This window comes from Salmo salar, chromosome 22 (assembly GCF_965601325.2).
Source record: "Salmo salar chromosome 22, fSalSal1, whole genome shotgun sequence".
Classification (NCBI taxonomy): Eukaryota; Metazoa; Chordata; class Actinopteri; order Salmoniformes; family Salmonidae; genus Salmo; species Salmo salar.
In genome coordinates, this window is record NC_138312.1 from 8264126 (window position 1) to 8552483 (window position 288358).

At 42.8% G+C, this 288358-nt stretch overlaps 2 protein-coding genes across 6 annotated transcripts in view; both read right to left on the reverse strand.

Moving 5' to 3' along the window:
- Positions 1-18545: 18545 nt before the first annotated feature.
- LOC106582685 (copine-5) lies at positions 18546-216093 on the reverse strand. 2 transcript variants are annotated; one of them, XM_014165981.3, is made up of 21 exons: positions 215353-216093; positions 166070-166110; positions 165517-165563; positions 153161-153264; positions 151403-151442; positions 149440-149454; positions 149049-149125; positions 91303-91366; positions 75530-75633; positions 73478-73582; positions 60964-61005; positions 60047-60122; positions 53314-53367; positions 52097-52158; positions 45403-45449; positions 36202-36383; positions 35819-35946; positions 33152-33254; positions 25202-25259; positions 23038-23111; positions 18546-22351 (listed from the first exon to the last, which is right to left on the reverse strand). In XM_014165981.3, the coding sequence occupies exons 1-21, from the start codon at positions 215460-215462 to the stop codon at positions 22163-22165; spliced, it is 1722 nt and encodes a 573-aa protein (XP_014021456.1). In that variant the 5' UTR covers positions 215463-216093; the 3' UTR covers positions 18546-22162. The 2 variants fall into 2 exon arrangements, with proteins under 2 accessions (XP_014021456.1, XP_014021457.1); XM_014165982.3 differs by lacking the exon at positions 149440-149454 and having other exon boundaries at positions 215353-216092.
- A 21742-nt stretch (positions 216094-237835) lies between these two features.
- LOC106582687 (kinesin-like protein KIF21B) overlaps positions 237836-288358 on the reverse strand; it is a 127960-nt gene continuing 77437 nt past the window's right edge. The window contains exons 4-35 of one of the 4 annotated variants that reach the window (XM_045705846.2): positions 285958-286107; positions 284533-284664; positions 282058-282279; positions 277418-277533; positions 277143-277338; positions 276326-276515; positions 275925-275988; positions 275476-275709; positions 274842-275077; positions 274316-274504; positions 273942-274141; positions 273599-273706; positions 273087-273277; positions 270045-270152; positions 269210-269375; positions 268805-269008; positions 268608-268709; positions 267719-267884; positions 267570-267630; positions 266736-266790; positions 266009-266220; positions 265686-265760; positions 265283-265393; positions 260525-260563; positions 254237-254373; positions 253839-254019; positions 253489-253653; positions 253175-253292; positions 252787-252957; positions 251533-251732; positions 250502-250642; positions 237836-243791 (exon numbers count right to left, since the gene is read on the reverse strand). In XM_045705846.2, the coding sequence (XP_045561802.2) occupies positions 250543-250642; positions 251533-251732; positions 252787-252957; positions 253175-253292; positions 253489-253653; positions 253839-254019; positions 254237-254373; positions 260525-260563; positions 265283-265393; positions 265686-265760; positions 266009-266220; positions 266736-266790; positions 267570-267630; positions 267719-267884; positions 268608-268709; positions 268805-269008; positions 269210-269375; positions 270045-270152; positions 273087-273277; positions 273599-273706; positions 273942-274141; positions 274316-274504; positions 274842-275077; positions 275476-275709; positions 275925-275988; positions 276326-276515; positions 277143-277338; positions 277418-277533; positions 282058-282279; positions 284533-284664; positions 285958-286107 (4599 nt within the window). In that variant the 3' untranslated portion in view covers positions 237836-243791; positions 250502-250542. The remainder of the gene's footprint in view (positions 243792-250501; positions 250643-251532; positions 251733-252786; positions 252958-253174; positions 253293-253488; positions 253654-253838; positions 254020-254236; positions 254374-260524; positions 260564-265282; positions 265394-265685; positions 265761-266008; positions 266221-266735; positions 266791-267569; positions 267631-267718; positions 267885-268607; positions 268710-268804; positions 269009-269209; positions 269376-270044; positions 270153-273086; positions 273278-273598; positions 273707-273941; positions 274142-274315; positions 274505-274841; positions 275078-275475; positions 275710-275924; positions 275989-276325; positions 276516-277142; positions 277339-277417; positions 277534-282057; positions 282280-284532; positions 284665-285957; positions 286108-288358) is intronic. The other 3 variants (XM_014165984.3, XM_014165985.3, XM_014165987.3) reach the window with 3 other exon arrangements.

Here is a 288358-nt window from a genome sequence, read left to right on the forward strand (position 1 = left end):
ACCTCCAACTTAAAAAGGTTTGTCAAAGTTGGGGGCGGCAAGCACTGGGGCACTACAAAATAGCACTTTGGCGGACTCAAAAGCAAAGTTACATTCCTGGGACCACTTAAATGGTACCAAGCAGCGATGTTAGGGGAGTTACTACCGTCGAAAAATTCTTACAGAACGTACGATAGTACCATACCATCCCCAGGAATCTGCGCAACTGGCAGCGAGTAGGAAAAGCAACAATTGCTTCCACTTTGCCAGTTACTGGGCGCACTTGACCTCGTCCCACTTGCTTCCCTAAGTAAGTCACAGTAGCCTTCCCAAACTCACACTTGGCCAAAATTGAGGGTTAAAGAAGTATTCTCCAACCGCTGAAACACACTTTAAGGTGGAGATGATCAGACCAAGTAGACGAATGAATCATCACATCGTCAAGGTAAGCAGTACAATTTGGCACATCCGAACACAATGTTTACTAGGCAATGGAAAGTAGCAGGTGCATTACACATTCCAAAGGGCATCAGTGTATTGTACAAAGTTCAGGCATAACGAAAGCCGAGATGTCAGAAGCTCAAGGGGTCAGAGGTACCTGCCAATAACCTTTTAGCAAATCTAACTTACTAACGTTAGCTGCAGAGCCAATTCTATCAATGCAGTCATCTAAGCGAGGTAGAGAAAAATAATCAGACTTTGTAACTGCATTTACATGACCATAGTCTGTACATAAGCGGGACGTACCGTCAGGCTTAACAACAAGAATACACGGGGAACTCCAGGAGCTGTTACTGGGTTTTGCCATGTCATTCTGTAATAAATAAGCTACCTCACTTTTCTTAGTGTTAACCCGGTACGGATGCTGACGTACCGGGTCACGTCATGTTCCAAGATGGACATGCGACTTGGAACGTCCTGAAACACATTGAGAAAACTATCAATAGGATAAGATAATTAGTTTGATCGTTGTCCAAATGTTCCATTTGAGAGGGCTACTATTCCAGCATCTCCGAATTACATAAGCATTCACACCGTTGTAACGTATAGCGTAACTCCAACCTGTCCTCCTTATCCTCTTCTAGGTCACAGCCAGGCTTTAACACCACCGCAGCCACACTGGAGACAGTGGGCTGGACCGGCTTACCTGAGGAGCTGTCTGGAGAGTCACGCATATAATATGCTTTCAGCATGTTAACATGACACACGGGAAGAACACCTACGATCTGGCGTCTTTATTACATAATTGGTGTCAGAGTTTCTTTTCCACAAGATATGGCCCAGAAAAACGTGCCGACAGAGATGAGCCAGGGATTGGCAACAAAACTAAAACTTGATCCCCTTGTGCAAAAGAACGGCCAACAGCATCTTTGCCATAATGTAACTTCATTGGTTTTTGAGACGAGGAGAGACTTTTGGGCTAATGCACATGCGGCATGCAGTCTTTCCCGCATCTTACTGACATAATCCACCACATTTTTAGGGGCGCTACTGGGTGTAGGAGATAGGATATGCTCCTTCAAAACTTTAAGCAGACCCCGTGGGGTGTGTCCAAACACAAGGTCAGCAGGGCTGAACCCTAAGGACTCTTGTATTGTTTCTCTGAAAACAAATAGGACAAAGGGTACCCCCTCATCCCAATCGGTACTGGTATCAATGCAATACTTGTGTAGCATCACCTTTAGCATGTGATGCCAGCGTTCGAGGGCCCCTTGACTCTCCGGATGATACGGACTGGAGACCTGATGCGAAATACACAGCATCTTTAACACAATTGAGAACAGTTGACAAAATTAGTTCCCTGATCAGTTTGGTTTACTTTAGGGAATCCAAATGTAGAGAAGATCTTCACTAGTGCCTTCACCACAGTCTTAGCCATTATAGTACGGAGAGGGATAGCCTCTGGGTATCGAGTAGCACTGCAAATTGTTAGTAAGAACTGGTTACCTGACCTGGTTTTCGGCAACAGACCTACACAATCGATTATCACTCGTTCAAACGGTTCCCCCACCACAGGAATTGGGCACAGCGGTGCACAAGGAACTGTTTGATTCGTTTTCCCAGTGAGTTGACATACATGACATGTTTTACAAAATTGGACCACGTCAGACTTCAAACCTGGCCAGAAAAAATGTCGAAGGACTCCGTTATACAGTGAGGGAAAAAAGTATTTGAACCCCTGCTGATTTTGTACGTTTGCCCACTGACAACGAAATGATCAGTCTATAATTTTAATGGTAGGTTTATTTGAACAGTGAGAGACAGAAAAACAACAAAAATATCCAGAAAAATGTGTGTCAAAAATGTTATCAATTGATTTGCATTTTAATGAGGGAAATTACCACCGGCGATATCGTTCCCTAGTAACAATGTGACTCCTTTTAAAAAAAAAACACTAAGTCCTATGGCATACACATACCTCTGCAGGACCAAATACAAAATACTGGCAACAAATTATACAGACCAACAATGAAACACAGGACATACCAAAAAGCTCTCTCCCCTAACAAAGGAACACTGGCTTTTAAAGCTGCAGCAGGAGTCGGTAATTGCAGACAGCTGTATCCCCTGACGAGAAGGCGGGATCAGAGCTCCAATCTGCAATGGGGCCGACCAATGAGCTGCTTGGGGGAATCCAGGAAGCCATTTCCTGAAATACACATATACATATACACAAACACACAACATAGAAACTAGGGAACGTAACAGGCTGACCTCAATCCTATAGAAAATTTGTGGGCAGAACTGAAAAAGCTTGTGCGAGCAAGGAGGCCTAAAAACCTGGCTCAGTTACACCAGCTCTGTCAGGAGGAATGGGACAAAATTCACCCAACTTACTGTGGGAAGCTTGTGGAAGGCTACCTGAAACGTTTGACCCAAGTTAAACAATTTAAAGGCAATCCTACCAAGTACTAATTGGGTGTATGTAAACTTCTGACCCACTTGGAATGTGATGAAAGAAATAAAAGCTGAAATAAATCACTCTCTCTGCTATTATTCTGACATTTCACATTCTTAAAATAAAGTGGTGATCCTAACTGACCTAAGACAGGGCATTTTTACTAGGACTAAATGTCAGGAATTGTGAAAAACTGAGTTTAAATGTATTTGGCTAAGGTGTATGTAAACCTCCGACTTCAACTGTACATATAAGATGAGTAATGCCAGATATGTAAACCTTGTTAAAGTGACTAGTGTTCCATTCCTTAAAGTGGCCAGTGATATCTAGTCTATGCCTATAGGCAGCAGCCTTTAATGTGCTAGTGATGGCTGTTTAATAGTCTGATGGCCTTGAGATAGAAGCTGTTTTTCATTCTCTCGGTCCCAGCTTTGATGCACCTGTACTGACCTCGCCTTCTGGATGATAGCGGGGTGAAAAGGCAGTGGCTCGGGTGGTTGATGTCCTTGATGATCTTCTTGGCTTTCCTGTGACATCGGGCACTGTATGTGTCCTGGAGGCAGAGGTGGAAAAAGTACTTAATTGTCATACTTGAGTAAAAGTAAAGATACCTTAATATAAAATGACTCAAGTAAAAGTGAAAGTAACCCAGTAAAATACTAACTGAGTAAAAGTCTAAAAGTTTCAGATTTGAAATGTACTTGAGTAGTGGAAAAAGTGCTCAATTGTCATACTTGAGTAAAAGTACAAAGTAAAAGTAAATGTTATATGTCAAATTACTTATATTTAGCAAACCAGACAGCGCAAATTATTTTTTATTCCTTTTTTTGACAGCTAGGGATAACTCCAACACTCAGACATAATTTACAAAATAAGCATTTATGTTTAGTGAGTCCACCAGATCAGAGGCAGTAGGGATGACCAGGGACGTTCTCTTGATAAGTGTGTGAATTTTTTTTTTCCTGTAGTGCTTTCAAATTGTAACTTGTACTTTTGGGTGTCAGGGAAAATGTATGGAGTAAAAAGTACATACTTTTCTTTAGGAATGTAGTGAAGTAAAAGTAAAAGTAGTCAAAAATATAAATAGTAAAGTACAGATACCCCAAAAACCTACTTAAGTAGTACACTTTTTTACTTAAGTACTTTACACCACTGTGTACCTGGAGGGCAGGTAGTTTGCCCCCAGTAACGCGTTGGGAAGACCGCACCACCCTCTAGAGAGTCTTACGGTTGCGGGCGGTGCAGTTGCCGTATGCACACACCCTTGTTGGGGCCCAGTGTTGAGGATCAGCAGAGTGGAGGGGATGATTCCTACCTTCACCACCTGGGAGCTGCCCATCAGGAAGTCCAGGACCAAGTTGCACAGGGCGGAGTTCAGACCCAGGGCCTCGAGCTTAATGTTGAGCCCAAGCTCATGGTGTTGAATGCTGAGCTATAGTCAATAAACAGCATTCTTACATAGGTATTCCTCTTGTCCAGATGGAATAGGGCAGTGTGCAGAGTGATGGTGATTGCATTGTCTGTGGATCTATTGGGGCGGTAAGCAAATTGAAGTGGGTCTAGTGTATCAGGTAGGGTGGAGGTGATATAATCCTTGACTAGTCTATCAAAGCACTTCATGATGACAGAAGTGAGTGCTACGGGGCGATCGTCATTAAGTTCAGTTACCTTTGCCTTCTTGGGTACAGGAACAATGGTGGCCATCTTGAGGCATGTGGGGACAGCAGACTAGGATAGGGATAGATTGAATATGCCCGTAAACACACCAGCCAGCTGATCTGCACATGCTCTGAGGACACGGCTAGGGATGCCGCAAGAGCTTAAAAGCCTTGCGAGGGTTTACAACATTTAAATGTTTTACTCACGTCGGCCACGGAGAAGGAGAGCCCACAAACCTTGGTAGCAGGACGTGCCGGTGGCACTGTATTGTCCTCAAAGCGTGTGAAGAATGTGTTTAGCCTGTCCGGAAGCAAAACGTCGGTCTTGGTGACGTGGTTCGTTTTCCTTTTGTAGTCCGTGATTGTCTGTAGTCCCTGCCACATACGTCTCGTGTCTGAGCCATTGAATTGCGTCTCCACTTTATCTCTATACTGACGTTTAGCTTGTTTGATTTATGGTTGCTGTCTCTCTGTCTTGTCTGGTGTGTCTCTCCCTATCATATCCTACTCTTCTGATGTTGTCTCTGTGTCTTGTCTGGTGTCTCTCTCCATCACCTACTCTTCTGTTTATATCTCTGTCTGGGCCACCTAAGCCATCCTATTCCCTACCAGTTGCCCCTAGCTACAGCTGTTCTAAGTCAAATCAAGTCAAAGTTTATTTGTCATGTGCGCCGAATACAACAGGTGTAGACCTTACAGTGAAATGCTTACTTACAAGCCCTAACCAACAGTGCAATTTTTAAGTAAAAAATAGGCATTAGGTAAACAATAGATAGGTAAAGAAATAACAAAAAAACAGTAAAATGACAGTGAAAATAACAGTAGCGAGGCTATATACAGGTGGTACCAGTACAGAGTCAATGTGCTGGGGCACCGGTTAGTTGGGCTAATTGAGGTAATATGTTCATTAGGTATACTTAAAGTGACTATGCATAGATGATAAACAGAGGGTTGCAGCAGTGTAAAAGAGGGGTTGGCGGGTGATGGGTGGCGGGACACAATGCAAACAGTCCGGGTAGCCAATGTGCAGGGGCACCGGTTAGTCAGGCTAATTGAAGTAATATGTTACATGAATGTATAGTTAAAGTGACTATGCATAGATGATAAACAGAGAGTAGCAGCGTGTAAAACAAGTGTTTACGGGGGAGGGGTTAAGTCATTTGATTACCTGTTCAGGAGTCTTATGGCTTGGGGGTAAAAGCTGTTGAGAAGCCTCCTGGACTTAGACTTGGCACTCCGGTACTGCTTGCCGTGTGGTAGCAGAGAGAACAGTCTATGACTGGGGTGGTTGGGGTCTTTGACAATTTCTAGGGCCTTCATCTTACGTCGCCTGGTGTAGAGGTCCTGGATGACAGGCAGCTTAGCCCCAGTGATGTACTGGCCGTTCGCACTACCCTCTGTAGTGCCTTGCGGTCGAAGGCCGAGCAGTTGCCGTACCAGGCAGTGATGCAACCAGTCAGGATGCTCTCGATGTTGCAGCTGTAGAACCTTTTGAGGATCCGAGGACCCATGCCAAATCTTTTCAGTCTCCTGAAGGGGAAGAGGTTTGTTGTGCCCTCTTCACGACTGTCTTGGTGTGTTTGGACCATTCTAGTTTGTTGGGGATGTGGACACCAAGCTACTTGAAGCTCTCAACCTGCTCCACTACATCCCTGTCGATGAGAATGGGGGCGTGCTCGCTCCTCCTTTTCCTGTAGTCCACAATCATATCCTTTGTCTTGATTACGTTGAGGGAGAGGTTCTAAGTGCTCCACTGGCCAGCTATTCTCACGTATCCCCCTCCTTGGCTTATCTGCAAGGCAGCAAGATAGAGGTGCAACATATCATTAGTTAGTTTTAAACTCAACTGTAAAGAAAAATCAAGTGTCCACATAACAGAGCAACACAACTCCAAACATGGCAGATAAGAAGCCACATAGCCCCTAGCCTATATGACTATAAAGAGACATGAGCCCCCTAAAAAACTCTAGAATGAAATCAGTTATAAGACCTCTATTATTAATTTTGTCAGATCTATCAGCTAATGTGTGATTTTTAGATTTGAGGACACATAACTTAAGGGCCTGTGTATTTTCAGTGTTTTGTTCACCTACAATCTAACCACAAAGCTGACCATCTTTTCCCCTCTCTTTCTGGCTTCCCTCCCCCTTCCCTTTTAAGTTCAAGTTTGTTTATTTGTCATATACACTGAGTATACCAAACATTAGGAACACCTTCCTAACGTTGGACTCTACAAGGTGTTGAAAGCATTCCACAGGGATGCTGGCCCATGTTCACTACAATGCCTCCCACAGTTGTGTCAAGTTGTCTGGATGTCCATTGGGTGTCTGACCATTCTTGATGCACATGAGAAACTGTTGAGTGTGAAAAACCCAGCTGCGTTGCAGTTCTTGACACAATCCGGTGCACCTGGCACCTACTATCATACCCCGTTCAAAGGCACTTACATGTTTTGTCTTGCCCATTCAACCTCTGAATGGTACAGATATACAATCCATGTGTCAATTGTCTCAAGGTTTAAACATCCTTCTTTCACCTGTCTCCCCTTCATCTACACGTATTGAAGTGGATTTAACAAGTGACATCAATAAGGGATCATAGCTTTCACCTGGATTCACCTGGTCTGTCGATGTCATGGAAAGAGCAGGTGTTCATAATGTTTTGTATACTCAGTGTACACATGATATGCATGGAGTACACTGTGCAATGAAATGCTTACTTGCAGGTTAACCTCTCGGCAATGCAACAACAATAGAAAAAGTAAGTAACTAAGTGAATGAAAAGAGTAATAAAAATAAAAGCTCAATGAAATAATTTCACCAATTTAATAATGGGAAGATTTCTACAAATAGTTACATAGCCTATATGGAAATACAACAGACATGAGCCAAGCATGCTCACTGACAGGGACGTGTGCGCGCAACATTTTAAATACGTTTTTTGGTGCGTTACGGACAATTTCTGGGATCTTTTATTTCAGCTCATGAAACATGGGACCAACACTTCACATGTTGCGTTTATTTTGTTGTTGTACAGTGTAGCTCCCTCCAAAATAACTTCAGTCGCACTCATAAATGTGAATAATAGTTTCCTCTTTATCACAAAATACGCATTTATTTTGTAATTATTTTGTATCTATATTTGTATATTTTGTAAGATTTCTAAGTATTTCTTCAATTTCAGTAATATATGCATTCCAGAAGAATTTCCTCCTGGGAGAAATCTTGTTCTTGAAATGAAAAAGTTCCCTTATTAATGTAGTATTATATTTGTTGTGTAGCAGTGGACAACCTTCTAACAAGTTGTGCATCTCTTGACATGTTCTCCGATACACATATGAGATTTCATTCATTGAGTAACTGTTGCTTTGCATATATAATTACATTCTTTAATGTTTTGGGAAGTTATGTTTCTAAGAACTTTCTATAAGAGAGTGTATTCCCTTTATAAATCAGTAAATCAAGCACAAATGTATTTTTTCAAACCATTTAGAAAATTTCTTTGTTCTGCAGAAGTGTTTTGTTGGGGGGGAAGTTGTGGACAGGCTAAAAGGACTTAGTTATATTTTACTGGAGAATAGTTGCAATTTCTTTAAAATATGTCAAGAAGTGAAGTACCAGGTAGATTCAGAGCTAAGCATTCATCTTTTTATCCAGTTGATTTTAAAGGTGTTGATATAAATTAAATCTAATACGTCAAGCCCACAATCATCTCTTTTTGTTTGATATTACAGATTTATTTTGTTTATTTTTCCATAAAATCTAGAAAAGTTTTGACATCCCTGCTGGTTGTATCTGCTACAAATAGGGATAGAGAAGGGTAGACAACACGACAGACCTTCTGCTTTGGAAGATAAAACCCTTTCAATAATAGAGGTCACGCTGTCGCAAGATGGATGTTGTTTTCTTTCATCTCGGAGAGACATTGAGATGTTCAGAAGCTGAAGAGGATGATTTTATCTTAAGAGCAATAGTGATCCTTGTGATTTAGTTGTATCATCTACTAATTTATATATTTTTGTTAAACTTCTTTTCCAAATATAGAAATCAATGTTGTTTAAAATGCTGAGAAACAGTACTTCTGAAAGGCAGTAAACAGAAGACAAAGGCAGTATGTGATGATGCAGGCACTGGGGAGACACATTTGGTGCCACCCAGTGGATAGAATTAGAATGAGGGTATAATTACAACTACTCTAAAGCTACAGCAATGATTCTAAATTCTATGGAATGAACTGTGTGGGAATGGAATGTGGAACCATAGAAATAGAATGAATAGAACGGTCTTGGAAGCTCTAACCCTGGACCTCACCCTCTCACCTTCCCCCCCTACTCACAAGGCAGGCAATACGCTTGACCTCATCTTTACTAGATGCTGTTCTTCCACTAATCTCATTGCAACTCCCCTCCAAATCTCCGACCACTACCTTGTATCCTTTTCCCTCTTGCTCTCATCCAACACTTCTCACTCTGCCCCTACTCGGATGGTATTGCGCCGTCCCAACCTTCGCTCTCTCTCTCCCGCTACTCTCTCCTCTTCCATCCTATCATCTCTTCCCTCTGCTCAAACCTTCTCCAACCTATCTCCTGATTCTGCCTCCTCAACCCTCCTCTCCTCCCTTTCTGCATCCTTTGATTTTCTCTGTCCCCTATCCTCCAGGCCGGCTCGGTCCTCCCCTCCTGCTCCGTGGCTCGACGACTCACTACGAGCTCACAGAACAGGGCTCCGGGCAGCCGAGCGGAAATGGAGGAAAACTCGCCTCCCTGCGGACCTGGCATCCTTTCACTCACTCCTCTCTACATTCTCCTCTTCTGTCTCTGCTGCTAAAGCCACTTTCTACCACTCTAAATTCCAAGCATCTGCCTCTAACCCTAGGAAGCTCTTTGCTACCTTCTCCTCCCTCCTGAATCCTCCTCCCCCTCCCCCCCCCCCTCCTCCCTCTCTGCGGATGACTTCGTCAACCATTTTGAAAAGAAGGTCGACAACATCCGATCCTCGTTTGCTAAGTCAAACGACACCGCTGGTCCTGCTCACACTGCCCTACCGTGTGCTTTGACCTCTTTCTCCCCTCTCTCTCCAGATGAAATCTCGCGTCTTGTGACGGCCGGCCGCCCAACAACCTGCCCACTTGACCCTATCCCCTCCTCTCTTCTCCAGACCATTTCCGGAGACCTTCTCCCCTTCCTCACCTCGCTCATCAACTCATCCTTGACCGCTGGCTACGTCCCTTCCGTCTTCAAGAGAGCGAGAGTTGCACCCCTTCTGAAAAAACCTACACTCGATCCCTCCGATGTCAACAACTAGAGACCAGTATCCCTTCTTTCTTTTCTCTCCAAAACTCTTGAACGTGCCGTCCTTGGCCAGCTCTCCTGCTATCTCTCTCAGAATGACCTTCTTGATCCTAATCAGTCAGGTTTCAAGACTGGGCATTCAACTGAGACTGCTCTTCTCTGTGTCACGGAGGCTCTCCGCACTGCTAAAGCTAACTCTCTCTCCTCTGCTCTCATCCTTCTAGACCTATCTGCTGCCTTTGATACTGTGAACCATCAGATCCTCCTCTCCACCCTCTCCGAGTTGGGCATCTCCGGCGCGGCCCACGCTTGGATTGCGTCCTACCTGACAGGTCGCTCCTACCAGGTGGCGTGGCGAGAATCTGTCTCCGCACCATGCGCTCTCACCACTGGTGTCCCCCAGGGCTCTGTTCTAGGCCCTCTCCTATTCTCGCTATACACTAAGTCACTTGGCTCTGTCATATCCTCACATGGTCTCTCCTATCATTGCTATGCAGACGACACACAATTAATCTTCTCCTTTCCCCCTTCTGATAACCAGGCGGCGAATCGCATCTCTGCATGTCTGTCAGACATATCAGTGTGGATGACGGATCACCAGCTCAAGCTGAACCTCGGCAAGACGGAGCTGCTCTTCCTCCCGGGGAAGGACTGCCCGTTCCATGATCTCGCCATCACGGTTGACAACTCCCTTGTGTCCTCCTCCCAGAGTGCTAAGAACCTTGGCGTGATCCTGGACAACACCCTGTCGTTCTCCACTAACATCAAGGCGGTGACCCGATCCTGTAGGTTCATGCTCTACAACATTCGCAGAGTACGACCCTGCCTCACACAGGAAGCGGCGCAGGTCCTAATCCAGGCACTTGTCATCTCCCGTCTGGATTACTGCAACTCGCTGTTGGCTGGGCTCCCTGCCTGTGCCATTAAACCCCTACAACTCATCCAGAACGCCGCAGCCCGTCTGGTGTTCAACCTTCCCAAGTTCTCTCACGTCACCCCGCTCCTCCGCTCTCTCCACTGGCTTCCAGTTGAAGCTCGCATCCGCTACAAGACCATGGTGATTGCCTACGGAGCTGTGAAGGGAACGGCACCTCCATACCTTCAGGCTCTGATCAGGCCCTACACCCAAACAAGGGCACTGCGTTCATCCACCACTGGCCTGCTGGCCCCCCTACCTCTGAGGAAGCACAGTTCCCGCTCAGCCCAGTCAAAACTGTTCGCTGCTCTGGCACCCCAATGGTGGAACAAGCTCCCTCACGACGCCAGGACAGCGGAGTCAATCACCACCTTCCGGAGACACCTGAAACCCCACCTCTTTAAGGAATACCTAGGATAGGATAAAGTAATCCTTCTAACCCCCCCCCCCCCTTAAAATATTTAGATGCACTATTGTAAAGTGGTTGTTCCACTGGATATCATAAGGTGAATGCACCATTTTGTAAGTCGCTCTGGATAAGAGCGTCTGCTAAATGACTTAAATGTAAAATGTAAATGTAAATTAAATATGACTGGTACACTCGCAATGGCTGCCTGTTATTGTGAAGCAATCATTTCCATCGGTATTTTGGAATGTTCTATCAACTGACGCTGGATCGCCACGGTAACGTAGAATGTTCGTTCAAATGTTGCTATCTGATGTGGCTCATGCAATGGAATGTATTTTCTTTGTATGTCAGTTGAGCTGATTCAACAAATCACAGCACAGATTGAAGGGTACACTTCCTGCTTTTACTTCCTGGGATGGGCACTCTCAATGGCTGCCAGTCCATCCATTGTGCCACCATTGACTTGAATGTAGACAGCCTTTTTATTCATTCTATTTCTATAGAACTCCCCCAACTCTGTTCTGGTTCTTTGCTAGTTTTGTGGGTGAGAAACCACAGAGTATTTCTACTCCCGCTCTATCTCTATGGAAAAGGAATAGCCGCTTTTAGTTGGTTGCTAGGACACCATTGCTAAGTATTTCCTGACCAGGTATGACCAAAACCACCCATTAGATATCGCATGTAGTGATATGACAGGAGTAGTCCACAGTAGGTGTCTTGTTACTATCAGTAGCTGACACAGCCAGACTGACTGTCAGACATGGACGATAAGAAGGCAGCAGAAGATCTGACAGATGACTTCAAAACATACTTTGGGAACAAACTTCAAATAAAACTGCTGTAAGGTCACAAATAACCTCATGACTTTCATGATGGTGATTTTACTTTGGGATAGGCTCCTTACCCATAAAAACTGAACAAGGTTGTACATTTCCAAAATAAATCACACTGACTTGTTATTGTTGTCCACCAGGAAGGCGGCCCCGTCCACTTATGTCTTGGCTCCCTCGACCCGCCTTATTAGGAAGACAGGAGCTGAACAAACACAAGGTCGCGGAGGCCCTTCATGAGGTGACACACACATGCACGCACACACGCACGCAGCCTTCACAGGGTTCAAGTCTCTCTCGCATATACACATTTTTAATCAGTGGTTTACTTTATTTTCTTTTTTTTGGGATGAACATTATGATATTTATTATGCTTCTATCATTGTAATTATTCAATAACAGTTTCCATATATGCTGAGCACTTGTTGGCTGCTTCTCCTTCACTCTGCGGTCCAACTCATCCCAAACCATCTCGGGTTGAGGTCAGGTGATTGTGGAGGCCAGGTCATCTGATGCAGCACTCTCCTTCTTGGTCAAATAGACCTTACACAGCCTGGTGTGTTTTGGGTCAATGTCCTGGTGGAAAACAAATGATAGTCCCACTAAGCGGCAAACCAGATGGGATGGCGTGTTGCTGCAGAATGCTGTGGTAGCAATAATGGTTAAGTGTGCCTTGAATTCTAAATAAATCACAAACAGTGTCACCAGCAAAGCACCCAAACATCATCACACCTCCTCCTCCATGCTTCACGGTGGGAACCACACATGCGGAGATCATCCGTTCACCTACTCTGCGTCTCACAAGACACGGGGGTTCGAACCAAAAATCTCAAATTTGGACTCATCAGACCAAAGGACAGATTTCCACCGGTCTAATGTCCATTGTTTGTGGTTTTTGGCCCAAGCAAGTCTCTTCTTATTATTGGTGTCCTTTAGTAGTGGTTTCTTTGCATCAATTTGACCATGAAGGCCTGATTCACTCAGTCTCCTCTGAACAGTTGATGTTGAGATGTGTCTGTTACTTGAACTCTGTGAAGCATTTATTTGTGCTGCAATCTGAGGTGCAGTTAACTCTAATGAACTTGTCCTCTGCAGCAGAGGTAACTCTGGGTCTTCCTTTCCTGTGGCGGTCTTCATGAGAGCCAGTTTCATCATAGCGCCTGATGGTTTTTTCAACTGTACTTCTAGAAACTTTCAAAGTTCTTGAAATTTTCCGAATTGATTGACCTTCATGTGTTAAAGTAATGATGGACTGCCGTTTCTCTTTGCTTATTTGAGCTGTTCTTGCCATAATATGGACTTGGTCTTTTACCAAATAGGGCTATCTTCTGTATACCACCCCTACCTTGTCACAACACGACTGATTGGCTTAGCACACCTGTTAATTGAAATGCATTCCAGGTGACTACCTCATGAAGCTGGTTGAGAGAATGCCAAGAGTGTGCAAAGCTGCCATTAAGGCAAAGGGTGGCTACTTAGAAGAATCTCAAATATAAAATATTTTCTGCTTACTACATGATTCCAGATGTGTTATTTCATAGTGTTGATGTCTTCACTATTATTCTATAGTAAAAATAAAGAAAAACCCTTGAATGAGTAGATGTCCAAACCTTTGACTGGTACTCTATATATATATATATATATATATATATATATATATATATATATATATATATATATATATATATAAATCATTTTCAGGTGCTGTCTAAATGGTGTCTCAATACATGGTATTACATTTCAATAGTGTTTTGAGACATGTCCCATTGCATTGCATGTCTTGCATGGGGTGTCTTGAGGCACGTCTCCAAAACAGCAATGTCTGAAGATGTCTTGAGATGTCTTGAGAAACAGGGGATGGCTGGGTATGTATTCCCTAATGGGGATTTTAGAAAACAATAGTTAATAAAAACTAACACAGTCACATCAAACTCTGAAATGACAGCAGGGGAAGATCAAATTCCTTTTGTTCAACATTGTTGCCAGGGTCTGAGTGGCAAACAGCAAGGTTCGTACGAACCTGTGCTGTTGCAAACTAAATGGGAGCTAGAAGCAAGAGGAAATAGTGTTTAATAAAAGCATACACTCTTTGATAAAAAAAAAATATATATAACTGCCATTTCTATTCAAACACCAATTGCCATTCCAGCATGATTACACAAAGTGTATTATTTTATTCAAATATAAATCAAATCCAACCAACAATGCAGTTCAATATTTTTTTTTTAAAGAAAATAGAGTCTTTGACCATTTTTGGGGCCTTCCTCTGACACCGCCTGGTATATAGGTCCTGGATGGCAGGAAGCTTGGCCCCAGTGATGTACTGGGCCTTACGCACTACCCTCTGTAGTGCCTTATGGTCGGATGCCGAGCAGTTGCCATACCAGGTGGTGAAGCCAAAGTCATAAGATAAACATTTAGGCTAGATAAATAAAGTTTAAATGTTATTAGAATTTTAGCATTTTTGGAACCTAGCTTGCTAACTTAGGCTAGTTCTGTTGCGATAACGTTAGTTATGTTGTGTCAGAGTTAAGGCCCGGGCCATCCACCATGCCAATAACTATGATGGTAACTATGATGATACAGCTAAGGCTGTAGCATTATAAAACGTTGGGGAGCATCCACACTAGAGGAACGTTTATCGTTTGTTGTTCTACAGTCCTACACCTGTCAGTCAACTGTTCAACGCATAGTACTGCGTGCGGCATATTAAATAAGGTGGCAACACAAGACCATTCGTGAGGTCTCTTAACTGGTTCAGACCATTCAGGGCTTTCAGGGTGTGTTCATTGTCATAGTGACAACTGTAAATAGTACTTCAGTGTGCATGTAGGCCTAATGACAAACAATCGAGTGACTTGTATTTAAATGTAGCAATTCAACAACGAACACCCTTCAGCCTGCGCATCTTTTACAGCCTAGTTGCTCAAGTGGTTTGCAAGTGATTTCCGTTTTTCTAATGGTTGACCATTCCTGAGGGTCTTCCTTTACACTGTGCTCATCTCTGTATGTCCTGTGCAGCTATTTGCAATGCATCAGTGCAACAATGTTATCATAAATGGCAAAAAGTGATCACAACAATGCACTTTCTCTCCTCGACTTTCCCCGACATGCATTTTCTATGCTGTAAGCCTGCTTCTTTCACCGAATAGGCTATTAGGCCTAGTATAAAAAAAATTGGAGAGAGGCCAGGTGCGCAATTGCGCAACAGAACAAGGAAGACAGACAGTCTCGAGATGTAGCCTATAGCCTAAATTAGAAGCGTAAGCTATGCATACTAGTCCATAATGCATAAACTCAATGTTAGGCTTAATAATGCAGTGAAGATGTCCAGTCAATTTACACAGAAAAAGAAGAAAAAAAAGGTTGATCAGATAACGAAATCATAGGTAGCCTAGCACCGGGCACAGTGCTCGAAAAGCTACCTTATCGTTTCCGTTTTTTAGGTTGAAGAAATAGATTCTACCTAAGCTACAACAACACAATGTAATGAAGAATGTTACTATTGTTTTCCAGTGAGTACAAAACTCTAGTCTAGGCTGTAAAACAGCAGTGAATAGCCCGTGTCATTTAAATAACCGCTCAAAACCACAGCGTTTTAAATTTCGAAATAACATGTTATGTTTTTTTTCTCCTCTGCAGTTTAGCCAGGCACATTAGCAGTGTATGTGACAAGACCTAGATGTGATGTTATGAGTCTGGGTATGAGTCCTTTCCTTCTTTTTGGCTGTGGCATTGGCAGTAATGTGTTTCATCAGCTGTAGATGGCGATGTTTCATTTCAGATGATGTTCCTCTGCCCACTCAGCACTCAGAACAGCCACACCTGAACTTGCCAAAAACATACACGGCAACGGATGAGTGTAGAAAACATTTTCCTTAGTTCCCACTTCACTTTAGTGCTTTAAAAGGTCCACTGTCTCTATCTCTCTCGCCCTCCCCCTTTCTCACATCTCCTCTATTTCTCTCTCTGCCAACACTCCTGTGTCCATTAGCTCTGGCCCTCTGAGTGGGGAAATGGTTTGACAAGTGTGCGTACCTCTCTCACATGAGTGGTGGTGCGGGGGTTCAAGGGTTTTTCTATGGACAAAACGTGATGCAATCCCAAAGCATCAGCTGAAATCTCTCCCAAATGATCTGGTACAAAGGCAGCCAAATGATCTGGAGTTTGGATTGTGTTTTGTGCAGAGACCAGAGGGGGAGGAGAGAAAAAAGGAGAGCAAATTTCACAGCTTCGTACCTTAGGCCAGGTGTTGTTCATAAATTATACATGGTGGACATCAAAGTCTGTGTGTGTGTGTGTGTGCGTGAATCTCTCATTTGCATCCTCAACATTGGCATCCTAAACATTTGCATCCTCCGCTGTCACCTTGATTCAGACGTCATTCTGGAAGAGACTCTGTTACCTGACATGAACCACAGACTCAATGACAATGAGTTTCCTATGGACATGATCTCAAAAGAATATGTCAAGATAGTGACATTTAACTATTGTAGTTCTGTCACATAAGTGGACATATTAGTTCTATGTAATTTATGGTGACATATTACTTATAGGTTTAGCACTCTATTCAATCCGTATCTTGGAAGTTCAGCGTTACAGCGTGATTGAAATTGAAAGGCAATGTTCCCGCGTTTTTTTAGAGACTGCATTCACGGTAAATGCACGGCTCAATCGGAAATTACCTTTACATTTCTATTGCACGATCTGTAACGCTTCAACAATACAGATTGCACAATACAGGTTGAATAAATCCCTTAGTTACAGTTTAGTAACTACTAGTTTTAATAAAAACAACCTGGAAACTTATCACTGAATTTATGATTATGCAATATTTTCTCCACTTAACAAAATCTTGTACACCGTATCAACGTAATAGAACGCTCTTGGTTCTATCCAAGTTCAGAAGTCTGGTAGCAGCACCTCAGGCCAATACAAAGCATGCTCTGTTTATTTCCATGGTGTTTCTGTGTTAGCGCTATCTGCTCGGTGGTGTCGGGGAGCTTCTAAACACGACACAGGGACCTGAATAGTACCGCAGCACCCAGGACGTTGTCACATAGAGGTCAAGGATCAGGCAACACGATGAGTGCCAATACCACATCAAGGTTGAAAGTTACCCAGTTACCCAGTTGCCCAGGCATTGGCAAGTACTGTTGTCTTGCCTGACCCTTGAATTTGATGTGCCATCAGTAGATGTGTTGGTACTATCCAGATTACTCTTTGATGTATACCATTGCCAACACGACTGGATGGCTGGACTGGCATACATCAGCTCACACTTTGAGCAGGTCAGAGATCTAGTCTGGCAGTACAGATAAAGAGGAGATCATGTGTTGTGTGATAGAAATGTGAAGGTGTTAGATTTCTAGGAAATACAATAACTATTTTTTAATTGAAAGAGTTAGAATTCTGGGAAACATTAGATTAGATTGAGTTTATTAGAGACATGTACAGGGACGCAGATGCAATTGTAGGGTACAGTGAACAAAGGTTAAATCTAAAATCTAAAAGTATGGAGTATATAAAATAAAAAGAGAAGTGAATGAGACAAAATATGGATAATAATAATTATATATATACACAATGATAAATGACCGTTGGGTGGTGGGGGCATGGGAAGAGTCCGTTGGGGTATGTCCTTAGGGGGAGCAGAAGGGAGGGAAGTGAAAAGTGAATAGAACAGAAAGAAAAAAATATAATATATACATATTTACAGTTGAAGTCAGAACTTTACATACACCTTAGCCAAATACATTTGAACTCAGTTTTTCACAATTCCTGACATTTAATCCTTGTAAAAATTCCCTGTCTTAGGTCAGTTAGGATCACCACTTTATTTTAAGAATGTGAAATGTCAGAATAATAGTAGAGAGAATGATTTATTTCAGCTTTAATTACTTTCATCACATTCCCAGTGGGTCAGAAGTTTACATACACTCAATTAGTATTTGGTAGCATTGCCTTTAAATTGTTTAACTTGGGTCAAACGTTTCAGGTAGCCTTCCACAAGCTTCCCACAGTAAGTTGGGTGAATTTTGTCCCATTCCTCCTGACAGAGCTGGTGTAACTGAGTCAGGTCTGTAGGCCTCCTTGCTCGCACAAGCTTTTTCAGTTCTGCACACAAATTTTCTATAGGATGAGGTTCAGATGAACGTTGTACCTTCAGGCGTTTGGAAATTGCTCCCAAGGATGAACCAGACTTGTGGAGGTCTACAATGTTTTTTCTGAGGTCTTTAGATTTATTTAGATGTTCCCATGATGTCAAGCAAAAAGGCACAGAGTTTGAAGGTAGGCCTTGAAATACATCCACAGGTACACCTCCAATTGACTCATATTATGTAAATTAGCCTATCAGAAGCTTCTAAAGCCATGACATCATTTTCTGGAATTTTCCAAGCTGTTTAAAGGCACAGTGAACTTAGTGTATGTAAACTTCTGACCCACTGGAATTGTGCTACAGTGAGTTATAAGTGAAGTAATATGTCCGTAAACAATTGTTGGAAAAATTACTTGTGTCATGCACAAAATAGATGTCCTAACCGACTTGCCAAAACTATAGTTTGTTAACAAAAAAATGGTGGAGTGGTTGAAAAATGAGTTTTAATGGCTCCAACGTAAGTGTATGTAAACTTCCGACTTCAACTGTACACTGTAGCAATTCTAAATGTCCATGGGGAAGGGGGTGGCAGGGTAAATGTACGTTGGGGGGGTCAGCTGGTTCAGGCCGGGGAAGTCGATCACTGGACTCTGGCGTTAGTGTCAATGAGGCCTTTTTTTTAGAGGACACTGAGGAATGACCCCTTTAGTCCTTAGTGTCCTGTTTGTCGATGGGAGATTTGACAACGAGACAAATTAACTTCTCAGCTGACCATAGGCTAATAGTAGCTTGATAAAAAAAATCACAAACCATTTATTTCACAATTTGTTGTAGGAAGGACTACAGTATATTGTTAGTGTGTGGCAAAATGTTTGTTCTACAGTCTATACACAGTGCAGTCCAGGTTGAACTTTATTGAACTAACTAATTGGGACATCAAAGTACAACTCTGCAACAATTTTTATAAAAGTAGTCATTTGTTTTTTTAATTCATTTTCATTTAAGGCAATCCAATACAAAGCATTTCACAACCCACCGTATGACAACGATCATGTACAACAACAAAAAACGTTTCAAATAAAAAGGGGGAACCATGCACATTAGAAACCCAGAGGGATAAACAACAAAAGTGAAAAGAGGATAAAAAAAGTTTTAATAAAAAATAATGAACAAATAATTGTTGCAACATGCTGGTCGGTTACAGTTTTCCCATGTGTGATCTCTCCTCCAGTCAAGAGATCTCACGGTAACAACAGACATGGCCAGGCATGAGAGAGAGAGAGAGAAGAGAAAGCAAACAGTCCACTGAACTTGTGGCCATTAATCCAGATGAAAGGGTGTCTATAATCCCATTTATACCTGGTACTAATATGGGTCCTATGTCCTGATCTTGTCTACATTCTGATTGTGCCCATATTTCCAGAAATGTGTCTACACAGAAATGTGCTTAAAACGTGTCTGATATCATCTGCATTGTGACCAGATTTCCTGGCACTTCCTTTATGCAAATAGCTTCACAGCTATTCATTCAAAATAATATTCATTTATTGTAAGACACATATTGATGTAATCGGTTATTGGTGCAACTTTTCAATGATTTTAGATGGCTGAATAATTATGATTTAAATGGTTTCTCTGTCCAAATCTGTCTACACCTGTAAGATATCCAGCCACGATGTGTTTCTGACTACCTCCAGAGGTGGGCAGAAGGATCTGATCACAATCAGATCACAATGTGTCTTTTGATTGTCTACACTGGTCAAAAAATACACAATCAGAATGTGGACAAGATTAGGCAAGCTAGAACCAGTTATAAATGGGGCTAGTGTTACAGATAGTTGGCACAGAATATAAAACACTGTCAATGCATCCCAGGTGTGTGGATGGATCTTGTACACAATCTGGCAATCCTACAGATCAGGGGTCGATTGAGGAGAGATACTGTCTTTTTATAGCGTAGCCATAGAAATAGAATTACTAGAACGAATAACATCCCCATTGAAGTCAGTGTGCAAGTCTACTTCTATTATTGTGGCGTTGTCGGCAGAATAAATGGCTTTTTATCATACAAATTCCAGAAAAAATGAAGTTAATCATATAATATATCAATAAGATCATCACCATCTCTAAAAATGTATAAATAAACATACTGTCGAAGTACCAGTACACCTCTTAAGGAATAGAATAAAGTGCTTTCCTTAACGTTTATCAGGAGGAATATGTACTGTTGTAAACCACTCTTATTATTGAACACACACACTCACTCCTGATACTCTAGGTCCACACCACTTAGTAAGAAAAAACAAGCCATATAATTAACTGTATAGATATCAGATATACCATTTGTCTTTATCCCCATATATTATACACAACACTGTACAAAACCAGGTTTAGCCATTTCCAAAACATACAGTACTCTTAGCGATTATAACTCCAAGAGAAGAGAGATGTGTATAGGGTTGCAGAATTCCGGTAACTTTGCCAAAAATTCCTAGGTTTTCAAGGAATGTTCCTTGTGATTCCAGGAATTTTCAAAGCAGGATTTCTGGAAAACCTGAACATTTTGGAAATGTTAACAGAACTGTTCAACCTTAGATGTTTCTCAGGCTTGGTTGGAATGCTGTCTACAGAACGTTAAGGCCTACAGAGTATTTAGCTAGCTGAGGAGATCCGTCTGTCTATGTGTGCTGCTGTGCAGCAGGTGTCCAGTCTGTCTATACTCCCCAGCTTGATTTCATTTCAGCCTGGCTTCATCTGATTATAACACAATAATGGCTTATTTTCAGGGAGCAGAGAAGCTGTTGGGTGACCAGAGAGAGAGGGGTGGACGGTAAAGGACTGGTGGGCGAGTTATTGTTGATTATGAAAAGGTTTCAATGGAATTAAATGTGATTCAAGTGAATACGTTTGCTGTCTTTATCCAGTAGTTTAATGTCAATAAACAAACATCCATTCACTATGGGAATTAGGGAGATGGAAAGAAAGAGAGAGAGAGAAGAAAATAGTAGTTGAAAGAGTACTATATATTTTCACTCTTTGACTGATCCCAAATAGGACATGGTAAACTATCAGAACCCTTGAAAAAATAAAGCAATACTTCTGATGTATGTATGTATGTATGTAATGTATGTAATGTATGTAATGTATGTATGTATGTATGTCACAGACAGGTTACAGTGTGTCCAAACGCTGATGTGCATAGTTACATTCCTGTGGTGGTTAAGTGGTTTAGAGAGCTATGATGAGCTCTCCCTTGTGCTTTTCCATATTGTTAAACTGTCCTTGATTGTAATTGAGAAATCCAAACTGGATGGTCACATATTAATTATATATCCTTATATATCCATGCCACTTTTGATACATTATAAACACAGACATATGAGGAATTCCATCCTATACGAACATGCTTTAAAATAGAAAGCAAGAGAAGAGTCTACAACTTATGGGAGTACGAAAAGCAAAGACACGCAATGACTAAAAAAGAAAACTCACAAGGTGAACACTTCTTTTTTTCAACCTTAAATAATAAAGCCACAAATCAATATGGGAATGTGTCTTAGGCCCAAAACAAAACTGAATGGAAAAGTATCCAAAAACATCACCTTATCACACACTCTAATACACCAATGGCGAGCTAGGTCAAAAGTCAAAGATCAGAGTTCAGATGAGGGTTCCACTTGTCCCATTACAGTTAGACAACCAGATCACAGACAGGCACAAGTTTCAACCACAATATGACCCCACATGACCTCTTCACCCACCTGCTCTCAAACAAGACAAGAATAAACAGTCACTGGCCCATGTATGTTGATAAAAAGACAAGTCCTTGTATGGTCTGTCCATTGTTTCTCTGAGAAAGAGAGACGGCAGAGAGAATAGATAGAATCACAATGAACAAAACACTGTTGTCTTCTCCAGAGAGTCACCTGTCTGGGAGAGTCCTGACACAAACACCTATTGCTTCAACAACTTCCTATTACATCACTTCCCGTCCCAACATTCCAATCAGGAAGTGGAGAGTTCCCAGGGTCTGCAAATCTTTGACTCGTCAGTACTCAGTGTAAAGGTTTGTGTGGTGGGCTCAGATCTGTGTGTGGTGTGTGTGTCCAGGGGGTGTGTAGGGAGGCGGTGTGGGGTTGGGTTTGACGCCCCTACTCTTCATATAGGAGATTAACTGATCAGGGATCTCAGCCAGGACATCCTTGGCTAGCCGGGCCATACTCAACACGTGATTTCCTGTTCGGTCCATGTAGTCTCTAAATGGGACAAACTGACAGGGAGAAAGCAAAGACACTATAAGAACTGAGAAGCAGCCTGGGATAACACTACAGTATATGAACATTTTTCATTAATAATACATTATACATATTTATACATCCTTTTGATCACCGGGGCGGCAGGTAGCCTAATGGTTAGAGCGTTGGGACAGTAACCGAAAGGTTGCTGGATTGAATCCCCGAGCTGACAAGGTAAAAATCTGTCGTTTTGCCCCTGAACAAGGCAGCTAACCCAATGTTCCCCGGTAGGCCATCATTGTAAATAAGAATTTGTTCTTAACTGACTTGCCTAGTCAAATACAGGTTAAATAAAAATGTCAAAATCATTAATACTGATAAGGCTCATCTTTCGTACTGCCTTCACCTTATTGTTCTTTTACACAACAGTTAACCAGCATTCCCAGGATTTTTACTCTGTATACCTTCCTGTTGTCCTTGAAATTCCTCTTGAAAGCAATTTAACAAAGCAACGTAACCTTCCATTCATCCATCCATTTACTTCACCCCTCTTGTACAATGCCTGTCCAAAGCCTTACTCTGGATAAAGACCTCCTGGAAAGCCCGGACATTTCTACTGCTCAAGGTACGATGTGTTTGTTCATAGCTGTGTTCATGGTCAGTTTGCGTCACTGAACTGTGTGTGTGTGTGTGTGTGTGTGTGTGTGTCTGTGTGAGTCACCTGGACAATGTCTCTCTCTGCAAGCTTCCCTCTGGATGAAACTCTGATGTCATCACCATCCAGCTCCACCATGGCTGCAAGGTAAAGAGATCACACAAACCCGAACGCGTACAAGCACACATTTGTTTTGAACCAATATATATCAAGGTTAGTCTCGTTGAGATGAACATCTCGTTCACAAGAGCAACGATGAACATGATGAAATACAATTTCTGTGTTTTGTGCATTTTCAAGGGTGTGTGTGCCTAGTACAGATGTAGGATCTTCATTAGAGATGTATTGCTACAGCAGGATAACGATCCAGCAGCAACAGAACATCTATTGTTATTACGTAGATTAGAATTCATGTACATTTTTGTAGGGGTTGACACATTTTTCCTATGGGAAAAATCAAGTCTGACGTTTCAAAGTGGAAATTAGAAACTTCAGAAGCCTTTTTAAACCTCAAATACAGGGAAGAACCAAAACCAAGCCATGATTAATTGACCGTAGAGCTCCGAGACAGGAACCAAACCCTGAGGTGCCTTATTGCTATTATAAACTGGTTACCAACGTAATTAGAACAGTAAAAAGTACTTTTTGGTCATACTCGTGGTATATGGTCTGATATGACACGTCTTTCAGCCAATCAGCACTCGAACCACCCAGTTTATAATTTCTAACAATCATCAGCTTGTTATTTAGAACGCTACGTGGAACTCGTCAGAACCAGGATGAACCCAGCCATTAGCCCTGATTACTTTAAACTACATTACACTAAAACCCCCTCAACACCATACCACTCTACTCTCCTCCATACACAAACACGCATGCACTGCACGTACAGTAGGCACACGTGTTGTCTCTCTCTCTCCCTCCCTCTCCTCTACTGAATCAAATGAGTTGCTAATTGTCTTGCAAGCCATTTGTCTAACTAATTGCTAGAAGTGAGAGTGATTAGGGGCTACAGCTACTGTACCTGGCTGCCGTGTGTGAATTGTATACATTGAATTGCTCTCAATAACTTATATTGAACAAAAATATAAAATGCAACAATTTCAATGGTTTTACTGAGTTTACAGTCCATATAAGGAAATCAGTCAATGTAGATAAATAAATTAGGCCCTAATCTATGGATTTCAACTGACTGGGAAAGGGGCACAGCCATGGGTGGGCCTGGGAGGAGCCAGGCCCACCCACTGGGGAGCCAGGCCCAGCCAATCAGAATGAGTTTTTCCCTACTAAAGGGCTTTATTACAGATGGAAATAATCCGCAGTTTCATCAGCTGTCCGGTTGGCTGGTCTCAAGACTATCCTGCAGGTAAAGAAGCTGGATGTGGAGGTCCTGGGCTGGTGTGGTTACACGTGGTCTGCGTTTGTGAGGCCAGATGGACGTACTGCCAAATGATCTAAAACAACGTTGAAGGCGGCTTATGGTAGAGAAATTAACATTCAATTCTCTTGCAATAGCTCTGGTGAACATTACTGCAGTCAGCATGCCAATTGCACACTCCCTCAAAACTTTAGACATCTGTGACATTGTGTTGTGTGACAAAACTGCACATTTTTAAAGTGGCCTTTTATTGTCCCCAGCACACAGTGCACCTGTGTAATGATCATGCTGTTTAATCAGCTTCTTGATACGCCACACCCATCAGGTGGATAGATTTTATTGGCTAAGGAGAAATGCTCATTAACAGGGATGTAAACAAATTTGTGCACAACATTTTAGAGAAATAAGCTTTTTGTGTGTATGGAACATTTCTGGGATCTTTTATTTCAGCTCATGATACATGGGACCAACACTTTACATGTTGCGTTTATATTTTTGTTCAGTATAGCTTTCAGGCCAGGTTAATGGTGATAATGAGAATATGGATGGAGCGTAGATTGCTTTTTGATTAGTTGTCTGACTGTGTCAATTGGCCACTAACAATCAGCCTCATACGTTAATTAATATATCATTGGATCTTGGTAGAGTTTAAACATGAAATACTAAGTTATATTTGGAACATTAAATACTAGGTTAAAGTTTAAACATTCATTTTAAACGAGTTTTAGTAGTTTCAGACATTGTGAGTATTGAGCAATAATACCAGGTAGTAACTTTTTCTTTGATATTTACTGTTATAAAAAAACTACAACAGCAACTATTGTAAACTCTAAGTGAGATGTAGGTACTTACCGTCAAACTCAGCCTGTCCCACTCCCACGATAATGATGGACATGGGCAGTTTAGCCCCCTGAGGAGAAGAACAGGAACACCCCATAACGTTATAGAGACTCTGATGATCATTCAACACAACCAACAAATCCTAACGCTTAACTCTTGACATGACCACTTCACCATTCCAAAACACTCTTGATATGACATACATGTAAAGTACATCCATTCTCTTTATTCCATATACAGACAGACAGAGGAAAATGGAAATATATTCGAGGCTATTCCATACAACCTTATCTATTACACATATAACCATGTATAAGTCAAAGACATGTAGAAGACATGGGTCATTTACTTTCCTGAGAGACCAATGAGACACTTACATGCTATACTACACACGAATGCACACCCACACAACTCCAAGAGGGCAGTCGTACTCATTCAACCTCACAGTGAGACTGTCTCCATTGTTGTTGACCCAGATGTGATCTCCATGCTACATATTCTGTGACAGCTACATGGTTAAACACCCAGTTATAGGTTAGTACACCACACCACTAATATTCTGGAGAGGAGAGCACTTTAGCTTGCTGAAGGGCCATTAACTATGAATGGGTCTTTATTGCTGCAGACACATGGAGTACAGAGAGAGAGAGAGCAGGGCATTGTTACTGCGTGATCTAAACCCTTTCTGAACTGTTTGCATCTCTATCTGGGTGCATCTCTCTCTGTGTGCAAACCCACCGCTGGTGTGCGTGGCCAAAGACGCCTATTTTCAAGTTATATGACCATAGCACCGGTTCCAATCTAAGTGCCAATGCCATTTAGCAAACTCCAGGCGGTGCTATGGTCAGATGACAATAAAATAGAGGTCTTTGGTCAAGCACACCAATGCTGGGTTTGGCATTCGAAAGAACAATGCCAAAGGCTCAGTGTCGTTATCCTAGCAAGGGGAGGGTGCTGGAGTATTGAAAACAGGGGATCCAATCATTTGAACCCTTATCTTTTTATTTCGTTTTTATTACTTGTTAAACAAAATCTCTTTCTCTGAGCAATTCTATTAGTATATCATAACCGCCATCAATAAAAGACGGTACTGTGCAGCCGTCTTCATCGACCTGGCCAAGGCTTTCGACTCTGTCAATCACCGTATTCTTATCGGCAGACTCAATAGCCTTGGTTTCTCTAATGACTGCCTCGCCTGGTTCACCAACTACTTTGCAGACAGAGTTCAAGTGTGTCAAATCAGAGGGCCTGTTGTCCGGACCTCTGGCAGTCTCTATGGGGGTGCTACAGGGCTTAATTCTCGGGCCGACTCTTTTCTCTGTATATATCAATGATGTCGCTCTTGCTGCGGGCGATTCTCTGATCCACCTCTACGCAGACGACACCATTCTGTATACTTCTGGCCCCTCTTTGGACACTGTGCTAACTAACCTCCAAACGAGCTTCAATGCCATAAACACTCCTTCCGTGGCCTTTAACTGCTCTTAAACCCTAGTAAAACCAAATGCATGCTTTTCAACCGCTCGCTGCTCGTACCCGCCCGCCCGACTAGCATCACCACCCTGGAAGGTTCTGAACTAGAATATGTGGACAACTATAAATACCTAGGTGTCTGGTTAGACTGTAAACTCTCCTTCCAGACTCATATTAAACATCTCCAATCCAAAATCAAATCTAGAATCGGCTTTCTATTTTGCAACAAAGCCTCCTTCACTCACGCCGCCAAACTTACCCTAGTAAAACTGACTATCCTACCGATCCTCGACTTCGGCGATGTCATCTACAAAATAGCTTCCAACACTCTCCTCAGCAAACTGGATGCAGTCTATCACAGTGCCATCCGTTTTGTTACCAAATCACCTTATACCACCCACCACTGCGACCTGTATGCTCTAGTCGGCTGGTCCTCGCTACATATTCGTCGCCAGACCCACTGGCTCCAGGTCATCTATAAGTCTATGCTAGGTAAAGCTCCGCATTATCTCAGTTCACTGGTCACGATAACAACACCCACCCGTAGCACACGTTCCAGCAGGTATATCTCACTGATCATCACCAAAGCCAACACCTCATTTGGCCGCCTTTCCTTCCAGTTCTCTGCTGCCAGTGACTGGAAAAAATTGCAAAAATTGCTGGAGTTGGAGACTTTTATTTCCCTCACCATCTTTAAACATCAGCTATCTGAGCAGCTAACCGATCGCTGCAGCTGTACATAGTCCATCTGTAAATAGCCCACCCAATCTACCTACCTCATCCCCATACTGTTTTTATTTACCTTTCTGCTCTTTTGCACACCAGTATCTCTACATGCACATCATCATCTGCTCATTTATCACTCCAATGTTAATCTGCTAAATTGTAATTATTTGCCACTATGGCCTTACCTCCTCATGCCTTTTGCACACACTGTACATAGACTTTCTTTTTTCTACTGTGTCATTGACTTGTTTATTGTGTTATCGGCTTGTTTATTGTTTATTCCATGTGTAAATCTGTGTTGTTGTCTGTGTCACACTGCTTTGCTTTATCTTGGCCAGGTCGCAGTTGTAAATGAGAACTTGTTCTCAACTAGCCTACCTGGTTAAATAAAGGTGAAATAAAAAAGTAAAAAAATAAAATAAAAAGTATAAAATAATAGAATTGGCGCATGCAATACACTGTGGGTCAATATTTGTATTATTTATTCCATACAGCACAGTCTCTTTTTGCTCATCTTTATCAAGGAATCCAATAAACAGCGGTAACGTGTTGATTAGGTAGGAGTTGGGAGATTAAAGATGATTGTGAGGTGAGAGTGGGGAGGCAACCCTTCCCGCCAATTACCCTCCCAACCAATCCCAAGACAAGTCCTGCGGAAGCAGGAACAGGAGCTGGAGGAAGTTGCTCCTAGACTATGATCCAAGGTCAATTTAGCGTTTTCTAACCCTAATGTTTAGGATTGAGGGAACTGATCTGAAATACCTTGTAGTTATTTGTGCTTAAATCTTAAAAAAATATATATATTTCAGATGGATGTATATTCTCACAGAAACGGCATTTGTCTCCAGCCCAAGACTAACGTATCGTGTCAGCTGACCTGGTTTGTTACGGGGGCGAGATCTACTTCTCTGTCTTGTCATCTCTGTTATTACCCCGAAACAGATTGATGATCCCAAAGTATCAGTGTTCAACACTGTCACAGTCCCTGTCCTCCCACGCTACATGCATACGCTACGCTACGCTACGCTACACACACACACACACACACACACACACACACACACACACACACACACACACACACACACACACACACACACACACACACACACACACACACACACAATCAAGTATTTATGCTGCTAAAATATGCTGACATGTGTGTGTGTGTGGGGGGGGGGGGGGGGGTCTTGGAGTGTGAGTGGGTGGACTTGAATTCATTAAACTACAAAAATATACCAATAAAATAACTGTGCAAGGTAGAAAAAAACTCTACGTTTTTCTTAGACAAACTTTAATTAGATGGAGAATGGATTGAGAAGCCTGTTTTTCATTTCTTTCTCTCTCCTACTCCCCACCTCTCACTTTCTCCCCCTCTGTCGTTCCTATCAATTCAAACACACTGAAACTGACAGTATCTTTAATTAAAGATGCACCGTGGTGTTGGGACTGTAGTCAGTTAACAATAGAAGTGCTGGGCTTCTCAGCCTCTATGTACCATTATCAGGCATCCCCTTTAGCCTGCTTATCAGAATTATACACTATGTTGTTATTAGGGGTGCAACAACCGGGCTATACTCGTATTCTTAATATTATCCGTAAATTGACAGTTGATACTCCTGATCAGTAAAAAAGGCTAATGTTTTATAATGCCTAAATTGGCAAACGACCAATCTCCTTAAAGGTTTATAGACCAAAAAAAGATGCAGATTAGGAGCAGTGTGTGGAGGTGACTGGGTCTGTGTGTCTGTACAGTAGTTTAATCATGACGGGCCCAGATGCCTCAAAACATTATGGGCCCCTATCACCACCCATATTTCCATTCAAATTTAAATCATTTTGTTGGTAAGGCAGTGTGTTAATATTACTAAGCATTGTAACAGCAGAGCAGAACCTAATCTAAGGGCACATTTGAAGCTGTTACCAGAGAAGCCGCAATATAGACAATACATTCAACACGGAAAGAATAAAGCGGTCAAAAAAACACCCTATTTTATCTGCAAATAATAGGCAATAGCCTATATTACAAAACATAAATATATACATCAATCTCTTGACTGAAACACCGAAACACAGCTAATGACCGAGTACATGCTCGCTGAAGTTATGCACAACGGCAAAACTGACATACCGGTATTTCAAATGATCTGCCTCCCGCAGAGGGCTATAGCAAAAACACCAGCAAATCAATCAAGTGGAGCATTCAAACAGATTGCTTAAATGGCAGCATGCCTTTTAACAGTATATGATGCGTATGTGCTTACTATTATTACTATAGCCTAGTTAAACGTATAGGCTATGATGACAATGAAATGGCTCAGCGGCCGTGCACCAGGACATGGTTTCCAAAGACAGATCGAGCGTAGTCGTAGATTGACAAGCAATGTAAATTAATATCGGCTGTCTGGGTAGCCTGCCCTGTAAAAATCTAAGCTTACTCGCTAATTTGATTAGCATTCGAAAGGGCCTTGCGCTCTGCGAAGTCGTTGACTATGGCATTCAAATCCATGGCTCTGGCCCTGGTGTTTTCAATGGACAGAATGGCCAACCCACTCACTCTCCTGTAACATGCTGCTCCTTAGGTATGATTTCATTATTTTCAGTTTGGAAAAGGAGCGCTCGACACTGGCTACCGTTAAATGCAGAGTCATTGAAAGGAGCATCGCTGTAACTACTTCTCCAAATGTAGCAGTGACTGAATTGTAATCCACAATGAGCATATTGGCCAGGTCTCTCACTGTAGTGTGCTTTGCTATTTACATTCTGAAAAACAGGCTGTGAAAGAGAGTAATTGGCCAGGGAAACTCGCTGATATGTCTTTGCTGTAATGTTCAGCAAGCCGGCTGGCGGTCTCGTAGAGCGCATCATCATTTGCGTTGGCCAGGGTAGTGGGATGGATGGAGTCAAACAGATGTTGCCCGCATACTTTTAAATCTGTTTGACAGCTGGTGGATAACGATGTCAAGGTTTGCATTAAAGACGTTGACTCTAAAACTACTCTCCCCATCAGACAGTCGCTCGTCCTCGCATAGCTCATCGAAATGACGCCTAACCTTCCTTCTCCGGATGTCTTCAAATGCGTTCTGAGCTTCCCATTTGTCGGCAAGGGTCTTTGCAGTGAATTTGGCCTTCTCAAAATCCTGTCGGAATCCGGACAGGACCTCTATCGTATCCTTGAGTAGGCTGACTGCCCTGTGAAGGTCTGCGTCTTTGGCCTGGAGCATTTGAGACGACATTGACATTTTCTAAAACAGTCTGCACAACGACAACAAAAGTACTCATACATAGCAGGACAGGAAAATGGTCCAATTCACACACTTCTCAAGAGAACGTCCCAGGTCATCCCTAATGCCACTGATCTGACAGACTCATTAAACACAAGTGCTTCATTTGTAAATGATGTCTGAGTGTTGGAGTGTGCCCCTGGCTATCCTTAAAAAAAAAGAAAAAAGAAAATGGTGCCGTCTGGTTTGCTTAATGTAAGGAATATGAAATGATTTATGTTTTTACTTTTATGTATATTATAGCAATTAGATTTACTTTTGAAACTTAAGTACATTTTTACTCAACCAATATTTTACTGGGTGACTTTCACTGTTACTTTAGTCATTTTCTATTAAGGTATCTTTACTTTTACTCAAGTACTGGACCAGCAGTACACAACAGGAAGTGATGTCACAGTAGTTTAACATGTCCATCATCCACTCTGAGACCCCCGTCCATAAAAGAAAATGTGTAGAAAGCCTAGGGCTGTCTAACTGATTAGTCCTGTCTTTCTATAACACTCATTCAGAGGCGCGCATGCATGTGTGTTTGCTGCTGATGAAACAGTATGAGAACAGTGAGCGTCTGCGGGGGAACGTCTTCTGTGTGACACACCAAAGGACTTCTGACCAGAGCCTGAGAAGCCAATCACGCCTACGTCTGAGTCTGTGACTCATAAATAACGGAATTCACAAGTCGTCAATTATGTCCTGAGATGTCCCACTGAGAGAGACAAGAAACCACCCCAGACTTTGACTGAAGAAGACATTAAGCCTAGTACGTCATTTGGAAGACTCCCCTCTAGAAGTGACCTTTTGAGAACCACAGTGTGATACCACAGTGGCAAATGAATGTGTGAATCCAACTAAGAGCTTTGCAGCGCAACGCTAACCTTCTCCCCTGTTTTGGTCCCGAAGCTACCACGTTGTAGCAGCGTGAAGCGCACCCGTGCACATGAGCAGATACTCTGTGTGGCCGTGTGATCTCAATATCTGCGGTGCTGTTCGTTGCAACATCATCTCGCTGAGTCTTCCTTTATGTCTCGGTTGTAATCAGCTGAAACGGCAATGTCCAAACTCTCTTCGTATATGGGTCCTGGACTAGAGTAGCCTACAGAACAGGTCTACAGAGGGAGTGCTGGATGAATGACGTCTAAAACAGATTTGAACCACATAGGAAACACCGGGGAACCAATAATGAGAAAACCACACCTCAATACACTATCAGGCTATGGCAGACTAATAGAGAAGCAGTGTGCTAGCCACCTAACCCATCTCTAAGGGATATACTGTACCTCTAGTAAAGCCATGTTTTGAAACCTCCTGAGAAAGTGTGAGAGACATGAACAACATGATCTGTGACATTTGCGAGTCAGATTGACGCTAACATCAGGATGTAGTGTTAGGCTCCTGTAGGGTCTGAGGGTGTTGACGGGGCCGTAGTAGAACCACGCATGACACAATTAATCGTTGGGTGGAGAAAGAAATGTGTCAAAGTGTCTGATCACTAGGGGCCCTGATATGACATGAACTGTTTTAACATGACATGAGCCCGAGAGGAGAAGAGAGAGGGAGAGAGAGCCTGAGAGGAGAAGAGAGAGAGGGAGGTACATAGAGAACGAGGGAAGGAGGTAGGGAGAGACAGAGAGAAAGAGAGAGGTGATGCAAGACAGAAATAGAGAGAAATAAAAAGAGAAAAAGAGGTAGAGAGAAATAATGCATTGAGAGATCATTGCTTTGCATTGGAGTACTGTTGTGTTCTCTATCTGAGTGACAGGTTCCATAGTGTCCTGTCCCCCTGCTCCAGCTGTGTTATGACTGATACACAGCATGGACCTCGCCTTCCTCCCTCCCTTCCTCCCTCTGTTACCTCCCTCCGCCAGCTGTAGAGAAGTAGGTCAGTGTTCCTGAAAACACTCTCCGGAGGACACACACACACACACACACACCATCCTGTCCAGCTCTTTGAACTGAAGAGGACGCTCAAAGCATTTCTACTTCACACTCCTATTTCAGTGAAAACACTCAAATAATCAATGTTAGCCAAAATTAGATTCCATCACCATCAAAAGAGCAGAACTGAAAGCAGTAGAGGCAGCAGGGTTGTATGCAGGTAGAGGTGCAGTAGTCAGTCAGAGAGGCCAAGCAAGATAGAGCAGCAGGCAAGATCTTAAAAGGAAGGTGTGGCTGTTCTAACGGTTTGATTAACAGTCGCAAATTCCCTTTAAATCCAGTGTGCTGGAGGTCTGGCCGATTCCACGCAGACGACTTTTTCTTCATTCTTTCTCTTCGTTTGCTTCTCTCTCCAAACATTCTATGCTTTTCTCACCTCTCTCTCTCTCTCTCTCTCTCTCTCTCCACATCTCCCCTCATTTCTCTTTCATGTACCACCATTTTGTCCCTCTCTCTCTCTCCCTCTCTTTCCTCCTTACTCTTCAACCACTCTCGCTCTTTCTCTCCATCTCTCTTTCTCTCCATCTCTCTTTCTCTCCAGACTTACATTGACGATGGCCTCCTTGGTCTGAGCCATGTCTGATATGACTCCGTCTGTGATGATGAGGAGGACGAAGTACTGGGACCCGTCCTGAACCGCTGCAGCATAACTGAAGAGGAACACACACGCACACAACCGCACACACACACACACACGCACACACGCACGCAAGTCAGGCAGGCAAGTACGCGCGCACACAAACAGGCGCACGCGCCCACGCGCACACACAAGCGGATTGTGAATAAAAAAGCGAACACACCCTGAACCAAACTCAAACTCACTGTGACCAATGACAGGCTTGAATGTCATTCTTTATCTAAAGTCATTGTACTCCCTCACCATCTTCTCCACTCCAGTCCCTTCTACATTTCAGCGTCTATTAAATTGAAATACTATACTCTGGTATCATTCTGCGGGTTGATAACATTCATTCTATTCATTATCATACCTCCAAAACACTTTGACCTCAAACACCGCAGGATATGAAGCCGAACTACACCGTGTGTTTCAGTGATCAACCGAGTGTCTGTGTTCATTTGTTCCCTCTGTCTGGAGTCATTTTCTCCCTTTCAGCCCAACTCCATTCACATGGTAATGGCTAGAGGACCGACTGTTACTGTGCCTGGAGGGACATATTCAGAACTCTTTTATCTCTATGGTCTTATCTCTCTTTGTTTGAAAAGTTATCAGACTGCGAACTAGGGTGTGTGTGTGCCTGTGTGTTTGTGTGTGTGTTAGTGATGCGAAAGGTCAGCTGTTTGAGCACCCACACCAGCCCGCAAATGCTAATAACCCATCCACAACCACCAGACTATATGTGATAAAGTGAAAATCCCGCACCCAAACCAATCCGCAAATGACAGGCCTTTTAGATCGGCCTATGTTACTGCTCATAATTTCCAACATTTTGTTAGGCTATTTGTTAGTCAACTTGTCTATAGACGCATGCATCTTCTGTTCTGTTATTAGGCCTACTCGTTGCCCTAGAAGACTAAATAGACCCTTGCTCACCAGAATAATGTCATAGATCGATAGAATGAATGCTTCAATCTAGTTGACATAAGTAAAGCTTGTTTTCTTTTCCTCTTTTATCTCTGCTTCTCTCGAGCAGCAAAGATGTTTAGGGACTGTGGAGAACATGCAATAACAAATTACGGGAACATTTCCAAATGACATCAGTTTGACCGCTTTTAAGGGAATTAAAAGCTGTTAGAACGATCCAACATGTTTCTGATAAGATTTCAGTTTGGCTTGGATGCATATTTTATGTTTTTGAAATGCTATCAGCTTTTATGATGCTGATAAAGAACACACCTTTACAGACGGTCCCTAACAGCACATTCATTCTCTCAAGATGCTGAAAGAAGAAAAAAATATTTCTCCACTCCTGTTCCCAAGACAAATTTGCATTTGGTCTATCATTTTACTGCAAGAAATACATAATTCTGCAGCAGTTCATATTATATTAGGCTATATGAGATGTTACAGACCTGCAGTCAGTGTCCAAATTTCAGTTAGACTACTATTCCATTTAACCCATCTGAACAGCACAGTTCCCTTGATGTGCCATACTGAAGTCCCTGTCTTCTGACTGTCGAATTCGTATAGCACCTCACAATCATCGCACATGACAAAGCTGGAACTGCTATCATATTCTTTCACCGTTTCACCAAATCTTTCCCAAACATTAGACTACTATTCTGGTCCTCCCTTTTTAGTTATTTTCAACTCACCATTTCGCAGCTTTTCTCTTGTTGAATTCAACTCTGACATTGTCCTTTTTGCCTGAGTGGATCGATGTTAACTTTTACTTCTCAAGTTCCCAAAAGGCAATTGCCGTGTATTTGGCACGCTACAGTTAGGCCCTAAAGCTTCGGCTACACACTAACGGCAGATAAAAATTCTGAATGAAAAACCTCAACGTAGCCTATTGATATGAATTGCACAGGAATTATACATTTATGGATTTTTTTTGTGTGCATTGTTATATCTTTATTCAACCCGACCAGCACCCACACGTTCCTCATCCACACAATACTGTATTTCATGGACCTAAACCCCGGGTAATGTGGGTTACGAGTCAACCCGCGCATCACTAGTGTGTGTACCCCATCATCCCTCCTTCCTTATTAACCACCATCCCTAGCCTGTGTGTGTGTGTGTACAGCAGTGTCTGCATGTATCTCTCCTTTTTCCACTTCCCACTCCTCCTCTAATGTGATCAGAGTGCTTGCCCTCTCTGAGTTATGTTTATGTGTTTATATGTTTACGTTGAGTGCTCCGCCGCCAGCCTGGCGAGTCAGTAATTGATTCATTCTCTCGCAGTGCCAGGGCTTTAATGCGTGTCACATCCTGTGTTTGGGGTTTTTCTGTCCATTAAAAGGCCAATCGTCACAGCCTTTGGGGTCAGAACAGGAGAGAAGCCCAGGGATGGAAGACTGAGTATGAATTACTGGGATTACTGTAGTCGAACAACTACACGGCAAGGCTGATATCTGACAGCAGCAGAGAACAAGAAATTTCACGCTGGTTGATAATCTGTGATAGCAGATTTGTGAGTGTGTGTGCCTTTATGTGCGTGCATGTGTGTATGAGTCTGCCTGTATGTACGTGTGTATATGTATGCGTTTGCAAATGCGTGCCTGCATTTGTGCACGTGAAAGCGTCCATTACCTGGCCACGTGGTTGACTATGGGGGCGAAGTTGGTTGGTCCGTAGAGCTGAACAGACTTCAGACTCTCGTGATAGGCCTCCAGGATGCCATCTATACCGTTACAGTAGGGGTTCTCTATGTCACCGTTCTGGAGAGGAGAACAACAGAACAATCAACAGGTTTAAAACAGTTTGCTATAGTTTATCTATACTGTTAAAGTCAGGCGTCTCTCACGTCCTGGAGAGGAGAAACAATCAACAGGGTAAAATCTCTTGTATTTAATAAATCAATATCTTCTTTCTGGAGTCAAGTAAATTCAAGCCCAGTCAAGTCCAGTCCAGTTTAGTCCAATCTTGTCCAGTTCAGTAACAAGTGACCAGAAAGGGCTCTGTGTTTGACTCACCAGTGGGAACTCGTGTGAGACCCGTCCATCCGGGGGCAGCTTGGCTCCGAAGCCCAAAGCAGGGAACATCTTATCACTGTCGTAGTCCTGGATGATCTCCCCTACAGCCTTCAGGGCCATGGCGTATGCATTCATCTGGTACGGGTTCATATAGTGTAGAGAAGTGGACTGGGATGGGTTACCTAGGGAAGGGGCAGAAGGCATACGTCAATATACAGTATGACCAGTTTGTTCATTGTTGAGAAAGGGGGCTGGAATGCTGTTGCAACTAAATCAAGCGCAGCAGGTTCATACAGAAAACCTGAGTATTGTCATCAGCCTGAATATGTTGCTCTACATTAACATGGCAGTCTATTTAGTCAATCAGGTTATGTACACACATTATCTAATGGCTGCCATGCACAAGCTATGCGCTGGTGTTCTTAGTGACATGCTATTACGGAGGACAAACTTGCCATAATTGGAAATAAATAAATAAACTCACACCTAAATAGATGAATAAATGAATACATCCGCACATAATTAAATAAATGACCAAGGAAATACTCAAATACTGACCAAAATTCATTCCTTTTCTCGACACATCTGTATGCATTTAGTTATTTATCTATGTTTTATCTAATTATTCAAACTTTAAATAATTTCCTTCATTTATATATTTATTTATTTAGATATTTCTTCCTCCAATATGATAATAACGGGGTGTCAATCAAACGTCGGTGGGTGGTATCTAACACACCATTGGTTGATCAATAAGAGCTACGACGCTAATGTTCCATAGGAAGGGCTATACATTGCAATATGAATGTCCAATACTAGGCTGAATAATAGGCTGAATAGTGAGTTGATTTCCCACCGTGAAATTCCTGCAATAAGAGTTACGATGCTAACGTGTGTAAACTCTTCACAGTTGTGTTCTGTGGGTGTCACTGAATAGGCTGATACCCCATTTCATGGACCCAAGATCCATAGGTAAGGCAGTACAGTGCATACAGTATGCCCCCATTGCAATTATAAAGTCTAATATATCCGAAGTGTGTTTTCAACTGATTTGTCCTTTTTTGCTAAATTAACAAATTGTTGTCTTTTGTTGAATTTATATAATAACATTCCAAATTTAAGCATTATCTAGTCTAAATATGGCATGATTCCACTATTTGTATCCGTTTGCATCCGTTTCAATAAGGGACTTTTATTTTTAAGGCAAATAGCAAATTCTACTATTGTGGCTAATCGTTATTGTGGCAAGCTTCACATAGGTGGCTCTGGCAGTGCTTGTCTCTGCTGAATACGACTCATCTCCAGATTACCTGCTCTTCTGTTTGGAGGCATGCAATGAACACTTTGGTCAGCTAGCTGCTACAAGGGACACATAGGTGAACAAATATTTTTGCTAGCTATTTCCGCAATTTCCTGCTGCTAAAATTCGAATAGTTCGCCTAATTTCAGTTTATGTCACAAAACACGAAATGTATAGTGTAGACTAGAGAATCCTTGTACCATCTAAACCACTGTGAAATATATTTTCAATAACCCAAAATATTGCATTTTTAGCTGTTTGAAGCTTGTGTACAAAACCAAAAGTAAAAGAACAGAAAGTATAGAAATAGCACACATACAACCAGTTTTAGACTTGCTTTTAATGAGAATGACAGATCTTTAACTCACATTTCTATATGAATGTGGTTGGGTCACCCAAAAAGTGACATATTGCATCTTTAACTAGCCAGCTATACCGCTGTGGGAAAGCTAGCCCAATATTGGACTAAAGGAGCCTAACGTTACTCCGTAGCCCAAGGAGCTTACACGTTCTGTTTCTCAATTGTGGTACAGTTCTAGAAACATAAATCCCCCTGCTTTCATATCACATCAAAAATAAATTCACAAATGCAAAATGCATACTTACTGTACACAGTTTAAAAAACCCCCGATAACACAGTTGTAGCCGACAATATTTTTTTATTGACAACACGTTTGTGCCGTCTGTCTTCTGTTTACACACAGGTGTTAGGAGGTGCAGATAGCTAATTAGCACAGGTAGTACACTGTTTCCATCTGTTGTCAATAAATAAGTGGTATAACATGAAAAAATGAGTTGAGAGCATCCTGACCGGCTGCATTACCGCCTGGTATGGCAACTACTCAGCATCTGACCATAAGGCACTACAGAGGGTAGTGTGTACGGCCCAGTACATCATTGGTGCCAAGCTTCCTGCAATCCAGGCCCTAACTAGGTGGTGTCAGAGGAAGGCCCAAAAAATGGTCAAGTCATAGACTGTTCTCTCAGCTACCACACGGCAAGTGGTACCGGAGCGCCAAGTCTAGAACCAAAAGGCTCCTTAACAGCTTTTACTCCCAAGCCATAAGACTGCTGAACAATTAATCAAATGGCCACCCGTACTATTTACATTGACGCCCCCCCCTCCATTTGTTTTTACACTGCTGCTACGCGCTGTCTATGATCTACGCATAGTCACTTTACCCATACCTACTTGTACAAATTACCTTGGCTAACCTGTACCCCTGCACATTGACTCGGTATCGGTACCCCCTGTATATAGCCTTGTTATTGTTATTTTATTGTATACTTTTATTCTTTTTTGCTTTAGTGTATTCAGTAAATATTTTCTTCACTCTTTCTTGAACTGCGTTGTTGGTTAAGGGCTTGTAAGTAAGCATTTCGCTGTAACCTGTTGTATTCGCTGCATGTGACAAATAACATTGATTTGATTTGATTTTGATTTGAATACAGCTATAAAAAAAGAACCACGATTTAGAACTCTCCTTCTCTTCAACCCTTCAGAGACAAACTACCATCTGCTCTCACCAACCCCGTCACACAATGAATGGGAATAGGAAGGAATACTCTGATAGGCTAGGAGCTTAACGGAAGGGTGGGAAATAGAAAATGAACTGCTGAGCTAGAGGCTCCAAATAAGTAGAGTGATTACACTTAAGTGTGGCCTTTTAGACTGTGGTAAGGAGGGTGTATTCGGCCATTTTGGGTGGCATTTGGTCTCTGAAGCAGTGCTATTATGGGGCACAGTGGTCATCCATTTCAGGCACAGCGTGGTGGTATTGACCATAGACACCCAGGAAGAAAGGCAGGGGGGGCGATCCAAACCCAGAGCAATACGTATACTATGGAGGAATAGTGAGGTTTGGCGTGTGTTTCAAGTTTTATTTGTCACATGTACAAGTACAGTGAAATGCTTAACTTGCAAGCCCTACCCAACAGTACAGTATTCAATATCAAAATAGTATAACAAATAAGAAAATAATAATACAAAATAAACAAGAGAAATAGAAAATAAGAGAAAGAAAAAAATATGAATGTAAGCTATATACAGGGTCAGTGGCAGTACCACATATGCAATGTGCAGGATACTGGAGTATTTGAGGTAGATACCTTATATACATAGGCAGAAATTAGGAGAAAGTGACTGGTAGCAGGATAAATAATAATAGTAAACAGTGTGGCAGCAGTATAAATGGTGTGTGTGTGTGTGTGTGTGTGTGCGCAAGAGTGTCAGTGTAGGGCGGCAGGTAGCTTAGCGTTAACAGAGTTGGGCCAGTAACTGAAAAGTGGCTGGTTTGAATCCCCGAGATGACTAGGTGAAAAATCTGTTGATTTGCTCTTAACCAAGGCACTTAACACTAATTGCTCCTGAAATTTTGCTCTGGATTAGAGTTTAAACAATTTTAAACGTAGGCCTGATGGGTGGATATACATGTAAACAGGACTGAAAAGTGACTGATAGCAGGAATATATTAATGGTAATGTAAACAGGAGTTATAGTGACCAGTATCATGATAAATAGATATATACCAATGGCAATCAATGAACAGTAATGTAGTGGTAGTAATACATCAAATCAATAATCATTTTAGCAGCAGTGTGGCATTAGTAATGAGTTTGTGAGTAAGAGTTACAGTGATGGTGTGTGTGTATGAGTGGCAGAGACCTGTGGATGGACATAGAGTCAGTGTGGCTTGTCTGTGGGAGAGGGAGAGCAGTAGTTGTTTGCCATTTAATAGCCTTATGGCCAGGGGATAGAAGACGTTTAGGAATCTGTTGGTCTGAGCCTTGATGCACCGGTACCGCCTGCCGGACGGGAGCATGGAGAACAGTCATGTCTCGGGTGGCTGGAGTCTGGCAATTTTCCGGGCCTTCTCAGCAACACCTGACCTTCTCCCTGTAGGCTCTCATCACCGCTGGTGATCAGGCCTACCACCAGCATGTCGTCAGCAAACTTGATGATGGAGTTGGAGTCATGTGCGGTCACACAGTCGTGGCTGAAGAGGGAGTACAGGAGGGGGATAAGCTCACAACCCTGGGGGGCCCTCGCGTTGAGGGTCAGCGTGGCGGAGGTGTTGTTGCCTACTCTTACCACCTGGGGTTGACCCATCAGGATGTCCAGGATCTAGTTGCAGAGGTGGTCAGTCCAAGGGGCCCAAGCTTGAAGGGATCTATGGTGTTGAACGCTGAGCTGTAGTCGATGAACAGCATCCTCACATAGGTAATAATCTTTTCTAAAATGGGAGAGGGCAGTGTGGAGTGCCAACTATGTGTCGGTCTATCCCTGTTCTCTCCTCTCTGCACAGGCCATACAAACGCTTCACATCGCGTGGCCGCTGCCACTCTAACCTGGTGGTCCCAGCGCGCACGACCCACGTGGAGTTCCAGGTCTCCGGCAGCCTCTGGAACTGCCGGTCTGCGGCCAACAAGGCAGAGTTCATCTCAGCTTATGCTACCCTCCAGTCCCTCGACTTCTTGGCGCTGATGGAAACATGGATTACCACAGAAAACACTGCTACTCCTACTGCTCTCTCCTCGTCTGACCACGTATTCTCGCACACCCCGAGAGCATCTGGTCAGCGGGGTGGTGGCACATGCTCTCTTTCTCCCCTGACCCATCTGTCCATCTCCTCCTTTGAATTCCATGCTGTCACAATCACTAGCCCATTCAAGCTTAACATCCTTACCATTTATCACCCTCCAGGTTCCCTTGGAGAGTTCATCAATGAGCTTGACGCCTTGATAAGTTCCTTTCCTGAGGATGGCTCACCCCTCACAGTTCTGGGTGACTTTAACCTCCCTACGTCTACCTTTGACTCATTTCTCTCTGCCTCCTTCTTTCCACTCCTCTCCTCTTTTGACCTCACCCTCTCACCGTCCCCCCCTACTCACACGGCAGGCAATACGCTTGACCTCATCTTCACTAGATGCTGTTCTTCTACTAATCTCACTGCAACTCCCCTCCAAGTCTCCGATCACTACCTTGTATCCTTTTCCCTCTCGCTCTCCTCCAACACTACTCACTCTGCCCCTACTCAGATGTTATTGCGCCATTGCAACCTTCGCTCTCTCTCTCCTGCTACTCTCTCCTCTTCCACCCTATCATCTCTTCCCTCTGCTCAATCCTTCTCCAACCAATCTCCTGATTCTGCCTCCTCAACCCTCCTCTCCTCCCTTTCTGCATCCTTTGACTCTCTATGTCCCCTATCCTCCCGACCGGCTCGGTCCTCCCCTCCTGCTCCGTGGCTTGACGACTCATTGCGAGCTCACAGAACAGGGCTCCGGGCAGCCGAGCGGAAATGGAGGAAAACTAGCCTCCCTGCGGACCTGGCATCTTTTCACTCCCTCCTCTCTACATTTTCCTCTGTTTCTGCTGCTAAAGCCACTTTCTACCACTCTAACTTCCAAGCATCTGCCTCTAACCCTAGGAAGCTCTTTGCCACCTTCTCCTCCCACCTGAATCCTCCTCCCCCCCAACGTCTCTGCGGATGACTTCGTCAACCATTTTGAAAAGAAGGTCGACAACATCCGATCCTCGTTTGTTAAGTCAAACGACACCGCTCACATTGCCCTACCCTATGCTTTGACCTCTTTCTCCCCTCTCTCTCCAGATGAAATCTTGCGTCTTGTGACGGACGGCCGCCCAACAACCTGCCCGCTTGACCCTATGCCCTCCTCTCTTGTCCAGACCATTTCCGGAGACCTTCTCCCTTACCTCACCTCGCTCATCAACTCATCCTTGACCGCTGGCTACGTTCCTTCCGTCTTCAAGAGAGCGAGAGTTGCACCCCTCCTCAAAAAACCTACACTCGATCCCTCCGATGTCAACAACTACAGACCAGTATCCCTTCTTTCTTTTCTCTCCAAAACTCTTGAACGTGCCGTCCTTGGCCAGCTCTCCTGCTATCTCTCTCAGAATGACCTTCTCGATCCAAATCAGTCAGGTTTCAAGGCTGGTCATTCAACTGAGACTGCTCTTCTCTGTGTCACGGAGGCTCTCCGCACTGCTAAAGCTAACTCTCTCTCCTCTGCTCTCATCCTTCTAGACCTATCTGCTGCCTTTGATATTGTGAACCATCAGATCCTCCTCTCCACCCTCTCCGAGTTGGGTATCTCCGGCGCGGCTCACTCTTGGATTGCGTCCTACCTGACAGGTCGCTCCTACCAGGTGGCGTGGCAAGAATCTGTCTCCGCACCACGTGCTCTCACCACTGGTGTCCCCCAGGGCTCAGTTCTAGGCCCTCTCCTATTATCGCTATACACCAAGTCACTTGGCTCTGTCATATCCTCACATGGTCTCTCCTATCATTGCTACGCAGACGACACACAATTAATCTTCTCCTTTCCCCCTTCTGATAACCAGGTGGCGAATCGCATCTCTGCATGTCTGGCAGACATGTCAGTGTGGATGACGGATCACCACCTCAAGCTGAACCTCGGCAAGACGGAGCTGCTCTTCCTCCCGGGGAAGGACTGCCCTTTCCATGATCTCGCCATCACGGTGGACAACTCCATTGTGTCCTCCTCCCAGAGTGCTAAGAGCCTCGGCGTGACCCTAGACAACACCCTGTCGTTCTCCGCTAACATCAAGGCGGTGACCCGATCCTGTAGGTTCATGCTATACAACATTCGTAGAGTATGACCCTGCCTTACACAGGAAGCGGCGCAGGTCCTAATCCAGGCACTTGTCATCTCCCGTCTGGATTACTGCAACTCCCTGTTGGTGGGGCTCCCTGCCTGTGCCATTAAACCCCTACAACTCATCCAGAACGCCACAGCCCGTCTGGTGTTCAACCTTCCCAAGTTCTCTCACGTCACCCCGCTCCTCCGCACACTCCACTGGCTTCCAGTTGAAGCTCGCATCTGCTACAAGATCATGGTGCTTACCTACGGAGCTGTGAGGGGAACGGCACCTCCGTACCTTCAGGCTCTAATCAGGCCCTACACCCAAACAAGGGCACTGCGTTCATCCACCTCTGGCCTGCTGGCCCCCCTACCTCTGCGGAAGCACAGTTCCCGCTCAGCCCAGTCAAAACTGTTCGCTGCTCTGGCACCCCAATGGTGGAACAAGCTCCCTCACGACGCCAGGACAATCACCACCTTCCGTAGACCCCTGAAACCCCACCTCTTTAAGGAATACCTGGGATAGGATATAGTAATCCTTCTAACCCCCCCCACCCCCCCCCCCCCCCCCCCCATATAGATGTACTATTGTAAAGTGGTTGTTCCACTGGATATCATAAGGTGAAGGCACCAATTTGTAAGTCGCTCTGGATAAGAGCGTCTACTAAATGACGTAAATGTAAATGAGTGCGACTGAGATTGCGTTGTCTGTGGATCTGTTGGTGCGCTATGCAAATTGGAGTGGGTCCAGGTTGTCTGGCATAATGGAGTTGATGTGTGCCATCACCAGCCTTACAAAACACTTCATTATGACAGATGTGGCAGTTTGGCAGTTTTTGGGAAGAGGAATGAAGGTAATCAGTCTGTGAAGACGCCTGCCAGCTGGTCTGCACATTATTTTCTTCAACCTTTATTTAACTAGGCAAGTCAGTTAAGAACAAATTCTTATTTACAATGACGGCCTACCCCGGCCAAACCCGGACGACGCTGTGCCAATTGTGCGCCACCCTATGGGACTCCCAATCACGGCCGGTTGTGTTACAGCCTGGAATCGAACCAGGTTCTATAGTGACTCCTCTAGCACTGAGATGCAGTGCCTTAGACTGCTGTGCCACTTGGGAGCCCATATGCCCTGAGGACACGCCCCGAAATACCGTCTGGCCCTGCGGCCTTAAGAGTGTTTATTTATTTTTAATATATATTTTTTTTACTTTTACCCCTTTGTCTCCCCAATTGGTAGTTACAGTCTTTCTCATCCTGCAACTCCCATACGGACTTGTGAGAGGTGAAGGTCGAGAGCAATGCGTCTTCCGAAACACGACCCAACCAAGCTGCATTGCTTCCTGGCACAATGCCCGCTTAACCCGAAAGTCAGCCACACCAATATGTCGGAGGAAACATCGTACACCTGGCGACTGTGTCAGCGTGCATGCGCCCGGCCCGCTACAGGAGTCTCTAGAGCGCGATGGGACAATGACATCCCTGCCGGCAAAACCCTCCACTAACCCAGACAACGCTAGGCCAATTGTGCGCCGCCCCATGAGTCTCCCGGTCGCGGCTGGCTGCGACAGAGCCTGGACTCGAACCAGGATCTCTAGTGGCACAGCTAGCAACTGCGATGCAGTGCCTTAGACCACTGCGGCACTCGGGTGGCGGCCTTAAGGGTGTTTACCGTTTAAAAACCTTACATCAGCCTCGGAGAGAGAGATAACCCATTCCTCCGGATCAGTTGGGGCCCTCATGCAGGGATCTGTGATAGCCCTGTGAGCGGTAGCTCGTTCCTTTAACTTAACGCGCACCTCAGTGTTCATCCAGGGCTTTTGAACGGTGAAGCAGTAAATCTTCACTGTGGGGATGACGTCGGCGATTAATTTCTTGATGACGGAGGTGGTTAGCTCGTCGATACTATCGGTGGAGTCCCAGTCAGCACTAGCAAAGCAGTCCTGCAGCATAGCTTCTGGTTCGGTAGGCCCTTTTTCTACAGAGCATGTCACAGGTACTCCCTGTTTGAGCTTTTGTTTGTAAACAGGAACCAGGAGTCCTGATCTGATTTGCCGAAGAGGGGACGAGGGAAGGTCTTGCATGCTTGCTTGTGGGTTGAGTAACGGTGGTCTTTATCGCCCCTAGTGGCGCAACATTCACACACACACACACACACACACACACACACACACACACACACACACACACACACACACACACACACACACACACACACACACACACACACACACACACACACACACACACACACACACACAGCCTTTAGAATCACTTACCATTAGACGCAGTGAAATCGATGGCCACAGTGAAATTGATCTGGGTCCTGAAATGAGGATATAGAAGAGAGAGTGAAAAATCAACAAGAGAAGTACAGGTAACCACACCTACAAGTCAAACTCCATTACACACCTCCAGATAAATATATGCAAAGCACAAACTAAAGATATTTTCTCTGGACACACACACAGACACACACACGTGCACAAGCACGCGCATGCACACACACAGACACACACAATGTAAATTTAATACATGGGAATTGTTGCTAATTGCACTGTAGTCACCATCATCTTTAAGTGACCCTGGTAATTAATTCACTCTATATCAGTGTGTGTGTGTGTGTGTGTGTGTGTGTGTATGGACTGAAAATTCTTATTCTTATTCCCTTTAGAAAGAGGAGCAGGGACGAGAGGTGCATGACATCCTCACATTGAGCTGAATAACAAGCAATTAGACTGCTTGAGCACTTAAGAGAAACATAACCTTAATCCAATTTTCAGACTGATGAAATGCTCTTTAGCCGCAACGCTAATGTATGAGTGAGAGAATAAACTCCAGACAACCTCGTTAGAGCTCAATCCAGAAAGAATATAACAATAAGAAAGAGTCAAATATTCACATTCATATTTTGGGATAGAGGGAGGGATGGAAAGATTTGGGATTTTTTTTGGATCCCTATTAGCTGCTGCAAAAGCAGCAGCTACTCTTCCTGAGGTCCACACAAAACATAAAACAATAACAGACAAGAACAGCTCAAGGACAGAGCTACATACATTTAAAATAAATATAGAAATTAAAAAGCTTCTTTGCTGACAAAACACTTAGGAAAAACATATTACTTTACATAGACATCCAAGTTATTTAGGTCAGATAGGGGAGAGGCATAGTGCTGTGAGGTGTTGTTCTATTCATTTTTTAAGTTGATTTTGTTGTTTGATTGAGCAATTTGAGATAGAAGGCCATTCCACGTAACCATGGGTCTATTTAATATTGTGTGTTGCCTTACATTTGTTTCCGAATTGGGGACTGTGAAGAGACCCCTGGTAGCATGTCTGGTGGGGTATGTATGTCTCTCAGAACTGTATGTTATATTATTCAAGATGTGATAAAACCAGAGCCTGCAGGACTTGTTTGGTCGAATGTGGTGTTAAAAAAGCAGAGCATCTCTCTATCACAGACAGACCTCTCCCCATCTTTACAACAATTGAACCAATATGTCTTGACTATGACCATTTACAATCTAATGCAACACCAAGAAGTTTAGTTTCCTCAACTTGATCAACAGCCACATCATTCATTACCAGATTCAGCTGAGGTCTAGCACTTAGGGAATGATTTGTACTAAATACAATGCTTTTGGGTTTAGATACTGTATGTTCAGGTCTAGTTAATTACTAGCAACCCATCCCAAAACTGACTGCAACTCTTTGTTTAGGGTTGCAGTGATTTTACTAGATGTGGTTGCTGACGTATATAATCTTGAAACATCAGCATACATAGACACGCATGCTTTGTTTAAGGCTAGTTAGTGGTAGATCGTTAGTAAAAATAGAGACCAAGACAGCTGCCTTGCGGAATACCACACTTTACATATTTGACATTAGAGAACTTTCTAGTAGCTTTTTCCTGCAGGTGATGACCAAGAGCACCCCTTTGGCCTCATGAGTGGAATGTTATTAATCAAGATTTTTCTTTTTTCTTACGACTAAAATCCTGTGTTTCAATGTCGAACATTTTTGTTATATTTCAGTCTTCTGTGATGTATATAAAGTACAATTTTGGGATGCAAACTCAAAATGTAATACATTACAACTCCATAACTGACATGGTACAGATGTCTTCATTTTTTAAGCCTATAACCATGTGTGTGAGGTGTATACATTTGTTTCAAAGTAGATTTGTTTAAGACTACCAAGAATCACTCTGTGTGACCCTGATTTAGTCCACTGCAGTAAAAGGTTAAAGAAGACCCTAGATAGCTCTTAACCCATGATATTGTAGAGAATGCAAAGCCATAACACATACGTTTTTCCAAAAACAGATTAAGGTCAATAATATCAAAGGCTGCAATAAAATCTAACAACACAACTCCCACCATCTTCTTATTAAACATTTCTTTCAACCATTCATCAGTCATTTGTGTCAGTGCAGTACATGTTGAGTGCCCGTCTCTATAACCATGCTGAAAGTATGTTATTAATAGCATTGTATCTGGTCAAAACCATTTTTTTCCAAAGGTTTGCTAAGAGCCGGTAGGAAGCTGATAGGTAGGCTGTTAGATCTAGTAAAAGGGTACTTTACCATTCTTGGGTATCGGAATGACTTTAGCTTACCTCCAGGTCTGATGACAAACACTTTTCTTCAGGCTCAGATTAATGATATGAGAAACAGGAGTGGCAATATGTCCAATACCATCCTCAGTAGCTTTCCATCTGTTGTCAATATCAGGTGGTTTCTCATTATTGTTGGACAACAATTTTCCACCTTTCCCACATTAACTTTACAGAATTCTAAATTACAATGGTTTCTTTCATTATTTGGTATTTTATGCATAAATATGATGGCTCGCGGGTTGTTGTTGACATTTCATGTCTGAGTTTGCCCACTTTACCAATGAAATAGTCTTTAAAATAATTGACAATATCAAAAGGTTTTGTGATGAATGAGCCTTCTGATTCAATGAAGTTGAATTGGTCATTCTGCCCATAATTTAATTTAAAGTGCTCAAAAGTTTTTTCCATCATACTTTATATAATTGAACTTACTTGTTTCATAATACAATTTATTGTTCTTTTTGTTCAGTTTAGTCACATATATTTTACATTTATAGTAAGTCTGCCAAGCAGCTGTGCAGCCAGACTTATTAGCCACTCCTTTGCTTCATCTCTCTCAACCATAACATTTTTCAATTCCTCATCAATCCACCGAGGCTTAACAGTTCTAACAGTCAGTTTCTTAATGGGTGCATGCTTCTCAATAACTGGAAGAAACAATTTCATAAATGCAACAAGTTCAGCCTCTGGATGCTCCTCGTTACACACATCAGACCAACAAATACTTTTTACATCTTCAACATAGGAATCATTACAAAATGTTTTGTATGATCTCATATACACTATTTTAGGCCCAGCCTTTGGAACTTTGGCTTTTCTGGATATAGCCACTATATTATGGTCACTACATGGTCACTACAGAGTAAGAAATGGAGGGAGGAGAGATGTGACGGTCAAACCTCTAGGACCCAGGTATTTATTAATAGTTATGGGGAGCCGTGCTCCCCTGACTGCACCTACCCTGGGTAAACCAGACTGAATAATGAATAATGAGCTCAGCGTTGCTTCATTTCTCTCATCAGTCTGGTTAACCAGGCTAGATCTCTCAGATCTCCCTCCCTCCCCAGCTGTGTGTGTGTGTGTGTGTGTGTGTGTGTGTGTGTGTGTGTGTGTGTGTGTGTGTGTGTGTGTGTGTGTGTGTGTGTGTGTGTGTGTGTGTGTGTGGCCGTGTGTGTGAGAATAGGTAAAGGTCAGTGTGTGTAATCAGAGTGAGAGAAACTGGGAAGCAGGGGAGCTCCTCTCAGTCTCTTTTCATAAAAGTAACATAGAGATCTGCACCCTTTCTTCCTGCCTGCCTGACTAACTGTGCATACGACCTTGCCGTCCATTCTTCAGTCTGTATTCTCTGTAATATACAATACATTTGCATTCAGTGCGACCATTCCTTGGAGTGTTCTCTTTACAACGTAGAGAGGTAGCCAGGGTGCTGTGTGTGTGTGGATGTGTTCCTAAGTATTGTTTGAGGGGTTTTCAAACTATTCCCAGTAGTTGCACTAGACTGGCTGCTTCTGCTGCAACTTCTTCTTTTGATTGGAGCTGGCACTTAATCAATTTACTGTCAGCATCTCCTTCGCACACAACACCCACTACCAATATCCTCGACCACTCCGCAGTTTACAGGCTCACTTGCTTACACACAAACTTTTTGTTGTTGTTGTATTTTCTCTTTATTGAAATAGAATGTCACGAATGAAAGGGTTGCGGCAAGGGGGAAGATAAATACACACATGAAGGCGCAGGTGGGGTTTGAACCCATGCCGCAAGGGGCAATGTGTGGTCCCGAGTCAGCCGCGCTACCACTAGACTCTGGATGATATTTCAAAATGAATTATAAAACCCATTTCTGACACATTGCCCTGCCCAGTCAGTATAGATCCAGGTCAATATTCAATGCACTTTGCTCTATCTATAGTCCTTCCTTTCAGTCGCCCTGAATTTACCCCAACCTTTTTCCCTCTTTTCCCATTCCTTCCCAGTCATCTCATATATCAACATTTTTCTCCTCTCTGTCAAGATGTGGCTGATGTAGTTTTAACCATTTCCCTCCTAAGAGGAGGCATAAACCATAACCAGAAAGTGAGAGATATACAGTAGGGCCATTTATCCTCTCACCTCATTACCCCCCTGTCCTTTATTGTGATCCTGAATGGAACGGGCAATTGCAGTCGATGTGAATGAATGAATGAATAAATGAATGAATGAATGAATGAATGAATGAATGAGAGAACATATGTTTCCCATGCCAATAAAGCCCTTTGAATTGAATTGTTTGAGAGAGAGGGAGAGAGAGATAACCTTTTTATGAAGTTATTAAGGGCTTTTTATTCCAAGTTTCTGCGTTGGCTTGATGGTCCTAAACGGTCACTGATTGTCCTAAGTGGTTTTTAGAGGATTGGTCATAGCCAGGGGGAACATTCTGATCTCTCCGATGAAGGCCTCAATAGACATTAGCTTTCAATAAGTCTCATTTTCATCAGCTAAATATCTTTTCATAGATAGTTGGTTTTTCCTAAGACCCATCCTGTTTTTCGTCCTTGCATTTGTCTCAACTTCCATTCCCCAGAGAATAGAGGTCAGATAATGTTTTATCTTGTAGAGTAGACGTGTCATTACTCTTGTTAGAGCCCTCCAGCTGGGGGGGGGGGGGCTACCGACTGTCAACACACCAAAGCTGAAGGGTGTCAGTGAGCGCTGTCACAGTTGTCAAATCGGCTACATCTGAAAAGCCCTGAAACCTCTGAAATGTCACCTCTCTCCTTGTGACGGATGTTGTGATCAAAGCATTGTCCTCGATGACTTAAAGGGACACTTCACCACCATAATAAAGTCGATACCACCAACGTGTATAGCCATCTGTTATTTAGAAACTAGGCTCTTTAGATATGGGATTTATGCCAGGCTGTGTATCGCTATAAGGATATTATTTGTGGGATATTAATATCCATTTACTGTACATATGTATGTATGTATGTACAGTATATATGGCCTAGAATGTATGTCTTAAAGACAGGAAATCATTCATGCATGGAATAATTCCTGTCAGGGATAAGCGCTGAGAGATGTAAGATGCTATGGATGTGCATAAAAGTACACTACATAACCAAAAGTATGTGGACGCCTGCTCGTCGAACATAGGATTTCAAAATCACGGGCATTCATATAGAGTTGGTCCCCCCCTTTGCTGTTTTAACAGCCTCCACTCTTCTGGGAAGGCTTTCCACTGGATGTTGGAACATTGCTGAGGGACTTGCTACCATTCAGCCACAAGTGCATTAGTGAGGTTGGGCATTGATGCTGGGCGATTAGGTCTAGCTCGCAGTCGGCGTTCTCAACAAACCATTTCTGTATGGACCTCGCTTTGTGCATGGGAGCACTGTCATGCTGAAACAGGAAAGGGCCTTCCCAAAACTGTTGCCACAAAGTTGTAAGCACAAAATCGTCTAGAGTCATTATACGCTGTAGTGTTAAGATTTCCCTTCACTGGAACTAAGGGGCCTAGCCCAAACCATGAAAAACAGCCCCAGACCATTATACCTCCTCCACCAAACTTTACAGTTGACACTATGCATTCGGGCAGGTAGCGTTCTCCTGGCATCCGCCAAACCCAGATTTGTCTGTCGGACTGTGTAATTCAACACTCCAGAGAACGCGTTTCCACTGCTCCAGAGTCCAATGGTGGAGAGTTTTACACCACCAGCCGATGCTTGGCATTGCACATGGTGACCTTAGGCTTGTGTGCGGCTGCTCATCCATGGAAACCCATTTCATGAAGCTCCCAACTAATAGTTATTGTGCTGACGTTGCGTCCAGGGGCAGTTTGGAACTCGGTAGTGAGTGTTGCAGCCGAGGACAGACGATTTATATGCACTACGCGCTTCAGCATTCGGTGGTCCTGTTCTGTGAGTTTGTGAGGCCTACCACTTCGCGGCTGAGCCATTGTTGTTCCTGGACGTTTCCACTTCACAATAACAACACTTACATTTGACCAGGGCAGCTCTAGCAGGGCAGTATTTGACAAACTAACTGGAAAGGTGGCATCCTATGACGGTGCCACATTGAAAGTCACTGAACTCTTCAGTAAGGCCATTCTACTGCCAATGTTTGTCTATGGAGATTGCATGGCTGTGTGCTCGATTGCATAAATAATTCAAATGTTATTGGTCACATACATATGGTTAGCAGATGTTAAGACGAGTGTAGCGAAATGCTTGTATACACCTGTCAGCAACGGGTGTGGCTGAAATAGCCGAATCCACAAATTTGAAGGGGTGTCCACATACTTTTGTATATATTGTGTATATCACAGAGTGTGTGTGTGTTGTATGTCGTGTGTGTGTTCCCTTCTCCTCCCACTCACCCTCCCTTGATGTAATCCAGGAAGGTGCACTCTGATTCCACTGAAAAGGAGAGGAGGGTCACCTGGGAGACAAAGCACAAACAGAAACATGAGACCTCAGTACCCATTCACCTCCAGACCTCTCAACACACACACACACACACACACACACACACACACACCCTAGTCCCCACATAGACCAGCAGCATATGTTGACTCAGACGGAGCCACGCTCTCCAATAGCACATCACCCTCCACATCCTGAAACAAGACGTGGGATGTGGCGGGATGCAACCTACTCTCATCACAGACACATACTGTAGATGATTGATGAGTTCATTACTACACTCTATGAAACCACGGGGGAGAGGGGAGAAAGAGAGGAAGCGAGAGACAGATAGAACAACATTAAGCGAGAGAGAGAGGATGGGATGCGTATGTACAGCTCCATCTGGGTTTATGATAGGGAGAGAGAGAGAGAGAGAGCAGCTGGGAACGTGGGATCTGGGCCCTGTAATCAGTCTTCGTAGCGAGCCAATATCACATTAGCCCGCCGCGTGCTACGAGATGCTAACTCCACTACTCCCACTCTCTGATCTCTCCTGGGGGGGTGAGGGGAGACTTTCATATTCTTCCTTCCTTCCTTTCTTTCTTTATTCCTTCATTCCTTTCTTCCTCTCTTCCACTCCTTCCTCCCACGTTTCACTGCTGTTGTCATTGTTCAAGAACCTCTCTCACCCTCTCTTGTTCGATCGCTTCGCTAACTTTGCATTACCTACTCACCCCTCCTCCCTCAACGTCCTCCCTCCATCTGTCAATGTTGCGAAACAACGTACAGTACACTAGCTAGTTAGCTGGCTCTAAGAGCTCACAGCTCTGCTCTGTGTGTTTCTCTGACAGAGACAGGCACTATTGTCTAATGTCTTTAGACAGCTGAAGCGGACAGAAATGTGTGTTCTTCATCTTTCACAAGTTTTAATTAGCAGGAAGGCGAGAGAAGAGGAGATACCAGTTAATGAGCAAAACCTGCATTGACAATCACAGTCTATGGTTGGTAGCACTGCTCCTTTCAACAGAGCCCAGATAATCATCAGAGAAAACCATCATAATTACCAGGAGAAGAAGTGCAGAGGAGGTGAGTGAGGAGTGAGGGAGAGAGAAAAGGGGGAGGGATGGATGGATAGTAGCGAAGGATGACAGCAACGTTCTAACGCTCATAATGTGTAGGCTATAATCACCGTTCCAGAATTCCCATATTTCTTTTTCTTCATTTTCTTTTTGATATTCACCACCTAAGACAAGAAACGAAATGACCAAATTAGAGAGAAAGAATAAGCAATTATGTTACATTTAGGAGAGATTTAGAGGATGGTGGACATGGTGGGAATTCTCCTCACAGCAGGGGGCTTTTAGGAAGGAAAAAAACAAGTAATTATGTAAGAAAGGAGGCAGCGATGAGAAGTGTAGTACCATACATCTCCTGTAGGGGAAAGGCTGTTTCTCTGAAAGAGAGAGAGAGGGTGTGATACAGGTTTCATGTTTCATTAGTCAACTGTAAAATGTATACGTACTGTATTTTTCTAAGAAGCCTCTTTGTCTAATTCTCTCAATCCATTTTCTCTATCTCTCTGCTCCCCCTTTCTCTCTCTCTCATCTCTTTTCCCCATCTTTCTCTCTCTCTCTCTCTCTCTCTCTCTCTCTCTCCCCATCTCTCTCTCTCTCTCTCTCTCTCTCTCCCAATCTCCCTCTCACCATCTCTCTCCTCTCCCTCTCCACTCTCTCTTTACCCCATCTCTCTCTCTCCCCCCTCTCTCTCCCCACATATACACACCCGTTCCCTCTCCATCTCTGCTTCCCTTTCTTTCTCTCTCTCTCTCTCTCTCTCTCTCTCTCCCTCTCTCTCCACCCCCCCCCTCCCTGCATCCCCCGCCCCACCCTCTCGCTCCGTCTGTTCTCTGTCCATCCCTAATTAAGTTCTGTAACCAACATAATGAGAGGGTGTGTAGGAGGGAGGGACACCATAGAGAGGCATTCTAATGCATTACCTAGGTTCAAATACTATTTGAAATAATTTCAAATACTTTAGCTGGGTTTGATTGAGCATGCCTGGTACAACGGAACCAATAGAATAATTGCAAAAGTCAAAACCCCGCCCATCTGGCACTCCAGGCAGACTAGAGGAAACGTTTGAAGTATTTCAAATGATTTCAAAAGTATCTGAACCCAGGTCTGACTGATGGAAGGCAGGACTGGAAAATGGGGCTGGAGAGAGGGCCAGATCCACACTATTGACAGGCTGGATGTGGGAGGAAGACTGATGGTAGGGAACTGACTGTCGGTGCATGAACAAACAGAGGAGAGGCACACATACTGCATGTCTAACGGAGGGGTAATGGAGATGGTTCGGTGAACCATACTTGAGTGATGTGTAACTGTGACTGAGAACTGAGGACTCGCATTAGCTCCCCATTGCCAGAAGCAAGATGTTTTATCCAGAAGTAAGTTTACTGTAATCTGAGTCAGGGAAACTAGCCCTAAATTATATCAAACCACTGGTCCAAGACAACATTAGTCATTTTACAATTAGGGAGAGAGAATGATGAGCAGGAGATTCACTGGAGGTTTCGGTGCCAAAGTAAGAATCAAAGTCTAAAGAAAAAACCCTCTCTCGTTTGTGCTTCCAAAGACAAAACCTGCCTGGTCTCATTAAGGTCCCCTGTAGCGCCAAGGGGCCTGGAAGTGACAGACAGTGACAGGCCCTAATCTAATCTAGGGAAGACAATCTGGTTGACACGCAGACAGAAAAGAGACCTGCTGATGCTGAAACTAAAGGACCTTTCTGTCACTGTTCCTGTCCCTTTGCCAGGTAATACTAATGGTGAACACCATGTGTAGAAGCAAGGTGACATCTAAAAGATGGGCCGGCGAGTGTGTGTGTGCGTGTGTGTGTGTGTGTGTGTGCCCTGTGTCAGCAAATCTCTATGTTTACATTGCCAAAGCAAGTGAAATAGATCATAAACAAAGGTGAAATACACAATCAGAAATTAACAGTAAACCTTAATATGGGCTAGGTGGGACGCTTGCGGCGCGATTGGCAGCCTGTGGCAGCCTGTGGCGCGATTTTCAAAACCGTAAAAATCCTATTACTTCAATTTCTCAAACATATGACTATTTTACAGCTATTTAAAGACAAGACTCTCGTTAATCTAACCACACTGTCCGATTTCAAAAAGGCTTTACAACGAAAGCAAAACATTAGATTATGTCAGCAGAGTACCAAGCCAGAAATAATCAGACACCCATTTTTCAAGCCAGCATATAATGTCACCAAAACCCAGAAGACAGCTAAATGCAGCACTCACCTTTGATGATCTTCATCAGATGACAACCCTAGGACATTATGTTATACAATACATGCATGTTTTGTTCAATCAAGTTCATATTTATATCAAAAACCAGCTTTTTACATTAGCATGTGACGTTCAGAACTAGCATACCCCCCGCAAACATCCGGGGAATTCGCTAACATTTTACTAAATTACTCACGATAAACGTTCACAAAAAGCATAACAATTATTTTAAGAATTATAGATACAGACCTCCTCTATGCACTCGATATGTCCGATTTTAAAATAGCTTTTTGGTGAAAGCACATTTTGCAATATTCTAAGTACATAGCCCAGGCATCACGGGCTCGCTATTTAGACACCCGGCAAGTTTAGCACTCACCATAATCATATTTACTATTATAAAAGTTTCATTACCTTTTGTTGTCTTCGTCAGAATGCACACCCAGGACTGCTACTTCAATAACAAATGTTGGTTTGGTCCAAAATAATCCATCGTTATATCCGAATAGCGGCGTTTTGTTCGTGCGTTCCAGACACTATCCGAAATAGTAAAGAAGTGTCGCGCGCATGGCGCAATAAGTGACAATAAAATTCTAAATATTCCATTACCGTACTTCGAAGCATGTCAACCGCTGTTTAAAATCAATTTTTACGCCATTTTTCTCGTAGAAAAGCGATAATATTCCGACAGGGAATCTCCTTTTCGGCAAACAGAGGAAAAATCCCAAAGGCGGGGGCGGTCGGGTCACGCGCATAAGCCCAGTGTCCCTTGATCGGCCACTTGAGAAAGGCGATAATGTGTTTCAGCCTGGGGCTGGAATGACGACATTCTGTTTTTTCCCGGGCTCTGAGAGCCTATGGACGACGTGGGAAGTGTCACGTTAGAGCAGAGATCCTTAGTAAATGATAGAGATGGAAAAGAAGTTCAAGAAATGGTCAGACAGGCCACTTCCTGTAAAGGAATCTCTCAGGTTTTGACCTGCCATTTGAGTTCTGTTATACTCACAGACACCATTCAAACAGTTTTAGAAAATTTAGGGTGTTTTCTATCCATATGTAATAAGTATATGCATATTCTAGTTACTGGGTAGGAGTGGTAACCAGATTAAATCGGGTATGTTTTTTATCCAGCCGTGTCAATACTGCCCCCTAGCCCTAACAGGTTTTAAACTCACAAAAGTTTCAGAAGAATAGAGATATTTCAAATGTTTTATTATGGTTATGTACAGTATTCTAACAATGCGCAAATAGTTGAAGTACAGAGGGGAAAATATATGAACATAAATATGGGTTGTATTTACAATGGTGTTTGTGCTTCACTGGATATGTTTTAGATTTCTTTGTGGGTCTGCGTAATCTGAGGGAAATAAACTCAGCAACAAAAAAATGGTCCTTTCTCAGAACCCTGTCTTTCAAACATAATTCGTAAAAGCCAAAAAACTTCACAGATCTTCACTGTAAAGTGTTTAAACACTGTTTCCCATGCTTGTTCAATGAACAGTAAACAATTAATGAACATGCACCTGTGGAACGGTCGTTAAGACATTAACAGCTTACAGACGGTAGGCAATTAAGGTCACAGTTATGAAAACTTAGGACACTAAAGAGGCCTTTCTACTGACTCTGAAAAACACACAAAAAAAGATGCCCACGGTCCCCGCTCATCTGCGTGAATGTGCCTTAGACATGCTGCAAGGAGGCAGGAGGACTGCAGATGTGGCCAGGGCAATAAATTGCAATGTCCGTAAGACAGCGCTACAGGGAGACAGGATGGACAGCTGATTTTCCTTGCAGTGGCAGACCACGTGTAACAACACCTGCACAGGATCGGTACATCCGAACATCACACCTGCAGGACAGGTACAGGATGGCAACAACAACTGCCCGAGTTACACCAGGAACGCACAATCCCTCCATCATTGCTCAGACTGTCCTCAATAGGCTGAGAGAGGCTGGACTGAGGGCTTGTAGGCTTGCTGTAAGGCAGGTCCTCACCAGACATCACCAGCAACAATGTCGCCTATGGGCACAAACCCACCGTCGCTGGACCAGACAGGACTGGCAAAAAGTGCTCTTCACTGACGGGTCGCGGTTTTGTCTCAGCAGGGGTGATGGACGGATTCGCGTTTATCGTCAAAGGAATGAGCGTTACACCGAGGCCTTTACTCTGGAGCGGGATCGATTTGGAGGTGGAGGGTCCGTCATGGTTTGGGGCGGTGTGTCACAGCATCATCAGACTGAGCTTTTTGTCATTGCAGGCAATCTCAACACTGTGCATTACAGGGAAGACATCCTCCTCCCTCATGTGGTACCCTTCCTGCAGGCTCATCCTGACTTGACCCTCCAGCATGACAATGCCACCAGCCATACTGCTCGTTCTGTGCGTGATTTTCCTGCAAGACAGGGATGTCAGTGTTTTGCCATGGCCAGCGAAGAGCCCGGATCTCAATCCCATTGAGCACGTCTGGGACCTTTTGGATCGGAGGGTGAGGGCTAGGGCCATTCCCCCAGAAATGTCCGGGAACTTGCTGGTGCCTTGGTGGAAGAGTGGGGTAACATCTCACAGCAAGAACTGGCCAATCTGGTGCAGTCCATGAGGAGGAGATACTGCAGTACTTAATGCAGCTGGTGGCCACACCAGATACTGACTGTTACTTTTGATTTTGCCCCCCCCCCTTGTTCAGGGACACATTATTCCATTTCTGTTAGTCACGTCTGTGGAACTTGTTCAGCTTATGTCTCAGTTGTTAAATCTTGTTATGCTCATATAAATATTTACACGTGTTAAGTTTGCTGAAAATAAACGCAGTTGACAGTGAGAGGACGTTTCTTTTTTTGCTGAGTTTATGTCTCTCTAATCTGGTCATACTTTTGGCAGGAGGTTAGGAAGCGCAGCTCGGTTTCCACCTAATTTTTTGGGCAGCGTGCACATAGCCTGACTTCACTTGAGAGCCAGGTCTGCCTACGGCGGCCACTCTCAATAGCAAGGTTATGCCCACTGAGTCTGTACATAACTTTCCTTAATTTTGGGTCAGTCACAGTGGTCATGTTGTCTGCCACTGTATACTCTCTGTTTAGGGACAAATAACATTCCAGTTTTGCTCTGTCTTTCCAATGTGTCAAGTAATTATCTTTTAGTTTTCTCATGATTTGGTTGGGTCTAAATGTGCTCCAGGACTCTTATCTAGGTTCATCTCTCTGTAGGTGATGGCTTTGTTATGGAAGGTTTGAGAATTGCTTCCTTTTAGGTGGTTGTAGAATTTAATGGCTCATTTCTGGATTTTGATAATTAGCGGGTATCGTCCTAATTCTGCTCTGCATGCATTATTTGGTGTTTTACGTTGTGCACATTGTACTGTATGTTCCTTTTGATGGCGTAGAAGGCCCTTCTTGCCTTGTCTCACAGATCGTTCACAGTTACCTGTGGTGCTGATGTTGAGGCCCGAGGCAGGTATTGTTCTTTGTGTTGTCTAGGGCAACGTCTAGATGGAATTTGTATTTGTGGTCCTGGTAACTGGACCTTTTTAGAACCCCATTATTGTTGTCTCACTGAGATTCACTGTTAAGGCCCAAGTCTGACAGAATCTGTGCAGAAGATCTAGGTGCTACTGTAGGCCCTCCTTGGTTGGGGACAGAAGCACGCACGCACGCACACGCACACCACACACACACACACACACACACACACACACACACACACACACACACACACACACACACACACACACACACACACACACACACACACACACACACACACAGTCTTAAACAAAGGGAATTATGAATGCATGGAATAAATCTCTGCTGACGTTATACGATGCGGAGATGGTTTCTCTATAATTCTGACAGAACAAAACTGTGTGTGTGTGTGTGTGTGTTTGCATGTGTGCATTCGTGTGTGTGTCGGTAGGGACCAGAGGGATCAGAGAGGAGCATTCATTAGTTCTACTGCAAAATAAACACATAAACAAGAATAGAGCAGGGTGAACGAGGGTGAGGACAGGGAGGAGGTGTGTGGGGGGGGGGGGGGGGGTGATGGAGGAGAGTTGTGATGCAGTAAGGTTATTGAAATATTTGTAACGCTGTCTTTGAACCTCCTGCATGTCATGCATAGAGTCTCTTCAAATACACGTGTTAGGTATTAGAGGACTTTCCAGAGGCATTCCTAAAGCAACAGTCATAGGATAAGGTAAGACTTTCTATACACATTCCTAATTGCTCAAGAACTCTAATGCTTGAGGACAACAGTAACATTGGTTTCCCAGTCAATTAGCCATTGATTTAGACCAGAGGCGTAAAGAAAAGGCAGCATGGATGAAAACAACAGACACTTCATCTGTGATCCTGGAGGACTGAAGTTGAGGAGTTTTAGTTTGCATCCCAAATGGCACCCTGTTCCCTATTTAGTGCATCATTTTAATCCTATGGGACCTGGTTAAAAGTAGTGCACTATAGGGAATGGGGTGTCATTAGTTATCACCCGACCTTGCCTAGGTCCCCCTTGCAAAAGAGGACATCAAGGGTATGATTCTTGTTAAATAAATACATTTGGGACGCAGCCCTAAACTTTAGGACCCCCTAACAGAAGCTCTCTGATGAAATAAATGAAAGAAAAGCTCACCTCATAGACATTGAACTGGCTCTGGCCTCGAGCCAGCTCCCGGTAACTAGTGGTGAAATCCCCTATGAAGTCATGGCTGACAGAGAGAGGAGAGAGGAGAAAAGACAGGAGAGAGAAGGTGGAGGGAGGACGGGGAGAAGCCGGAAGACATCCGTAATTCCAATAACATAATCGGTACGACTTTGTTTCACCATTCATTTAGGTTTGAGCTAGTGAAAGTTATAGGATAAACATGGCTATATTACATTCAGGTTCCTCTGGACCAATAATAAACTACTAGTGAAACATACACCGAGTGCACATAACATTAGGAACACCTGCTCTTTCCATGACATAGACTGAGCAGGTGAATCCAGGTGAAAGCTATGATCCCTCATTGATGTCACTTGCTAAATACAATTCAATCAGTGTAGATGAAGGGGAGGAGATGGGTTAAAGAAGGATTTCTAAGCCGTGAGACATGGATTGTGAATTTGTGCCATTCAGAGGGTGACAAAAAAATTATGTGCCTTCGAATGGGGTACGGTAGTACGTGCCAGGCGCACCGGTTTGTGTCAAGAACTGCAACGCTGCTGGGTTTTTCACGCTCAACAGTTTCCGTGTGTATCAAGAATGGTCCACCACCCAAAGGACATCCAGCCAACTTGACACAACTATGGGAAGCATTGGAGTCAACATGGGCCAGCGTCCCTGTGGAACGCTTCCGACACCTTGTAGAGGCCATGACCCAATGAATTTAAGCTTTTCTGAGGGCGAAAGAGGGGGTGCAACTCAATATTAGGAAGCTGTTCAGTGTATTACAATGACTACTAAAGACAAAATCAATGTTGTGAATCCATGAGAACACATATTGATTACAAACCGTTGACTTGAACCTCCCTCTCCTCCTAATCCATCCGACCATCATCTGCACTCACCTGCCATCTCGGTCCCAGTCATACACCTCGATCTTGATCGTTCTGGAACGACAGAAAACACACCAACAGACGGATGTTACCGAAGCATCCTTTGCTCAAGGTTGTCATAGACCAGAGAGTCAAACATGTGATACGAAAGAGGAGGTGAAATAAATGACATTTGGGGTCAAAGGTTAAAAATTCAGGCTATTCAGGTCAGGCTGTTGAGCTTCACTTTACAGACTGATAAATCAATATCTGCATTGTGAAAACACACACGTTACAGATGTTAGGCAATCTACAGCACCTATCTATGGCTTGTGGGTGTAACACACAAGAGACATGGTAGAAATATAACAATGAATCACCATCTGTCCATTGTTATAAGTAATACATAGAGCTATTGTAGGCTATTTAACTTTGGCTGTTGGTCATTATTTATGAAGTAATTAGTATAGTGGAATGTCTTGCTTGAGTGGTCAGATATGCTTTAGAAGATGGGTGTCCTAAGAACCTTGTAGAAAACACAAATGCACGCACACAAACACACATTCTGAGTAATTGGGTTCAAGCTGCTTAAGATTGCCGCTGTGGATTGACTCATCAGTCAAAGCTGAAAAGAGGAACATGTCCTGAGGCAGGTGTCGTGATTGTGTGTGTGTGTGTTTGTTCTGCACTGCTTTAAACAAACATCAAACAAGACAGAGAGGAATGATCATTACAGCCTTTTCTTAAAGGTCCAATGCAACTGTTTTTGATCTCAATATCAAATAATGTCTGGGTAAGAATGAACCTTACTGTGATTGTTTTCAATTAAAATGGTCAAAAAGAAACAAAAATAGCTTCTTAGCAAAGAGAAATGTCTCAAGCAAGACTTTTGATAGGACTGTCTGGGAGTGGTCTGTGTAGGGAGGGGAAAACTGAAAACTAGCTGTTATTGGCAGAGATGTTTGGTACGCTCTTTCTTATTGGTCTATTAACTAATTTATCGTTTGGTGATGTCACCAGGCAGGCCAAAACACCATCCCACCAAAACAGGCTGAAATGTCAGCGGATATTTTCAAACAGCTCTAACGCTAAAAGGGCATTATCATAATCATACTTTTTACAGTATTATTCCAACCTCATAGTGAGTGTGGGTAGTGAGAGTATATACTGTATAAAACACAGGAAATCACATTTTTGACTGCAATAACATTTACATTTTAGTCATTTAGCAGACTGAGCACCTGCTCTTATCCAGAGCAACTTACAGTAGTGAGAGAATACACATTTGTGCTTTTTTTTCAATCTAGTCCCCATGGGAATGGAACCCACAACTCTGGCGATGCAAGCGCCATGCTCTACCAACTAAGCCGCACACACGCACATCAGGTTACCTAAGCACCTGCCCTTTTGCCCTCCTATGAGAAAAGTGCCCTTTCAGATTGCTGTTTTTTGTTGTTGAATGATTCAACTTTTATTTCACTTGTAGTCTATTTTCTCTCTTATTATTTAAATGAATTGCAAACTAGGTCATTTCTCATTTTTTAATCTTGTAAGATTCTGCCCTCACACGAGCGCGCACTGCACTCGACCTGCTGGCAGAAGCTACCTTTGCTGAATGGTAGTGTAGTAGTGGCTCCCTTTTGAGTTGCATGTGTCATCTCACAGTCAGGAACATATGAAAGGCTTCAACTGGACTGTTTCTTAGTAGGCCTAAAAGCAAGATGCCAGCAGCAGAACAAACGCAAATCACCGGTAAATACTAGTTCGATTGCTTCAACAGCATAGCTAACTAGCTGATTTACATAATATACATTCACCATGATAAATTGATAGCCCACCCCTCTTTGCTGGCTCTTGGAGCAGTAGGCTAAACATCTTGCTTACAGTGGGGTGAGTGTGATTTTGCAGAAAATAAAGGCCTCCAAATGTCTGTGTACGGCCCTGCCTCACCTCACCAACAAGGTCATTAGTTAGTTTTCACTTAGGCTTTTCAAGCCCCTAATAAACAAACAAGCCTCCTTGACAATAACACTCAGGAAGCCAGGTCTCTGCAGCTCCATGCTGTGTAATTTCAAGGCTTGGTGATTTTCCCGTTTCACTCCTAAACAGACAACAGCAGCATTCATTACTCACAATTCCTTGGAAAAAACAACAACATAATGATCATATTAAAGAGAGGGAAACAAGAGATTGTACTTTTCATTATAAACTGACAGACTATGAAAGGGGCAAGTCGTGAGGATTTTATTTTATTGATACTTTATTTAACCAGATGAGTCCCATTGCGATGATAATCTATTTTTCAAGGGAGCAGCAGAAAGATGATTTCTCTGGTCCACTGAAATATCTATCTGTCAACATACAGTATCAAATCAAATTGATTTATAAAGCCCTTCTTACATCAGCTGATATCTCAAAGTGCTGTACATAAACCCAGCCTAAAACCCCAAACAGCAAGCAATGCAGGTGTAGATGCACGGTGGCTAGGAAAAACTCCCTAGAAAGGCCAAAACCTAGGAAGAAACCTAGAGAGGAGCCAGGCTATGAGGGGTGGCCAGTCCTCTTCTGGCTGTGCCGGGTGGAGATTATAACAGAACACGGCCAAGATGTTCAAATGTTCATAGATGACCAGCAAGGTCAAATAATAATAATCACAGTAGTTGTCGAGGGTGCAACAGGTCAGCACCTCAGGAGTAAATGTCAGTTGGCTTTTCATAGCCGATCATTGAGAGTATCTCTACCACTCCTGCTGTCTCTAGAGAGTTGAAAACAGCAGGTCTGGGACAGGTAACACGTCCGGTGAACAGGTCAGAACTGGAGCAGCAGCACGGCCAGTTAAACTTTTGGACACAACTACAGTACTCATTCAAAGGTTTTTCTTTATTTGTACTACATTGTAGAATAATAGTGAAGACATAACTATGAAATAACACATATGGAATCATGCAGTAACCAAAAAGGGGTTAAACAAATCAAAATACATTTTAGATTTGAGATTTTTCAAAGTAGCCACCATTTACTTTGATGACAGCTTTGCACACGCTTGGCATTCCAGCTTCACCTGGAATGCTTTTCCAAGTCTTGAAGGAGTTTCCACATATACTGAGCACTCGCTGACTGCTTTTCCTTCACTCTGTGGTCTAACTCATCCCAAACCATCTCAATTGGGTTGAGGTCGGGTGATTGTGGAGGCCAGGTCATCTGATGCAGGACTCCATCACTCTCCTTCTTGGTCAAATAGCCCTTACACAGCCTAGAGGTGTGTTGGGTCATTGTCCTGTTGGAAAAACAAATAATCCCACTAAGCGCAAACCAGATGGGATGACGTATCGCTGCAGAATACTGTGGTAACCATGCTGGTTAAGTGTGCCTTCAATTCTAAATAAATGACCGACAGTGTCACCAGCAAAGCACCCCCACGCCATCACACCTCCTCCTCCATGCTTCACGTTGGGAACCACACATGCGGAGATCATCCGTTCACCTACTCTGTGTCTCACAGACATGGTGGTTGGAACCAAAAATCTCAAATTTGGACTCATCAGACCAAAGGACAGATTTCCACAGGTCTAATGTCCATTGCTCGTGTTTCTTGGCCCAAGTCAGTCTCTTCTTCTTATTGGTGTCCTTTAGTAGTGGTTTCTTTAAAGCTATTCGACCACGAAGGCCTGATTCACGCAGTCTCCTCTAAACAGTTGATGTTGAGATGTGTCTGTTACTTGAACTCTGTGAAGCATTTATTTGAACTGCAATATCTGAGGTGTAGTTAACTAATGAACTTATCCTCTGCAGCAGAGGTAACTCTGGGTCTTCTTTTCCTGTGGCAGTCTTTATGAGAGCTAGTTTCATCATAACGCTTGATGGGTTTTGCGACTGCATTTGAAGAAACTTTAAAAGTTCTTGAAATTTTCCGAATTGACTGACCTTCATGTCTTAAAGTAATGACTGACTGTCGTATCTCTTTGCTTATTTGAGCTGTTCTTGCCATAATATGGACTTGGTCTTTTACAAAATAGGGCTATCTTCTGTATACCACCCCTACCTTGTCACAGCACAACTGATTGGCTCAAATGCATTAAGAAGGAAATAAATTCCACAAATTAACTTTTAACAAGGCACATCTGTTAATTTAAATGCATTCATGGTGCTGGTTGAGAGGATGCCAAGAGTGTGCAAAGCTGTCATCAAGGCAAATGGTGGCTACTTTGAAGAATCTCAAATATAAAATATATTTTGATTTGCTTAACACTTTTTTGCTTACTACGTGATTCCATATGTGTTATTTTTTGTCTTCACTATTATTCTACAATGTAGAAAATAGTAAAAATAAAGAAAAACCCTGGAATGAGTAGGTGTGTCTAAACTTCTGACTGGTACTGTACATCTAATCCAACACTCTCCACAAGCATGTGTAATGGATTTGAAAAATGTAAATATATTTTCACCTTATTTTAATACATTTTCATCTATGACTGTTAGGAACTCTAAGATAAAGTTTCACACTGGCATGGTTGCAAGAAATGTTGTATCGGTAGAATCAGAGCCTATGGCTTGTTGCTGATATTTTCAAAAGAGGAAGGATCAACTTACATCTATGAGAAGGAAACATTCGGAGCTACACCGCAGCGAATGATAATTTGCTCAGGTTAAAAATACCTGCCGTCACATTTCCCCAAAAGCAGATGACAAATCGATGATGGGGGTGACAAACGCGATGCCGTTGAGATTTTTTTTTTGCAGACTTATAAAATTTTAGAAGCATCGCTTCATCCTTCTCTCGGTTTAATCTTTCTCTCTCCTTTCCTCGTCTCGCCCCGCTCCCCTTTCTCCCCCAGCCCCCACTAAACACAGATGAGATTCTAACTAAGGGACATCAGAGCCAAAGAGTGGCACAGCTAAAATACTTCCCTCTCCGTCTTTCTTTCGCTCCCTCCCCCTTCCCTCCCCTCCTCTGCCTACTCTCCCCATTTCCACATCAACCCACTATAAAATGTTAGACATCAGAGATGTTTTCTGCCGCTAAGAAAAAGAGCCACATCTAACATATTACCTCCCTCCCTCGCTCCCTGCATCTCTCTCCCCCCTCCTCTCTTCTACCTGTAGTGGCAGTATCTTCAAGGTTGTGAGCCTTTTCCCCAGAGGATCTATCAACTAAGAAGTGTGTGTGTGTGTGTTTATACAACGGGTTAGTCTAATCCTGAATGCTGATTGGTTAAAACGGCATTCCAACAGGTGTCTATTCCACAAGTTACCACCGACTAAATATATGACGTTAAAATGCCTATTTCAAACTCAACAGTTTTAAGAAAAATAAGTGTTAAGTAAAAAATAGATAAGTAAAAAAATGTAAATAACAAATAATTAAAGAGCAGCAGTAAAATAACAGTAGCGAGGTAATTGAGGTAATATGTACATGTAGGTAGAGTTAAAGTGACTATGAATAGATAATAAACAGAGTAGCAGCAGCGTAAAAGAGGGTGGGGGGGGGGGGACAATGCAAATAGTCTGGATAGTCATTTGATTAGCTGTTCAGGAGTCTTATGGCTTGGGGGTAGGGGCTGTTTAGCCTTTTGGACCTAGACTTGGCGCTCTGGTATCGCTTTCCGTGCGGTAGCAAAGAGAACAGTCTATGACTAGGGTGGATTTGACCATTTTTAGGGCCTTCCTCTGACACCGCCTGGTATAGAGGTCCTGGATGGCAGTTCAATCTGACTGCGCAATCCACTGTCTCATCATCCCAGCCAGGCACTTTAAAAAATGGATCTCCAATATAAAAAGCATCTAGACATTATCTCACATTTCTTTTAGACTAACAATTCGTTTTCAACAGAGGAGAGTTGTATAAACCTTGCTGTCTGTCTCTCTGACATTTGCAACATTGTTTGAATATTCAAATTCAATCTCCAGCTGTCCCATAGTAATGAACGTGTCGGAAGTCGGAACGAGACAGACAGGCAGGCAGCGTTTCACAGCCAATCGAAATCATGAATCAGCTTGCATAATTTTTATGGCTATATATACAAAGAAATGTCAATTGAAAAAAGGTAAAACGAAACAAAGTGCAGCTTGTTTGCAGTCTTTCCAGCTTCAGTTTGAAGTGATTGTGTTTGTTGTGTTGTTGGCTAGCTCCTCTGAACAGTGTCCTGACGAGTGAGCATATTTTCTATACCAGGCGAAATCACGCCTCATTAGCTCATTGTTATGGATGTATCCCCAAAAAATGTGACTTGAAAACAGCTTAAACAAATGCCAAAGCAGCTACTTTGCTGTTATTCTGGCTGCACTTTTTGACGTGTCTGTAAGTTAGCCGTAGTTGGCTAGGTAGCAAGCAAGGGATAAGAACGTTGCCAGCCAGTATGACAATGGAACATTTAGAACGAATGACTGGTTGATGATGATTCAGATCCTACATACATTTGTTAATAGTAACTTCTCCTAAATCAGCTGACCCAGTGTTTTATTTAAATGTAAAAAAAAAAAAATGGATTGAAAAAGAACAACTATATAAAACAAAAACAAAACAGATTTAATGTTTTTTTTTCTCCAAAAGGCACAGAGGTGAAAGTGTTTTGTCACCAGCCCTGAAACAAAACACTATCCTATAATATAACCGAATGAAGTCCTTTATGAATGTCCTTTACGAATGTGGTTTGTAATGGTTGTTTTGACAAGTCGTGACAAGTTTTTAATTGATGCTGTAAGCAATTAGCATTGGAATAAATAATTTATGCATTGTTGACATGGTTTGCCAGCCCTCGACTTCATCTCGGGCCTAACAACCCCCGTGCCAATATATCCTTCAAACACCGGATTCTCGTGCATTATCACTTATGCGTGTGTGTGTGTGTGCATGCGTGTGTGTTATGTCGGAGAGGAACATGAAAGACACCATGCCCTGCAGGCCCTATCAGTCATCCTCTCTTTGACTGTCCGCCAAGCAGTAACAGGTCTGTACACTCAGAAAAAAAAGTTCTAAAAGGGTTCTGCGGCTGTCCCCATTAGGAGAACCCTTATTGGTTTCAGGTAGAACCCTTTTGGGATCCAAGTGGAACCAAAAAGGGGTTATCCAAAGGATTCTCCTATGGAGACAGCAAAAGAATCCTTTTAGATTCTAGACAGCACCTTTTTTTTCCAATGAGTGTACTCCAGACCAAACATACACTGTAACAGTAACGCAAGGCAGGATGTCTTCATCTGTTGCTGTCTTGTGAGTCATGTCTTCCCAGTGAAATCATGCTTTAAAAACCCTCATGTTGTCTCTCTAATAAACCAATCTTCCAAGTGGAGTTCCTAACCTCATTTAAGATGCTGATTCAAACGGGCAAATGTCTCCTTCACTAATACCCTAACACACCCCACAAGAGATTACGAATGAGTACATGAGCTACTAAGCTTGTGAAAAACAACACCACTTCAGTCCTAATTTCATGGCTCTGTTTGCGATCTCCGGCCTCGGAAGAAATAGTTGCTTTGACTCGGACAGACTCATATAGACTACCATGCTAATGAGGAAGACGGTCCTGGGATGGAATGTCCTCTGAAGCATATAGGCAGCGTAGGCAGGACGGGCTAAATTCACCACATTCCCATTTCCTCTCCTTTCCTCTCATCCCCGTCTTCTCAGGACACTCAAGGAGAGGACAGGGTACATCTACATGCTATATTAATAAATTAGTCTGTTGGTTGTGTGGTGTCTTGACTCTCTGTCTACAAATCACAGCCTGTTGGTACTTGTCATTTACGATATGGATTGATGCTAAACCAGATGAACATAGCCACGAGATATAAACCACACAACATACACATTATACTGAACACACCACCTACACATGCATGCATGCACACACACACACACACACCCACACAAACCAAGTGTGTAACCGGTTGGCTGTTCTCTGCTCTGGGCTTTGTGATATCTCATGACACATGTAGTGTTTCCAGGTCTGCCCCTGTCAGATCCTATTTCACTCACACTGAGGCGGAGTGTGTGTGTGTGTGTACGCGCATGTGTGTTCGTGTGTGTGTATGCATGTGGTGTGGGTGCATACACGTGTGTCCGTGCTAAAGTGTGCACGTGCGCACATGCCTGTGTTTGTGCGTGTGTGTATTTTTGTTTTTGTGTCTGTGTGTGTTTGTGTGTTAGAGGCATTCTAGGCATTCTAGGAAAGGCTCTCCTGTAACACATCTCAATCCCCCATGTCTGATTGGTTCTGACAGGGTGATGACCTCACTATGTCTGATATTTGATTTGTCGGCTGACACCCCGACCTGTTTACCCACAGTCCTTTGGGGCACCCCCAATACATTTATATCTAGACAGAGACAAAGCCTGGGAATGATATTTGGATTTATTTCTGCAGAATTTGGGTGTAGTAATTTGTCACAGAAGGCTAAGCAACTCAGCCTTTTCTGAGAAGGGAGAGAGAAAGGGGGGAAGGAGAGAACAAGAGAGAGAGAGCGAGGGGGAGTGAGAGAAGGCAGGAAGGCAGGCTATAGGGAATCCTGCTTTGACCTGTACAGAGCAAGTAGCATCCAACATGTATGGTCTTTAAAAAAATAAATCCAGTTTCTCATTTCTCTCTCGCTTTCTTATTCTTCCTCTCTTTCTGTATAGTCGACTCATGTTTAAGTCCTCCTCCTCCCTTTCTTTCTGTCTTCCTCCCTATCTAAACTCCCCTCTCTCTGTTGTTCTTATGTCTTACATAAGCCATATATCTGAAGTGCATTTTGCTATATCACCATCTCATCTCTTAAAGCTAGAATCCAGCCTAGTGGTTAGAGCATTAGACCCGTCTTTCCTTATTTTGGGTTGTGATTGTCAGGTACCTGGTGATCCACCTGATGGGGGCGGACCTCAACAATATTGTCAAGTGTCAGAAACTGACGGACGACCACGTTCAGTTCCTCATATACCAGATCCTCCGGGGTCTCAAGGTAGGCGTGTGTCTGTGTTTGCGCCTGTGTGTGTGTGTTTTGATAGGTGCAGGTATAGGTTGTCATAGGTACTATATGCAGTTGTAAATATTTGTCTGTTTTGCAGTATATCCATTCAGCAGACATCATCCACAGAGTAAGTTACATCAAACTTGCAGTATCTGTCAAAAGTTTGGAAACACCTACTCATTCAAGGGTTTTTCTTGATTTTACTATTTTCTACATTGTAAAATAATAGTGAAGACATCAAAACTGTGAAATAACACATGAAATCATGTAGTAACCAAAAAAGTGTTAAATCAAAACATATTTTATATTTTGAGATTCTTCAAAGTAGCCACCATTTGCCTTCATGACAGCTTTGCACACTTGGCATTCTCTCAACCAGCTTCACCTGGAATGCTTTTTACAACACTTGTTGGCTGCTTTTTGGTTGGAGCGTTGGGCCAGTAACCGAAAGGTTGCTGGATTGAATCCCCGAGCTGACAAGGTAAAAATCTGTCATTCTGCCCCTGAGCAAGACAGTTAACCCAGTGTCCCCCAGGCGCCGAAGACGTGGGTGTCGATTAAGGCAGCCACCCGCACCTCTCTGATTCAGAGGGGTTGGGTTAAATGCGGAAGACACATTTCAGTTGTACAACTGAGTAGGTATCCCCCTTTCCCTTAGTTGCTACATTCATTTAACTTCTAAATGAATGATATATACCCATTGATTCTTGAAGAATATAACTTATAGATGACTCATGAGCTCAGTTCAACTGTCGTACCCCATCAGAACCCAAAATATAAGCTTGCTTTACTCAAATGTTTGCAAACAATGTAAATGTAAACAAACACTGTATAGCCTCAAAACTAGAAGTGTGATATCATGGATGAACAGCCCATGTAACCATAGCTCTGTCTATGAATTTTAGAGTGGTTACATTTCTCCAGGACCTCCAGCTTTTTACCTAAAAAGAAGTGGGGTATCCGCTTTGTTACTGTTTTAATGAAGGATTCTAGCTTTAAGTGGTCATAGGGCCTATCTTACGGCCTAATGGTCTTAGGGCCTATCATCTCCAGCTTACCGTTTCAGGGGGCTTTATAGTGGTAAGTGGAACCCTGACAGAACGACATGTGGAGATTACCATGTGCTTATGTTGACTGTTAACACTATGGCTAAAAGCTTATCCCCGAGACCAGGCCATTCAGTGCAAAAATCACAACCAGATCTCCTCTTTAAACACTGATATCAGCCCGTTGTTAAATAAATACTTTAGTAAAGCTTCCTTTTGGTTTAAAATCGTTGACTGCCATTTTGCTTCTTGAAATGCATTTCTTGTCATTTCTGGCTGCACCTCAACTTTTAATCACTGTCAATCCGCAAACGCAACCCGCTATGGACATAAGAGTGTACATGGCTAAGAGAAATGTACTGGTGATGTTAATTACCTGTCAAAGTTAAAGTGACCAGGAAGTAAGAAGCAGAAAGTTTGGAGTAGCGACACACCACTGTGCTTTATACTTCAAAAAAAACACTTCTACATTTTATATTCCTAAGATACATACATTTTGTACCTTTAAAACATTTGTTTTAAACGTTTTATTTCGGGACCACGGTGTTAGTGCTGTTCTTAACACACTGTGTTCGGCTGGGTTATATCAGCTCCTGGAGCTAACATTAGCAGGCTAACTCGATTACCTGGCTGTCACTGTCAAAGCTTGTCTCACATCGTGGTTAGTTCTTGTAGATCACTGTTTCTGATCACCGAGTATAAGCACGTCAGACTTTAGTCGTCTCCTCGGTCTACGCTACTGGCTTAAATCCTGCTGTTCCTCGATGGATTTGGAGATCATTGACAATTTTGACAAATTCTGGGTGAGGCCCAAGTTTTGGATGGCTTGCGTCCAAATAGGAGAGGGGCAAGTGTTCTCTCGGCCAACATCGAGGAGGCTCTTACAAAACATTGACAAAACAAACCAAAAAAAACGTCTATTTCACATGTTGTCGACATTTGGTGTATAATTTTACTGCAAGGAAATGCTTCATTCTGCAGGAGTTAATATTAAGGCTGTGAGAGGTTATAGACCTACAGTCAGTGTCCAGATTTCAGTTTCCATTTAACCCATCTGAACAATTGGCTACGTTAAAAGAGGATGATAGCAGTATTAGGCACTATACACATCCGACAGTCACAAGACATGAACTTCAAGTAGGCTCATGGCACGTCAAGGGAACAACGTGCCATGAGCCTACTTGAAGTTCATGTCTTGTGGCTGTCGGATGTGTATAGTGCCTAATACTGCTATCATCCTCTTTTAACGCTTCACCAAATCTTTCCCAAAAAGGACTTTTACTCTTTACTTTCAACTCTCCATTTCGCAGCTTTTCCCTTATCGAATTACACTCCGACATTGTTCTTTTTGCCTCCATGGATCGACGTTAACTTTTTCTGCCCGTTCCCAAAAGCATTTGGTGACCCTCTAAAAAGAAATCACACTGGACAGTTGAGGTAATTATGGACAAAGATACCTCTACAATTGCTCCAGAATTAAGATCATGGTCTTCATTAGAAACCAAGTGCCTGGTGGCATTGTGGTTGGATGCCTAAGTCCAATCGACATTAGATGACGCATATAGAAATAAATATATTTATGAAGAGATAGAATATCATCCCGAATGAGAGAAAAAAAAATGCTCTGCCGTTCCCATGTTCAATGCCAGTGCAAAATCAAATATACATAAACATTGTGCAGAAAGGCCAAGGACTGAAATAGCAGGAGTGGCAACGGGAAAACCCAATGCCCATTTTAGTCTGAGCTGGAAGCAGTATCGGATGACCATCCCCACCACGCACCGTTCATTCTGGACAGTGCTGTGGAGGATAGAGTTATTGAGCTGCTGAGTGCTTTAGAAACTTTTTTTGTAATGTGAAGAATAGTCTAATTCAGTTGCTAGATCAGATTTGAAAAAAGTAGGCGACAGTAATATTATAGCCTACAGTGGCTTGTCTATGGAAATGTTATCGAAGTCCACGCTGGCTAGATCTAAAGGTACAGGTGGAAAACTAAGCCTACACATTATACCTCGCCGTACACACGTGCCGTGACTCCATCATAGTCCGTCCCATGATCCCCAATACATTTGTAGTTCAGTATATCTAGATTAATAAAAGTGACAATGTTACTAAATTATCAATGATTTGGAGGAAATCAAACAGTCCTTTTTTCAGCATGTCATATTTTTGTTGCTTTGGTAAAAACCATTTAGGCCTATAAACCTACTAAATAAGAATCTGACCCCTGAAACACCATGCACTCCTTTTTGATTTTATTATATTCTGTGATTCTTTTAGCATTTTCCAGCCAAATCGCTAGCAATAGAGTGCAGAAGAGACGTAAAGGTGCATAGCTTTCTGTAAGCATGAGTGAGGCCACTTCCACGATTACAAATCATTCGGAATAAAACAATGATCGTGAGCTGATGTATTCCCACCATGTTCAGTACATACTGTATGAAGGCCTAGATGGCCTGGCAGTGAAGAAGAGTGAGGGCGAGAAGGATCAGTGGGATGAGAGAGTGTGAGGGTGTAAGAGGGGATGAGAGAGGGAGTGAAAGAGGTGAGTTCTATACCTGTCAAAGTCCCCATTGCAGAGTGCTCTGACTGCAATGGTGAATGACTGCCAAACTGGATTCAACGTATTTTTCACCACCTCTGTCTTATGGCAGATAGTAAACCTGCAGGAGAGAGTGAGGGGGTAGAGAGAGGAGAGAGAAGAGAGAAAATAGAGAGAGTTGGGCAGGAGTAAAGAAAGGAGACAGGAAAGAAGAGAAGACCAGAGGGGAAGAGAAAGGTAAGTGAAGAGAGACACAGACAAGGACAGAATATATCCGGTTAAAAGACAGACAATTCATAGTGTTGAAAACAGCAACTTCATGATAGCATCAGTGTATAATCTTTGTTTACTGACATCGCTGTCCAAACAAAGGTGTGTTTTGGCCTTCACTTTTACAATGACTCTCTCCTCCCTCACACAGGTGTGATACAATTTGCATATTGTTTTGATACTTGAGTGCCTTACCTAATGGGGACCGCACACCAACCCAGTATGTCCACCCACCACAATTCTGCTTGAGCAGATCTAGATTTGCACAATATTGTGTGTTCCCTCTTTTATCCTGAGCTGTGGGATTTACTTAATCTTGCCTCGTTGCCTTCGGTCCTTCGGCCATTAGAACAGCATGGTCCATTTAGCAGCATCCGCCAAGTGCTCATTTATATGTGTGTTTGTGTGTGTGCCGTGCCGCACACTAATTTGTCCCTCTCCTCTCTCCTACACAGACACTTTTAGCACATCTGTGCTGGCCACTATCCCCTCTTGTCACTTTAAGAAATGCCTGAATGAAGATAAGGGCTAAGAAGTGCAGGCTCTCTAAACCAGCAGCCCTTAAATGGTCTGACATTGCTCGCTGCAAGGGCCTCTGGGACAACAGAGTGCACTCTGGTAGCCTGTTAGGGGATTGGGAGGTGTTGCATAGCGCATTCTCTCTGGGTATGGCTCATGCACACACACACACACACACACGTACACACACGCTGGAAGCCTGTTAAGGAATGGGGAGGTGCTGTATAGTCCCTGGTGGGTTTGGCTCAGTCCTGCTGGTGTGTGTTTAATTTATTTATACAAAGACCTGTTCGCCTTCTGTGTGTTCTCTCTAATTGCATTCTCCACCGCAGCAATTCTCCACTGCATAATTTGTCACACTGTAGCGATACAGGAAACCAGTGTAATTGGTAATGGGGTCATTTTAGCAAGACATGGCACCCACCATTGTTCTGAAATAGTTTAGAAACGGATAAGATTAGCATTCCTGCAACATTATTTTGTTGGAATATAATTAGATTTCTGAGAAATTAAGCTAATGGACTTTTAATTTATAGGATTCATAGAATATTCAAGAAATATAGTACCTAACAAATGCTTTTCTAATAATGAGTAAGACATGAGGAATCCAAAGAAATTGTCAAAAGCCTCCCACAGACCTCCCAGACCCCACCCCACTCCCAACCCAACAAAGAGTATACAGTATCAGATCTCTATGTCTGACAAGTAGTATGGCGCTGCGGCTCGGAGTATTGTTTCTTCATCCTATGTAATGTATTCTCAGTGAATTTGGTAAAAAAAAAAGAAAGAAAACAGTGTTCAGAGAATTGTGTCATTAAAGTCATGTTTATGTCCCATCCTTTATGTCCATATTACCAGGTTATGACCACTAGGTGGTGTGGTTCCTGCTATTAGGTGATTTTTATTAATACCCCCCTCAATGTTAAAGGGATAGTTCACTGAAATTACACAATTACATATTGGTTTCCTTACCCTTTAAGCAGTCTATGGACAAGGTACTGGTAAAGTCAATGGTAACCTATTAGCATTTTTGCGTTTCATATCCACATTTTCTATAAGTAACATCATTGAGTTACACATTTGTTTTTTGATATTTTGGATGATTTGGACATGAAGCGTGAAAATGCTAACATAGGTACCATAACCAAAGCTTGGGTTGCTGTCATACCTTGTTTATAGACTGGGGATAAGTAAGGAAACTAATATGTAATTTTGTAATTCGGGTGAACTATCCCTTTAACAGGATCAGGATACAGAATCACAGAACACAGAGCCTTACGTTCCGTCTTCGTTGCTCCTGTAGAACACCATGAAAGGATCTGACTTGCCAAAGAAGTCCTTCTTGTCCAGTTTGTTGGCACAGAACTGCATCGTTGCACTGTCCTTTGGGGGTGCGGAGAGAGAGAGAGAGAGAGAGAGAGGGGGGGCAGAAAGAGAGAGAGAGAGAGAGAGGGCAGAAAGAGAGAGAGAGAGAGCGAGAGGGCAGAAAGAGAGAGAGAGAGAAGGCAGAAAGTGAGAGAGAGAGAGAGAGAGGGCAGAAAGAGAGAGAGAGAGGGCAGAAAGAGAGAGAGGGCAGAAAGAGAGGGCAGAAAGAGAAAGAGAGAGAGAGAGGGCAGAAAGAGAAAGAGAGGGCAGAAAGAGAAAGAGAGAGAGAGAGAGAGAGAGGGCAGAAAGAGAGAGGGCAGAAAGAGAGGGCAGAAAGAGAAAGAGAGAGAGAGAGAGGGCAGAAAGAGAAAGAGAGGGCAGAAAGAGAAAGAGAGAGAGAGAGAGAGAGGGCAGAAAGAGAGAGCGAGAGAGAGGGCAGAAAGAGAGAGCGAGAGAGAGAGAGGGCAGAAAGAGAGAGAGAGAGAGGGCAGAAAGAGAGAGAGAGGGCAGAAAGAGAGAGAGAGGGCAGAAAGAGAGAGAGAGAGAGAGAGAGAGAGAGAGAGAGCGAGAGAGCGAGAGAGCGAGAGAGAGAGAGAGAGAGAGAGAGAGAGAGAGAGAGAGAGAGAGAGAGAGAGAGAGAGAGAGAGAGGGCAGAAAGAGAGAGAGAGAGAGGGCAGAAAGAGAGAGAGAGGGCAGAAAGAGAGAGAGAGGGCAGAAAGAGAGAGAGAGAGAGAGAGAGAGAGAGAGAGAGAGAGCGAGAGAGAGAGAGAGAGCGAGAGAGAGAGAGAGAGAGGGGGCAGAAAGAGAGAGAGAGAATGAATAGAGAGCAAGAAAGAAAATATCTCAACTTAATGATTAAGTTGATTAATATTGTTGTTTGTGCTTCTTTTCCCTGTTTGTTGTAGTCACTCATCTGTTTGTGTCAAATAAAAGGCAAAATGCATTTTGCATTCTAATCAATTCACCACTACTGCCACAATTACAACCAAGCCACCTCCATCTCAGTGTGTGTGTTTGTGTGCGTCTATGTGTGTGCGTGTGTCCGTGTGCGAGAGCACACGTGTGCTTGTGTTTCATCTCTTGCAGTAGGATGAATATGAGAGCTCATTAGGGGTACACCGGGAGCTCTTGGGAGAAACAGAGCCACATAAATTCTACAGTAATGATGCACTACACACCAACCCTACTCATCACCATGTTCCAGAGAAGGACTGTGTCCCAGAAGGCACCCTATTCCCTACATAGTGCACAGGAATAGGGTGCCATTTGGGATGCAGACGAGATGATGTTACAACCTCTAACTCCCTGGTGCCTAGGTCAATCTCTGATGGTTGTGTGGGGGGGGGGGGGGGGCGGGGCATGCTCTCCAACCAGTCAGTAATCCCCAGTCGAACCAGAGGAGTAAAACTCCTCAGATCAGACAGTCCCACTAACGTCCTCTCAGACACTGTGCCTGATCGTTGACCATCACTAATGATGGTCAGACAAATAGCCTCCGCTGCCATAGCACTCTCTCTCCTGCTCTTCCATCGTCGCTGATGTAGACCTATCTGTTAATTACAAATTCAATTACTATATCACCGAAAAGTTATTAGCTAAAACATTCCAAGACAATGACAATCCATTTAAGGAGAAGTTTACTTTTATACAACCAAATCTTTATTTTAGAGAAACTTTCCCCACTCGTGATACACTTCCTCATTGCTCATTCTGCAGTACAGGGGGTGCGGATAAAAACACCAAATAGAAATTGCAAAGCTCTCACAGTATAGTGATGTAGGGTCTTTAGATGTTCATTCTGAACTTTATCTGCAACGTTACAGTGCATTCGGAAGGTATTTAGACTCCGTGACTTGTTCCACATTGTTACATTAGCCTTATTCTAAAATTGTTAGTTCCATTCAATCTACAAACAATACCCCATAATGACGAAGCAAAAACAGCTTTTTAGAAATTGAATAACAAAACCCCCCCCAAAAATATCACATTTACATAAGCATTCAGACCCTTTACTCAGTACTTTGTTGAAGCACCTTTGGCAGCGATTACAGCCTTGAGTCTTCTTGGGTATGATGCTACAAGCTTGGCACGCCTGTATTTGGGGAGTTTCTCCCATTCTTCTCTGCAGATCCTCTCAAGGTCTGTCAGGTTTGATGTGGAGTGTCGCTGCACAGCTATTTTCAGGTCTCTCCAGAGATGTTCGATCGGGTTCAAGTTCGGGCTCTGGCTGGGCCACTCAAGGACATTGAGACTTGTCCCGAAGCCACTCCTGCATTGTCTTGGCTGTGTTGGTCATTGTCCTGTTGGAAGGTGAACCGTCGCCCCAGTCCGAGGTCCTGAGCGCTCTGGAGCAGGTTGTCATCAAGGATCTCTTTGTACTTTGCTCCATTCATCTTCGCCTTGATCCTGGCTAGTCTCCCAGTCCCTGCAGCTGAAAAACATCCCCACAGCATGATGCTGCCACCACCGTAGGGATGGCGCCAGGTTTTCTCCAGACGTGACGCTTGGTATTCAGGCCAAAGAGTTCAATCTTGGTTTCATCAGACCAGAGAATCTTGTTTCTCAAGGTCTGAGTGTATTTAGGTGCTTTTAGCAAACTCCAAGCAGGCTGTCATGTGCCTTTTACTGAGGAGTGGCTTCCGTCTGGCCACTCTACCATAAAGGCCTGATTGGTGGAGTGCTGCAGAGATGGTTGTCCTTCTGGAAGGTGCTCCCATCTCCACAGAGGAACTCTATAGCTCTGTCAGAGTGACCATCGGGTTCTTGGTCACCTCACAGACCAAGGCCCTTCTCCCAGATTGCTCAGTTTGGCCAGGCAGCCAGCACTAGGAAAAGACTTGTGGTTCCAAACTTCTTCCATTTAAGAATGACAGGCCACTGTGTTCTTGGGGACCTTCAATGCTGCAGACATTTTTTGGTACCCTTCCCCAGATCTGTGACTCGACACAATCCTGTCTTGGAGATCTACGGACAATTCCTTTGACCTCATGGCTTGGTTTTTGCTCTGACATGCACTGTCAACTGTGGGACCTAATATAGACAAGTGTGTGCCATTCCAAATCATTTCCAAACAATTGAATTTACCACAGGTGGACGCCAATCAAGTTGTAGAAACGTCTCAAGGATGATCAATAGAAACAGGATGCACCTGAGCTCAATTTCGAGTCTCATAGCAAAGGGACTGCATTTAAAAACTTGTTTTCGGTTCGTCATTATGGGGTATTGTGTGTAGATTGATGAGGGAAAAAACTAATGTAATCCATTTTAGAATAAGGGTTTAACATAACAAAATGTGGAAAAAGTCAACGGGTCTGAATCCTTTCTGAAGGCACTGTATATTCCATTTTGTTGCAACTCGAGCTAAACATCTGTCCATTCTAGCAGCAGGCTACACGGAGAATGGAACAGCTGGATAGGGAAGTTGCACTCGAGTTGCACAAAATGGGATATAACATTGTGGATAAAGTTTGGAATCACACCATTTCATGTGTACAACATCTAAAGACCTGCATCACTACAATGAGAGCGTTTCCAGTTCTAAAATTGTGTATTTGGGTACAGAACGAGGATGAGGAAGTGTATCGCTGGTTGGGGTAAGTTTCTCAAGAACAAGTGAAATTACAAGAAAAATTATGTCTGGACACTTCTATAAATCATGCCATTTACATCCAAAATACAGAATTGGTTGTAAAAAAGCTAACTTCTCCTTTAACTTCATCGGGGTAGGGGGCAGCATTTTGACGTCCGGATGAAGAAGGTGCCCAGAGTAAACTGCCTGCTACTCAGTCCCAGAAGCTAGGATACGCATAGTATTAGTAGATTTGGATAGAAAACACTCTGAAGTTTCTAAAACTGTTTGAATCATGTCTGTGAGTATAACAGAACTCATATGGCAGGCAAAAACCCGAGAAAAAATCCAACCAGGAAGTGCGGAAATCTGAGGTTTGTAGTTTTTCAAGTGATTCCCTATCCAGCATACAGTGTCAATGGGGTCATTTTACACTTCCTACGGCTTCCACTAGATGTCAACAGTCTTTAGAACGTTGTTTCATGCTTCTACTGTGAATGGGGAGAGAATAAGAGTCATTGGAATCAGATGACTGAGAAAATGACATGAGCTCAGTGGTGAGCGCTACCGTAAGAGTTAGCTGTGTTCCTTTTCTTTTTTGAAGACAAAGGAATCGTCCGGTTGGAATATTATGGAAGATTTATGATAAAAACATCCTAAAGATTGATTCTATACATCATTTGACATGTTTCTACAAACTGTAATATAACTTTTTGGACTATTCGTCTGAACTAACTGCGCGAGCACAGTGGATTTGGATTACTCGACTGAATGCGCAAACAAAAAGGAGGTATTTGGACATAAAGGATGGACTTTATCGAAACAAATGAACATTTATTGTGGAACTGGGATTCCTGGGAGTGCATTCCGATGAAGCTCATCAAAGGTAAGTCAATATTTATAATGCTATTTCTGAGTTTTGTTGACTCCACAAAATGGCGGGTTTGGTTTTGTGACTGAGCGCCGTACTCAGATTATTTCAAAGTTTGCTTTCGCTGTAAAGCTTTTTTGAAATCTGACACAGCGGTTGCATTAAGGAGAAGTGTATCTATAATTCTTTGAATAAGAGTTGAATATTTTATCAACGTTTATGATGAGTATTTCTGTAAATTGATGTGCTCATTCACCGGAAGTTTTGGGAGGCAAAACATTTCTGAACATTACACGCCAATGTAAAATGGGGTTTTTGGATATAAATATGAACTTTATCGAGCAAAACATACATGTATTGTGTAACATGAAGTCCTATGAGTGCCATCTGATGAAGATCATCAAAGGTTAGTGATTCATTTTAGCTGTATTTCTGGTTTTTGTGACGCCTCTCCTTGCTTGGAAAATGGATGTGTGGTTTTTCTTGTCTCGGCGCTGTCCTAACATAATCTAATGTTATGCTTTCGCCGTAAAGCCTTTTTGAAATCGGACGCTAGCGTCCCACATACCCCAGAGAGGTTTTAAGAATGTAAATTAGCAGTAAGACTTGAATAATTCAAGCGTTATTCTAAATTACTGTTGTTGTCTGTCTAACTTTGTCTCTCTCTCTGGGGACCATTATGTTTGTTTGCTTCAGACACTCTGAAGAAGCTATGGCCTGAGTCCCAAATGGCACCCTATTCCCTAAACAGTGCACAGTGCACCCAATGGGCACCGGTCAAAAGTGGTGCACTATGTAGGGAATAGTGTGCCATTTGGGACACAGTGCAAAAAAAAAAAGAGCCATTATTCTGTACGAGCTCCTTATAAATCAGCCCGGGCAGAGTTTGTAGCTGGCTAATCTTACCATGGGAGTACAGATTTAATAGCTTTGTTATCTAAAGAGCTGAAGTGCCAGCAGACAGCCAAGGCAGTGGGCATCAGGAAGATAAACACCTCTCCTGTTGTTGTTGGAGGGCCTGAGGCTGCTAATGGCTTTTTAATGTTGAAGCAGATCTGCTTTGTGTGAGTGTGATGGTTTGTGTTTGGGTGAGAGGGAGAGGGAGAACGTGTGTGTGTCGCTGTGCATGGTTTGTGTGTGTGTCTGTCCTAGGTCCTGTCTCATTATCACTCCCAGTCAAACTTAGACTGCAGGCTGTGTTCAGTGAGTACAAACACACTCCTCTCCACGGTGGCCCGACGTTTGAAATCACTAAAATACTATTTAACGGAATGTTTCTACCATTCATCTATTCTCCTAGGTATGGGTCTCAAACTTGTAAAACACGTCAACAAAACATTTATACAAATAAATTAGTGACATTCATGATGTTCTGGGTCAAGAAACAAGATGCTTGTGTAACAGTATAGCTTCCGTCCCTCTCCTCACCCCAACCTGGGCTTGAACCAGGGACCCTCTGTACACATCAACAACTGACACCCCACGAAGCATCGTTACCCATCGCGCCACAAAATCCGTGGCCCTTGCACAGTAAGGGGAACAACTACTTCAGGTCTCAGAGCGAGTGACGTCACCCGATTGAAACGCTATTAGCGCGCACCACCGCTAACTAACTAGCCATTTCACATCGGTTACCCTTGCTGCACAGGAATGGGGCAACCATGCTGATCAGAGGCTGAGCAACACTGATCTGAAGTTGAGCTAAAACTGATTTTGACAAATTATGATTTACGACTTCGGACACCGACGATCTGGAGGATTTGTGACTATTTACATGCATCAAACATTTGGCTCTATCTTTTATCAACCCTGGGAAAAGAGCATCTGAAAGAGGACATTCTCTGCAACATTTAGATAAGGAAAACTGTACTTACTGTACTGTATATGTTTACTGTACATACTGTAAAAGAACCTAGTGACAAATTCCGCTACTTCTCAGGCTGCCTTTGGGGAGTTTTGACACCAAGGGTTTGTATGTTTCTGATAGCATTTAGCGACTTTTCCCACTGAATTCTGCCGCGAACGAGCGTGGGAAAAGCTGTCTGCAACAGAAGTCACAGCGAAGTCACAGCAATGTCACAGCATGAGTGGAGGGGGTGGGAGATGGGACAAAAACGCTATGACGGGTACTGCAGCTGTGCCGCAGCAAGACAAATTGGTGGTGTGACATTGTCATGGCAATGGCAAAACGTCATCTAGCGACTTCTAGCAACAAATCAAGGCGCCAATAGCGATGCTGACTGAGGAATAGTTGGCAACATTGAACGCCTCGTCAAAGAGATCGCATTTATTCTGGGAGACCGCAAAATAGAACTTCTATATTCAAGACAGGAGAAGTGAATTGTTTCAGATGATAATAAAACACTTTTCTTTTAGTTACTTTTTTCTCAACTTGTTTCTAATCCTTTCTAGCTCGACAAACTAGATTACACAGAGTAGCTAGCTAGCAAGCCAAATAGCTTTGAAGCCATTATTGTGCATCTTCCATTATTTAACTATGTAAGTGGTACATGTTTTACTTCTGTAAACAGGGCAGAGGAAAGCAACATTCACCACCACAGAAATGCTGTTTAGATTGATATTCATACTGAATTAAGCACTCAAGGGACCTCATGGGCACCATTACCTTTTCACTTAATTTAAGGATACATTTTACCTTATTATGCTTTGTGCAACTGCTTTAAATGTAAGGACATGTTAATGGAAAAAGGGGAAAATGTACATAAGATGTTTTATGCATTATCTACAGAATAGGGTGCCATTTGGGACGGAGTCTGTATCTTCCCTATGGAGCGATTAAAATCGACTCAGTCCATTCTAAAATAAATATAAGAGAACGGATTTTCACATTGTCTATACATTCTACTTCTATGGTTTGACTTAACATGGTCACCACTCCCTCTAGCTCCTCTGTCATCTCCATACCCACTATACTGCTTATTTTTGTTCATAGTGCTTTGTTTTTTCAGATCAGCAGTAATACAGTTGAAAAGGGAATTTGGAAGGTCACTCAGGGCAACAGAGACACCATCTTAGATTGTTGAATACAGGTACCATTCTTTGGTGGAGGGAGCACTGAGAACTAGCAATGTCCGGCTACTAACTCAGACTAGCATTAGCGCCTTTGCATTCTCATTGGGAACAATGTTTAAACTAGTGCTAGTGTTGGTCAGTGTTAGCGCAACAGCACTCCCATTTGGATCAATGTCAGGATAGCATTAGCGCCTTAGTTTAACATTGTTCCAAATGGGAATGATATCACTAAGGTTGGTCAAAAGTTTGGACACACCTACTCATTCAAGGGTTTTTCTTTATTTTTACTATTTTCTGCATATTATAATAATAGTGAAGATATCAAAACTATGAAACAACACATATGGAATCATGTAGTAAACCCCAAAAAACATCTGGTTTGCCCTTAGTGGGACTATCATTTGTTTTCAACAGGACAATGACCCAAAACACACCTCCAGGCTGTGTAAGGGCTATTTGACCAATGAGATGGATTGCTGCATCAGATGACCTGGCCTCCACAATCACCTCACCTCAACCCAATTGAGATGGTTTGGGTTGCGTTGGACCACATAGGGAAGGAAAAGCAGCCAACAAGTGCTCAACTCAGCATATGTGGGAACTCCTTCAAGACTATTGGAAAAGCATTCCTCATGAAGCTGGTTGAGAGAATGCCAAGAGTGTGCAAAGCTGTCATCAAGGCTACTTTTAAGAATCTCAAATATAAAATATAGTTTAATTTGTTTAACACTTTTTTGGTTACTACATGATTCCATATGTGTTATTTCATAGTTTTGATGTCTTCACTATTATTCTACAATGTAGAAAATAGTAAAAAATTAAGAAAAACCCGTGAATGAGTAGGTGTGTCCAAACTTTTGACTGGTACTGTAAGGCATGACGTATTTGACGAATATCCACAGATCAGATTTGTTGAATGTGCGCCAATCCCGCATCCTTCTGCAATCCCCCAGAGTCTGCTTTCCATTGACATCTTTGCCATATCTACTGTATGATGGTATAAAAGGTCAGCCATTTTGGTAAAGGAGTTGGTCAACCATGGTTTGCCAGTGCTGTGATTAAGATATTGTGTAAAACAATGAATTTGAAGATTATCTGCACTGTACGTTTGTTAGCTAGCTAGCTAGACGTTTTAGAGGAATGATTACCAACATCACATTCAAACAATGCAGTCAATCCCCAGACATACATACACTGGCTGAAATCAGTTTATGATAGGATTTAGACAAATTGCAGGGGACTTTCTGGGAATAACCTTTTCCGTTTTTTCGTTGCTGCAGTCATGGCAGCTGCTTCACATTACAGGCAACAAATAGAACAAGGAGCCAGTTATACAAATATTTGCTACTGGTACATAAAAAGTAATTCTCCAGTAAAACATAAACAAAAGGTCTTTCTTCGAAACTAAGCTAAAGCTGTTTTTATAGCCACATTGGCTAGCTAGCAAAATGAAATAATTTCTATATTCTGGAGACAGTGGAAACACAATGTGAGCTAGCCAACCAAGGCCAGCCCATCCCGGGTTGACTTCAAAGTGCGAGCCGAATTTGAACAAAGAGGTACGCTACAACAGGACTTGCTCTTGGTTTGCGCCATTTCTATTGAAAAAAAATTCCCTTACTTTCCCAAAAAACAGATGTTCCAACCTGTAAATGAGAGAGAGGCCTATTAGACTGGTTTTCAGGGCTGCCAACTTTTGAAGAATGTTTGGAGTGAGATTTTCTATGTGAATTTCATTCCATGACACAACTGCTGGACTTGACGTCCCCCCCCCCCAGGACTATTTTACTTTTTTAAAGCTAATTTCTTGCAATTCTACGTGTTTTGACATGGCTTAGGCCAGGGTAAAACATTTTTTTTTATGATAATAAATAAATAAAACACAGGACAGGTGTATTCACGATGCCTTACATTAAATGAACACTCAAAATTTGATGACTTTGTTACTTTGAGATTTTTGGGGGGGCATTACATTTAAAGTATGCTAATATTTTAAATATTTTTTTAGGTGGTTTGACACTTTATTCAGATAGTAATGAGATCGGGAGACAGGGAAATGCTAGAAACAGTGGAAGGTTGGAAGCAGGGATTGAGCCTTGTTGTGTTATCACTAAAGCAAGGCTCTGCACAGGATCTTTTAATATTAATGGTTGAGGGCAGTCGGTAACTAATTCATAGATCGCAGTCTCCTTGTCCATAGACTGCTTTCAAGGTAAGGACACAAACATTTTGTAATTTGGGCAATGTCGCAAATTTAAAACAGGGCTAATTTCACATAAATCACCCAACCTTGAAGAAAAATGGAATGAATATCAGTATTCAGGTGGTTTATTCCTACTAGTTGAAGATCCTGGCCATGATCTTACTCTACATAGGAAAAAATATGATGCGTTTATGAGTTGAGTCCCCCTACCATCTCTGCCTAGCATGTGCACAATAGTAAAATCACAATGTATTTTTGATTCCTGGAGCATTTCATGTCCATTGCTTATTTCTATGACTTATTTAAAACATTCCATGAATCACTGCAAAAATACGTCGCCTCGTATAACTCATTTTCAAAAGACACAAGGAGGCATGTCAGATTTCAAATATGTGATTACATGGGCAAAATTGGGAAGAAGTGTAATAATAAAATAAGTGTGGTGAATAACAGTAGTTTTCTTGCTGCCAAGCACAGTAACTACCCTATATTTTAGCCCATTGTTAAGAATGAGAGTTGTTCCTCTGATCAGGCTAAATAAAGTAAATAGATAATAAAAATCTCTTGAAGACAAGATGCCATAAATCTGCCCTCACACCCTAACTCAATTATTTTCTAGAATAAAACGTACAATTTTGGGTTTACAATGTTTGACAAAATTATTTTAATAGTTACAAATCAAGTCACCCTACCAAACTTCCCTGCTAAAACATACTGTAGGTCTGTCTGCTGGCTTTTCATTGTCACAGCCTAAATGCCAATCAACAAACAAGGGGACTAATGCAAGTGTGGATTAAATCGACTTTAGTACATGCTGTCAAAAGGCTGCATTCTGCAATAGGGACGGGAGTAACATCAACCTAATTTTGTTGCCAACATTGTACAAAAAACAGTGCTGTGGCAAGACACGACAATGATAGAGGCTCTGCATGTGATGTACAATTGTAGGCGCAGACGCTCGAACTTCAAAACGATTTGGAGCACAGTTGAAAAGAATGCGCAGACAATACAATGGACTAATTAGAAAAATAAAAGCAGTACTTTTCAATGTGTGAGATATGAGGTATGCATTGAGAGTGTGACAAGATGGTCAAATGTGTGTGTCTCACGGCCAATGTGTGAGAGTTGGCAGCACCGGGTTGGATTTATCCCTGACCACAAAACAGTTTCTGTCATTTTCTGCCCATTCTGGAACTTTTAGGGTTTATGCCATAGCCCTCTAGTAATTTAGTAGGATCTCTATGGCTGTTGCAGCCTCATTAAGGAGCTGTGACACTTCCATGACACGTACAGTGCCTTGAAAAAATATTCATCCCCTTTTGCGTTTTTCCTATTTTGTTGCATTACAACCTGTAATTTAAATTGATATTTATTTGGATTTCATGTAATGGCCATGCACACAATAATCCAAATTGGTGAAGTGAAATTCAAAAAATAACTTTATAACTTTAAAATTATAAAAAATAAAAAATGGAAAAGTGGTGTGTGCATATGTATTCACCCCCTTTGCTATGAAGCCCCTAAATAAGATCTGGAGCCACCAATTACCTTCAGAAGTCACATAATTAGTTAGATTGAGCACAAGTGGACTTTATTTAAGTGTCACATGATCTGTCACATGATCTCAGTGTATATATACACCTGTTCTGAAAGACCCGAGTCTGCAACACCACTAAGCAAGGGGCACCACCAAGCAAGTGGCACCATGAAGACCAATGAGCTCTCCAAACAGGTCAGGGTCAAAGTTGTGGAGAAGTACAGATCAGAGTTGGGTTATAAAAAAATATCCAAAACTATGAACATCCCACAGAGCACCATTAAATCCGTGATACATTTTTTTAAAGAATATGGCACCACAACAAACCTGCCAAGAGAGGGCCGCCCACCAAAACTCACAGACCAGGCAAGGAGGGCATTAATCAGAGAGGCAACAAAGAGACCAAAGATAACCCTGAAGGAGCTGCAAAGCTCCACATTGGAGATTGGAGTATCTGGCCATAGGACCACTTTAAGCCATACACTCCACAGAGCTGGGCTTTACAGAAAAGTGGCCAGAAAAAAGCAATTGCTTAAAGAAAAAAATAAAGGCATGTGGGAGACTCCCCAAATATATGGAAGAAGGTACTCTGGTCAGGTGAGACAAAAATTGAGCTTTTTGGCCATCAAGGAAAACGCTATGTCTGGCGCAAACCCAACACCTTTCATCACCCCAAGAATACTATCCCCACAGTGAAGCATGGTGGTGGCAGCATCATGCTGTGGGAATGTTTTTCATCGGCAGGGACTGGGAAACTGGTCAGAATTTAAGGATTGATGGATGGCGCTAAATACAGGGAAATTCTTGAGGGAAACCTGTTTCAGTCTTCCAGAGATTTGAGACTGGGACAGAGGTTCACCTTCCAGCAGGACAATGACCCTAAGCATACTGCTAAAGCAACGCTCGAGTGGTTTAAGGGGAAACATTTAAATGTCTTGGAATGGCATAGTCAAAGCCGAGACCTCAATCCAATTGAGGATCTGTGGTATGACTTAAAGATTGCTGAACACCAGCGGAACCCATCCAACTTGAAGGAGCTGGAGCAGTTTTGCCTTGAAGAATGGGCAGAAATCCCAGTGGCCTGATGTGCCAAGCTTTTAGAGACATACCCCAAGAGACTTGCAGCTGTAATTGCTGCAAAAGGTGGCTCTACAAAGTATTGACTTGGGGGGGGAGTCATTTCAGTTTTTTGTCTTATTTGTTTGTTTCACAATAAAAAATATTTTGCATCTTCAAAGTGGTAGGCATGTTGTGTAAATTAAATTATAACCCCCCCCCCCAAAACAAAATTTGAATTCTAGGTTGTAAGGCAACAAAATAGGACAAATGCCAAGGGGGGTGAACACACAGGAGGTAGAGGAGAATGACGGAGAGAGTGAGATCTGAAAAGCTTGGTATTGTGAATGCTGGGTATCTTAATGTCATGTCTGTGGTGGTGAAGAGGAGAGGGAATGGGATGAAGAAAGGTTTGGTAATGTAGAAGGCAGCAGGGTGGTGGTGATGAATGAAGAAAGGGTTGGTAGAAAAAGAAGGGGACAGGGTGGGTGGTGGTGGTGGTGTAGAGGAGAGAGAAGGGAATGAATATAGGCTTTTTAGAGAAATAAGGGAACAGGGTGGGTGGTGGTGGTAAGTTGGAATGCAAGGAGAGATAGGCAGGAAGGACAGAAGGGATGCAAGTCCTCTGCTAGTTCTATATCTGCTGCTTTAATGGAGGGAGGCATGAAAGACACATGGACCAGAGTGAGAGAGAAATAGAGAGAGAGAATATAGAAAGACATTGTGGTTCATTTAGAGCCCCTGTTGAAGGAAGAGGCTGGGGAAGGAGGAGAGAAGGATGAGAGAAACATGATAAGAAATCCCTGTGTTAGTTTGTTTGGTGCCACATGGGGTTACTATAGGGGGTATGTATATTGTGCATATGTTTGTAAATGTGTGTGTTTGGAGAGTGTGTGTGCATGCATTGCTGTGTTTGTGTACGTGAGTGTGTGTGTGGTCTCTCTCACTGTACCGGCTTTGTTACTGTACATATTGCTAGTCAGTGACTAGTCTACTGGTCCTTTTAACAGCTGTACTGTAACGTTATTGTCCCCCAGTCAGTTTGATACAAGGTCAGTCAGACGGCTGGGTTTTAATTAAAGCCCATTTAGTCACACATTACGATTAGCTGTAGCAGCTTTTATTACAGCCAGAGCTGCACAAAGCATCAATATAATCCACTATTGATTCCTTCATCTCGGTCTGTCATTTCTTCTCGCTTTCTCTTTGTCTCTCTCTCTCTCTCCATCTCTCCCTGTATGTTTCTCTCTATGTCCCTTCTCTGTATTTATTTCCCTATCCTCTCCCCCATCTATTTCTCTTCTTCTCCTCTCTCCCTCCCTACCGCTCCTCTTTCTCTGTCTGTCTCTATATGTCTCTCACATCAGTGTCAGATCTAGCCTAGTACTGAGAGCCATATAAATGACAAAGATTACAGAGCCTAGAGATGACAGAGCTTAGATATCACATAGATATAATCTGTCGTGCCATAGCTCAGTGGAGCCCAGTGGAGAGCCTGTAGAAGCTGAGGACAGCCAGAAGAGATAGGAGAGCCAAGGGGACCATTCAGCCTCCTCTCATCATCTCACTGTGTCATTTCATTAGATACACACCGTTCCACTGATATATCACACACGTCCAAGGCTACAGTGACAACTAGCCTAGGTGGTTAAGAGCGTTGGGCCAGTAACCGAAGGGTCGCTGGTTGGAATCCCCGAGCCGGCAAGGTGGAACAATCTGTCTTTCTGCCCTTGAGCAAGGCAGTTAACCCCCCAACAACACCTGCTCCCAAGGTGCCAATGACATGGATGTCAATTAAGGCTGCCCCCACACCTCTCTGATTCAAAGAGGTTGGGTTAAATGCGGAATACACATTTCGCTTAAATGCATTCAGTTGTGTCCACTATTAGGGTAAAGGTGGCCGCATACATCGGTTCGGTAGGCACCTAGCAGAACTCAGCCAAGCGAACGTCTGTGCTCGCATACTCCCTGAAGACATTCGCTTGAAAAATGAGAAAAAAACTGCAATATTACTGTTGTTTGTACCTCTTGGGCCACCGTAGCAACAACATAGCCAGAAACAATTCCTCAAAAGACTAAATTAATCAAAGATGTATCAGGAACTCTGTCATGTATTTTGACATTGTGGCCGAAGAGGTCTTAGTCTTAATTTACATTTACATTTAAGTCATTTAGCAGACGCTCTTATCCAGAGCGACTTACAAATCTAACTATGATGTTTGGTGCAGTATTTCGCAGTATTTCTCAAGTGAAAAAATGTGCTTGAAAACTAGTCGTCTCTCACTCCATGACAACAAACACTTCATGTTCCCACTCCTAAAAGGTGTAATACTGTTGACCAATCACCTACGAAGGGGCGTAGACTTCGGCTACCGAACTTTGACTTGCCTCAAGAATTTGTTTTGTGTGACTGGGAAGCATACGGTAAGCTTAAGAGAATGTGAATCTGTGTATACGGATAAATCAGCCCCATCCCATTCTAATAGCTGAACAGGGACACTACATCCTTTGTTGCTTCACTAAACGCTTATAAAGGTTATAAACATCAACTGTCTTTCAGCTAGTTTGAAAGTCTCCCAGACAACTCCAAGGATGTTCTGTGCTGTATGTCCCGTTTGTCTCCTTTATGGATCCCATGTGCTTAAATAAGTAAGTGCTTCACTTTGTGACCCGTAGACCCAAGGACCCAAGGATATGTATGTATTCCATCATTCTGATCTGTGAAATCTGTCTGAACATTTTGGCCTCAAGTCAACTATAACTTTCTGCATACATCTAAAGTGAGTACTGTAGCTAGAAACCTTATTCACACTGTATCTACAATCAGACAGTCGGGCAGTAACAGACTAACACTGAATACAGTGTCAACATGATGAGCTATTAAGGATGTCTTAGAAGCAATGATAAGCGGTAATATCTCCGTTATAAATCAGCTATAAGCAATGATATGATTAGTCTAGGGTATTCCAATCTTACCCTCCTACAAGGTCTGGAGTACTGCTGGTTTGCTGTTCTAACTGACAAATATAATTGCACCCACCTGGTGTCCCAGGTCTAAATCAGTCCCTAATTTAGATGTAAACAATGAAAAAAAGCAGTGGGACTGGCTTCAAGGTCCAGATTTGAATTTGAGGGGTATAGGCAGTTGTAAGAGTAAGCAGCAGTGCTATGATATTTATATGATATTCTGTGCCGTAACAGTGATGGTAATCTAAGAAGGTAGATTTGTGCTTTCTCTGCAGTTACATACAGTACAGTATAAAGATATACAGTGACAGGTAACAGTTATTGGAGAATTATGCTTAAGTTGTAGTAGTGACAAGGCAGTCAAAAGGAATATCAGAAGGTAGTGGTGCTCACAGTCTACAGTCTACTTTTTAGTGATAGTATTGTCATAAGATAATAGTAGCTCTACTTACTCTACAGTTTCCCAGCTCCTCTGCAGATAGAATTATGCTGCCACATTTCTTCCCAGCTATCCCCCTGTAGAAAACAGAGAAAGAAAGAGAGAGGACAACACATGGTTACGTTTAGCCAGGTGCAGGTGTAGAGGTGTCTGTACAGTAGAGGTGCCAAGTTCCAGTCCTCCAGGGCCAGAGTGTCTGGATCTGTTGGCACATATTAATCAGGAAATGTCAATTACCTCGAGATGAAACACACCTGGTTGTCCAGGTCAGAATGAGACACTGATTTGCATGTGCCAGAATCGGCACGCTACTCTGTCCATGGTGCTGAACCCAACCAGAGCGCAAGGTTGAGAGTTGTTGTCCGTGGTGCTGGATAGAGTTCTCCTCTCTACCTCTCTTTTTAAACACCATCTGCCACCCTTCAGCAGTGCCTGCAGCTGTTCTTTCTCTCCGTTTAGGAGACATAATAACTGGACAGATTAATGTTATGATCCATATGATTCGTTTTATTCTAATGCCCTCCAACGAGCGTGTTATGAATGTCATAATTTCAGTTTTTACAGTTTTACAGATCAGTGAACAAAGCCGCCACCAGCCAAATATGGTAATATAGAAAGAGAGAGATGGAGAGAGAGCGAGAGGATAACTTAGGAAGATGACAGACAGAGAGGAGAGGAGAGGTGGAGAAACACCTGAGGCTGAGTGAAAAGCACCTTCTGATTTCTCACGCTCTCTTTGTTTTTCTCTCACTTTCTCTCTCTCTCTGTCTTTCTCCCCTCCCCCCTCTCTCTAGCGACTGTGTGTATAAGAGCCTCGGACCAGCCCTCATTAAAACCCATCATGGATCCATCGTGCCTCTACCAGACACTACAGGCTGCTTCTCCAATATCCCATAATTCCTCTGACCTTTGTAATAACCCAGCCGTGAGAGTTACAGCTGCCATTAAAGTGAGTTGTTAGTTTGTGCTGTTCATTATGCACTAGAGGGAAGTGGTGTGTGTGTGTGCGCGCGCGCGTGTGTGCTTTAGTGTGCGTTTGTGTGTGTGATGTCTCTCTGTTTGACCAGAGAGTTTAATGACACCGGCGTGGATGTCTGCTAATTTGCTCATTCATCAATGGACGTGTGTCACGAGAGGAGGGGGCTGTAGCTTAACAATGTGACAAGGACTGAGAATGGGTGAGGTGGCAGGGCAGGGTTTGTGTGTGTGCGTGTGTGTCATTCCCCAATATCCTTATCCATCTCTCGCTTTGCCTCAACTTCTCTCCCAATATCCCCTCCCTCCTAGATGGTGAAGATGATGTTCCAGCATGAAGCTCGTTGGTGCTGGTTGGAGGACAAAAAGGCAGTGGTCCCTAAGGATCCCTTCAGAGCTACACTGCCAGGTCACTCAATGAGAGGAGAGGGTCAGGGAATGGATTTATTTATTCATTTAGGGCCCAATTCAGACTAAGGAAATGCGCACTTCTCAGTGATTGGTATTCAGACTTACCTTATGTAGGTACGTAATGGGCTTTGCAGATGGGATTTCCTTGCATGGGCTGAATAAATTGAATTCAACTCTGAAAACCCTCCCACTTGCTGCCCAAAATAATTTATTGTGGTGTTTTAATTCAATAGGGTTTTCAGTACATTTATCTAAATCCATCCCTTTAAATTTGGTGTACCTTTAATTTTATTAAGCCATGTAAATCAGTGGAGGCTGCTGAGTGGAGGACGGTTCATAATAATGGCTGGAGCAGAGTGAATGGAATGATATCAAACACATGGAAACTATTTGTTTGATGTATTTGATACCATTCCACTGACTCCGCTCCAGCCATTACCACGAGCTCGTCCTCACCAATTAAGGTGCCACCAACAACCTGTGATGTACGTACACATATGTCTCCTTTTCAGCACCAATGGGTAGATTTTAAAATACTCTGATCGTGTAGATTATTTAGGGTTAGAAAAGTATGTATGAATCACACATAAACAGGGTTGGAGAGCCTCTAAACAGTAAATATATTGATTAATAAAAAATACAGTAGTTTGATTCATCCTGAAACTTGCCATATTCAATTGATCAAACCATTAAATATTGGAATGTGAGAAAAGTGGACAATAGGTTGAACAATACTCCTATAAATCTTCCCTAATCCTCACTAATCAAGGAACTGTGATGACAGCATTCCAGTCATCGTGAACTGTGAGCCAGGCTCCAGGTTTAAACTTCTATGTATGGTCTGCCTTCCACAATGATTCAAATACTGTTATGGCACAACTTCTAATACGTTAGCCTAACATGATCCACTATTGCTAGCGATCCTCAGGAACAACCGCATAGACCTGACAGAGGAAAGAAAGGTAAACAGGGCTCTAACTCCTCTAGCTCCACAATGAAATAGGGTGCAGGCCAGGCAGCAGGCTGTTAGCCAGCCTGCCAGCTTAGTGGAGTATCTGGAGTATTTCTCTTGTCTTATCCGGTGTCCTGTGTGTATTTAAATATGCTCTCTCTAATTCTCTCTTTCTCTCTTTCTGTCTTTCTCTCGGAGGACCTGAGCCCTAGGACCATGCCTCAGGACTACCTGGTATGATGACTCCTTGCTGTCCCCAGTCCACCTGGCCGTGCTGCTGCTCCAGTTTCAACTGTTCTGCCTGCGGCTATGGAACCCTGACCTGTTCACCGGACGTGCTTGTTGCACCCTCAACAACTACTATGATTATTATTATTTGACCATGCTGGTCATTTATGAACATTTTAACATTTTAACATTTTGACCATGTTCTGTTATAATATCCACCCTGCACAGCCAGAAGAGGACTGGCCACCCCTCATAGCCTGGTTCCTCTCTAGGTTTCTTCCTAGGTTTTTGGCCTTTCTAGGGAGTTTTAACTAGGGAGTTTTTCCTAGCCACCGTGCTTCTTTCACATGCTTTGCTTGCTGTTTGGGGTTTTAGGCTGGGTTTCTGTACAGCACTTTGAGAATATCAGCTGATGTACGAAGGGCTATATAAAAATAAATTTGATTTGATTTGATTTGAGTCTGCCACTAGCACAGTCAGCGTAGTCAGCTCAGCTTTCCCCATTGAGACCGTGTCTGTGCCTCGATCTAGGTTGGGCAAAATTAAAAATGGCGGTGTTCGCTTTAGCAATCTCACTAGCATAAAGACCTCCTACAATTCCTGCCATTATTGAAAGAGATTGTGATACCTCACATCTCAAAATTGGGTTACTTAATGTTAGATCCCTCACTTCCAAGGCAGTTATAGTCAATGAACTAATCACTGATAATAATCTTGATGTGATTGGCCTGACTGAAACATGGCTTAAGCCTGATGAATTTACTGTGTTAAATGAGGCCTCACCCCCTGGTTACACTAGTGACCATACCCCCCGTGCATCCGGCAAAGGCGGAGGTGTTGCTAACATTTACGATAGCAAATTTCAATTTACAAAAAAAAAAACAATGACGTTTTCGTCTTTTGAGCTTCTAGTCATGAAATCTATGCAGCCTACTCACTCACTTTTTATAGCTACTGTTTACAGGCCTCCTGGGCCATATGCAGTGTTCCTCACTGAGTTCCCTGAATTCCTATCGGATCTTGTAGTCATAGCAGATAATATTCAAATTTTTGGTGACTTTAACATTCACATGGAAAAGTCCACAGACCCACTCCAAAAGGCTTTCGGAGCCATCATCGACTCAGTGGGTTTTGTCCAACATGTTTCTGGACCTACTCACTGCCACAGTCATACTCTGGACCTAGTTTTGTCCCATGGAATAAATGTTGTGGATCTTAATGTTTTTCCTCATAATCCTGGACTATCGGACCACCATTTTATTACGTTTGCAATTGCAACAAATAATCTGCTCAGACCCCAACCAAGGAGCATTAAAAGTCGTGCTATAAATTCTCAGACAACCCAAAGATTCCTTGATGCCCTTCCAGACTGCCTCTGCCTACCCAATGACGTCAGAGGACAAAAATCAGTTAACCACCTAACCGAGGAACTCAATTTATCCTTGCGCAATACCCTAGATGCAGTTGCACCCCTAAAAATTAAAAACATCTGTCATAAGAAACTAGCTCCCTGGTATACAGAAAATACACGAGCTCTGAAGCAAGCTTCCAGAAAATTGGAACGGAAATGGCGCCACACCAAACTGGAAGTCTTCCGACTAGCTTGGAAAGACAGTACCGTGCAGTATCGAAGAGCCCTCACTGCTGCTCGATCATCCTATTTTTCCAACTTAATTGAGGAAAATAAGAACAATCCGAAATTTCTTTTTGATACTGTCGCAAAGCTAACTAAAAAGCAGCCTTCGCAAATGGAGGATGGCTTTCACTTCAGCAGTAATACATTTATGAACTTCTTTGAGGAAAAGATCATGATCATTAGAAAGCAAATTACAGACTCCTCTTTAAATCTGGGTATTCCTCCAAAGCTCCATTGTCCTGAGTCTACACAACTCTGCCAGGACCTAGGATCAAGGGAGATACTAAAGTGTTTTAGTACTATATCTCTTGACACAATGATGAAAATAATCATGGCCTCCAAACCCTCAAGCTGCATACTGGACCCTATTCCAACTAAACTACTGAAAGAGCTGCTTCCTGTGCTTGGCCCTCCTATGTTGAACATAATAAACGGCTCTCTATCCACCGGATGTGTACCAAGCTCACTAAAAGTGGCAGTAATAAAGCCTCTCTTGAAAAAGCCGAATCTTGATCCAGAAATTATAAAAAACTATCGGCCTATATCGAATCTTCCATTCCTCTCAAAAATGTTAGAAAAAGCTGTTGCACAGCAACTCACTGCCTTCCTGAAGACAAACAATGTATACGAAACGCTTCAGTCTGGTTTTAGACCCCATCATAGCACTGAGACTGCACTTGTGAAGGTGGTAAATGACCTTTTAATGACGTCAGACCGAGGCTCTGCATCTGTCCTCGTGCTCCTAGATCTTAGTGCCGCTTTTGATACCATCGATCACCACATTCTTTTGGAGAGATTGGAAACCCAAATTGGTCTACATGGACAAGTTCTGGCCTGGTTTAGATCTTATCTGTCGGAAAGATATCAGTTTGTCTCTGTGAATGGTTTGTCCTCTGACAAATCAATTGTAAATGTCGGTGTTCCTCAAGGTTCCGTTTTAGGACCACTATTGTTTTCACTATATATTTTACCTCTTGGGGATGTCATTCGAAAACATAATGTTAAATTTCACTGCTATGAGGACGACACACAGCTGTACATTTCAATGAAACATGGTGAAGCCCCAAAATTGCCCTCGCTAGAAGCCTGTGTTTCAGACATAAAGAAGTGGATGGCTGCAAACTTTCTACTTTTAAACTCGGACAAAACAGAGATGCTTGTTCTAGGTCCCAAGAAACAAAGAGATCTTCTGTTGAATCTGACAATTAATCTGGATGGTTGTACAGTCGTCTCAAATAAAACTGTGAAGGACCTCGGCGTTACTCTGGACCCTGATCTCTCTTTTGAACATATCAAGACTGTTTCAAGGACAGCTTTTTTCCATCTACGTAACATTGCAAAAATCAGAAACTTTCTGTCCAAAAATTACGCAGAAAAATTAATCCATGCTTTTGTTACTTCTAGGCTGGACTACTGCAATGCTCTACTTTCCGGCTACCCGGATAAAGCACTAAATAAACTTCAGTTAGTGCTAAATACGGCTGCTAGAATCCTGACTAGAACCCCAAAATTTTATCATATTACTCCAGTGCTAGCCTCCCTACACTGGCTTCCTGTTAAGGCAAGGGCTGATTTCAAGGTTTTACTGCTAACCTACAAAGCATTACATGGGCTTGCTCCTACCTATCTTTCCGATTTGGTCCTGCCATACATACCTACACGTACGCTGCGGTCACAAGACGCAGGCCTCCTAATTGTCCCTAGAATTTCTAAGCAAACGGCTGGAGGTAGGGCTTTCTCCTATAGAGCTCCATTTTTATGGAATGGTCTGCCTACCAATGTGAGAGACGCAGACTCAGTCTCAACCTTTAAGTCTTTACTGAAGACTTATCTCTTCAGTAGGTCCTATGATTAAGTATAGTCTGGCCCAGGAGTGTGAAGGTGAACGGAAAGGCTGGAGCAACGAACCGCCCTTGCTGTCTCTGCCTTGCCGGTTCCCCTCTTTCCACTGGGATTCTCTGCCTCTAACCCTTTTACAGGGGCTGAGTCACTGGCTTACTGGTGTTCTTCCATGCCGTCCATGGGAGGGGTGCGTCACTTGAGTGGGTTGAGTCACTGACGTGGTCTTCCTGTCTGGGTTGGCGCCCCCCCTTGGGTTGTGCCATGGCGGAGATCGTTGTGGGCTATACTCGGCCTTGTCTTAGGACGGTAAGTTGGTGGTTGGAGACATCCCTCTAGTGGTGTGGGGGCTGTGCTTTGGCAAAGTGGGTGGGGTTATATCCTGCCTGTTTGGCCCTGTCCGGGGGTATCATCGGATGGGGCCACAGTGTCTTCTGATCCCTCCTGTCTCAGCCTCCAGTATTTATGCTGCAGTAGTTTATGTGTCGGGGGGCTAGGGTCAGTCTGTTACATCTGGAGTATTTCTCTTGTCTTATCCGGTGTCCTGTGTGAATTTAAATATGCTCTCTCTAATTCTCTCTTTCTCTCTTTCTGTCTTTCTCTCGGAGGACCTGAGCCCTAGGACCATGCCTCAGGACTACCTGGTATGATGACTCCTTGCTGTCCCCAGTCCACCTGGCCGTGCTGCTGCTCCAGTTTCAACTGTTCTGCCTGCGGCTATGGAACCCTGACCTGTTCACCGGACGTGCTTGTTGCACCCTCGACAACTACTATGATTATTATTATTTGACCATGCTGGTCATTTATGAACATTTTAACAGCCAGAAGAGGACTGGCCACCCCTCATAGCCTGGTTCCTCTCTAGGTTTCTTCCTAGGTTTTTGGCCTTTCTAGGGAGTTTTTCCTAGGGAGTTTTTCCTAGCCACCGTGCTTCTTTCACATGCTTTGCTTGCTGTTTGGGGTTTTAGGCTGGGTTTCTGTACAGCACTTTGAGATATCAGCTGATGTACGAAGGGCTATATAAAAATTAATTTGATTTGATTTGATTAAACTAACGATGTAATGGAATGATGCAAAATGTAGGCTACAAATTGAAGGAAGCTAAAGATCACTGCACAAGTGACAGTTATTATTATGCATGTGGGTATTACTGATGGTGGCTACTGATAGTGGCTCATATTTAATATGATGGAAATGGTTAAAATACTGTATATATATATATATATATATATATATATATATATATCAAAAGGGCATATAAATAAAACATTCTACAGTGCATAAATTAACTCAGTAGGTTTGGCGTTAATGTCAGTGCGCAAAGGTTTCCATAGGCTACAGCCTCGGCTTGGGTCTCCAAATTTTACCCCTGCAAATTATGAAGCCATAGGCCTACAATAAAAATGTGGAATATCAACACAGCTATTTATACTTTATTGTGGGAAAGAGGCCCGAAATACCTGTCATGCTTTTCAGTTTGCTGAAATGACTATTTTCACATTTGTCTCCAGCAATCATAAGGTAAAATAGATCTAAAACAACTGTCCTTTTTATTTAAAATCCCCTACTTATTTACCTACAGATTTTAATTTGAGCCAGTTTGCTACAGCAGGAAGAGAATCCCGCAGCAACAGGAAATATTGTTGTTATTGTAGGGGTTGATACACTTTTTGTTAGGGCAAATCAAGTCTGATATTTTAAAGTGGAAATTACAAACTTTAGAAGCCTTTTTAAACCTTGAATACATTGTATATTGTATTACAATATGCAAATGAGGCAATATTTCATTAAATATGCACATATTTGCATATCACACAAATACAATTTTTGGAACACTGGATGAAGTCAGCCTAAATATTTTGGCTTTATTTTGTTAAGACACTCCGGGACCGGACCTGTCCAGAGCAAATGTGGAAAAAGACGTACAATGCATTTTTGGTGCATTTCTTTCGAAGAAAATGTTATCTAGAGAATATGAACCGGCCTTTGTTTGGCCCAAACAGAAATGTATTTATGTTTGGTTCCAATTTTTTTGCCCGGTCTGAATCAAAGTAATGGTAAGTAAAGTATATTTCAGTACAATACAGTCCAGCACAGTAGAGTATAGTACAGTATAATAAACTGTATTGTACCCTACTTTACTCTACTGAATTAAACTGTACTGTACTCTACTGAATCAATCTCTACTGTCTTGTACCGTACCGTACTGAACTGTGCAGTACTGTACTATGCTGTTCAAAATTGAGAAACATAGCCTAGACGTCTATGATTCGTTCAGATTTGGTCTGGTCCGGACCAACCACATTTGTACTTGTTTTGGGGGGTGGACACATTAGAATAATAACCAGAATGCTTTGCAAGTGTTTGTTTTCGATTTACATTTTGGTTATTCAGCAGATACTCTTATCCAGAGCGATTTACAATCATTGCATTCAACTAAGGTAGATAAACAACAACATATCACGGTCATAGCAAGAAAAATATATTCTGTAAATATACTTCTGTAACCGTTACTGATAATGTTATTGTTGTTGAAGTGGTCTGTTCTGTAGGTTGAGCTTCTTTGAACATCATCGCTGACAGTTTTAAAGCTTTTGAAAAGTAAGTAAGTAAGTGCATGTGACAGATGGGAGCAATAATAAATATACTATGCTGCGATCTTCGGTTGGCTCCTCTTTTTTCTATATTAAATGGATTTAAACATAATTATTGTGATATAATGCCTACATCATTGAGAATGTATGTGCAGTTGAAATCTGACCATTGATTCTGCAAAATACATATTTTCAACATCTTTAAATGACATCTTTTCAACTTCAATTCAGAACCGAAAATGTACCTGATTTCAACGTCTGGACAATGCGCATTTTAAACGTCTGGACAATGCGCATTTTCAACGTCTGGACAATACGCATTTTCAACGTCTGGACAATACGCATTTTCAACGTCTGGACAATACGCATTTTCAACGTCTGGACAATACGCATTTTAAACGTCTGGACAATACGCATTTTCAGCGTCCGGAAAAGATGCCTTTTCGCCTTTCATTCAGAATATAGAATGAACCTAACTTACTTTGCCTACTGGGTGGTAAAGTGTTAATGCTCTGAGCAGCAAGATTGAGAGAAGACAGCGCACTACGTCATTATAGATCTTTCGTAGAGAGAGATCACACAAATAAACCCTCCCCTTCCCGCTATCGGCTATTTCATCACCATTCCACGAGTTCTGAGAAAACCTTCAAAGGCCACTGAAACCCCAAGACACACACTCTCGCTCTCTCTCTCTCTCTCTCTCTCTCTCTCTGTCTATGTCTCTCTCACAACTTTATGGTCCTTTCAAAACAGCCTCAGATAATGAGCAGTTGCTCCAGTGCAATCTGTCTCCTTGCAGGATCTGAACACTCCTTTCTATCTCTCCCTTCTATCTCTCTGTGTACGTGTGTGTGTGTGTGTGTGTGTGTGTGTGAATGTAGATAACAGGAGACAGTTCGCCTGTGGAGGAAACCAGGGAACTAGAGAATGGGAGAAGATCCAATCAGATCCTATTCACTCCGCACCACATACATACACTTCTGAATGAGAGACACAAAGTTCCACAACACCCCTGTCATTATTGAGATACTGCCGCGGCACCACAACATGAAACCAAACCCACAGACGACCCTAAAGACCCAACGCAATAAGCAGTGCTATTTGAACCTTGCAAGATGAGATACGGAAGGAAGCGGCTCTCCCCACTGTAGCAAAGCGAGGACCACTGAAGAAGTGAACAGTGTTCCCACCACACCGCTTAAAAAAACGTAATATAGAGAAAGCGACGGTGCGGCCATGTCCTCTCCGTCTCACTGCATGTGTAATACAGCCATTAATACACCGCTTCAAAGCCTAGGGAGAAGACAGGGGGTTGAAGATTAAAGTAGAGCACTGTTAAAATGCAACTGCGAAATGGAAGGAGGGCAAAATGGGGTGTGGGTGCTGGGTGTGCATACACACAAACACACACTTTACTATCAGCGTTGACAAGCTTTAATTACCGTACAATACTCTTGAGGGAGACAACAAAGAAAAACAAATAGAAAACGCTATGAATATGAAAACCTTAACATATTCCTCTGACTAGAGAGAGGAAGGTAGAGACGTCGTTAGAAAGCAGTGAAATATCATGGGGGAAAACATGCCTGTGTAAATTTGACTTAATTTATCATTTTCAAAATACATTTAGAAAGTACGATTAAAGTGTTTGATTATTACATCATATTTCAACGACGGTATTGAAAAGACGGTGTTATATCTCCATACTCAGGTTAACACCCCACGTACATTCAGTGCTAGCCTCTCTACATTGGCTCCTGTTAAGGTTAGGGCTGATTTCAAGGTTTTACTGCTAACCTACAAAAGCATTACATGGGCTTTCTCCTACTATCGCTCCAATTTGGTCCTGCCGTACAGACCTACAAGTACGCTACGGTCACAAGACGCAGGCCTCCTTATTGTCCCTAGAATTTCTAAGCAAACAGCTGGAGGCAGGGCTTTCTCCTATAGAGCTCCATTTTTATGGAATGGTCTGCCTATCCATGCGAGAGACGCAGACTCAGAGATCTTCGTGGGCTATACTAAGCCTTGTCTGAGGGTAGTAAGTTGGTGGTCTGTTGATATCCCTCTAGTGGTCTGGGGTTATATCCTGCCTCGTTGGCCCTGTCCGGTGGTATTGTCAGAAGGGGCCACAATGTCCCCAGACCCACCCGTCTCAGTCTCCAGTATCTATGCTGCAATAGCCTATGTGCCGAGGGTCAGGGTAGATTCTTGAAAGTAGCCACCCTTTGCCTTGATGACAGCTTTGCACAATCTTGGCATTCTGTCAACCAGCTTCACCTGGAATGCGTTTCTAGCAGTCTTGAAGGAGTTCCCTCATATGCTGAGCACTTGTTGGCTCCTTTTCCTTCACTCTGCAGTCTAACTCATCCCAAATCATCTCAATTGGGTTGAGGTCGGGTGATTGTGGAGGCCAGGTCATATGATGCAGCACTCCATCACTCTCCATCTTGGTCAAATAGGCCTTACACAGCCTGGAGGTGTGTTGGGTCATTGTCCTGTTGAAAAACAAATTATAGTCCCACTAAGCGCAAACCAGATGGGATGGTGAATCGCTGCAGAATGCTGTGGTAGCCATGCTGGTTAAGTGTGACTTGAATTAAATCACTGACAGTGTCAGCAGCAAAGCACCTCCACACAATCACACCTCCTCCTCAATGCTTCACGATAGGAACTACACATCCGGAGGTCATCCGTTCACCTAATCTGTCCATTGCTCGTGTTTCTTGGCCAAAGCAAGTCTCTTCTTCTTAGTAGTGGTTTCTTTGCAGCAATTCGACCGTTTGGTATTTTGGTATTTTATTAGGATCCCCATTATCTGTTGCAAAAGCAGCAGCTACTCTTCCTGGGGTTCACACAAAACATGAAACAACACAGAATGACATAATACAGAACATCAATAGACAAGAACAGCTCAAGGACAGGTGTGTTGGGTCACTGAGATGTTGAGATGTGTCTTACTTGAATTCTATGAAGCATTTATTTGGCGCTTGATGGTTTTTGCAACTGTACTTGAAGAAACTTTCAAAGTTCGGATTGACTGACCTTTGTCTTAAAGTAATGACGGACTGACGTTTTTCTTTGCTTATTTGAGCTGTTCTTGCCATAATATGGACTTGGTCTTTTACCAAATAGGGCTATCTTCTGTATACCACCCCTACCTTGTCACAACACAACTGATTGATCAAATGCATTAAGAAGGAAAGAAATTCCACAAATTAACTTTTACTTTTAACAAGGCACACGTTAATTGAAATGCATTCCAGGTGACTACATCATAAAGCTGGTTGAGAGAATACCACGTGTGTGCAAAGCTGTCATCAAGGCAAAGGGTGGCTACTTTGAAGAATCTAAAATCTAAAATATATTTTGATTTGGTTACTACATAATTCATATGTGTTATTTCATAGTTTTGATGTCTTCACTATTATTTTTTATTATTAATGTAGAAAATAGTAAAAATAAAGAAAGACACTTGAATGAGTTGGTGTGTCCAAACTTTTGACTGGTACTGTAAGTATTCACACCCCTTTGCTATGACACTCCAAATTGAGCTCAGGTGCACTCAATTTCCTTTGATCATCCTTGAGGTGTCACTTCAACTTGATTGGAGCCCACCTGTGGCCAATTCAATTGTTTGGACACCTGTCTATATAAAGTCCCACAGTTGACAGTGCATGTCAGAGGAATACAGATCTTGTTCAGGAAAAAGATGGCAAAGGTGGATGCTGGGTTCGAATCAACCAGCGCATCAAGTAAAGTTGGTGAAGACAAATCTTCTGAATGGACAACAATAGTATTGGAGTGGAGGATGCATGTATCAAAGATAATGAATCGCTTCTTGTTGCTATGCTTTTGTTGAGTAAGGATGCATATGTGGGAAATCCGTTTGAGGTGTCAAATGGTGAAGTATGTGCTACGAAAAGTGGAGTCTGTCAGAGTGACCAGGAGTGGTCTTATCTGGATGAATTGTGTTTCTGAAGAACAGAGGAAGATGGCAGTGAGCCTCAAAATAATCAGAACAGAAGTGTTGTGTTTTGAACTTCAGAGAAGAGCACCCGTTAATGGAATAATCTCAGGGGTGATGCCTTATGTTCAGGTTGAATACCTGAAGAAAATTCCTGGTGTGGATCGTGCTCAGCATCTGACGCGCCAGTCCTGTTGTTTTTTGCTAAAGAGCAAATACCTACCAGTGGCGGTCAGTGCCGTTTAAGATGAGGGAGGACCATTTTTTTCTCATGAGCATGGCCTTATTTCTATTACAGGATACTGGATGACTGTCATTGATATTCCATTCACCCAGTTCAATATAACAGCTTTAGGTTTAGGCTAAATTATACTTACATTTTCCCTATACCCATCATGAGGTTGTTACAACCTAGCCTATGAATGCAAGTTTACAACGTAGGTGCACACAGGTTGAGAGACACATTTGAGGTGACAGATAGTGACACATGGACAGACAGTGACATTCGATACCAACTTGCACACTCTTGCCTGCATGTAGTTGATATAGGGTGTAATCATTAGTCCAACAGTTGAAAACGAGAGTTTCTATTGGACAAATTCAGGTATGTTTATCACCGTTTTCTTCCGTTTGCTTCTGTTTAAGAAATGTTTTTGAGCAGAATCTTGGAATGAATACACCCTTGATCAAGCGTAAACGCAGTTAACTTTCATAGCAGCCACGTTGTATTCCTTCTCGCATCTATGCACTCTCTTTCTCTCACCTCTTCCCATCGCTTGTGGACTTCAATGCACAACACATCAGCTGTATGTGACCAGGCAAAATCATTGTCACCATAGTTACATCATAGTAACGTCATAGTTAGTTAGTAAACCCGCTACATTCATGCAGTAACGTTATAGTGTACAGTCAGTAAGCACTTACACCGGCAGCCCCCGGTGGCAATAAATTAGTTTGACCAAAAGCATACCAAAAGCATACAGTTTTCTGTTAGTTAGTGATATGCAGCTGGCTAACATAGCATCCCTCTGTTTGAGCATGGTGTTTCAGTAGGCTAAACTAGCTACCTGTATTTGCTAGCTAAGTAAGTGAAACAAAGTGAAAAAATGACACTATAAAATAGTGCTTTTTTAATAAATTATTCTGTGACATAATTATATCTAGTATAGTTTTATCTAAAAAGGATAACTTTAAAAAAATCCTCTCCTTCCTCCTCTGAGGAGCCTCCATTGATACCTACGCATGTGAAGCTTGGTTATGTAAGATACGCTGCAAGAGCTTTTTGTCCCCAAACCATTGCAGTGTAAAAATTGTAAAGGATTTGACCATGTGTCAAGTGTGTGCAGACGGACAGATCATATTGAAGAACGGTGTGTAGAAGGATGACGGTGTTGCAATTGTGGTGGGGACCATAAGTTCCTGGAATGCCCTGTACCCTTACAGGAGATTGAAATGGCAAAAGTTAAAGCGGTTAATCAAATCTCCTATGCGGAGGCGATTAAAATAATTGAGAAAACAAGTGATGCTAGTGAAAATATGGTAGTGGACACACCACAGCCTGTAGTAAATGTTTGCTGCCATTCAAAAGATACCCTGTGTGTTAATTAAAAAGGTGGAATTTCTGGCGTTCATTGCCACAGTTATAAACTGTACGGCACAAGTCTCAAAGAAGTCTAAGAAACTCGACATTATTGTGGCTGCGGCAGAAACATTTTTGGCATTTAAGGAATTTACATCTGAAGACTTGCAAGGGGTACTGGCGCTGGAAGACCTGCCCTCCCGCATTCCCCCTGAGCCTGTGTAGGGATCAGAACTGTTTTATTTTTTTACATAACATTTGTTTATTTAGTTTAGTTGATTCATTCATTTATTTTTGTATTTTGTAAAATTTTTGGGAATCCTGTTTCCCTCCCGCACAGTAGGTGGCGGGATGCACATTGAATTGTGCCAATATACCATAGAAGAAGTGCATGTCAGAGAGCACGTGTCATCACCTGCTGTTGAAGTGGTTTTGTCCATAGCATTGTTTTGACAGGCAGCAGGGACTGCTGGAGTCGAGGTGTCAAAAATGGTGGCGAGTAGTGTGGACAAAAGGGAGGAAATTTATAAAAGTTGGTGAAGCAACATCTGTGCTGGGTGTCAGTTCTGATGGTATGGAGCGGGAGGGTCAAGGACCGGAATGGTCAGTAGTGGAAAGATATAGGAAGAAGAGAGATCATGATACAGAAAGCAGTGGAGTGTAAAGAAAGCATAAAGAGGGCCAAGGTAGGAAGCAAATATGTGTTGGAGTGGAAAGTGGTGATATTGTCTTTTTTTGTACGTTTACTCCTTTTTCTCCCCAATTGGTAGGTACAGTCTTGTCACATCACTGCAACTCCCCTACGGACTCGGGAGAGGCGAAGGTCGAGAGCCATGCGTCCTCCAAAACATGACCCTGCCAAGCCAAACTGCTTCTTGACACACTGTTCGCTTAACCCAGAAGCCAGTCGCACCAATGTGTCAGAGGAACCACCGTCCAGCTGGCGAGTGCAAGTCAGCTTGCAGGCACCCGGACCACCACAAGGAGTCACTAGAGCGCGATAGGACAAGGAAATCCCGGGCCGGCCAAACCCTCCCCTAACCCGGACGATGCTGGGCTAATTGTGCGCTGCCTCATTGGTCTCCCGGTCGTGGCTGGCTGTGATGCCGGCTGTAACACAGCCTGGGATCGAACACTGGTCTGTAGTGATGCCTCAAGCACAGCAATGCAGTGCCTTAGACCGCTGCGTCACTCAGGAGGCCCCAGTGGTGATAGTGTTTGATGAGACCACAGGGTCTCACTTACACCCTATTCGACTAACTAATGCCATAGAGACGGTGGTAGGTGAAGTGAAATTAGCTCGGTTCATTGAAAATGTTTGATTGTTAATATTTTGTGGGAGCCAGGCTCAGCAAGCGAAGATTCTGAAAATGGAATAGCTTAATGGGAAGAAGATTAAAAGCCATGTCCCTGGTGCATATGCTAGATTGAGGGGAGACGTCACTGGGCTTCCAATATCTGTATCTGCCAGGGAAAGTACCGATAGGATTCCTTAGTTTCAAAGTCAGAGAATTTGTCCCATTCACGTTGTGTGTTTTAAATGCCAAAGAATGGGACATGTAGCTGTTCAACGTAAAGGAAGGAAAAGATGTGCCAAGTGTGGAGGGGAACATGATTGCGCTGAATGTGGGAGCAATGTGAAGGTTAAGTGTTGTAATTGTGGGGGGCATAGCCCAGCATTTGGTGGATGCCAGGTGCAGAGAGAAGCTCAGAGATATACAATTACTCATGATGTATTGTATACAGAGGCTGTAAGACAGATTGGTGGAACTAGTGTGGCATGATGGCGCTTCCATGGCTGCTCCTGTAGTAAGTGGACCTAATGTCGGGGCTGGGGTTTCTGCTGGTCCTGGCATGGTTGGGAGGCCTGTTCAGAAATCTTGCCCCTCATGAATGTGCAGTATCAAAGGACACTTTGATAATGAATAAAGTTGACTTCATAGCTTTTATTGGTAAGGTTATCAATACGACTCGGGTTGTGGAAAGCAGAAATGTCGGGTTGAAGGTTATTGTAGAGACGGCAAAAGAGATATTGGGGGAAACAGATGTTACTTTTGAAATGGTTGTTAACATGCAAAACAATCCTAAGGGTGGAGTGGTTCAGCATGATATAAATCAAGTTTAATGGGGCAGGGGGGTTGGGGAGGAGTTTTGGGGGTGAGGGAGACAGTGTGGTAAAAGTTAAAAGGGATTTATTTGTTTATTATTTTATTTTCATGGTATTACAGCATTGGGCAGATCGTGATTGATCGTACATTCCAGCACAGTAGGTGGCGGCATGCACTTAAACAATTGTTTGGGGACTGCCATGATATCAAAGAAGAAGAAGTAGTGCATGTCAGAGTAGGAGTTTGAAGTGGAGGGAGTACAGGGCTTAGCATGTCTCTTGAGGAGGCTAAAAAGAGATTTTGGCTTGGAAGAGTTGAATATTTTCAGGAGTCGGGTAATTGGTTATGGGAGGAGGCTTGGAGGGAAAGATAAAGGAGGTTGAAAAGACTGAGGGAGGCAGAGGACGGTTTGAATCTGTTGAAGCTAGCAATAACAAGGGAGAGGGTATGTCGAAGAAGATTGGTGTCAAGTTCAAACAGAGTGAGCCGGATGCCAGTTCGAGTTCGGGAGGTGAAATGGAAGGCGTAGAAGGTGTTGTGAGGAGCGTGGTGCCCGGGCTTTGCATTGATGGGCATGGTAATAATTAAGATAAGTTTAGTCCAGTGGGAGTGAGATTTTTGAAGAGGATGGAACCAGGCCTTTTGGCTGAGGTTTCAGGTTTCAGGTTGGGCCCTTCATGGGAGGTTTCAGGTTAGGTGGAAATGATGGTGGGTGCTGTTGAGTCGGCAAAGGTAACCCAAAGTGGGCTTGTGGTGTTTGTTTTTGTTTCTTCAGATCAGGGGGAGCAGGCGCTCCCGTGGGACACCTCTTGGGGAAAGACTTGTATCTAGCTTTCTGCTTAGGTATAGGGCACCATTGAAGGGAGTGATTTCTGGGGTAGTTAAAGTGTGAGGTGGAGCAATTGAAGTTGAAGATTCCTGGTGTTTGTGATACGGTGTTTGTGATGCCTGGTGTTTGTGATGCCTGCCGTTTGGTGCGACACAGATCTGTTGGGGAGCGTGGTGAAACAGAGGTGACACAGTCTGTTCTTTTGAGCTTTGATTCAGAGTCTTTACCTGACAAAGTAATGTTAGGATAGATGAGTTATTCTGTTAGAGCTTATGTGCCGAATACACTGCGGTGTTATAGGTGTCACGTTTATGGGCAGCAGTGTGTAGGAGGGAGATTTCAAGATGCAGGAAGTGTGCAGGAGGACATGGGACAGAGGAATGTGTAGTTTTGGTGGGAAAAGTTGTGTGTGTTCACTGTAGGGGTGCCCATGTTGCTTGGGGATCGAAGGTGTCCGGTGCCAGAGGGGCAGGTTGAGGTGGCCAGGGTCAGAGTAGTACAGAAGATGTTGTATGCTGAGGCAGTGAAGAAAGTAGAGGAGGGTGGATCAAAAGGTGAGGGATTCTGAGAGGATCCTTCTGAATAGGAGATCTGTGCCAGAACAGAGGGTTAGGCCAATGAATGATATGTTTCAGTAAGGTTGGCTTCTTAGCTTTCATGGCTATTATTATCAACTGTACCAAAGAGACGGAACGTAAGTCACAGAAAATAGATGTGGTAGCAGCTGCAGAGAAGTACTTGGGGGTATGAGATTTGTAACTTCAGAAGAGTTACAGGGTGTGTTGAGAGGCAGTGTCCCGTCCTCTCAGGCCGTTGGCCTGGGGTAGGATAAGATAGGGTTAAAGTAGTGGAATAAGGTGGTGGGTTTGATGAGTTTAGTTGGCTGGTTAGTTGGCAGGGTAATTCAATATTTTTTTTAATTATTTTTTTCCCGTTTCCCCTTTTCGTATCACAAAGTGTAATGATTCATACTATAGTTCAATTGGGGGCGTAATGCAACATATTGGATGACAACTGCCTTTAAATTCCACTGAAGAAGAAGTGCATGTCAGGGCAGAAACTATACCATGAAGTCCCAAGAACGGTCTGTAGACCTCCGAGATTGTGATGAGGCATATAGTACCAGTCAAACATTTGGACACACCTACTCATTCAAGGGTTTTTCTTTATTTTTACTATTTTCGGCATTATAGAATAATAGTGAAGACATCAAAACTATGAAATAACACATATGGAATCATGTAGTAACCAAATAAGTGTTAAACAAATCAACATATGTTTTATATTTGAGATACTTGAAAGTAGCCACTCTTTGCCTTGATGACAGCTTTGCACACTCTTGGCATTCTCTCAACCAGATCCATGAATGCATTTCAGTTAACAGGTGTGCCTTGTTAAATGTTCTGTCAACCAGCTTCACCTGGAATGCTTTTCTAACAGTCTTGAAGAAGTTCCCACATATGCTGAGGACTTGTTGGCTGCTTTTCCTTCACTCTGTGGTCTAACTCATCCCAAACCATCTCAATTGGGTTGAGGTCGGGTGATTGTGGAGGCCAGGTCATCTGATGCAGGACTCCATCACTCTCCTTCTTGGTGGTCAAAAAGCCCTTACACAGCCTAGAGGTGTGTTGAGTCCTTGTCCTGTTGAAAAACAAATGATAGTCCCACTAAGCGCAAACCAGATGGGATAGCGAATTGTTGCAGAATGCTGTGGTAGCCATGTTGGTTAAGTGTGCAAAGCACCATCACACCTCCTCCTCCATGCTTCACGGTGGGAACTACACATGCAGAGGTTATCCGTTCACCTACTCTGCGTCTCACAAAGACACGGCGGTTGGAACCAAAAATCTCAAATTTGGACTCATCAGACCAAAGGACAGATTTCCACCAGTCTAATGTCCATTGCTCGTGTTTCTTGGCCCAAGCAAGTCTCTTCTTATTATTGGTGTCCTTTAGTAGTGGTTTCTTTGCAGCAGTTCGACAATGAAGGCCTGATTCACGTAGTCTCCTCTGAACAGTTGATGTTGAGATGTGTCTGTTACTTGAACTCTGTGAAGCATTTATTTGGGCTGCAATTTCTGAGGCTGGTAACTCTAATGAATTTATCCTCTGGGTCTTCCTTTCCTGTGGCGGTCCTCATGAGAGCCAGTTTCATCATAGCGCTTGATGGTTTTTGCGACTGCACTTGAAGAAACTTTCAACATTTGGATTGACTGACCTTTATGTCTTAAAGTAATGATGAACTGTCATTTCTCTTTGCTTATTTGAGCTGTTCTTGCCATAATATGGACTTGGTCTTTTACCAAATAGGGCTATCTTCTGTATACCACCCCCTACCTTGTCACAACACAATTGATTGTCTCAAACGCACTAAGAAGGAAAGAAATTCCACAAATTAACTTTTAACAAGGCACACCTATTAATTGAACTGTATTCCAGGTGATCACCTCATGAAGCTGGTTGAGAGAATGCTGTGCAAAGCTATCATCAAGGCAAAGGGTGGCTACTTTGAAGAATCTCAAATATAAAATATATTTTGTTTTGTTTATCACTTTCTTGGTTCCTACATGATTCCATATGTGTTATTTCATAGTTTTGTTGTCTTCACTATTATTCTAGAAAAACCCTTGAATGATTAGGTGTGTCCAAACTATTGCTGGTACTGTGTATATATTTTGTTTAGTGTTAAAATCCATATTTTATATCTCTCAGAAATAGGACAGACACTTCAGAACAAATTTCCTTTCGATTTTTGGGGGGGACTATCTCTTGTCGCATGTACAGAATCTGTTTTCAATGTGTTTGCATGGACTAATAGCAGTAAGGCCAAAAACAGTTATTCATCAAATACTATTTTTAGATATTTTTTTTTATACTTCAAGGGGTCTTAAAATTCTAAATCAAATAGCTAAATAATCCTCGGTATGACCTTCTTAAAACAACTCCATCTAGCTTACTAGAACCCCCCCCCCCCAGCTTAGACGGGGTTTAGACTCTTATGGGTTAAGATCCTTTCACAGTAGCTACTAGCCGCTGAAGTGTGGATATGTAATATTCCTCCATCTTTCGGTTTACTACTCCCCTTGGCGTCCCTAAGCGTATATGTGGCCTGTGTTTGCCACTGTTTGTGCCCGCAGTCTACCCAGAGTTTTTTCAGGTTAATGTACCTACAGCCCTGGGTCTGAACTCCTCCCTATGTAACTTGGTCTTGGACTTCCTGATGGGCTTCTCCCAGGTGAAGGTAGGAAACATTACCTCCTCGACTCTGATCCTCAACACAGGGGCCCCACAAGGGTGCGTCCTCAGTCCCCTACTGTATTCTCTGTATACCCACGACTGTGTAGCCTCACACAGTTCCACTCCATCATCAAGTTCGCTGACGACATGACAGTAGTAGGCCTGATCACCAACAACGATAAGACAGCCTACAGGGAGGTGGTAGGCACTCTGATGGTGTGCTGTTAGGTTAACAACCTCTCCCTCAATGTTAGCAAAACAAAGGAACTTATTGTGGACTTCAGGAGGAACCAGGCTGGACACACCCCTATCCTCATCAACGGGGCCACCGTGGAGACAGGCAATAATTTTAAAATTCCTTGGCATACACATCTCCGAGAAGCTGAAATGGACATCGTAGTGAGGCACGACACCGACTCTTCAACCTCAGGATTCTGAAGAAATTCGGCCTGCCCCCGAGGGCTCTCACAGTGTTCTACAGGAGCACTATCGAAAGCATCCTGTCGAGTTGCATCACAGCTTGGTATGGCAACTCCACCACCGCGTACCGCAAGGCTTCAGACGGTGAGAAATGCAGCCGAATGAACCATTGGGTGCACACTTGCCTGCTCTACAGGACACCTACAACACCAGGTGTCGCAGGAAGGCCAAGAAGATCATCAAGGACCCCAACCACCCTAGCCATGCCCTATTTCCCCCCCTTCAATCACTCAGACGCAGGAAGTACAGAAGCCTCATGGCAAAAACTGAAAGACGGGCCAATAGTTTCTACCCTCAGACCATCAGGCTGCTGAATAGCCACCACTAATCCCCCCACACCCCTCAACTCTAACTTACAGATAAGGGAATTTATATGTTTAAAGGTAATGAGTAAACAATTCCACCCTGAAACGTAATTATGACATTATGTAACAGATATAATGAATAATTAGACAAACGTAACTATTAGTAATCATTTGATTCTGTAACATGTATAATGAATTAGTATGATAAACTTCAGTCTAATAAGGTTTGGTCGAGACAAGTAGAAATGTGTGTGTGACTAAGAAGATACCGAGAACAATTAAACTGTGTATGACCTGACCTGGCTAGAACTCTGAGAAACTTACGGCAGGACAGGGAGTCCTGTCAAGGTTCCTCTAATCTCGGGGGAATGGAACTGCCAGTTTGGTAGTGATAAACAGTGGTGAGAACCATGGGGAAGGATACATTCCACCTACTGTTTGTGTGTATGTATGTGCGTAGGCTATCTACTGTTTACCTGTGTGGAGGTATGTGCGTAAGTAGGGAGTGAGTTATAAAATGGCATGTCTTTGTATTGTGGACTTTAGAACGTTCTCGTGAATAAACTGTACGAACCTTTTGCAAAAGCTGAGTCTTTGCCTAATTATTATTAAATCCAGGGTCTTACAAACCTTGGGGATTGGTCAAAGCTTAATTGATTGTTAGTTATTATCATCCTGCCTTTGCTATTCTCCTTTTTCTAGTCCTCCCGGTTTTGACCCTTGCCTGTTTCTGGACTCGTTACCTGGCTGCCTGACCATTCTGCCTGCCTTGATCTCGAGCCTGTCTGCCACTGTACCTCCTGGACTCTGAACTGGTTTTGACCTTGTGCCTGTCCATGACCATTCTCTTGCCTACTCCTTTGGGATTATTAAACATCTTAAACTCCAACCATCTGCCTCCTGTGTCTGTATCTGGGTCTCGCCTTGTGTGATGACACACTTAGTATGTAAAGCATAAACAACACGTTTTGATTATTTAATTTACCTCCAACATGAAGGTCTGGGTAAGCGTCATCTAATATTTATAAAATATTTTTATCTGGATACTTTATGTTTACCTGGAATGTTTCCTTTTGTAGACTACTACTTTTATTCTTAATCTTTACCACACTACATGACCTTTACAACATGACCTCACAAGTGAATCCTTAAAGAGATGGATGGGGCTAAGTCTTAAGAGTGTGTGAACAATGCTGAATGGGTGTAGACAAAGGAGAGCTCTCCAGTTGACACCAAAACATTTAAGGGCCATTTTCTCAAAAAGTGAGGTTACAAGTTTATCAACTTTCAAAGCAGAATTACTTTCCCATTGTTCCCCAAATGCAGTGTATGATATACCATTTTGTAGCTCTGAGTCTCTACTTTTATCCAATGTAAAAAAACACAATTTCAAATTTTGCTACATAAGACTGAATCAAGGTGGTCGGTCACATTTGTTAAAGCAAGTCAGCCATATCAGCTATGCTTTCTTTAAAGGCAGTAAATGAGGCTGAATCAACTTTCGCTGCCATACAAGGCTCCGCTGATAGCCAGGTGTAGCAGTGGTAAGGTGTTGGGACTCTGCTGTTGGGACAGCTTTATGTAGGCCCTAACAGTTTGTGGGTACTGTTTATCACCGTTATAATGCAATTAATGTATTGTTTAGTGTTGTGCACTGTAGTGGCTTTGCTGGCATGCATCCCCGACATTTGTTTTTTTTAGCCCCACCAAGATTAGATTTACATTCTAAAATCGCCACTGGTTGGGTTATTTCGTTTTTACATATAGCCTACAGTAAAATAAACGAATGAAAATAGTATTGTGTTATCTGTAGGAAAACAATTGTATTCTAATCATCAGGCCTTCATAAACACAACCAAATAATTATTTATGTGATAGCATTTACACTATATGTACAAAAGTATGTGGAGACCCCTTCAAATTTGTGGATTCGGCTATTTCAGCCACACCTGTTGCTGACAGGGGTATAAAATCGAGCACACAGCCATGATATTTCCATAGATAAACATTGGCAGTAGAATGGTCTTACTGAAGAGTTCAGTGATGTGGCACTGTCATAGTATGCCACCTTTCCAACAAGTAAGTTGGTCAAATTTCTGCCCTGCTAGAGCTGCCCTGGTCAACTGTAACATGCTGACCACACCACTTGCGTCGCGTGCACGAGCGTTGCAAAATGTATTTACACATACATGTTATTCAATCATTGCACAAAACACTGCTCGCACGCGTCAATGAGAGTCTGCGTAACTAGGCGCTAAAATAGAAATTGGTTCTATTTGTGACGATTGACGCGCTGCAAGTCTCGTCTCTCCCATCTCCTCATTGGTTTTTAGGAGCATATACCCACGTGCCATCTACTCATTGGTTTTTAGGAACATATACCCACGTGCCATCTCCTCATTGGTTTTTAGGAGCATATACCCACGTGCCATCTACTCATTGGTTTTTAGGAACATATACCCACGTGCCATCTCCTCATTGGTTTTTAGGAACATATACCCACGTGCCATCTGCTCATTGGTTTTTAGGAGCATATACCCACGTGCCATCTCCTCATTGGTTTTTAGGAGAATATACCCACGTGCCATCTCCTCATTGGTTTTTAGGAGCATATACCCACGTGCCATCTCGTCATTGGTTTTTAGGAGCATATACCCACGTGCCATCTTCTCATTGGTTTTTAGGAGCATATACCCACGTGCCATCTCCTCATTGGTTTTTAGGACCATATACCCACGTGCCATCTCCTCATTGGTTTTTAGGAGCATATACCCACGTGCCATCTTCTCATTGGTTTTAAGAAGCATATACCCACGTGCCATCTCCTCATTGGTTTTTAGGAGCATATACCCACGTGCCATCTTCTCGTTGGTTTTAAGAAGCATATACCCACGTGCCATCTACTCATTGGTTTTAAGAAGCATATACCCACGTGCCATCTTCTCATTGGTTTTAAGAAGCATATACCCACGTGTCATCTCCTCATTGGTTTTTAGGACCATATACCCACGTGCCATCTCCTCATTGGTTTTTTGGAGCATATACCCACGTGCCATCTCCTCATTGGTTTTTAGGAACATATACCCACGTGCCATCTCCTCATTGGTTTTTAGGAGCATATACCCACGTGCCATCTCCTCATTGGTTTTTAGGAGCATATACCCACGTGCCATCTCCTCATTGGTTTTTAGGAACATATACCCACGTGCCATCTACTCATTGGTTTTTAGGAACATATACCCACGTGCCATCTCCTCATTGGTTTTTAGGACCATATACCCACGTGCCATCTCCTCATTGGTTTTTAGGAGAATATACCCATGTGGGTGATTGAAAGATTAAGTGAGGTCCACACTCCAGTACAGTTGGTAGTGCTAATGCACCTTTAAGTTGGTTGCCATCCGCCCATATAAAGTCCAAAGAAGAAGAAGCCTGAAGAAAGAGAGACTACTAGAAACAACATGCAGTGTACAACATAAAATACCAAATAACGCATGCAGTGCAGAATTAGGCCGATACCTGCTAATTATCAAAATCCAGAAAAGAGACGTTAAATTCAACAACCACCTAAAAGGAAGCATTTCCCAAACCTTCCATAACAAAGCTATTACCTACAGAGAGATGAACCTGGAGAAGAGCCCCCTAAGCAAGCTGGTCCTGGGGCTCTGTTCACAAACACAAACAACCCCCACAGAGCCCCAGGACATCAACACAATTAGACCCAACCAAATCATGAGAAAACAAAAAGATAATTACTGACACATTGGAAAGAATTAACAAAAAAACAGAGCAAACTAGAATGCTATTTGGCCCTAAACAGAGAGTACACAGTGGCAGAATACCTGACCACAGTGACTGATCCAAAATGAAGGACATCTTTGACTATGTACAGACTCAGTGAGTATAGCCTTGCTATTGAGAAAGGCCGCGCACACTGCCCACAAAATGAGGTGGAAACTGAGCTGCACTTCCAAACCTCCTGCCAAATGTATGACCATATTAGAGACACATATTTCCCTCAGATTACACAGACCCACAAAGTATTTGAAAATTCATCACATTTTGATAAACTCCCATATGTATTGGGTGAATACCACAGTGTGCAATCACAGCTGCAAGATTTGTGACCTGTTGCCACAAGAAAAGGGCAACCAGTGAAGAACAAAAACCAATGTAAATACAAACTATATTTATGTTTATTTATTTTCCCTTTTGTACTTTAACTATTTGCACATCATTACAACACTGTATATAGACATAATATGACATTTGAAATGTCTTTATTCTTTTGGAACTTTGTGAGTGTAATGTTTTCTGTTCATTTTATATTGTTTATTTCACTTTTGTTTATTATCTATTTCACTTGCTTTGGCAATCTAAACATATATTTCCCATGCCAATAAAGCCCCTTAAATTGAAATTGAATTGAGAGAGAGGTAGAGAAAGAGAGACAGCTACACAATATAGCTAGAGAGAGAGAGAGAAAAAAAGAGAGAGATATATAAAGAGAGAGTCAAAAGAAAGAAGGGGAGGGGAGGTCCAGCCGAGACCTCCTCCAACTTTAATAGTAGGATGGGAGAGAAAATCCCATGAATAAAGAACAATACAGAGACCCAGACAGCCACAGAGGGAAACTGAGGAACACAGGAGGAACCAAAAAGGCTGGCGCTGTGCCTTTTCTGTCTCTCTCTCTCTTCATCTTTCTTTCTCTCGCTCTGTGTCAACATAAAACCAGCAGATCCCAATGAGCTTCCTCCTCTCCTCGTCTCAAACAGAGCCTATTTCAAAAGGTCAGCTCTCTGTCGTGTCTTACTTATAGCGCTTTCTGTAGGGCTGTAGTTCCCTGGCAGTTCCCTGGCTGTAGTTCCCTGGCAGTGAGGCACAGAGGCAGTAAAATACTAAGATAATTAGCTCCAGTACATCCTTTGATTGATGTCACCATTATTATTCACACTGCTCATAAAACATATGCTTTATTTCCTTTGTAATAGGTTCTTCTTTTCTTTTCTAATCCCAGTCATTAAAAGCTGTGGCATCATCCATTTTTAAAATATAATTTATTTACGCGGCAAATGAGGCAAAAATAATAACCGTTTTGAAAAAGAATCCTAATATTCAAAGCAGTACATCTAAAGCATCACATTTAAAGCATCGCACACTACCTCACATCAGACAAGCTGGGAGAATTAATTCCATTCCATCTGGTTTAGTGGATTTATTTTCTCTCTAGTTTGCTAAGCAACAGGGGAAGGTGAAGCCAAGGCAATTATTGTTTTTTGTAGCACCTGTTGGGGAGAGCAAATTATACCCCAGGCAATTAGTGTGTGTGTGTGTGTGTGTGTGTGTGTGTGTGTGTGTGTGTGTGTGTGTGTGTGTGTGTGTGTGTGTAACAATGACAAGGCAACCAAACTATCTATGCTTTGTTTGCCATTAGGGCTGCTGGGCCTGTTAATTCATTTGGAGTTTGGAGGGGAATCAATGTTTGTCGACGGAGTCAGAACAGAGAGCCAGGACCTGATCCTAGAACTGTTGCTTTGTGTTATGTTGAATAGGGACCTTTGTTGATTCTCTCTCTCTCAAATTTAAGCTGATTAAGCTGAAGTAAATATAAAAATACATAAATAATATAAATAACAACAATAGAATGGTAACAATGATTAGTAATCTCTCTCTCTCTCTTTATCTCTCTCTCTTGTAACAAGGCTAATTGAGGTCAAAAAGGCCCTAATACAGCAGAGACCTACCAGAGGTGAAGAGGTTCAATGGTTCAAATGTCAAAATTACCCATGAAACATTAAAGGCCCAATGCAGCCATTTTTATATCAATATCAAATAATTTCTGGGTAACAATTAAGTATCTTACTGTAAAAGATGTCCAATAAAATAAGCAAAAATAGTTTTTCAGCAAAAACTATTTCTCAAGCAAGGATTTATCTAGGACTGTCTGGGAGTGGTCTGAGTGGGGAGGGAAAACTGAAAACTAGCTGTTATTGGCATAGATGTTTGGAACTCTTTGTTATTAGTCTATAAACCAATTTACCACATGGTGATGTCATCATGGAAAGCCAAAACTCCCTCTCATGCAAATCTGCTGATTAAACAGTCCTGTGTAGATTGTATTTTCAACCAGCAGCAAAATATTATATAAAACACAGGAAATATCATTTGGACTGCACTGGGCTTTAAACACTATTTTCCCTCCACAACTTCTCTTCTAAATATGTTTAGTGCTATAGAGCAGCCATTGGGCCACTGCCATAGGAACTGTGATTGATTGTTTTACCTCAGCTAGCTACACCCCAAGAACACCACACGCGCGCTCACACACAAACAACCAGACTAACAGATAACAGATGACACTAGTGTGAGAAACTTGATGAATTTTGCCTTCTGAGAGGAAATGGTTTAAAAGGACTCCTGCCGTGAAGAGACTAAGACACAGGACTTTCATATTGGCCAAAGGATGATTCTTCCTCCTAAAAATATGTTGTCTGTACAAATACATGACCTCCGGGATCTCACTCTCTCTCTCTCTCTCTCTCTCTCTCTCTCTCTCTCTCTCTCTCGCACGCACGCACGCACGCACCTATTGACAAAGGATGTTTTTTTCCTCCTGACAAATACACAGCCTCCAGAGATCAAACCCATAATGCAGTGAGAGACAAGACGGATGGTTGTCAGTCGCTGATCTATCAGGGTATCGCCACGATAGGCTTACAGCGACATGCCGTTTATCATCATGAACCACACACACACAAATTAAACGAATGAACGCACATGACACTGACACACACATGCATGAACACAAGGAGACACGCATGCAGGTATGTACACACCTACACACACAAGTTTGACGAAATATCTCAAAGACATATGGACTATGTGAAGTGTACATAATGTTGTGTATATACAAAATATTCTGCAATTATTCTTCCAGCAGAAGAATGAGCAGGCAAGCTGAGCAGCTGAGACAGCAAGACGACAAATCATTCACCTTCCTCCCTTTCTCCCTCTAATATATTAAAAGTTTGTTTCTGCTCTCCCAAAAGAGAACAAAATCCATTTTCTCCAACCTGCGTCACTGTAGAATATCTTAATTAAATTCTCTATTGTCTATTTCTTCTAAGAGTTAGAGTCAACTGTTATTAAATCCCTTAAAACAGTTTAATTCAAACCCCCTCGCTTAATTCAAGACAAAAGGTTACCTTTTAAGTAATACCCTTTCATTACCCAGTAAAAATGCTACATTAGCCTCCATTCCAAGGTTGCCTTTTAGTTGCACTACCCATCAAAGCTAGAACATTAATAACCTTTTACTGAAGTGGGCTGAATCAGGGTCACACAGAGTGATTCTCGGTAGTCTTCAACAAATCTGCTTTGAAACAAAAGTATACACCTCACACACATGGTTATGGGTGTAAAAAATGAAGACATCTGTACCATGTCAGATATAGAGTTGAAATGGATTCCATTTTGAGTTTGCATCCCAATATTACACTCAATAAACACCAGATTTTAGTCGTTTAAAAAAAAATGAATGTTTATTAATTAAGTTATGAAACATGAATAACATTCCACCCATGAGTCCAAAGAGGGCGCTTTTGGTCATTGACTGCAGGTTAAGGGCTACACTAGAGCTTGTATATGTAACAGTTGTTTAGACATTCTCTGCTGGTAGTATCAGTCTATCAAGCTACTGATTGGCCTGTGAAGCCTGTAGGGAAATATCAATCAGCCATCTGTCTGTCTAACAAATATCAATCAGCCATCTGTCTGTCTGTCTAACCAAACCCCAACCGAAACCCCTGCTGCTGCTGGACCGGACCTGGTCTCTGGAAGGTTGTTATGAGCAGCACAGCACCAGCTGTAGTTTTTGGGCTTAAAGAGACAGCTCACCGCTAATAAGACAGAGGCAATCTTTTCCAAACATTTTGGAATATGTAATATAGAATTTGGAACGTGGAATATGACAGCCAGGACAGGCACGCAGGTGTTTTGAAGCCAGGGCTAATACGCACAGGGCTCCAAGCTCTCCTCCCAGCATTAGTAGTGCCATGCTCTGTTCTGAAACTTGAACTATTCATTTTACTTCCCACAGAATAGCACACACAGCTCTCAATCACTACCTGCCTTTAGCCTCACATGTCACATCTCATCACTCCATCAAAGTCCTCTCATCCATGTCAGAACAGACAGAGGGAGAGTAAGAGTGGCGCTGCTTTTCTTCCATCCCTCTGTTTTTAGGGCTATTCTCTCTCTTCATCAATGGCAGCTTTAGACCAGATCCTACACACTCTCTGCTAGGTCAATATATGATGAGTCTCATCAAGCTCAAGGGACACGTCAACACGCGTGCACACACACAGAGGCACAGACAGACACAGAAACACCAGAACAAATTAAAGCCCTGGCCTGCACAAATCTCCAGTAAATCTCCTGGTTGGTAAAGAACCTGTTGTGGTTTTACAGCTCCCTGGACATATAGATGCTGTGTCCCAAATGGCATCCTCTTCCCTACGAAATGTGCTACTTTTGACCAGAGCCCTATGGGCCCTCATCAAAGTATATATATATATATATATATAGTATATTGGGAATAGGGTGCCATTTGGGGACACATGTAGAGAGTATCAGGAACTACTGTAGTAAAACCATCACACTGCTGCTCAGGATACAGTGAGGATAGAGAGAATGAGAGAAGGGGGGGGATGAGCCATTACCCTTCTCATCCGACCACTCAGACCCCCAGGAAGGAGAGAAGGAAGGAAGGAATTGATGAGGCATGAGCTCATCCCTGTTCCTCCTCTCCACACATAACCAGTGCTGGACCAGTACCAGACACACACCTTCTGTAATTACTAACCCAACCCTCTCTCTCTCTCTTCTTTTCTCCCTTTGCAATTCTCTCTCTATTTTCCTCTTTCTGCCTTGTCAACTCCACAATAGGGACCAGAGACCTCATCACTGCATCAACCAGACAGGAAACCGTGGTAATTGGACCTAGGTCTTCTAATCTTCTAACACGTTGTACCAAACTCCAAAATCAAGACAAATTACAGAAACATAGCATCACTTAATGTGCCCAACTAAATCAAACAAGGCTGAGCCAGAGCTGTGCTTCGTGCTGCCACTCACATAGCAGAGACAGCGCCCGCACTGATAATACTACCAGCAACAACAACCACAGTGCTTACACAACCCACGGTAGCCTTACGCCATCCCTATCGCACTATTTACCAAACGGGACAACAGTGACATATCAAAGGATGTGTATGTGACAGTGTACTCTCAGCGTACTCTGTGTAGGAGAGAGCGCACTTTTTGTAAAACACTTTGGGACGATAGAAATTCACACAGTATGATGCGATAGGATAAGCAGCCCACTCCCTCGGACATAATAAGCCAGTAGGTTCCAAACATAAGTATACAAAAACACAACCATAAGGCTAAGGATTTCCCAATCAACATGTACAACTATTACTTCCCATTGCGAACATGTTTTTCACAGTCAGAACACAAAGTAACCAGTGATCTAAAGTTGAAATGCAACAATGCTATCTACAAAGAGAAAGCTAACAACAGCAAGTGATCTGCAATAGAAAACACAGTTCCCCTCACCAGATGATGATAATTTGAAACATAATTTTTTTTTTTAAGTGAATCTTGAAAAGGGCGATGCTAACAAATTAGCAACAACATCCTTCCTATAAACATGCACGCACACACTCCCCAGTCAACCTCATTACACATTAACGGACCAGTCCTGTGCTGGGTTTAAAGCGTGAGCGATGGAATTCATATGTGGACTGTACCAGTTAGAGATAATCACTCCTCCAACTGATCCTGATGGGCGGAAATTAGGGAGATATAAAGATGTAATCATGAGGGTTCTGTAATGGCGCCTTATGGAGGAAGAGAGGCAGACTGGGGTCATAGACTCGCAAGCTCGCAGGATCAGGTGGCTTGCGAGGCTAGGCATTATTTGCGGTAGTTATGAATCGCTTCTCTTTTGTTGTGTTGCCTTGCCTAGTGTTAACTAGCCCCGGAGGAAGTTGGGGTGGGATGGAGAGGGAAGAAGAGAGCGAAGAGAGGGGAGAAGAAAGGGTAGAGATAAAGAGAGCACAGATGGAGGGGAGAAGAGAACAGAGACCATCCAGATCCCAGATCTCCACTGGGGCTCTATCTGCTGTAGTACCATGCCCGAGGAGGAGGACGAACATAGATGGGGGGTGTTAAGACGCCATGGGGGTGTCCCTTTTCGACTAGGGGGTTGGTGTGTGCTCCTGGTGGGGGGTTACTGGCACCCCAGTGACTGCACTGGCACCCCTACAGCTCCAACTCAGCTTAGTCACTATGAGGAGAAAATCTAAGGTGAGGTAGGGGGTATTCGGAGGGGAGCAGAGTTCCTCAAAGGAGGAAAAATAAACCCATAACTCCAAACCAAAGGAGCCAGAGTCTTATAGTGGCAGCATAGAGCGCCAGCATCTGCTGTCTCCTGGCAGCCTCTTAATCCTGATCAAAGGCTCCCAAACCCACTCCTTCCACCAGGAGGTATATTTTTAAGCCTTCTGAAAAAGAAAGTGAAATCTCTTCTTCTGGCCCTCTGCCTGGTCCAGGCATGTGATCTACTGTGGTTCTGAAGCTGTAAGGAAAACTACCTGCCGTCTGAAGACACATACTGTACAGCCACCCAGAGAGCCTGTCTGCATCCCAAATGGCACCCTATTTCCTTTAAAGTGCACTACTTATGACCAGGGCCCATAGGGCTCTGGGTGGTGCACTATACAGGGAATAGGGTGCCATTTGGGGGGGACAGCCTGAAACCCTGGAACCATGACAATCACACAAAGAAGTAGATCCAAAGCCCCTGAAGTCCCTGAGCCCAACGAGCCTCCCCTCCACAGACACAAAATGTCAATCTGTCCAACTCCTTCACAAGAGCTAAAAATACAGCCCTTATCGCACCAAAATGCCAGCCAGCACAGAGCCAACTGTAGCGGTTGCAACAGGACCCTATTATACGGGTATGGGTTTGTGTACATCTGCATATTCCAGATAGGTAATGACAAGGCCCACCGGAGCCGCAGAGGGTTAGAAATAGCTGGTAGCCATGCAACAGAGTAGAGACATGCTGCATGTGACAGGTAGGAGGGGGGATAGAGGGAAGACAGAAAATGAGAGGACGAGAGGGGAGAGAGAAGAAGGAGAGAGCAGAAGAGAGAGAAAGCGGGGGAGGAAGTTAGATGAAGCAAGAGATGTCACTGAACAGAGAGAATGAGAGAAGAGAAAGGGAGAGAGAGAAGTCTTTGAACAGATAGAGAGAGAAACAGAGAGAGGACGGAAGAAGAGACAGATCACTGAGCAATGGAAATGTAAAGGGAGTGTTCAGTATTGTTTATTTACCTGAAGAGCATGCCACAGTGCAGCCTACGCATGCTGCCTTACGAATGACTGTCATCTTATAGGTCATAACAGTGGGCGTCATACGCCACCTAGCTTCTTATTCAACAGATGTAAATGATCAAACTTTTCATGTATTTCTCAAGGACCATGCACAATGTTTGCATTGCTATATAGCTTAGCTATGAAACTAATTTGTCTCTTGTATATCTACAGTTCCTGGCTCAACCCATGCCCCCAGCTTATTGCCTTATTATAGGAGTGCAGAAGTGAGGTTTAGCTAGCTAGCTGCTCCTGTCACACCTAAGAAAGGCTTCCGGCATATGGGAAGAAGGCCCGGAGATACAGTATCTAGTAATAAATACAATGTAAGAGGAGATTGAACCAGAGTTCCCGCCAGGTTAAAAGGGGGTTTTATACAAATGAAACCGGAGGATCGAACTCTGGCAGGAAAGAACAGTCTGGGGTTGTGAATGTGATCCCTGAGATAATGGATCAGGAAAAAGTTCTGAGAACGAACAGATCGGGAAAAAGGTCTGAAAGTGAATGGATCGGGGAAAGGTCTAGTGGAATGTCTTAATGGTGGTGATAGTGGTGGGCATGGTGTGTGTATGGGGTGGGGGAGCATTAGATTGAATGCCGTCAACCTTACCCTTTGACCCTAACCTTTTAACCTGATTGGTCAATACTCCCCTGATCGTTTCTTTGTCTAGCCCGGCCCTCGGGAGAGTTTGACTAATATCATATCTTCAGCCGGACCCATGGGACAAGGATGAGCTCTAACATTTTACTGTAGCTGAGGGCTTGGTGTGTCTCACACACAAGTGAACTATTCCTATTTATTTTATTTAAAAATCTTTATCTTTAACTCTGCATTGTTGGAAAAGGACCCATAAGGAAGCATTTCACTGTTAGTTTACACATGTTGTTTACGAAGCATGTGACAAATAAAATTTGAGTTGGATTGACTTCATTTGATTTGGACACACACAAATACATACACAGACACACACACACACACGCTCGCACGCCCGCACACACACAAAGTTTAACAGAAGGTCGTAAAATGGGCTCTTCATCATGTTTCTCACGCTGACACTCTCGCTCTCTCTCTCACATCCCCACGCACCAGTTATTTCTCACATTAGACAAAGCGATAGCAATATCTGCCAAACGTCAAGACCAGGCAGAAAAGCCACTTGAGGGAAAATCAATAATGAGCATTGCTCTTTCCTCGCTCCGTGTAAACTGTAGGAGGCAGGATCCCTGTGCAGCCCCAAGCATCGGGCATTACCTATCTTTAACTCTCTCTCTCACTGTTTCTCTCCCTCTCTCAAATTCAAATTTCCTGTACCTCTCTCTGCCTGTATCTATCTCTCTCCTATTCTACCACTTTATTCATAAAAGCAATTTAGGGGGCTAATATCAGATAAAGGTCTTCAGTTTTACTTGCCGCTCCAAAGAATTGCCAGTGACATTTCTGTAATTGTTTTCTCAAATCCGCCACCTCGGTGAACATTAAAATGCATCTCCACATATGGCTGCCGCTTCGACTCCGCTCAAAGTCAGGCATGCGCGCACGCATGCACACATGCACGCATGCACGCAAGCACACACACACACCTGTTTTAGAAGGAATGCATTCTTCATGGCTTCAGACAATTTCACTGTCCTTCCTCTATGTGGTAAAGCAAAGCTTGGGTCCTTTTTCCTTTGCTTATTTATCCTTGGTGATCAGAAGAACCAACAATTTTACACTTCAACACGACAATTATGGTAAACATAGAAATCACAGACATCTGTGCTTTTTAAAATAGAAACTTAATGAACGGGTTCTAACATGGGAGGCAGCTCCACTCCCCGCAACATTGACATGCATTTCTCCACGCTGCCATGGTGGCTGTAATGGTAGTGTTATCTTAGTGTTCCTGATCCCGATCAGGGTGTTATTATGGTGCGATGGTTGGGTTTTATATACACTGCTCAAAAAAATAAAGGGAACACTTAAACAACACAATGTATCTCCAAGTCAATCACACTTCTGTGAAATCAAACTGTCCACTTAGGAAGCAACACCGATTGACAATAAATTTCACATGCTGTTGTGCAAATGGAATAGACAACAGGTGGAAATTATAGGCAATTAGCAAGACACCCCCAATAAAGGAGTGGTTCTGCAGGTGGGGACCACAGACCACTTCTCAGTTCCTATGCTTCCTGGCTGATGTTTTGGTCACTTTTGAATGCTGGCGGTGCCTTCATTCTAGTGGTAGCATGAGACGGAGTCTACAACCCACACAAGTGGCTCAGGTAGTGCAGCTCATCCAGGATGGCACATCAATGCGAGCTGTGGCAAGAAGGTTTGCTGTGTCTGTCAGCGTAGTGTCCAGAGCATGGAGGCGCTACCAGGAGACAGGCCAGTACATCAGGAGACGTGGAGGAGGCCGTAGGAGGGCAACAACCCAGCAGCAGGACCGCTACCTCCGCCTTTGTGCAAGGAGGAGCACTGCCAGAGCCCTGCAAAATGACCTCCAGCAGGCCACAAATGTGCATGTGTTTGCTCAAACGGTCAGAAACAGACTCCATGAGGGTGGTATGAGGGCCCGACGTCCACAGGTGGGCCCTCGTGCAGGACGTTTGGCATTTGCCAGAGAACACCAAGATTGGCAAATTCGCCACTGGCGCCCTGTGCTCTTCACAGATGAAAGCAGGTTCACGCTGAGCACATGTTACAGACGTGACAGAGTCTGGAGACGCCGTGGAGAACGTTCTGCTGCCTGCAACATCCTCCAGCATCACCGGTTTGGCGGTGGGTCAGTCATGGTGTGGGGTGGCATTTCTTTGGGGGGCCACACAGCCCTCCATGTGCTCGCCAGAGGTAGCCTGACTGCCATTAGGTACCGAGATGAGATCCTCAGACCCCTTGTGAGACCATATGCTGGTGCGGTTGGCCCTGGGTTCCTCCTAATGCAAGACAATGCTAGACTTCATGTGGCTGGAGTGTGTCAGCAGTTCCTGCAAGAGGAAGGCATTGATGCTATGGACTGGCCCGCCCGTTCCCCAGACCTGAATCCAATTGAGCACATCTGTGACATCATGTCTCGCTCCATCCACCAACGCCACGTTGCACCACAGACTGTGCAGGAGTTGGTGGATGCTTTAGTCCAGGTCTGGGAGGAGATCCCTCAGGAGACCATCCGCCACCTCATCAGGAGCATGCCCAGGCGTTGTAGGGAGGTCATACAGGCACGTGGAGGCCACACACACAACTGAGCCTCATTTTGACTTGTTTTAAGGACATTACATCAAAGTTGGATCAGCCTGTAGTGTGGTTTTCCACTTTAATTTTGAGTGTGACTCCAAATCCAGACCTCCATGGGTTGATAAATTGGATTTCCATTGATAATTTTTCTGTGATTTTGTTGTCAGCACATTCAACTATGTAAAGAAAAAAGTATTTAATAAGATTATTTCATTCATTCAGATCTAGGATGTGTTATTTTAGTGTTCCCTTTATTTTTTTGAGCAGTATATATATACACTACCGTTCAAAAGTCTGGGGTCACTTAGAAATGTCCTTGTATTTGAAAGAAAAGCACATTTTTTTGTCCATTAAAATAACATCAAATTGATCAGAAATACAGTGTTGTCACGACTTCTGCCAAAGTCGGTCCCTCTCCTTGTTCGGCGGTCGACGTCACCGGCCTTCTAGCCATCGCCGATCCACTTTTCATTTTACATTTGTTTTGTCTTTGTCTTACACACCTGGTTTCAATTCCCCAATTACTTGTTCATTATTTAATCCTCTGTTCCTTCATGTTTGCTTGGTAGTAATTGTTTATTTGTGATACGGTCCGTTATTGTGGGCTCGATATATTGTGTTGTATTTTGTGAATTCTGAGTAAAACTACGTTTATTACTCATATCTGCTGTCCTGCGCCTGACTCCTCTACACTAGCTACACACAGGTCTTATCACAAGTGTAGACATTGTTAATGTTGTAAATGACTATTGTAGCTGGAACCAGCTGATTTTGAATGGAATATCTACAGTACATATGCGTACAGAGGCCCATTATCAGAAACCATCACTCCTGTGTTCCAATGGCACGTTGTGTTAGCTAAACCAAGTTTAGCATTTTAAAAGGCTAATTGATCATTAGAAAACTTTTTTCCAATTATGTTAGCACAGCTGAAAACTGTTGTTCTGATTAAAGAAGCCTTCTTTAGACTAGTTGAGTATCTTGAGCATCAGCATTTGTGGGTTCGATTACAGGCTCAAAATGGCTAGAAACAAATAACTTTCTTCTGAAACTCGTCAGTCTATTCTTGTTCTGAGAAATGAAGGCTATTCCATGCGAGAAATTGCCAAGAAGGCCAGCATCCTGGAGTCGCCTCTTCACTCCTGACGTTGAGACTGGTGTTTTGCGGGTACTATTTAATGAAGCTGCCAGTTGAGGACTTGTGAGGCATCTGTTTCTCAAACTAGACACTAATGTACTTGTCCTTTTGCTCAGTTGTGCACCGGGACCTCCCAGTCCTCTTTCTATTCTGGTTAGAACCAGTTTGCGCTGTTCTGTGAAGGGAGTAGTACACAGCATTGTACGAGATCTTCAGTTTCTTGGCAATTTCTCACATGGAATAGCCTTCTCAGAAAAATAAAGTTATTTTTTCTAGCCATTTTGAGCCTGTAATCGAACCTACAAATGCTGATTCTCTAGATACTCAATTAGTCTGGTAATAAACTAGTCTGGTTGACATGCAAAACATTTTGGGACTATATCGACAATGGACTAATGAAACAAATACCAAAACAAAGCTTTTAGGTCGAGTTTACCTTTAAACCTCTTACATCTAGACGTTCCGCTAGCGGAACACCTGCTCCATTATCCAATGATGGGCGTGGCGCGAAATACAAGCTCCTCTAAAATACAAAAACTTCCATTTTTCAAACATATGACTATTTCACAGCATTTTAAAGATAAGACTCTCCTTTATCTAACCACACTGTCCGATTTCAAAAAGGCTTTACAACGAAAGCAAAACATTAGATTATGTCAGCAGAGTACCAAGCCAGAAATAATCAGACACCCATTTTTCAAGCTAGCATATAATGTCACAAAAACCTAGAAGACAGCTAAATGCAACATTAACCTTTGATGATCTTCATCAGATGACAACCCTAGGACATTATGTTATACAATACATGCATGTTTTGTTCAATCAAGTTCATATTTATATCAAAAACCAGCTTTTTACATTAGCATGTGACGTTCAGAACTAGCATACCCCCCGCAAACTTCCGGGGAATTCGCTAACATTTTACTAAATTACTCACGATAAACGTTCACAAAAAGCATAACAATTATTTTAAGAATTATAGATACAGACCTCCTCTATGCACTCGATATGTCCGATTTTAAAATAGCTTTTTGGTGAAAGCACATTTTGCAATATTCTAAGTACATAGCCCAGGCATCATGGGCTAGCTATTTAGACACCCGGCAAGTTTAGCACTCACCAATATCAGCTTTACTATTATAAAAGTTTCATTACCTTTTGTTGTCTTCGTCAGAATGCACTCCCAGGACTGCTACTTCAATAACAAATGTTGGTTTGGTCCAAAATAATCCATCGTTATATCCGAATAGCGGCGTTTTGTTCGTGCGTCCCAGACACTATCTGAAATGGTAAATCAGGGTCGCGCGCATGGCGCAATTCGTGACAAAAAAAATCTAAATATTCCATTACCGTACTTCGAAGCATGTCAACCGCTGTTTAAAATCCATTTTTATGCAATTTTTCTCGTAAAAAAGCGATAATATTCCGACCAGGAATCTCCTTTTAGCTAAACTGAGGAAAGTAAACAAAGCTTTCGGTCGATGCGGGCACGAGCCTGAGTCTCACAGTACTGTAACCAGCCACTACCCAAACGCGCTACTTTGTTTCAGCCAGAGCCTGCAAAGCCACGATTCAGCTTTTTACCGCCTTCTGAGACCCTATGGCAGCCGTAGGAAGTGTCACGGGACAGCTAAGATCCTCACTCTTCAATAAACAGAGACAAGAAGAACGACACCTTGTCAGACAGGCCACTTCCTGCCTGAAACCTTGTCAGGTTTTTGCCTGCCAAATGAGTTCTGTTATACTCACAGACACCATTCAAACAGTTTTAGAAACTTTGGAGTGTTTTCTATCCATATGTAATAAGTATATGCATATTCTAGTTACTGGGTAGGAGTGGTAACCAGATTAAATCGGGTATGTTTTTTATCCAGCCGTGAAAATACTGCCCCCTAGCCATAACAGGTTAAGAAGGTCATTCCTCACTTACAAAAACATATATTTTTTGGGTAATTTGAGAACACAAGTCCTGCTTGTTAAATTGGCTAATCTCAAGCACTACTTCTTAACGAGGTTAGTTGTAGCTCCTCTCCTTTTCGTCTTGATGGAGTGTGTGTGTGTGTGTGTGTGTGTGTGTGTGTGTGTGTGTGTGTGTGTGTGTGTGTGTGTGTGTGTGTGTACCTGTGTGTGCTTGAGACATCCACAGAGCATTTGTGTGGCTCTCCGCCTGTTCCTTGCCTCCCCTGCAAGGCACACACAGCCTAATTCAAATTACCTAGCAACTAAACAAACTAATTCTAGCTTGCGGCCCCTTAACAACCATCATAGTAATTATTTCTCACATAGTAAGAGTTAGAGACAGAACACCGGAGTTGTTGTGGGGGAAAATAATAAAGATGCTATTCAATCAAACACAAAAACCAGGTGGAACCGAAGATACAGTGAAAATGTTTGTTTTTTTATGGAATGTTAGCATATTGCCATTCCGATAAAACTGTTTGACTAGCTAGCAAACAAATATAAAGTGCAGATAAATTCTTCAAATTCATTATTTTACACTATCTTATCACACTCCTGATAAACCTCAGTTGCTCGGCAACTTGGCAACTGGCAGCAAGCAAAATTTGCCTCTGAAAAAGATCTTAAAAATTTAGAATTAGATTATTTTTTTTACAGAATAAGAAAAACAATAGTTGTCATAAATCCATAAACCTCAGAGGCAGAAGCACAGAAGGTAAGACCTCTGAAATACCAAGTACCTTAAAGAAAACAAGAAAATAACTGAAAGCTAACTTAGCATTAGCTAAATCAAAAAACAAGCTCGGAACATTTACATTTACATTTAAGTCATTTAGCAGACGCTCTTATCCAGAGCGACTTACAAATTGAACACGGAACACATGCTGAACAAATGCTGATGTGATATTGAAGAACCAAGCCATATACCCAGGGTGCGTTCAGCAAGGGAAATAGTTTGCAAACACTGGCTAACGTTAACTAACATATTCCATGTTTTTTGTTAGCCATGACCATTCGCTAATGTTAGCTAACAGTGGTGTACAGCAAATGTAAGTGTCTGTTTTGGGTCTAAACTGACGCTAAAAATATTAAAGTGGCCATGTAAACTTTCTACTATATTTAGTAGGAAAAGCTAAGTCATTTTCAGTTTGAAATTCTCGCCTCCAGTCGGTATAGAATGTCGGGACCCTGTCCGCCTGTGGGGAAAACAACCTGTGGTTACCTAGGTTACCACATTGGTTCACTGCAAAATATTGACCTTTGTCAAACGCAATTTTCTTGTTGTCTACTTGTTTTAGTCAATTACAAAACTACATTTAAGAAAAGTACAACATGTCTAAAGATTACTTTTCAACATTGCTGCTCCCTAGTGTTCTCACTACTTAGAATAATGTAATATTGCCCTTTTTCATGATGATGCTAGCAGCCATTTGAGTGAGTGCAAGGTAACTACATTAAACTTAAACTAGCCAAGACCAACAACACAAACAAACAAACAGACTACACAGCTACAAACAGACTGTTCTAAACAAGTGAAATGTCTTACCTGTGATTAAATGTTTCCCACACATATAGCTACGTGTAGCCTACTTGGACACCGCACCCCCACATTTCCCACTTTCCCACACCGAATAGCCTGAAGCCATAGGGCTCTTCTCGCAGGCTCTATTTCCCTATATGGGAGCATTGAGAACGGTAGGCCAGGATGTTTGACCTGGCTACATGTTGTGGAGGAAAGTAATTAATGACATACTATGCTGTTTAATTAGGCATACTATGCTGTTTTTTACTTAAAGAATTGTCCATTGTTATATGCTAGTATTTTTTCCTGATACAAAACTCTCGTGTGATTTAGTCATAAATCTGAACGTACAGATTTATGAGCCATTTTGGTACGAATGCAGTATGTGACCTCCTGTGTTAACAATCGGCAGGAATTTATCTATGTGGGAATTGCAGGGAGGAACAAAGAATGGTGCCGATACCAGCTATCTTGCTTTGCACTGATGAGCTAAATTTCTTTTCACAACTCTGTTCCCCGGCCCTGTGTCTCTACATCTGCTAACTATCACATAGATAAGAGTATGTACTTTCTATAAAAGGAGAGAGCCAACTCTGTTCGTCAGGCTTTTCAACTAAACTATGAGTGATGTTGTTTGTTCCATTTTTTCAAATCTTGTAATACAATTGTTGTTAGAAGAATCTACAGTCGCTCTCTTCAGAAAGTATTCATACCCCTTGACTTATTCCACATTTTGTTGTGTTACAGCCTATTTTTTTCTCACCCATCTACACACAATATCCCATAACGTGGATGTGAAAACATGTTTTTTGACATTTTTGCTAATTTATTGAAAATGAAATACAGAAATATCTCATTTACATAAGTATTCACACCCCTGAGTCAATACATGTTAGAATATACATGTTAGAATAACCTTTGGCAGCGATTACAGCTGTGAGTTTTTCTGGGTAAGTCTCTTAAGAGATTTGCGAACCTGGATTGTACAACATTTGTCCATTATTCTTTTCAAAATTCTGAAGACACATTTCAGTTCAATGCATTCAGTTGTACAACTGATTAGGTATCCCCCTTTACCTTTCAAGCTCCAATTGGTTGTTGATTATTGCCAGACAACCATTTTCAAGCAGATTTAAGTTAAACTGTGACTTGGCCACTCAGGAACGTTCTCTTATCTTCTTGGTAAGCAACTCCAATGAACATTTGGCTTTGTGTTTTAGGTTATTATCCTGCTGAAAGGTTACAAGGATACCCATAACATGATGCAGACACCACTATGCTTGAAAATATTGAGAGTGGTACTCAGTAATGTGTTGTATTGGATTTTCCCCAAACATAACCCTTTGTATTCAGAAAAAATTGTTGATTGCTTTGCCAATTTTCTTGCACTATTACTTTAGTGCCTTGTTGCAAATAGGATGCATGTTTTTGAATTTGATTCTGTATGGGCTTCCTTCTTCTCACTCTGTAAATTAGGTTAGTATTGTGGAGTAACTACGTTGTTGATCCATCCTCAGTTTTCTCCTATCACAGCCATTAAACTCCTTAACTGTTATAAAGTCAACATTGGCCTCATGGTGAAATCCCAGAGCAGTTTCCTTCCTCTCCGGCAACTGAGTTAGGAAGGACGCCTGTATCTTTGTAGTGACTGGGTGAACATCTTGGCCATGTTCTGTTATAATCTCCACCCGGCACAGCCAGAAGAGGACTGGCCACCCCTCATAGCCTGGTTCCTCTCTAGGTTTATTCCTAGGTTCCGGCCTTTCTAGGGAGTTTTTCCTAGCCACCATGCTTCTACATCTGCATTGCTTGCCGTTTGGGGTTTTAGGCTGGGTTTCTGTATAGCACTTTGTGACATCGGCTGATGTAAAAAGGGCTTTATAAATACATTTGATTGATTGACTGAGTGGGATTCGCTGTAAAACTTAACATAATATACGGTGTAGGCATGCGATATACAATGATACTGTACAGTAGGTGAAAAGACTGTCTTAGACTGCTGAGCTAAAGCCGAAGGTATTAGTCCGAGGAGCTAACACATATTTTATCATCACGTGAGTATAGTTCACCGACCGAACTTTCACCACTTTGACTCTGTGCGCCTGTCATTGTGAGACCAGCAGGATGTCTCCATTCTCTGTTCTAGTTATACAGTTCTATTAACGTTCCCGAGAACATTCCTTTCATTCTGCTACACTAATCCCTACTGATAGAACACATAACCTGTAAAAGGCCACGCTCACTCTAACCCATTGTTACGCACCCCAACTATTCTCCTCCTCACCCTTTCCTCCCCCTCCACCCTATCTCTTGGTCTCCTCTCCACCATCTCTTGCCTTGGTACCGCTCTCCTCTCCTTTCTTCTCATTCTCTATCCTATATCTCGTTCTCCTCTCCACCCTCGCCCTGGTATCCCTCCTCTCCCTTTCCTCTCCCTCTCCTCTCTGCCTTCTCCTCCTCTCCATACATAATACAAACTAATTCCTATGAGGCTTAGGCCATAATGCTTTGTAAGCCATTGTGTTATGATAACAACAACAATGCCACAACATTCCACAACGCCTACTGTGCTCAGTGAACTGCAATGCAATCTGAATCCACAAACACTGCTCTTAAATCAACCCATTTTGTTAGGACCACATTACCATACTAAAACAAGCCGCACCTGGATTGTTTCTGAACCCTTCAGGTCATGCTAATATACAATTCATGCTACATTGTAGTAACAGCTGGCAGATGGCTTTAAGCTGGGGCGGCAGGTAGCCTAGTGGTTATAGCGTTGGACTAATAACCGAAAGGTTGCAAAATCAAATCCCCGAGCTGACAGGGTAAAAATCTGTCATTCTGCTCCTGATCAAGGCGGTTAACCCACTAGGCTGTCATTGAAAATAAGAATTTGTTCTTAACTGACTTGCCTAGTTAAACAAAGGTAAGAAATGATATCGGCTAAGTGCACACACAGCTCATTCCTCACTTCCAAAAACATGTATTTTCATGCTGTTTGAGAACACACACACAAGTACCTGCTTGCTAAATGGGCTAATCTCAAGCACCACTTCTTAATGAGGTAATTTGATCACTTGCAGCGCCTTTCCTTTCCTCTTGATGGAGTGTGAGAGTGTGTGTGCCTGTGTGTGCTCGAGACATCCAGAAACCACTTGTGTGGCTCTCCACCAGTTCCTTGCCTCCCCTGCAAGGCATAGGCAATCTAATTCAAATGACCTAGCAACTACACAACCAAATTACACCTGTGCTTGAGGCCCACCAATAACCAACAACCCAACATCAGAGTAAATATTCTTTACCAGAGAAAAGAACACCGGAGTCGTTGTGGAGGAAAATAAAGACACTATTCAATCAAACACCAAAGCCAGGTGGAACTGGAGATACGGTGAAAACGTCAGTCTTGTTTCAGTGCACATTTGGAATCTCTAGCCTGGCTTCTACCATGACAATGGAAAACTAGATGATCCTATATGTAGAGAGGAGATGTGGCAATCAGTCCAAATCTCATGAGCAACAACAAAAGGTTTAGATACAAAACAAACCCCCCCCCAAACTTCAACTGTGTATTAATTATATAATTCTTTAATTTTTGACTTCCAACAATCCCAACAACAGGTGTTTGACTGAATAGGTTCCAAACTGTGTCCACTCCACCACCCCCTCCAGGACTGGCCACCTAGCCTGGATCTATCTGTTTGACCTATTGTTTTTTAAACTAGGCAAGTCAGTTAAGAACAAATTCTTATTTTCAATGACAGCCTAGGAACAGTGAGTTAACTGCCTTGTTAAGGGGCAGAATGACAGATTTGTACCTTGTCAGCTCAGGGATTCAAACTTGCAACCTTTCGGTTACTAGTCCAACACTCTAACAACTAGGCCACGCTGCCGCCTAACTATATGTGTGTGTCCCAAATGGCACCCTATTCCCTACATAGTGCACTACTTTTGACCAGGCTATGGTTCTGAATCCCTGGATATCAGCCATAACATACAGTGCCTTCGGAAAGTATTCATACCCTTTGACTTATTCCACATTGTGTTGTGTTACAGCCTAAATTTAAAATGGTTTAAATTGTTATTTTTTTCTCACCCATCTATACACAATACCCCATAATGACAAAGTGAAACCATGTTTTTAGAATAAAAAGAATAAAATAAATATGAAATACAGAAATATTTCATTTACATAAGTATTCACACCACTGAGTCAATACTTTGTAGAAGCACCTTTGGCAGTGATTACAGCTGTGAGACTTTCCATACCTGGATTGTGCAACATTTGCCCATTATTCTATTCAACATTATTCAAGCGCTGTCAAATTGTCGTCGATCATTGCTAGACAACCATTTTCAGGTCTTGCCATAGATTTTCAAGTAGATTTAACTCAAAACTGTAACTCGGCCACTCAAGGAACATTCACCGTCTTCTTGGTAAGCAACCCCAGTTTTGAGTTGGCCTTGTGTTTTAGTTTATTGTCCTGCTAAAATGTCCCAGTGTCTGGTGGAAAGCAGACGAAACCAGGTTTTCCTCTAGGATTTTGCCTGTGCTTAGCTCCATTCTGTTTCTCGTTTATCCTGAAAAACTCCCCAGTCCTTAAATGTTACAAGCACACCCATAACATGATGCAGACACCACTTTGCTTGAAGATATGGAGAGTGGTACTCAGTAATGTGTTGTATTGGATTTGCCCCAAACGTAACACTTTGTATTCAGGACAAAATGTTAATTGCTTTGCCACATTTTGTTGCTGTATTACTTTATGCAGTGTTGCAGACAGGATGCAGGTTTTGGAAAAAATGTATTCTGTACAAGCTTCGTTCATTTCACTCTGTCAACTTGGTTAGTGTTGTGATATCACTACAATGTTGTTGATCCATACTCAGTTTTCTCCTATCACAGCCAATAAACTCTGTAACTGTTGTAAAGTCAACATTGGCATCATGGTAATATCCCTCAGCGGATTATTTCCTCTCCGGCAACTAAGTTAGGGAGGATGCCTGTATCTTTCAAGTGACTGGGTGTATTGATACACCATCCAAAATGTAATTAATAACTTCAACGTGCTCAAAGGGATGTTCAATGTCTGCATATTATTTTTATTTTTTTACCCATCTACCAATATGTGCCCTTCCTTTGTGAGGCATTGGAAAACCTCCCTGGTCTTTGTGGTTGAATCAGTGTTTGAAATTCACTGTTTGACTGAGGGACCTTACAGATAATTGCATGTGTGGGGTAAAGAGATAACTTAGTCATTCAAAAATCATGTCAAACACTATTATTGCATACAGAGTGAGTCCATGCAACTCATTATGTGACTTGTTAAGCACACCGTCTCAATTTAATCATTTTTAAACGCAGGCTGTAACAACAAAATGTGGAAATAGTTAAGGGGTTTCAATACTTTCTGAAGGTATTGTACTTCCTCACAACACAAGGCAAATATTATATTCCTGTAAACTTCCACATATAGGCTTTGACTGAATACAACTCAATTGAAGCTGTAGCTGGGTCAATGGTGCCCAGGTGTGCAGTGGGCATGTCACTAATAACTAAAGAATACAATGTATTTAAGATATAACACATTTAAATGAATCAAGTCTCCTGATTTCTTGGGGCAGCTGAATCTCATCATGCATTTATTACTACTCCGTATTAATTACCAGTGAGTCTCTGTCCTCTCTCCAGACAAGTGTGGGACTCTCCTCTCTCCAGACAATGACACAAGGAGAGGGTCTTGACGACAGATGTGGAACAGAAATAAATCAAGGCAAAAACTTCCCTCCCAGCAGAACTGTTTTGTTTACTCCTTCTCACAAATTTGCTTGAGCAGGAAAACCATCTCACACATCTGTCTGTCAAATGGCTTCGCTAATATACTGCCTTCCACCCTTCTTATTCTTCTGTTCTCAAAAAGCCTTCCCTCTGTTCCTCTTACATCTAGACGTTCCGCTAGCGGAACACCTGCTCCAATATCCAATGATAGGCGTGGCGCGAATTACAAATTCCTCAAAAATACAAAAACTTCAATTTTTCAAACATATGACTATTTCACAGCATTTTAAAGATAAGACTCTCCTTTATCTAACCACACTGTCCGATTTCAAAAAGGCTTGACAGCGAAAGCAAAACATTAGATTATGTCAGCAGAGTACCAAGCCAGAAATAATCAGACACCCATTTTTCAAGCTAGCATATAATGTCACAAAAACCCAGAAGACAGCTAAATGCAGCACTAACCTTTGATGATCTTCATCAGATGACACACCTAGGACATTATGTTATACAATACATGCATGTTTTGTTCAATCAAGTTCATATTTATATAAAAAAACAGCTTTTTACATTAGCATGTGACGTTCAGAACTAGCATACCCCCCGCAAACTTCCGGGGAATTTGCTAACAATTTACTAAATTACTCACGATAAACGTTCACAAAAAGCACAACTGTTCCCAAGTTCTCTCACGTCACCCCGCTCCTCCGCTCTCTCCACTGGCTTCCAGTTGAAGCTCGCATCCGCTACAAGACCATGGTGATTGCCTACGGAGCTGTGAAGGGAACGGCACCTCCATACCTTCAGGCTCTGATCAGGCCCTACACCCAAACAAGGGCACTGCGTTCATCCACCACTGGCCTGCTGGCCCCCCTACCTCTGAGGAAGCACAGTTCCCGCTCAGCCCAGTCAAAACTGTTCGCTGCTCTGGCACCCCAATGGTGGAACAAGCTCCCTCACGACGCCAGGACAGCGGAGTCAATCACCACCTTCCGGAGACACCTGAAACCCCACCTCTTTAAGGAATACCTAGGATAGGATAAAGTAATCCTTCTAACCCCCCCCCCCCCCTTAAAAGATTTAGATGCACTATTGTAAAGTGGTTGTTCCACTGGATATCATAAGGTGAATGCACCATTTTGTAAGTCGCTCTGGATAAGAGCGTCTGCTAAATGACTTAAATGTAAATGTAAATGTAATCTATCTAGCTAACGTTACCATGCTAGCAACACTGGTCAGCATAGGCTCCTACGTGATAATCAACTTGGATTAGCTACCTACCTAGTTAGCCAGCCTAGCAAACTCTAATCCAATGGAAACCGATGCAACCCTGCTGGCTAATGGCTAGCTAGATTACCAGTGGTGACGAGGTCCCTGTGCGATTCAAGGCATTAATAAGTGCCATCGTGCAGAAACAGCTAAGAAAATACTGGTTTATGAGCTAGCTAAATGAGCTAGCAAGATAGCTATGACAGTTACCAGTGTGCATGAACAAATGCATGATGGCACGTATCAAAGGCAAGAAGGCAAGCAGAACAGACTGCCTCTCTGGGACTGGACTGGTTGTCACTAGTTACCACAGCCACAAAGTCAAAATTGGCTATGGCTATAGAGGGCCTGCAGATGCGTCACAAATCACCTAACAACCACACCAGGCGCCATGTTGGAAGACCAGAATCAGTATTTTTATTTTTTTTTTTTATTTCACCTTTATTTAACCAGGTAGGCAAGTTGAGAACAAGTTCTCATTTACAATTGCAACCTGGCCAAGATAAATCAAAGCAGTTCGACACATACAACAACACAGAGTTACATATGGAGTAAAACAAACATACAGTCAATAATACAGTAGAAAAATAAGTCTATATACAATGTGAGCAAATGAGGTGAGATAAGGGAGGTAAAGGCAAAAAAAGGCCATGGTGGCAAAGTAAATACAATATAGCAAGTAAAACACTGGAATGGTAGATATGTAGTGGAAGAAAGTGCAAAGTAGAAATAGAAATAATGGGGTGCAAAGGAGCAAAATAAATAAATACAGTAGGGGAAGAGGTAGTTGTTTAGGCTAAATTATGGATGGGCTATGTACAGGTGCAGTGATCTGTGGGCTGCTCTGACAGCTGGTGCTTAAAGCTAGTGAGGGAGATAAGTGTTTCCAGTTTCAGAGATTTTTGTAGTTCGTTCCAGTCATTGGCAGCAGAGAACTGGAAGGAGAGACGGCCAAAGGAGGAATTGGCTTTGGGGGTGACCAAAGAGATATACCTGCTGGAGCACGTGCTACAGGTGGGTGCTGCTATGGTGACCAGTGAGCTGAGATAAGGGGGGACTTTACCTAGCAGGGTCTTGTAGATGACCTGGAGCCAGTGGATTTGGCGACGAGTATGAAGCGAGGGCCAGCCAACGAGAGCGTACAGGTCGCAGTGGTGGGTAGTATATGGGGCTTTGGTGACAAAACGGATGGCACTGTGATAGACTGCATCCAGTTTATTGAGGCTATTTTGTAAACGACATCGCCGAAGTCGAGGATCGGTAGGATGGTCAGTTTTACGAGGGTATGTTTGGCAGCATGAGTGAAGGATGCTTTGTTGCGAAATAGGAAGCCAATTCTAGATTTAACTTTGGATTGGAGATGTTTGTTGTGAGTCTGGAAGGAAAGTTTACAGTCTAACCAGACACCTAGGTATTTGTAGTTGTCCACATATTCTAAGTCTGTTGGATGCCTCCAAAAGTCCCCATGGCAGGCTGTGTTCTGCAACCATCGGAAACTTCGGGAAGATTGGCCATTACTTATTTTTTATAAGGACGCAGAAAACTGAGGCAGTGGAAGAACGTATATTCAAGTAAATAAATATATTTAGAAAATGATCAAAAACAAGCTATTATTAGCTAGCTTGCTAAAGAAACTTAGTGTGTAGGCTAACTCAAATGAGCTGCTAAAGTAATGTTTGCTACCTAGCTAAGTGAATTAAATATCACCAGCTTGCTAACTTCATATTACCTAGTCAGCTAGCTATCTTTATGTATTTAATGTTGTAACTACATGCATTTGTAGCTAGGTAGTTAGCTAGCTAAAAACCATGGAATAGGGTGAAAGGATTAGCTAGCAGTTCCAGCTGTCAGAGAAGGGTGAGTAGGCTACCCTGGATAGAGCTTTTAGGGAGGACATTATGGAAATATTCTCCAGTTCCGGTCCGCAGTGAGAAAAAATGAGGACAGAGATATATGGCAACATAATATTCAGGGCTGTCTATTTTTTGTAGACAGATAGAGCCGTGAAACCCTGTCTGCAGATGAAGAGGTCCAAATGAATGTTCCAAGAGAATAAGGAGACATCCTTGTATTCCATGGATTATATGTGTACCTTTATTGGCAGATTTTGTGAGCAAAAATACATTTTAAAAGTCACACAGAATGTAAAAACCTGTTATAACTGGAGAAGGCCAACCCTGATGGATGTGCACACTTCTGTTCCAGTCCAGCACTAACACATCTGATTCAATGTATCAAACCTAATTAGTTGATAATCAAGTGTACTATTGCTGGGCTGGAACAGAAGTCTGCTCATCCAGTAGATCAGTGATCAGTGGAGCGAGGTTGGCTATCTCTGGTTTTGACTTTTCTTTTGTTCACCTGAAATTATGCTTTAGTAGTAATAGCCTACTTGTTACTAAAATGTCTAACCTTGACATACGAGTTAGCTTACGTGTACACTTTGACATTATATGAAATAGTGTTGATTCTTTGAAGTTAAGTGTTTAAAATTGTTTTAATTGTTAACTTAACTATCATTCAAGACGAACTGGTGTCGATGTTGATTAATCACAGATCACAATCCTGCAATAGAGGGGAAGGGAATCTGTCTCTAATATGTCTGTGTTTCTGTGTTATATTCTCAAATGAACATGACCTTTTTGTTCCGTCATAAGCAATTCTTTCAGGATATCATCCATGTGAACCCATTTTCTAACTGATAATGGCATGCAACACCAGTGCAGCCATAGGCCTATAGCAGTTGTTCCCTAACACCAGTCCTTGCGTACCTCCAAAAGCACAAACATACCTGATTCAACTCATTGAGGGCCTGATGATTAGTTGACAAGTTGAATCAGGTGTATTTGTCCGGGTCGACAATAGAACAGCCTTCCCTGTAGCTCAGTTGGTAGAGCATGGTGTTTGCAACGCCAGGGTTGTGGGTTTGTTTCCCACGGGGGGCCAGTACGAAATGAAACTTTAGTGAAATGTAGGCATTCACTACTGTAAGTTGCTCTGGATAAGAGCGTTGACTAAAATGTAACTGTACTGTTGGGAGTACTCGGGGAGCGGAGTTGGGAACCACTGGCCTACAGTATGATGGCATTAGCCTTATGGGCATTTGCAACGCACCCCTTGACATTGTGCATCTGAAGTAGAGAATAGCTTAACGCACACATTGTTTACACTTTTCAGCTATATGTTCTCATATTTAAAAATGATACCAGTAGACAATGTATGAGGCTAATCGTTATACTATGTTTTGCACATGCCTTGTGCTGACTTGAAATTGTTTATTGCAAATCCAACCCTTGTAATCTAGGCGGGGAGATGTCTGGGAGCAGGGGATGATGGGATCTTTATCTTAAAACATACCACCTCTACTACCAAGTTCAATGCCAGATACTTTTCTACCAGAAGGTCTGTGTGGTACTTGGAGGTGCCATTGTGATAATGAAGATGATTTGCCTAAGACTACCACAACAATTACATTGTCTATGCTGAATGTGTTTAAATTGTAAAAGAAAGACAATAGTTGGGCTATAAGAAATACTTTTTTTTCAATGGGGCTAGGCAAAGCAGAGATGACCTTTTCATTTCACCCATGCAACAACATAGCCTATTATTAAAGTACAGTATGTTTACAATATCAACAATAGTCTTTTACACTTTCAAAATTACATTATATATATTCATACACTTTAAGGGGGCACTTTTGTCAAGAGGTCAAGGTGAAGGTGCTCTCTAGTTGAATGGCACAACAGTGTCATTCAGATTGTCCAAAGCACTGCATACGACAACCATCTCGAATAACTGGGATGTGTCCTTTCATATCTGTAAAATGACAAAGTAGAAGTGGGAAGGCATCCAGCTTTTGTCAAATTAACGTATTATTTGACATTTCATAGCAGATTAGGAGAATTTACGTAGCAGGTTAGGAGAATTAGGTTAAATATAACTTTTTATGTGCATTTGACAAAAGTTGGATCCCTTTTAGCCAGGACCCCTTTTCGGCCTAGACTACATGGTTGCGTTCAAGACAAGGTCATTTTTAATGATCTGTTGTCAATGTCAGTAGAGTAGGCCTAGACTACCATCATATTAAAAAATATTCTGACGATGTCGCTTCTCCAGCCATATAAAGTGTAAGTTAGTAGAATTGCATGAAATGTTTATCAAAGGCAACATTTTTCCCATGCAAGGGAAAGAAACGTCTCTGATATAGCCTATAAACGTATGCCACTACACGCTTATTAATAGCCAAAATTATCACTATCCAATCTACTCATCACATTGGGAATAGTAGGCTTACATTAGTCTGCAAATGCAATGTTAGAGGCATGCAATCCTTTGTTATAAAAGGTAATTAAAAAAAATTTGCTTCCCCAAAACATGAAACTCAAGCGACACATGCTAATAGCTAGACAACAAGCTATTGAGCTAGCTAATTTTGGCTAACTTAGTGTTGACGTTAACACTTGGTTAGTATAATAGCGAACCTAAACTCAAAATCAATCAGACTTGATTTACCAGTGATGAAATTATCATAGCAAACCATGTATTGACAACTGTCTGGGTTCAGGTTTTGATGGGCAAAAAGGTTTCTTTACTTTTCTGACAGTTCTTGAGTTTTATCTCATTGGTGTCACCAATAGTGTTTCATGATTGCGGGGAATCTGTAAACCTTTTTTCCCCGTTGTCTTACCTGCCTGGTTAGAGCAGCCAAATACTCTACAGAAAATGACCGTGGTGATGAACCAACTAGCTTCAGGCACTGTTATCATGCAGTTTGGGGTAGCCACTCAGCTGCTGTTGTCGGAACAATTGATGCGGTGGCCTTCCAAAATGGCCGCCAGGAGGCATTCTACGTCAACTGCAAGCCCTCTATATCGTAAAAAATCATTAAAACTAAAATTTCCTTTTGGTCTTAAATTAAGGTTAGGCATAACGTTAGCATTGCGGTTAGAGTTAAGGTTAGGGTTAGGTATAAAATCTGATTTTAAGAAGATACATTTTAGAAATAAGCAGAGTTTATACATAATTAGGACTTTGTGGCTGTGGTAACTAGTGACAACTGACTGGAGTGACCCATCTAGCTAGCTAGCAGAGGGGTACAAAAGAGGCACAGACACATATCTCATACAATTATATTTGGTTCTAGTCCATGACAACACATGTTACAAAGTAAATACCTGCGTCAAATATATCTCATTGCATTACATGCTAGTGCATAAAATCTATAGTTGTGTTTTTTTGCATAGGAAAGAGGAGTCACCCATCAAGCTTGGATACACATGTATGTAGCCTAGTGGTTAACAACGTTGGGCCAGTAACTGAAAGGTCGCTGGTTCGAATCCCCGAGGCAACTAGGGCTGCAGTCCAAACTCAGCGTAGACAACCCTCAGCCCTTGAATGACGTTTTACAACGTCACATCAGAGTGATTCTTAAATGTCCCTTTCCCAAGCAAGGGAGAGTGATGATCGGAGAGGCAACGGCCTTGGTGGAAATCTTGAAGTTAAGCTTAAAAACAACCAAACTAAAGCTATTAATGTACCTAGCAAGCTAACGTAGCTAGCTAGCACTCCTGTAATTCTCCTAGCTAGTTACCAATAGCTGGGTAACGGTAATTTCAGAATTCCTAAAAATATATTTATGAAGCTAAATATGTTTTATAGGCTTCTCACTAAGAGACCTAGCCAATTTGCTAACGCTAAAATCAATGTTATCTATACATGTGTTTTGCAAGCTAGCATCATAATTTTGTCTGACATGCTGAAAATGCAGCCGTGTTGCTTAAATTTGACACTTCGTGGCCACAGGAGTATGACACGTGACCACAGTTTGCATTGAATTGTGGGTCATATCAACCCCACAAGTGATGAAAGTTATTTTCTCGCTCCCTCGTGCTAAATCGAGGGCCAAGGGGGCAATGTTAGTGAATTGGACCTCCACTTAAGATGGCAATCAAACTGCATCTGGTTTCGACAGGGATTCCCCGAAGGGAAAGTGGCTAATGTGAGGGCTGAAGGGGTAAAAATCTGTCGATGTGCCCTTGAGCAAGGCACTTAACAATAATTGGTCCTGTAAGGTGCTCTGGATAAGAACGTCTACTAAATAACTAAAATGTGAACGATAGCTAGTAACAGAAGACGAAAAACCTGGTGACCACTAAATGTCCTCGTATACCCATATTTTTCATCAGTACTGTGTGAATGACAAACCCATTCAATCATTTTTGGGGTATCTATAAGAATCATAATTTTTTTTATACTCAGCAGGTAGGGGCCTACGTAGTTCAGATCATCTGTCTTCATGAATGGTTTCATGTGAGCTTGGTTGCATCCCCATCTTAAGTGTAAGAAGGCATTTGATATCACAAAGTAGGCTGTATTTCCATTTCTCCTGGATTACCATTTCTCATTAGTTAGCCCTACTTCACCACAGAAATGCAAATCAGTTTACAGTGAAAATAAATAGATGTATGTGTCTAACAAATCCATAAGTGTTCTCCAAAATGTTAATATACAAATCATATGCAATAGTGACATTTTACAACAGTGCAGCAAGCTAGTGGACTCGATCAAGTACTGTTGAAATCAATTTGATGTGTGGGTAGGGGTCAACTGGGACGAAAGTAACACTTTGTTTTTTTCCTAATTACCCAGAGATCGATGGTGCTAGAGACACCATATTTTATGACCAGCAACTTATATATGTGCTCTACCATTAGCAACTGTAAATGCAGTGCCCATAGAAACCCCTTCAACTTTGTTTCACAAGTATGGAGGTAGTTTTGTGCCCCAAAAAATAAGGGGTTAAATATGTGTCCAAAAAAATGTAATATATTTCCTGAGCTTTCAAAACCTGATTCCTTATGATTTATTTTTTTTACTGTCTTTTTTGCCATTTATGAATGTATTATTCAATGTGTTTCTATGGGTATAGTAGTAGAGGCCAAATTCAATATATATTTTTATACCTAAAGGGGTCCTAAAATTCAAAATCAAATAGCTAAATGATCCATGGTATGACCATCTTAAAACAATTCCATACTGTACATTAGCTTAAGCCAATGGCTTGGACTTTTAGAGGTTTAATTTCAAAGCCTCCTTCAGATTCTTATTAGACATGCAATGTCTGTTTTAATAAAGCAGCCTGTATACTTGCAGTAGGGGGGGAAATGTAGTGTTGTACTTTAATCATGAAGTAAGCAAACAAACTCCCACGATTGCCACTTTGACTCTCGTCACACATTCTTCTCCCCATCTCCTCAACTTGCCCTCTAAAATCACACTCTTCATGCACTCCCACTCGTCCCCACTTCCACCCCTGTCACCTTCTTATCCCCTCTTTCAGTTCTGTCATATAGGCCCCAACCTAATCTCTTGTGGACAGATCTACATAAACATAACTGGTTCATCTCAGCCTATGTTGCCCTTAAGTCTCTACAGTGCATAACGGATTACCCCAGAGAACACTGCTACTCCTGCTGTTCTGTCGTCATCTGATTAGTCAGAGAGCATCTGGTCATCGCGGTGGTGGCACAGGGCTACTCATTTCTCCTGTGGAGATTTTATCTTTTCCCCCTCTCTCACCTGTCTCACTTCCTCATTTGAATTCCATGTTGTCACTGTCACTTGTCCACTCAAACTTTACATTGATGCCATCTATCGCCCAGCGGATGGAGCGTTCCTCAATAAGCTTGACACCTTGATAAGCTAATTTCCCGAAGATGGCTTACCACTCATCGTACTGGGTGACATAAACCTCCTAATGCCTGACTTCGATTCAATTCTTTCCTCTCCTTTCCTATCCTTTCCTCTTTTGACCTCACTCTTTCCCAGTCCCCTCCCACTCACAGGGCAGGCAACGCACTTAACCTCATCTTTACTAGAGGCTGTTTGCCTACTAATCTCACTACAACCCCCCCTTCGTGTCTTTGATCAATACTTTGTTTATTTTTCTCTCCCTCTCTCCTCCAACCCTACCCACTCAGCCGCTACCCAGATGGTCATGCACCATCGCAATCTTTGCTCTCTCTCTCCTACTACTCTCTCCTCTTCTATCCTATCATATCATCTCTTCCTTCTGTCTCCTGATTCTTCCTCTATGACCCTACTCTCCTCCCTTTCCACATCCTATGACTCTCACTGTCCCCTTTCCTCCTGGCTGGTTCAGCCCTCCCCTCCTGCTCTGTGGCTTAGTGACTCACTCCGAGCTTACAGAATAGGGCTGCGGGCAGCTGAGAGGTCATGGAGGAAAACTAAACTTACGGAGAACTTTCTATCACTTTAAATTTCAAGCTTCTGCCTCTAATCCTCCCTCCTTAATCCTCAACCTCCTCCCCCTCCCTCCTCCCTCTCCATGGGCAACTTTGTCAACCACTTTGAAAAGAAGACACTTCTTTTGCCCCTCTCTCTCCATATGCAATCTGGCAACTTGTGATATCCAGTCGCCCAACAACCTGCCCGCTCGACCCCATCCCCTTCTCCAGACCATCTCTGGAGACCTTCTCCCATTCCTCATCAACTCATCCCTAACCACTGGCTTCATCCCCTCTGACTTCAAGACGGCCAAAGTCGCTCCCCTCCTCAAGAAATGAAGACTCGACCCCTTTGACGTCAAATACTACAGACCAGTATCTTCTTTCTTTCTTCCCACTACACTTGAGCGTACTATCCATTGCTAACTCTCCCGTTATCTCTCTCAGAATGATCTTCTTGACACTAACCAGTCAGGCTTCAAGACAGCTCACTCAACTGAGACCGCTCTCCTCTGAGTCCTGGAGGCTCTCCACTCTGCCAAAGCTGACACTCTACTCTGTTCTCATCCATTAGATCCTCCTCTCCACCCTCTCAGGGCTGGGCGTCTCAGGCTCTGCACACTCTTGGATTGCATCCTACCTGGGAGGTCGCTCCTACCAGGTGACATGGAGACATCTCAGCTTGGATATCGGCCCACCTCCTTAAGTTCAACATCGACAAGACAGAGCAGCTCGCCCTTCCGGAGGAGGCCTGCCCGCTCCAAGACCTCTCCCTGATGGTTGAAAACTCCGTGTCCCCCTTGTAGGTGTAAAGAACCTTGGCATGATCCTGGTCAGCACCTTGTAATTCTCTGCAAACATCGAAGCAGTGACTATCTCCTGCACGTTCATGCTCTACAATATCCTTAGAGTACTACCCTTCCTCAAACAGGAACCAGCACAGGTCCTAATCCATTCATTTGTCATCTCCCATCTGGACTACAGTACTTCAACTCTGTTGGCTGGGCCCCTGCTTGTGCCATCAAACCCCTGCAACTTATCCAGAATGCTACAGCCCACCTGATGTTCAACCTTCCCAAATCACCCCACTCCTCAGCAAACTCCACTGGCTTCCAGTTGAAGCTCACATCCACTACAAGACCATGGTGTTTGCCTACGGAGCAGCAAAAGGAACTGCCCCTCCCTACCGTCAGGCTATGCTCAAACCACACCCCAACCCGAGCACTCTGTTCTGCCACATCTGATCTCTTGGCCGTTCCACCTCTTCGGGGGGTCAGCTCCCGCTCAGCCCAGTCAATGCTCTTCTCTGTCTTGGCACCCCTAAGGTGGAAGCAGGACAGCAGAGTCCCTGCCCATCTTCTGAAAATGTCTCAAACCCTACCTCTTCAAAGAGTATCTTAAATGAATCCCAAGGCGCTATTACTACTAATTGTTGTAATTCTGGTTCAGCGCCTCGCCCCCTTTCTCTAATGACAATAATTTGTCGGAACGAGTACAATTTTATTTTTTGTTTCTTTCTCTCTCCTTCTACTTCCCTCTGTTTATTTTAAGTAATCTTCTTTTCTCATTCTTTTTTCCTTTGTATGTCTTTCTGTCCCTTTTTATGTAATTAAAAAAAAACAAGCCTCTACAGGAGTTAAACATCCTGTCTATTCTCATTACCACACAATGACAACCAACAGACTTGAAATGGACCCAGCAGTTTTGGGTACCAGCAGGGGGTCCAGGCAGGTAGGTACTTTTCAGGCAGGTACTTCAGCAACATTAGGGGTCCAGAAAAACAATCCCACTCTGACACTGGTGGAAAACAAGCGTGTGTGACTTTGCCACAACAAGATGAAAAGGTCCAATGGTGCTTAAGGTAACAACAAGCAAATAGCGGGGATCAGCGATTTCACCACCATGGACAGCGGTGAAACCATATCCCAGAGGTCTGGCGTTCACCACCACAGGACAGTGGACAGCGGCCAACGTTTCATCCATAATGGTCTCATTTAGGACAACAGTGGTTTGAAAAAAAGTTATGATATTATCAGAGACTCACCCCAGTGGTTTCTCCAGTCGACTGGCAGGTGACCCCACGATCTCCCCCAGGGTGCAGAACGCTTGACCCAAGAAGTCCTGAGAGGGGGAGGAGAAGGAGGAAGAGAGAGTGGGGAAGAGGAGGGAGAGAGAGGGAGGGAAGAAGAGACAGAGACAGGATGGAGGAGGTATAGGGTTACAAAAGGGAAACATGGGGAGAGGGGAAGTAAACAGGGATGAAGGGAGTTGGGGAGAAGATTGGACAAGGTGATAGCGAGAGAAGGGAGTGAGGTTATATACGGAGGTTATTAGAGTGTGTTACATGCATTACAGTTGCGTGTGTTTTCTGTATCTCTAGCTACAATATACTACAGCTACAGTACTGAAAGAAAAGGAAAGAGGCAGAGACGTACGTTGAGATCAGAAGGCTTCCAGAGGGCAGGGGAGAGCAGGCAGCAGGGTCAACAACAACAACAGAACACATCATGTACACACAAACACTACAATACCCAGAACACCTAGCACCACTCAAACCAGGAAGTGTAGCAGGAGAGAATACAGATTAGGTGTCATATAAGAGCTGTTAGTAAATAAAACATCCGGGAGGAATACAATTCATAAAAATCATGCAGTTGGAGATATGCAAATCTTATCTTTGTATGCAAATACCTCAAATAATCTGTTAGACTGTTTTGATCCAACAGTCTCCCAAGCAACAGAATGTGAAGATTGTTATCCTCTTATTAGCAGTCAAATAGTGACATGATGATTCATACATCCTGTTTATCCAATTCAAATGCACTAAAGCATTTCATGATCAATTCTAGTCTTGTTGAGAACACAGAAGGTACATTATTCTACAACAGTAGTACAACTACTAATCATCTGCATATGAATGTAAATCCTGCACCAAAGCAGTGGTGGAAAAAGTAGCCAATTGTCATACTTGAGTAAAAGTAAAGATACCTTAACAGAAAATGACTTAAGTAAAAGTGAAAGTCACCCAGCAAAATACTACTTGAGTAAAAGTCAAAAAGTATTTGGTTTAAAATATACTTAAGTATCATTAGTAAATGTAATTGCTAAAATATACTCAAAAGTAAATGTATAAATCACTTCACATTCCTTATATTAAACAAACCAGATGGGAAACTATATATATATATATATATATATATATATATATATATATATATATATATATATAAACTATATATATATAAATAAAGGATAGCCAGGAGCACACTCCAACACTCAGACATCATTTACAAGCAAAGAATTTGTGTTTAGTGAGTCCGTCAGATCAGAGGCAGTAGGGATGACCAGGGTGGTTTTCTTGAGAAGTGCGTGAATTGGACCATTTTCCTGTCCTGCTAAGCCTTCAAAATTACATTCAAAAAGTACTTTTGGGTGTCAGGGAAAATGTATGGAATAAAAATAACATTATTTTCTTTAGGAATGTAGTGACGCAAAAGTAAAAGTCGTCACAAATGTAAAGTGTAAAGTAAAGTACAGATACCCCAAAAACCTACTTAAGTAGTACTTGAAAGTATTTTTACTTAAGTACTTTACACCACTGCACCAAAGCCTTATCCTCCAATGGAGACATTTCTTTATAATTGCCTAATTGTTATTTTTCACTGGATGCACTGGATCCAGGCATACTGAACATGGTTTGCCCTACTGTATGGTCACGGAGCCATTGTATGTACTTGTAGTAACAACCACATTGTATGAACAAACAAATGGTTCATAACATTTTCATGCTGTATATTTGGATACCTGGATGGTTCTTTGGGGAAAGGGGGATACCTTGTCAGTTGTCCAACAATGTATTCAACTGAAATGTATCTTCCTTCCGTATTTAACCCAACCCCTCTTAAATCGACATCCACGTCTTCGGCGCCCCGGGAACAGTGGGTTAACTGCCTTTCTCAGGGCAGAACGACAGATTTTTACCTTGTCAGCTCGGGGATTCGATTCAGCAACCTTCCGGTTATTGGCCCAACGCTTTAACCACTAGGTTTGCATAAATCCATGAAGGTAGTTTGTTGACGGTGCATGCAACATGTAGCAGGCACAACTAATCAAACCATGCAACTTCACGATCAGACCAGAGTCATAGATAAGGATAGTTTGGCCAATCAGAGTGCAGGACTCTCACGTTTCATCTCTCTGAACATTCCATCAGTTGTCCATGATGAGTCCTATGCTTTTAGCTCTGATAATTTTGTTCAGAAAATTCTGTTAACTTGTATTGATCAATAATAACTTTGAAAATCAATGGTTTCAAGTCAATTATGTTGATTATTGTCAGGAGTATTGGCCAATACCTGTTCATCTGTGTCTGTAGGTCTGAGAGGGTGTGTCACTCACGTGTTTGGACAGGTCTGGGCTTTTAGAGTCCACATCATATCTGGAGGAAAGATAGGTAACACAGGTTACATGTGCATGTGTGTGTGAGCGAAAGAGAGTGCGAGAGGGGGAGAGAGAGAGAAAGGGAGCTCTAACTAGGCCTCTGGTAGATGAAGCTTCTCCATTGCTCATTACTTACATCCATACAACCCAGCGTTTCTCAAACTCGGTCCTCGGGACCCCAAGGCATGCAGGTTTTAGTTTTGAACCTAACACTACAAAGCTGATTCAAAATGATCAAAGCTTCCTGATGAGTAGATTATTTGTGTAGCGCTCGGCAAAAACCTAAACGTGCATGCCTTGGGGTGCCGAGGACCCGAGTTTAGGAAACCCTGATCTAATATTTTCACATCTATCAGCGTATGTGAGTAAATGCTAAGGGGGTTGTATTTCATCTTGGTTATCCATTTCACCTTATTATTAGTGGGAAGATATCTCACTATTGGAGGCTAGTGGTTTATGGACCTGATCATCTGCACATGAATGTAAAGGCCTGCACCAAAGCCTGCCACCTTATCCTCCGTTTCTTTAGAACTGCCTAATTGTCCTTTGATCCACTGTATTTTGTTGATGCATACATGCGTATAGATGACGTAATGCATTATAGATGAGGCCTGTAACATCTTTGACTGATTGTTTTTTTTTGTGTGTCTCAAAGCTGAATTTGAGTGGTCCGCAATGTGTTTCTTGTTTTCTTTAGCTGTATTTTGTGTCATTGTATCACTGTGGAGGGACACTTAAATGCATTTCTCTAACTCCTTGAACATAGAGACATCAAGGAGAAGGACATGCACTTTATGAGCTCTGTGAAGATGAAACAGACCGTGATACAATATATCACTACAGCTACAGAGTTAGACGAGAGCCGCACATGCTATAGCGGGCACTCATGCACACACACAGTGACGCGATACAGATCATGAATCAGGGTGACTCAGATGAATCAGGGTCATCACCTCAGAGCAAAAGGGGTAGCTTCTCATTATATCTGACTCTGCGTACTTCTACACTATACAAATTGGGGAAATCATATTCGTCTGACAGGGTTGAATTTAACCTCTATGGAAGTCCTTACTCCTCCATTCCCCTCTGATCTCTCTGGATGGGACTGGCTGAGAATTGAAACCAAAGCTACCTGTGTTTTATCTCCGACTATTTTATCACAGAAGTCATCGATCACTTCAACTAACTGTTCACAGTTAAACTCCAAAAGAGAAGATTCCTAATGTTCTGTGAATATTATATTAGCTTGCCATATTCCATCATCGCCCAGCCATCCAAAATTGCACCCTAGCCCTGTTATTGCACGACCTCCTCCTGGATACATTATGTGTGAGAGAATGAGACAGCTGTGTGCCAACCATTTTAAATCATAGTGTCTGTCCGATGTTTACTATTCAGGACTAAACACTATTTGAAAGGAGAGGAAACAGTCTCTAGGATCCCTCTCCATTTGAATGTGAGGCCAACAAGGAACAGAATAGTGACTACAGTATAACGGGAACGTGTATATGTGTCTTCATGTTTGCTTTGACAATGTAAGTCCCTACACTTTCCATGCTAACATAGCCTCTTGAATTGAATTGAATGGGAAACACAGAGAGGGGGAAAGAGAAAGATACAGAGACGGTGATAGAGAAAGAGAAAGAAAGGGAACAGAGGGAGGGTTGTCATGTGGGGACTCATCAGGACCAGTGTTTAAAGGAAATAATCACTCACAAGTCAAAGCGTAGATTCTGCTTCTCCTCAAAGAAATAGTCCAGGATGTACTTCCTGACAAAGTCTGGGTTTAGAGTGTTGTCAATCACCTCTGTTCTCCCAAACTAGAGAGAGAGAGAGAGAGAGAGAGAGAGAGCGAGAGGGGAAGGAAATGGGAGAAATGTGGGAAAAAAGCATTATTCAGCATTATACATCCTCCAAATACACAATCTATAGTTCCAATCTCTTCATTATTATTCTAAATCTATCTCTCTCTCTCCGACACATACGCACCTGTCAGAGAGAGAGACAGAAGAGGGATGATTAGGAGACAATATCACCCCGTGATACCAATGCATTACACACTCCTGTTGTGTGAGTGTGTTTCCTTGATCCTGTCTCGTCTCTTTTCTCCCATTCTAATTACTGAGGCAGAGAACGCCCACTCATCACCTCAACTCACCCTCCAGAGAGAGAAGAGGAGAGGAGAGGAGAGGAGAGGGGAGGAGAGGAGAGGAGAGGAGAGGAGAGGAGAGGAGAGGAGAGGAGAGGGAGAGGGAGAGGAGAGGAGAGGAGAGGAGAGGAGAGGAGAGGAGAGGAGAGGAGAGGAGAGGAGAGGAGAGGAGAGGAGAGGAGAGGAGAGGAGAGGAGAGGAGAGGAGAGGAGAGGAGAGGAGAGGAAGAGAGGGAGGGGAAGAGAGGGAGGAGGGAGAGAAGAATAGGAAGAGGGAAGAAGAGGGACGAAGAGGGGGAAGGAGAGAGGGCTTGGCGAGAGTGTAGAGAGATGAAGGGTGAGAGGGAGGAGAGAGAGAGAGATACAGAGGGGCAGAGTTGGCAAGATACATGAAAAGACAGAGAGTATGAGAGATGGAGGAGAGAAAGAGGCAGAATTAGCAACGGAGACCAGGAAAAGTGAGAGAAAGGGAGATGAGAAAAGAGAGAGGGGGAATAGAAAATAAAGACTAAGAGAGGGGGAGATGAGAAAAGACAGAGGGGGAATAAAAAATAAAGAGAAAGAGAGGGGGGAGATGGACGGGGGTTAAACCCAGTTAATTACTGGGATTCTCACTCCTACACGAACGGCTGCAGATCCAGGAAAAAAGCCAGCAAGCTTGGAATTCACCCAATCACACACCCCGCCTAGTTCCGAAAGAGGACAGTGTGAGTGACATGACACTGTTGGTAAAGCCCATGGAGGAATCCTAAATATACGATAGGGATACAACCCCTTCTCTAAATATATCTGCTGTAAGATACGGGTTTCAATCATGGAGACCCGGTAAGCCAATATGGTAATGGAATTCTCTGACTGTACATTTAAACATGTCTGAAACAAAGACTATATAGTCCAGTAAGGGGTCTGATTCTGATTGCAACTCTCTATGAGGAGATACAGTGGGGTGAAGTACACCCATTGATCTCACATGAATTGAGACTGTAAGTAAACTACTGAAATATGGTTGCTTCAGAGTCAAACTGGGGCAACGTCTGTCTACATCCCTTAACAGGGAGGCAGTGCCGTCTGCAGTGGTCGTGTAAAATGGGCCAACGTCTGTAATGTATGGTGAAACAGTACAGAGAGGCAGTGGGGTGGTTATATGGTGCATTGGTCAAACGTAGTGCACTACATTGGGAATGGGGTGCCATTTGGGACACATGCCATAAATGTTTCGTAAACTCCTGAAAAATCACTGTTTCAGTCTGGTTTCTGAGTAAAACGGGGCCGACATCTGAAGCCCTTAACAAGTGTACAGCATGGTGAAACAGCAGCATTATGGTCGTGCGGTGTAGAAACACAGTAGTTGAATGCGGTAGACTCTAGAGGCTTGTGCCCAGAGGTGGGCTGCAGTTTGTTCACAGCTATTTGTGTTGATCCATGAATTATTCAGACTGAGAAACAGAAAGTGAGAGAGAAGAGGAGGGGGAGGGAGAGAAATGGAGAGAGAGAGAGAGAGATGGAGGGAGAAGGGAAGGTGTGAGAGAGGAAACAGAAAGAGCAACAGAGAAAGACAGAAGAGAAAGACAGAAATAGAGAGGAAGAGAAACCTAGCCTCTCTGATAATGCATGAATAAAACAGCCATTTCCCAACAGTGCTTGCCTGGCTCACACTCCAGAGAAAGCTAGTCATTTTCTAAACAGGGCCAGTTCTAAAAGTTAGGACTAGATGTAATAGAAAGGGCTTCAGTTGTACTATTTAAGGGAGTCCCAAGAGTCAGTGTTGCATACATATTTGGAGACATTTAGTGGAAGAACTTTGAAAACTCAACAACTTCAATTGGATAAATTAGCAAAGTTATTTGAACTGTTCAGATGATGCAAATTGTTTTTCATTTTGGAAATAAATTACCTTTTTACAAGATACATAGCTGTGAGTTTACATTATGAAGCTCTAATCTCCTGACAAACAGACTCATTAAAAAATAACAATGTGTAATGTGAACAACGCCTCCTCATTGGAATTTTTTTTTTCATTGCTATTCCTATCGGAGTAAACAACTGATCTGCCATTTGGGATTCTGTGTGTTTACTTTGTAATTACTATTGGTGACATTTTCAATCAATACATCCTCTCTAAATGCAGAGATTAACCTCATTTAGCCTTTATTTAATCATGCAGGATAAAATCCCTTGAGGTTAAGACAGGGGTTCCCAAAATGTGTCACTCGGGGGCCTCCCTTCCAGTATTGGGGAACATCCCGAGCCATGTCTATGACACAAACTGTTCACACCACTCTTGTTGGTCGAGATCATTTTCTAGGTTTCAAGTTTATTTTCCTGCAATTCTACACATTTTGTCATGGGGGGGGGGGGCAAAGAAATGTTTGCAGTTTTAAAGCACATTTTCTTACAATTCTATACATTTTGCCATGCCTAATGTGTATTCATGTGATATTTGAGTGAGAAAAAATGCATACAGTATCTATGGGCAAAAAAAAAATTAAATAAAAAAAACGTTGTCTGACATGGGCTAGTCGATCTGGACATTTCTGACAAGTTATAAGTAGCTCTATAAGGTATGCAATGACTGACATGATGAGGAAAACTGATGATGCACTACCCAATTTAGAAATTGCACCTTGATACACTCTACTATTGCAACTTTCAAGAGTAGGTTTAAAGCCGGACTTAGTTCATTAAAAACAGTATAAATATATACTGAATATTATGATTTATTAATATTGGGGGGGGGGGGGGGGGGGGTGTATGAGCTTCGTTCTAGAGTCTCCTATCAGAGAGATTTGAAAAGCTGCAATATTATCTTACTGAAACGTGGCTGGATGATGATGACGGTGGATTCTCCAAGCAGCGGCAGGATCGTACAGAGTCTTCAGGGAAGTCGAAAGGAGTGTGTTTTTTCATGAATAACAAATGGTGTGCCGCTTCAAGTGTGAAGGAAACCTCAAGCTTTTGTTCACCTGATAAAGAATACCTCATAGTTAACTGCAGACCCTTTTATCTACCAAGAGAGTTTTCCTCCGTAATGTTTTCAAGCCAATGTGAGCAAAACGTTTAAACAGGTTAACAATCACAGACGGAATAACATGGCGTGTTCTCAAAGCATGCACAGACCAGCTGGCAAGTGTCTTCACACACATTTTCAATCTCTCCTTGTCCCAGTTTGTAATCTCAATATGTTTCAAGCTGACAACTATTGTCCCTGTTCCCAAGAGCCTGCCTAAATAACTATTACCCTGTAGCACTCGCATCTGTAACTATGAAGTGCTTTGAAAGGCTGGTCATGACACACATCCACACCATTATCCGAGATACCCTAGACCCACTCCAATTTGCATACTGCCCCAACAGATACACAGATGACGCAATCTCAATTGCACTTCACACTGCCCTTCTCCCACCTGAAGGGAAATTAACTACATGACCAAAAGTATGTGGACACCTACTCATTGAATATCTCATTCCAAATTTATGGCCATTAATATGGAGTTGGTCCCCCCTTTGCTGCTATAAACAGCCTCCACTCTTCTGAGAAGGCTTTCCACTAGATGTTGGAACATTGCTGCGGGGACATGCTTTCATTCACCCACAAGAGTATTAGTGAGGTCGGGCACGGATGTTAGGTGATTAGGCCTGGCTCATAGTCGGCGTTGGGGTTGAGGTCAGGGCTCTATGCAAGCCAGTCAAGTTTTTCCACATCAAACTCAACAAACCATTTCTGTATGGGCCTCACTCGGGGGACGGGGTCATTGTCATGCTGAAACAGGAAAGGGCCTTCCCCAAACTGTTGCCACAAAGTTGGAAGCACAGAATCATCCAGGAAGTCATTGTATTTCCCTTTACTGGAACTAAGGCGCCGAGTCTGAACCATGAAAAACAGCCCCAGACCGTTATTCCTCCTGCATTCGGGCAGGTAGCGTTCTCCAGGTGGTGAAGTGTGACTCATCACTCCAAAGAAACAGATTTCCACTGCTCCAGAGTCCAATGGCAGCAAGCTTTACAACACTCCAGCCGACGCATGGCCTTGCGCATGGTGATCTTAGGCTTGTGTACGGCTGCTCGGCCATGGAAACCCATTTCATGAAGCCCGATGAACAGTTCTTCTGCTGACGTTGCTTCCAGAGGCAGTGTGGAACTCGGTAGTGAATGTTTCAACCGAGTACAGACGATTTTTACGTGTCCCACGCGCTTCAGCACTCGGCGGTCCTGTTCTGTGAGTTTGTGTGGCCCACCACTTCACGGCTATGCCGTTGTTGCTCCTAGATGTTTCCACTTCACAATAACAGCACTTACAGTTGACCGGGGCAGCTCTAGTAGGGCAGAAATTTGAGGAACGGACTTGTTGGAAAGGTGGCATCATATGACGGTGCCACGTTGAAAGTCACTGAGCTCTTCAGTAAGGGCCATTCTACTGCCAATGTTTGTCTATGGAGATCGCATGGCTCCTTGCTCGATTTTATACACCTGTCAGCAATGGGTGTGGCTGAAATAGCCGAATCCACTAATTTGAAGGGGTGTCTACATACTTTTGTAAATATGTGAACAATGTGAAAATGCTGTTTATAGACTACAACTCAGCGTTCAACACCATAGTCCCCTGCAAGCTTATCAACAAGCGAGGGACCCTGGGACTGAATCCCTCCATCTACAACAAGATCCTGTACTTCCGAAAGGCCCGGCCTCAAGATGTGAGGGTAGGCAACAACACCTCCGCATCGATGACCCTCAACATGGGGGCCCCTCAGGGTGGTAGGCCTGATCACCAACGGCGATGAGTCAGCCTACAGGGAGGAGGTCAGAGACTTAGCAGTGTGGTTCCAGGAACACAACCTCTCCCTCAACATCAGTAAGACCAAGGAGCTGATTGTGGACTATAGGAGAAAAAAGGGAGAGCACGCCCCCATCCACATCAAGACGCTAACATGGTCCACACACATCCGAGGAGTCGTGAAGAGGGTAGTGCAGACAGCCCAGTACATCACTGGGGCAGAGCTCCTTTTCATCCAGGACCTCTATATCATGCGGTGTCAGCCCAAAGAATTGCCACAGACTTGAGCCAACCAAGCCATAGACTTTTCACCTTGCTACCATCTGGCAAACAGTAACAGAGCATCGGCTCTCGGACCAATAGGCTCCGAGAAAGCTTCTACCCACCCAAAGCCATAAGACCGCTAAATAGCCATACTGCTAAATAGCCAGATTGCTAAATAGCCAGATTGCTAAATAGCCAGACTGCTAAATAGTCAATTAAGCCTACCAGAACTATATATATATATATATATATATATAGTATATATGTATATATATATATATTTTTTTTTTTGGAGCAGTGTATATATATATATATATATATATATATATATATATATACACTGCTCAAAAAAATAAAGGGAACACTTAAACAACACAATGTAACTCCAAGTCAATCACACTTCTGTGAAATCAAACTGTCCACTTAGGAAGCAACACTGATTGACAATACATTTCACATGCTGTTGTGCAAATGGAATAGACAACAGGTGGAAATTATAGGCAATAAGCAAGACACCCCCAATAAAGGAGTGGTTCTGCAGGTGGAGACCACAGACCACTTCTCAGTACCTATGCTTCCTGGCTGATGTTTTGGTCACTTTTGAATGCTGGCGGTGCTTTCACTCTAGTGGTAGCATGAGACGGAGTCTACAACCCACACAAGTGGCTCAGGTAGTGCAGCTCATCCAGGATGGCACATCAATGCGAGCTGTGGCAGGAAGGTTTGCTGTGTCTGTCAGCGTAGTGTCCAGAGCATGGAGGCGCTACCAGGAGACAGGCCAGTACATCAGGAGACGTGGAGGAGGCCGTAGGAGGGCAACAACCCAGCAGCAGGACCGCTACCTCCGCCTTTGTGCAAGGAGGAGCAGGAGGAGCACTGCCACAGCCCGGCAAAATGACCTCCAGCAGGCCACAAATGTGCATGTGTCTGCTCAAACGGTCAGAAACAGACTCCATGAGGGTGGTATGAGGGCCCGATGTCCACAGGTGGGGGTTGTGCTTACAGCCCATCACCGTGCAGGACGTTTGGCATTTGCCAGAGAACACCAAGATTGGCAAATTCGCCACTGGCGCTCTGTGCTCTTCACAGATGAAAGCAGGTTCACACTGAGCACATGTGACAGACGTGACAGAGTCTGGAGACGCCGTGGAGTACGTTCTGCTGCCTGCAACATCCTCCAGCATCACCGGTTTGGCAGTGGGTCAGTCATGGTGTGGGGTGGCATTTCTTTGGGGGGCCGCACAGCCCTCCATGTGCTCGCCAGAGGTAGCCTGACTGCCATTAGGTACCGAGATGAGATCCTCAGACCCTTTGTGAGACCATATGCTGGTGCGGTTGGCCCTGGGTTCCTCCTAATGCAAGACAATGCTAGACCTCATGTGGCTGGAGTGTGTCAGTAGTTCCTGCAAGAGGAAGGCATTGATGCTATGGACTGGCCCGTCCGTTCCCCAGGCCTGAATCCAATTGAGCACATCTGGGACATCATGTCTCGCTCCATCCACCAACACCACGTTGCACCACAGACTGTCCAGGAGTTGGCGGATCCTTTAGTCCAGGTCTGGGAGGAGATCCCTCAGGAGACCATCCGCCACCTCATCAGGAGCATGCCCAGGCGTTGTAGGGAGGTCATACAGGCACGTGGAGGCCACACACACTACTGAGCCTCATTTTGACTTGTTTTAAGGACATTACATAAAGTTGGATCAGCCTGTAGTGTGGTTTTCCACTTTAATTTTGAGTGTGACTCCAAATCCAGACCTCCATGGGTTGATAAATTGGATTTCCATTGATTATTTTTGTGTGATTTTGTTGTCAGCACATTCAACTATGTAAAGAAAAAAGTATTTAATAAGATTATTTCTTTCATTCAGATCTAGGATGTGTTGTTTTAGTGTTCCCTTTATTATTTTGAGCAGTGTATATACATATACAGTTGAAGTAGGAAGTTTACATACACCTTAGCCAAATACATTTAAACTCAGTCTTTCACAATTCCTGACATCTAATCCTAGTAAAAATTCCCTGTCTTAGGTCAGTTAGGATCACCACTTTATTTTCTTTCATCACATTCCCAGTGGGTTAGAAGTTTACATACACTCAATTAGCATTTGGTAGCATTGCCTTTAAATTGGTTAACTTGGGTCAAACGTTTCGGGTAGCCTTCCACAATAAGTTGGGTGAATTTTGGCCCATTCCTCCTGACAGAGCTGGTGTGTTCTATGGGATTGAGGTCAGGGCTTTGTGATGGCCACTCCAATACCTTGACTTTGTTGTCCTTAAGACATTTTGCCACAACTTTGGAAGTATGCTTGTGGTCATTGTCTATTTGGAAGACCCATTTGCGACCAAGCTTTAACTTCCAGACTGATGTCTTGAGATGTTGCTTCAATATATCCACATAATTTTCCTCCCTCATGATGCCATCCATTTCGTGAAGTGCACCAATCCCTCCTGCAGCAAAGCACCCCCACAACATGATGCTGCCACCCCCGTGCTTCACGGTTGGGATGGTGTTCTTCGACTTGCAAGCCTCCCCCTTTTTCCTCCAAACATAACAATGGTCATTATGGCCAAACAGTTCTATTTTTGTTTCATCAGACCAGAGGACATTTCTCCAAAAAGTACAATCTTTGTCCCCATGTGCAGTTGCAAACCGTAGTCTGGCTTTTTTGTGGCGGTTTTGGAGCAGTGGCTTCTTCCTTGCTGAGCGGCCTTTCAGGTTATGTTGATACATTACTCTTTTTTCTGTGGATATAGATACTTTTGTACCGGTTTCCTCCAGCATCTTCACAAGGTCCTATACGGTTGTTCTGGGATTGATTTGCACTTTTCGCACCAAAGTAAGTTCATCTCTAGGAGACAGAACGCGTCTCCTTCCTGAGCGGTATGACGGCTGCGTGGTCCCATGGTGTTTACACTTGCATACTATTGTTTGTACAGATGAACATGGTACCTTCAGGCGTTTTGGAAATTGCTCCCAAGGATGAACCAGACTTGTGGAGGTCTACTATGTTTTTCTGAGGTCTTGGCTGATTTCTTTTGATTTTCCCATGATGTCAAGCAAAGAGGCACTGCGTTTGAAGGTAGGCCTTGAAATACATCCACAGGTACACCTCCAATTGACTCAAATGATGTCAATTAGCCTATCAGAAGCTTCTAAAGCCATGACATCATTTTCTGGTATTTCTCCAAGCTGTTTAAAGGCACAGTCAACTTAGTGTATGTAAACCTTTGACCCACTGGAATTGTGATACAGTGAATTATAAGTGAAATAATCTGTCTGTAAACAATTGTTGAAAAAATTACTTGTGTCATGCACAAAGTAGATGTCCTAACCGACTTGCCAAAATTATAGTTTGTTATCAAGAAATATGTGGAATGGTTGAAAACCGAGTTCAATTTTATAGTGTATATATAGTCTAGTGAGTGTGAATGTGCTGTGTGTACAGTATCTACCTCAAATACCTTATTATTATTATCTATCCTGATGCCTAGTCACTTTACCCTGCCTTCATGTACATATCTACCGCTAATACTTTATTATTATCTATCCTGATTCCTAGTCTCTTTACCCTGCCTTCATGTACATATCTACCTCAAATACCTTACTATTATCTATCCTGATGCCTAGTCACTTTACCATGCCTTCATGTACATATCTACCTCAAATAGCTTATTATTATCTATCCTGATGCCTAGTCACTTTACCCCGCCTTGAAGTACATATCTACCTCAAATACCGTATTATTATCTATCCTGATGCCTAGTCACTTTACCCTGCCTTCATGTACATATCTACCTCTAATACCTTATTATTATCTATCCTGATGCCTAGTCACTTTACCCTGCCTTCATGTACATATCTACCTCAAATACCTTATTATTATCTATCCTGATGCCTAGTCACTTTACCATGCCTTCATGTACATATCAACCTCAAACACCTTATTATTATCTATCCTGATGCCTAGTCACTTTACCCTGCCTTCATGTACATATCTACCTCAAACACCTTATTATTATCTATCCTGATGCCTAGTCACTTTACCCTGCTTTGAAGTACATATCTACCTTGTACCTCTGCACATTGATCTGGTACTGGTACTCCCTGTATATAGCTCCACATTGATCTGGTACTCCCTGTATATAGCTCCACATTGATCTGGTACTCCCTGTATATAGCTCCACATTGATCTGGTACTCCCTGTATATAGCTCCACATTGATCTGGTACTGGTACTCCCTGTATATATAGCTCCACATTGATCTGGTACTCCCTGTATATAGCTCCACAATGATCTGGTACTGATACTCCCTGTATATAGCTCCACATTGATCTGGTACTGATACTCCCTGTATATAGCTCCACATTGATCTGGTACTGTTACTGCCTGTATATAGCTCCACATTGATCTGGTACTTCCTGTATATAGCTCCACATTGATCTGGTACTCCCTGTATATAGCTCCACATTGATCTGGTACTCCCTGTATATAGCTCCACATTGATCTGGTACTGATACTCCCTGTATATAGCTCCACATTGATCTAGTACTGGTACTTCCTGTATATAGCTCCACATTGATCTGGTACTTCCTGTATATAGCTCCACATTGATCTGGTACTCCCTGTATATAGCTCCACATTGATCTGGTACTCCCTGTATATAGCTCCACATTGATCTGGTACTGGTACTCCCTGTATATAGCTCCACATTGATCTGGTACTCCCTGTATATAGCTCCACATTGATCTGGTACTGATACTCCCTGTATATAGCTCCACATTGATCTGGTACTGGTACTCCCTGTATATAGCTCACATTGATCTGGTACTGATACTCCCTGTATATAGCTCCACATTGATCTGGTACTGGTACTCCCTGTATATAGCTCCACATTGATCTGGTACTGGTACTCCCTGTATATAGCTCCACATTGATCTGGTACTGGTACTTCCTGTATATAGCTCCACATTGATCTGGTACTGGTACTCCCTGTATATAGCTCCACATTGATCTGGTACTGATACTCCCTGTATATAGCTCCACATTGATCTGGTACTGGTACTCCCTGTATATAGCTCCACATTGATCTGGTACTGATACTCCCTGTATATAGCTCCACATTGATCTGGTACTGATACTTCCTGTATATAGCTCCACATTGATCTGGTACTGGTACTGCCTGTATATAGCGCCACATTGATTTGGTACTGGTACTCCCTGTATATAGCTCCACATTGATCTGGTACTGATACTCCCTGTATATAGCTCCACATTGATCTGGTACTCCCTGTATATAGCTCCACATTGATCTGGTACTGGTACTCCCTGTATATAGCTCCACATTGATCTGGTACTGGTACTCCCTGTATATAGCTCCACATTGATCTGGTACTGGTACTCCCTGTATATAGCTCCACATTGATCTGGTACTGGTACTCCCTGTATATAGCTCCATTCTCATGCATTTTATGTTATTCTTTTTGTGTTACTATTTGATTTTTCAACTCTGCATTGTTGGGGAGGTCTCATTAGCATTTCACAGTAAAGTCTAAACCAGTTGGATTCCCTGCATGTGACACATAGGAGGCTACTGAGGGGAGAACGGCTCATAATAATGTCCAGAACAAAGCAAATAAATGGTATCAAGCACCTGGAAATCACGGGTTGGATATATTTGATACCATTCCACTGATTCCGCTCCAGTCATTACCACGAGCCCGTTCTCCCCTATTAAGGTGCCACCGACCTCCTTGTCCCTAGTAGAACCAGGGACAGAGTGACACTGTGACAATATAACAGGGTAGAGTTCTATGTTCCGATAGGCAGATTGTAGTAATAGAATACTGCATCCTTCCATTGGCTTTTATTGATGTTCTTCTCTGAGGGTGTTTTCTGTTCAGCAGCTGATTTAGGGTGTTGAGGATTGTAGCATTTGGATGTGTGTCATCATGGCTTTTCTGTTTCCTCTCTATTTCTCTCTCTCTCTCTCTTTATCCCCCCCCCCCCCTCTCCCCCTCACTTGTTCTTTCTCTCTCCATGCAACGGATCTATCAATTTATCTTTCTTCCTCTGTCTGGCTCAATTCTGTCTTGCCAATCCTGTGTTCCCAGAGACACATAGCAGTAATAGATAGAGTGATCAGTGTACTGAGAGTAAGTTCTTTATGCTATGATGCTCAATATGTCTCAAAACTGTCTGAACAGACTTCCAACACACATACACACACTGGCAAACACACTGGCAGCACTAGAGGGGCTCTGATTCACAGGACAGCCCCCCCCCCCCCCCTCAACCGTATCCTTGACTGTCACCTGGTCACTTACTTTAAAAAGTTTGGAACTTTGAGTTTCTCCCTTTGCGGAACTTATACGGTGATTACCCAGGCAGCGATGGGTATGGTAGCACACAGACACGGGCGGTGGGAACTGGTCATGTTCTCTCGCCTGGAGTGTACAGCTATGATGTCACAGACAGGCAAATCAGACGGTACAAGGCTTGAAAAGGTCAAGCTTGTCAGATCTCCACTAAACAGCTCTGAATAAACCTATCATCCCCCTATGCACACAAGCACGCATGTACGCAGAAAGGTTCTTACAGTAATGGGTGTGTCCTATTTCGAATCTCATGCTGAGGCTTGTAAATGTGGAGTATAGAGGTGGGTGTGTTATAGCTACATTTATTTCCGAAACTAATCCTAACTTTTAAACTTTTAAATGTCAGCACTGGGCTAAATTGATTGGTATTTGGGAGAAAAAAAAGGACAAAAATAAAGAGAAGCTATTTCCCTCACAAACAGTCAATACCCCACTGCAAGGGACTCATTGAACTTTAAAAGGCTCTGAAGTGTGCGTGTGCGTGTGCGTGTGTGTGTGTGTGTGCACTCACCTCTCTCCACTGCTTGGTCTCCACTCCTTGGGTGTAGAGCACACACACTGAGGGAGAGAGGGGGGGGGGGGGGGGTAGAGAGAGGTGAGATTGAGAGAGAGAGAGAGAGAGAGAGAGAGAGGGATAGAGAGTGAGATTGAGAAAGCGAGAGAGAGAGTGATATAGAGATTGTGAAAGAGAAAGCGAGACATACAGGGCAGAAAGACAATCAGAAATAGATGCTGGCAGATTGAACAGTGCAGATTAATACAAAAGTTTTAGCTCCAGAACACTGAGCAAACAACAGACGGAGGCTAAAGGCAAAGCTAACATCTACTCCTCAAGTCAACTATCATGCAGGGACAGAGAGGTAGGGATGGGGAAGGGGGGGTGGACGGATGGAGGTAGGTAGGGAAAGAGGGAGGGAGGGAGGGAGGGAGGGAGGGAGGGAGGGAGGGAGGGAGGGAGGGAGGGAGGCATGGATGGACAGATAGACGAAGAGACAGACGGACAGACGGACAGAGGAAGGAAGGTAGACAGGGAAGGAGCACATAAAGGGTTGAGTCACACTCACATGGGTCAGATTTGGAGAACGTGTCTTTATCTAGTAGATTCCTGAAAGGCAAAAAGGAAAGAGGAAAACTGTCAAAGCAATATCAGCTTCATAATCTTATCGGAAACATATCAGAGACCAATTCAGAGACCAATTCATCCAATTGTTCTGCGCTTCAGTTATTGCGTGAGTCATTACACAGGCATTAATGGCTTTCTGAATTGCTCCTGAGATCTATTAAGTTATCCATAGAGGTCCTGACTGAGTACCTATTCATATCATCCAGCAGCTGTAGTGGCTTGCAGTGTTCATTTCATCAACTAAAATAATGACGACGTATGCCCAGAGTGATTATACACAAAATCCTTTTGCATTTGGGTTGACGAAAACCAGACGAGAGTTATCTCTGTGACTAAAATCTGACTAGTAAATGGACTGGGCAAGAGTTTTTGGAAAGATTGAGATCTTTTCAGTGTTATTTGCAATCTAGAGGCAACAAATCGCTGATGCATATAAGGCACATTCCATGGCTACTCTCCTGGTGGTAAAAGCTCCCGGTAGAAAAAGGGAAGATGTTTGGAGCCACTTTACGTATCGTGCAGATTCAAACAAGACCGAATGCAATGTTTCCACGGGAGAAGACAGCGTTTGCTCCCACAAGTTGACCAGGAAAAATACTGCTGACCTCAAGAGAAATCTAAAAGTGCACCATCCCAATATGTAGCCTACGCTTAGGTAGGCTAATAACAGATTGATAATGCTAGCTAGTAGTTTGCTGAAACCTATCAGGCCACTAATTTTGACACAACTTTGATTACAAGATAACTACAGTACGTCAAGGGGCAGGTCGTCCAGACTGCAATAATTTGGCATTTTGCAACCATTTGACCTGACTGCGCAAGTTACATTTGTAAATGCTCGCATGCAAGTTGAACATTCATTATATTGCTCACTTCGCTCAAAAGTTTCAAAACGTCCTAATGAGCATTATCTTCATGATTCCTCTAATGATAGTGTATGCCCAGCCCGTGGGCCTGTTTCGCTGCGGCATGTTCCGCTGGCAAGTGGCCCCTGCTGTGATGAGTGAGCCACTTGACGTGTGCTCCGAGAGAGAGAGAGACAAAAGGCTTCTGATTGTATAACATTTAAATATCTAATTTGCAGGGAAACACATCGCTCCATATGGCTGTGGGCTACACTAGTTCGTTTAGCAGACGAGATTAGCTTCGAATTCCGAGGCATTGTTTTATATTATTTTATAGTATGAAGAATACAATTGAACATAGCTGAATAAATAGAAAGGATATTTTCTCCAAAGATTCCCGAGGGAGTGCGGACATGTATTGAACCAATGCCTGCAACCCAGCAATATTGTATTGTATTGACCGGTTAGCGAAGAAACAGTTCCTCCTATATGCTTATTTTAGAGCTATTAATACAATTGTAATTGTAATACAAACATTAGGCTATATGTTTTGATTTTTAATACATTCTAAGGCCAGATAACGTTGCATGAAAGGCATGAGCTCTGCTCTGTGTCTTGCGCAGGCTGCACACTTCATCAGTCTCTCATTCACAATTTGACAAGAATTTGATAATATTCTCACCCATCAGACTATTCTTAATTTAATCTGGTCTTTACATATAGCCTACTAATATATGTGTGGAATAATGTTTTATTAGAATGGCCCACAAAAACAAAATGTCATCAAATAGCAAATGCAGGTTGTGCAGTTACGTTTTTATGCAAGAATAGGCAGCGTCCATAAGGCTAGGGGAAGCATAAGTTTTAAATCAAATAAAAAATACATAGAATCATTACAAATAGGCTGCTAAAGCATGATTTGGCCACAGAAGATATTTTGTTTCTTTCAACAACAACAAAAAAAGTGGAATGTTTTAAATCGCATTGCCTATAGTCTGAAGGAAATGCAGCACGCGTAATTTTGGTAGATTATTGTTGAGTTGCAACTGTCTGTGAAAAGAGGTCAAACCAGGCATATGCAATACTTCAAAATACAATTGCGGGAAAACATAGTTTGGAAAGCAAATGGTTATTGCTGTAAAAAGAAGACAATGAAAAGACTACTCTGTCTTTTAGTTTTTTTTAATTCCCAACTTAATTGAGCGAACAACAGTATAGCCTATCTTATTAGCACCAGCGGGAGCGCATCGGCAATTATCCTCGGTGACTGCGCACTGCGCATATTCACTATTTATCATTGTTGGGTCAGCGCCACTTAAAAGTTTGTTTTTGGACAATAATTTCCTCCTCCAGTTTAGATGGACGTCATATTATATTTGTGTCTCCACTTCTCATAGGTCGATTATATGGACAATGTCATTTTTATTGATATTTTGTCACTGTCATCAGAGTAGGCTACCCTTCAATTTGTCCTATTAAAAATATTCTGCTAATGCCTCCAGTCATATATAAAGTGTAGTAGAACTAGATGGAATGTGTTTAGAAAAGGCCACATTCCTCCCATGAAAAAAAGAAAAAAAATGATGGGATGTAGCCTTGGCCTGCTCTACGCTAAATGCATTGAACAGTCTTTTTTTTTTGCGAACAGTGATCGAGTTATAGGATATTATTATCCTAAATTATGACTATCCAATCTACTCATCACATTACTAATAGTAGGCTAGTTTACATAAATCTGCAAATGCGATTATGCATATAGGCCTAATACTTTATTATAAAGGAGAATTTTTATGGTGAACATTTTCTTCCCCCGAACTTGAAATCCACGAGCCGCCTATGTATGCCAGTTAGGCTACACCAGTTGTAAAGCAGATTAATGTGCTTGAGCAATAAATATAGCAGCACGAGAGAGCTGGGATCCTCTTCTAAATAGTGGCTCTGTTTTCTCTGTTTTCACACGTGATTGCGCATTGACTGGGTTTATAAGAACACACGTTTCACTAGGCTCTGTATGCTATACACTCTCTAACTGTGTTCCAGGGGTCCTAGGCCTATAGGCTACTTTTTGAGTTATTTGGCCACTTTAGTTGTGATACAAACATTATCAAAACTTATAGTGATTTGAAAAAGTCACCCAAAAGAAAGGTATGCTATGCACTGTTTCTTGTCTTACTGCACATGCTGGGCATCATTCACAAGTGATAATATTGTCACCCATCAGACTATTCTCAATTTAATTTTGTCTTTGCATATACAAAAAAATATATTGTATGTGTGGAATTTGTTTGGATTTAGAATGGACCATGTCATCTATGTACTTAAATAACGAATGGAGGACACTTTTCCCATGTTTCATCTTCATACCAGCCAGGTAGGCTATACTCCTGTTGTAAAGCGAAGCAACCTGCTGAATATTAGGAAAGTTGAGGAATAAATATAGTAGGCCTAGCCTATAGAAAGCTGATGGGATCCCTCTCTTTTTAATAAAGGTCATCACTCTGTTTTCTCACGCAATTGCATAGACTATAGAAATGTTGCGCAACATGAGCTCATGGGCTCTCATTAAGTGTTTGATTAGATTTTCAATTACATTTGCATTGATGTCAGAGTGATTAGAGGGACAATAGCGTGCTGAGTACCAGGCCATTAGCGACTGGCAGTTAACAAGTTTTGTAGGCTACTAATTGCCATCAGCAGCATCAGATCGCAGCTTTGGAGCAGTCTAGTTACCGTGACCTTGTGGAATTTGACTGAGGTCATGACTTGTGACCGCAGGTGTGGCGGTAATATGGTCACCATAACAGCCCTATACATGACCTCTAGCTGTGGGTATTATATTTAGCGTTAGCGATCTAACTAATGTGTTTTGAGTTTTCACTTCCTCGTGGTGAATAAGCTCCAAAATAAATTAGCCTATGATATTAGTGCACATAAAGACGTAGGCAAAATTCATCCCTGTTGAACAAAAAAATGCAGAAAATTCAATGCCCCCGTGCACAAGGTGAGGTCCAAGGTGAGGTCGAGATCGGTGTGGAAGAACTTGACTGGTCTGCACAGAGCCCTGACCTCAACCCCATCAAACACCTTCAGGATGAATTGGGACGCCGACTGCGAGCTAGGCCTAATCGCCCAACATCAGAGCCCGACCTCACTCATGCTCTGGTGTGTGAATGGAAGCAATTCACTGCAGCAATGTTCCAACATCCAGTGGAAAGCCTTCCCAGAAGAGTGGAGGCTGTTATAGCAGCAAAGGGGGGGACCAACTCCATATTAATGCCCATGATTTTGGAAAGAGAGGTTCGACAAGCAGGTGTCCACATACTTTTGGTCGTGCAGTAAGTATTTTGTTCTGATATTTCTTAATTTCTTTCTTTTCAGTTTTTGGATTATTTACGTATTGTTTGTATTGCTAGGTATTATTACTGCACTGTTGGAGCTAGAAACACAAGCATTTTGCTGCACCTGCGATAACTTCAGCAAATCTGTGTACATACGACCAATACATTTTGACATGATTTTACAATGTAATGAATTCTATTTGCTTCTGGTATTCCATTCTCAGACCTCTCTTAATACTATATTCCTATAACTCTATAAGAGTCTTGCTTACACATTGCTATTTATCTATTGGAGTCAGATAATATACACCTTGATAGGCCTTGTTAATATTATTTCCATAGTCTTATTACTGGTCACATGTGAGGTGTATATTCCAGCTATACACAGTCATGCCTTCAGTGGCAATCATGTAGTATTATCTAGATTAAGATCACACTACATGGACTCATCAATGCTTGATGAGCAATTGTTCAGTTTTCCTTGTCAGCTGTATACTGCTTCGTACAAATGGATAACTGTATATTTAAGCAATTAGGCCTGAGGGGGTGTGGTATATATGGCCAATATACCACAGCTAAGGGCTGTTCTTACGCACAACGCAACGCGGAGTGCCTGGATACAGCCCTTAGCCGTGGTATAATTGGCCATATACCACAAAACCCTGAGGTGCCTTATTGCTATTATAAACTGGTTACCAATGTAATTAGAGCAGTATGAATACATGTTTTGTCATACCTGTGGTATACGGTCTGATATACCATGGCTGTCAGCCAATCAGCATTCAGGGCTCGAACCAACCATTTTATAAATGTATACAGTACCAGTCAAAAGTTGGGACACACTAACTCATTCAAGGGTTTTTCTAATTTTTTACTTTTTTCTACATTGTAGAATAATAGTGAAGTCATCACAACTATGAAAAAACACATATGGAATAAAAAAAAGTGTTAAACAAAACAAAATATATTTCATATTTGAGAGCCACCCTTTACCTTAAATGACAGCTTAGCACACTCTATGCAAACAGGGACAGTTTCATTGCAAACAAGACACTGATTTGGCATTGGAGAAATATGATCAGATGAACACATAGACCTGTCTCTCTGTCTATTGACCTGTAATTTCGGTAATTTGTGTGGTATTTAAAAAGAAAATCTGCTATTATGTAAAATTACGTAGAATTGCATGAAATGTTTATGAAAGGCTACTTTTTCTTGGACCTTCAAATACTATTTTACATTTACATTTTAGTCATTTAGCAGACGCTCTTATCCAGAGCGACTTACAGTAGTGAAGGCATACATTTCATACGTTTTCATACAGTTTTTTTTCTTCCGTACTGGTCCCCCGTGGGAATCGAACCCACAACCCTGGCGTTGCAAACACCATGCTCTACCAACTGATAGATTCATGCAACGCTTTAACTATAAAGCAGATCTTTCCACCCCTACTTTTGTCCACGTTGGTCTGCGAACCCACAACCTTCTGGCCCACAGCCATGTGCGCCATCAAAATTCCTGCGTTGACGAATAATGTGATGAAAAACAGTTTCTGAAACTGCATATCCAGGGCCCTTGTCTGACCAAGAAGCGAGGATAAAACGGTAGACATGTTCTCTGTTATCCACTTTGTTTTAATTATTATTTGGGGTACAGCAGAGGGTCCCTTGTTTTTTCCTCTAAGTGTTCAGGGAGGGTTTAGGTAAAATAGAGGTGAGATTTTCTCCATGTAACCCTTATTAGAAATGTTGTTGGATGCCCATCTCTAGGCGTCAATAGTGTAAAGCTAACCTCCCTGACATTGAATGCAATGTATTCGCATAAGTGTCATGTTCCTTGATGTCTATCTTTTTGCACAGTCATACCAGATTGATGCTTATCAATGATAGCACACACACACACACACACACACACACACACACACACACACACGCACACACACACACACACACACACACACACACACACACACACACACACACACACACACACACACACACACACACACACACACACACACACTTCTCTCAATATCATAGAACTATAGCATCTAATAGTTAACACATCACAATGCAGCCTTCTAGAACTGTTGTTCTGTTTCTGTGCTGTTTAAATTAGCTCACAAACAACCAACCACAAAGAGATAAATACATTTAAATAACACTGATATGAAGATTTGATGTGATAGTCATGACTTTTAGATTTTTATCTTCACATTATGTTCTTGGGCTGATGAATCACATCATGATGAATATTTGAACATGGATGTGCCACACACACACACACACACACACACGCACGTATGCAGGCACGCAAACACGCACGCACACAGACGCAAGCACACACACACAAGCCATCTGTCATGTTTATCAATGCACATTTTCTGCATCACACTCAACTGGCACTGTATTTCTCTGGGCTCCCATAGAGCAGTGTTTCATTAAAGACATGCTCTGGAACTTTGGCGACTAGTAAGTATTTTGTAAACCTACCACGTTGGGCTGGATGTGCCAATGTGTAGTTCATACATGCATAATCTATGAGCAGAATTCATGTCTTACCTCAAATAGCCATGAAATCCCTAGTTTGAAAGTGACTGGTTTCTGGACGCTTCCGGCTCCATTTGATCTATATTTTCCTCCACATGGGCCAGCCCCCTAGCAATTTGAGTTTTAGCTAATGAGCTTCAGCTCCTTGCCATTTGAGTGACATCTAGCAAGATGCCCACACAGCAGAGCTTGAGTGAGAGCAATGACGTGGTGTCCATATCTGCACATATGTGACACATTTCTGGGACCATTTTTGGCTCGTGACCGCTACTTTCAGAACTACTAGCTAAAAGGTATATAAGTACCGGAGAATCTTTAAAATGGAGGGTAAAGATGCAGCTAGGTTATTTGAAATGACTTTACACACAAGAATGGAGAAGTTTTATTGCCTTACATACGTACATGTAGTATAAACAGACAAACAACAGCTATAGTATTACAACAAGATGTATTACCTTCTCATCTCTCCTGCCAGTCTCATCTCTCCTGCCACCGTCTCATCTCTCCTGACAGTCACTTTAAAACCAGGGATTTTATGGCTAATTGTGGTAAGACATCAATGCAATCCTCTTAAGGATTAGCCCCTTTTTTTCAATTTTCGCCTAAAATGACATACCCAAATCTAACTGCCTGTAGCTCAGGCCCTGAAGCAAGGATATGCATACTCGTGGTACCATTTGAAAGGAAACACTTTGATGTTTACGGAAATATGAAAGGAATGTAGTAGAATATAACACAATAGATCTGGTAAAAGATAATACAAAGAAAAAAACAACCGTTCTTTTGTATTTTTATGTGCCATCTTTGAAATGCAAGAGAAAGGCCATAATGTATTATTCCAGCCCAGGTGCAATTTAGATTTTGACCACTAGACGGCATCAGTGAATGTGCAAACTTTTAGACTAATCCAATTAACCATTGCATTTCTGTTAAAAATTCTGTATCAAGACTGCCCAAATGTGCCTAATTTGTTTATTAATAACTTTTCATGTTCAAAATTGTGCACTCTCCTGAAACAATAGCATGTTATTCTTTCACTGTAATAGCTACTGTAAATTGGACAGTGCAGTTAGATTAACAATAATTTAAGCTTTCTGCCAATATCAGATATGTCTATGTCCTGGGAAGTTTTCTTGTTACTTACAACCTCATGCTAATCGCATTAGCCTACGTTAGCTCAACCGTCCCATGGAAGGGACACCGATTCCGAAGAAGTTTTAATTCTGCTCATAGATTATGCATCTATAAACTACACATTGACAAATCCAGCCCAACGCGACAGTTTTAAAAATACTTACTAGTCGCCAAAGTTCCGGAGCATGTCTTTAATGAAACAGTGCTCTATGGGAGCCCAGATAAATACAGTGCCAGTTGAGTGTGATGAAGAAAATGTGCATTGATGGGGCAGAAGGTAGTCTAGCGGTTAAGAGCATTGGGCCAGTAACTGAAAGATCGCTGTAGTTCGAATCCCCTAGGTGAAAAAGATTTTTGTGCCCCCTTGAGCAAGGGACTTAACCCCAATTGCCCATGTAAATCACTCTGGATAAGAGCGTCTGCTAAATGACTAAAATGTAAGTAGACCGGTGTGGCTTAGAGAGGGGGTGGGGTAGCGTGTGACTGACTGAGACAGGAAGATAGTGAGGAAAAAAAATACGCACTCTGGGAAACTGAACGCTTGAAAGATACCACACTCCCCCGACTCTCCTCAACTCCCCCTACACACTCCTGGACTTAATGAATCTAAGAGAGAAACACTTACTCTAATGAACCTGCTGGATCTTAAATTGCGGCCAGAGAGCAACACGTGTGTGGGAGGAGAGGCGTTGGGTATAAGTATATAAAGTGAAGTGGGCGAGACGAGGTGGCTGCAGCCGTTTCTATTTCTATCCCAATAATCTACAACACACTCTTAGAAAAAAAAGGGTTATAATCGGCTGTCCCCATAGGAGAACCCTTTGAAAAACACTTTTGGGTTCCATATAGAACCCTTTCCACAGAGGGTTCTACGTGGATCCCAAAAGGGTTCTACCTGGAACCAAAAAGGGTTCTACCTGGAACCAAAAAGGGTTTGCCTATGGAGACAGTCAAAGAACCCTTTTGGAGCCCTTTGTTGTCCTCAGAGGCCCCATCAACATGAACAGTGTGTGTGTATATATGTGTGTGCTTGTGCGTGAGTGCGTGCGCGCAGGCGTGTGTCCCTGTGTGCCTGCCTGTATGCGTCCTGTGTGCCTGCCTGTATGCGTCCTACCTGCCTGCATGCATGGTTGCGTGTGCATGCAAGAAAGAAAGACAGAGAGGAGAGGAGGGAGCTGATAGAGCTGATCTATTACACTGTTTCTATCCTTCATCTCAATCCCTTCATCTTAATTTCTTCTCCAGAAGAAGAAAGATTCGATTGTTTCTTCTCTGTGAACTTTAAACAACACTGAGACTACACTTTAATAAGAGAAACACAGCTCCTCGCCTGTCTGAACACAAACATACTGCCCTGCAAACACTTCCCAAAATCTTTTCGCAGTTAGCATTGTGTCTGTGTGAGTGTCTGTGTGTTTTTCTGTCTGTCTGTGTGTATGTGTGTGTGCGTGTGTGTGTGACTGAGGCGCTTGACAACTCTTTCCTTAGTGACCTCCACAATGGAGGTAAAATAACCATACTAAGTTAACATATGGAATTGTTTTAAGATGTATATGAATAATGAATAATGAATGGTGCTGGTGTTTGATGCTCCAGCTGTTGAAGCAGCTTTATGTTACAGTCCCTGCTTTAACATCGCTGTGTGTGTGTGTGTGTGTGTGTGTGTGTGTGTGTGTGTGTGTGTGTGTGTGTGTGTGTGTGTGTGTGTGTGTGTGTGTGCACGTTAGACAGCAACAATGCTTTTCCAAATCCTCCAAACATCCTTCTTCCCCAAACCTGTAGTGTTAGTTCCATAACATATCCTCTTCCACACATTATCTTCAATCTATAATCCATAAACTATCCCCACACACCCTATTGTACAAACTGTCAACCCCAAAACTCTTAACAATCCATAATACCATCTGTCTAAATATGTACACCACCGTTCAAAAGTTTGAGGTCACGTAGAAATGTCCTTGTTTTCGTTTAATAAAAGCAACTTTTTTGTCCATTAAAATAACATCAAATTGATCAAAACTACAATGTAGACATTGTTAATGTTGTAAATGACTATTGTAGCTGGAAACGGCAGATTTTTAATGGAATATCTACATGCTTGTACAGAGGCCCAATATCAGCAATCGTCACGTTGTGTTAGCTAATCCAAGTTTATCATTTTAAAAGGCAAATTTATCATTAGAAAACCTGTTCGCAATTATGTTAGCACAGCTGAAAAGTGTTCTGATTAAAGAAGAAATAAAACTGGCCTTCTTTAGACCAGTTGAGTATCTGGAGCATCAGCATTTGTGGGTTTGATTAGAGGCTCAAAATGTCCAGAAACAAAGACCTTTCTTCTGAAACTCGTCAGTCTATTCTTGTTCTGAGAAATGAAGGCTATTCCATGCGAGACATTGCCAAGAAATGGAAGATCTTGTACTACTCCCTTCACAGAACTGCGCAAACCGGCCCTAACTAGAATAGAAAGAGGAGTGGGAGGCCCCGGTGTACAACTGAGCAAGAGGACAAGTACATTAGAGTGTTTAGTTTGAGAAACAGATGCCTCACAAGTCCTCAACTGGCAGCTTCATTAAAAAACACCAGTCTCAACATCAACAGTGAAGATGTGACTCTGGGATGCTGGCCTTCTAGGCAGAGTTGCAAAGAAAAAGCCATATCTCAGATTGACCAATAAAAATAAAAGTTTAAGATGGACAAAAGAACACGGACTCTGAACAGAGGAAGATTGGAAAAAAGCGTTATGGACAGACAAATCTAAATTTGAGGTGTTTGGATCACAAAGAAGAACATTCATGAGACGCAGCAAAAATGAAAAGATGCCGGAGAAGTGCTTGACGCCATCTTTCAAGGATGGTGGAGGCAATGTGATGGTCTGGGGGTGCTTTGGGAGTGGTAAATACTTCCAAATACCAATTTCCAAACTGGGTAGCCAGTTTGGGTAGCCATTTGATTAGCTGTTCAGGAGTCTTATGGCTTGGGGGTAGAAGGTGTTTAGAAGCCTATTGGACCTAGACTTGGCGCTCCGGTACCGCTTGCCGTGCGGTAGCAGAGAGAACAGTCTATGACTAGGGTGGCTGGAGTCTTTGACAATTTTTTGGGCCTTCCTCTGCCACCGCCTGGTATAGAGGTCCTAGATGGCAGGAAGCTTGGCCCCAGTGATATACTGGGCTGTTCGCCCTCTGTGGTGCCTTGATTCCAGAGGCCGAGCAGTTGCCATACAAGGCAGTGATGCAACCCGTCAGGATGCTCTCGATGGTGCAGCTGTAAACGCTATTGAGGATCTGAGGACCCCTGCCAAATCTTTTCAGTCTCCTGAAGGGGAATAGGTTTTGTCATGCCCTCTTCACGACTGTCTTGGTATGCTTGGATCATGTTAGTTTGTTGGTGATGTGGACGCCATGGAACTTGAAGCTCTCAACCTGCTCCACTACAGCCCCGTCGATGAGAATGGGGGCGTGATCGATCCTCTGTCCTTTTCCTGTAGTCCACAATCGTCACTGAGTTCCAATCTTCATATTGTCAAGCATGGTGGGTATGCTTGTCATCGGCAAGGACTAGGGAGTTTTTTATGATAAAAATACATTTGAATAGAGCTAAGCACAGGCAAAATCCTAGAGGAAAACCTGGTTCAGTCTGCTTTCCAACATACACTGGGAGACAAATTCACCTTTCAGCAGGACAATAACCTAAAACACAAGCCAGGGGAGGGGGGTGTTCTAAGCTAACATATGCAAATGTTTTAAGCTGGTCATACCAAGGATCATTTATCTATTTGATTTTTAATTTTAAGACCCCTTACGATATAAAAAATATATATATATTAGCCAATAGAAACACATTGAATAACAGATTCACAACATGGAGCAACAGATAGTCCCAACATAATCAAAAGGAAGTTTGTTCTGAAGTGTCTGTCCTATATCTGAGAGATATAAAAAAGGTCAGGATTTTTTACATTCTTTTTACTAGTATTGATCTCCTTGTTTTAGGCACTAAACTATCTCCATATATGTACTTCCATTCATTTTTTAAACTGGTACGGGACCTTCAGACGAGTCTTGTGAGGCTTGTGGGCGTCATAGGGCTGTCTAGCAATGATCAACAACCAATTTGACAGAGCTTGAATATTTTTTTTTTTTTAAGAATAATATGCAAATATTGTACAATCCAGGTGTGCAAATTGTATAATTTTGGGGGGGAGTATTTGTAGCTCATTGACAAAAAACAACAACTATTAAATACATTTTTTCCCACTTTGTAACACAACATAATGTGGAAAAATTCAAGGGAGTTGAATATTTTCTGAAAGCACTGTATTTGAACCCAGGCCTGCTTCACTGACACGACCTACGTGACACGGACAAAAGACAACCGTCAAAACAGGCTCTATAGTGGCTTAAGTACTGGCCATTTACAAATTAGCCTACAGCTAATCATACATTTTAGTGGCATGAAGCTTTACGAAGCTGTTAAAACTATCTACAAGGAATCCATTAGGATAATTCACCAGTATGACTCCATGTGCTTTAACACCATGTATAAGGTAATGCTGGCGTCAGTTAGATTGTTTAGCATAATTGGTCTAATGACAAGCATACAGATATATATTATTATAATTTATCATTGACCTTTTTTTTTTACCAAGGAGTGTTTATTGAGATTAAGGGGAGGGTATATTTAAAAGTTTACCAGAAAACTACAGGAAACTTGAGGATTTTATGGAATTTACATAACACACATATATATATATATACACTAGACAAAAATATAAATACAACACGCAACAATTTCAATGATTTTACTGAGTTACAGTTCATATAAGGAAACCAGTCAATGGAAATAAATCAATTATGCCCTAATCTATGGATTTCACATGAGTGGGCAAGAGCCCACCCACTGGGGAGCCAGGCCCTCACATGAGTGGGCAGGAGCCCACCCACTGGGAAGCCATGCCCAGCTAAAAATTATGGATTTTTCCCCACAAAAGGGCTTTATTACAGACAGAAGTTCTATACACTTTCATCAGCTGTCTGATGATAAACTAAAATTCTCTCTCTCAACACTCGGTGGAGGTCTGACAGATAGCGTCATAGCAGACTGAGAAAAAAACAACTGAACAGCTTTGGTGAATGGAGCACTGTTGACTGAATAAATACTATTAAAAGGCTAAAAACTAAAAATCCCATTGTCATACACACATCAAATGGTGTCAATCCCAAAAGCTTAAAAAATTAAAATCCCATTGTCATACACACATCAATGGTGTCAATCCAAATCAACCCAATGTCCCTTGTCAACGGAATGAAAATCATGACAATGACCATACACTAAAAACTCTCATCCACGCCTTAAACTGCTATGTTAGAGAGTAGAGACATGCATGGACTCTGAATATTCTATGAGCCGCAGCTGACAGTGGCCGAATACCCATACTTGTGTCCTAAATAGTAGGCTGTTTGAGTATGCGTGGGAAAAAAAAGTTTTATAGTATGTGACATTTAGAAAATCTAGTAAACTTTAAATGTCCTGATGTTATATTCATTTCGGCCTTGACAACAGCTGATAATCAGCTGTCAATTATATATGGGGATGCGCTACCGAAATAAACCAATTGTGGGAAACATCGCACATGATGCATTCTCGGTATGCGAAAAAAGAACATTTTATAGTATTTGAATATATCGAGTATGCTGTAAATGCAGAATGTTATACTCATTTTGGTGTTTCATCTAGTAGAATTCGCTGCACACTTTTCTGGAATTTCACAGCCACAATGCATTGGAAGAGGAGGGCTGTGAGCTTTGATAGATAGACCACTTCAAGTAAACAACAAAACATCTTGGAAGTTGGTGAATAGCAAAGCTTCTGATCGACTATTCCATCATATATATTTGAAAATAGATTTGCAGCCTACTGCCTGCCGTGCATTTAACTAGCTACATGCGTTAGTAGCTAGGACTAGAAGTTGTAACTGAACAGTAACATTAGCTACTTGGTTACTTGCTGTTGAGCGACAACTTCATATTTAACATTAGCCTAGTTAGTCAGCGAGTTTCATTGCACATAGGGTTGTAATCGTTACTCCAAAAGTTGCAATTCGATCTGTTTTGCAATGAAAACTAGAATTTCTATTGGACAGATTCAGGTAGGTGCCTCCCTGTTTGCTGAACCTGTCCAATAGAAATGCTAGTTTTCGTTACAAAACGGAACACACTGCAACTGTTTGGAGTATACACCCCTATTATGGTGAAAGTAATGGTAAGATGCACTCATTACTGTTTCACCTTGGCACTCAAATGTGATAAAGTATGTGTCAGTCTAGGTACAGAACGTTCACACAACAATAGCTTGGTTCATGTTTGGTTAACGTTGTACTTCATCTTATGTATTTTCAGGATCAATGTGAACGAGTGTGAGCTGGAGGGGGCTAAAATGAAGTGGGAGAACCTTAGGCTTAAGCAAAAATACACTACAGCTGTGGGCTCCTCTCCCTCCCACAAAGGTCCAGATGTGGAGGCGGGAGAATGTATTTTATTTATAGCTATTAATTTATTCATTTTCTACTGTTTTTTGGTGAATTCCGTTTTTTTTTTTTTTACCAAAAGTATATTTCTGTTTTCTCAATGAAAAGTGTTTCTTGTTTGTAATAAATAAGTGTTTACCGGTACATCTAATGTTGGCGTTTTACTTTCAACATAAAAATGCACTTCCACATCTGAGCTATCTTGTTGCAGGTGCATGGTAACAATTAGATACGTTAAAAGAAACCTGTACACTGCTCTTGCTAGTATCACTTTTTATTGAAGCTTACTTGTCAGGCCTCTTGGCCTTCATCAGAGCTTTTTTGCTCTACTAAACTAAATAAACCATCTGTGGCATAATAACTGGCGTTTTCTATAGCGCTTTTATAATGTCAAGCGCATCAAAAGTATAAAAAACGAATAAGCAATACATGATCACAAGTAGCCTGGCTATAGGTCAACCACTAGAAGCCAAGTCTGAGTGCATGCATCCTCCAGAGATGGAGAGGGACAGTTCATGGCTTGATCAGAGGAAGGTGGTCAGGGAGATGGTTGATGAAGATGGGGGACGATGGACGGGGCCATGTACTGTCAAATCTTGGGTGAGAACCTCCTTCCCTCAGCCAGGGCATTGAAAATGGGTCGTGGATGGGTATTCCAGCATGACAATGACCCAAAACACACGGCCAAGGCAACAAAGGAGTGGCTCAAGAAGAAGCACATTAAGGTCCTGGAGTGGCCTAACCAGTCCCCAGACCTTAATCCCATAGAAAATCTGTGGAGGGAGCTGAAGGTTCGAGTTGCCAATCGTCAGCCTCGAAATCATAATGACTTGGAGAAGATCTGCAAAGAGGAGTGGGACAAAATCCCTCCTGAGATGTGTGCAAACCTGGTGGCCAACTACAAGAAACGTCTGACCTCTGTGATTGCCAACAAGGCTTTTGCCACCAAGTACCAAGTCATGTTTTGCAGAGGGGTCAAATACTTATTTCCCTCATTAAAATGCAAATCAATTTATAACATTTTTTACATGCATTTTTATGGATATTTTTGTTGTAATTCTGTCTCTCACTGTTCAAATAAACCTACCATTAAAATTATAGACTGATCATTTCTTTGTAAGTGGGTAAACGTACAAAATCAGCAGGGGATCAAATACTTTTTTCCTCCACTGTATATACCAAACAAAAATCATAGATTTTAACGTTAAACAAACCTTAGAACTCTATCCACAAAGACTAGCTTTAACAATTTCCACAGAAAATGATACAAAAACCCATTTACAGGAACAACTCTGTCGATACAAACTTTGACATCAGGGGTTTTTGTTGGACCCATGTCATCCAAAAAGTTGACTCAAGTTTGCCAAAAAGCACCTGGAAGCACCTGGATGATCATCAAGACTCTTCGAAGAATGTTCTATGGACAGATGAGTTAAAAGTATAACTTTTTGGATGACATGGGTCCCATTTCTCAAATGATTGCCTCGCCTGGTTCACCAACTACTTCTCTGATAGAGTTCAGTGTGTCAAATCGGAGGGCCTGTTGTCCAGGCCTCTGGCAGTCTCTATGGGGGTGCCACAGGGTTCAATTCTTGGGCCGACTCTTTTCTCTGTATACATCAATGATGTCGCTCTTGCTGCTGGTGAGTCTCTGATCCACCTCTACGCAGACGACACCATTCTGTATACTTCTGGCCCTTCTCTGGACACTGTGTTAACTAACCTCCAGACGAGCTTCAATGCCATACAACTCTCCTTCCGTGGCCTCCAACTGCTCTTAAATACAAGTAAAACTAAATGCATGCTCTTCAACCGATCGCTGCCCGCACCTGCCCGCCCGTCCAGCATCACTACTCTGGACGGCTCTGACTTAGAATATGTGGACAATTACAAATACCTAGGTGTCTGGTTAGACTGTAAACTCTCCTTCCAGACTCACATCAAACATCTCCAATCCAAAGTTAAATCTAGAATTGGCTTCCTATTTCGCAACAAAGCATCTTTCACTCATGCTGCCAAATGTACCCTCGTAAAACTGACCATCCTACCAATCCTTGACTTCAGCGATGTCATTTACAAAATAGCCTCCAATACCCTACTCAATAAATTGGATGCAGTCTATCACAGTGCCATCCGTTTTGTTACCAAAGCCCCATATACTACCCACCACTGCGACCTGTACGCTCTCGTTGGCTGGCCCTCGCTTCATACTCGTCGCCAATCCCACTGGCTCCAGGTCAACCACAAGACCCTGCTGGGTAAAGTTCCCCCTTATCTCAGCTCGCTGGTCACCATAGCAGCACCCACCTGTAGCACGCGCTCCAGCAGGTATATCTTTCTGGTCACCCCCAAAGCCAATTCCTCCTTCGGCCACCTCTCCTTCCAGTTCTCTGCTGCCAATGACTGGAACGAACTACAAAAATCTCTAAAACTGGAAACACTTAACTCCCTCACTAGCTTTAAGCACCAGCTGTCAGAGCAGCTCACAGATTACTGCACCTGTACATTGCCCATCTATAATTTAGCCCAAACAACTACCTCTTCCCCTACTGTATTTATTTATTTTGCTCCTTTGTACCCCATTATTTCTATTTCTACTTTGCACTTTCTTCCACTGCAAATATACTATTCCAGTGTTTTACTTGCTACATTGTATTTACTTTGCCACCATGGCCTTTTTTGCCTTTACCTCCCTTATCTCACCTCATTTGCTCACTTTGTATATAGACTTATTTTTCTACTATATTATTGACTGTATGTTTGTTTTACTCCATGTGTAACTCGTAACTCTGTGTTGTTGTATGTGTCAAACTGCTTTGCTTTATCTTGGCCAGGTCGCAATTGTAAATGAGAACTTGTTCTCAACTTGCCTACCTGGTTAAATAATGGTGAAATAAATAAATAAAAATTATGCCTGGCAAAAACCAAACACTACATTCCACAGTAAGAACCTGATACCAACGGTCAAGCATGGTGGTAGTAGTGTGATGGTTTGGGGATGCTTTGCTGCCTCTGGACCTGGACAACTTATCTTAATAGAAGAAACCATGAATTCTGCTCTGTATCAGAGAATTCTACAGGAGAATGTCAGGCCATCCGTCTGTGAGCTGAAGCACAGCTGGGTCATGCAGCAAGACAATAATCCAAAACACACAATCAAGTCTACATGAAAATGGCTGAAAATAAACACATTTGAAGTTTTGGAATGGCCTAGTCAGTCCAGACCTAATTCCAATGGACATGTGGCAGAACTTGAAACAAGCAGTTCATGCTTGAAAACACAAATGTCACTGAGTTATAGACTTTCGGCATGAAAGAGTGGGCTAAAATTTCTCCACAGCCATGTGAGAGACTGATCAACAACTACAGAAAGTGTTTGGTTGGAGTCTTGCAGCTAAAGTTGGAAGGAGGCAGTTACTTTTTCACACAGGGGCATTGGGTGTTGCATAACTTTGTTTATGAAATAAATGAAGTAAGTATGTAATTGTTGTGTTATTTGTTCACTCAGGTTCCCTTATCTAATATTAGGTTTTGGTTGAAAATCTGATAACTCAGTATTAGAAATATGCAAAAATAGAGAAAATTAGAAAGGGGGCAAATACTTTTTCACAGCACTGTAGATTTATATTCTGGACCCTGGTCCGGAAGCTAAATTCCGGCAATTCTATCTATTTTGCCATGGGGTTTTGTACTGTGTATTTAAATACTGTATTCTCGACATGGCTCATTCTATTATTTCTACTACTGTACATTGCGTTTTAGTTACATTGCTTATACATACCACATATTAATTTATGTACTGGATTCTTGACATATCTCACTCTACTATATCTACTGGTGTACATATCATTCTTAGTATATCTTGTGTAAATTCATCCGGCTTACATATACAGATTGCATTTTGGATTACTGTTACAATGCTATTTGAGTCAATTGGATTTTTTTTCTGACATTTTAATATTTCTTGTTTTATTATACTTTTTCCGTGGTTGTTGATTGATTTGTGTTCTTGTTGACATTTTACTGCTTTGTTAGGAGCTAGTGCCATAAGCATTTCCATGCATCTGCTAGAACTGCTAGAACATCTAAACTGTGTGTGCCACCAATAAACTTTTATTTGATTTGCCATACTTTTATTTTCCTGCATCAGTAAAATCCGGATTATGCTTCTACTGCCATTCATTCCCATTAAACAGTCCTATTGATTTTGAATGCTGTATCTTCTAAGGCCAAACGTTTACATCCAGAGTGTATTCCAACCCTAGCTGGCCAGCTGTATGCACAGTAGGCTTTCCACTAGTGGGTGCATAACATAAATACGTATACAAAGGTCACTGTTTATCTGACCTCTCAGCTCTAGCATACGGTGTAAGAAATACATCTGCTGGTCAAAAATGGCTAATGGATAGCAATTCAGCCAGGCTGATGTTCTGCTCAGGCCTGAATGCCACTGAGATTGTGTTCACAATGGAGGAGGGATATTATCAAGGCATGATTTCGCATTTGAATCGCAATGAAAACAAATCGATCTGGAAAATTGTGCACACCTCACCAAACATATTCATTGTTTGGTGAGCTGCATCTCCCTACCCAAAATGATCTCACGTTCCCACTTCAGTATTCAATGTTTGTCCAGTGAGGGATAAACGTCTATGTGTGAAATGAAGGAAGGCCTGCTATGTCGCAACTGCGCCAGTTGAAACCGAAAGTGAAACTCGAAACTCAACAGTTAAATATAGGCATTAATTCCTAGTGATTTAAGGTAAGGGTTAAGGTTTGCGATAAGGTTGAAACAGAAATAATTTCTAATAAAAACGTGTCTAGCACTGGGATTGAATTCACGATCCTCGTAGCCGCAGTTTAAGCTTTTCCTCTATCCCCGTCCGCAACACCAACCTAGCAAGTCGCAAGCCTACAAGATGATAAAAGGTACTCACGTTGCCCCTAGTGGACAGTAGGAAACCTATTGAAATTGCATGCATGCACAAGGGGACCTGGGAAAACATCTAATACTGCAGTGGATCTGGTATGACCTGGCTGCCCTAACTCCCCTTCTCCCTCTCCCTGCCTACCCCTGCTTCTCCCTCTCCCTCTCCCCTCGCCTCTCTAGCTCTGCACTGTCTGAATAAAATCACAAACCATCTGTGCTTCTCAATAAGATCCCAATCGATGGCCTCAGCCACGGCCACACTAGTATCATCCAGACAGCAATTTACAGGATATGATCTGTATGTGAGTTATAAGATCAGCTCGCTCTCACCCCTAAATACACAGAAAAAGAAACCACACAAAGTTGATTGATTGTGGCCCGGGGGAGACACACCACTACATCTAGATGCAGAAATAAGAATTCTTTAATATTCCGCCCCAAGCCCTCAATCACTCCTGGGATTAATGTCAGCAGAGAGAGAATGTTTGGAGGACAGAGGAGGGGGAGAGGGAGGAGAGAGTAGGGGATGAAAGGCTTTGCATGCTGCTGAGTAGATGGAGAGGGTGATACGGAGAGAAGGAAGGGAAGGAGGAGGGTAATGCTGTGGGAGAAGAGGAGGATGGAGGAAGGGAAGAAATAGGGCGGAGGAGTGAGGAAACAAGTTGTGAGGAGAAAGGGACGAATGAGGAGAAAGGAGCATAATAGAGGAGGATAAAGGCAGTAAAGGAATGAGGGATGGCATTGCCCCTGCAGACCTCTTGCATTAGACTCGAGGTCGGTCTTCCCAGGGTGGATGAGCGTCGGTCTTCCCAGGGTGGATGTGGGATCGATGGCGGAGCTGGACCATTTTCTCAGAGAACCCTTAATTATTCATCTAAGTGTTTCTCTCTGGGGAGATCCCCTGTCAGGAGCCAGCCACCACATATGCACACATACACGCACATGCAAATATACACACACGCACACACACCAGTTACCGGCCGACAGCCACAGAGGGAATCTTGGAACTGACTATCATGGAACGTGTCACAGAGACCCATGTTCCAGCACACAGAGGAGCTATGATTAATTATGTTTGCTTAGCGTTGATAATAAGCACCTGGTACCAGGGCAGTTTGTACCTGTTCTTTCTTCCAAAGGGAATATAATAAAATAAAAAGGTTGGAGGGAGAAAAACTAAATATATTATTTATGGAGAATAAGAGTTCCCTGTGGTATTTTACATTTTGGTGTTTTATTCCCTGCTGTAAACATTTCTTGCTAGCAATGGCCACTCGCTTAACTCCCCTCAAAGATGTAAAAGCAGTAGATTAATTGTATACCTATACAGTTACACCAAGCCACTGCTTTTAATCTTTGCGGTGGTCTGAGCGAGTGCACAGGCAACAAGGTTTGCGAATTGGGATTGTGCTCCTGTCATTCTAGTAGTACAGTAGCACGTGCACGCAGTCTTCCCATTTCTAGTTAGTCATCAATCATCGTTGAAGCTGACAGCTACTTCTCAGATAAATAACGATGTTGCTTGATTTAGCTAGTTAGTTGTCATTACTTTGAGCAAAGCTGCCACTATGCTCTGAATTACCAGTAATCAATGATTATTTTACGAGTGGTCCCAACGATCGTCTGTCACCTTACAATGGATGAAGAGATGAGAGAGCATATTCAATGAGGAGCTAGCAAGGTATGTTAAGCTAGCTAGCTAGCTAATTAAGTACACAATGCATTAGCTAGACTTTAAAAAACATCAGGCCTTCACTACCTGCATCTACTTTGTATTTGTTCAAGGTAGGCTTTAGCCAGTGTTGTTGTAGTGACAGTACTATTGAAGACAAGTTTGAAGACAAGCAGCTATAGCTAATGCTAGCCTAAATGTTTCACTGACTATTTCACCAGCCATGGTATTTTTCATCCCTGTATTCCACAAAACATGTTAGCTAGCTAACAAGAATGTAATTTTTTATATTTGGGTCTCCATGACAATTGACTTTATTGTGAGCCCAAAGAAATAAGATTGATAAAGCACTGAAACATGTTTTTTCCCCTCAGGGTAAGATGATAAAGGGAACAGGCTAGCTCATGGATCTAGTGGTCAGCACTGGATCCAATATGGTCGTCACCATGGACCACTCGCTAAGGCAAGAATGAAGACCTACTGTAGTAGTTTGTGTTTGTGTGTGTTAGAGATCTCTTTGTGTTTGTTTGTCAGAGAGAGAGAGTCAAATTCATTAATATCAATATTAATTAAATCCTTCTTGACAACTGTAGTCTGGGCCATCAACAATACCAGGTCACAGTCAACACACGACACTACCCAATCACTTTATTTGCTTTTGCACACTAGTACTGTACTCTTTTATTTGCCTCTACAGTTATATTTAGGATTCGTGTGATTGTCTTCTAGTTTTGTGAGTGTTTACATTGTTTTTACTTTGCCTGTATGAAAAACTAATTTCATCTAATCTCTCAGCAGACGAGATTGTTCCTCCTGGCCATAGAGACGTAGGCAAATCATTCCACTACCCATTCCTGCAAGCTGAATTTTCATGCCATCCAGTGTTGTCACATCAAAGAGATATTTTTTTAAATGTTTTTCTTTTTAAGGATGTGTTATTGACAGTTCATAATTGCATTGAAATGTACATTATTTTGGCTACAATTCAAATATGTATCTATTATTGTACAGTATGATAATTCGTTCTAGTAATGATTATTTAACGCAAACAATACCAGCAGTTGCTGTTTTAAAATAATATAGTGACAAGCTCTTTTGAAACACTCAAACTGAGTGTTGGTGTTTTTCTGATGCCTCTCAATGGAAATTTCCAATGCTGTTTCCTCCTTTTTTTTTTTTTTGCCGAAGTCAACTTTAAAAGCTCATAACTCGGGTTCTGATGAAGATAACTCAGTGATTTGGGACAGCTTGTAATTTTCAGAACTATAAAAATTGTTAATGTCTCCTTGCCAGGAGTGGGTGTAATCACTCTGAAATATTTGACCTGGGATAAGGTTATTGGGGTCCACGCATGTTCCCGGGTGGTCTTTTTGAACTAGCCTTTGATGTATGACATGTTCTATGTAAAGCTAGCAGTTGGATATTAAATATTAATCATCTAAGAGCGAAGTTATTCGGCAAATCTTTATATCCATGCCTTACATACATGGTGACAGCGTCTGGGGAACATAACTTTTCAGTTTCTGTTAGGAATTACGGACTTTATGTGCTGTTTTGTATGACGGCACTACCGACCACAGCATTGAACAAGTTAGCTAGCTACAGTTGAAGTCGTAAGTTTACATACACCTTAGCCAAATACATTTAAAAACTCAGTTTTTCACAATTCCTGACATTTAATCCTAGTAAATATTCCCTGTCTTAGGTCAGTTAGGATCACCACTTTATTTTAAGAATGTGAAATGTCAGCATAATAGTAGAGAGATTGATTTATTTCAGCTTTTATTTCTTTCATCACATTCCCAGTGGGTCAGAAGTTACCATACACTCAATTAGTATTTGGTAGCATTGCCTTTAAATTGTTTAACTTGGGTCAAACATTTTGGGTAGCCTTCCACAAGCTTCCCACAATAAGTTGGGTGAATTTTGGCCCATTCCTCCTGACAGAGCTGGTGTAACTGAGTCAGGTTTGTAGGCCTCCTTGCATGCACACGCTTTTTCAGTTCTGCCCACAAATATTCTATAGGATTGAGGTCAGGGCTTGTGATGGCCACTCCAATACCTTGACTTTGTTGTCCTAAAGCCATTTTGCCACAACTTTGGAAGTATGCTTGAGGTCATTGTCCATTTGGAAGACCCATTTGTGACCAAGCTTTAACTTAACATCCTGACTGATGTCTTGAGGTGTTGATTCAATATATCCACATAATTTTCCTCCCTCATGATGCATCTATTTTGTGAAGTGCACCAGTCCCTGCTGCAGCAAAGCACCCCCACAACATGATGCTGCCTCCTCCGTGCTTCACGGTTGGGATGGTGTTCTTCGGTTTGCAAGCCTCCCCCTTTTTCCTCCAAACATAATGGTCATTATGGCCAAACAGTTCTATTTTTGTTTCATCAGACCAGAGGACATTCTCCCAAAAAGTACCATCTTTGTCCCGATGTGCAGTTGCAAACCGTAGTCTGGCTTTTTTTATGGCGGTTTTGGAGCAGTGGCTTCTTCCTTGCTGAGCGGCCTTTCAGGTTATGTCGATATAGGACTCGTTTTACTGTGGATATAGATACTTTTGTACCTGTTGCCTCCAGCATCTTCACAAGGTCCTTTGCTGTTGTTCTGGGATTGATTTGCACTTTTTGCACCAAAGTACGTTCATCTCTAGGAGACAGAATGTGTCTCCTTCCTGAGTGGTTATGACAGCTGCGTGGTCCCATGGTGGTTATACGTGCGTACTATTGTTTGTACAGATGAACGTGGTACTCTCAGGTGTTTTGGAAATTGCTCCCAAGGATGAACCAGACTTGTGGAGGTCTACAATTTTTTTCTTAGTTCTTGGGTGATTTCTTTTGATTTTCCCATGATGTCAAGCAAAGAGGCACTGAGTTTGCAGGTAGGCCTTGAAATACATCCACAGGTACACCTCAAATTGACTGAAATGTTGTCAATTAGCCTATCAGAAGCTTCTAAAGCCATGACATAATTTTCTGGAATTTTCCAAGTTGTTTAAAGGGACAGTCAACTTAGTGTATGTGAACTTCTGACCCACTGGAATTGTAATACAGTAAATTATAAGTGTAATAATCTGTCTGTAAACAATTGTTGGAAAAATTACTTTTCCAAAACTATAGTTTGTTAATAAGACATTTGTGGAGTGGTTGAAAAATGAGTTTTAATGACTCCAACCTAAGTGTATGTAAACTTCCGACTTCAACTGTACCATACGAACTGTAAATGAGCCTCTGTATTTTCAGTACAGTTGATATATCCAGTGGTTACTGGCAGGTTCCCATGGCTCCTACAGACAGAGAAAAGACGTTGTTTAACACAAGAAGCGGCCTCTAGTATAAATTCATGCCGGTTGTCACTGTAACCACTGCCTCGTTTACCTGGATGAAGTCATCGTGTTCAGCAGGAACTTTGAAAAACACCATCTGCACCTGAACAAAGTTTTCCAGAGATTCATGTCAGCAGGTTTGAAGCTGAAGCCATCAAAATGCACCTTTGTTCAGAGCAAAGTGACATTTATAGGCCATGTTGTGTTTGCACAGGACTTGAGACCAGATCCCAGAATTGTGGAGCATGTGAAAAATTGTCCTGTCCCATCCTCTCCCACAAAAGTCAGAGCATTCATGGGTCTGTCAACATACTACAGGAAAGTTCTATATAAGAAACTTTGCCCAAAACGCAGCCCACACACAAGGACGTTCCTTTTGAGTGGTCAAGGGAAGCAGATTTCAAATACTTGAGACAGACCCTCTCAGAGCCACCGTACAGTAATTATTTTCCGAGCTCTTCCTCATTCACTGTCATGCATTCAAGCTGGCAGTTGGTGCTGTTCTCAGTCAAGTGCAGAATGGCAGAGAAACAGTGATCACCTATGCTATTCACATGTTCAACCCGTCTGAGTCAAACTGGTCCACATATGACAAGGAACTCATCCGATATTTCAGACATTATCTGGGCTGCAATCCGTTCAAGGTTGTAACTGATCACAAACCACTCATGGCACTCAGGAAGATCTCACTGGACAATGACCCCACAGGCCGGAGATATTTACAACTACATGGTCGAACACAGGGAAGGAAGAAAATATATCAATGCTGACTCGTTGACCCATTGCCCAGCTCAAGCAAAGGAAGATGACCCCTCTGCGGGGCTAACACTCCGCCTCTGCTACAAAAGCATCGACCAAATCAGACACAGGAAAAGCCCAGTCAGGTTCTGCAGCTGTGCAATATTCTCCTGTCAAGCTTGACCAAATTCCACCACACTTACCTGATTCAGTTACTGGAGAGCAACCATCCCCACCTGAGGATGACCTACCACACTCAGATAGCCTCCAAGCTGCCCAACGCGCTGACCCAGTACTACAGGAAGTGTTCCACTGGCTCGAATTGGATCAGATGAGGCCAATGGGGAGACCACCTCAAAACTCCCCTGCAGCACTTTGGAAATTGTGGTATGAATACCCCAAGCTTCTCATCCACAACAGTCTCTCGTGTAGAGAAGTCCTCCTTCCTCCAGGTGATACGCTGGCATACCAGGTTATCATTCCAGATGCACTGATCCTTGAAACCCTAGCCCACCTACACGGACACCCTCTGTGTGGGTATATGGGCCCAGCGACAACACTTGAGCGGGCTAGGAAGCTCTGTTACTGGCTATTCATGAACAAAGATATTGGCCACTTTTGTAAGTGTTGCCTCTCATGTCAATCTAGCCACTCCCCAATGCCTAACTCGAAAGCTCCCCTCCAGCAAAAAAATGGCTTAACGCCCAATTCAGAAGGTGACAACAGATGTTGCATAGTTGAACCCCACTCCTGGTGGAAAAATATACATTTTTGGTCATAATGGACTATTTCACAAAATATGACAATCTCTATGCTACCCTAGACAAAACAGCACTGACTGTGGCTAAATATCCACAAGGGAACTGTTTTCAAACCATTTTAAGTTGGTGATCTGGTTTTCATGACAGATCCAGCCAAGCTGCACTGTAAACTAGCATCACGTTGGAAGGGCCCCTGCAAAATCCTACATCAGTTCGACACAGATGGACAGCCTGGTGTCACATACAGGGTACTGGACTTGAAAACTGGACTTGAAATCACCTCAAACTACCTCAAAAGTTATCCATCATTCTATGATGACGTTGCAAAGAATAGGCAGCCACAAGTGTCAGCAGGGTTTTGTAACTTCAGCCTCTGTCCCATACAATCCCCCCCCCCCCCCCCCCCTGCCCTCTCAGGGGCATTTTGATTCAGTCACCCATTATCTCATGAAAATGGTTTGAGACAGGCAGCCCCACTGTCAGCTACTCCTGTGAGAGCACTCCGACAGGGTCCCCCCCCCGGGCATATACAGAAGCCACATCAGCTGAAGGACTATGATTGCTAAATATATTTTTGAAAAAAAGGAGAGAAAAATTGAAAGATAAGAAAATGAGTGACAAAAAAAAATAAAATCTCCCTGTCTGGTAAAAAAATATATAGTGCTTGTACTCTCTTGGACTATCACAGGAGTAGCTGACAGTGAGCCGTCCTGTCTCAAACCATGTCCATGAGATAGTGGGCAATGGAATGACAAGAATATGCAAACACAGAACACTTTCAGATCAATCATATAAACAGATTAGAGATTTACTTTCCCAAATCTCCTATCCCTTATTATTTTTTATCATTTCTAGTTCTGTTTATCTGAAAGTGTTCTGTATTTACATATTGTAGTCACAGTCTAGTAAGAATGTGGAGTACTGTCATGTTTTATCCCCTAACAACTAACATGTTCTTCTCATGCTTTACGGTTCTTTTACTTCTAAAATAATGTCATTTTCTTTCTTTTTTTTCTTTTTACAGGGATGTATGTAGAAAGTGATGTATCTCCTCACCAGGAGTGGGCGTAATCACTCCATGGAATATTTTACCTGGGAAAAGGTTATAGAGGTTCATGCATGTTCCCAGGTGGTCTTTTAAATGTTTTTATTACATTCTTCTTCTATTTTACGCCATTTTTCTCCCCAATTTTCGATCTTGTCTCATCGCTGCAACTCCCCAACAGGCTCGGGAGAGGCGACGGTGGAGTCATGCGTCCTCTGAAACATGACCCGCCTAACCGCGCTCCTTAACACCCTCCAGTTTAACCCGGGAAGCCAGCCACACCAATGTGTCAGAGGAAACACCGTTCAACTGGCCTTTGACGCATGACATGTTCTATGTGATTATTAATAATCTAAGCGATTTGGCTCATCTTTATATCTACGCCTTACAATCCCAAACCCTCACCATCCTAAACTTGACATTTTGTGACCCGTTTCAGGAAACTAGGCATATGTCGCGGGTCACGACTTCACATGAGAGCTATTTGAATATAATCCTTTTTTTATCATAATGCATTTTTTGGCTGAAATGCCTTCTGGAACATGTGAACTGTAATGTGTCTTAATAACAAACCTGTATGCCATCTGTAAATACAAACAACATTGTTAACCTGTTAATTCATAAGCCTTGTGACTGTGATATGTAGGCCTAAAGGCCGAGACAATAAGAAGTCAGTGGCAGAATAAATTCAACCACACCTTTGTTTCATCACAAAACCGAATAGCAACCTCTGTCTGTTTTAAGTCCACAAAGAATATTGCATGTAACAGAGCTAGCCACTGGAGGAAAACAACACTACAAGATGCAACAATGCAATTTATTTCTGTCAATGACGTATTCTCTCAATGCGATTTGATCGCCAAAATCCAAGCTGGCTTCCCTCTACTCTTTTTTTCTTCTTTTTTTTGGTGTGCCAGGACCATTCACAGTTGTGTTCTCTGTTTACCTCAATGCTAATTGGCAAAAAAAAAATTACGTTTTTTTTTTTTTTTTTTTAATCAAGAGAGGCCAAAAGCTCGCTGGCTTCCCTTGCAATCAATATTACGGGTGGCAACAATGTCAGACTCGTTTGGACCAGACAGGATCAGATTGATGGCCTACACACACTGAGACAGGGGTGCTGTTTTGCTCACTGGGATGCATTATCCTATGAGATTCATTCAGCGTCTAGCGAATTGATGGAAAATGATGAAAAAAAACAGACGAAAGATAAAATACATTTCTTTTTATAAAATCAGTTCTTGGTCAATTTTTGGGGGAAGCCTGGCTTCCCTTGACATCCATGAATACACACCACTGGCAGCAACATTGCTCTGGGATATTGCCACAGAAATTGCCAATGTATCGTGGCCTTTTATGACAATGAGTTTATTTATCATTTTTTTCTCAGCATCATTTCATTCTTAGCATCATTATGCACACCAGATAACTAATTGTAGTCTGTTGCAGAGATACCCACATACAGAAATATGGCCTTGTCAATAAATGGAATATACAGTGCCTTCAGTGAGTATTCACACCCCTTGACTTATTCCACATTTTGTTGAGATATAGCCTGAATTCAATATGGATTAAATATATTTTTAATCCCCCCTTTACACACAATAGCCCATAATGAGAGTTATTTTTTTGTTGTTGAAATTTTAGCAAATTTATTGAAAATGAAATATAGAAATATCTCATTTACAAAAGTTTTCACACCCCTGAGTCAGTACATGTTAGAATCACCTTTGGCAGTGATTACAGCTGTGAGTCTTTCTGGGTAAATCTCTAAGAGCTTTGCACACCTGGATTGTACAATATTTACACATTATTCCTTTTAAAATTCTTTATGCTCTGTCAGGTTGGTTGTTGATCCTTGCTAGACAGACATTTTCAAGTCTTGCGATAGATGTTCAAGCTGATTTAAGTCAAAACTGTAACTAGGCCACTGAGGAACATTCAATGTCGCCTTGGTAAGCAACTCCAGTGTATATTTGTGTTTTAGGTTATTGTCCTGCTGAAAGGTGAATTTGTCTCCCAATGTCTGTTGAAAAGCAACGTTGCTTTTTATCCCCAAAAAATCCCTAGTTGTTGCAAATGTGTGTGTGTGTGTGTGTGCGTGATAATCTACAGTATGTCTGGTATCTTTCAGAGAGTTAATCAGAGTTACTCATTGTCATGCAGGCAGAGGCCAGTGGTAGAGGAGGAGTTGAACTGTGCGTTAGCTCTTTGATGTGAGGAGGAGTTAAGTGTAGAAGACTACAGTCAGTCAAAGTTCTGTCTCTGTGTGAAAGCCTTTCTCCCATTAGGATCTGGATGAGTCAGAGAAGCCTAGAGTACATTCAAAGTTCTGGTTGTAAAAACCTTTCGTTAGTTTGAGAATAAATGTGCCCAACCACCTTGATTCAGTCTTATGTCTTAAGGTTCGTACGAACCTGTGCTGTTGCAAACTAAATGGGAGCTAGAAGCAAGAGGAAATAGTGTTTAATAAAAGCATACACTCTTTGATAAAAATATATATATATATAACTGCCATTTCTATTCAAACACCAATTGCCATTCCAGCATGATTACACAAAGTGTATTATTTTATTCAAATATAAATCAAATCCAACCAACAATGCAGTTCAATATTTTTTTTAAAAGAAAATAGAGTCTTTGACAATTTTTGTGGCCTTCCTCTGACACCGCCTGGTATATAGGTCCTGGATGGCAGGAAGCTTGGCTCCAGTGATGTACTGGGCCTTACGCACTACCCTCTGTAGTGCCTTATGGTCGGATGCCGAGCAGTTGCCATACCAGGTGGTGAAGCCAAAGTCATAAGATAAACATTTAGGCTAGATAAATAAAGTTTAAATGTCATTAGAATTTTAGCATTTTTGGAACCTAGCTTGCTAACTTAGGCTCGTTCTGTTGCGATAACGTTAGTTATGTTGTGTCAGAGTTAAGGCCCGGGCCATCCACCATGCCAATAACTATGATGGTAACTATGATGATACAGCTAAGGCTGTAGCACTATAAAACGTTGGGGAGCATCCACACTAGAGGAACGTTTATCGTTTGTTGTTCTACAGTCCTACACCTGTCAGTCAACTGTTCAACGCATAGTACTGCGTGCGGCATATTAAATAAGGTGGCAACACAAGACCATTCGTGAGGTCTCTTAACTGGTTCAGACCATTCAGGGCTTTCAGGGTGTGTTCATTGTCATAGTGACAACTGTAAATAGTACTTCAGTGTGCAAAATTTGAAATTGTGTGTTTTTTTTTTACATTGGATAAAAGCAGAGACACAGACCTACAAAGTGGTATATCATACACTGCATTTGAGGAACAGTGAGAAAGTAATTATGCTTTGAAAGTTGATACATTTTCTCACTGTTGAGAAAATGGTCTTTGGATGTTTTGGTACCTACTGGAAAGCTCTTCTTTGTCTAAACCCATTCAGCATCATTCACACCCTCTTAAGCTTTAGCATTAGGCTATAACTAGCCAAGAAAATGGCTCTGAGATATGAATAATAAGATCATACACGTAACAATAGCTAGAGAGCCAGCCAGCTAACATTAGCTACCTAGCTAACAGTGCACTTTAACTTGACATGAAAACAACTTTGTCAAAATTAGAAGCGTGTAATATCTGAAAATGTAGCTAGCTAGACTATCCGTATACATCATGGTTGGATGCTTCTCCCTGTCACGGATGCCATGGTTGCACTTAGTTTGAAGATGTAATCCAGAGACAGGTGTTTTCTCCATCTCCTTAGCTGTCATACTCTAATTCCACTGATTTCAAAACTTGGTCCTCCAGAAAGTGGAGAGCAACACTTACGCAGTTCTACTAAGCAATATATATTTGTTTAAAGCAGCATTAGACAGGATTATATTATATGATATGGTTTGGAAAGGTATTTCCGCCTAGTCACGTACAGCTGATGTGTTGTGCATTGAAGTCCACAAGCAAAGGGAAAACGTGAGATGAGGAGAGCGCATAAATGCGAGAAGGAAAAATACATGGCTGCTATGAAAGTGAACAGGTGATCAGGGGTGTATTAATTCCACAGATTCTGTTGAAAAATGTTTCTTAAATGGAAGCAAACAGAACAAAAAGGGGACATACCTGAATTTGTCCAATATAAACTCTTGTTTGAAACTGTTGGACTAATGATTACACCCTAGATCAGCTAGATGCAAGCAAGAGTGTGCAAGGTGGTATTGAATGTGTCACTGTCTGTCCATGTCACCTCAAAATTTTCACTCGACCTGTGTGCACCTATGTTGTAAACGTTCATTCATAGGCTAGGTTGTAGCGACCTTGTGATGGGTATAGGGAAATTTTGAGAATCATGTAGTAGCCTAAACCTATCACTGTTAAATTGAACTGGGTGAATGGAATATGAATGATAGTCATCCAATATACTGTAATAGAAATAAGGTCATGCTCATGAAAAAAAAAATCGTCCTCCCTCATCTTAAAACGGCACCGACCGCAACTGAGTGTACAAAACATTAAGGACACCTGCTCTTTCCATGACATAGGTCAATCCAGGTGAAAGCTATGATCCCTTATTGATGTCACTTCTTAAATCCACTTCAATCAGTGTAGATGAAGGGGAGGAGACAGGTTAAGGGATCTGCCCGTTTGTTTCAATACTTGCCTAAAATGACATACCCAAATCTAACTGCCTGTAGCTCAGGACCTGAAGCAAGGATATGCATATTCTTAATACCATTTGAAAGGAAACACTTTGAAGTTTGTGGAAATGTGAAATGAATGTTGGAGAATATAACACATTAGATCAGTGGTGTATGTGCAAAGTTTTAGACTGATCCAATGAACCATTGCATTTCTGTAAAAAATGGTGTATCAAGACTGCCCAAATGTGCCTAATTGGTTTGTTAATAACTTTTCAAAGTTCATAACTGTGCACTCTCCTCAAACAATAGCATGGTATTCACTGTAATAGCTACTGTAAATTGGACAGTGCAGTTAGATTAACAAGAATTTAAGCTTTCTGCCAATATCAGATATGTCTATGTCCTGAGAATTTTCTTGTTACCTACAACGTCATGCTAATTAACTCAACCGTCCCGTGGGTGGGACACCAATCTGTAGCGATCCTTAAGATTATAATTATTAAAGAAGGATTTTCAAGCCTTGAGACATGGATTGTGTATGTACCATTCAGAGAGTGAATGGGCAACCCCCAAAAAATAAAGTGCCTTTGAACGAGGTATGGTAGTAGGTGTCAGGCGCACCGGGTTGTGTCAAGAACTGCAACGGTTCTGGGTCCACCACCCAAAGGACATCCACCCAACTTGACACAACTGGGAAGCATTGGAGTCAACATGGGCCAGCATTCCTTCGGAACAATTTCGACACCTTGTAGAGTTCACTTTGTAGAGCACATCGACACCCAGCGTAACAGTGTCTTTACGACAGAAGGCAACTTTCATTTGTGGCTTCACACATCAGCACATTTTCTCACTAGACAGCTGTCCACCCAGTTAGCTCCAGAACTGGCTGAGTCTGACATGGAAATAGACTGACTAAAACAGATCTTGTCAGTCTTGTCTATTGCACCTCTAACACCCCCCCCCCCACATAAATATAACTTCCTGCCTGCCTGTTGTCATTCTGAGAAACCTTTCTCTTTGTCCTGGGGCGTGTTATGACATTTTGACCAGGCTGCTATTTTTCTCCTTTCTGTCACAAAAATCAATCTCTTTTCATCTTTTTCCTTCCCCCTTCCTCCCTCGACTCTGGAGTGGAAATGTGTTGTAGGTTGGAACATGGAGCGAGGCAGAGCTTTGTGTTGGTGACCTACAGTATCTCAGAGCTTTGTGTTAGTGAAACACTGTGTTTTTGACCTGACTAGTCTCTGGGTTCCGGGCTGTTGTGGTTGGAACACAGTGGAGCCATACTTGCGAACATTAGAAATAGTTTCAGTTTAACCTGGACCTCCATCTCATAATGCGCATCAGCCAATTACAATCGTTGACGTAGTTGCAGGTGATCAAACGCTCGCTATATGTTAGGTGTTCCAATCAGATAACCTGGCAAACTTAGCCCTGTGCTAACCTGCACAGCTGGCTGTGATTATATCCGGTTCAAATTCCATATCGGCCAATTAAAATGCCGTAAATGGATGTGATCCAACACTTGTTCATGAAAGCATACTTTCAGAAGTCCAACGGCAAGTCCAACGGCAAGTTCTGATAATCAAAGCAACTTGATCACATGCGTATGACTGACTGGTATTATAGCTCACAGAGTAGAGCACCCACCTCCTCATCATTGTGGCAAGAGTTTGAGTTTTTCCCCCTTTGAAATGTAGAATAACATTTATTGTTTTAGTGTGCTGAGAAGGTAAGTGCAGCCAACAGTTTGAATATGAAGATTAATAATGAATTTAATAAGGAGCTTACATCTTTCTTCAGCCTTACAGACAAACACACTGCTGTGGCCTAATAGTCATATTGCATAGGCTATAATACACGGATGTGTACGCCTAAATGTAGCACTACAACTTTTTACATGCATTTTTAGAATCATTTACTTTGTCACATATGCGTGAGGACCAATAGTGGTCGTTTTTTCCTCAAATAAAAACCTTTGCCCTGAGGGGAGACGAAATCGACGACATCATATCTCGACGTCTCTGGGCTTAACGCCTTAGTGGATCACACCACCAATTAGTGATAGCAGTAAGGGGTAAATTACAGCCATTTGACATGACCACGAGCATCTTCGACTTTTTTTAAAAATGCTGTACGAATATAAAATTACATGTTGTATTAATCACCCTACATCTTTATTGCTGTGAAAGCACATGAATGTGTGTGAAACAGAAAAACGGGTGAATTTGTCATATAGGTGAAAAGGTGCCTTTTGAATTTAGTATCTAGTAGCCTAGTCAAGAATGAATCATACAATATTATTGGGACACTACACTTTACAGACCTAGAGTTTTGAGTTTTAAAATATCCCTCTGGAGGCCAAATCTACCTATATTTTAAGAAATTGCCATTGGTTGGTGGATATAAAGTCAAAGATGTTTGATAGGCTGATTGCGGAATTTGTTACAGGAAGTAATCACTGTCAGCTGGTGAGGTTACCATAGGGTTAACGTGGCCTAGGTTATCTGATGGGAAAAGCTATAATGTAGCGATCTATCATGTGCAACTACACCAACGATTGTAATTGGCTAATGTGCATTTTGAGACGGAGGTCCAGGTTAAACAAACCTTCTCTAATGTTCGCAAGTATGGGCCTCACAGTGTTTGTATCCTGAGGTCTCTGGGTTCTGTTCTGGGCTTTAGACTGCAGCTGTTTCTATCGGAGACTGACCTGAGGACAGTAGAACCTGTGTATGACAAGGAGTTTAGGGACTGACAGTTGTGGAGATGATACAAGCTTCTTCCTAGCCTGTTCTCATATCTGTTTTCCAATTCCAATCACATCTTGGACCAGGTTAGCATCTTCCATACAGTCCTGCCAAATGCGGATGGATCTGAACAGCTGTGTTTGAGATTATTACCACGCCTGTCTGCTGGCTTTCTTGCTTAACATATTCTCTACACTCTAAATTTTAATATTGAATATTCACACACTTCATAAACGTCTACGGTCAATGCATCCATCTATCCCTCCATAGTGTAAAGAGTACAGTAAGTGTACAGCAGCCAAGGACACACCCTTTTGAAGGTGAGTGGGAGTTACTTTAGCTACATTATGTCTAGTCTCCAGGATTTAATACCTCATGATGTGCTGCTGTCCAATCTGCCCCAGATCAGTGACGAACCATCAGATATAGGATGTGCCCGAAAAGGCACCCTATTCCCTATATAGTGCACTGCTTTACAGTAGAAAGTAGTGCACTGTAAAAGGAATAGGAACTCAATCAGATAGCAGTGGCTGGTTTCATATGGCACCATGCATACAACTGTATGCTAATTTAAAGTGGAGACTAAAGTGGAGATTTATATGTACATAAATTGAGTACAGTATAGTGGAGATGTTACTGTGTGATGGTACCAACCCAGAAGTCTCTCTCTCTTTGTCTCTCTCTCCGTACCTCCGTCCACTCTCTCTTCATCTCCCTCCTTTCATCTCTTAGATGTAAAGTAACTCAAATAGATGAGTTTCTCAGTTTCAGGACCAGTTCATCCCATATTACAGTGTGAAACCCCGAGGTCTCCAAATACTGTAGTAACAGATTACAGAAGCAGCACTTCCCATTTGTCTCTGTCGCACTGTTCTACTAGCTATGTTATTTCCTGTTTTTTTATTTACCCAAGTTTCTATTTGTTTTGTCAGTTTTACAGGTACAATATCCATTTCAATAAATATATTCAGTTCATATAAAAAGTACCCATGTGCTACACTGTACTACGTTCTCAAGAGGAGCGGTCAATCAACAAAAACACAGGAAGTGCAGCATGATGTAATCATGTAATGGGTTTTCCTCTCACTACTTTGATCTACAGTATTTGAACTCACCCTGTCTGACCCCTGATCTCTAACCGTCCATCACAACTTGCTTAGCCTAGTCACCTGGGACTTGACCCTAAACAACCCAACCATTCATCAACCAGTTACAATGGTTGACCAATTAAGACTATTTAATTGTACTTACAGTGCCTTCAGAAAGTAGTCAGACCCCTTGACTTTTTCCACATTTTGTTAAGTAATAGCCTTTTTCTAAAATGGATTAAATATAATTTTAATTCTACACACAATACCCCATAATGATAAACTGAAAATGGAGATGTGGAGATGGGAGAACTCTGTGGAGATGGGAGAACCTTTCAGAAGGACAACTATCTCTGCAGCACTCCACTAATCAGGCCTTTATGGTAGAGTGGCCAGACTGAAGCCACTCCTCAGTAAAAGGCACATGACAGCCTGCTTGGAGTTTGCCAAAAGACACCTAAAGACTCTCAGACCATGAGAAACAAGATTCTCTGGTCTGATGAAACCAATATTGAACTCTTTGGCCTGAATGCCAAGCATCACGTCTGGAGGAAACCTGGCACCATCCCTACAGTGAAGCATGGTGGTGGCAGCATCATGCTGTGGGGATGTTTTTCAGCGGCAGGGACTGGGAGACTAGTCAGGATTGAGGCAAAGTTGAACGGAGCAAAGTACAGAAAGTTCCTTGATGAAGAGCGCTCAGGACCTCACACTGGGGCAAAGGTTCACCTTCCAACAGGACAGTGACCCTAAGCACACAGCTAAGACAACGCAGGAGTGGCTTCGGGACAAGTCTCTGAATGTCCTTGAGTGGCCCTGCCAGAGCCCGGACTTGAACCCGATCGAACATCTCTGGTAAGACCTGAACATAGCTGTGCAGCAACGTTCCCCAGCCAAGAGTGTGCAAAGCTGTCATCAAGGCAAAGAGTGGCTACTTTGACGAATCTCAAATATAACATATATTTTAATCTGTTTAACACTTTTTTGGTTACTACATGATTCCATATGTGTTATTTCATAGTGTTGATGTCTTCACTATTATTCTACATTGTAGAAAATAATAAAATAAAGAAAAATCCTTGAATGAGTAGGTGTGTCCAAACTTTGACTGGTACTGTATGTGATGTAAAAAAAATTATACTCAGGAGGCTATCCAACCTTTACTCAGAACAAATAACCCTTGCTTTCACAAAAGCTGTTTTCTGCAAAAATACATTCCTGTATGTAAATATTATAGGATGTTCTAAAATCAACGTTCTCATGTACCACCCGTTATGATAACCAGACATTTTCAACAGGCCCGGTAGTTTACTGCCTTTGGTGGTATATGGCAGTATGTATTAGTACTGAATGGTTATGATTACTGTTTGGTTTGTGTGTGTTTTGGTTATGATTACCTTGTGGTGGCAGGGGAGAGAATGTACTGTTACAATATAGATTAGAACCCTGCCAGTAATACAACCTGAATGTATTTTATTCACTGCCATTTCATTCACAGCCTTACCAAAAGCCATTAAGAAAAATTTGTAATGCCTTGAAAAATTAAATGGTTGGATGTGGACATACTGAGAAGTGTGACAGATTGATGTATGATGTCTGTATAGTTTTGGAAGGCCAGGTTGATGCAATGTGTCATTTGGTGTCACAGACATGGAGAAATTATATTCAAAGATGAATTGTTTTGCACCATAAATGGCAGTTGACAACTACACCCCCATAGGAGAGGTCAAGGGTCATGAGAGCCCCATCAATGCCATCTACACCAACTCAAGACACATCTTCACCACTTCCAGGTGTGACAATATTATACCACAGACACACGCACACTAGTGATAGGCGGGTTTACCCACAACCACAGTCCCCGTGGTTATATCTGTGGGGCAGGTGGGTTTGGGGTCATGAAATATTGTGTGGATGAAGGGCGGGTGGTTGGCGGGTGGGTTAAATAAAGAGAAAACAATGCATTAAAAATCCATAAATGTATAATTCTTGTGCAATTGATCTATAGGCTACATTGAGGTTTTTGTTTCAAAATTTGTACCTGCAAATAGTGTGTAAGCCTAAACTTCAGGGCCTAACTGTACGTGTGGCAAATACACACCAATCTGCAGGCTTTTGGGAACTTGGGCAGAAAAAGTCCTTGATGATCCAGTGAGGCAAAAAGGACAATGTCGGAGTTGAATTCAATAAGAGAAGGCTATGAAATGGACAGTTGAAAATAAAGTGAAGCGAGGGCCAGAACAGTAATGTTTGGGAAAGATTATGTGAAGTGGTAAATGAGGATGATAGCATTGTCGGCTATGTTATGTGTGACGATTGTGAGGCCCTATACAAATTAGAGAGTCACAAGACTGGGACTTCAAATATGGCACTTCAAGGAAACGCTAGCCTGTTCAGATGGGTTAAATCGAATAATGACCTAACTGAAATCTGGACACTGACTGTAGGTCTATAACCTTTTCACATAGCCTAATATTATATGAACTATTATTAATTAACCTGTTAGGGCTAGGGGGCAGCATTGACACGGCTGGATAAAAAACATACCCGATTTAATCTGGTTACCACTCCTACCCAGTAACTAGAATATGCATATACTTATTACATATGGATAGAAAACACCCTACATTTTCTAAAACTGTTTGAATGGTGTCTGTGAGTATAACAGAACTCAAATGGCAGGTCAAAACCTGAGAGATTCCTTTACAGGAAGTGGCCTGTCTGACCATTTGTTGAACTTCTTTTCCATCTCTATCATTTACTAAGGATCTCTGCTCTAACGTGACACTTCCCACGTCGTCCATAGGCGCTCAGAGCCCGGGAAAAAACAGAATGTCGTCATTCCAGCCCCAGGCTGAAACACATTATCGCCTTTCTCAAGTGGCCGATCAAGAGACACTGGCTTATGCGCGTGACCCCGACCGCCCCCGCCTTTGGGATTTTTTCCTCTGTTTGCCGAAAAGGAGATTCCCTGTCGGAATATTATCGCTTTTCTACGAGAAAAATGTCGTAAAAATTGATTTTAAACAGCGGTTGACATGCTTCGAAGTACGGTAATGGAATACTTAGAATTTTATTGTCACAAATTGCGCCATGCGCGTGACACTTCTTTACTATTTCGGATAGTGTCTGGAACGCACGAACAAAACGCCGCTATTCGGATATAACGATGGATTATTTTGGACCAAACCAACATTTGTTATTGAAGTAGCAGTCCTGGGTGTGTATTCTGACGAAGACAACAAAAGGTAATGAAACTTTTATAATAGTAAATATGATTATGGTGAGTGCTAAACTTGCCGGGTGTCTAAATAGCGAGCCCGTGATGCCTGGGCTATGTACTTAGAATATTGCAAAATGTGCTTTCACCAAAAAGCTATTTTAAAATCGGACATATCGAGTGCATAGAGGAGGTCTGTATCTATAATTCTTAAAATAATTGTTATGCTTTTTGTGAACGTTTATCGTGAGTAATTTAGTAAAATGTTAGCGAATTCCCCGGAAGTTTGCGGGGGGTATGCTAGTTCTGAACGTCACATGCTAATGTAAAAAGCTGGTTTTTGATATAAATATGAACTTGATTGAACAAAACATGCATGTATTGTATAACATAATGTCCTAGGGTTGTCATCTGATGAAGATCATCAAAGGTGAGTGCTGCATTTAGCTGTCTTCTGGGTTTTGGTGACATTATATGCTGGCTTGAAAAATGGGTGTCTGATTATTTCTGGCTTGGTACTCTGCTGACATAATCTAATGTTTTGCTTTCGTTGTAAAGCCTTTTTGAAATCGGACAGTGTGGTTAGATTAACGAGAGTCTTGTCTTTAAATGGCTGTAAAATAGTCATATGTTTGAGAAATTGAAGTAATAGGATTTTTAAGGTTTTGAAAATCGCGCCACAGGATAGCAGTGGCTGTTACGTAGGTGGGACGAATTCGTCCCGCCTAGCCTAGAGAGGTTAAGCATTTCTTGCAGTAAAACGATAAACCCCTTGTACATTTCGACTCGGGAACAGTAGTAGAGAATATTACTTGCCAATGTTCAAGCATGAATTTACAAACTTGATGAACTCAGAGCGAGGATCTCCTTCCAGCGGAACATCAGATCAGGCAACATACTCTGTTTTTCTGAGACTTGGCTTTCTTCCAACACCCAGATGGATTATATACAACCGGAGGGATTTAACAGTTTTTCAAGCGGATAGGAAGCGGGCTCCTATCTTGCGAGTTTCTGCTCCGCCGACTTGGAATACTTGGTCATAAAATGTCTTCCTTTTTAACTTCCGAAAGAGTTCACCGGGATTATCGCCATGGCTGTGTACATCCCGCACCAAGCCGACAGCAAAAAGGCTCTCAAAGATCTTCATTGGACCCTGAACAAACTGGAGACTGGATTCCCAGAGGCAGCGTTCATTGTTGCGGGGGGCTTTAACAAAGGTAATTTGAGATCCGTGCTCCCAAATTATTACCAACACATTGACTGTCTAACTCTCGGAAATTCTACTCTTGACCACTGCTACACGACTTCTCAACACGGGTATAAGGCCCTCTCCCGTCCTCCTTTCGGAAAATCCGACTATGACTCCATCTTGATTCTCCCTGCCTACAAACAAAGACTCAAGAGGGAAGCTCCGGTGATCAGGTCTGTACAGCGTTGGTCCGACCAATCAGAATTCACACTCCAAGATTGGAATATGTTCCGGGTTGCCTCTGGAGATAATGTCAATGAATATGTTGACTCAGTCACCGGATTCATCAAAAAATGCATAGATGACATGATACCGATTGTATATTTCAAAACGTACCTGAATCAAAAAAATGTGGATTGATAGCAGCCTTTAGGAAAACTGAAAGATAGAGATGCTGCTTATAAACAGGGCAAGGTGACTGGGGACAATAGTTTGTTTAAACAGTACAAATATGACTTACGCAAATTGATCAAGATGGTGAAACACAAGTATAGAGACGAAGTGGAGGAGAAATTCAGAGGGTTGGATACAAGGCGTATGTGGCATGGGCTCCTAACATTCACAGATTACAAAAAGACAGACAGACACATCACGGTCACAAACGCCACCCTACCAGACGAGTTATACACCTTTTTCTCAATATTCAAGCACAATGACCCTGAGCTGCCAAGGAGAGCCCCCGATGACAACGTGGGCTACACACTGACAGTTTCCACTGAGGACGTATCTAAGTCATTCAAACGTGTTAAACCTCACAAGGCTGTCGCCCCAAATGGCAACTCTAGCCGTGCTCTCAGAGCATGTGTAGACCAGCTGGCTGTTGTGTTCTGACATTTTCAATCATCTCTCCCTAGCTCAGGCCTCTATACCCACCTGCTTCTAGATGTCCACTATCATCATAGTGGACATCTCAACATGGGGGCCCCACAAGGGTGCATCCTCAGTCCCCTCCTGTATTCTCTGTATACCCACGACTGCGTGGCCTCACATAGTTCCAACTCCATCATCAAGTTTGCTGATGACATGATAGTAGTAGACCTGATCACCAACAACGATGAGACAGCCCACAGGGAGGATTTAGACACTCTGACGGCGTGGTGCCAAGTAAACAACCTCTCCCTCAATGTTAGCAAAATAAAGGAGCTGATTGGACTTCAGGAGGAACCAGGCTGGACACGACCCCATCCACATCAACGGGGCCCCGTGGAGACAGTCAATATCTTCAAATTATTTGGTGTACACATCTCAAAGAAGCTGAAATGGTCTAATTACATGGACATTGTAGTGAAGAAGGCACGATAGCGACTCTTTAACCTCAGTATGCTAAAGAACTTCCCTCACAGTGTTCTACTGGAGCACCATCGAGAGCATACTGTCGAGCTACATCAAAGCCTGGTACAGCAGGCTGTGATGTACCGCGGACCTCAAGGCTCTTCAGAGATTGATACGTGCAGCCGAACACACCGTTTGGGTGCACACTGCCTGCCCTACAGGACACCTACAACACCAGGTGTCGCAAGAAGGCCAAGAAGATCATCAGGGACCCCTGCCACCCTAGCCATGCCCTGTTCTCACCGCTTCAATCACTCAGATGCGGCAGTTCAGGAACATTATGGCAAAAACTGAAAGACTGGCCAATAGTTTCTACCCTCAGACCATCAGGCAGCTGAATAGCCACCACTAATGAGCTACCTGCTCCCCCCTCCCAAGGCTATTCCCTCCCATGGACATGTCCACCAGAGCTGTCCACCAGAGCTGTTGCCAGAGAATTTAATATTAATTTCTCTACAATAAGCTTCCTCCAATGTATTTTTAGAGAATTAGGCAGTACGTCCAACCAGCCTCACAAGAGTGGACAACAACAACAACAACATTTTATCACGGCAACTGGTCTGATACATTCACCACTGCAGGTAAATAATGTACTTACATTCAGTAATCTTGCTCTGATTTGTCATCTTGAGGGTCTCAGAGATAAAATGTAGCATAGTTTTGTTTGATAAAATCTATTTTTATATTCAAATGTAGGAACTGGGTTCTACAGTTTGAACCCCTGCTGTCTCTGGCTCCACACCCACCCCGCCCAGCCATCTAGATGTGTGAAAGTTAGTGTATAAGCTAATGATCCATCATGTATGACATTCCTCGGAGTGTGTAAATTTACAAAAATGATATGGTAATACAAAATGTATGTTCCCTATAGTTATGTACTTGAAAATGTATCAATTGACCAATTTGCTACAGACTTGATACAAAATACTGTGCAGTATTGCAATGCTTCCCTGAATCAATCTGAAACTTTGCACACACACACTACAAAATATAAAGTGCGCCCAAACTGCAATATTATATTATGGCCTTTCTCTTGCATTTCAAAGATGATGGAACAAATAAATAAATAGAAAACGCATGTTCTTTTCTTTGTATTATCTTTTCCCAGATCTAATGTGTTATATTCACCTACATTATTTTCACAAACTTCAAAGTGTTTCCTTTCAAATGGTATCAAGAATATGCATATCCTTGTTTCAGGTCCTGAGCTACAGGCAGTTATCTATGGGTATGTCATTTTAGACGAAATTTGGGAAAAAAGGGTCTGATCCTTAAGAGGTTGCATAGTTTGAAGCATTCATCGATTTATGATATTATTCTGGTGAGCAAGAGTTAATTTAGTCTTCTATGGCAGTAATGACAGAAGAGAAGCTGCATGTACCTAATTATAGACAAGTTCACTAGCAAATTGAATACCAAAATGTCAGAAATCAAAACACCTAAATTAGGCTTAAAAAAATGAATCCTGCACCCCCTGTCAGAAACTCGTTCTGACGTCTCTGACTGCAGCCTACAAAGCATTTTCAATCAACTCATTTGTGGGTTTAGGTCGGGTGCGGGCCTCAGACATTAATTTTATCACATATAGTCTGGTGGTTGCGGATGGGTTATTAGCAATTGCGGGGCGGGTGAACAAACAGCTGACCCGTGCATCACTAACACACACGTTTTCCCATATCCTCATCTTTCTGGAACACTCTCTGAAAGCCAATGGAATCAAACCGCTCAAACGAGATGAGTCACCTCAGCAGCACAATACAATGGGACAAGGAAAGGTGCCACTGCATCTGAATCAAATTACAGCGTTTAGCTGAATGATCGAGCCAAAATTACACATCCTCAAGCATAATGAGACCCAATTGCACCCCCTCCATAACTCTCTTTGTTAAACATAGGTGTTAAGAAGCACTCAGCCAAATGGATTAAGTCTTGATTTAGTCAGTGGACTCACTCCATTTGGCTGAGTGCTTCTTAACACCTACATTTAACAAAAAGAGAGTTATGGAGAGGTAGAGGGGCCGCCCACCCACACTTGAAAGAGTGTGTTTTTAAGGGTGACGATATCCCACTAGGCACAGACATCAATTCAACATATATTCCACGTTGGTTTAATGTAAATTCAATGAAGTGGTGTGGAAACAACATTGTTTCAACCAGTGTGTGCCCAGTGGGGTGCAATTTGGTCTTATTCTGCTTGATGTTGCGCAATTTTGACTCAATCATTCAGCTAAATGCTGTAATTTGATTTAGTCAGTGGACTCACTCCATAGTGAGGTAAATCCACCTTGAATTTACCTGGCTTATCTCCATCACTGCTGACACTCACGATGTACCGGTAGGTCGGTAGGAAATAGAGGCTGCAGGCTTCACCTTCATGCTCAGCACAGCAGCTGGTTTCAGTTCATGTTCAAGTTGTATTAGTCGTATGTACAGGATATGCATGGTATACGTCGTTCAACGAAATGCTTACTTGTAGATTCCTCGGTCGACAATGCAACAATAATAAGAAATAATACAAAATAAGAATACAAACAAAGTAAAATGGCAGTAGAATAGAATAAATATTTTAGCATAAGTATAATACAGGAAGGCACAATTTATGGTTCAATATTTATACATGTATTGGGGAAGGGGGGGTGAGAGGCAAGTGTATACATTGAGCAGTATAATAGGAGTCTGGCAGCAGCAGTTGTGATGTGTGTGTGTGTAGAATGAATGTATATGTGTGTGTATGTCTGTGTGGGTGTGTGCATGAATGAGTGCATATGTGTTAAGGAATGGACAATCAAAGCAGGTGGTCAGTCCAGTACAAGTGTTCAGCAGTCTGATGGCTTGTAGATACCAACAGGCTCAGCGACAGTTTCTATCAGAACTCATGCTCTGATACCATCTGCCCAACAGTAAGGGAGAGAACAGCTTGTGGCTAGGGTGTGTGGGGTCCTTGATACAGCCTTCCTCAGGCACTGTTTCGAGTAGATGTCCTGGATGGGTGGGAGCACATGATGTACTGGGCCATCTTTACCACAAGCTGGAGGGCCTTGCGGTTTGAGGACTGAGCAATTCCCGTACAAGGCTGTGATGCAACCGATCAGGACACTCTCGACGGTGCAGCGGTAGTATTTGTTTTTTGCAGATAAAAGAGTCGTAACCCCGTCCTTTTGGTTATTACTGCACTATGTGGGTATTACTGCACTAGCTACAAACAACGGAAAAGTACAATAACACTCACCCACTCGCTCGACTGCCAAAACCAAACAAACACGAGAAGGAGATGCAGTTTTACACATGAATTTATATGGCTTCTTCTTAGTGGACGTACAGTTGAAGTCGGAACTTTAGGTTGGAGTCATTAAAACTCGTTTTTCAACCACTCCACATACTTCTTGTTAACAAACTAGTTTTGGCAAGTCGGTTAGGACATCTACTTTGTGCATGACAAGTAATTTTTCCAACAATTGTTGACTCACAGAATATTTCACTTAATTCACTGTATCACAATTCCAATGGGTCAAGTTGAATGTGCCTTTAAACAGCTTGGAAAATTCCAGAAAATGACATCATGGCTCTAGAAGCTTCTGATAGGCTTATTGACATCATTTGAGTCAATTGGAGGTGTACCTGTGGATGTATTTCAAGGCCTACCTTCAAACTCAGTGCCTCTTTCTTTACTTCATGAGAAAATCAAAAGAAATCAGCCAAGACCTCAGAAAAAAATTGTAGACCTCCACAAGTCTGGTTCATCCTTGGGAGCAATTTCCAAACGCCTGAAGGTACCACGTCCATCTGTACAAACAATAGTACGCAAGTATAAACACCATGGGACCACGCAGCCATCATTCCGTGCAGGAAGGAGACGCGTTCTGTCTCCTGGAGATGAACGTACTTTGGTGCGAAAAGTGCAAATCAACACCCGAACAACAGCAAAGAACCTTGTGAAGATGCTGGAGGAAACAGGTACAAAAGTATCTATATCCACAGTAAAACGAGTCCTATATCAACATAACCTGAAAGGCTGCTCAGCAAGGAAGAAGCCACTGCTCCAAAACTGCCACAAAAAAGCCAGACTACGGTTTGTAACTGCACATGGGGACAAAGATGGTACTTTTTGGAGAAATGTGCTCTGGTCTGATGAAACAAAAATAGAACTGTTTGGCCATAATGACCATTGTTATGTTTGGAGGAAAAAGGGGGATGCTTGCAAGCCGAAGAACACCATCCCAACCGTGAAGGACGGCGGTGGCAGCATCATATTGTGGGGGTGCTTTGCTGCAGGAGGGACTAGTGCACTTCACAAAATAGATGGCATCATGAGGTAGGACAATTATGGGGATATATTGAAGCAACATCTCAAGACATCAGTCAGGAAGTTAAAGCTTGGTCACAAATGGGTCTTCCAAATGGACAATGACCGCAAGCATACTTCCAAAGTTGTGGCAAAATGGCTTTAGGACAACAAAGTCAAGGTATTGGAGTGGCCATCACATAGCCCTGACCGCAATCCTATAGAAAATGTGTGGGCAGAACTGTGTGTGAGCAAGGAGACCTACAAACCTGACTCAGTTACACAAGCTCTGTGAGGAGGAATGGGCCAAAATTCACCCAACTTCTTGTGGGAAGCTTGTGGAAGGCTACCTGAAACATTTCACCCAAGTTAAACAATTTAAAGGCAATGCTACCAAATACTAATTGAGTGTATGTAAACTTGTGATGAAAGAAATAAAAAAATGTGATGAAAGAAATAAAAGATGAAATAAATAATTCTCTCAACTATATTCTGACATTTCATATTCTTAAAATAAAGTAGTGATCCTAACTGACCTAAGACAGGGAATTTTTACTAGAACTAATCTCAGGAATTGTGATAAACCGAGTTTAAATGTATTTGGCTAAGGTCTATGTAAACTTCCGACTTCAACTGTATATAGTAGCTCCCCAGCGCCAACACTTGGTTTGGAATGTAATTACATTCTAGCATGGCTAGTATTTAACGTTAGCCAGCTGGAACCAGCTAGGTAGCACCGGTTCTCCATATGACGTTGAGAAATAGTGCACTGTAGGTAGTTCCGAAGACATCCGGAAATAAGTTAATAAATATGTAAAAACTGTCAAATATAACTATGTTTGTAGTTATAGGTAACCACATTGTGACTACAACTAAGTTACTAAGTCTTTCCCCAAACTGTGTTGTTACTTTAGTGAGTAAAAACTCTTCGTTTCCTATCCTTTAAAATAGGAAATCTGAGGAAAATGCTTCCGAAATTCTATCAACATCTCCTGTGCTATTTGCGCATCAAGCACTCTTCACAATTGCTCCTTTCCCTTCCAGGATGGCTACTAGGCCCTCCCCCACCCACCCTTCAGCAAATCAGATCAGATCCCCCCCCTCTCTTATAGGCAGAAACTTAAAATGGAAGTACCTGTGGCAAGGACTGTTCAGTTCAACGTTGGCCTAACCAATCAGAAATCTATGCTTCAAGATTGTTTTGTTCACGTGGACTGGGAAATGTTTTGGGTTGCCTCAGAATAGTATTGGCCTATATATACACTGACTCAGTGACTGAGTTCATCAGGAAGTGCATAGATGATTTTGTTCCCACTGTGACGATTGGAACTTATCCAAACCTAAAACTGTGGACAGATGGCAGCATTCGCACAAAACGTAAAGTGCGAAGCACCGTATTTAACCACAACAAGGTGACTGGGAACATGGATGTGTACAAACAGACCAGCTACAGTGCATTCTGAAAGTATTCAGACCCCTTGACTTGTTCCACATTTTGTTACGCCTTATTCTAAAATGTATTAAATTGGGGGGTTTTCTCATCAACCTACACACAATCCCCCATAATGACAAAGCAAAAACAGGTTTTAGATTATTTCCAAACATATAAAAATAAACAAAATGAAGGAACTGATCGTGAACTTCAGGAGGCAGCAGAGAGAGCATGCTCCCATCAACATGGCAGCAGCGGAGAGAGTGAAAAGCTTCAAGTTCCTCGGTATGCAAATCACTGACAACCTGAAATGGTCCATTCACACAGACAGTGTGGTGAAGAAGGCACAACAGCACCTCTTCAATCTCAGGGGGCAGAAGAAAAATCCCACAAACTTCTACAGAGGCTTCATTGAGAGCATCCTGTCGGAATGTATCACAGCCTAGTACGGCAATTGCACCGACCGCAACCGCAGGGCTCTCCAGAGGGTGGTGGTGGGGTCAGCCTAATGCATCACCAGGGGCACACTGCCTGTCCTCCAGGACATCTACAGCACCTGGTGTCACAGGAAGGCCAAGAAGGTAATCAAGGACCTCAGCCACCCGAGCCACGGTGCAGGTGCATTAAAGCTGGGACCGAGAGACTGAAAAACAGCTTCTATCTCAAGGCCATCAGACTGTTAATTGTCACCACTAGCCGGCCTCCGCCCAGTACACTGCCCTGAACCATAGTCACTGTTACTAGCCGGCTATCACCCAGTACTCTACCCTGCAACTTAGAGACTGCTGCTCCATGTGCTGTACATAGTTATTGAACACTAATCACTTTAATAATGCTTACGTACTGGTTTGCCCACTTCATATGTATATACTGTATTCTAGTCATCATATATAACTACTGCCGTACACACACTTTATATACATATTTATATTCCGGACTGTGATTTCTTGTTCTGATATTTCTTAATTTTATGGATTTGTGTGTTTTGTTTTGTATTGTTAGATATATCACTGCACTGTTGGCGCTAGAAACATAAGTATTTTGTTGCACCTGCAATAACATCTGCAAAATATGTGTACTGGACACAACCAATAAAATGTCATTTGATTTTGACACTTAAGCGGACTCTCGAATCACTTAAAGACTCACAGACTCACATTCACATATACCGTGAACTGCGGGTGCATGGAAGTGCACGTATTCCTGCAACCTGTACTCTACACTGGAGCATCATTCACCACCATCAACAACAAAATAATTAGCCAATACATGGTGACACAGTGCAACCAGCCAATCTATTAAAAGTGATTCATCCAGCTAGGTTCTGGAGAGCGGCTGGATGGAAAGTGGCACTGTAGCACAGTGATAATTACATAACAAACAAAAGGGCCCATGCCTGTGTAGATGACCATTTTTTTCAATCCAAGTGTAACTTTCCTCAATGAAAGAATTGATCCCTAATTTTTATTTTTTTTAAAGCTGATGTGAAAAAGATTACAGCATTTGCGATACTGACATCTCAGCTGTAACTTCCTATCCTGTATTATTCAGCCACAGCCTACCTTAGTCGAATGCAGACAGCAGTCCCACCCGAAACCCCTCCACTCTCAGTGAGTCTCCCGTATCCATCAGCCTACATTGTCTACACGGAGTATACCAAAACATTAGGAACCCCTTCCAAACATTGAATTGACTATGTGATGCTGATAGTGTGCTTGCTAATGATCTCAGTTGATTAATGGTTACCTTGAACTATCTGCACTGACGCTATGCACACTCACAAGACTATACACTGAGTGTACAAAACATTAAGGACACCTTCCTAATATTGAGTTGCACATACCCCATTCAAAAGGTACTTAAATATTTGGTCCTGCTCATTCACCCTCTGAATGCCACACATCCATGTCTCAATTGTCTCTAGGCTTAACAATCCTTATTTAGCGTGTCTCCTCCCCTTCATCTACACTGATTTGAAGTGGATTTAACAAGTGACATCAATAAGGAATCATATATTTCACCTGGATTCACCTGGCCAGTCATGGAAAGAGCAGGTGTTCTTAATGTTTTGTATACTCATTGTACATCTACGATCCATAGGCTATCTGTCCTCACCATAACGCGCGGCCAGTCGTCGGGACTCAACAGCAGTTGAAGACTACTTGCTGAGTGGTGTGTTATCAAATGTAAAACTAACGGTATGTTCTTTAAAGGCGTTGCCAAACATCACAGCGTACACGAAAAGCCTTGGGATATTCCTACACGTGGACGTCCACAACTGACCACGGACTATTATGGTTAAGAATAGCACAGCTTTGGAACAATTTTGGAAAAACTTAGAACTGAAGATCAAAGACTCCCGGTCCACTCGGGGTTAACCACTTACCTGCATGAGACGGTGATCTCTACTTTAGTAGCGGGGATGTTCCCGGTGATCGGGTCGAAATCATAAACCGAGGCCATGTCCCCCAGTTTGTCCATGACGTCCCCCTCCATGGGCGCAAGCCCAAGGGCGAGCGCGTGGGGCGACTCGGAAGCGATCCGTGACTCGCACAGCCTGGCCCCAGTCGAGCGCGTGTTGGGTGGTGATTGTGTCGTGTCCCCCCTCCCGGTGGGTCGCGAGGACAGGTCGGGGATCAGATCACACGCCAGCCCCCCGCGATGAGACTGGGAGAGCCAGCCAGAGAGAGAGAGTAGGAGAGAGAGAGAGAGAGAGAGAGAGAGAGAGAGAGAGAGTAGGAGAGAGAGAGAGAGAGAGAGAGAGAGAGTAGGAGAGAGAGAGAGAGAGATATTCAGGGAAACCGGACACCAACAGCCTTTCTCTGAAGAAGAGCACTTAGCAAACTGTCCATAGATAGTGCCGTTTTGGCTGGAGAGACCATGAAAGCGACGTGCCGCTCTACCGCGCTAGCTACAGCTGTTGCCGCACCGCTGACAGGCAGAGCATCGTAGGGGAGTAGCCTGGTGACCTGCTCTTTGCGCGTCAAGCAGAGCTCTACTGCAACCGCTGGCCGATGAGCTCAGACTGCACGGACCAGAGACTGAAGAGAGAGAAAGCGGTTTCTACACTACTGCTCTGTACTCCACCTCCCTTCTTCCTTCTCTACACAAGTTATTCCACGCGGGCGTTCCCAGACCAGCCCATGCCCGCCTCTTAGCCAGATGCGTAGCCTACAGCTGGCCAGCTCTGAGTTTGCTGCTGTCACAGCTCCAAGTGTAATAATGTGATGGACAGCCGTTTTGACACATGGGTGTGGGTGGGATAATATTTCTTCTCTCAGCAAGAAGAAACAAAATCTGTTATTTTCTGTATGAAATTAATTTTGCAGCGCTGCTCGAATAAAAAAAAAAAAAAGTAGGCTACCAAAATTATAATTCCATTATTTCCAACTGTAAAGGAAACCTGAATCCGACATGGATGCATTAGGCCTATGAAGTTATCGACACGTCTGCTCTGTTAGATATCGATCCATTGATTCATTTAGTCAGTTGTTGCTGTTACATAACTATGTGTGTGAGAGATAAAGAAAAATAAAGAAAATGCGAGAGAGAGAGAGAATGTACAGAGCTACATTGAAAGTGTGTCTCGTTTTAGCACCACATTGGTGGACAGCTTCCAAGTCGTCGGCGCGGCTTGTGCTGCTTTCATAGAGCGATCCGCTTTCATAGAGCGATCCGCTTTTATAGAGCGATCCGCTTTTTCCCCCCACAATTTTTCTGTGGAAGACAGTGAACACAAAGTGAATCTCGAGACGAGAAGCCACAAAGAATAGTGATGCTTTTTCATCTGTAAAAGTTGCCCTCCACCTCAATGCTCCCAGATCTTACTAAGGGCCTGGTGTTACTGCAGATGTGTCCAATAAGGGGGTTGGCATGGCCTGGCAAAGATAGAGGAAGAGGAGGAGGAGAAGGAGGAGTGAGACCTTGCCATTTGTAATTGTGACAGCCTTAGTCACAATTGTCACTGGCCCTGTGATAACAATGGCACCCAGTAAACTGGCCAGCTCCCACTGTGCCGGCCTCTAGTCAACCTTCTTTAATAATAATAAATAAATACGACTAAGCTAACATATGGAATTGTTTTAAGGTAGTCATACTATGGATCATTTAGCTATTTGATTTAGAATTTTAGGACCCCTTTAGGTCTCAATTTTTTAATAATTAGTTTTACTTGATAAATTATTGAATTTGGCCTTTACTACTATAGCCCATAGAGACGCATTGAATAACTCATTCATAAATAGCAAAAAAGACAGTAAAAAAAAAGAAATCATAAGGAATAAGGTTTTGAAGTGTCTGTCCTGAGAGACCGGCCCACTTAACATCACCAGCTGTCATCGTAGGCAGCTCTATGGTGAGAAACATCTCGGTCCCCAAGGCAAAAACCCTGTGCTACCCAGGAGCAGGAGTACAGGACATCACAAGGCTGCTTCTGACTGTTCTACCACAGATGCCGGGAGCTGACACTGTTGTAGTCCATGTGGGGTCAAACGACATCAGGAGGGCTAGCTCGGAACATCTGAAAATGGATTTTAAAGAACTGATTTTAGCATTAAAAGACTCCAAAAAACAGCCAATCATTTCAGGTCCAGTGCCATCGTTGGGCCGCGGGTGTGAAAGAATCAGCAGGCTACTGGCATTACACATCTGGCTAAAAGACTATTGTAGCTCTGCTGGAGTCACTTTTATAGATAACTTTGACACCTTCTGGAAACAGAAGATACTCTACAGGAATAACAGAGTCCATCCTAATCATCTTGGCTCCTGGACTCTGTCCATGCATTTCAAGGCTCCGTTGAAACAATGACTTATCAAATGACCCAAGATCAGCTCAGTTAATCCCTACCATTGTGACAATGAGTCGTCATAATGCTGTATCAAATGCACATTATCCTAGGGGCGTTGGCAGACACAATGTAAGTAACTTAATTTATGTCCCCATAATTGCCCTGAATACCTTTGTTAATCCTACAGCTATTGGATGCAGTAATCATGAGCCTATGAACCAGAGTTACACTGTTAGCACTGAGGCGGTGTGCCCTACTAGGAAGACCACTTTGTGCAGCTCACCCTGCACTATCAAGTCGACTTCTGATAAGCTTCCTAGTAAAGCATTAAAAACAATCAAGCAACCCAGAAAAGTGCTAAAAATAGCCCATATTAACACATGCAGCCTGAGAAACAAGGTCCATGAAGTCAATAACTTGCTTGTAACAGACATTCATATTCTGACTCACTTAGATAATACTTTTGATGATACAGTGGTAGCAATACATGGTTATAACATCTACCTAAAATACATAAATGCCAACAGGGGCGGTGTTGCGGTCTATATTCAGAACCACATTCCTGTAAAGCTTAGAGAGGATCTAATGTTAAATACTGTTGAAGTAATATGGCTACAGGTTTATCTGCCTCATCTAAAGCCCATTCTGGTGGGAAGCTGCTATAGACCACCAAGTGTTAACAGTCAGTATCTGGATAATATGTGTGAAATGCTTGATAATGTATGTGATATTAAGAAATCATGTGACTAAGCTAAATATATATATATATATATTTTAAATATACTATGAAACAAAGATAAATTATATAAAGAATGATAGTAAAAAGCTTTGGAGGACCTTAAAGGAAATTTTGGGGAAAAATTCCAACTCGGCTCCTTCATTCATTGAATCAGATGGCTCATTCATCACAAAACCCACTGATATTGCCAACTACTTTAATGACTTTTTCATTGGCAAGATAAACAAACTTAGGGATGACATGCCAGCAACAAATGCCGACACTACACACCCAAGTATTTCTGACCAAATTATACAAGACAAGAATTGGACTTTTGAATTCCGTAAAGTCAGTGTGGAAGAGGTGAAAAAATTATCATTGTCTATCAACAATGACAAGCACCGGGGTCTGACAATCTGGATGGAAAATTACTGAGGATAATAGCGGATGATATTGCCGCTCCTATTTGCCACATTTTCAATCTAAGCCTACTAGAGTGTGTGCCTTCAGGCCTGGAAGGAAGCTAAGGTTATTCCGCTACCCAAGAATAGTAAAGCCCCCTTTACTGGCTCAAATAGCTGACCAATCAGCCTGTTACCAACCCTTAGTAAACTTCTGGAAAAAATTGTGTTTGACCAGATACAATGCTATTTCACAGTAAACAAATTGACAACAGACTTTCAGCAAGCATATAGAGAACGACACTTAACAAGCACAGCACTTACACAAATGACTGATGATTGGCTGAGAGAAATATTGTGGGGGCTGTCTTGTTAGACTTCAGTGCAGCTTTTGATATTATCAATCATATTCTGCTGCTAGAAAAACTGAGGTTTTATGGCTTTACACCCCCTGCTATAATGTGGATAAAGAGTTACTTGTCTAACAGAACACAGAGGGTGTTCTTTAATGGAAGCCTCTCATACATAATCCAGGTAGAAGCAGGAATTCCCCAGGGTTTAGTCCCCTTGCTTTTTTCAATCTTTACTAAGGACATGCCACTGGCTTTGAGTAAGGCCAGTGTGTCTATGTATGCGAATGACTCAACACTATACACGTCAGCTACTACAGCGACTGAAATGACTGCAACACTTAACAAAGAGCTGCAGTTAGTTTCAGAATGGGCAGCAAGGAATAAGTTAGTCCTAAATATTTCCCAAACTAAAATCATTGGATTTGGGACAAATCATTCACTAAAGCCTAAACCTCAACTGCATCCCGAAATGAATTATGTGGAAATTGAGCAAGTTGAGGTGACTAAACTGCTTGGAGTTAGCCTGGATTGTAAACTGTCACGGTCAAAACATATTGATTCAACAGTAGCTAAGACGGGGAGAAGTCTGTCCATAATAAAGTGTTGCTCTGCCTTCTTAACAACACTATCAACAAGGCAGGTCCTACAGGCCCTGGTTTTGTCACAGCTGGACTACTGTTCAGTCGTGTGGTCAGGTGCCAGAAAAAGGGACTTGGGAAAATTGCAGTTGGCTCACAACAGGGCAGCACGGCTGGCCCTCGGATGTACACAGAGCTAACATTAATAATATGCATGTCAATCTCTCATGGCTCAAAGTGGAAGAGAGTTTGACATCATTACAAGCTGAAGGTACTGAGCTGTCTGTTTAAAACACTAGCACACAGCTTGGACACCCATGCATACCCCACAAGACATGCCACCAGAGGTCTCTTCACAGTCCCCAAGTCCAGAACAGACTATGGGAGGCGCACAGTACTACATAGAGCCATGACTACATGGAACTCTATTCCACATCAGGTAACTGATGCAAGCAGTAGAGTCAGATTTAAAAAGCAGGTAAAAATACACCTTATAAAACAGCGGGGACTGTGAAGTAACACAAACATAGGCACAGACGCATGCATACACACACACACGATAACATACGCACTTTACACACACGTACACATGGATTTTGTGTTGTAGATATGTGGTAGTGGAGTATAAGCCTGATGGTACACACAGTGTGTTGTGAATTCTGTAATGAATGTATTATAATGTTTTAACTGTATAACTGCCTTAATTCTGCCGGACCCCAGGAAGAGAAGCTGCTGCCTTGACAGCAGCTAATGGGGATCCATAATAAATACAAATATATCTAGGAGATATAAGGCAGCTCAGGAAATATTTGTTTGTTTGCACAAAACTACCTCTATACTTCCATTTGTTTGTATAGGTTACCTTCAGATGAGTCCTGTGACACTTGTCGTAGAGCAAAACAGAGAACACCGTCGTGTTTGTGAGAGTCTCCCCTTTCCATAGTGGAGGTCATATTAGTTTGTAGCTCAAACGGTTCGGACGCTACAGACTAAAGTTGGGACATCAGCGTTACAGACAAGTCCTGTGACACCTGTGGGGATCCTAGCACAAAACGGAGAACACCATCATGTCCGTGAGAGTCTCCCTTTTCCATAGAGTGGTATATTTCATAGACCGTACCGTTCGGACGCTACATATGTTTTCGTTAGAAGACCGATTTTTGGGATGTCTCATGGTCTGACAAACACCGCTGTAGCTCGGTCACCTTCCACCGCAGATGCAGAACGCCAACAGGAGGATGCAGTGGATTGAGACGTCGCCCGGGCAAACATTTATTTATTTATCCTTCTTTCTTTCTTTATCGGATCTGAATGTCACCAAGACCAAAGGCCTAATCATAGATTTTAGGAAGCAACCATCAGCTCCAAAGGCAATCACCATCGGTGACCAGAGCATAAAACAGGTGGAGAAGTATAAGTACTTCGGTACAATAGTTGATAACAAGCTGAACTTTTGGAGCCGACAGTGGGCGAGTGTCATTATCTAAATGTCAACCCAGACCGTTTTCCCTGCTAAACTTAGAAGGCCGATTGTCGATCAATCTGTTTTATATTCCTTTTACAGATATTTTATGGAGCCTGTCTTAACATTCAGTGTAGATGCCTGGTTTGGCTCCATCCCATGGGCAAGTCAGATTACCCGAGAGAGTTGTGCAGATCAGTGGTAAGATTGTAGAGAGAGAGAGCAAATGGCTCTCCAAGACATTTAAAGACCACACATGTAAGAGGGGTAAATAAATAATTTGGGATCTTACACATCCATCGAACAGGAATATAATATGTTTAGAATATGTTCCTATAAAAACGTCTACATTCATGTGGATGCTACCATGAATTGTGAATAGTGATGAGTGAGAAAGTTACAGACGGATCCCATCAGCTTTCTATAGGCTAGGCCTACTATATTTATACCTCAACTTTCCTAATATTTAGCACATTGCTTCGCTTTACAACAAGAGTATAGCCTACCTGGCTGACATGAAAATTAACCATGGGAAAAGCGTCCTCCCGTCGCAATTATTTTATTTTTGTATTTTTTCCATGCCCCTATTCTGAGACAGGTGCATGATAATGGTCCAATCTAAATCAAAACTAATTTCACACATATATTATTTATTAAACAGTACCAGTCAAAAGTTTGGACACACCTACTCATTCAAGGGTTTTTCTTTATTTAGAATATGTTCTACATTAAAGAATAATAGTGAAGACGTAAAAACTATGAAATAACACATATGGAATCATGTAGTAATTAAAAAAGCGTTAAATCAAAATTTGAGAAAATGCCAAGAGTGCGCAAAGCTGTCATCAAGGCAAAGGGTGGCTACTTTAAAGAATTTGTTTAACACTTTTTTGGTTACTACATGATTCCATATGTGTTATTTCATAGTTTTGATGTCTTCACTATTATTCTACAATGTAGAAAATAGTAAAAAAATAAATACAAAAATTTAAAAACTTGAATGAGTAGGTGTATCCAAACTTTTGACTGGTACTGTAGACAACATTCAATTAAGAATAGTCGGATGGGTGACAATATAAGCCTATCACTTGTGAATGATGCCCAGCTTGTGCATTAAGGCAAGAAACAAAACATACCTTCTTTTGCGACTTTTTCAAATCATAGTCGCACACCTCATGTATCCTAGCCCATATGCCTATACTGTATGTTTTGATAAGCTTTGTATCACAACTAAAGTGGTCAAATAACTTCTTAAAATTAAGCACATTAATCTACTTTATAACCGGTGTAGAACCTAACTGGCATACATAAGCTTTGTGTGAGTTTCAAGTTTCAGGAAGATAATTTAACTCATAAAAATGCACCTTTATAATAAAGCATTACATGCATAATCATATTTGCAGTCACTTTGGAGAACAGTGTTTTTCCGCTAATTGATTGCATTTTGGAACATTTGCACTTATAACCTACTGCCGTGAGCACATTGCTGCGCTTATAATGTGAAAAAATAGTCTAATAGTTTATCAACATTTTAAGCTAAACAAAGAGCCTCATTGCTTTTAACCAATAAAATAGATACTTTTTTTTTTACTATGGGGGGTAGTAGATTAACATACAATAGGCAAGTGCTTTTGCTGTTTGTTAGGCCTACTCATCTTGTTGGCTGGTGAAATGTAGGCTAAATGTGGACAGATCTAACATCATCCATATGCGCCTCAGAATTCGACAAGAGGGACACGCGCAGCTGCATCCTCGATGTGTCGGTCTTCATTCACTTGTAGCCTACTTCTTAGCTGAAATGCCTGTGAGAAGGACCCGATCACGTGACGGGCACTGGCTACATCTGAGAGAGCCATGTGAGTGAGAGGTGCTTCGGAGCACTGCAGCCGGGAGAAGGGAATTTTAATTCGTGTATTATATTCAGCCCAAGGTTACAATGGTGACTTTGGCCACAAAAGGCCTGGATTTTTTTAGGGGGCATATCGAGGCCTAGTGAGAATATTATCAAGTGCTTGTCAAATTGTGAATGAGAGAGTGATGAAGTGTGTGCAGCTTGCAAATTTTTTCAAAACATCATTAGAGTCCCATCATGCAATCTTAGAATGTATTAAACATCAAAACATATAGCCCAACGTTTGTATCACAACTAAAGTTGCATAAATAATTCTAAATGAAACATAGGATTACTAGTTTCTTTGTTAACCGCTCAACACAGAATAGCCAGATGTGCACACTTCCTTTGAAATCATTTGGATAAAATATCCTTTCTATTTTATTAAGCTATGTTCAATTGTATTCTTCATATTAGAAATAATAAAAAAAATAATGCCACAAAATTCTAAGCAAATCTTGTCTGCTAAATGAACTAGTGTAACCCACAGCCATAGCCAGATCAGGGCCTAACATAAGGACAACTCAGAGTATACAATTCTGTTCTTCTGAAATAGACCACATTTTCTTCATATCGTGTTTCTTTAGACCTGTCTAATATAAATAATGGATTTATTGTGAAGGTTTAGGCTATATAACATGGATTTATTAGACTTTTTAAAATGTAGATGTTCCAAAGGTCTGCATCAGTGGCTTGTAGGCTATGTGTGGAAGACAGGAGATGCTAAAAGTGTTTATGCTAATTAACGGTCAATTGCCGTGAGACCGGCAGTTATTTGCTTGACAATCACCGGCTGACAAAATTTAATGACCCCCACAGCCCTAATCATACCCCCAAGACATGCTAACCTCCCCTGTTATTGGTAAAGGTGAGAGGTTAGCATGTCGTGGGGGTATGATCTTTGACCCTCTGTAACTTTCTCACTCATCATTATTCACGATTCATTCAGGATTATCCGTAATCATGGTAGCATCCACATTCATGTAGAAGTGTCAATAATTTCAGACCCCCACTGTACACTTCAGAAATGGACTGCACTGTTCCCATGAAACACAGGGTACCCCCAGGAATTGTAGTCTGTAGTACCCCTGGCCTACGATACATAGGACCCAAAGGGAGACTGCACACGCGAGCCACTTCTCCCTGTGAGGAGCAAGGGAATTCACCTGTTTCCTGAGGGAACGGGGAGCCCTGAGGCAGCCGTGGAAGGGACTGGGGAAACAGCGGTGGGGAACGGGGGCTTTTCATACTCCATGACCCCCCCAGAAGCCTCAGCGGTACACATGAGGGTCCGGATGGAATGGTCAACTTCACCTGGTCAACAGTGCAACCACCTTCGGCCAGGGAGTTTGAACAGCTCCTTATGTAACAGTGTAGGTTCCGTCCTCGAACCTGGGACCCTTGCACACATCAACAACTGACACCCACGAAGCATCGTTACCATGGACTCGAACCAGGGACCCTTGCACACATCAACAACTGACACCCCACGAAGCATCGCGCCACAAAAGCCGCGGCCCTTGCAACGCAAGGGGAAACCCTACTTCAAGTCTCAGAGCGAGTGACGTCACCGATTGAAATGCTATTAGCGCGCACCACCGCTAACTAACTAGCCATTTCACATCGGTTACACACGCTGAGGCAGGTAACACAGAACTGATGAGAATCAGACTGGGACAAGTTAATGGCCGATATTGGCAAGACAAGCTGCCTAGGCTTGCGCTGCTTTCTCTCCCCCTTGGTCGACATTGTTTCGACTAAGGTATGGACGGAATTACCAGGGGAAGGCTAGCTAGCTACTCCACATGCTGCTAACTAGATGGAGAAGTCTGGCGAGACACGGGGTAACAATAGCTGGAAGGCAGAATGCTTTATTTACCAGAGGAGTGGGAGATAAAGACAGTCTTTATACATTCAGGGTAGTGAAAGTACAGTAGCGCTAGAAGGGATGCTAGCTAATTCGGTGGCTATCACAACCTGAGTGACGATAGCTAGCTAGCTAGCTACAGAGGTCAGATCTTAATTTGAACAGTTTCATCCCAGTTGGAAAATAAGACTGCAGCAGGAGGATTTTAATATCTGAAGAAATATTTAGAATCACCGCCAGGGAGCAGATGTTTGGGAAAAATGCAGTACCGTACCTACATTGTACCTTAGACTGCAGGTCCACTGGACGCCAGTTCAAGTAGCCTATATAGGGTACGTGCAGGCTACAGCGTCTTGTGTTAATTCTTAAGTGGAATATAATAAATGGGCATATTTGTAGGGTTGGATTTATTTTGTGTTAATCTGGACTGCCACGCTCCTTAAAACATATCTTTAAGAAATAATAAAATCATTGGACAAATACGGTAACAATTACAGTAGATTGTGAGCGCACGTCCAACAAAACATATGATTATAAATAATACACGGTAGGCTAAATGTATTCATAGGACATTCACAGACCTAGCAAGCAACAATAGATGCTGTGGTAACTGATTCCACCACTGAAAGAGAAAAACAAAGAAATAGAAAACAAAACGCTCGACTGAGATTTAGGTCGGAGATTTTGAGAAGGAAATTAAAAATGTCAGAGGACTTTTAAGCCTTGAATGCATTGCACGTTTTCCCTTTCCCTTTTGATTCATGCACTGAATGAGTGGAGGAGTTCCACAATCGGATCATTCATTTTAAAATGTATTTAAATAGCCTACATTAGGCCCACAAGTTAATTGCATTTATTTAAAATGTTTTCAAGAAGTAAAATTAATAGTCTGACAATTTACACATCAAAGAAAAGCTGACGATAAACAGCGCTGCTAACACGCTAACTTTACTCTGTAAAGAGAAGCCGAAGTTTGCAAAATTCCTGAAAATAGAAAAGAAGCCACTCAGCGCCCTGTTGTGGAGTGGTAACCCACACCGAAGGGAACAGTTGGGTAGAGAGGTATGTTTTCTGAAGAAAGCTGCTAAACGGGTTCATAAGCAAATAGACTCGTGAAGCGGAGTAGAATGAGGAAACCAGAGCATTGAGCGGTGCTCACACCCTCAAAGCTCCGATTGGCCTGTTAGGCGTGATTGAATAAGGCTTAAGCGAATACATGCACGAGCCTGTGTCCCATAGTGAGATGTTGAACCGAGTTGACTGAAAGAGAACCACATTACAACAACCCAACGTAGCCTACTCTGCAAAGCACTGTCAGGGTGAAGGTTGAGAAAACATCTTCTGTAAAGTATATTTTGACCAAAATAAGCATTTTAATCCTTTATAAAATTGATAATGTCTTAATGCCTGCCTTTGGTACTAAGAGTATGTTACAGTGAGCCGTTTTGATCACATCTGTTGCCAGTAGAGCTGTGTGCTGTGAGATACAGATGGCCTTGCCCCCTTTAGATCCTACCGGAGTTGGCTAATGCATTTTTTTTAAAACATTTTTTACATTTTCTTTTTAATGCACTGATCCAAGAGGACTGATGATCAAAGGTCCAACATTCCATCTCTACAGGACACACCCTTACAGAGTGTCTGACTCTCTGTGGGTGAGTGAGTGTGTGTGACGGAAGGACCAAAAGGGCATGTGTGTGTGTGTGTGTGTGTGTGTGACTAAAAGGCCCTCTGTTGACCTGTAAAACGTATTCTTCTTCCAAGAGGAGTTTGTTGTCGTTGTAGTATATCCTAATCGTGTCTGCACATTTACTTCAGTCTGCATACCCCCGTGTGTTTATACGTGTGTACTCAAGATCAACAAAACTACTCTCTCCTTCGAACAAGTGTGTTTTAACACATCTATTTTAAGGCAGCTCTCTCTATCTACCTCAAACAACGTCATGGTGGAATTGGCGTTCTACCCAGCTGTGGAGTTGATCTATTTCTGCGGTGTGCTGAGTGCCAGTCAGGAGGACTGGGTGGAGCTGGCGGAGGGTGCCAGCGTCAACATCTTCTGTCTGTTCGTCCTGGCACAGCCGCTCTGCCTGGTGGTGGGGCACTACACAGGCATGCTCATATATCTCATCACAGCCCTGGTGTCTTACAGCTTCCTGCCATGGGAAGAAACAGGAAATACAGCTGTCACGGGCCAGGAGGGGAGTGGAGACACGGAAGGAAAGGTGGAAGGAAAGCAGGAGAAGAAGAATAAAATGTCAAACTGGGTAAGATAAGGTGTGCAGCAGTAGAGATAACGAACTTGTTGTCAGAGTAGGAGCAAACATGAACAACTCTTATCTCAAAATAAGGATGAATAGTTGTTCAGTTTTAAATCAAATCAAATTTTATTGGTCGCATACACACGGTTAGGTTAGCAGATGTTATTGCGAGTGTAGCGAAATGCTTGTGCTTCTAGTTCCAGCAATATCTAACAAATAATATCTAACAATTCCACAACAAATACTTAATACACACAAATCTAAGTAAAGGAATGGAATATAAATATACTGCTCAAAAAAATAAAGGGAACACTTAAACAACACAATGTAACTCCAAGTCAATCACACTTCTGTGAAATCAAACTGTCCACTTAGGAAGCAACACTGATTGACAATACATTTCACATGCTGTTATGCAAATGGAATAGACAACAGGTGGAAATTATAGGCAATTAGCAAGACACCCCCAATAAAGGAGTGGTTCGGCAGGTGGTGACCACAGACCACTTCTCAGTTCCTATGCTTCCTGGCTGATGTTTTGGTCACTTTTGAATGCTGGTGGTGCTTTCACTCTAGTGGTAGCATGAGACGGAGTCTACAACCCACACAAGTGGCTCAGGTAGTGCAGCTCATCCAGGATGGCACATCAATGCGAGCTGTGGCAAGAAGGTTTGCTGTGTCTGTTAGCGTAGTGTCCAGAGCATGGAGGCGCTACCAGGAGACAGGCCAGTACATCAGGAGATGTGGAGGAGGCCGTAGGAGGGCAACAACCGAGCAGCAGGACCGCTACCTCCGCCTTTGTGCAAGGAGGAGCAGGAGAAGCACTGCCAGAGCCCTGCAAAATGACCTCCAGCAGGCCACAAATGTGCATGTGTCTGCTCAAACGGTCAGAAACAGACTCCATGAGGGTGGTATGAGGGCCCGACGTCCACAGGTGGGGGTTGTGCTTACAGCCCAACACCATGCAGAACGTTTGGCATTTGCCAGAGAACACCAAGATTGGCAAATTCGGCACTGGCGCCCTGTGCTCTTCACAGATGAAAGCAGGTTCACACTGAGCACATGTGACAGACATGACAGTCTGGAGACGCCGTGGAGAACGTTCTGCTGCCTGCAACATCCTCCAGCATGACCGGTTTGGCAGTGGGTCAGTCATGGTGTGGGGTGGCATTTCTTTGGGGGGCCGCACAGCCCTCCATGTGCTCGCCAGAGGTAGCCTGACTGCCATTAGGTATCGAGATGAGATCCTCAGACCCCTTGTGAGACCATATGCTGGTGAGGTTGGCCCTGGGTTCCTCCTAATGCAAGACAATGCTAGACCTCATGTGGCTGGAGTGTGTCAGCAGTTCCTGCAAGAGGAAGGCATTGATGCTATGGACTGGCCCGCCCGTTCCCCAGACCTGAATCCAATTGAGCACATCTGGGACATCATGTCTCGCTCCATCCACCAACTCCACGTTGCACCACAGACTGTCCAGGAGCTGGCGGATGCTTTAGTCCAGGTCTGGGAGGAGATCCCTCAGGAGACCATCCGCCACCTCATCAGGCGCATGCCCAGGCGTTGTAGGGAGGTCATACAGGCACGTGGAGGCCACACACACTACTGAGCCTCATTTTGACTTGTTTTAAGGACATTACATCAAAGTTGGATCAGCCTGTAGTGTGGTTTTCCATTTTAATTTGGAGTGTGACTCCAAATCCAGACCTCCATGGGTTGATAAATTGGATTTCCATTGATTATTTTTGTGTGATTTTGTTGTCAGCACATTCAACTATGTAAAGAAAAAAGTATTCAATAAGATTATTTCATTCATTCAGATCTAGGATGTGTTATTTTAGTGTTCCCTTTATTTTTTTGAGCAGTGTATATAGATGAGCAATGACAGAGCGGCATAGGCTAAAATGCAATAGATAGTCTAGAATACAGTATATATAAATGAGATGAGTAATGCAAGATATGTAAAAAATATTAAAAGTGGCATTATTAAAGTGACTAGTGTTCCATTTATTAAAGTGGCCAATGATTTCAAGTCTGTATGTAGGCAGCAGCCTCTCTGTGTTAGTGATGGCTGTTTAACAGTCTGACGGCCTTGAGATAGAAGATGTGTTTCAGTCTCTTGGTCCCAGCTTTGATGCACCTGTACTGACCTCACCTTCTGGATGGTAGCTGGGTGAACAGGCAGTGGCTCGGGTGGTTGTTGTCCTTGATGATCTTTTTGGCCTTCCTGTGACAACAGGGCTACAGGTGTCCTGGAGGGAAGGTAGTTTGCACCCAGTGATGCGTTGTGCAGACCGCATCACCCTCTGGAGAGCCCTGCGGATGTGGGCGGTGCAGTTAAGGTACCAGGCGGTGATAGAGCCCAACAGGATGCTCTCGATTGTAAATCTGTAAAAGTTTGTGAGGTTTTTAGGTGACAAGCCAAATTTCTTCAGGCTCCTGAGGTTGAAGAGGCGCTGTTGCGCCCTCTTCACCACACTGTCTGTGTGGGTAGACCATTTCAGTTTGTCAGGGATATGTATGCCGAGAACTTTAAAAAAAACTTTCCACCTTCTCCACTGCTGTCCCGTCAATGTGGACATGGGGTGCTCCCTCTGCTGTTTCCTGAAGTCCACGATCATCTCCTTTGTTTTGTTGACGTTGAGTGAGAGGTTATTTTCCTGACACCACACTCTGAGAGCCCTCACCTCCTCCCTGTAGGCTGTCGCGTCGTTGTTGGTAATCAAGCCTACAACTGTTGTGCCATCTGCAAACTTGAGGATTGAGTTGGAGGCGTGTATGGCCACGCAGTCCTGGGTGAACAGGGAGTACACCCTTGTGGGGCTCCAGTGTTGAGGATCAGCGAAGTGGAGATGTTGTTTCCTACCTTCACCACCTGGGGGGGGGCGGCCCATCAGGAAGTCTAGGACCCAGTTGCACAGGGCGAGGTTGAGACCCAGGGCCTCAAGCTTAATGATGAGCTTGGAGAGTACAGTAACATGGTGTTGAATGCTGAGCTATAGTCAATGAAGAGCATTCTTACATAGGTATTCCTCTTGTCCAGATGGGATAGGGCAGTGTACAGTGTGATGGCGATTGCATCGTCTGTGGACCTTTTGGGGCAGTAATCAAATTGAATTGGGTCTAGGGTGACAGGTAAGGTGAAGTTGATATGATCCCTGAGTAGTCTCTAAAAGCCCTGCATGATGACAGAAGTGAGTTCTACAGGGCGATAGTCATTTAGTTCACTTACCTTTGCATTCTTGGGTACAGGAACAATGGTGGCCATATTGAAGCATGTGGGGACAGCAGACTGGGATTGGGAGAGATTGAATATGTCCGCAAACACACCAGACAGCTGGTCTGAGCAAGTTCTGAGGATGTGGCTAGGGATGCCGTTTGGGCCGGCAGCCTTGCGAGCATTAACACGTTTAGATGTCTTACTCACGTCGGTCACGGAGAGTCCACAGTCCTTGTTTGCGGGCCGCGTCGGTGGCACTGTATTATCCTCAAAGCGGGCAAAGAAGGGGTTTAGTTTGTCTGGAAGCAAGATGTCGGTGTCTGTGACGTGGCTGGTTTTCCTTTTGTAGTCCGTGATTGTCTGTAGACCCTGCCACGTCTGTCCCGTGTCTGAGCCGATGAATTGTGACTCCACTTTGTCTCTATACTGACATTTCGCTTGTTTGATTGCCTCGTGGAGGGAATAACTACACTGTTTGTATTTCGGCCATATTCCCAGTCGCCTTTCCATGGTTAAATGCGGTGGTTCACGCTTTCAGTTTTGCGTGAATGCCGCCATCTATCCACGGTTTCTGGTTAGGGTAGGTTTTAATAGTCACAGTGGGTACAACATCTTCTATACACTACCTTATAAACTCACTCACTGAATCAGCGTATACGTCGATGATATTCGCTGAGGCTACCCGGAACATATCCCAGTCCAGGTGATCAAAACAATCTTGAAGCGTGGATTCCGATTGGTCAGACCAGTGTTGAATTGTCCTTAGCTCAGGTATTTCCTGTTTGAGTTTCTGCCTATAGGAAGGGAGGAGCAAAATGGAGTCGTGGTCAGATTTGCCAAAATGAGGGCGGGGGAGGGCCTTGTATGCATCGCGGAAGATGGAGTAACAGTGGTCCAGTGTTTTTCCAACACGAGTGCTACAGTCGATATACTGATAGAATTTAGGTAGTATTGTTTTCAAATTTGCTTTGTTAAAATCACCAGCTACAATAAATGCAGCCCCAGGATATATGGTTTCCAGTTTGCATGAAGTCCAGTGAAGTTCCTTGAGGGCCATCTTGGTATCGACTTGAGGGAGGATATGCACGGCTGTGACAATAACCGAAGAGAATTCTCTTGGGAGATAATACGGTCAGCATTTGATTGTGAGGAATTCTAGCTCATGTGAACAAAAGGATGTGAGTTCCTGTATGTTGTTACAATTACACCATGAGTCGTTAATCATGAAACATACACACCCGCCCTTCTTCCCGGAGAGATGTTTATTCCTGTTGGCGTGATACACTGACAGTTGTGTTGTGACAAGGTAGATGGTCTTTTACCAAATAGGGCTAAGTCCATATTATTGCAAGAACAGCTCAAATAAGCAAAGGGAAACGGCAGTCCATCATTACTTTAACACATGAAGGTCACTCAACACAGAAAATGTCAAGAACTTTGGTAGGGGTGGTATACAGAAGAACTTTGAAAGTTTCTTCAAGTGCAGTCACAAAAACCATCAAACGCTGTGATGAAACTGGCTCACATGAGGACTTTCACAGGAAAGGAAGACCCAGAGTTACCTCTGCTGCAGAGAATAAGTTCACTAGAGTTACCAGCCTCAGAAATTGCAACCCAAATAAATGCTTCACAGAGTTCAAGTAACAGACATCTCAACATCAACTGTTCCCGAGGAGACTGCGTGAATCAGGCCTTCATGGTTGAATTGCTGCAAAGAAACAACTACTAAAAGGACACCAATAATAATAAGAAACTTGCTTGGGTCAAGAAACATGAGCAATGGACATTAGACCAGTGGAAATCTGTCCTTTGGTCTGATGAGTCCAAATTTGAGATTTTTGGTTCCAACCAGCGTGTCATTGTGAGATGCAAAGTAGGTGAACGGATGATCTCCGCATGTGTGGTTCCCACCGTGAAGCATGGAGGAGGAGGTGTGATGGTGCTTTGCTGGTGACACTGTGATTTATTTAGAATTCAAGGCATACCTACAGCATTCATGGCTACCACAGCATTCTGCAGCGATACGCCATCCCATCTGGTTTGCGCTTAGTGGGACTATCATTAGTTTTTCAACAGGACAATGACCCAACACACCTTCAGGTTGTGTAAGGGCTATTTGACAAAGAAGGAGAGTGATGGAGTGCTGCATCAGATGACCTGGCCTCCACAATTACCCGACCTCAACCCAATTGAGATGGTTTGGGATGAGTTGGACTGCAGAGTGAAGGAAAAGCAGCCAACAAGTGCTCTGCATACATGGGAACTACTTCAAGACTGTTAGAGAAGCATTCCAGGTGAAGAGAATGCCATGAATTGAGAGAATGCTGGTTGAGAGAATGCCATGAGTGTGCAAAGCTGTCATCAAGACAAAGGGTGGCTACTTTGAAGAATCTCAAATATAAAATACATTTTCATTTGTTTAACACTTTTTTGGTTACTATATGATTCCATAGTTTTGATGTCTTCACTATTATTCTGCAATGTAGAAAATAGTCAAAATAAAGAAAAACCCTTAAATGAGTAGGTGTGTCCAAAATTTGGACTGGTACTGTATATATTTTTTAACTCAAATACACATACAGTGCATTCGGAAAGTATTCAGACCCCTTTGATTTTTCCACATTTTGTTACGTTACAGCCTCATTTAAAAATGTATTTAAAAAAATGTTTGCCTCATTAATCTACACACAATACCCCATAATGACAAAGGAAAAACCGTTTTTTTTTTAAATCTTTGCAAATTTACATAACTCTTCAGACCCTTTACTCAGTACTTTGTTGAAGCACCTTTGGCAGCGATTATAGTCTCGAGTCTTCGTGGGTATGACGCTACAAGCTTGGCCCCCCATGTATTTGGGGAGTGTCTCCCATTCTTCTCTGCAGATCCTCTCAAGCTCTGTCAGGTTGGATGGGGAGCGTCGCTGCACAGCTATTTTCAGGTCTCTCCTGAGATGTTCGATCGGGTTCATGTCCGGGCTCTGGCTGGACTACTCAAGGACATTCAGAGACTTGTCCCGAAGCCACTTCTGTGTTGTCTTGGTTGTGTGCTTAGGGTTGTTGTCCTGTTGGAAGGTGAATCTTCGCCCCAGTCTGAGGTCCTGAGCGCTCTGGAGCAGGTTTTCATCAAGGATCTCTGTACTTTGCTCATTTCATCTTTCCCTCGATCCTGACTAGTCTCTCAGTCCCTGCCACTGAAAAACATCCCCACAGCATGATGCTGCCACCACCATGCTTCACCGTAGGGATGGTATTGGCCAGGTGATAAGCGGTGCCTCTTGGCGTTCAGGCCAAAGAGCTCAATCTTGGTTTCATCAGACCAGAGAATCTTGTTTCTCATGGTCTAAGAGTCCTTTAGGTTCCTTTTGGCAAACTCCAAGCGGGCTTTTACTGAGGAGTGGCTACCATCTGGCCACTCTACCATAAAGGCCTAATTGGTGGAGTGCTGCAGAGATGGTTGTCCTTCTTGAAGGTTCACCCATCTCCACAGAGAAACTCTGGAGCTCTATCAGAGTGACCATTGGGTTCTTGATCATCTCAATTCAATTCAATTTGCTTTATTGGCATGACGTAACAATGTACATATTGCCAAAGCTTATTTTGGATATTTACAATATGAAAATAATGAGAATCAAAATTGTCAACGGGACAACAGTAACAACAATAACCAAGGGTCAAAATAACCATACATTGAACAATAACAATAAGCATACAGTAGAGTACATGTGCAGGTTGATTGGTCTGTCAGACACTGTCCCTCAACTTATGGCAGGCAGGAATGTAGTGTGCTGCCAACCCACAGCTCTCTGCGTCCTCCCCCAACAGGACGGGTAGCCTACTCTCATCAGAGAAGTCTTTGAAACCTTGAATAAGGGTTTCAGATTTGGGGAAATGACACTAATTGTTTTATATTTTTCACATTTTGTCAGGAAATGCAGCTCTGTCTCAGGTTCTGCTGTTGTGCAGTGGTTGCACAGCCTTTCCTCTACAGGGAGCCAGGTTTGCCTGTGTCTACCCTTCTCAATGGCAAGGCTGTGCTCACGGAGCCTGTACTTTGTCAAGGTTTTTCTAAGGTTTTGATCAGTAACCATGGTCAAATAGTTAGCCACGGTGTACTGTCAATTTAGGATCAGATAGCACTGCATTTTGCTTTGTGTTTGTGCTTGTGTTTCCCAATAAGCAATGTAGTTTTGTTTTGACTGTGTTGTAATTTGGTTTATTCTGATTGATTGGATGTTCTGGTCCTGAGGCTTCAGTGTGTTAGTAGAACAGGTTTGTGAACTCAGCCCCAGGACCAGCTGGATGAGGGGACTCTTTTCTTTGCTCAGCTCTTGGCATTGCAGGGCTTGGTAATGATATGAGGGGGTCACTGTATTTTAGATGTTTCCAAAAATTAATAGCTATTTTTTTGAGTTTTTATTCATAGTGGATATTGGCCTAATTCTTCCCTGCATGCATTGTTTGCAGTTTTCCTCTAGACATGTAGGAGAATCTTACAGAACTCTGCATGCAGGGTTTCAATGGGGTGTTTGTCCCATTTGATGAAATCTTGTTTTGCAAGTGGACCCCACACCTCACTGCCATAAAGTGCAATTGATTCAATGACATATTCAAATAGTTTAGCCAAATTTTAATAGGTATTTCAAATTGAATTAGCTTTTTAATGGCGTAGAATGCCCTGCGTGCTTTCTCTCTCAGTTCATTCACTGCCTCATTAAGGTGTCCAGTTGAGCTTATTTTTAAACCTAAGTAATTGTAGTGTATGCAGTACTCTACACATTTCGTCCAATTGAGAACTTTAGTCTAATTCCCTGAGATCTGGATCTTCTTTGGAAAATCATTATTTTAGTATTTTTGGGGTTTACTGCCAGGGCCCAGGTCTGGCAGTACTGCTCTAGCAGGTCCAGGCGCTCCTGCATCTTCTCTGGAAAATCATTATTTTGGTATTTTTGGGGTTTACTGCCAGGGCCCAGGTCTGGCAGTACTGCTCTAGCAGGTCCAGGCTCTGCTGCATCTCCCTGACCAAGGCCCTTCTCCCCGATTGCTCAGTTTGGCCCAAGCGGCCAGCTCTAGGAAGAGTCTTGGTGGATCCAAACCTTTTCCATTTACTGTGTACTTGCGGACCTTCAATGCTGCAGACATTTTGTGGTTCCCTTCACTAGATCTGTGCCTCGACAATGCTGTCTTGGAGCTCTATAGACAATTATTTCGACCTCATGGCTTGGTTTTTGCTCTGACATGCACTGTCAACTGTGGGACCTTATGTAGGCCGGTGTGTGCCTTTCCAAATCATGTCCAATCAATTGAATGTACCACAGGTGGACTACAATCTCAAGGATGATCAATGGGAACAGGATGCACCGGAGTTCAATTTCGAGTCTCATAGCAAACGGTCTGAATACTTATAGGATGTTTTATATGTTTTTTTTATTTTTAATACATTTGCAAACATTTCTAAAAGCCTGTTATCGCTTTGTCATTAAGAGGTATTGTGTGCAGACTGATGAGTGAACAAAAAATATTTTATCCATAAGGCCGTAACGTAACAAAATGTTGAAAAAGTCAAGGGGTCTGAATACTATCCGAATGCACCGGAAGTATTTAAAAGACAAATACTTAAATAAGCATGTATTTGAACCCAGGTCTGATCATTATGACTGCATGAAGAGAACGTCTGATCCTCAGTACTTCAAACATGAAATCAAGTTTTCACAGTGCCGTAAGAGAGTTGACTTTTTTATCTTTTCTGCTCAACAGTTAATTCACCGGTATCCTTCTTATTTGGCTCATTGTGTGAACACACAATGTGTAAACCACACGCATACAGAGTGATTAAGCCAAAATTCAAAGAGAGGAATACTGTAGGACACGCCCATGTTATTCTGCGGCTATGCTCGGCCTTTGTTCTCTGCATAAGCCCATGCAGATGTACGGTATGCGTCTATAAGACTGACTGTGTTTGATGATGTATTAAAGTCCCTCTGTGAACTCCCACTGTCCTTCTGCTCTCTATCAATCTATCTGCCATGGTTTCTCTCCCTCTGTCTCTTTAGACTCTCTCTCGCTCTCTCTCTTTCTCACTTTCTGCCTTTCGCTCCCTCTCTTTCACTCGGTCATTCCTTTTCCTCGCACCCCTGCCCTCCATCTCTGTGGTTGTCCATGTGGCTTACAGGACTTATCAGTACAGTGGTGGTAGTGGTGGTTGTACAGAGAGTTCATGTGGTTCTCTCTCTCTTTAGTCTCTCGCTTTATAGTTCCTTTCTGCTTTCAAATGAACTCCCTCCACTCCACCACAGAGTACCTCCTGTCTCCTCTCAAGGCTAAGGTGTGTACAGTACTCTCTCTGTTCTCCATCTTCCATTCCATCAACCCTTCTCTCCACCCCCCCTGTTCTATTACTCTCCCTGTAACCCTCTCTATCCTCCTCTACCCCCTTTCAACTCATCATTTAGTTATACCACCCTGGATCTCTTTATCTCCCTATCCCCTTTTTTATTCCATATTCCATCCCATTATCCCTCTCTCTCTTTTCCATCCCCCTTTCTGCGTCATAAAACGATCAGTCTTTATCCTCCATCTCCAAACCCCCTCAGACCCAGGGGAGGAGGACAGGACAGAAAGTCAGCTGAGAGAGAAAGGCATTCAGAGCTTTCTGACTACTCCAACAAGCTAACTGCACTGAAAGACCAAGACTGTACACATCTCCTGCTGTTACCTGCTCAAAAAGGGCAACACTTCCAGAGAGAATTGGTATGTATAGCCTACTAGTCAACGACCAATGCGATGTTCAAGGTCGCCAAGGGGTTACTCTGATTACAGTGCTATTTTGGGGATGTAGAGAGCTGATCTGTAATTCATCTGCTCTATGCATTATATTTCTATGTCTGGCTTCGTAAAAGGTTAACAGGAGAAACGTGAGAGTGCAAACAATAGACCCAGGGCTCTATTCAATCCGACGTTCAGCGTTACAGTGTGATTGAAATGTAAAGGAAATGTTTCCGCGTTAGTGGAGACCGCATTCGCGGGAAGCTCAGCATGTCGGCTCAATCGGAAATTACCTTTACATTTCTATCGCACGATCTGTAACGCTTCAACAATACAGATTGAATAAAAGCCCTTAGAAAAAGTTGGTGAAATAGTTAGGAAGTATTAGGCAATTGGTAAGGTAAAACAAAGTCTGGGGAAAACTTGAAGGCTTGCATTTACAATATTATAAAGCTGGAATTCGAAATAGTTGTACAAACAAAGTTAGGGTGTATTGGGTAACTGGGGAGAAGGATATTAAAGTAATTAGAAAGAGATTGACAGACCAAGAAATTGGACTAGACCCGACAGAGTGCAATTATAAAAATGTGTTCAAATTTTTAATGTATTATTGATGGAAGGGAAGAGAGACAAAGAGGGAGTGTGTGTGTGTGCGCGTCTGAAACAGTATGAAGTGGTTTCCTCCTACACTCCAGCTGTAATGGCTGCCGTACATCACTGCGACAGACCCTCAAGTGGAGCACCCTCGACAAGCTCAGGAAATGAAGATGCGACTGGATGGTGCGAGTCTCTCTCTCTCTCTCTCTCTCAGAATGAGAAGGGGCACAATCTATCGTGATTAGACTCCCAAGTTATTTGTTAGATCCTATCAGTGTTGGTCCAGAGGAATACAGTAACGTGTTCTCATCCACCCACATCTGTTGTATCTCACCGCAGAGCTGCTTTGTTTCCACAAACTGACAGCTGACTGCATGAAAAGACAATTAGTCACTCAACTGAAGTTTACTTCAAAAAGACAACTTTCAAGACTGACGATTTGAGTACTTCTGAGACCACTGATTTTATTCTTTGAAGTTTTTTTATTTAATTGAAGGAACGATTTATTGATCCATCATTAAATAATAAATCTACTTACAGTTTTTGTCAAATGTCAAGGTATTTTACATTGTATTTGGTCACATGCACATTGTAAGAAAAAGAAACACAATATTATCTGTACAAACACTTACAGTAGTCCGTAGGGGGAGGAGCCTGTGAAATAAAAAAAGGCACCTGGTATGACATTTGACCCTGGTTCACAGATACCACCAGAGACATGCTACTGTCCACTTTGCCTGTGAAGCAGAAATAGAGAGAAACAGAGCTGACAAAGGACACCATCACTCTGTGTGATCTCTATTGGGTGTACTTCTGAGCAGCCACTCAAAATATTAGACATATCAGCTCGGTCAGTGTTTGATTAGGCCTAGATATCAGAACATATTAGAACTTTCTTACAATGTATCTTTAGTAGACAAGGTGTTTCCCAGAGCCTTCGTTAGCAACGTGGCTCTTGAAAATCTACAGTACGAGTGATCCAGACCACTCGTATGGCAGCCAAAGTGCGTCGTCAGACGCTTTTTTGCCCTTCCTCGTCACTTTATTCACAGACCATTTCTGCTAAAAATAGAATGTTAAGGCTATCTGTCAGACTGTGACTGCAGATAACTTCAGAATGAATTTCACTACAAATACAAAAGTTGCCGAAGTATTTGCAATTGTTACTAACAAGTTGAGGATAAAGTGATGCTTCAAAATGAAAACCGGGATGAGTGCATTAAAACATACATAGGCCTACATATACTATTTAAATCATATTGACATGCATTTCATGTTCAATCAATTGAGTTCTTTTTTGCGACTAGGATACTGTCTGTCATTTTTACTTCAATGTTTTTCATGATGTGCGCAATGATGTGGTCAATCTGTAATTTTGCGCATTATTTTTGATTTTGCTATCTCTATACCCTATTTGCAGACATAATTGGTCATATCTGTCTAGGAGCTGATCCTTCATCAGTACTGTGGAATAATTATAATGTTAAGGTAACATTTGAATGGGAGAAATCTGATCCGAGAGCAGCGCTGCTTTTCTTTCGATCCTATCAATATCGACACACGGTCTAACAACATACTCTCTACTTGCTCGTTTGGGAAATAACTCTTTAAAAGAGTGTTCGTAAATAACGATGCATCTGGTACGATCATCGTAATGCTTAAGTTACATCGCAACTGGGAAACGAGGCCCAGCTCTGTTCAGCGTTTGATTAGGCCTAAACGCTCTGAGCGCACAGCACAGCAGCCCGGGAAGTAGATATCAAGTGAGGTGAAAGGTTCAGTACGTCGCAGATAGAAATCTAACAAATAAAGCTGACAAAACCAATCCCATACCATGACAGACATTCATATCCGTTCTTCATTTAAGTCATTTTAGCCGACGCTAAATACACGTGTATCTGAATGCTCTGTAACGTTGAAGCCTTTTGAACGCCGCTGGAGTAAGGCTGAGACTGGTTACAGCTTTTGTACAGAACACGTAGAGGACACGTCAAGGTTCTCTGTACCAATTCTATGTGCCCTGTAAGGCAGCAGAAAGCAGAGGCGACCGGCAGAGACATGGAGCCTACGTGGTGCTGATAGGCTGAGTGGTTCATTTTCTAATTAGGTGAAAGGTTAACCTCGGGTAGATATACAGACGGTCACATCTGCACGCTGGGTAGGAAAGTCCGTCGTATTTTTGTCGGGGCGTCGGATAACCAGCAAAGTCAATAACTGCGCCCAAATCTCCCCTCCGATAGATAGTATAATACACCTGTATACAGGTGGTTCAGCCAACAGAGAGGTACTGATGGAGACGAGAGAAGAAGCCTAGGAATCTATAGCGAGTGGACATGGCTGTCAGACATGCTCGGTCAGTAGCAGCACTTCCAACTGGAGACAAGAGGGACTCTAACTTGGCTGTGTGGTTAACCCTTTGAGATTAGGAGGTGAGAATTTTGATCGTTCTCGTCGGCGTCCTGTTCCGGAATTAAAACGGCGCCTTTGCGATGTCATCAATTGGAACATTCGGTAACACTTTCTTTCGGATAGGCCATCTGTAGATGATCAGTAACATTTCAACCAACTATCTAGTAGCCCTAACCCTTAACCTAACCCAAAATGAACCCTTACCCTTGTTCTAAACCTAACCTTAGCAAGCAGTTGCCGGTCAACAGATTATTTGTTGATGGTATGACCACAGATGGACTATCCGCACTATCCAAATAAAGTGTGCCTGAACATTCGATTGGATTATGAACTCTGCCCATGGTTCTGAGGCTTCCTCCTCTCCTACCATCACTACCGCTATGATCACGCAGCTCTGTTCTACAGCGTATGCACAAGCAGGGGGCACCTTTAAAAGCGCCTTTAAGTACTACAGAGCTTCCTCGAACAGCTACTGCGAAACACACCGAGCGAAGGAGTAGAAAGGCTGATCCTGGAACAGTCAGCAGAGTAGAGCACCACATAGTTAGCTAGCTATAGGTGATTGGCACAGCTGTGGGTGTTCCAACATCCTTCATGTTAAGCCTGGTCTTCCAAGGGACATGATAGAGGATTTGGAAAATACAATATAAAAAAGGGAGTCAACAACAACAACAACAAAAATGCATGATAGTTTGACGTTATTAAAGAAGTCGTAAAAGTTGATAGAGATTACATAGATATTCCTCTATGACAAAGGAACACCGATTGTACCTTAAACACATTCAAATGGCTTTAAAAACAAGGCGTTAAGGGCTACATACAGAGATGATAAAACTGGATCTGTGTATAGTATAAACTCCCTCGACCTTCAACTCAAACCTAAACCTAGGTTCAGAATAACATGATTGCTTCATCTTATGTCTCTCTTTATCAAACTATTTACATCAAGTTAGCAGCATCAACATGTCTTGTAAGAGAGACAACATTGATTCAGTCTTCAAAGACAGCTCTACAAAGACATGATTTGAGATTCTCGTTGCAGTAGATTTCATTTGGGATACTTTCTTTTGCTATATTGGACCACCGATCCCTTCCTCTAATGTAACCCATTTGATCACAGTACACTACACACGTTTCGAAGTCTTTACCTGATAAAGTGCACTCAATAACAACTAGGTATATTCACAGGAGAAGAAATGCTGTGAGTTACACATGGCTCAGTCGCTCACTAGGCATCTGAAAATGTTTCCGATCTGCAGGGAGGAGGGTGAGAATTTCACCATTTCTCCGGAATGTTCTATGTTGTGACATCATCAGTGGGAATTGATTAGAATGTCCCCTTCTAAAAGGGTTAGAAGGAGGGAAGATTCTCTGATCACCAGTGCCTGGAGATAGTGGTTAGCCACATGAGTGAGTGTGTGTGTGTGTGTGTGTGTATGTGTGTGTGTGTGTGTGTGTGTGTGTGTGGGAGGGAGGGTTAGAAGACAAATATGTTTAACTTAGCAGACAGTAAATCTCAGAGCTGAAGGAAGCCAAGCCCTGCCAGGCAAGATGGATAACCTAAAAGCATGTGTGTGTATGAAGCCAGGCATCGCCCCCACACTACCCCAAAGGCACACACACAGCAGGGAAGGGTTCCGTCTTTAAAACTACTGAACGGAAGAAATAAAAGATCTGGTAAAGCATGCGTCCCAAATGGCACCCTATTCCCTATATAGCGCGCTACTTTTGACGGGGGCCCATAGGACTCTGGTCAAAAGTAGTGCACTATGTAGGGAATAGGGTGCCAATAGGGAGGCATCGCTCTTCTCCTGTCCTGACCTACTTAATCAGACTTTTGCCCATCATGCAGCATAACTCATCACCACCTGCTAACACAGCAGCCAATTAGCCTGGCTAGCATTACCATCCCTCCCACCACTGTCGCTGTGGTGCAGAACTAGAGCTATATTGGTGTCCGCAGTTACAGTTATCATCAGTTCAGACCTTGGCTCAAATACTATTTGAAATTCCAAATAGTTTACCTGTGCTTGATTGAGTGTGCCTGGCATCACGGGCCGCGTCTGGCAAATCCAGGCAGGCTAGAAGAAATGCTGATAAATATTTGAAAGATTTCAAATAGTATTCAAACCAGTGGAGGCTGCTGAGGGGATTTACAGCTCATAATAACGGCTGGATCGGTACGAATGCAATGGCATCAAACCATGTGTTTGATGTATTCGATACCATTCCACCTATTCCGCTCCAGCCATTACCATGAGCCAGTCCCCCACAATCACGGGGCCACCAACCTCCTGTGATTCAAACCCAGTTTGCAGAAGCTACAACAAGTTACAACAGCTAACAAGATCAGAATGGAGTCGCACAGCATACCAGGCTCACAGGGTGAGAGGAGAGGAGAGGATGAGATGGTGATTTTCAGGGTGCTCATTGAAGTGTTGAGAGCCTCAGTGAGAGAGAGGGTGAGCCCCAACTGGCACTCTAATCCCTGGTCAAAAGTAGTGCACTTTATAGGAAGTAGGGTGCCATTTGGGACGCAGCCAGTCTCAGGCTATATAAAGGCAGGAGAGATAATGATCTGGAACTGTGGCACCTGTGGAGCTACCGCTGTCTGGTGGGGTTGGTGTGTCTGTGTGAATAATACTATTATTCCTGCACACCCACCCTGATAAGACAACAGTGTGTGTTTGTGCGTGTGTATGTTCCCCCAGGACTGGTGTTAGTAGTGATGTTATTATTGCTAGGCTCTCAGACTCAGCAGCCTGCAGCCAAGGTAGAGGCCACAGAAAACCCATCCATAGAGATGAAGAGGCAGGGAATCACAAAGGGCTGAAATGAACTCTCAACAAACTGTCCAGTGGCTTCAACATACATACTGTATGTATACTGAACAACTCACTCTCTCAGCCCCTTTTGCTGTAAATGAATTCCAGTTGGTTCATCTCAGCCAGTAGACAATCAAACACAGACAGCCCTGAAGATAGAAACAGTCTTTAGTTGGCTCAGAAATTGTGTTCTCCAAGGGTTAGTTCACTTCTGGGAGAACTTCATTTCATTGAATGAGTAATAAATAGGAGAGTAGATGAATCAGTCAGTAGCTGTGTCTATGAACATCCTGCTTTTTGTCCTCACACAGCCATTATCTGGCACAATAAAGGTTTTATCTTGTCCAAATCCCATCACACCTCAATTGCACTTACAGTTGGATTGGCAGTAGAAACAAGAAAAGGCTAAAACTCTCAAACTTCCCATTTTGCCTTTCAGTTCAAGACACACTCCTCATAAGGATCTTTCCGGAGGAGACTAAACTTTGCGACGACGCGTCATCCACACTTTGGTCGTCCCCGGTTATGGTTGGTAACCATGACGTCCTGCCGCGTCACACCCGATTGGTTGAGGTGAGAGGGTCAGGGGTGAAGGCCCTCAGTAAAGATGGCCACCGGTAATGATGTTACAATAACGCTCCGACCGAACGTCACCTCTTCTTCCCCACCTTTGCTGACCAGATCTTCACTGTCATATCACTAGAAAGAGAGGGAGGGAGAGAGAGAGACAGAGGGATGGCAGGGTAGAGAGATGGAGAGAGACAGAGAGAAATAGAGTGGGGGTGGGGAGATGAAGGGGGAGAAAGAGAGAGAGCGGACCAGGGGGACACAGAGAATGAGAGAAACATTGAGAGGGAAGGAGAGCAGAAGGAGAATACCAAGAGAGAGGTAGGGAGAGACCGAGGAATACAAGGGGGGAGGAAAAGAACAAGAGCAAGAGGCGGAGAGAGAGGAGGGAGAGAGAAGAAAAGAGGGACTCAATTGCTAGCGTCTTCAAACAGTTCCATTGTGACTCCCACACAGCACCAGAGAGACAAGACATCAAAACCTACAGTTCACAGAAAGATGACACACACACACACACACACACACACACACACACACACACACACACACACACACACACACACACACACACACACACACACACACGCTACCCCCTACTCCTTCACCAATTACGGAGCACAAAGGAATCAGCTCCAAAATAGACATCAAACATCATCCTCCTCTGTGACACACAACCTCCCCTCAAGATAGAGCAAACACCACAACCCTCATCCCTCTGTCCCTCTTTATTTCTTCCTCTATAATTCTCTATTCTTCTCTCCCCTCTCTCAAACACCATATGTCCCCTCTTATACCCCCTCCCTCTCCGTCCCTCGCCCCATCTCCCTCCTATTCATCTCTTCCCGCCCCCCTCTCTCTGATCAACAGAGCTCCAATTGAAGTTTGCAAAATACTATAATTGCATTAGGAAGTTAAGAGAATCAACGCATCTTCTCTGCTGTTCTGTTCTCGTTTCCCTGTTAAGAAACTCCCAGCTCAGTTGACAATTTACTCTTTATCTCCTCTCCATTCACGACCTGCCGAGCACTACCTCCTAACTGCTGTCATGTAAGCGTGTGTCTGCCGAGCTAACTGCTGTCTTAATACCCAGGATAACACTCCCTCTCCCTCCCCAATCCCTCCTAACATCAGGCTGCTAGCTGGGCTCACAGAGGTGTGTTGCAGAGACCCCGTGTTACTGTAGCATTAGTGGAAAATAGTAGGATGATTGACATGGATGATGTTGGAGAGGAAGGGTGTGTGTGTGTGTGCATGCGCGCGCTCGTGTGTGTTTGTGTCTGCTTGTGTGTGTGTGTGCACATGCATCTGTATGTGTGTGTACTGTAGGTAGGACCCAATTAAAATAAATTATTGTTAGTGTTACGTGCACTCTTACAAATAAAGGTGCAAGTTGGAACCAAATAAGGTTCTTGAGAGCGATGCCATAGGGGAACCATTTTAGGGTCTATGAAGAACCATATAAAAATCCCAAACCAGAATGTTTCGGCCTTCCAGGCCTGGAATTGATAGGTCCTGCTGTAGGGCTATAAGCCTTATTTGCATTTTTCCCAGGTCAACTTTCGAGTATTTACCAGTACCACACATGACTGTGTTTGCTATTGACAGAGACATGGTTGTTGCATTTATTAATTTTCAGCCCTATGGACTGCACCAAGTGAGATCCTAAGCGAATATGTGATCATAAAAAATATATATATATTTAACACAATACCATACGTAGTTCATAAGGCCTTATTTTGTGGGCCTAGTTTTACCCTAATACAGGGGCCTGAAACTCATATACATCACTTTGACCCAAAACCACACCCATCATTATCAAATTTCCCAGCATGCTCTATTGCAGGCAGATTTTTAGAATTGTTTGTTTCAATATCTATGTTTGTGCATGTACATTGAGCGATTACTCTAATGCTACACAAAGATAAACATACAATTTTCAAAATGAATCCAATCAGTTGGTTAGATTTTTTGCACCTGTTACAGAAATGTTTGTTCCAGTTTAAATGCAGGTCAGGGGTAAGCAACTAGATTCGGCCGTGGCCCGATTGTCGTCAGGGTGGATGGTCTAGTGGCCGGAAATTAATTTGAGTAATATTATTAACACAGCAAAATGATCACAACTAAACCCAAAAAGAGATTTTATTTAAAATATGCCATATAGCATACGCTTTTATCCAAAGCAACTTAGTCGTGCATGCATACATTTTACGTAATGGTGGTCGTGAGTATCTATCCCACTATCAGGACCATGCTCTACCAACTGAGCTACAGAGGACCACACAGGACCAACTGTTGGGTATTTGAAAATAATAATAAGTTCATACCTTGATTACATTGAGACACGATCACATAAATGTCGTTGGCGACCCCTTAGGTAGTTTCCTCATAATGTGACTTGCAGGTAGGGTTGCAAAATGTTGGTAACTTTCCTAAAATTCCCAGGTTCTCCAGAAATCTTGGTTGAAAGCTTCCTAGAAACGGAACCAGGAAATCCAAAATCCTTTCAAAGAGGATTTTTGGAAAATCTGTTAATTTTGGAAAAGTCACTGGAATGGCCTGAGGTATGAACTGGGCTACAATTATGCACTTATAAATAAAAAGGTACAAAGGATGACCTTACAAGGTACCATTATAGTAACAAGTGTTTGTACCCCTTTAGGACAAATCAAAACCTATTTTTCTGAAAGTGCAATACAAGGCCTGCAAGTCACACTATACTGGCTTGCAAAATGATGTGTAATTCCTATTGGAAGTCAGCCAAAATTAGGATATACAACAGTTAGGGTATTTATTCACCTGCAACCTGCTACCTGCATTCAGAATGAGTGCCTGGGTTAGGAACATTGTAAAGAGACTACCTAAGGCATTTAAACTGGAACAAACATTTCAGTAATGGGTGCAAAAAAGTAAGTATTGGATTAGTTTAGAAAAATGTAAGTTATTTATCTTTGTGTAGCATGAGATTAATCAATCAAGCAATGTACAGGCACAAACATAGATATTCAAAAAAATACAATGCATTCGGAAAGTATTCAGACCCTTGACTTTTTCCACATTTTGTTACATTACAGCCTTATTCGAAAATGATACAATTTTATTTTCTCACCAATCTACACAGGAAGCATAGGAACTGAGAAGAGGTCTGTGGTCACCACCTGCCGAACCACTCCTTTATTGGGGGTGTCTTGCTAATTGCCTATAATTTCCACCTGTTGTCTATTCCATTTGCACAACAGCATGTGAAATTTATTGTCAATCAGTGTTGCTTCCTAAGTGGACAGTTTGATTTCACATTAGTGTGATTGATTTGGAGTTACATTGTGTTGTTTAAGTGTTCCCTTTATTTTTTTGAGCAGTATATATATATATATATATATATATATATATATATATATATATATATATATATATATATATATATACATATACACATATACACACACACATATATACACACACATATACACACACATATACACACACATATACACACATACATACCTACATTTTTTTTCACCTTTATTTAACCAGGTAGGCTAGTTGAGAACAAGTTCTCATTTACAACTGCGACCTGGCCAAGATAAAGCAAAGCAGTTCGACACATACAACAACACAGAGTTACACATGGAATAAACAAACATACAGTCAATCATACATGTAGAAAAAGTCTATATAAAAACTGAAATATCACATTTACATAAGTCTTCAGACCCTTTACGCAGAACTTTGTTGAAGCACCTTTGGCAGCGATTACAGCCTTGAGTCTTCTTGGGTATGATGCTACATGCTTGGCACACCTGTATTTGGGGAGTTTCTCCCATTCTTCTCTGCATATCCTCTCATATCCTGTCAGGTTGAACGGGGAGCGTCGCTGCACAGCTATTTTCAGGTCTTTCCAGAGATGTTCAAGTCCGGGCTCTGGTCTGGGCCACTCAAGGACATTCAGAGACTTATCCCGAAGCCACTCCTCCGTTTTCTTGGCTGTGTGCTTAGGGTCGTTGTCCTGTTGGAAGGTGAACCTTCGCCATAGTATGAGGTCCTGAGCGTTCTGGAGCAGGTTTTCATCAAAGATTTCTCTGTACTTTGCACCGTTCATATTTCCCTCGATCCTGGCTAGTCTCCCAGTCCCTGCCACTGAAAAACATCCCCACTGCATGTAGCTGCAACCACCATGCTCCACCATAGGGATGGTGCCAGGTTTCATCAGACCAGAGAATCTTGTTTCTCATGGTCTGAGAGTCCTTTAGGTACCTTTTGGAAAACTCCAAGCAGGCTGTCATGTGCCTTTTACTGAGGAGTGGCTTCCGTTTGGCCACTCTACCATAAATGCCTGATTGGTGGAGTGCTGCAGAAATAGATGTCCTTCTGGGAGGTTCTCCCATCTCCACAGAGGAACTCTAGAGCTCTGTCAGAGTGACCATCGGGTTCTTGGTCACGTCCCTGACCAAAGCCCTTCTCCCTCGATTGCTTAGTTTGGCCGGGTGGCCAGCTCCGGGGGGAGTATTGGTAGTTCCAAACTTCTTCCATTTAAGAATAATGGAGGCCACTGTGTTCTTGGGAACCTTCAATGCTGCAGAAATGTTTTGATACCCTTCCCCAGATCTGTGACACAATCCTGTTTCGGAGATCTACGGACAATTCCTTCTACCTCATGGCTTGATTTTTGCTCTGACATGCACTGTCACCTGTGGGACGTTATCATATCCAATCAATTGAATTTACCACAGGTGGACTCCAATCAAGTTATAGATACATCAAGGATGATCAATGGAAACAAGATGCACCTGATCTCAATTTCGAGTCGTATAGCAAAGGGTCTGAATACTTGTGAAAATAAGGTATTTCTGTTTTTCATTTTTAATACATATATTTTCGGCTTTGTCATTCTGGGGTATTGTGAGTAGATTGACGAGGGGAAAAAAAGCAATTTAATCAATTTTAGAATAAGGCTGTAACATAACAAAATGTGGAAAAAGTCAAGGGGTCTGAATCCTTTCCGAATGCACTCTATATATACACATACATATTCTAACAAACATTTCAAAAAATGTACCTGCAATAGAGCATGCTGGGAAATATGATAATGATGGGCGTGGTTTTGGTTCAATGTGATGTATATGAGTTTCAGGCCCCTGTATTAGGATAAAACTAGGCCCACAAAATAAGGCCTTATGAACTACGTATGGTATTGTGTTAATTACTCTTATTGTGTAACTGCTAAACTGCTTTCTGACTGTACTGCATGATTGTAGATAGCTATTAGAACTAACGTGTTAGTAAACCCGCTATGTTGACTATGACGTGACAACGATGTAGGCTGTGTCTAGCGGTTAGCGGTCATGATATGAAGGTTTGGCTTGGAAAGCTTTTTTCGCTTGGTCAGAGACAGCTGATTTGTTGTGCACTGAAGTCCACAAGTGAAGGAAATAGGTGAGGGGAGGAGAGCGCGTAGATAGATGCGAGAAGGAATTATATATACAATGAGCAAAGTGATCACGCTGTTTTCATGTGGTTTCTTAAACGGAAGCAACCGGAATGAAACGGGGATAAAACCACCTAAATATGCCCAACAGAAATTCACATTTGCAACTGTTGGACTAATGATTACTCGCTAGATCAGCTAGATGCAGGCAAGAGTGTGCAAGGCGGTATTGAATGTGTCACTGTCTGTCCATGTGTCACTGTCTGTCACCTTGATTACTCAAGATTCTCTACATTGTAAACTTTTATTCATAGGCTAGGTTGTAGCAACCTCATGATGGATACAGGGAAAATACGAGTATCATGTAGTAGCCTGAACCTTTTGATGTCACATTGAGCTGGGTGAATGGAATATGAATGACAGTCATCCAATATGCTGTAATAGAAATAAGGCCATGCTCATGAAAAAAAAAGAATACTCCCTCATCTTAAATGGCACCGACTGCCACTGGGGCAATTAGCGAGATGAAGAGAGGGAGAAAATAAAAAAGAACAAGAGAAAGAGGGCTCTAGAGAGATGAAGACAGGGGACGGAGAGAAGAAGAGAGGGGACGGAGAGAAGAAGAGAGGGGACGGAGAGAAGAAGAGAGGGGACGGAGAGAAGAAGAGAGGGGACGGAGAGAAGAAGAGAGGGGACGGAGAGAAGAAGAGAGGGGACGGAGAGAAGAAGAGAGGGGACGGAGAGAAGAAGAGAGGGGACGGAGAGAAGAAGAGAGGGGACGGAGAGATGAAGACAGGGGACGGAGAGATGAAGACAGGGGACGGAGAGAAGAAGAGAGGGGACGGAGAGAAGAAGAGAGGGGACGGAGAGATGAAGACAGGGGACGGAGAGAAGAAGAGAGGGGACGGAGAGAAGAAGAGAGGGGACGGAGAGAAGAAGAGAGGGGACGGAGAGAAGAAGAGAGGGGACGGAGAGAAGAAGAGAGGGGACGGAGAGATGAAGACAGGGGACGGAGAGAAGAAGAGAGGGGACGGAGAGAAGAAGAGAGGGGACGGAGAGAAGAAGAGAGGGGACGGAGAGATGAAGAGAGGGGACGGAGAGAAGAAGAGAGGGGACGGAGAGAAGAAGAGAGGGGACGGAGAGAAGAAGAGAGGGGACGGAGAGAAGAAGAGAGGGGACGGAGAGAAGAAGACAGGGGACGGAGAGAAGAAGAGAGGGGACGGAGAGATGAAGACAGGGGACGGAGAGAAGAAGACAGGGGACGGAGAGAAGAAGAGAGGGGACGGAGAGAAGAAGACAGGGGACGGAGAGAAGAAGAGAGGGGACGGAGAGAAGAAGACAGGGGACGGAGAGAAGAAGAGAGGGGACGGAGAGATGAAAAGAATCAGAAAGAGAAAGCAACGCAAATGAGTGAAAGTACCAGAGGAGAGCAGAAGCGGGGTTGTGAGTCGGAGTGAAGGCTCATGGGAGGCTTGTGGCACGACCCTTGATAGCCAGAACCCGTCGAGGTAGACAGGGGGTCAGACCTGGGACATAACTCCATAACTTCACCCTGCAGTCACTGTGGCAGGGCAGGATGAGGAGGAGAGGGGAGGAGAAGCGGACAAAATACAGAAGGTGAGAGAGAGGTAGGAGAAGGAAGAGAGGGGAAAAGGAGAGGTTAAAGCGGGTTAGTACAAGATGAAGATAAGGTACTAGTTTAGTAAAGGTGTATTCAGATGGATCAGGGAGGGCATTAAGCATGAAAAGTGCAAGGCGTTGGTGGAAAGAGGTAGGTACAGGGAGGACAGAGACTATTGGGCGTGCGAAGCAGATCCACGCAAACCCCTCTCAATCTACAATCCTAGTGATGTAGGACGTGTACTTCACCGCCGTACCATATGGTCCTGTCAGTCTGCTAAAGTTTTCCATGCAATGCTGGGAAGAAGAAAGACATACTGCACATGCCAATGATACGCCTGGTCGCACGCATCAGCTGAGCTCTACCAAGCGAGTGACTAGTTGTGTACGGCTGAGTGATATCAGAAAGATTTATCCTCGACAAGGAAGACGAATGCCTCATGCACCAGTCAATGTTCCGCGGTGCACTCGACAACATTTTCTTGTTAGTCATAGCATCTTCCCAGAAAGAATGTGCTGTTCTGGAGTAACTTTTTCTAATTGCTTTGCTGCAGTAAGGTATGTCATTAATGTGACCAACTCTCTAGCAGGGCGATGCATAAACACCAAGTATATTAACAATCATCTAACAATAACCCATGTAATGAAATACATTAGTGAATTATGCCCCTGATAGTGCAGTTACATCCACTGAAAGCCCCCAACTACCGTATTTACTTTACCCTTCCAGTGGCGTAACACCATACCTGGATATGAAGTGAAAAATACATCTCGGAGAAAGGTTAGAATAAGTTACAATATGGTTCTAATCATGTTTTAGTCATGTTTTACCTGGAAGCGGTGAAGATGTGCCGTGAGTTGGTGCAGATGGCATTGATGGGGCTCTCATGACCCTTGACCTCTCCTATGGGGGTGAAGTTATCAACGTTCCACACCTTCAGCATGCCTCCCCGACACGCACTCAGCAACATGGGTCGACCTGGCACGTACGCCAGCGCGCACACCCAGTCCTTATGGGCGTTGGGGATTTGCTGTGGAGGAGGTGGGGACACACAGTCACAGAAGTAGTGTTTGGAGTTCCAACGTTGACTGTGTATCAGTGTACACGATCCTCTATGGCTAAACTGGGCACAGATATCCTTTCCACAGAGGCTTACTGTGGGTGTTTGACTAAGATTACCCACCATTCAAGAGGATTTATAAAGCTTTTACCGGATACTTACATGAACGCACGGACGCCTACACGGACACACACCAGACCTGGGTTTAAATACTATTTAGGGTACTTCAAATACTTTCAAAGACAATGTTGGAAGTATTTTGATTAACACAAGTAGTTAAATATGGGAATGCATTTGGAAATACACTCAGAAAGTACTGTCATGTATTTAAAAATACTCAAATACACAGGCAAGTGTATATTCCAATACAAATATTTAAATAATCCAATGCATTTTAACCCAGGTCTGTTCAGTCATTGAAATAATGTTTTTCCAATAGAAGTAGTTGATTCAGGAAACATTATTTGAAAATACACCAAAGTTATCTCAATAAACAAACGATCAAAGTAAGTATTCCCTAACCCTACTCAGTAGCTATCGACATACTTGTCCACCCTGCTCTACAATGCTGACTATTCTCTCATGGCAAATTAAAAATTGGATGACACAGTACTAACTTGTCCCTCAGAGCTAACACTTTGGCTGCATCATATTCCTTATATAGTGCACTACTATGGACCCTGGCCCTAGTAGGGTATCGATTGGGTTGTAGCCCTTTGGGCTGCGCCGGTAAAGACATGGCTTTTTACCTCACAGGATTCACTCCTGCCACTGTAGGCTGGCCACATTGTAGACAGATAACCCTTCATCAACACGCATGTACAGTAGCAGTACGTTCCTTTTTCCCAATACCGCCAGTATTGCCATCACCGTCCCTCTCCACTCATAGACAAAAAGGCTATTCTGTGGAAAGGGTTCTACATGGAACCAAAAAGGTTCCTTCAAAGGGTTCTCCTATGGGGACGGCAGAAGAACCCTTTTAGGTTCTAGATGGCACCTTTTTTTTTTTTATCTAAGAGTGTACCTGTGTGAGTTCTTGGTTCTCCAGGTCCCACTTCTTGATGCCGTTGTCTCGTGACGCGCTGAACAGAACGTCTCCCTGGATGGCCAGACACTCGATGCCGTCATAGTGCGGAGGCTCAAAGTTGTGGGCGGGGCCTAAATTACCCAGCATGCCCTCTGCCACGTCAAACACCTGACACAAAAAACAGGACAGCAGTCAGAAAACATGACCAAACAGACAAACATGGTTGCACACTCCAACAGGAATCCACAACAGGAAGTATGCCAGTTCACACCTCAAGAGAAGGGTAGATAATCAGGATGTAGCCTGCGTAATGGGGTACAATGTGTGTGTGTGTGTGTGTGTGTGTGTGTGTGTGTGCCACTGCGTGTAGCCGTGTGTCCAGTACCTTGACATAGTGGTCCTTGGAGCCAGTGATGACCTGGTCTTTGCCCGGTAGAGACTGTCCTACAGTGAGACACATCACTGAGCCTATATGACCTGTCAGCTTCCCTAATGCCATCATCCTAGAGAACGGAAGGGCAGAGGGAGGGAGAATGAGAAAAAGACAGGGAGAGAGAGGAGAGAGTTTTTTTTATTGCTAGAAAACCTTTACAGGCACAGCTAATGTACGTACATACAAAGCTAAATCAACGCCAAAAGTAAAAATACATTGCTGCATAGCAGTGGTTACAATGCTAAAAACCAGTGTCCTTCTGTTACCTGTTGAGGTCCCAGGTACGTACGGTGTTACCAGCAGCAGCATAGAGGACAGAGCCAGAGGGGTTGAGAGCTATCTGGTTGATCTGGTATTCACCCTGTGCCACCGTGATGGTACGGGTGGTGGTGCCCACACACGCATCCCCCGATACCACCTGGCCTGAAGACCTGGAGAGAGAGAGAGGAGAGAGGAGAGAGAGATCTTGAGATTGAGTTTTAGTAAACATGTAAACATTGGTTCATTCAGCTTGGCCGTAAACGTGTCTGGACCGTTACAGAGTAGCACCGACTGATCAGTGAGGGTGGTTAAGGTGAGCTGTGATTGGTGGAAAGATGCACAGCGAGCCACTCACGTGAGGGTGCGGACACACTTTGCAGAGTCTCGTATGTCCCAGACCTTGATGTAGGAGGTGGAGACAGAGAATACTAGGCAGGAGGAAGAACAGTATTTGACTGAGACCACGTTATTGGGGTGCCCTTTCAGCGTGACGATTTCCTGTCCCGTCACCAGGTTCCACATCTTACACGTCCGGTCTGACGAGAAACGAGAGAGAGAAGAGACGGGTCAAAAACATGAACATCTAAAACTGGCAGCCCTACCACTTGGTTCTCTATAAAGGGATGGGACTGGAGCTATGAATGCGAGGACTGATAGTCCATGAGGTTAACATGATAGCTTTAACCAATTTATGTTTGTTTCCAAAGACAAAAAAGGCATCCCATGGTCCTAGGTAGGACATTGTTGTTGTACCTTTGGATCCAGTGAAGAGCAGTTCATCTGTAGCATCCACACAGAGGACAGGTTTAGAGTGTCCCTCTGCTATGGCTGAACACTGGAGGGGCGCCGTCCGTCCCCCCTTCACTCCCCCCGTGGGAGTGATCACACCCCTGAGGGAGACACACACACACCGTCACACACACAAACACTAACACACAGGCCACTAACCCCGCACAGACACAAAACATCTCATACACACAAGTCCGCAATACACACTTCATCGAATATGAAAAGATAGGCTCCACACCTCAATGAACGAACACACAGAACACACCCAAATGCGCAACACACACTTAGAAAATCCAGCCAGGCCTAAAGGAGCACAGCTCTATCATGCCCCCTGCTGGAGATATAGGTATAACCACTCCCTCCCATTCCCTCCCTCTCTGTACCCACCCGTTCCTCTCCATCGCTCTCTTTTGTGGAAGCTCAATTAGAGAGCCTGGTCTAAAACCATCCATCTCCTGGCTGGCAGTGGCAAAAAAAAACTCTCCCTCAGAAATAACGAGCCTCTTCCTCCCTTTTTCCTTTGTCTCTCCATCCCTCTCTCTCTCTCTTTAGTCTAGCTCTTTCTTGCCATCCCTCCCTCTCCCTCTACCCCTATCCCTCGTTTTCTTTCCTTCATCATCCCTCTCTGTCTCTCTACCTGTGTCTGTCTGTCTGTCTCTCTACCTGTGTCTGTCTGTCTGTCTCTCTGTCTACGTGTCTGTCTGTCTGTCTCTCTGTCTACGTGTCTGTCTGTCTGTCTCTCTGTCTACGTGTCTGTCTGTCTGTCTCTCTGTCTACGTGTCTGTCTGTCTGTCTCTCTGTCTACGTGTCTGTCTGTCTGTCTCTCTGTCTACGTGTCTGTCTGTCTGTCTCTCTGTCTACGTGTCTGTCTGTCTGTCTCTCTGTCTACGTGTCTGTCTGTCTGTCTCTCTGTCTACGTGTCTGTCTGTCTGTCTCTCTGTGTGTCTACGTGTCTGTCTGTCTGTCTCTCTGTCTCTCTGTGTGTCTACGTGTCTGTCTGTCTGTCTGTCTCTCTGTGTGTCTACGTGTCTGTCTGTCTGTCTCTCTGTGTGTCTACGTGTCTGTCTGTCTGTCTCTCTGTGTGTCTACGTGTCTGTCTGTCTGTCTCTCTGTGTGTCTACGTCTCTCTCTCTCTGTGTCTACGTCTCTCTCTCTCTGTGTCTACGTCTCTCTCTCTCTCTCTGTGTCTACGTCTCTCTCTCTCTCTGTGTCTACGTCTCTCTCTCTCTCTCTCTGTGTCTACGTCTCTCTCTCTCTCTCTGTGTCTACGTCTCTCTCTCTCTGTGTCTACGTCTCTCTCTCTCTCTCTGTGTCTACGTCTCTCTCTCTCTCTCTGTGTCTACGTCTCTCTCTCTCTGTGTCTACGTCTCTCTCTCTCTCTCTGTGTCTACGCATCTCTCTCTCTCTCTGTGTCTACGTCTCTCTCTCTCTCTCTGTGTCTACGTCTCTCTCTCTCTCTCTGTGTCTACGTCTCTCTCTCTCTCTCTCTGTGTCTACGTCTCTCTCTCTCTCTCTCTCTCTCTCTCCTACCTCTCTCTCTCTCTGTGTCTATGTCTCTCTCTACCTCTCTGTGTCTACCTCTCTGTGTCTACGTCTCTCTCTACCTCTCTGTGTCTACCTCTCTGTGTCTACGTCTCTCTCTACCTCTCTGTGTCTACCTCTCTGTGTCTACCTCTACCTCTCTGTGTCTACCTCTCTGTGTCTACCTCTCTGTGTCTACCTCTCTGTGTCTACCTCTCTGTGTCTACGTCTACCTCTCTGTGTCTACCTCTCTGTGTCTACCTCTCTCTCTCCCTCTCTCCCTCTCTCCCTCCCTCTTTAATTTCTCGCTGCCAGGACAAGAGTCCCAGAGCACTCGGGGGGAGCCGGCCAAGTGAGACACAGGGATGGATGGAAAGAGAGAGAGAGAAAGGGGGGGAACTAGAGAGAGAGAGAGCGACAGGAGTGAGTGGGGATAAAGGGACCAGTGATTAAAGGCAAATATGGGACAGATCTGTCTCCCTGGACCCCTCAAACACACACACACACACACACACACACACACACACACACACACACACACACACACACACACACACACACACACACACACACACACACACACACACTCTTCGCTTTGTCCCATAGGGCTATATTTTCCCCTCCCTCCCTATGTATAGCAGTGGCGTGATTTGTGCTGGTAAAGCAGGTGAACAGCATGTCACGGCTGCTAGACCAGCCTGGGCCAATCACAGTGATGCGAGAAAGAGAAGCTGCATGCATGTCAGCTATAGTCTCACAAACGCAAATGAATTGAAACACAAAACAACCCCCCCAAAAAATACCTACAGAAACACAGTGCAGTTCATTCAAATGATAGAGAACGGCGGCGGTTCACGGCGCCGAAGAAGAAGCAGAACTCAACGACAGCCCGGCAACAGCCAACTCAAAAAAACAACAACAACTTGTGGCATCTACAGTACATGCAACATCTCCACCAATCAAGAGTGAGCTGAGCTCGTGGTCCTTGCCCTTGCGAGCCAATCCCAGTTCAGTGTTCAGGCGAAGGCAGAGGCTTCTGGGACAGGTGGGTGAGTGAGAGAATTGGGGGGGGGGGGGGGGGGGGGGGGGGCTGTCACATCAGACCCCGTCTCCTTCTCTGTCTGTGGCCTAGATCCATTCCAAATGGACTGTGAGTGGTTGATTGGAACCAGGCCTTTGTCTTGTCACAGAGGAGGGAGGGGGTAAAGTAGGATGGAGGTTAGGTGTGACAGGGCTAGTATATCGACCCAGTTCCAAATCAAATCTGTTGGTTTGGAACTGGACACTGGGTTTATGGATAAGAGGGATTGAGCTGTCTTCTGAATGAACCTTATGTCCAGGGAGAGCAGGGGGAACTTTCAGAAGTTAGCCAATAGGCTCTGAAAGAGTGTTTCTATCGCTATTCCCATTGGTTAGATAGTTGTGTGGACTCTCTGCCCAATCAATCAATCACTGTCTTTTTCTGATCTCTCATTCCAAGGAGAGAACAGAGGACCTGACAATCAAAGCCTTTCAAAACAGGGGCCTTATATTAGTTATTCCATTTCTGCTGTCCTGAAATAATATAATGGAATGGAAGGTATTGCAGTGCATGGTATTGCCTGTGTGTCGTGTGGTTCTGAACGTTCCAAACGTGGCTTCCCATATAAATGAGATAAGAGGGAGATCAGTCTATGATAACGCCATTATCTTTGTATAAATGTGATGAAAACCAAGAGAGGTGTAATAAGACTGTCAGTAGGATGATTAGAGCTGTGATAAGTGAGATTGATCTATAATGTCTATTTCTTTATCTCTACAATCTCTACGTGTTAGATGTTAGATTATCAGAGAGAGAGAGACACCGAGAGAGTTGACGAAGACAACTATGAACAGCCTAGAGGGTTTTCTGGCTCGAAATATCCACATACCTCTTTTCCTTCTTTCCTCTCTTCCGTCATCTACTTGTATTATTGGAGACTTTTCCCCTTTACAGACAGACTTTACGAATTGTCGCCTTTAAAAAAATATTGAACTTTTTTTTTAATATACTTTTTATTTTATTTTTTTAAATCGGGCAATGTGTTTAAGAACCCAATTCAAACAGTCCCATTTTTACCACATTCTTCTTTACCACATTTTTTTTTTTTTGTACAGGCAGCATATACCAGCAGCCGGCAATTTTGATCCTGTTGTTGTGTTCTGTTAACATATATTTAAAGATACTATTTATACAGGAAATGTGTATAAAACCTGTATAAAACTGTATTAGAATTATATGACAATATTTTAGGTTGACAATAATTCTATTACACAATTTCTGATGCATTACTTTTTTTTTTCTTGCATAATTAAAATCAGGATTTTGCCTCTACTGCCTTTCATTCCAATTAGACTGGTTCGGATTTCTCCCTGACCAACATGGCTGCCATTTTCCCTTCGTTCTGGAACTTTGAATGTTTATGAGATAGCCCCTCTTGTAATTTAATAGTATCTTTACGCGTCAAAAAGTTCTCAGACAGAATGGACTGTCTTGTTTTTTTTCACATTCACAACCGTAATCTATTTTTAGCTCGCCATTCCTAGTAAATAATGACCTTGTTATGACGAATAAAACGTTGGCTATAGTCAAACGCCAGGCTGCTGATGTCGTTTTTGTGTGTAATCTAATGTGTAGAATGTTTATGATTTAATGCGTGTTAAAACTGGTAAGATGAAAGGTGATCTTTATACTGAGGGGATTGGCGTGACTTTTAAAACACATTAGCGCTATTATGACTAAAAGTACAGGCTTTGTTGCCGGCAATAGAAAAGTCGGCAAAATGTTGGCGTCATTCTAAAGTTGGCGGGTTTTCATCCTGGTTTGAAATAGTTAGGTTATTACAGGTTGAAATAGCTGTGCGGCTCAGGGCAGCTGGGTGGTCCCATAACAAATCAAGGGCACTGCAATAACCACTGAACATATCAACTGGAGCATCCCCATCAGGGTTAAATTATTCATTGTTGGCGCAGCCCACTTTTTTAGCGCAATTCCAAGTATGTCATTCTGAACTTTCGAAAAGGGTTATAAAAACAGTGATTGATATGTCAGTGCGGAAATGCAATTCCACTTTTACAGTCTGGGGAAAGAGAGTTTAAACAGTAGCTCTACACAGCGGTCAGATCAGATCGTTGTTTTTTGCCATCCATGAGAGAAAATGTCATTCCTGTTTATCTGTTCTGTTGTACAGTTATCACATTTTTAGGTTGAACATTGACATTTATGTAGCTTCAATGAGGCCTACAGAAGTACGAGTTCCAAAAACACCTATTTTGGGATAGATACCACCTTATTATAATATGTAATAAGTCATCTTAATATTCCACAAGAATGTGTAAAACGCAAAATAAATGTAAAGGAACATTTTTTATTTACAGTATGTAAATGTAAAATGGTGAACAGGAATGGCATTTACTCTCACGGGTGGACAATAAGATCTGAACGCCACACCCCTAAAAAGCCATGACTCCTGAAAATAACCTAAGGATAATGTTGCAAAAGACAGGTTAACCTTTATTCTCATGAATCTCGCCCTGGAGGCAGAACTGAGCGATTTCTGCTAGATGGGCCAGCTGCAAAGTTAACATTGGTTATAATTTAAGATTAAGGTTAAGGCATGCTTCCCATCCAAAACAGTTCGTACATATATTCTAACGTTATTTTGGTACATTTTGTTCGTTTTGGCCTTCGCAAGGTTTTTTTCAGCTGTTTTGTGCACCAAACATTTTTCGGAGGCAAGTCGAAGTTCGGAATCCTAAGTCTACGCCACTTCGTCGGTGATGTTCACTGGTTAGATAGTTGTGTGGAATCTCTGAGATCCTTCAATGAAGTGTTTGTTGTCATTCAAATATAGACAACTTATTTTGATGCACATTCTTCACTTGAGAAATACGACGCCAAACACGTATAAATTGCGCGACTAAGATCTCCTTGTCAAAAACGTACAAATTCTGACTATTTTGAGGAAGTGTATACTGGCAATGTCGTCTCAATATTGACAAACAGTATAATTGACACTTTTTTCTCGTTTTTCAAGCAAAGGTCTTTTAAGGGTGTTTGTGCCTGCGCCAGCTAGTGACCACTCTGCAGAGCTGCCTCCAGAACAACATTAATGATGAAAAAAAACCGCTAACCTACTTCAAAAAGACCCAACTGCTAGGTCAACCCAGCAGGAAGATTAAAAAAATACCCAACTGATGGTTAAATTAACCCATGTTTCGGTAATCCTAACAACCCAACATGTTGGGTTATTCAAATAACCCACTGTGTGTGCTATCCAATGTTCACCCAGCGCCGGGTTACCAAAAAACCCAAATTGGAATGTTTTTAACACATCATTTTTTAAGAGTGTAACGAGGTCTATTTATGTGCTGTCAATGCTTTATAGACGCTATCCTCTCAGAATCATTATCCTCTGTAGCCTTAGCTTGAATGAATGTAACTGCCCTCACCCAAAAGGGTTCTTATTTAACCCAAGCTCTCCAGATGAAAAAGGTTCATTCAGATCCCATGAGTAGTGGGGAGGGGCAACACAGAAATAGAACACCACACAGGTGGAAGGGGATTGGAGGAAGGTGAGGGGGGACCGATGAGGTTAAAGCATGCTCCACATCGACTCTGCCCACCCCAGAAAAGGAGGAGTGGCCAGCTGAGTGACTGGCCAAACAGGCAAGAGGAGAGACAGAATGACAGAGACAGACAGATATCTCTACCTGAGCACCTCCGAGAGAGAGGAGTCGCTGTCATCCGACCTGAAGACAGAACAGGAGCAAGGTTAGGAGCAGGACAGGAAAGGAAAGGAGGTTAGGAGCAACGTTAACAGAGTTAGGAGCAGGGACAGGAGAGGAGAAGACAGGAGTGAGGTTAGGAGCAGGAGAGGAGAGGAGAGGAAGATAAGAGTTGAGCTCTATGGCTAGAGGAGGAAGGGTTATACTGGTAAGGTTAAGATGCAGGTTAGGGTTAGGCTTGGGGAAAGGGGATAGGGGTGGGTAAAGGTATACAGCGATTTGCCACCTAGACTATGGCTAGCCTGAGTGACAGCCCGTTTCAGAATGTGACAAGACAAAGTAGTAGAGATGGCATGGCACTCAAACTAGCCCACGGCGGGGTTAGGATTAGGGTTTAGGGTGGGGGAGATAAAAACATTGCTACAATAGGAGGGTTTAGCAGTTTGGGTCTGGATTAAAGAAGGAAGGGATACCTGCAGTACAGTAAGGGATAAAACAGAAGTGCAATTAGAGAGGGAGGGGTTACTGGGATTGGTGGTGGGGTTTCCCAATAACCAGGAAGTAAAGGAGGAGGAAGGGGCAGGCCAGAGAGAGGGGATTGCGTTATCAGCAGGGAGAAGGCAGTTGATTGGAGGACAGGGTTGTCATTCAGACTGGACGTCACAGGAGAACCCACCACTCTTAGCTGTCTCTGTGGGAAAGATCTGCTCTGGCGTACCACCTATTCCCGGAGTTGTAAACTAGGGAAAACACTGCAAGCGCTGCAATAAAAGGCAGTTTTACACTATTATCCTGTCCCAAACGGCACCCTGTTCCTTTTGTAAGCCAGCATTGTAAATAAGAATTTGTTTTTAACTGACTTGCCTAGTTAAATAAAGGTTAAATAAAATAAAAGAAAGTAGTGCACTATAAAGGGAATAGGGTGCCATTTGGACACAATATAAATATTTTATTGCTCATTTCACAGGATTGTTACTATGAGAGAGCAGGCTTTGTAATGCCAGTTGGACATTAAGAATGTCAGTAGGGAACAAAGCTGCTGGAAGGCAACATAACAAAACCTTCATAAATTCAGCCATAGTATTTGATTTGTAATACTGTAAGATGTTTATGGGGTATGGCTATTAGTGGCCAGCATATTAATTCAAGGCTTTTGTAAGTGCAAATGTGCAACTGTACTCTATATGAAAATCAGGCTGTCTGCAACGTCGGCATCCTTCCATCTCCGAGAAAGGATTTTAAGAAGGTTTGTGTGTTATGGGTTTCAAATCAGGCTACAGCTATTCAGATTCAGAACCTGTTATAACTTTTCCTGGAGAATTATGTCCAGATGTTAAACAGACCTGCTTGTTTTTGTAGAAACTACTAAACCATATGGATGTTTTGTACCAGACCATACAGATGTCATTGTTTTGTGAGGACATGAGCAGATCAGGAATATTGAGGAATATTGCTAATGAGGAAGATATCAGTAGTGCAATAAGATACAGTTGAAGTTGAAAATTTACATACACTTAGGTCGGAGTCATTAAAACTCGTTTTTCAACCACTCCACAAATTTCTTGTTAAGAAACTATAGTTTTGGCAAGTCAGTTAGGACATCTACTTTGTGCATGACACAAGTCATTTTTCCAACAATTGTTTATAGACAGATTATTTCACTTATAATTCACTGTATCACAATTCCAGTGGGTCAGAAGTTTACATACAGTAAGTTGACTGTGCCTTTAAACAGCTTGGAAAATTCCAGAAAATGATGTCATGGCTCTAGAAGCTTCTGATAGGCTAATTGACATCATTTGAGTCAATTGGAGGTGTACCTGTGGACGTATTTTAAGGCCTACCTTCAAACTCAGTGCCTCTTTGCTTGACATCATGGGAAAATCAAAAGAAATCAGCCAAGACCTCAGAAAAAAATTGTAGACCTCCACAAGTCTGGTTCATCCTTAGGAGCAATTTCCAAACGCCTGAAGGCACCACATTCATCTGTACAAAAAGTGGTATGCAAGTATAAACACCATGGGACAACGCAGCCATCATACCGCTCAGGAAGGAGACGAGTTCTGTCTATTAGAGATGAACGTACTTTGGTGCGAAAAAGTGCAAATCAATCCCAGAACAACAGCAAAGGACCTTGTGAAGATGCTGGAGGAAACAGGTACAAAAGTATCTATATCCACAGTAAAACGAGTCCTATACCGACACAACCTGAAAGGCCGCTCAGCAAGGAAGAAGCCACTGCTCCAAAACCGCCCTAAAAAAAGCCAGACTATGGTTTTCCAGATGGGTACAAAAATCATACTTTTTGGAGAAATGTCCTCTGGTCTGATGAAACAAAAATGGAACTGTTTGGCCACAACGACCATCGTTATGTTTGGAGGAAAAAGGGGGAGGCTTGCAAGCCAAAGAACACCATCCTAACCGTGAAGCACGGAGGTGGCAGCATCATGTTGTGGGGGTGCTTTACTGCAGGAGGGATTGGTGCACTTCACAAAATAGATGGCATCATGAGGTAGAAAAATGATGTGGATATATTGAAGCAACATCTCAAGACATCAGTCAGGAAGTTAAAGCTTGGTCGCAAATGGGTCTTCCAAATGGACAATGACCCCAAGCATACTTCCAAAGTTGTGGCAAAATGGCTTAAGGACAACAAAGTCAAGGTATTGGAGTGGCCATCACAAAGCCCTGACCTCAATCCTATATAAAATGTGTGGGCAGAACTGAAAAAGCGTGTGCGTGCAAGGAGGCCTACAAACCTGACTCAGTTACACAAGCTCTGTCAGGAAGAATGGGCCAAAATTCACCCAACTTATTATGGGAAGCTTGTGGAAGGCTACCCAAAACATTTGACCCAAGTTAAACAATTTAATGGCAATGCTACCAAAGACTAACTGAGTGTATGTAAACTTCTGACCCACTGGGAATGTGATGAAAGAAATAAAAGCTGAAATAAATAATTCTTTCTACTATTATTCTGACATTTCACATTCTTAAAATAAAGTGGTGATCCTAACTGACCTAAGACAGGGAATTTTTTACTAAGATTAAATGTCAGGAATTGTGAAAAACTGAGTTGAAATGTATTTGGCTAAGGTGTATGTAAACTTCCATTTTTACATTTTACATTATTATTATTATTATTATTATTATTATTATTATCAACCTTATGTGAAGAGGAAGACTTGGATAAATGAATAAACATAAGTAAACCCAAAGCAAAGTGAACCCACTCAGTGTGCAAAGAAACGTAACAACTTGGATTGATTCTTGTCAAAGCATACCAGATAGACGTAAAACTGTTCCAAAAACATGTTGATGTGAAAACCATGCTGAACATCATACACCATTGAAAAGCAATGACCTGTAACTAAAACTCACGATAAACCCAACTTTCCAGCCCGCACCTCATCCTCTACTGTCAAACACAAATTAGATCAACCTCCCAGTCTCAGCGAGCATCAAACCAACGATAACAATAAACCATGTAATGTAACACATTTGTGAAATATGCCCCTGATGGTGCAGCTACACGCTTAAAACTGTATCCTATCCACCACCCTCAACTCAAATCAGAACAAAATGGCTGCCTGCTGACAACATCCCACAGAGGAATCTAACAAGTTCCTCTGTGCTCAATGAACTACTCCTGGGTGTAGATCATGAGAATCCACAGGCGTTATCAGGCAGCCGTAGACCAACCGCCCTAGTACACGCACCCACGCACACTTATTACCCACCACTTACTAGACCGAATCAATAAACTCAACAACCTAGCAGGATTAATAAAGATGAATAAAGATGTGAAATTACACAAACAATTTAGAGGCTGAGAATTAACGGATGCCATTTTCAAGGCTGAGAATTAGAATTGATCGGAAAAAGAAAGGAACAGTACACTGTAAAAGGGTTGCCGGGAATTTGACAGTAACTTACAGGCAGCTCAGTGGCAAGTGAAATTCTCTATTTCATATTACTCCACACGTACTATAATATAAATACGGTATCAAAGCAAGTACTGTGTACAATACCATAACATTTCATGTATTATACTGTAAAAGCAAATGCTACCGTAATCGGAATGAATGAATTACATTTATTAAGGAGAGGGGTTTTGGATTTCACAATATTTTACTGTAATTACAAGGGATTGGTGCAAGCAGGTTGGCTGCTAGGTAAAGTGTTTACACATCACCAAATATTCATTAATATGCTGTATTTTATATCACTTGCACTTCTAGACAAAAGGTTTCCAAACTGGCAGTGACTACAGACCATAATGGACATGGTGAAATGCTCAACCATTTAAGACTTGCTGCCACTCCAATCTGTCCCCTATACATTTCAAGTATTTTACTGTTGATAATATTCCAAATGACAGTATCATTTCGTTTTCTGTTACAATGTAGAGGAAAACGGAATTTGCTCTTCAGGCTTATGTCTTTACTAGGAGGAAAAAATTCTAACACTTAGATTGAACAGACAGAGTATATATTTGAATTATTTTCGGAACAGCACCCTCAACATCATATATTTTAGTCATGTAGCAGACACTCTTACTGTATACAAAAACACCTTACAATCAATGCATTCAAGGATGTAAGTCGACTTCCACAGCTGACTCGAGGCTGCCTGAGACTGTTACGAAAGCAAAAGACATGGTGTGGGTTCCAAATGGCACCCTATTCCCTATATTGAGGCGTCTCGAACTGACAGTGTTTGTGTGTGTGTGTGTGTACTTACTTGTCCAGTGCGGAGCCTTGGCTCTGGTTGCTGGTGAGCCTTGAGAAGACATTGCGGTCATTCCTGGTTCTGAGAGGGGGGGAGGATGGGGGAGTATGCCCATCAGCATTTCTGTGAGAGAGCGATAGGCGAGAAGGGTGCAGGGGAGAGGGGAGGGTGGAGAGATGCGGGAGATGACGACATCTTGTTTTCCAGTTTTTGGACTTTGCGTCTCATATTCAACAGAATAAATAAATCTGACTTGATCGATCAATCAATGTGCATATCACAATGGGTCACGACACACTTTACATAATTAAAAAGGAATACAATAATGCAGGAACACTGGTAAGGGGATTGTGGAGAGAGATTCAACTAAACAATGTATTGGCTAGTGATTAGTTGAGGGAGAGAGTTTATCTACCTGTAAGACTGGCCTCGGTCATAAGACTTCCTCCTTGTTAGAGGGGATGTGTCACCCCCCCGAGACTGCCGAGGACTGATAAATACACACAGAGCGAGGAGAGAGCAAGAGATAGAGCGAAAATAGGCATTAGCATTACAGTAGCAGATTGTTAGAACTAGCATGTGACACTGCCATGTATAGCCATAGCAAGCTAGCATTAGCATTGGCAAGTATTGCGACCATAGAACTAGATTCCCTAGATGGACGACAAGTGGCGCTGTTCTGAAGCCACCATCTGCCATATTGGAACTTCTCATAAGGAACAATAGCTTAAGACTCACAAGGTGTGTCCCCGGACAGGCAGGCTGACGGTCCTGGACACCCTGTCTCTAAAGATGGGGAGAGTGAGGCTCAGGCCACCTGAGCCACCGTTCTCCTGGATGTCTGTTAGGGAGACCAGGGACTTGGTGATGTTCTTAGTGGACGGGTCTAACGTGGGACCCAGGTACTCTGCCGAGACCGCTTTCATCTGGGCTGACAGACGGGACTCAGTCTGGGGAGAGGCGGAAAGAGTAGGAAGAAAGATGTCCAATTACGCATTCAATAGAACAAACTATAGCTTGGGATCACAAGTGGTTGGTGGAACCTGTATTCGGGAGGACGGGCTGGTGGTAATGGCTGGAGTGGAATGAGTGGAACAGTATCAAACAAACGGTTTCCATGTTTTGATACCATTCCATTCGCTCCGTTCCAGTCATTATTATGAGCCATCCTCCCCTCTGCAGCCTCCACTGCTTGGGATAGAGTAGTTTAGTTATCTTGGGGTTCTGTGAAGGCACCTATCATAGCCATAATGACTCATGTGCAGAGGCTGCCATCTCCTGGCAGCTGAGTACAACTACAAATATAATTTCACTGACAACAACCTCTACTTTGTTCAGTCAACGACATCTACTCCAGTGCTGTAACTATCCACAAACACGTCATGCGAGTCAGTAACATCCAGACCACTGAAACATCCGGAGACAGACACCATGTAGCCTACACCTGAAACACACGTTCACCTACCTGAACCTTCAGCTTGAAGTCATCCTGACTAGCTGAAGACTTCATCTGAGACACACTGAAGAGAGAGAGAAAACAAGAGATGGAAACACACACAGGAAATGAGTGACGATGAGTATGCGGTGCGGGGTTCAAGGGGGCCTCATTTATAAAACGTTGCGAACGCACAAAATAGGCTCCAGAACACGCCAGTTGTCACGCAAACGTTGGCAATTTATAAAGAACTGAAGTTGACTTGAGAACGTGCTTACCCTCGCACAAACTGTAGACCACGCGTACACGCGGTTTCTAGCCGCTGGAAGGACTGCGTGGCGAGAAAGCAAAAGTAGTAGCCTTGTGCAAATGGAGAATATATTACACCAGTGTTCGCGGGCAGCGTATTTAGGTTCGGGGAAAAAGTGAATGCAAACATTATTGCATTCAAACGACCCGTTTACAGGTGTACAACAATTTGAAAGGGTCAGACGAAGCAAATGTAACTGCAAAAGAAGACATTTGATCAAGTTCACCATTGCTATTTCCTTTAGATACTGTCTTGGCCTCATTCCAATACTTCCAAAGTGTACAGCAAATAAGGGCGGTATTGTCCCCATAAAAGGTGAATTATGGGTGTTTTCAGGCGGAGTTAGGATGCTTGTTCACACGCGCACTTTTTTTTTTACGTCAGGTCTGATTTAGAACGGGAAATACGCGTATGTACGGAGTGCGCCAAGTTTATAAATCTCTACGTTTTTGTGCGTGCACAGTCTTTTCAGAAATGGCGCACGCAGACGTTTAGTGTTACGTTTACGCAACGGTTATAAATGAGGCCCCAGAAAGCGGATCGTGTAGTCTTACCTGCCGTCAGAGGCCTGGCTAAACTCTGAAGGCTCCTCGTCGGTGCTGACATAACCATTCTCTGTGAACACAGACATAGAAACATGAAGAAACAGTGAGTGAGGTGAGGTGAGGTGAGGTGAGTGAGCATGCTAGGTGGGTGTCCTCACCCTGCTGTACGTTGTGGATGAGTGCCTGCAGCTCGGGGATACGCTCAGCCTTTTCTCTCAGCGCGTCCAGGATGAGGTGGTTATGGGCAGAGCCAATCATATCGGTCTGTCTCAGCTGGCCCTCCAACAGACGGATTTGAGACTCCTTTTGAGCCACCTGTAAACCCTACACACACACACACACACACACACACACACACACACACACACACACACACACACACACACACACACACACACACCAGTTACTAACACGTTACTAGAAGTGATCGGAGCTTCCTGCAGTCCCTGGAAAGACCAGCAGAGGGAGGCATATATCAACTATACAGCTATTAACTACTTCTGGGTAACCTTGTTTAACCCAGAACTTAATCGAGCAGCTGACCAATTACGTGAGACTTTAGTTCTGGGTCCATACACGTTAAGAGAAGAAATCAGGAAATACGTGAACGAGGAGCGGAACCAGAATGAGGAGCTCCATCCCTCTCTCTTTTGCAAGTTACAGGCCTGAACGTCCCCTCCCCTTCAATATCAACAGATGCTAACACCTGCGAAATAGTGATTTGTCCAAATAATCAGTGACAGAAAAAACAAACACCGGAACTAATGCTGCTCGTTATACTACGCATCCCGTTCAGTCCCGACTGATTCTCTCAGTTTACACGCAGAATCTTTCCACTACTGGCCAACCCTCCCTGAAACGGGTGTCCACTTGCACATCATTTGCCAAAAGAATTGTAAACTGAAGAGGAGCTGACAGGGACTATTTCCAAGTTGAGAACTTTCAGTAGACATTAGTTTGGAGTCTGTGTTATGGTATATCTGGACTATAAAACTATGAACTACTGTAGCCACCAGATGGTCCTGGGTCGTGACCCATGTTAGTTACCTTGTCGATGGAGGCCTTGAGGAAGTGGTCCAGGAGGTGTCGGGCCTCAGCCAGAGAGCAGGAACTGATGACCACTGAGGTGTCCACTGAGTCCAGCTCATCCTGCAGGAAATACCCAGGCTTCAGTAGGCTCCACGGAGCTCCGTACACCAGAACTAGGACATTTTACATTAATGTGTGTGTGTGTGTGTTCTCACCTTGGTCTCCTCTATCTGAACGATGGTTGCCTGGCAGTCTGATAGGCTGTCGTTGATGTAGTCGATGTTTGCATTCAGAACCTCAATGTCCTCGTTCATTTCCTGGACAAGGCGGTCCTCCCCGTCAGGCCCCTCCCCCTCGGCCATAAGCACCTGCCTTTTACGCAACAGCGCCTCCTGCTGCACAGACAGCTCCTCTCGCTTCTGTCTCACACACAAGGAAGAGAGGGGGGAAAAAAACATGTTAGCCAGATCATTAACAGACAGGAAGGAATGATGCATGTTTTAAGTAAGTAAACTGGTAAGTGAATGAAGTCAGTAATAATGAGTTTGCAAGTGCATCACAATGCACTAAAAGTTAAGAGGAAGTCTCACTAGAGTGCAAAGGAAGTGACATCACAGTACCTTGATGAGTCGGTCCATGTCGGCCTCTACGTTGGTGATGGTCATCCTCTGCATGACGATGTCCAGGATCCTCCTCTCTAGAGTCTGCCACTTCTGACGGGCCGCCTTGGAGAAACTACTGCTGCCCACTAGAACACCCTTGCGCTGCTGGACACGTGTCCTACTGCTGCACACAGAGAGAGAGAGAGAGAGAGAGAGAGAGAGAGAGAGAGAGAGAGAGAGAGAGAAAGATACAGTTCAGGACGTTACAATACAGATCAACTGTCAATCATATCACAGCTATATCAATCCTTAGTACTGCTGCTGGAGTAGGGGAAGAGAGAGGAGGGGAGCAGGGAGTGAGGAAGGAAGGGGGAGAGGGGGGAAGAGAGGGAGAAGGTAGAGGAGCGAGGGAAAGAGGGGGATAGGTAGAGGTGGGGGAAGAAAGGAGAGAGTAGGAGGGTAGGAGAGGGAGGAAGAGGAGGGAAGGAGAGGGATTATATGACTAAGAAAGCCACTCCTGTCAATTCATTTTGAAGATAATTGGATAAATGGCTTTGTAAAATTGAATAAAACTTTATTGAAGCTGACGAAAGCCGTGGCTAAGTAAATGTCAACAGAGTCATACCTAATCTGAATCTGACCTTGCACGCTCGCTGGCACTCACACACAACAACAAAAAAACACATACAAACACACTCACAAGTCTCACACTGACACTCTCACACACGCATCCTTTCTCTGACCTGGCGATGCATCAAAAACATGTACACACACCAGACACAAACACACCAGTCCCTGCTCTGCATCTGACCTGACAATCAATGGCACACACACACTCCCTGCCACGACTTACCCAACAACCTGTGTCCCGTTGGTGGTAGTCCCCTCGCTCTCTCCCAGGTAGCCATTCATCTTGGTGTTCCACTGTCTCACTATGTTGGACACTTTGGTTGAGGTGGTCCTGAGAGAGAGAGAGAGAGAGAGAGAGAGAGAGAGAGAGAGAGAGAGAGAGACAGAGAGAGAGAGACAGAGAGTCAGAGAAAGAGTCAGAGAGAGAAGGAGATATTTTCTACTTTATTTTCTTCAACAAGTAATTGTACATTATAAAACCAAAGTTATAATTCAACTGAAACACGACATAAAACAACAAACAAACTATGAAACGGAAGAAAGTTTTAAAAAGTAGTGTTTATGTTAACTGTTTAACAAAACACACTGGAACCTATTTCCTACACTGTTAAAAACAATCTCGAAATTGTCATGGTAAATTGCTGTTTAATCAACAGACTTCATTCATACTGTATAAACGGAATACAGTAGATTACCATATATTACATTGTTGGATGAAATTCAATGGACGGGAAACATTTGATGTATTGTGGACATTACCGTAAAAAAATGCTACATAAAACACAGTAGCAGTTCACTTACTGTATTTGCGAATATTCAAAGTAGAATGCAACACTAAAAGCAAACGGGCAACCAAACCAAAGCACATATTTTTTGCTAATTATTATTATAAATGTAATATTTTGTTCTTAGTTCATTCGTACCTGATTGGTTATTTTATCCGCATTGCTTTGTTTGTAGCACTTCATTTATTTTATAAATATACAGTCAGAAAGGCACATCATACACATAAATCATTTTCACTTAGTGAAGGCCACAGAACTGAAAATGACGGAAGCCAACAACCATGTCTCTGTCACTAACAAATACCGTCATGGGTGGAAAGAAATGTGACCATTCCTGCTGCAAAAACATTACTAAGCTGCTCCCAAATGTACTACGTCTGGACATAGAATTGATTTCCATCATAGTCCATGTGGGTTTTAATGACATTATGAAGGGCAGCTCTGAACAGTTGAAACTGGATTTGAAAGAGCTGATTGACTCTCTGCTAGACGCTAATAAAAGACCCATCCTATCTGGCCCTGTGCCGTCTCTGAATCGCGGCACTGAACGCTTTAGCAGGATTCTTTCTCTTCACAACTGGCAACGTGATTATTGCAGCTCAATGGGTGTAGCTTTTGTTGACAATTTCGATACCTTTTGGAAACAAAACACATTTTATAAGGAGGATGGGATCCAACCCAAATCATTTGGGTTCCTGATCCATAAAACGGCTGTTTTGAGACTATGACTTATCAATGACCCAAGCCCAGCTCAGATAATCCCTACCATTGTGAACCAGAATTGTCATAATGCTTCAGCAAATGTACATTACACCAGGGCTGTTGGCAGACGCAATATAAGTAACCTAATTTATGTCCTTCTACCTGCCCTGAAAGCATCTGCTGATCCTACAGCTATTGTATGAAGTAATCATGTGCCTACGAACCAGATTTCTACCTGTGCCCTAGGAGGAAGTCCACTGTCTACAGCTCACCCTGCACTAACATAAATAACATGAGCATATCTACTTCTACTAAGCTTCCCAGTAAAGAATGAAAATGGAAACAGGGAAGCACCCCAGAAGAAAAGTGCTGAAAAAAGCCCACGTAAACATATGTAGCTTAAGGAACAAGGTTCATGAAATGGATCATTTGCTAGTAACAGATGTCACTCATATTCTGACAATCTCTGAAACTCACTTGGATAATACATTTGATGATACAGTGGTAGCAATACAAGGTTATAACATGTACAGAAAATATATAAATGCCAATGGTGGAGTTGTTGCTGTTTATATTCAGAACCAGATTCCAGTAAAGATTAGAGAGGATCTAATGTTAAATACTGTTGAAGTAATATGGCTACAGGTTTATCTGCCTCATCTAAAGCCCATTCTGGTGGGAAGCTGCTATAGACCACCAAGTGTTAACAGTCAGTATCTGGATAATGTGTGTGAAATGCTTGATAATGTATTTGATATCAACAGAGACTTATATTTTCTGGGTGATTTAAAAATTGACCGGCTCTCATCAAGCTGCCCACTCAAGAAAAAACTTCAAACTGTAACCAGTGCCTGTAACCTGGTTCAGGTTATCAGTCAACCTACCAGGGTAGTTACAAACAGCACAGGAATTAAATCATCATGTATTGATCACATCTTTACCAATGCTGCAGAAATGTGCTTGAAAGCAGTATCCAGATCCATCGGATGTAGTGATCACAATACTGTAGCCATATCTAGGAAAACCAAAGTTCCAAAGGCTGGGCCTTATATAGTGTATAAGAGGTCATACAATAAGTTGTAGTGATTCCTACGTTGTTGATGTAAAGATTATTTGTTGGTCCATGGTGTGTAATGAGGAGCAAACAGACGCTGCACTTGACACATTTATGATTTATTTTTTATTTTAATTAACCTTTATTTAACTAGGCAAGTCAGTTAAGAACAAATTCTTATTTACAATGACGGCCTACCCCGGTCCAAACCCAGACGACGCTGGGCCAATTGTGTGCCGCCCTATGGGACTCCCAATCACAGCCAGATGTGATGCAGCCTGGATTCAAACCAGGTACTGCAGTGAAGCCTCTTGCGCTGAGATGCAGTGTCTTAGACCATTGCTTATTCCAGTTACTAATAAGCATGCAAATATTAAGAAAATGACTGTTAAATCCCTGTGGATTGATGAGGAATTGAAAAATTGAAAAAAAAAATAAGGCTTTACAGTAAGAGTATTTGTTACCGTAAAACGACTACAGTAGCATTATTGGTACTGTAAACCAATTACGGTAACAGTATTAGCATACCGTAAACTAGTATACCATAAAAATACTAAGGGTATACTGTAAAATATGGTACAGTAACAGTGGTTTTTTTTTGTTTGTTTTTTACAGTAACTGTAAGTTAGATGAAAAATAACTGGACATTTTTACAGTGTATGTTAACACTACAGAGAATGGGGTGCCATTTGGGACCCAACCTCTGTGTAGCGGCACTACCTACCGGTTGGACTCTGGTTCAGAGGAGGTGGTGCTGGCAGACAGTTCTGCTCCGGAGTCTAGGGGCTGTAGTCGTCTAGCCATGCGTCCAGACATGGGTTTAGCCAACCGTCGTAAGGCTGTCACCTCCTGGCTCTTTCTCCTCAGGACCAGCTCCTGCTGACGCTTCTGACTCTCCAACGAACGAATCTGGTACTGATAGAGGAGAGGACAGTCAATATATGGGTGATTCTGTATATTAACCATACATTTCTCAAACGTCAGTAACCTGGAAATGGGTAACAGAAACAGATAGAGAGATACACTAACAAGACACGAAAATGTAGATCTGAGGGCAGCCTAAGGATTAGAGAAGCAGACTAATAGCTGGAAAGTTGCTGGTTCAAATCCCAGGCCGGTTGATAACAAAGTTGGAGATCAACTGGTAACCAAAAGGGTGATGGCTTTAGAAACTGCAGTCTGCTGGGGGTTATCATGTGAAGCAGGTACTTTCTTTGAGCACAAAAATACACATACTTCCTGTCGTCGCTGCTCCTTCTTGAGCTGAGCGATCTCTCTGTTCCTCTTGGCTTCCATCATCCTCCTCCTCAGCTGCTCCTCCTTCATCTGCTTCATCAGCGCCACCTGGGGACCGGAGGACACACTGCACTTAGCTGGAGAGCACCGTCAGTGACGGAGCGTTATTGAGGGGCAAGGTCTCAATGTTGACCCAGATCTTCAATGTCAGCGTTTCCTAGCTTTGACTCCTTTGCCTCACTTATTGGGTAGGTGCTGAGCAAAGGTCTCAACATTGCATATAATAGAAATGCACTTAATGTAGCCTATAGAGCTAACATCCTTCCCTGCTCCTCCTCCTCACCTTGGCTTTCTTCATCTCGTTGACCTCCTGCTGTAGTTTCTTCAGTTCCTGTTCATAGCGTCCTTGGTTCTTCAGTAGCCTGGTGTGTTCCTTCTGTGCTGCCTGCAGTTTCAGCAGGTCTCTGTTCATCTCCTTCAGCCTCTTCTCATACTCTGATTTAATCCTGCTAGCCTTCTCCTCTGTGTAGTTCTCCATAGACACTGGAGGAGGAGAGAGGGAAGGAAGATGGATAGAAGAGAGAAGGAGACGAAAGAGAGAGTGTGTGCTTGAAAGCGGTACAATGGAGACAGAGAGCAGCGTGTCTATTCAGCATCTGAGTCGCTCCACTCACTGAGGGGATCCTGTGTGCCTACATTACCCATACTTCTACTCACAGAGGTTGTGCAGTACTCGGTCTCTCTCCAGCTGTGTGTCTCTGATCTTGTTCTGCAGCAGGATGAGTTTCTCTTCATACTGTAGTTTGAGCTGCAGCAGTCTCTTCTGACTGTTCTCCAGCTCATCGATCAACTTCTGCTTGATCTCAATCTCACTCGTCAGGTCTGCCAGATCCGCCTGGAAGTTAGCTGCAGGGGGTTAGAGGGCAGAGGGCAAAGAGAGGTCAAGGGTCAAGAGGTGAACACTGTGGCTCTAAGACAGACATGTTATAGTAGAGTGGGGCAGTTGCAGATTTCTAAATCAACTCCTAGCCCTAATGCTAATTAGGTACTCCTTGTAGGTCTGAAAGGATTGGATAGGTTAGCAATATGGTGAAAGTACCATACAGCCAAACAGAGGACAAAACTTGTACTCCCACCATATTGCTGATGCGCATCAATCCTGTCAAAGCGACAGTACACAACGTCAATAGGTTGAATTGGAATGGAGACATTTCTGCCACTGCCATTGTCGTCATCCACTAACCTTTCTCATCAGAGTCCGAGTCGGAGTCCACCAGACTCTCATCACTGTCAAACTCCTCTTCATCCCTCCCCTCCTCCTCCTCCTCCTCGTCACACCCGCTCTCCTCCTCCTGCAGAGGTGACATCACATCCTCTGTGTAGTTGTCATCCGAGTCCATCTGGCCGTTTTCTCCATTATGTCCGTTCTCATGAGAATGAAGCTTCGCTCGTTTCTTCAACCCTTTCTCTTTCTCTGGGCTGCAAGTAGAACATATTGACCCAGGATCAGAGTAGGACACACACAATGTAGAGAGAGAAGGCACAGCTCATAACAGCTGTGACCCAATAAGCAGTTTATTATTTATTTACCATATTAATCTATTACTAATATTGATTACACGCCATGTGCCTTTGATTTGATTTGTCCGATTTGATTTGGGACTCTTCCAAAAAATAATTGCCATTGTGTTTTGGGACTGTTGCCAAGTGAACATGGAGAGCTCAGTTATTAGCAGAGACCTCTCACTCTCCCTTTGTTAATCTCCCTCTATCCGTCCATCTCTCTCTCCCTCCCTCCCTCCAGTGGCTGTGAGAGCTGCTTGTCACTGTGCGATCATTACTCCACTACCATCCTTGCCCCATTCCTCTCCTCTTACCTCATCCTCCGCTGTCTCCTCTCCTTCTTCTTCAGCCTCTCGATGTCCGTCTTGGCTCGACGAATCACGTCCGTCATCTCCGCCTCCATGGAAAGGGAAGGGGAGGAGCCTAAGGGGTGTGGCCCTGGGGTGGAGCTATGAGAGGAGGTGGTGGTGAACGGGGAGCGGGAGGAGAGACGGGTTACACTGCGACGAAGGCACTCGTTCATCGACTCGCTCTCCAGGAGCTTAGATCTGGGGGGGGGGGTGTAGAGAGAACAAGAAGACAAACAGATGTCATTAGTCCAACTTAACTCTTACGGTATACAGGACATAATCTGAAAGTTCCTCAAACTACAACAAAAGAAAAAACTCCTTGAACTGTACAGTAACGGCAAAACACAGTGAGCTGCAACTCCGTGAACTGCTTTCCCCCCCCACTCAGTCTGAAGCTCATTACAGACTCTTACCTGAGCTCCTCGATCTCTCTGATGTAGTTCTGTATCAGAGCACCAATCTCCTCATTGCTCTCACCTAGAGGTCAAAAGGTCAGAGTTCACAGTCAGGTCACCGTGAGGTCACATTGAGACTTCTTAACTACATGATATGGTCTGTGTCTGAAAGCCTTTTGAGCTGTCAAATACTAGTCTCCTCAATTTCTCTCAAAGCTCATTGGAGGAGAAGGTCTAAGTAATGGATGGACCTTGCATCCTATCCTCCAATGCGCCTTGAGAGGGACGTGTAGGAATTGATTAAACAAGGAAGGAGAGAAAAAGGATTGAATAGCTTATCAATGTTTTCAGACAGTCACAATCTTCGACAATCAGCCAATCCCATTGGAGAGTGTGTGCGTCGCCTCTCTCGATCTTACCCGACTTGGCCAGCAGCGTGCTGACCTCGTTGGCGAGGAGCGTGGTGACCCGTGTGTTGAGGTGGTCGATGGTCTCCTGCATGGCTTTGACTCGCATGCGTAGCGTGTCGTTCTCTCTCTGTAACATCGAGTTCTCCTGGAACAGATCACTGAAGCCCTCCGAGCCATCCTCACCTGTCACACGCTTACCCTGGGAAGGGGGACAACACACGTACAGGACTATTTTATCTCCTCCATTGAACGTTCAGAACAATGACATTTCATTCAATCAACAAAGAGAATATTGATTTTTATATCACTTGTCGGTAAAAACTCCCATTTTCCATTTTATTTCTTTACATACTGGTTAACACCTCAGCCAATCATAAACGAGACAACATTATTTCAGCCAATCACATGCTCCATTACTCTCCAACTCCGATCGAATCTTTCCTATAACTCAACAAGGTCATCCATTGGTTATGCTCCATTAACTCTCTCTTAATCACATTATTGCTCTAAACCATCCCTTGCTTCCTGTAATCTTCTAGGCCAAAGGTTAAAGTTGATTAACATGAGGGAAGGGATATTTTTCCATTCCTTCTTTCCATCCCTCCATCCTTCCCTACATCCCTTCCTCTCTCCATTGGTCCCTCCTCCCACTTCTCCATCCTCCAACCTCTCCGCCTTCCTATCTCTATCCATTTCCCTTCTTCTCTCCCTTTATCCATCGCTCCCTGACTCCATCCCTCCCTCATTCTCTCTACCCCACTTACCCCATCCATCCCTCCCTCCCCCAATCCTCTGTCCCTCCTGCTATCCCTCCATCTCTCCTCACCGCTTTATAGTCCATAAGTTCCATTTGTAGCCTGGCAATCTCAGCCCTCAGGGCAGACATCTGTTGGCTGGTCTTGTCTTGGTTCACCACCACCTTGTTCTTGATGTTCCTGGCTCTGTTGGCGTACTTCAGTGTGTTCAGGGTCTCCATGAAGTCCCGGTCCGACGGACTCACACACGCGATCATCAACGTACGACTGGAGAGGGGAAAGGAATCCGACATGTTATAGAGACTGACTAGTGTGTTATAGAGACTTGTGTGTGTATGCGTGTTACCTGTTTCCTCCCAGTGAGTCCTGTAGTAGGCGCGTAAGTTTAGAGTCTCTGTAGGGAACATGTCCTCCTTTCTTAGCCTGGTCCCCCAGAGCACTGATCACATTCCCCAAAGCCAGCTAGAACACATACTCATAACCATCATCATCATTATCACGTTTCTCAGCACCAATTAAAACACATACACAACATTATCACACACACACACACACACGGGGCCAGATGAATGAAGGGGCCCATGTGGGGACAGAGAGTCAAAACAAATATTATTAAAAAAACATATCCAGTCACAGGAGCACACTCTCAATGTTCAAAATACACCAGAGAGCACGATTTAGGCACAGAGGATCAATAGTTTCAAAAGAATTACTGGATTAAAGGGATACTTCAGGATTTTGACAATGGTGCTCTCAATGGTGTAGCTGTAGAACGTTTTGAGGATCTGAGGGCACATGGCAAATTTTCATGCCCTCTTCACAGCTGTGTTGGTGTGTTCGGACCACGGTAGATCTTTAGTGATGTGGACACCAAGAAACCTGATCGTCGGTGATCAAGCCTACCACTGTAGTGTCGATGGCAAACTTAATGATGAGTGTTGAGGTCATGCACGGCCACGCAGTCGTGGGTAAACAGGGAGTACAGGAGGGGACTAAGCACGCACCCCCGCATGGGCCCCCGTGTTGAGGCTCAGCGTGGCGGATGTGTTGCTGTCCACCTACACCATCACCTGGCTACCTACACTACCCGTCAAGAAGTCCAGGGTCCAGTTGCAGGGGAAGGTGTTCAGTCCCAGGGTCCTTAGCTTAGTGATGAGCATGGAGGGCACTATGGTGTTGAATGCTAAGCTGTAGCCAAGGAACAGCATTCTGACGTAGGTGTTCCTATTGTCTGAGTGAGAAAGGGCAGCGTGGAGTACAATAGAGATTGCGTCATCTGTGGATCTGTTGGGGCGGTATACGAATTGGAGTGGGTGCAGGGTGTCTGGGATGATGGTGTTGATGTGAGCCATGACCAGCTTTTCTAAGCATTTCATCAAATAAAATGTTATTGGTCACATACACATGGTTAGAAGATGTTAATGTAAGTGTAGCGAAGGGCTTGTGCTTCTAGTTCCGACAGTGCAGTAATATCTAACAAGTAATGTAACAATTTCCCAACAACTACCTAATACACACACATCTAAAGGGGTGAATGAGAATATGAACGTATAAATATATGGATGAGCGATGGCCGAGCAGCATAGGAAAGGTGCAGTAGACGGTATAAAATACAGTATATACATGTGATATGAGTAATGTAAGATATGTAAACATTACTAAAGTGGCCATATTTAAAGTGGCATTGTTTAAAATGACTAATGATCCATTTATTTTGATTTATTTTATTTCACCTTTATTTAACCAGGTAGGCCAGTTGAGAACAAGTTCTCATTTACAACTGCGACCTGGCCAAGATAAAGCATAGCAGTGCGACAAAAACAACAACACAGAGTTACACATAAACAAAAGTACCGGCAATAACACAAAAGATAAGATAGAAAGAGCTATGTACAGTGTGTGCAAATGTAGAAGAGTAGTGAGGTAGGCAATAAATAGGCCATAGAGGCGAAAATAATTACAATTTAGCATTAATACTGGAGTGATATACAGTTGAAATCCGAAGTTTACATACACTTAGGCTGGTGTCATTAAAACTCATTTTTCAACCACTCCACAAATTTCGTGTTAACAAACTATAGTTTTGGCAAGTCGGTTAGGACATCTACTTTGTGCATGACACAAGTAATTTTCCAACGATTGTTTACAGACAGATTTTTTCACTTATAATTCACTGTATCACAATCCCAGTGGGACAGAAGTTTACATACACTAAGTTGACTGTGCCTTCAAAAAGCTTGGAAAATTCCAGAAAATGATGTCATGGCTTTAGAAGCTTCTGAAAGGCTAATTGAATTCATTTGAGTCAATTGGAGGTGTACCTGTGGATGTATTTCAAGGTCTACCTTCAAACTCAGTGCCTCTTTGCTTTACTTCATAGGAAAATCAAAAGAAATCAGCCAAGACCTCAGAAAAAAATTGTAGGCCTCCATAAGTCTGGTTCATCCTTGGGAGCAATTTCCAAAAGCCTGAAGGTACCGCGTTCATCTGTACAAACAATAGTATGCAAGTATAAACACCATGGGACCACGCAGCCATCATACCGCTCAGGAAGGAGACGGGTTCTGTCTCCTAGAGATGAACGTACTTTGGTGCAAAAAGTGAAAATCAATCCCAACAGCAAAGGACCTTGTGAAGATGCTGCAGGAAACAGGTACAAAAGCATCTATATCAACAGTAAAATATCGACATAGCCTGAAAGGTCGCTCAGCAAGGAAGAAGCCACTGCTCCAAAACCGCCATAAAAACTACGGTTTGCAACTGCACATGGGGACAAAGATCGTACTTTTTGGAGAAATGTCCTCTGGTCTGATGAAAAGAAAATAGAACTGTTTGGCCACAATGACCATTATGTTTGGAGGAAAAAGGGGGAGGCTTCCAAGCTGAAGAACACCATCCCAACCGTGAAGCACAGTGGTGACAGCATCATGTTGTGGGGGTGATTTGCTGCAGGAGGGACTGGTGCACTTCACAAAATAGATGGCATCATGAGAGAGGAAAATTATGTGGATATATTGAAGCAACATCTCAAGACATCCGTCAGGAAATTAACGCTTGGTCGCAAACGGGTCTTCCAAATGGACAATGACCCCAAGCATACTTCCAAAGTTGTAGCAAAATGGCTTTAGGACAACGAAGTCAATGTATTGGAGTGGCCATCACAAAGCCCTGACCTCAAACCTATAGAAAATTTGTCGGCAGAACTGAAAAAGCGTGTGCGTGCAAGGAGGCCTACAAACCTGACTTAGTTACACCAGCTCTGTCAGTAGGAATGCGACAAAATACACCCAACCTATTGTGGGAAGCTTGTGGTAGGCTACCCAAAACATTTGACCCAAGTTAAACAATTTAAAGGCAATGCTACCAAATACTAACTGAATGTATGTAAACTTCTGACCCACTGGGAATGTGATGAATTAAATAAAAGCTGAAATAAATCATTCGCTCTACTATTATTCTGACATTTCACATCCTTAAAATAAAGTGTTAATCCTAACTGACCTAAGACAGGGAATTTTTTACTTGAGTTAAATGGCGGGGCTTTACCTAGCAAAGACTTAAGGATGACCTGGAGCCAGTGGGTTTGGCAACGGATATGTAGTGAGGGCCAGCCAACGAGAGCATACAGGTCGCAGTGGTGGGTAGTATATGGGGCTTTGGTGACAAAACGGATGGCACTGTGATAGACTACATCCAGTTTGCTGAGTAGTGTTGGGGGCTATTTTGTAAATGACATCGCCGAAGTCAAGGATCGGTAGGATAGTCAGTTTTACGAGGGTATGTTGGCCGCATGAGTGAAGGAGGCTTTGTTGCGAAATAGGAAGCCGATTCTAGATTTAACTTTGGATTGGAGATGCTTAATGTGAGTCTGGAAGGAGAGTTTACAGTCTAACCAGACACCTAAGTCTTTGTAGTTGTCCACATATTCTAAGTCAGAACCATCCAGGGTAGTGATGCTAGTCGGGCAGCGATCGGTTGAAGAGCATGCACTAGCATTTAAAAGCAGTTGGAGGCCACGGAAGGAGTGTTGAATGGCATTGAAGCTTGTTTGGAGGTTTGTTAGCACAGTGTCCAAAGAAGGGCCAGATGTATACAGAACGGTGTCTCCTGCGTAGAGGTGGATCAGAGAATCACCAGCAGCAAGAGCGACATCATTGATGTATACAGAGAAAAGAGTCGGCCTTTTTATTAAAGTGTCCCGTGATTGTGTCTCAATACAGTATATACATGTGATTTGAGCAATGTAAGATATGTAAACATTATTAAAGTGGCATTAAAGAACGCAAATCAAGGCGACCATCTCTGTCGGCGCCATCTTAAATCATGGCTACAGATGTGAGTGCTATGGGGCAATAGTCATTTAGACAGGTCACTTTGGCAGTCTTGGGCACAGGGACTATTGTGGTCTGCTTGAAAAGTGTAGCTAATATAGACTGGGTCAGGGATAGGTTGAAAATGTCAGTGAAGACACTTGACAGCTGGTCAGCACATGCTCTGAGTATGCGTCCTGGTAATCCATCAGGCCATGCCGCCTTGTGAATGTTAATCTGTTTAAAGGTCTAACTCACATCAGCTACGGAGAGCGTGATCACACAGTCGTCCGGAACAGCTGGTGCTCTCACGCATTGTTCAGTGTTGCTTGCCTTGAAGCGAGCATAGAAGGCATTTAGCTCGTCTGGTAGGCTCTAGTCACTAAGCAGCTCACGGCTGGGCTTCCCTTTGTAATCCGTGATAGTTTGCAAGCCCTACCACATCCGACGAGAGTCAGAGCCGGTATTGTAGGATTCGATCTTAGTCCTGTATTGACTCTTTGCCTGTTTGATGATTTGTCGGAGGGCGTAGTGGGATTTCTTATAAGCGTACGGGTTAGTGTTCCACTCCTTGGAAGTGGCAGCACGCGCACGCGCACACGCACACGCACACACACACACACACACACACACACACACACACACACACAAACACAAACACAAACACACTCCTCACCAGTCCACAGTTGATGGATATGCCCTCCCGTGCCCGTTCTCCCGTTGCTCCGGTGCGTTTGAGTCTCTCTGATCCAGCTAGGTCCACAAAGTGAAACTTGGCCATCAGAGTCTCATACTCAGGCTTGGTAATAGACCCTCCATCTCCGCCAACACCATTCACCTCTCCGTTCACCTCCCCAATCACACCTTCATTTACACCTCCGTTCACCTCACCATTCTCCTGGAGAGAGAGAGACGGATAGAGAGACAACAATTAGTGAACAATTATCAGCAAACACTTCATTCAAACTTTTTAATTATTTGTATTACTGTCATTACTTTACTTGTCACTCGGTCTGATACGTTCATCTTTCTCCTCTTCACTCCTCTTTTACCCTCTTCTACCTTTATTTATTCTCTTCGCGTCTCTCCCTCAGTCAATACATCTACAGTGCCTATAGAAAGTCTACACTACCTTTAAAAATGTTCACCTTTTGTTGCCTTATAGCCTGGAATTAAAATTCATTAAAATAGTTTTTTTCACCCATTGATCTATACATCCTACGCCACAACTTCCAAGTGAAAAAAAGAGTGCAGGTTTTCTTTAGAAAATCAAAACAGAAATATCTTGGTTGGATAAGTGTCTACCTCCCTTGTAATAGTAATCCTAAACTAGCTCAAGTGTAACCAATCACCTTCAAAATCACACACCAAGTTAATTGGCCTCCACCTGTGTTAAATTGTAGTGATTCACATGATTTCTGGATAAATGTCAGCAGTTCCTGTAGGTTCCCTCTGCTGGGTAGTGAATTGCAAAGCAGAAACTCAACCTTGAGCACAAAGGAGCTTTCAAAGGAAATCCGGGACCAAGTTCTGGAAAGGCACAGATCAGGGGATGGGTATAAAAAGATTTCAAAAGGCCTTGAATGTCCCTTAGAGCATAGTCAAGACAATTGGTAAGAAGTGGAAAGTGTATGGCACCACCAATACCCTGCCTAGCTCAGGCAGTCGCTCCAAACTGGATGGCCGAGCAAGTAGGAGACTGATTAGAGAGGTTACCAAGAGTCCAATGGAAACTTTCAAAGAGCTCCAGGCTTTTAAGGCTGAGACTGGTCAAAGTGTGCATGTGACAATAATATCCCAAGCCGTCCACAAATGTTGCATGTATGGTAGCGTGGCAAGAAGGAAGACATTACTCAAGAAAGCCCACCTGGAATCGTATTTGAAGTATGCAAAAAAACACTTGATTCTGTAGCCATGTGGCAAAAAGTGTAGTGTTCTGACGAAACAGAAATGTAACTGTTTGACCTGAAAGTAAAGCGATACGTTTGGAGCAAACGCAGCACCCAAAGAACACTCATCCCTACTGTGAAGCATGGTGGTGGCAGCATCATGTTATGGGGATGTTTCTCATCATCAGGGAATTATCAGGATAGAAGGGGAAATGAATGGAACAATGTACAGAAAAGTCCTAGAGGAAAACCTGCTGCCCTCTGCAAGAAAGCTGAAACAGGGACAGAATTTCACCTTTCAGCATGACAACAACCCAATGCACACGGCCAAAGCTACAGTGGAGTGGCTAAGGAATAAAAAGGTAAAAGTGACCCGTTTCAGGAAACTAGCTGTATGTCGCAAGTCACGACTTCACAGGAGAGCCGTTTGAACGTAAAAAAAAACGTTTTTATCAAAATGCTTTTTTGCCAGAAATGCCTTCTCGAACATGTGAACTTTCATATGCCTTAATAACAAACTTCTATGCCATCTGTAAATACGAATAAAGTTGTTAAATTACGAGCATAGTTGGTTAAGCCAAACCTGCTAGCCATGATTGGCTGAGATAATGAGTGGGCTGGACATGCCGAGAGATGAGTTTCAGGTTGGTCTGCGGTGTAGCATCTTGTGTCTTTAAATGAGCTGCTCATTATGCGTACATAATCCTTTCTACTGCATTTTTTTTTGGAGAGATATAAAGTTAGCCATGGAGAACTGCAAATATGTTGCTGCTGCCCTGAATTTATCAGGCGCTATCGACAAAGTTCAGTGGGAAAAAGTTGTGATGGACTACTACTGGAGGACGTTTGTGCCATGCTGACTCTCTCGGACTCTGAAAAATGAATCAGACGATGAGGAAACCCCTGATTTAGGTAAAAACATTTTCATTGAAGACATTGTAGAGTCTTCTGATGACAGTGATGGGGAAGAAACGGCGATCAACGTGTATCAACTGTGTGTAACTTTAGTGATGTTTTCTCAGAATGACATTTCGCATTGCTATCACTGTTAGTATAGCATTTTTTTTCACAATAAAAAACAAATCATATGGTGTGTAGATACGTTAAAAAAATGTTTTATTTAAAATGCATGAAACTGAGGCACTGACAACAAAATATGAAAAAAGTTCAAGGGGGTGTAGATTTTCTATAAGCACTGTATCTACCCTCTCTGATCCATAACACCCTCCCTCTCCCTCCTCTCTCCCTCCCTCCAACCCTACCTCAGTTTGTTGACAGACTCTCATCTGACAGAGGTTGATGGTGAAGATGGCGTGAGATCTGGAACTAGATGCGTTCATCTGGGTACTGGCCGTGGTACGAGACAACGCTCCCAGTTTCAGACACTGTAACAGCTGTAATACACAAACTGTTAGTACTGTATACACTTGGGCTGGGCAATACATCAAATTTGAATGGATGTTTTAGCGCAATATTCCAAATGCCTGTATCGCAATAACCTCGTTTTTATTAAATGTTTAGTTTTTTAACGAGCATTTATATCCGCTTGTTGTCATGCTATCTTTTTGATCTCCTTCTCTCCTTCTGCTGTGACTGTGTACCTTCCCGTTTACACACACACACACACACACACACACACACACACACACACACACACACACACACACACACACACACACACACACACACACACCAAGCCCCTCTCACACACCAAGCCGCTCCCCCTGCCACTCGCAATAACAAAGATGAGAGATCACTTTTTTCCTCTCTGACAAGCAGTTTCAACTCGCTACTTGCATTTGAAGTTTGGTCAAGAAATCGGTCATATGGACACCGAAACACATTGAGAAATGATTTTACTGTGGTAGAGAAGTTAACCTTTCTAATGAGACCCTTTTTATGTCTCAACTCCTCAAATTGTGAGCAGAGAAGACACTACTAAAAAAAGGAGTATGAATGAACATTGATTCTGGAACATGTGTGCTCATTTTGTTGCACGCGGCACTATGTACCGCTAGCAGCTTTTAAGCCAAAGACTGTTATACTAGCCGTTATACTAGTCTGTGTTTTATACAATGTACAATAAGCATAAAACACAATTATGTAAGGAATTGACAACTCGTTCTCATTCTGAGAAATAAGTTAGAAAAGAGCAAATAGATCCAAGCTAGCTAAACTTGAAATATAAGGATTAGCTGGCTACTCACTAGCACGTGGGCTTGTGCTTGAGAGATTGTTTGAGACCTGTGTTAATTTTATATAATGCCTGCTACAAGATTTTTGTAATTATTAGTGAATGTGCATTATGCATGTTTCTGGTTAAATTTGTAACAAAAAGGGCATTTTCATAGACAGACTTGAAAGCCAGATCAGTGATTATTGCAAAAAAAATTAAAATAAAAATCAGGTAAAACAATTTTGATAAAATAATTAGTGGGTCTTATGGTTGTGGAAGGCTTATATTTAGCCTAGGTATAATTTCACAAGCCCTGAATTCATTAGGTAATTGCTGACTGTTTGAAATGCAGTATATTTCACCTTTAACTGTACAACATAGATTATTTTGAGAGAATAAAAAAAAAAATCAAGATAAACAGTATATCGTGAATCGCCCATATCGCGAATTTGTCCATATCAACCAGTCATAGCGCACACACACACACACTGTTAGCACTGTACACACACACCTCTTCCTCTGAGTTGACAAGACGTGAGGTGACTCCGGTGGTGTAGATGGAGCCGCTGCCATCCTCATGGATCTTAATATTAGACTTCCTGTTCTTACAGTCTGGGTCTCTGGCTCCGTCAAACAGATCTAGGATCTCCTCATTGTACAGCTGGAATACACACAAACATCCATTAAATCCCCCCCCCCCCCCCCACCACACACACACACACACCACACACACACACACACACACACACACACACACACACACACACACACACACACACGCTCACGCACAGTGACCAATGAAAGGGCAAGGATCAAATGGTGTACTACATAACCTCTGACCTTTAGGAAGCAATAAGGTTAAAGGTTGTGAGAGGTCAAGAGTCACCTCAGAAGTTCCCACTTCACAGGACACACACACATTAACCCTGGCCAACGTCTTTTTATCATCAGTACTGATAACCCAATGACAAGACAAACAGCCTACAGCTGAACTAACGACAGGCACACTTAACAAGCACGGCTACCACAGCATTCTGCAGCGATACGGCATCCCATCTGGTTTGCGCTTAGTGGGACTATCATGTGTTTTTCAACAGGACAATGACCCAAAACACCTCCAGGCTGTGTAAGGGCTATTTGACCAAGAAGGAGAGTGATGGAGTGTCGAATCAGATGACATGGCCTCCACAATCACCCGACCTCAACCCAATTGATATGGTTTGGGATGAGTTGAACTGCAGAGTGAATAAAAAGCAGCCAACAAGTGCTCAGCATATGTGGGAACTCCTTCAAGAATGTTGGAAAGGCATTCCAGGTGACTACCTCATGAAGCTGGTTGAGAGAATGCCCTAGAGTGTGCAAAGCTGTCATCAAGCATAAAATATATTTTGATTTGTTTAACTTCTTGGTGACAGGGGGCAGTATTCGGAAATTCAGAAGAATAACGTGCCCATATTAAACTGCCTGCTACTCGGGCCCAGAAGGTAGGATTTGAATATTATTAGTAGATTTGGATAGAAAACACTCTGAAGTTTCTAAAACTATTTGAATGATGTCTGTGAGTATAACAGAACTCATATGGCAGGCAAAAACCTGAGAAAAATAAATCCAATCAGGAAGTGGTTTGTAGGTTTTCAATTGATTGCCTTTCCAAACTACAGTGTCTGTGGGGTCATTTTGCACTTCCTAAGGCTTCCACTAGATGTCAACAGTCTTTAGAACCTTGTTTCATGCTTCTACTGTTACTGGGGAGAGAATAAGAGTTGTCTCAAGCCTGGGACCAACGAGTTGTTTACTGTACGGGCACACAGGCGCACCGTTCCTCCTTTTTCCTCTGTAATGAACACGCTATTGTTCGGTTGGAATATTTTCGAAGATTTATGTTAAAAAGACCCTACGGATTGATTGTAAACATCGTTTGACATGTTTCTACGAACGGTAATGGAACTATTTGACTTTTCGTCTCGGGTTTTGCACTCGCGCATTATGCCTTTGGATTAGTGATCTGAACGCGCAAACAAAAACGGAGGTATTTTGACATAAATATGGAGTTTATCGAACAAAACAAACATGTATTGTGGAAGTGGGAGACCTGGGAGTGCATTCTGACGAAGATCAGCAAAGGTAAGTGAAGATTTATAATACTAATTCTGAGTTTTGTTGACTCCAGAACTGTATAGCTTGCTTTGATGGCTGAGCTCTGTACTCAGAATACTGAACAATGTGCTTTCGCCGTAAAGCTATTTTGAAATCTGACACAGCGGTTGCATTAAGGAGAAGTGTATCTATAATTCTTTCAATAACTGTTGTAAATTTTATCAACGTTTATGATGAGTATTTTTGTAAATTGATGTGCTCATTCACCGGAAGTTTTGGAGGCAATACATTTTCTGAACATCACGCGCCAATGTAAAATGGGGTTTTTGGATATAAATATGAACTTTATCGAACAAAACATACATGTATCGTGTAACATTGAGTCCTGGGAGTGTCATCTGATGAAGATCAAAGGTTAGTGATTAATTTTAGCTGTATTTCTGGTTTTTGTGACGCCTCTCCTTGCTTGGAAAATGGCTGTGTGGTTTTTCTTGTTTAGGCGCTGTCCTAACATAATCTAATGTTATGCTTTCACCGTAAAGCCTTTTTGAAATCGGACAATGTGGTTGGATTAACGAGAAGTATATCTTTAAAATGGGATATATTAGTTGTATGTTAGAGAAATTTGAATTATGAGATTTTTGTTGTTTTGAATTTGCCGCCCTGCTATTTCACTGGCTGTTGAATAGTGTGTCCTGGGGTGGGACGCTTCACTATGATTCTACAATGTAGAAAATAAAGAAAAACCCTTGAATGAGTAGGTGTGTCCAAACTTTTGACTGGCATTGTTCATATACTGTATATCAAACATTACT

Bases quoted from the DNA above. Each gene is read 5' to 3' on its own strand.
- LOC106582685 (XM_014165981.3), bottom strand. From the start codon at position 215,462: ATGGAGGGGGACGTCATGGACAAACTGGGGGACATGGCCTCGGTTTAT. The intron at 165,564-166,069 runs GTGAGTGTGACT...TCTCTCCCTCAG, and splicing joins GTTCTCCAAATCTGACCCAT to TGTGTGTGCTCTACACCCAA. The intron at 22,352-23,037 runs GTGACTCACACA...TCTCCCTGTCAG, and splicing joins CAGAGAGAGACATTGTCCAG to TTTGTCCCATTTAGAGACTA.